This window comes from Hemicordylus capensis, chromosome 1 (assembly GCF_027244095.1).
Source record: "Hemicordylus capensis ecotype Gifberg chromosome 1, rHemCap1.1.pri, whole genome shotgun sequence".
NCBI classification, from domain to species: Eukaryota; Metazoa; Chordata; class Lepidosauria; order Squamata; family Cordylidae; genus Hemicordylus; species Hemicordylus capensis.
In genome coordinates this window covers 57,243,661-57,532,018 of record NC_069657.1, presented here as the reverse complement: position 1 = coordinate 57,532,018, position 288,358 = coordinate 57,243,661, and the positions used below count along the sequence as shown (strand labels likewise).

Here is a 288,358-nt window from a genome sequence, read left to right as displayed (position 1 = left end):
AGAAGCAGGCAGATAGTAGCAGAAGGAGCCGGCAGCACACACTCGGTCTCTCACCCCCAGCAGCACTGAAGGGGAAGCAGATGTGCTGAAAATTTGTGCTGAAAATTGTACTGAAAATTTAGCAGATCTCATGCATGAAAGGCAGATAACATTGTTATCTGCTAGGCACAGTGCGACAGGAAGTGCCAAATGTTCCTCCTTTTAATTGTTTCACCTTGTGTAAGGAAGCTTTCTATTTGACAATAGCAAAATATAAATATTCACCAGGAAGGCAGATAACTATGTATGTGACAAGCAAAGTAATTCATGTTTTCAAGCACAAAGCTAGACAGAGAAGTGTAGCTTTGTTCATTCTCTTTGGCTTTGCTTTTGACAGTATTGACTCCAAACTCCCTCTAGATCACTTCGAAGGCACAGGAATGTGGGATGCTCCTCCATCACAGGGGCTTAATTCATACCTGAAGGGGAATGGTAGGGCATATGCATGGCATGCAAAAGGTCCTGGATTCAGTCCATGACATCTCCTGCTAAAGGCTTTGAAGTAACAGGGCTGGGAAAGATCTTTGCTGGAGATGCTGGAGAATTGCGGTCAGAGACTGCAAAGGGACCCATGATCCAGCTTGGTAAAAGGCTGCTTCTTGTGAGCACATGACTGGGTAGTTGCAGATCATGGAATTGGGTCCATTTTGTCAGAGGTGCACTTAGGTAATTTTGGAGCCTGGACCTAAAGTCCTTTGGAGCTGTCCCCTGCCCCCCACTGGAGACTCTCCTTCCACTGCAAGTTGAGCATCATCTCCCTACACACACTCCATGACAAACACAGTATTTTTAACATGTGGAGTATATTTATGCAACCATGCAGTAGCAGAAACATTTCAACATGCAACTTAACATATTCCCATCCCACATATTTCTTTCCTCACTCCCCCCTCTGGCTCGAAAGCACCCACCACAGGTCATGATCTGCTGCTGCCTGTTACCTGTGCCCAGCAGAGCAGGAGACCACTTCCCATCTACCAGCAGGATGGCACAGGGTGGGAGACTGTGTCTGACTTCTGGGTGCTGCTCCTCTGCTGCTCTTGTTGCCACCGACTGCCTGAGGGACTTCTGCCTGCCACCTCTGCCGGCTGTGTGAGAGTTGGCACAACTGGGGCCCTTGGGCTGCATGACTGAGCAGATTTGGCTCCACCTGCCCACCCCTGGGCTATTTAACAAGGCTGCTAGTGGCGGCAGGCCCGCCACTGGTGGGGCCAACACCAAAGGGGGTCACCCCTTTGGTCGCCCCTTTGGGGAGCCACCTCAGTGAGCAATGAGGGTGAGGCGCCCCCCCCCCCCCGGTTCAGTATTTTTGGGCTGAGGGGGAGTGAGTTTGGCCTGGTTAGGATTGTTTTTATTGTTTTGAGTCTGCCTGGAGATGGGGAAATTGAGGGGCATGTCCACTGGTCTTGGGGCGACTATTCAAGTGGTGATGGGGGATAGAAGAAGTTACGTTGACAGGTCAGCAGGCCATTACAGGGGAAGGGAAATCAGAAACCTAATAGCTATTTCCCCTTCCAGCTGCCCTGTCAGCTCTTTGACCTTGGGAGCAGTGCCAACTACCTGCAGAGCCTTACCTTGCTCCTCTTTAACACCAGGTCAGTCCAAATTAAATCTGAAGTAATCCATGATTTGATCATGGATGAAGGGGCTGATCTGGTGTGTATTACAGAGACTTGGTTGGGGGAGGCTGGTGGCCCAGTTTGGGCCCAGCTTCTCCCTCCAGGATAGGAGCAGGTAAGGGAATGTGGGCGGGGATGTGGAGTGGCTGTGGTCTTTAAGGATCATATCTCCCTTACCAGAATCCCTGTCGGAATGCCTGATCATATAGAGTGTGTGTACTTACGCTTGGGGACCAGAGATAGATTGGGACTTCTGTTGGTGTACCGATCACCCCGCTGCCCAACAGAGTCCCTAACTGAGCTTGCAGATGTGGTCCTGGATTTGGTGTTGGAGTACCCCAGGCTTGTGTTGCTGGGGAAGTTCAACGTCCACTTCAGGGCCGGGTTGTCTGGAGCAGCTCAAGAGTTCACAGCGGCCATGACAACTATGGGCCTATCTCAAGTGGTCTCTGGGCCGAAACATGCTGCTGGTCACATGGCTGATCTGGTCTTTCACTCTGATCAGGGTGGTGTTCTGTGGGTGGGGACTCCTATGATTTCCCCTTTGTCATGGACGGACCACCATCTGGTTAAGGTTGGGCTTACAGTTACATCCCACCTCTGTAGGGGTGAGGGCCCTATTACAATGGCCTGTCCAAGAAGGTTATTGGATCCAATAGGATTCCAAGAAGCCTTGGTTGGATTTAATGTTGGCTCAGCCGACGATCTGGTTGATGCCCTGGTGGAAAATTGGAATAGTCAACTTACCAGGCCAGTAGATGTGATCTCTCCTAAGCGTCCTCTCTGACTCGTTGCTATACGGAAGATCTGCAGGAGCTGAAGTGGCAAGGTAGATGACTAGAACTCAAGTGGAGGGAAACTCGACTCAAATCCGACAGATTACGACATAGAACGTACTTAAAGATCTATGCTTTGGCTATATGTGCAGCAAAGAAGCACTTCTTTTCTGCCCGTATTGCTTCTGCAAACTCACATCCAGCAGAGCTTTTTAGGGTTGTGAGTGGGCTAGTAAGACCCCTGCTCCTTGAATCAAAATTTGGATCCATCAGTTGCCCGCTGTGATGCTTTTAATGAGTTTTTTGTGGACAAAATCTCTTGTATTCGGGCCGATTTAGACTTTGACTCCACAGTTAGTGCAGTATCAGATGCAGAGGTATCCAGCAACTCCTCTTGTGAGGTTAAACTGGATCAGTTTCAGTTTGTGACTCCTGAGGATGTGGACAAGCTGCTTGGAACGGTGCATCCTACCACCTGTCTACTTGATCCTTGCCTGACGTGGCTTACATTATCTGGCAGGGAGATTATTGTGGGGGGCCTGGTGGCAATTATTAATGCTTCTCTGAGGGAGGCATCTTGAATCCCTCAGAGTTTAATAACTACAGGCCTGTCTCCAACCTCCCATGGTTGGGTAAGGTGATTGAGAAAGTGGTGGCCTCCCAGCTCCTGGCGGTCTTGGAAGAAAATGATTATCTAGACCCATTTCAAACTGGTTTTCGGGCGGGCTAGGGGGTGGAGACTGCCTTGGTCGGCCTGATGGATGATCTCCAATTAGGACGTGACGGAGGAAGTGTGACTCTGTTGGTCCTTTCGGATCTCTTGGCAGCTTTCGATACTATCGACCATAGTATCCTTCTGGAATGTCTGAGGGAGTTGGGTGTAGGAGGCACTGCTTTGCAGTGGTTCCGTTCCTATCTCTCGAGCAGATTCCAAATGGTGTCACTTGGAGACTATTGCTCTTCAAAACTTGAGCTTTTGCATGTGATCCCTCAGGGCTCCATATTGTCTCCAATGCTTTTTAACATCTACATTAAACCTCTGGGAGAGATCATCCGGGGATTTGGTGCTGTGTGCTATCAGTACGCTGATGACACTCAAATCTATTTCTCCATGTCAACATCATCAGGAGAAGGCATATCCTCCTTGAATGCCTGCCTGGAGGTGGTAATGGGCTGGGTGAGGGATAACAAACTGAATCCAGACAAGACGGAAGTACTTGTTGTGCGGGGTCGTTACTTGGGAAACGATATTGACCTGCCTGTTCTAGATGGGGTCATACTTCCTCAGAAGGAACAGGTACTCAGTCTGGGAGTGCTTCTGGATTCACACCTCTCCCTGGTTTCTCAGGTTGAGGCAGTGGCCAGAAGTGCTTTTTATCAGCTTCGGTTGATACGCCAGCTGCGTCCACTTATTGATATTCATGACCTCAGAATAGTAGTACATTTGCTGTTAATCTCCAGACTTGATCTCCAGGTCAATTACTCCTATATTACAGGAGTTACACTGGCTGCCAATAGGTTTCCGGTCAAAATACAAAGTGCTGGTTATAACCTATAACAGTGGGCCTAAGCCCTAAACAGCTTAGGCCCACGGTATTTAAGAGAGTGTCTTCTTCTGCACAATCCCCATCGTCCACTGCGTTCATCAGGGGAGGCCCGTCTGTGGCTACCTTCAAGTAGTTTGGTGGCCACTCAGGGACGGGCCTTCTCAGTTGTCGCTCCGAGACTTTGGAATGTGCTTCCCGTTGACATAAGACTCTCCCCATCTCTAGTGGTTTTTAAAAGATCTTTGAAGACTCATCTTTTTAACCAGGCCTTTTTGCTTTTGTAATTTTAAATATTGTAAACTGTTTTTGTGTTAAGCAGCTTTTTGGAGTTTTAATTGATTTTAATGTTTTATTTATTTCTATTGTTGTTTTATAATTGTGAACCGCCCCGAGACTTTGGTTTGAGGTGGTATATAAATGTATTAAACAAACAAACAAACAAATAAATAAATCATACTCTGCCGCCCGGCACAGTGCAGGTTACACCACACCACCTGGGACAATCTAAAGAGGATTTGGGGGCCCCCAGGGGTGTGGAGGCCCTGGACCTTGGCCCCAAAGTCCAGGGGTAAGAGTGCCACTGCCTTCTGTTTCATCCCAAAAGATTCATCCTGTGGGTGCCATTTTGTTCCCAGTGCTATACAGTATCAAAGCTGCTGCACAAGTCTGTCCAGAGGCATGGAATGCTGAGTCATCAGTATGTTGACGTTACCCAGCTCTGCTGGTTTAGGATTAGCAGTCTCAGCTGCCAATCAGTTTGATAATGAGATGGATGATGGTGAATAAAATGAAACTGAATCCAGATTATACAGACGTAACAATGGTGAGCAGTTTGCTTGACCTAGGGGAGGTGGATTTACCTGTTCTCTATGGGATACACTCCTCCTAGCATAGCAGATCTACAGTTTACATATATCCCTAGATCAATTTCTGCTGCTTTATGCTCAGGTGCTGATGATGGCCTGGGAGATGCATTGTAAGCTCAGTTTGAAATACTGACCACACTCGTTCCTAGAGAATAGGGGTCTTGTTTTGGTCATTCATACCTTAGTAACCTCCAGGATTCACTACTGTAATATGCTCTACATGGGGCTGCTCTTGGAGACTGTTTAAATTAAAAGCTGCAGCAGGTCCACTTTCGAGTGTAATCTGTGTGGTATAGCCATGGAGTGGTGGATTTAGACTAGTGAAACCTGTGTTTGGTTGCAAAGCTTATCAGATTACTTTGGGACAGTCCCTTTCAGACTTCAGAGGTTTGTTAAGAGAACAAAAGTAAAGAAATCACAGCATGTATGTCACTGTCAAATTGAGGACAGAGAAATAAAAATATAACAGAATATGGCCACCCTCCTTGGGTGGGTTATGCCAACAGGAAGCATATAACATCAGTATTGCCATGATTACACTAGTTGCCAGTATATCGATGGACAGAATTCAAGATCCTGTCACTAACTTTTTTAAAATAGAGCCTTAAACTGCTTGACAAGAGCACATGTCTGGATAGCTCAGTTGGCAGAGCATTAGACTTTTAATCCGAGATCTCAGGATTCAAGACTTTCTCCAGGTACCCTTCCTCTTGGAGAAGGCCTGTAGCTCAATGGAAGACGGTCTGTGTTGCATGCAGATGATCCCAAGTTCAACCCCTGGTAGAGCTATGAAATACCCAGTCCTGAAGAGCTGCTGTCAGTCAATGCAGACAGTATTAAGCTAGATGGACCAATGGCCTGACTTTATATAAGATAACTCTCTATTTAAACACCTTGACAGCTAGATCATATCGGGAGGTGCTGCTCCATGTCCAATCTCTTAGGGATGTTCATCGGGGTGCTGCTGGGGTAGTTCCTTTCCATTCATAGAACCACAGCTTTGGGATGCTCTTCCTAGAAAGGCTCATCTTACTCCATGCTTACTAAGTTTTTGGGAAAAACCATGAAAAACTTCTTCCAGGCTTTAGAGATATTTTAGCCTGGTACTGCTTTTGAAGGTTGTATGAGTCTTTTACCAGGTTTTGCACATGGTCTGGAGCACTTGGATGTGGAAAGCCAATTTATGTAAAACACACACAGACACACACTCAGACCAGGATCTAGTCAAATTATCTTTTTATTTATTAAATCCCTTTAAAAAATATTAAGTCACTAAACAGTCTGGGTGTAGGAATCCAAAGAACTGGCTGCTGTGAAAACAGAGTAATAGACTTTCAGCTGCCTTTTGCTTTCATTCCTCTCAGTGGATGGTATAAATAGAATGACAGAAGTACTAGAGGATGGGTGAATCATTTCTAGTAAAAGTAGCTTGTGAGTACAAATAGCCTTAATAAAATGAAACAGTCATGAATGTACAGTTCCATGTCTTGGAGAGGATTGAATGAAAGTGTTAACATTGATTTTAGTATTTTCCTTGTCAGTGGCAGCATGTGGAATTAATCTGTGGTTAATGAATCCATGAAGCACAGCAATGACATTACTCGGAAATGCAAATTGTCTTTGTGGTATAGAATAATTAATGTGTGAATTTTGTTCACTCCAGATTGGCAGCAGAGTCAGTTCTTTAAGAAGGAATGGATTTTTCTATCCTTGCATAAAGCAGCCACACTTTGAATCCTAGGCCAAAGCCTTGACAAGTCTTCTCAGACAATACCACACACTAGTCTATTTTAATTTATGGGAAACTGATGATGGGAAGAGCAGGTTGGCAGAATTTTCAGTACTCTTGCAAAGCTTGTACAGCTTTGTCTTCTGCACTTGATTTTTTAAAAGCAACCAAATATTAATTTTTGCACACCGTCAGAATCCATGTGGGAGTATGCACTGCAACCTGCTGCCGTTGACAAGTGGTGATGGCTTATTTCTTGGCTCAGTGTCTTAGCATTTGCACAATGTGAATGGGGCCCTCTGTCACTATGGCCCCATTCACACATAACGCCAAACCGCAATTAAATGGGGCAGAGGTTGGAATTCCTGTAAGTCCAAATGTGTGAAATCAAAAGCAACCTGCGGTTTCACTCACCAAGATCCAATTTGAACCTTCAGTTTGTAGTAGGTTTTGCCTCTCCAACCTGAGGTTTGAGGGTAGCAGCATTATGTCCAAATGCAGATGCTGCCATGACCGCAGTTTCAAGTTGTTTCTGGAACTGAAATCATAGAGAGGGTGATTTCATAGAGAGAAATCAAGACCTGCCCAGGATTATGCCAGTTCCATGCCTGCCGCACTTCACGATGGCCACCTATCCAAGAACTTCCCCCGTCCCCTTTCTCCGAGCCACTCAAGCAGTTGCCTGGCAACAGGGACACCAGAAAGTCCCATCCCAAACTTCTAAGCCTGTCAAACGGAACAGACACATGGGAGATGTCCGCCTCCCACTGTGTCCCTTGTGGGGAAGGGATGTCAAGACAGGCACTATGTGTTTTGCTCTCTGGAAATGAATTTCAAAAAATGAAAATGATTAGGCGAAAGGCCTAATCATTGCTTAAGAAGTACAGCCATCCCTCACCAGCTGCGAGGGTTCCATTCCCGGAAAACCTCGTGGTTGGCAAATTCGCAGCTGACGGGGCATTAAAACCAATTGGAAACAAGGGGTTAGGGGAATCGTGGTCATGAAAAGACTGCAAAATACAGTTTAAAATAGAAAAAGGTAGCTCCTGAACCCCTGAGCCCCCCAAAATCGCTCCTACTCCCCCCCGGAAATCACTACAACCCCCCCAAATCACCCCTGACCCCCAGAAATCACCCCAACCCCTGGAAATAGCAAAAAAACCCCACCCAGATTACCAAAACATCTTGCCAAACCATGGATATTTGTGTCACATTTGACCTGCCACAATTTCCCAGTCATGGATACATAAAACCACAATTGGGAAACCCGTGGTTGGCAAGGGATGACTGTATGTTCACAAGCACATGCAGTTGCAGTGGCACCATAAACTGGGCAACTCAATTGGATCCCTGCAAAGATAACATATGGCAGGGCAGTGATACCTGGGGTTGGGTTTATAAGGCAGCCCCACCCAGGAATTTCTGAATAGCTGTGCTCAATTTTTTGTTGTTCAATGAAGTTGGGGAAGGGGGCCCCAGTCCCTGCAAGCACACACTCTATGGCATTACTCTGGAGAAGAACCATCCAGCAGGAGCAGCATTGCCTCCACTTAATAGAGAGATTCTTCCTGAGTGATGCTGCTGTTCCTGATCAGACTGTTCTCTCATGAGAGTGAAGGGCCATGGAGACGCCCATGCACTAGTCGTGAGAAGAACCATCCTGGGCTGGGCAAGGACCAGGCAGAATTGCTAACAATGTGTGATGATGCCCCTTCTCCCAAGGACTGTTCTCTCACAAGAGTGTAAAGCCATGGAGACATACATGCGGGCCATACAGCAGATGCCTCCCAGCCTGGTTGCTCCACACAAACAAGCAGTGGGGATGGGTAACCCGGCAACACCTCTCCCTGTCTTGGTGACTGCTGTAAAGAAGCAGCCCAAGCAGGTCCTCTGCCAGTCCAGCTGCCCATTGGACTATATCCATTTCTTTTTTTGGCCCAGCACTGAGCACGGCGACCCTACTCTCCTGGGATCGCTGATAATTAGGGCTCCCCTCTCCCACAATTCCCCACAGCTGCCAATCTGCATACGCTGCAATGTGGTTCTGAACCCAGGAAATGTGAAAGAGAGTGGAGTTGTTTTCCGGTGTTTCCCTAGTCTGCCCACCAGGTACCACCCGGACACATGGAGCAACAAATCTCCTTTGCCTGGAGAGGAGGGGCCGCTATGTAAAAGTCTGGTAAATAACCAGAGAAACAGGGCCCCCATACAAGCAGGGCCCCCTTGATTTGGATGGCCTATCTCATAAGAGCGCAGTCCAACAGAGGGCCAAGGGTACTGCAGCCGCTTGTCCTCCGCAGTGGACTGATTCTCTCATGAAAGGGCTAATCCTTGGGTGGCAAGCCAACACATTTGGTGACCCTGTATTGCTTTGACCAGGGCTGCCATCCCAAGATCATCCATGGTAATTGTGGACCAAACCCCAGGATCCTTGGCACTCTCTCATATACATATTCTCTTGTAGGAAGTCATCATGATGCCTTCCCGGAGTAACATAAAAATAGTGTCCCTTGGCAACCCCCCACTGCCAGCAATTGTGTGTGTGCAAGACTGTTTTAGTGTGGGGCTCTTACAGGGGCAGTGGTGCAATTGCTGTCAGAAGAAGGACTTGCATGCCATTTAAACAGATTTAAATACCTTTTCCCTGCTAAGGGTGGGTGGTCCATTCATTCCAAAAAGGTACGATCACACTCGGCATGCCCCCTTGAAAATCTTGGCCAATGACTGTCACCTTGCAGATGTTCTGATGCCTTGGCAATGTGAGCACTATGGAGCTTGCTGGGATGCAGATTCAGTGGACTGATGCAATTCATGGCTACAAAAACTAACCTTTGGTCGGCAAACTCCAGTTTCATGTTACTTGCAAATGCGGCCATTGTGAGACTTAAATTGCCTTTTGAGTGTCTTTTGTGCAGTTTATATTAATGCCTAATCATTGCTTTTATTGAAGAAAAAGTGGATAAGTGATGTTTCTAATGTGAATAAGTGTACTGGCCAATGTTAATCTATATTTGCATTACAGATCCAATTAAAGCAAAGAAGAGTTGCCCTTTGGAGTTGGGATGCTTCCAAGCAGAGGTTCATTCCATCATGAGCAATGATTGTTAAGGGTGATTGTGGAGTGTGGGAGGTTTCCACATGACACTGCCTTCATCCCATGTGCACTCCTTCTATTGAACACCTCTTTCTTCCCAAACGTCAGAAATTCTGACATGAAAACCCTGGTGGAACAACATGCAAGATGAGTAAAAGTGTAGATGGACCACAGAACAGCATTGCTGTGGATAAGCAAGAGTGGTGAGCCCTTTTGGAACAGGGAACCCTATCTATCTATCTATCTATCTATCTATCTATCTATCTATCTATCTATCTATCTTTCTTTGAACCCTTCTGTTGAAAATCCATATATTCATAGTACTAGTAGTATAGAGCAGGGATGGGTAACCTCGATGCTCTAGCTGTTTTCAGTTTCCAGTCATTGCCCTTTACAGTTAAAAAGAGGCCAGATTGATCAGTATTACAATCGTCAGCCTCCCTCCCTCTATTTACATATTAATATCATGCACCAAGAGTTTGGGGAGAGAAGCCAACCTCTATGTGGCTCTGCCTCTTCACTGCTCCATATTTGTGTCCCCTCCCTAAGCATTCTAATTTTAAAAAGCAGTATTTGCACTATTTCATTTATTCTCCCCCAAACAATCAAAAGAGTACAAGAGCAGCAATTAAACATAAAGTTTTTTAAAAGGAGGAAATGATAGTCTCAGCAGCACAGTCTATGTATGTTTGCTCAAAAGTAAGTCCCACTATGTTCAGTGTGGATTACTTCCAGGAAAGTGTGCATAGGTTTGCAGCCAAGTTATTAAAGAGAGAAGTTCCGGTGGAAGGAAATATTCAGGAAGTGATTCTTAATGAATCAGCAACAATGTCCACAGAAGCAGAAGACACTCAAAACCACATCAAATATGGCTTGGTTTGTTCCTTGTTTTGAAAACTGAGGAACTTCTACTGAGACAGCTCAACTGAGTCGGCGGGGGGCGGGGGCAGAGACAGAGAGATACTGCAGAAGTTCAATAAACCAGAAATGTGCAGCAACAGAACTTAATTTTTTTAATAGAAAGGTCAGTCTCAGTAGAGATAAGGGGAGTGGAAGTACCTAACGCATACAGAAAATAGTGACATGAATACAAGCCCACCCCACTCCACCCAGTACTGTTACATACAGGAGCTCTGTTTCTCTTCTGCATGAAGTTCAATGAAGAACCCACAAAAGGAAAGGTGGGGGGTGGGGGTGGAAACCTGCTGTCTGGAAAGGCTGTTCATAGCCCAGCGGTGGATGTCTTCCCCTGCTACTGCTCAATAGTGTTAACTGAGGGGTGTGGCATGCAGTCCTGGATGACAGCTGTTTACATTTAAAACAAAAATGGATTCTATGTAAGGTGGCTCTTCCCAGCTCATTCCCTTAGTAATTCAGGAGTGATATAATTTGGCTGAAGTACATGTAGAATCCACAGGAAAGAGTTGTGGTATGTAAGGACAAGACAGCGGAGTGGAATCAGGAATATTAATAGTTTAATGAAATAGATATTGTGTACAGAGAGGCAAGTACAGACTGCTTTTCTGTGCTCTTGCCACTGGCTGTGTGTTAGCCCTGCCTCTACTCCAGGGCTGGGATATAAGCAACTAAAGCCCCATTCAAAAGCTGGCTTGGATCAAGGAGTGGATTAACCAAAAAACACAGAACACATGAAATGAACAATTATAATCATTCAAAAAGGCATGGGACTAATCATGGCAGCATTATTGTTAGTTTTGATTAGTAATAAGAGAAAGGTTTCCCTGTTGCTTAATAGTAAAGGAAGGGTAGGTATTTAATGAGTAGCTGGGTAGCAATACAAATCAATAATATGTTGTGTGGTGCTTTTGGTTAACCCATTCCAAAAATCCAGGCCAGCTTTTGAATGGGGCTTTAGTTACTTGTGTTCCAGTCCTGGATTAGAGGCAGGGCTAACACACAGCCAGCAGCAAGAGTGTTGAAAAGCAGTATACACTTGCCTCTCTCTACATAAAATCTATTTCATTAAACTATTAATATTCCTGATTTCACTCCACTGCCTTGTCCTTGCATACCACAAGTCTTTCCCTTGGATTTGACATGCTGTAGACTCGACAGCACACTTTACCTTTACTTTTAGCATACATTGGTCAGCAGAGCTGTTCATGAAACTTATCCTTTCAATACCCTACTTCCAAATTAGCCATCTCAGATGTGTCAGCAAAGAGTTAGCATGTACTTTAACCCCCAAACCCTGCTTTGAGCTGACCCTAAATTTGCTGGATGTTTTTCCTGATATTTATTCAGAACAAGTAACTCCTGCCCTGGACCCTCTTCCTCCATGGCTTACTGGATGGCAGTAGGCAGCAGCAGACAGTGGCTGGTCCCTGCTGTCATCTCTGGATTTCATGTTTTGTTTCTACATATATCTTTGTTATCATTTCATGGGCCCAAATATCATTACAAGGGGTTTCCTGTCTTCCAATCAGTCAATAGGCCTTGGAAGATGCCTCTGTACAGAGGGAAGCAAATATTCTGATTTTGCAGCCTCTTACTGTTTATTATTAACAAAGAGCAGCTGGATATCTGGGCTGTGCCGAGGATAGATTCTGGACAATGTGAACAAAAAGTGCTTTCACTTTTACCATTTATTTTTCAAGACTTAAAAAAAAAATAGAGTTCCCATCTTTCAATAATTTTATTTGCTGTGGTGCCAGGTGTCAGCCTTCCTCCACTCCTCGTCTGGATATTTGCCAGGGACAGGCTGCCGAGACATCAAACTGACTGAAAATATCTGCTGTATATCTGGAGGGGTATCAAAACAATTTCAAATTGCCTTGCGTGATTCTAGAGTTTGAATTGCTTCATTCTAAAGTCTGGGAACTGGAGCACGCATTTCAAATGTATTGAGGTTCGTGCCTGGGATATAATTTCGCATGTTAACAAAAGCAGTCAGGGTGCTTCCAGGAGGGGGATGTTGGAGATGTCTGGTGCATCTGCCTGCAAGCCACACAGAGATGGTAATGATAGCTGTGCTGATCCCTGGTAGTTGAAACATCAGGCCAGGGAATTAATGAGCTCAGCATGGGTGACCCAGTCAATAAGGAACGGAGAGGAGCTGTCCTACAACATCTGTACAACTGGGCTGGGTATGGTCTTGGAGGTACATGATGCAGCACCCTTGCCAAAGCTAAACAGGTCTAAGCCTGGTGGTCAGTGCATGGACAGGAGACTTGCTGAGAACTCCATGCACACCATAGTGAACTCCATGATGGAAGGAAGTTGGGATATAACGTGTCAAATAAAAGAAGTATCTTTATTTTTTTGTGCTTCTAGTTTTGTACTGAATTACACAGTGGTGTGAGAAGGTGTTGTTGTCTGAATAACATAAGGCAGGTTCAGCATGCATGCTTATGTATGCCTGCAACCTTGCTAAGGCTAAGCCGGTCTGGGGCTAGTCAGTGCCTGAATGAGAGACTGCTTGGGACTGCTATGAATGCTGCCTTGAGTTCCATTTTGTAAGCAAGGTGGGATATAAATGTCATAAAAACTGACAGAAGTGCACACAGTGAGGCTAAACAGATTGTATTGTGTGTACAGGCTGTGGTGCGTCTCCACCAGAGAGAGTTGCTCCTGGAGCAACAGCTGGTACATTTTCCACAAATGCTGCAAGTTTGTTCTCAGACTTGGGTCCCTAGACATTGTTGGACTTCAACTCCCATAATCCCCAGCCACAATTGCTAGGCCATTGTTAGGGGCCCAGGTTTGGGAACCCCTCCTGTAAGTCACTTTGGTTGGGTTTCCGTAGAGTGTTTCATTTGTTTTTGCATGCAAACATTTAGACAGCTAGTTTTCCTCCCTCCCCCGCCCCCCCGCCCCCCACCAAATCTATCTGCTTGTTTCAGGCTATATAGAGCTTTTCTGTTTGCTGAGTAACTAACATCTAGTCTCTTTAAAACTGGTTATCTTCAGATGGGATTGTTGTGAAAATACATCAGTCACAGTAGTTTAGGTACTGCTTTGCCTCATAAAGTTGGAACATTATGAGAGATGTCAGATATATGGAGCTATGAACAGTGGTTAATATAAATGTTTCTGCTACATATTTAAAATACAACATGGAGAATAAGGAGGCCTTGGAAATCAAGGGCACTCTGTTCCTGATTATTTTTCAGAACCACTAGTTTTTGGTTTAAAAGCAAACCATTTTCCCCGCCAGAGCTAGAGGGATTGGAGATTAAATGAAACATCCCCAAACAAAGAATAACATACTGAAAAGCAAAATATTTCGAATTGCATCTTTGAGGTTAGGCTATTTTCTTGCTTGTCTGAAGTAAGTTTCTTGTTTATTTCACCTGTGTCTTGTCACTCATTGCTTAGGGACAGGTGTGGCTATGGGAGGGGTCAGAGCAGAATCAGTCTTGCTGTTGAAGTATTGCTGGGGAGCCTCTATGGGACAAAAATCTCCATAGAGGAACTTTTGGGCCCTGCTACGATTGCCTACTAACAGGCCCCTGCAAGCTGTGGGATTATTCCGGCTCCCTGTTTGTCTTCTCTTATACCCAAGAAAAGGAGAAGTGTTTGCTTTCACTTTGAAGTGAACTATAGTTTTGTGTTATTTACAAATGCAGGAGCTATAGGCCGCATTAGCATGTAACAGCAAACTGCAGATCAGGGCCATCCGTAGTGGGGTGTGGGGCCGGAGACGAATCAGCATGGAGCCTCTCATGCTGTTTCACGTGTTTACAGAATCATATTGACGGATAGCATATTGTGTAAATAGTGTGAGTGAGTGAGGTTTTTGGACATGTCCAACCAGCTTGGACATATAGTGCATTTGTAAGGGGGAAAGCAAAAAGCACAACATATGCCCCTTGAGTTCTCATTCAGACTTTCTGGATTGCAAGCCAACTCGAGCATAGTATTTCAGCAGGTGTGAAGTATTTCAGTAGGTGTGAAGTAGTCTGTGGACAGAGAGAATGCTTTCTGGCAGCTTTACTGCAGTAGGGGAAAATTATTAAAAATCAACACATTGACCAATCCACTTCATATTAAATACACAGAACTTTCCCACCTTGCCCTACATCTGTGCTCAGTATCAAAGCCCTATGCCAAGTCATTCCAGGTGACCTAAATGGTGGGACAAAAAGGAGGCGCTTTATCCTTTTTTATGAATGCAAAGGGCAGATTGCTCCTCATGGGTGTGGAATGATGGGGGAGGGGCTTCAGTTCCAGAAGTTTTTGTAATTTTCTGCCATGAAACAAGCCACTTATAGGACTAGAAAAAAATGGGGGGGGGGAATTCTAAAAAATTATTAATTTGTCAAATCCACTTCAAATTAAATATGCATAGCCCTCCCACCCTGCCCTACATCTGTGCCAGATATCCCTATAGATAGCCCTATAGCAAGTCAGTTTGTGCCAGATAGCCCTATAGTAAACCATTCCATAACTATACAAGGGGGATGAAAAAAGTAAGATCACATACTTTCAATTGCTGGCTCTGGTGAGGAGGAAGACACAGGCTCTCAGCACAGGGTTGCAGGGCTGGGCAGGGCAGGGCAGGGGTGCACAGAGCTGTGTGCACAGAGCTGTGGTGGGCAGTCAGCTTTGGCCATTCTGCCTCCTTCCTTTTCTGCTGCCTGCAGGGAGCCTGCCAGCCTGCACTGGAGCGTTTCAGGGAAGCTGGCAGAGAGGTCTTTGGAAGCCCCGCCCACCCACCCACCCACCCAAACAGCTGAATGTCAAAGGTGGAGAGGGAGCTATAGCAGCATGCAGAGAGCCTTTCAATAGCAGGCAAGCCTGCATGGTGTGTGCACCACTAAAAACAGGTTGTCCGGCTTTGGTGAGAAAGATAAATTTCTGCAGGCTGCTCAGTGTGGGGCCTGTCCTAGCATGGGGCTCCGGGTGATTGCCCAGCCCCCCGCCCCCAAGACTGGCCCTGCCGTGGGTATACAAACCTAAGGTTAATTTTGGGAACTGTGAATCACATCGCAGACATTCATCCAACCGTAGCCCGTCCTCCTGTGGTTTCAGGGCAGGGGAGCCACTCCCTCTTCCTGGTCCACCAAGCCCACATCCCAGCAAGCTCCATAGCTCTTGCACCGTCAGATTGTGGGCAAAGCATCAGGACATCTGGAGAGTGGCAGCCATTGGCCACGATCTTCAAGGGGGCATGCCGAGCCCAATTGTGCCCTTTCGGAATGGACCGCCTCCCCCTCGACAGGGAAAGGGCATTTAAATCCCTTTAAATGACAGTTAAGCTCTTCTCTTGACAGCAATTGCACCTACATCCTCATAAGAGCCCTGCAGCAAAACAGTCTCACACAAACACAATTACTGGCAATGGAGGGGTGGAAAGGGGCACTATTTTTCTGTTACTCCTCATTATGACTTTCTCGGAGGGGATGTGTTAGGAATGTGCAAAGTGGCTCACCCTCGAGCCAGTCTGCCCTCAAGCCAGCTTGGTTCAAAGGCTCACCCTCGAGCCAAACCGGGGGAGGGGCTTGAGCCAAGCCCCCTGTTTGCAAACTGGCTCAAGGGCCATACTTGTAAAGGGGAATCCGGCTCAAGGGCTCGACGGCCAGACTTGTAAAGGGGAAATGGGCAAGTATTCCCCTTTACAAGTAAAGGGTTGTAGTGGATGAGAGAAAGAGGAATTCCCCCCTATTGCCTTTAAAAACTGCTCTTGCACAGTGAGATGGGAGAGGCGGTGGCCCCAGCAGCTGCAGGATGGGGGCAGGCGAGGGTAGCGAGAGGTCCTTCCAGCTCCTGGCTCCCAAATGACTGCATGGGCTGGTCTGCAGCCCCCCCTTTACTTTTCTCTGCACATGGGCATGAGGGTTTTTTGTGCATTCATGTGTGGGCGTGTAAGCATGCCCCATTTGGGGCTTTTCTCTGCACATGTGCATGCACAAAGAGGTCCAAAATGGGCTGCCGACCAGCCGTGCAGTCATTTGGGATGCAGGAGGGAAGCTGCCCTCGCCCTCTCCCTGTCCTCGCTACCCCCATCCCACAGCCACTGGGGCCACTCTGCTCCCATCCCACCACGCAGCAGCACGGTTCTTAAAGGTAAAAGGGGGAACTTTCCCCTGAACCACCAGCAGCCCTTTTCTTGTCAAGGGGAATCCTTGCTGGTTCCCCCTTTACCGGTATGGCCACCGAGTCCTCAAACCAGCTTGATGGCCGGACTGGACCGGGACCAGGCTTCTTTGAGCCGAACCAATCCACCTGGGGGTGGCTTGAATCCAGTCCAGATTTGCACCAAACCGGGCAGGCTGGTTCCGTGCACATCCCTAGAATGTGTATATGAAGGAGGGCAAAGGATCCTGGGGTCTGGTCTACTATGACAAAGGATGCTCTTGTGATGGCAGACCCCAACAAAGCAGTCCAGGAATACCCAAACACACTCCTGCCCTGTTTGCCGCCCAGGATTTATTGCTCTCATAGGAAGAACAGTCCACTGGGGAGGACTAGAGGCTCAGTGAGCTTTGGGCCTCCATTGGACTGTGCTCTCATGAGGTAAGCCATCCTAATCAAGGGGCCCCTGCATGTATGGAGGCTCCATTCTCTGTGGTAAACAAAAGAACTTGTACACCATGATGTCCTGCTCTCCAGGCAACCCTTTCATACTCCCAAGGAATAGTGGCTGCTCCATGTGTCCAGGCAGTCCCCGGTGAGCAGACTTGTCAAACACAAGGAATAGATGGGAATAGATCTTTACTCTCATTCAAATTTTCCAGGTTTGGACCAGTGTTCCCTCTAACAGGGATTCCCAGATTTGTTGACTACAACTCCCATAACCCCAAGCAAAAGCCATTGCAGCTGGAGATTTTGGGAGTTGTAGTCAACAACATCTGGGAATCTCTGTTAGAGGAAACACTGGTTTGGACTGGTGTTGCGATGTATGCAGATTGGCCACCATGGGCAATTGCAGGAGAGGGAAGCCCCAATTATCAGTGATCCCAGGAAAGTAGGGTGGCCATGCCAGGAAAAAACAAACATGGATCTGTGCCAATGGATGACTGGATTGGCAGACAGATTGTTTCTTCATGGCAGAACACCTTTCCCATGGAAAGATGTTGCTGGGATACTCATCCGCTTGCTTGTTTTGAGCAACCAGGCTGGGTGGCAGTTGCCATCCGGCCTGCATGTGTGGCTCCATGGCCTTTCACTTTCATGAGATAGCGGACCACTCCGGAGCAGCTTCTGTCATCACACAGGAGGAATCTCTCCTGTGACTGGAGGCAATACTGCTTCTGCTGGATGGTTCTACTCATGAGTAACCAGAGACTGCATGCTTTTACCCAAGAAGAAAGAGATGTAGAACCTCCTCCAATCAATCAGACAGGAGCTTCCAGCTCATAGTAATTTATTGTACCAAAAATAGAGCAGCCATTCAGAAATTCCTGGGTATGGCTGCCTTTTAAACCTGACCTCAGGTATCACTGCTCTGGCATATGTTATCTTTGCAGCAATCCAATCGGGTTGCCCATCATGCTGCCACCATGACTGAATGTGCTTGTGAACATACTTCTTTACAGATTCATTTTTGGAGACCAAAACACATACTGTAGTTCCCATCTTGCCATACCATCCCTTTCTCTTCTGATACGACAACGCAGAATCCTTCTTGTCGAGCAACAGCTTGAGAAGCATGGAGTCAGCAGTGGGGCAAGTGCTTGGAGAGGCGGCCGGTGAGAAGTGCAGCCGGTATGAAGCGGGCGCATTCCTGGGTGGGTCTGGACTGCCCTCTCAATTATTTCAGTTCCAAAACAGCATGAAACCCAGTTATGGCAGTATATATATTCGGACGTAGTGCTGATGCCTTCAAACTTCAGGTTGGAATAGCAAAACTGACTACAAACCGAAGCTTCAAATTGGAGTTTGGTGAGGGAAACTGCAGGTCGCTTCTGCTGTGAAACTATGGCTTCACTCTTTCAGATGTACAGGAATTCCAACCTCCACCCCATTCAACTCCGGTTTGGTGTTATGTGCGAATGCGGTCTCTGTTTACTTCAAGCCACAAAGCATAACTGGATCTGAAACAATGGTTTGATTTTGGTTTGTTTTTCCCTAACTGCAATTTGAAGAAAAACAGTTAGTAAGTTTGCATGTAACATGGAAATGTTGTTCACTTCAAAGTGAATGTAAAAGCACTTCCTCTTGAGCACACAAGAGGAGGAGAGGATTGAGAATGGAGGGCACACCACATGAACGATGACTTCCTGTTACATCTCAACTGGGCCTGTGGTATTCCAGTCATACACAGGCATCAACAAATAATGTCCATCTTGGAGTGGAGATAAGCTGAAGTGCAATCTAATTCCCATTGCTTGGTTTTTCATCTTTCTTCCAAATAAGCTTTACCGTCATTACAGCCTTTATTTTCTTTCTTAATGAATCCTCCAGGACAAAATGGTTAAGCATTGCTGTAACTGTTCATTCTGCTTTTGTGCTTATTATTATTTTAATATTAATGATGGACTTGGCAAGAAGATAAGATACATCTGTCTTAGAATCAAATTCCAGAAGAGTAACTGTATTAGCCTGTAGCTCCGAGGAGACCAACAGATTTATTGTGGCATGAGGTTACCTAACAAACAGGCTAATTTATCAAAGAAATTAAGTCTCTGGGGAAAGTGGAGTCCATATGTACACACGGAATTTCTTGTGAGGGGGGAGTAGGGTACACTCAGGGTATCATAAATCAATATGAAATGGCAAAAGCCTTTATTAAAGTAGTTAGTATATTTGAGGTTATTCTTTAAATAATAAAATAAACATGTACCTAAGTAGCTATCAGTCATTCCATCCTTTTGCCACCAATGGTCAGGGAGCAGGTTTATATCAGGTGCTTGATGTTTAGGATTTTGCAAAATCAGACTCCAATGGTAGTAAATAAATTCCAGAGACATTGCAAAAGAGTCAGGCTACACTGGTTCTCTGTTGTAACCTGAGGTATACTGTAGGATATCATCAGTCTCACTGAACATCACAAAAACTGCCCTGCTGGATCAAACCAAAGGTCAGCTGAGCCCAGCATTAATTCAGATCAACAGAAGGACTGTTTCTCTGGGCTGGCATCTTTCCCATCCGCCAGCTCCTGATTCCATCTGCAGCTCTTTTCCCTTCTCCCTCTTGAGTGAACTAACTGGGCTCATTACTAACTGCCAGAGACCAGAAAATACTGGCATACATACTCCATATATTGGGGTGTAGCTAAGGGGAGAGGGGGCCCATGTTCATCCCTCTCTCTGGTAGCCCCCCAGAGTGAGGGAGATAATGAAGAAAATAGGGAGTATTGGAGCTGGAGGGCCCTCAGGAGCCCTTTTGCTCAATTATAGCTACACCTCTGCCATAGATCCCTATTGCCAGAGGTGCTCTTACCCCTGGACTTTGAGGACGAAATCCAGGGCCTCCACACCCCCTGGGTCCCCCCTTCCTCTTTAGTCTATCCTGGGTGGTGTGGTTTGTGCCTTCAAGAACATACGTGTTATAAAATGATGCAGTAGGGGGCAGGGGCTCGAAAGGCCTTTAGGTCCAGGCTCCAGAATTACCGAGGTGCACCTCTGCCTATTGCAATTGTATCTTTGTGTGCATTTTAACCATAAATGGCTATGTGGGAGCCAATCTAGGCTGAAAAGGAGGGTATAAATATAATAAATACATTTTCAATAGCAGCCAGCCTGATGACTCTGGGAAACATGCAAGAAGAGCAGCTTCCAAGCCAGGGGCGTAGCAAGGTTGGAGTGGGCCCAGAGACAAGATTTTAAAATGGGCCCCCAGCGCCTCAAAGTCCAGGGCCTCCGCACACCCCAGGCCCCCAAGGATTTAAGTCTGATATTCCAAAATAAGTATGCTGCCTGCAAATACATTTCACTGAATACACACACGCACATGTCACAATATATAGTGATATACATTGAGTACTATACATTTGTATTACTTTTAATGCCTAGAACACACTAGAAAGATGAATTATTAAAATGGGCCCCTCGCTGCAGATTAGCAAAGGAGACTTTCAACCATGCAGGGTGAGCCTATGTTTGTTTTCTCAGAATTCTGAATAAATTCAGTCAAGTTTGATTGCAGGAGGTTTTTCACAGGAGGCTTTTAAAGCCCTTTAAGACACATCTCCTCTGGAATGGAGGTGCTGCATTCACATGTTGGCCAGATTTACCCTGAAGTCCCTGCACGTTATTGGGGAGCAGTTCACACACAAGAAAAATAAAATAAAAGCACCACACATGCTTCACAGTTCTCACTCAGACCTTCTGGGTTGCAAAACAACTTGAACATAAGTGCATTTATAAATGAATGAATGAATAAATAAAATTAATAAAATACTGTTCCAGAAGTTTTTGCAATTTTCTGCCATGAAACAAGCCACTTATAGGACTTTTTAGATAGTTTTTTTTAAGTCAGCAAATTTTCCAAGCTGTTTCAAAATAAATATTCAGAGACTTCTCGGTCCCTCCCCCCCCCCATATCCAAGCCCTATGGCAAGCAGATCCCTATATATTGGGGGGCGGGGCGGGCAAGGTAACCACAAAAAGGAGTTCACACTCTACCTGGCAAATGCTGGTCTGGGTTAAGCAGGGCAGCAAGGGGTCTTCTGCTGCAGAGAACACTCTGGCTGCCTCCTCCTTCCTGGCTTGCTTGGGCCCTACTCGAGTTCAGGCTTCACTGCGGCCTACACGGAGGCCTCCCTGGAAGCCCCGCCCACCCGCCGATCAGCTGAGAGGCGGGAGAAAAGGAGCTCTTGGCAGCTTGTCTGCTGCTTCGATTGCGGGCCAGCAGAACAAGCAGGAGAGACGGCGAAGAGGGCAAGTGGCTGAGAGGCTATGGGGCTGGGCAGGCGGCAATGGGGAGTCACGTGAGGTGCCTCTGGGGTGCCCCTCCAGGCAGTGGGGCCCCCAGACAACTGTCTCCCCTTGCCCTATCATTGTTACGCGCCTGTTCCAAGCCCTCCCCTGTCGAATGTCCCAAGCATCTGGGGCTGAGAAGTACTTTGCTTCTCAACATGATGGTTCCAATTTAGCTATCAAGGCTAATAGCCCCTGATTGGCTTATCTTCTGTGAATGTGTCTAACCTCATTTGAAAGCTATCTAAACCAGCAGCCATCTCCATGTCCTGTGGTAGTGAATTCCACAAGCTGATTATACATTATGTGGGAAAGTGCTTATTTTTGTTTGACCTGAAACTACTGCCAATCAACTTCACTGGGTGACCACAAGGTCCAGCACATGTATTGTTTGTGTGGGAAGGCAGCATAGAAACCCCTTTTAAAAAATTAACATAATTTTACAGAGCCTTGCTGTATAAGGTCCAAGGCCTATCTCGTTTAGCATCCTGTTTCACATAGTGTCCAACCAGATGCCCCAGGGAAGTGCACAAACAGGAGATGAAGACATGCCCTTTCCCCTGCCATTGCTTTCCTGCAATCAGTATCCAGAGGCATACTGCCAGGAGAGAGCATATAACCACCAGGACTGGTAGCCATTAATAGGCTTGGCCTCTATGAATTTGTCTACCTCCCCCTGTTAAATTCATACAAGCAGCAGTGGCAGCAGTGTAGGGAGGCTGGCGGCGGCCCGTGTGTGATCCGTGTAGCCATGCCACCACGTCTGACATCAGACGCGGGGGACATGGTCTCCCTCCCAAACAGAGCTGCGTGGTCCCGTTTGGAAGGAAGATCGGCCCATGCTGCATTGTGCAGTGTGGGCTGGAACAACTCTCCCTGCCTTAAAGGCAGAGAAAGCTGTCCCAGCTGTGCTGCCAATGCAGTGCGGGTCAATCTCTCTCCTAAACAGGGCTGCACAGCTCCGTTTAGGAGGGTGATCGATTGGCCCCGTTGCATTGGCAGAAAGACCAGGAGTGGCTCTCCCTGCCTTTAAGGCAAGGAGAGTCACTCCAGCCATGCTGCCAACACAGCATGGTCCAATTTCTGCTCCAAACAGGGCTGCATGGCCTGGTTTGGGACCCAAATAACACCCCCAGCATCTGACATCAGACGCGGGGGCATGTCTGGGGCCGCACTCACGGCCCCTGATTGGTGGTGGCCTGGGTTCTTTGAACCTGTTCGCCCAACGGTGGCTTCGCCCCTGGCTAGTGGCCATCACCACATCCTGTGGCAAGAAATTCCATAGATTAATATAGTATTATGTGTGAAGTAATACTTCCTTTGGCCTATTATATATCTCCTGCAAACCAGCTTCATTGGATGACGCCTGGTTCTAGTGTTGTGAGAGAGGGAGAACAACTTCTTTCTATCCACTCTCTTCATACCAGGCACAATTTTATAAACCTTGATTGTTTCTTTCCTTAGTTGCCTTTTTTCCTAAACAAAATGGCCACGGATATTGCAGCCTTCAGAGTAAGTTGCCCTGCAGGCTTGATAGGCAGGTCAGAGCATGAGGAGGGAGATCAAGAAGTGATTTTCACTTCTCTCTCCTCCCTGCGAAAGGAGAGAGGAACTGCACGATCAGCGGCAGGGGTGGTTCTTTGTGTTTGGAGGTGCTATCTATGCACACTCCTACTTTGTGCTCGGAGGTGCTATTTATGCACACACACTGTTAGTTGGGATGTTAGCCACTATTCATAAGTGGTTTGTCTGTACAGCTCACATCAGATCTCAAATCAAGCATTGTTTTCCCTCCTGTAGGTCCTGTACTTCTTGTATCTAGAAATTTGCACTTATTTATTGTATTTCATTTCAGTGACTTAAATTTCGATTTACCAGTCAATTTGAAAGTTATTGGAAGTTACCCATTATTAAAATATTGAGGTCATTCACACAACCAAAAACTATGTCCTACCTAGGTTTGGGAGCTGTGTGTGCTCCTCATGTTTAGTTCTGTGGGTTCAAACAACTAGACAGAGAAGAGGGAGAAGTGATTGTGTAGAGTCAAGGTAGAAGGATCCCCACCGCACATTAAGGTCATCTGAAAAGGTCAGTCTCCAGTTACCACTGGTATGTCTGGTGGTGACTCAGAGACAGGCCTTCTCTATAGCCGCTCCTGGGCTGTGAATGCACTCCCTGCAGAAATCTGTAATTTGAATTCTTTATTGGTTTTCAGGAGAGCCTGTTTGGCCTGGCCTTCCAGGGTTTTTAGATTGTTGTAAACGGTTTTAATGTTGTAACCTCAGGGATTTAAACTGTTTTGATTGTTTAATTGTTGTTTTATGGTGTTTTATAATCTCTGTTTTAACTGTTAATTGATTTTAATGGTTTTGTTTTAATTATAAACTGCCCTGAGCCATTTTGGAAGGGTGGTAAAAAATGAATGAATGAATGAATAAGGAAAAGCTGGGTAGCTTTTCCTCCCACCTTGATTACACACAATCACTTCCCCTCCTCCTACCTAGTTGCTTGCACCCACAAAACCAATAATGGGGAGTGTACACAGCTCCCAAAGCTGTGTAGGACACAGTTTTCGCTTGTATGAATAACCTTATTTTCTTCTTTCTCTGCCTCCCTGACTTATTTCAGCATTTTCAGATCACCACCAAAGCTCTGGTGAGGGCATGATCATATGTCCCTAGTACTATATTACTGTTCTGTGTGAATAGCTCTATCCTATGGATAAATTATTTCTTTTACCATGTACACAGGCTATTCTGATGATCACTAGAAACCGGGCTAAGGGAGCCCAGCCCGGTTTCTAGTGATTGTTAGAACCACAGGGTTCACCCGCGAGCCCAGTAGTTCCATGGTGGCTAGCCCACCTAGGACCCCCTCCCCTTAACTGTATTTTTGCAGTTGAGAGACGCCGTGGCACAGCTTTGTGCCACGATGACTCTTGAGGAGACCCCTGCCGGGAGGCTGCAACAAACTTCCTGGCCTTGGGGGTCTCTCCAGGATGCCCCATGCACTTGCACGGGGCATCCTGGGACTTCCAGGGGCCAGCTGGCCCCTGATCCCCACTGCCCCTGCCAGCTCGGTGACGGAGCTGGCGATCACGTGGGTGGCCAATCCAGCTGCCCAGGGATGGCTCCCTGCCCATGTGCGGAGCCCACGCTCCCCGCACAAACTCTAAGGGCGCTTCGCACTAATCATGTGAAGTGCCTCACTCTGTATTGTGCTCAGCCCCTTCTTTTGGCATATGCAGATGCAACACAGTGGCAGGGTCCTATCCCACCCATAGTTTGCTGTTCTCTTAGTATTTCACGGGAGGGCAGAGAGTGAGATTTGGAGCTAGCATCTACTGGTAGGCTTTTGACGTGGTTATTTGGTTTGCCCTGATTTGACTTATTAAAGCCTAAATAAAAGGCACCTTTTACCGTGGTGATTCTCTTTATTTAGCAAGGGGAGAGTAACTGGCCCTGTCCACCCCCAGCAAAGTACTTCCAGTGACTGTTGCTGGTGTGTGTCTTGTGTTTCTTTTTAGAATGTGAGCCCTTTGGGGACAGGGTTCCATCTTATTTGTTTGTTATTTTCTGTGTAAACCGCTCTGAGCCATTTTTGGAAGGGCGGTATAGAAATATTATTATTATTATTATTATTATTATTATTATTATTATACAGTTGGCTTCAATGGTGACAAAAATTCTCCATTATTCTCTGTCATGATTTCCAAGACTGACTGAAAGCACTCTCAAGAATGTCATCCTGGGTCCAAATTCAGACAGCAAGGGCATGGAGACCAGAGAGAGGAATACGAATAACTGGCTCTCAGTTTTGAAACATCCATGATGACATGCCAAAGGCCATGCCAGAGCATCTTTCCAAAGCCATTCAGAAACTACTTTCTTGGCAAAGGCTTCATGGTCAGGCTCAAATTAGTCTCAGCATGGTTGGTTAGCTACAGCTATGTTTTATCTCTTTTACCAGATTTTATTTCAGATATGTTCACAACTTACTATTGTATATCCCCTTTTAAAATGATCCATCTTGAAATCAGAATGAAATATCCGTAGCTTCCAGAGACACATCTTCTCTCCCTGTTTCCACATCGGTCTTCCTTCACATGCATACAGTCAAATTAATTACTACACTTCTGTCACAGAGAGTTAGGGATGCAACAGGTTAGATCGGGGAGTGGGGATCCAAAACCTATCATCTGTAAGTTTCTATCGGGTTGAACTGAGCAACAGCCCCCCAAAGCTCATGGGAGCAGACTTGGTTCTGCCATTTCAGAGCAATCAATTTCAGAGGATGAAGTAGTCTCTCCTGGCACATAAAAATACCTCCCTACATTTCCCCACAATCAAATATTTGCTATAGATGTATAACTTATACAGGGGTGTAGCAAAGTTGAAGGTGGCCCTGGGATGAGATCTGAGGATGGACCCGGTACTTCCTGCTGTAGTTGCCCACCTCTTACCATTGCCTACCTTCATGGTCCCCCTCCCTCGAATGCCACCCACCAACCACCGGCTTGCCTGTCAGCAGTGCCTACCCGTTGTGCCACACTCAGCCCCAAATCTGTGCTGGCCACACCAAAGCAGTCTGTCTGGTGATATTGATGTAAGCATACTGTCACAGATTAGGCATGGTATGGCAAAATCAGATGCCCAGTGTTTCAGGGGTGCTGTGCAAGGACACACAATGCAAGGGGGAGGCCATTGTGGGGGATGGCTATCTACAGGCAGCTGCCAGAGTCTGGCAGCCCTGCGCAGTCATACCTACATGCCTGTCAGCACCCTGTAGGAACACAGCTGGGGTTGTACCTTATGAGGGCTAGTGGCAATTAGGGATGTGCAAATTGATTTGGGTACAAATTGATTTGTACCCAAATCTAGCTGATTCAGGTCATTTGGAGACCCCTATGGTCCATTGGCTAGATTTGGGTCCAAATCGAATAGTTTCAGATTTGATTCAAATCGATTCAAGATTTGGATTCCTCCTATGAATTTCCCCAGATCCACACCTTCCTTCCTTCCTTCCTTCAATAAAGCTAAGCTCTAGCTCTTGAAGAAGTGGAGTTATGGAGCAAAACGTGTGGTCACTATTTTTCAAGTGTTTGGATTCTTTGGTGTATAATAACTTTCCCTCAATGAATCCCTATGAGGATTCATTACACACCTTGATTTCTTTTATTCATTTTGACTGTCTTCGGACAGTGCCAACTGTCAACTGCCATGTGCCAACTACACCCCGCTCTCCCACCCAGAAGGCAGTGGGGTACTACTCAGTTTACATTCTAGGAATTTTTTTTCAAGTGTTTAGAATATTTGTTGTCTAATAACCTTCCCTCATAATGAATACTTATGAGGATTCATTACACACCAAAGAGTCTGAACACCTCAAAAATTCCTAAAATAGAAACTGAATTCCCCACCCCCACTAATTCCTCACCCCCACCAGCAAAGCAATGGGGTAAAAATGAACAGAAGAAATGAAGGTGTGTAATGAAGACACCAAATAATCTAAACACTTCAAAACATAGTAAAAAAACAAACTGAGTGTGTGTGGGGTGGGCGGGTGGGGTGTAGTTGGCACATGGAAGCTGACAGTTGGCACTGTCTGATGACAGTCAAAATGAACATAAGAAATGAAGGTGTGCAATGGATCCTCATAGGGATTCATTATGAGGAAAGGTTATTATACAGCAAAGAATCTAAACACTTGAAAAATAGTGACACACATTTTCCTCCATAACTCCACTTTTACAAGGGCTAGAGCTTAGCATCTTTCTTCTTGTTCTTTAAAAATAAAATAAAACTGAGGATCCATGTTAGGGTTAGGATAGGGCAATTTTGAATCCCATTATTTCGAATGGTGGAAATATACAAAATCAGTAAAAACTAAAAGGATCATTAAAAATCAACCAAGTGCCCCACTGCCTTGAACTTTAGGTATTAGGTAGCACCCATGGGGACCTACCCACTACCCAAATTTGGTGCCCCTAGGACTTTTATAAGTGGTCCAAACTGATCCTCAAGATTGACTCAGCCTTCCATCCTTCCAAGGTCGGTAAAATGAGTACACAGAATGTTGAGGGCAATATGCTAAATCATTGTAAACTGCTTAGAGAGCTTCGGCTATACAGCGGTATATAAATGTAAGTGCTATTGCTATTGCTATCCTAATCCAAATTGAATCAAATCAAATCCAAATCGAATCTGGGGTGATTCAGGGGGACAGATTTGGACACAAAACAAATCAGGGGTGATTCAATTCAGGAACACATTGAATTTTAAAAAATAAATTTGTGCACATCCCTAGTGGCAATGACTAATATTGATACATGTCAGGGATGTGACCCTTCATTAAGCCCCCCCCCCCACTCCCGGCCTTTTACCTATAATTTAAGCACTGGGATGGTTGCCTCTTTATCCTCTAGCTGTGAACAGGCAGAATTTGTTGGTAATTTGTGAGTGATGGGATCAGAACAACAATATGGTACAGTACAGTTTGCTTTTTGGACTTACTGAAAAAGTGCTACTGGATAAAGTGTAATTTCAGTACCAAACCAGCAAATACCTGTATGAGATGGCTCTAAGAGCTTTAAAGTATTTCTATTCATGGAATGATATTTCACTGTGAAGTATATTATTTCAAGTAAAGGGAAGGAAAGACTGTGTTGTCAAGTTGGTGTTGGTTTCTGAAGACCACAGAGCCGTGTGGTTTTCTTGGCAGAATACAGGAGGGTTTTACTATTGCCTCCTCCAGTGCAGTATGAAATTATGCCTTTCAGCACCTTCCTATATCACTGCTGACAGATATAGGTGTTTCCCACAGTCTGGGAAACGTACCAGCAGGGATTCGAACTGACAGCCTCTTGCTCCCTAGGCAAGTTGCTTCCCTGCTGTGCCATAAGCTGGCATATAGTAGTGTAATGTTCACAATAAGGGGCATCATCGTAATGAATCACTTTTTCCTGTGGTGTGTGTACGTATTCGCAGTGTCACTCGTGGTCTATTCGAAGGCTATGAGACATTGCAATGTGGCCCGAGAGCACAAACTCAGACCCTCAGTATGCTCAGACCCTCCTCTAATCAATCAGACAGGAGCTTCCAGCTCATAGTAATCAAATCTCTGCTCTAAGAGTTAAATATACAGTGTGAAGAGGGGCAGTAGATCCTACTTAGACACATTAGATTCTTTGTGAAGTTCTTGTAGGGGACATCTTATTAACACCGATTTATAAAAATCCTCTCCTCTGAGAATGCCAATCAGTTAGAGACGGGGGGGATTGTATACACTGAGCTGGATTGTGCTGACCTTCCTGGCACTGGTGAGTACTTGCCCCAGTGAATTTAAAATTAAAGCAATTCATTGCAGTAAGTGTTACAGGGCCTGAAATAATAAGGCTCAGCAGGCACATGGACTCCACTGGAACTGTTTGTATGAGTAAATGCACACACTGTAGCCTAAGGAATCTTAATAATAAAATCCCTGTCATAAAGTTAAACACATTCCTACTATACCATGGACAGACATAAAAACTGAGCATACACTGTCAGCCATCTCCCCTTTTTCTGCTAATGACAAAGGACAGAGCTTTGCAAACTGGTGTGCCAGTGTGTAGAAACCATTCAGCAAGGAAGTACCAGTGCATCAAAACTATCTAGCAGGCACAAGTCAGAGCAGGCAGCCCCAGGACTGAAGGAGCACAGCAACTCTGGGAACATTTTGTCAAACAGTGTCATAGGATTGGCCCTCTGGTGTCACCCAGCTCCCTGGGCCAGGAAGATCCTGGGTGTTGTGCAGATACCCAGTTTGAACTGGCTTTCAGTTTAAGCCCAGAGGCACCCGATCACTTCAAAGATGAGATATGTAGTGGGCAACAAACTTTTCAGCCATTTAAGTAAGCCAAGTTAATTGCATGGACTATTATATCATAACCATCAAGAACAAAACAACATACAAGTCAGATAATTCCCCTTATACAGCCTACCAGATTCTCTGTTATAAAGTGTTTTTCTTTTGTTTAATTTCAGTTGCAATAAATGTGACTGCCCCTTTTAATAAGTTATTATTCCTATCCAAAAAAGATTATTGGCAGGTATAGATCACATGGACTTTTCTTTTATTGAAAACATATGCTGCGATTTGTTTAGCTCTGTGCTAGCTTGAAAGGGAACAACTGCATCATTACACAGACCTGTTGGTTTTAAGGAAGTGAGAGCAGATAGTAGCTTAAGTTCAAATCTACCTAACATTATGGCCACATTCGCATGTAACACAGAACCGCGGGTTCAATGGGACCACAGTTCCACTCCCCACTCTCCCATCTGAAATTGGACATAATGGAGAGCACCCTCTCTGCAGTTAAGGCTAGTGAGGCCCCTGCAATATTAATCACTGGAATGTAACAACGTGTAAAGCAGATGAATCTTTATGTTGGGATGCTGCCTTACCTGGTTGCCAGCATGTGGAGTCCAGCAGAGAACATTCCTTCTTAGGGGCTTCTGTCTCCCCCCCGAAGAGAGCAGGGGTGAAATGGTTCCAGGCTGGTCGGGTCCTGGTGGGGTTAAGTAGGAAAGGCAGGGAGAGCTGCAAAGACCAACTTCAGGGTGGGGAGCAGCCATGTTGGACATGGCAGGAAGGAAAGAGGAAGTGAGACCAGGGGTGGGGTGGGGCTTGGAGTAGGTTTTAAGCAGTCTGCTTTGTACTAGGGCATTTAAAGCCAAGGCAGCCAATGATGAGGGCTGCTCCTAAGCATAGGTTGGAAGTTTCCCTGGAGAGAGAACTGGCTGGATGAGGCAAGCTAGAGGAGGGCTGAGGTGATGAAATAACCTCCTCCCTAGCCTACTCTGAGGCTGACCTTGTCTGTTCCCATCCTGTAATTCTGGGTTCAAAAAAGGCCAGGAATACCTCCTCCCAGTTGGAGCCTTACACTTTAATATAATATGGGTAGAAATGTATATGATGCTCCAGTTCTTATAAACGACAGGACAGGCATCTGATTATTTCTGAGTGTCAATAAACTTTCTTTAAAAGAAATCCTGACAATCCCAACAGAGGTATTGCCACCAAGCATTGTGGAGCCATATAAAAATTGCCACACAGTTTGCCATTCAAATGAGGGTCTTTCCCACTCAGTCTTCTCAAAAAGGCTTTCAAAGAACTAGACAGTTTGTCTAGCTTAGAAGAAAAATGGAACAAATGATTTCTGTCTGTATTTTGTTTGTGTCACTCTTTAAAACATATTTCATGTTCTGTTTTGGTAATATTTTAATCTCTGTTTGATACTTTGTAGAAAACATCTGAGTGAGTGGCAGCATATAATTTCAACTCAAACTAAGCTATTAATTATTCTAACTTGCCAAAATGTGACAAGGAAAAATTCTGTTGAGGCACAGAAGCAGATATTCAGCTTCTTTACACAACAGTTTATCTCTGACAACACAGTTTCTCAAAAACTAATATTTCACTTTTGTGTGTGTTATACATGTGTGCTTGTGGTACACTGGTGACGAGAACTGGACCTTGTACGCATGCTGTTTAGAACAGGATTCACATTATATACTTAGTGTAGTCCTGACTTTTTGAGGAATTTGGCCTAAATCTAATTTAGAAAGATGTTCCCAGTGTGTCAGAACTGGTTGAACTGACCTATTTATCTCAGAGTCATTAACTCAAAATTTCAGGGGTAATTCAGATATCGCCACTGCTAACCTTTTTGTTCCTAGCGAAAAGTTTGGGCACATCTATATCTCCCAGATCTAATGGCAAAGGAAACCTCATGTTAATGCCCCCAGAAGGTTGTCATTGGGTTACTCGGGCTGTGATCTAAAATGCTATTAGGCCAAATGACTACAATTTTAAAAGTCTAAAGAAAAGGAGCCCATGAAGCCATCTGCTTATTATTGTTCTGTGTCAGCTACAGTTTTGACATTTTATAAAATAAAAATTAGAATTTCTGCTACGCAGACTGGTTGATCTTAGAGGAGTAGCATTATTTGTCTTGCCCCAGGCTGACCCCCGCTTTATATCCCTGTTAGAACTATTATGCCTCTAAAATGTCTCCCCTGGGAGTTTGCCAGTAAACAAATTGTCCAATTATGAATGTCTCTGTTAAGTAGTATGTATTGTAATAAAATATTTCACAGCTTCTCTTTCCCTATGAAATGTAATTTGCATTTCAGTTTTTAAACATATGCACTAAATCCAATTAATGGAATGGAATTGTTCCGAGAAATTATGTTGTCACAGACTTCAATATATTTGGTAGCAAAAATCCTGCCTCCTATGGGTTAAAAAAGCCCCCCTCTCCTCCTCCTCTAAAGTTTCTATGGTAACAAGATGCAATCTATAATGATATTGTACTTAATCAAATGTTTCCTCCAGACAAGCAGGCCCAGTGCAATGCATGATGGTTGAGTTGGGGGAGGGCGAAGGAGAACAAAGCAGAACTTAATGCCTTGACATGAGATGTGCTCGGCCTGAAGGCTGTTTTAGAAACCATGCCCTTTGCTCTGGAAGAACTTTTCCCTAATTCCAATAATCTGGGGAGATTGTTGTCAGCATTCTGGACAGCCTACTGTTAACCTGTCCCCTATTTCTATATATGTTCCTGTCTGACTCCTGCCATTTAAAAGCAGGTTGAGTGCCTGAGGCTCAAAGGAAGCTCTGGAGCAATGGCATATAGATTCCATTCTTCCAGAGCACAACAAGCTGTGACATCACGAGGTACCCCTTGAGTCCGGTTTGATTCCCTATGAAGTGGTGATGAGGGGAAAGCTTTAAAGCACAGCATGGCTGGGAAACTGTGGGGAGGGGAGTTGTTTCAGTTTTATTTAATCATTTTATTTATATACCTCAACTGACTGTCTCCGAAGCGGTTTACAAAAAGACGTTTTCATTCAGTTGTATCTCTCTTGCTGCTCCTGGCAAGTTGTTTTGTTCCTGTTGGTTGTTTCTGGTCACTAACATAGGAACACAGGTAGCTGCCTTATACTGAGTCAGACCATTGGTCCATCTAGCTCAATACTGTCTACACTGACTGGCAGCAGCTCTTCAGGGTTTCAGGCAAGAGTTTCCCCGGTCCTACCTGGAGATTCCAGGGACTGAACCAGGAACCTTCTGCGTGCAAAACAGATGCTCTACCACTGAGCTACAGTCCCATTAATAATCAGACTCTTAGTCTGATTATTAGTAATAATCTAATGATGATGATGATGATGATGAAGCCAGCGTGGTGTAGTGGTTAGTGTGCTGGACTAGGACTGGGGAGACCTGAATTCAAATCCTCATTCAGCCATGATACTTGCTGGGTGACTCTGGGCCAGTCACTTCTCTCTCAGCCTAACCTACTTCACTGGGTTGTTGTGAGGAGAAACCTAAGTATGTAGTACACCGCTCTGGGCTCCTTGGAGGAAGAGCAGGATATAAAATGTAATAATAATAATAATAATAGTAGTAGTAGTAGTAGTGGTAGTAGTAGTAGTAGTCTGATTTTATATTGTAACTGTTTATACATGTTGTGAGCCACCTCGAGCAGCAATGTACTGGAGAGGTGGGGTATAAATATTTCAAACAAACAAACAAACAAACTCTACTGGAGAAAAACAACTAGGAAGAGCAATTTCAGAGGGAAAATGCAGGTGACACAGGGATACTTTACCTTTTCCTGCTATGCTTTAAATCTCTCCCTGACCCTCCAATTTATGCTTGTCTGTCACTGACTCAACCCTCTGCCACTGTCTCATGTCATTGGACCTTCTGGGTCAAACTAGATAAGATTGTTTAATTAGTGTTTTGAACTTGCATGTATCTTGTTTCTAAATACCACCCATAAGAGGGCCCATCTGAATCAGGACCATGGAGGCTTTGCCCCCTCTATGGTCCTGATATGGACTGAGCCCTTGCATCTGTTGTTTCCCTTAGGAGGAACACTCCCATTGGGGAAATAGCTCCCCTTTGGGGAAAACAGCAACTGTGGCCCTGCCCCCCCCCCCAATCTGGACTGGACTTTAAAAGGTCTTAGACAAATGCACAGAAGACATGTCTACTAGACTTGATAGCTATAGGCTGGATGCCTCTGAATACTAGCTGCTGGGGTGCAGCAGCAGGAGAAATGGCATGCCTTCAGCATCTCCTGCTTGTGGGCTTCCTGGAGGCATCTGGTGGGCCACTGTGAAACAGGATGCTGGACTAGAAAGACCTTGGGTCTGGCCAGCAGAGCTTTTCTTATGTTCTTATGACCACAGAGCGGGTAAAGAGTTAAAGTCCCTCCCCTCATGCTATGTTCCTGAGCTGGATCACCTCCCACAGTTGCGTGGGGGGAGGAATGAGAATCATAGGTCTAAAGAACATACTAAATGGCCAAATTCAGATCTAACAGGAAACCAGAGGTCCCTTCGCCTCCAGTTTCCATAGCCATATGTCTGAATGTGGGCAACCAGAGTTTACAGTGGAAAGGGACCCACCGTTTTCCTCCCCATTTTCCACTGGCTCCCCATTTTCCACTAGTCTGGCTGTCGTAAACTCCATTTCTGCAGTGCCAGCGTTACATCCAAATGCTGGCACCACAGTTTTCACCCTCATGGAAATGGAGTTGAGAGGAGAAGCTCCTCCCTCAATCTGGCTGCCATTGGTTTCCGGGCCTGTCCTTCATTAAAGAAGGAAACCCTGGTTGCTAGTTTCTCCTCTTCTCTGCAGTCAGCATGCAATTCCCTCTCCTCTTTGCAGTCAGCATGACTGCAGAGAGAGAGCTCTCAATTTCATCCAAATGTGGCTGGGAGAGCGGGTGCAAGGGTCACAGAACCACAGGTCCATTGGACCCGTGGTTTGGCATTATGTCTGAAGGTAGCCAGTGTCTCAGCTAGGCTGTTCCTTAGTAAGCTGTGCTACAGAGTAAAAATCAGGAGTTTATGTATAACCTGATTTATGCCCCTTTACATTTTTGAAAAATGTGTTGGAAGAAGGAGCAACCTGAACTGAATCTGTTCAGTGAGGATTTCTATGTTTGCGGCTTTTTGCTTTCATTTTTGCACACACTTCTGGTGGAGTGCAAAGTCCCTCCCTCCCTCCCCCTTGAAGGACTACCCAGAAAGAAAGTGGAATATTTTTGTGTAGGAGAGCTGATTTAAATCTCTGAACAAATTAGCTCACGTAAGATAAAGGTTTGGAAGTAAAAAGGGGCACTACAAATTTTGCTCACTTGAGTTGCCACACACTGTCAAATGTATTGTAAATGGGTGCTGCACTCTTTTACCTTCTTGGTGTGTTTACTCCAACAAAATGGGTGGGCTTCACTTTTGCAAAGTGGAGCTTTGAGAGAGATTGCCAGACTGATATCCTCTTTAATAATGAAGAGTCCTGAATCATCTGAACCAAAAGGAGAACAGTGACTGACATTCAGACCAATGCACCAGGAAGATGTGTCTATGCTGCAGAAGGCTTTTCTAGCTGTCCGGCATCAGGTGTGAGCAGGGAGGAACAGATTTCAACAAGTTGTGCTGCCTCCAGAAGTGCCTCTGATACCTAAAAATGTCTCTGAGCTATGTAGCCATCAGGGACATATTTTTGAGTAACAAAGGGACCTTCCAGAAGCTGCGCAAATGGTGAGCAGTAAGAAATATCTCCATTGTGTGGACACATCATCCTGGCATGTTGCGGTAGATGTCAGCTAATGACTGAAATGGGATTCACAGAAGAAGTGAATATGTGTTTCACCTAGTCATAAATCAGGCAGTAATTTGAACATCTTGTTCAGAATGTGATGAGATAAGCTATTCTCATTTCCTCACATGATAGAATGATCAAATGAATGTTTTGGCCAAATGAAAATTGCACTACAATAGAATATAATGTAGAAGATCCATGATTAGGGGTTGCCATACTTAAAAAAAAACCATACCCACAGGATAGGGTAAGCTGGATCAAGAGCATCTGGTTGACACAGTGGAGTAAACAAAGGGCAGCATACTAATGTGATAAAATTGTGAAGTTAATGCTTGAATTTTACTGCTGAGGTCACATTATATGGGCTGTTTTGACCTGCTCTGTTTACAACCCCACAGTACAACTGAATTAAAGAAATACTTTTATTTTGAATGTGTCCAGTAGTAACCAAACATTACTCCGGAGCATCCTTTCCTTATGAACATTTGATTAGAGAAATTGTACACAGAAAAACATTACCTAGGAATGTTATAGCAATAGCAATAACACTTACATGTATATACCGCTCTATAGCTGGAAACTCTCTAAGCGGTTTACAATGATTTAGCATATTGCCCCCCAACATTCTGGGTACTCATTTTACCGACCTCGGAAGGATGGAAGGCTGAGTCAACCTTGAGCCTCTTGATACTCTTGTCGTTGTGTCAGTGTCAAACAGGCAACAGCAGGGTCATTTGTTTTTGAGAAAAAAGCAAAAAGAACAATATTTTTCAATGAAAAAGGACAAAAGGCAAGACATTTTACCTTGAAGCTTCTGAAATGGTGTCATCAAAGTAAAATAAAGAACAGGTTCTTTAAATTGTCCTTGCAGTTTTATACAGCCTTGCAAAGGGAGATCACAGTAGTAATTTATTTTGGAAAAAGTTCCAAAAGGTGGAACACTCTAAGCTATTTTAAGCGCCTAGTGAAGATTTTCTTCTTCTTTCTCAACAGCTACATAAATGTGTGAAATATCTAAGTAGTGTTACGTTCATATACCACCATTTCCCCTTTGTTGGTCCTCTGGTTTGTGTAGTTATGAACCGCTATATCTAAGATGTATCTAAGTATACAACGGTTTGCTAGGTAAAACTGCCGTGCTGCTGTTCAGTGATTGAAGGGAAGGAGCATTTCCACCTTTACCTTAGAACACTAGATGGTGGATGGGGGAGCTACAGCCAGCACCATGGAAGGTTTGCTAGGTGGACACTGCTGCTGACATCAGCAGTTTGTGTCAGGGTGGCTGTCTACTTGCAAAGTGCATGCTGCAGCATCTCCCACCACCTCCTAGCACAGACAGGGATTCTCCTCACCCCTGGATTGCCTTGCAATGGGAGTCAGCAGTTTCACCTAGTCAATTGCTACATCAGCTGCTACTGATGACATAGTACATAATGATGTACAGGTCCCCTCTCCACGCAGCTACTGCCATTGCTTTTCCCTGCACTGCTGTCATACATGAGGAGGCAAAGGAAGTACCCAACCCGTGAAGCAAGCACTTGTGGACTGGAGAGGGCAAGGGGGGCACTGCATGCTCCTCCTCAGTGCAAGCCACGCCTCCTGCATCTTCGTGATGGCATGGGGGTGGAGGGCATGGCTGGCACGTGGGGCCACACCCAGCCTGAACGGAGGGGAAATATGGCATGGGAAGCGCAGCAGGGGGCAGATAATGGAGCGGGTGTGTGGGTGCCCTGGTAGCCTCCTCATTCCGTGTGGCCCAAGGATATTTGTCCCCGATCCATTACCCATACACCCCTGCTTCCATCTCATTTTACACCATCCAAAGAAGTAATGTATTCACTTTTTCTGAATTCTAGTTTTTAAAAACATGCTTGTCTCTTTTTCCTTTTCATTGTTGAAGATAATGGAAGTTTCCGGTAGACAACTATCTCTCCCGCTCCCACCACCAAATGTCACATTGGTAGTGTAGATATAGGGTACCTTTCACTTTCGTTTGCACTGATTTTAGAGTTCCAGTAATAAAAGATGCCCCATGTGAAGGAATGCTGAAAGCTTTGGTACTGAAACCCTGCGGCTGAAATGAATTAGCTGCCTACATCACAGATACCATAGTCATAAAAGTCACCCCTACAAGGTAAAATGTTAAGCACAAGTTATTGGAAATTATTCTCCTTTGTCAAAGGCATAGCAGGTACACCAGCCAATATGTTCTCATACTGACAAACCTAAATCAAGTTATGATTTCTGTTGAAATAGTACCTAAAAGCCTGTTAGCCACAACAGGGACTCCATTGGATTAGATGCTATAGATAAAAAACCACAAGAGTCATTTTTGTCCGGAATAAGTTGGTGCTGGCCACAATGTCCTTACAGTCCTCATTAGCATACTCCCTTCATGTATCTTAAGAGCAAGGAATGGTGATTATGCTAACCTTGGCATTATTCATGCCCTGTTTCAGCACTGGAACCAATTAAATGTGGCCATTCTGTCAGTCCCCTTCTATGAAACTCTGTGAGCTTCTCTGTACACATTCAGAAACTTTTTTCTCCCCCAGAAATTCTTTCCTACCAGTCATGTCACTAGGTGACCTAATTCCTTCATTCGCACACATTTATTTTTAGTGAATGTCAGATAAAATAAGAGCATCATTGTGCAGCAAAGAACAAATCAAAGGCCTGAACTTTCTTTCTAGATCTGTACACTCTGTGGGGAAATTAACACTGGTTTATAATTACAATATTGCTGATAATAATTGTCACCAAAAATGGTTTCATTTCAGGGCTAGGGAATCAATTACTCACTGTTCTAAAGTAAAGAAAGTAAACTGCAAAATACCTGAAACTAGGTCTCTGTTGCATATTTTAAACAGATAATGGACCAAAGTGACGTTCCACCCTTTTCCATTATGAGAAAGGGGGGAAATCAGTTTGGTGATGGTAATACTGATCAAGAAATGTCTTTTAGTTCTGAAATACTCTGTTCACTTTGGAACTGGAGATTTTGATGATCAGCCAATATTGCATCAAACCATCAGGTAAATTGATTGATTGGGTTTATTCTCAAATGCAGATGCAATTAAAACTATAACCTGACTTCTAATTGGGCTAATCGCAGGGTCCACATTAAACCTGTTTTGCTAGTTTGCTGGTCTCAACTCATGAGGCTGGTTCAGCACTGTCTTAGGGAACGTTGTCTCCCTTATGAACCTCTCTGTTAAAGAACTTTGTAGAGAACGTGATGCTGTGTGACTTTCAGAAGTTCCATTTGACTGGCAGCTTGAGCAGGACATTCTTGGTAATGGCACTGTGGTCACAGAACACACTGTCACGAGATGCTTGCTAGACAATATCATTGTGCACTTTTAGGCAGCTTGATAAGACCTTTCTTTTTAGACAAACTGTGGAGTTGGGGGTGATTTTATGCTCTAGATCAGATTGCTCTCTACTGTGGCTAAGTATGAGTTGCTATCTCTGCTGCTACTGGTTTTTTAAAATTATTTTTATAATGTTTATCTTATTTTGATGGCTCGTTATTTTTAGCCAGTTTGTTATGCTTGTATTATTTTATTTTGTTCAGCATCTTGAGCATTTCTTGGAAACGAAGTGTATGGGCTTTAGAAAGAGCAAAAAGAACATTCAAAATGACATGATTCATACTAATAAATACAGCTTGCATTTCACAAACACAGATATAGATCCTTGGCTGCAATAATAAATATGAATATATAATATATAAATCTGAATATATAATATTTGTATACTTTGTGTAGATTATTGTGCTTCAAATAGTGATGAGGTGGGGACAATACTATGTAGGGTATAGAAGCCTTGATCACTGGGAGTCCTGCTCAGTCTTTCCTCCCTACTCCAGGTTCTGAAGTTTCACGTGACATTTCAATCTGGATGACAGTTTATGGGGCTGAACTAGTTGTGAGTATAGGCAATCCTCAACTTAAGATGCTCCAAGTTAAGACAAACAAAGCAAGATGTTTAAAATTTCTCCCTTGTTTCAGCTTTACAACACTTGCTGCAGGAGGGGTAAGGTAAAATGTGCCGTTGAGTCGGTGTTGACTCCTGGCAACCACAGAGCCCTGCGGTTGTCTTGGGTAGACTACAGGAGAGGTTCACCATTGCCGTCTCCTGTGCAGTATGAGATGATGCCTTTTGGCACCTTCCTATATCGTTGCTGCCCGATATAGGTGTTTCCCATAGTCTGGGAAGCATACCAGCGGGGATTCAAACCGGCAAGCTCTGGCTTGCTAGTCAAGTCATTTCTTGGCTGCACCATTAGGTGGCTTGGAGACTCCACTAAACAGCTGCTGGTGCATGGGCTAGAGGACGAAGAGGTGACAATGGCAGCTCAGACTTACCTTGTCAATTTGGCAGTCCTGATGGCAACTGCTGCTGCATCTGAGCCTGTAGAGGGATTGGCTGCCCATCTAAGATGCTCCCAATACCACCACTTCCATTCCTTCTACTCCAGGATCAGCTGCTGTGCTATGATGTCAGCAGGGAGAGAGCCCAACCGACTTCCAGCCCACATGCCATTTCTTGCCTGCCTGCCTTCCTTGTCCCTCTAACCATTGCCCAGAAGAAGAGACAGAGGGGCTATTCTGATTATCTGCAAAAATCGGGCTAGGAGAGCCTAGCCCAATTTTTGCAGGTTGTCAGAATCACCGGGCTCAGCTGCGAGCCCGGTAATTCTAGAGTGAGTAATCCGCTCAAAAACCCCTGCCCCCAAACCGAGTGCTCCGCAAACCTGGTTTTTAGAATCGTGAGTAGCTGCGGCATGGCTTCGCGCCATGCCTACTCACGAGTAGACCCCAGGAGGGGAGGCGAAAAGCCACCTCCCGAATCCAGGGGTCCCCCAGTATGCCCTGCACACTCGCGCAGGACATACTGGGGCTTCCGGGGCCCACGCGGCCCCCGAGCTCCCCAGCCCCTGCCAGCTCCGTCTCGGAGCCGGAAATCATGTGGGCGGCCGATCCGGCCACCCAGGGCTCCCTCCCCGCTCGAGAGTGGGGAGAGTGGGTTTAGCCCACTCTCCCTGCTCACCCAAAGAAACCAGTCTCACAGATCATGAGACCCGGCTCAGAGGTAAGCAGCCCAGCTGTCTCCCTAATCCATATGGAAAAGTGTGAGAGAGAGCCAGGAAGGCAATCAGTGGCAAGGGTGAGCAACTTCTGATTCTGCACCATCAACTTCTGTGCTGCATGTTTGCGTGTCTGTGACTGACACATAACCAGTTTTGATAACAGCAGGGGGAAAATTAGGGTATTTGGCCTCAGTTCAGCAACCAAACCCCCATTTACAATATTGTTTCTTATGGGAAAATAGGTTTCGGGTTAAGATGTTTTGATATCAGACACAGTTTTCAGGACCAATTGTATCATCTGTCTGAGAACTTCTTAGGGTCAACTAATTATTATGCTTATCTCCATGATACAAAGTGCATCTTCTTTAGTTTCATCTACTTTAGTTTCTTCCATCTTCTTTACTCAACTCTGTGTGTGTGTGTGTGTGTGTGTGTGTGTGTGTGTGTGTGTGTGTGTGAGAGAGAGAGAGAGAGAGAGAGAGCATACCTAGGACTCATGGGTCAAAGATAGATTAAGCCTTTGCCCCTGTGCCAAGTTGGTCTAACAAAATTTACACAAACACACACAGCTGTTCTATTTGCCTTGGGAGGGATATTGCTATTTAGGAGCTACTATTTGGGTAAGCAATTTTTGTTGGGACCACAGTGGAGGGCCAAAGGGTTAAACCCCCTCTTTCTACTGCATGGTTCCAGTCCAGATCAGAGGCCCCTGCAACTGCTATAAAAGAAAGAAAACCAGACTGAATTACAAAGATGCATCTAACATCATGTGTACTTCGACCCTTTGGTCACATTAGATGCTTGTATCTGCAAAATGTCAAGTGAGAAGCTGCCCTTCCTCAAGATTTCTTAAACTCTGTTGACTTCCATGGAAATGATCATGTGAGTAAGTGCAAGCATACAAGCAAACCTTGCATCATCTTGTCTCTTGAATGAATGGTGAAAATATCAGATTTAAAAATTCCTAGGGGTATAATTCATTGAAAACTAGTCTGGGCAGGAATTACTCAAGACTTACAAACACGCATACTTATCCTTAAAGATAAAGTTGTGCTCTTGAGTCAGTGTCGACTCCTGGCGACGACAGAGCCATGTGGTTTTCTTTGGTAGAATACAGGAGGGGTTTATCATTGCCTCCTCCCACACAATATGAGATGATGCCTTTCAGCACCTTCCTATATCACTGCTGCCCAATATAGGTATTTCCCATATTTCCAAATTCTGGGAAATATACCAGTGGAGATTCGCATCAGCAACCTCGTGCTTGCTAGGCAGGTCATTTCCCTGCAGCACCATTAGGTGGATTAATTGCTCACATATATATAAGCAAGATTACTAAGAATTGTTCAGGACAGAAGTGGCTGTGGTGGTCCTTGCTAACTGGGCAAAGAGGCACCTTTTAAAGGGGTGGCTCTATTTTATTCAGCAGCAGGGAAACAGTTGTCTCTGTTCAACCCAGCACAGTGTCTCTCCTGTGGCTGCCTGCTGGTATTTCCCTTTTGTGAGCCCTTTTGGGACAGGGAACCATCTTTTCAATTCATTTCCTATGTAAATTGCTTTGAGGACATGATGGGGTTTTTTTTTTGAAAATCGGTACATCAATATTAATAATAATATATAATAATTCCTTAAAAAGAATTACTCATACCGTAAGACCTTCCTAACAAATGTACTCATCCTCACTGGATGATTAATAGCTCATGTTTATATAAGCAAGATTACACCGAATCTTTCAGGCTGGAAGTGGGTGTGGTAAGCAGAGTGCAATGAAAGATAATAAAAGGGAGCACTCAGATGAGACTGCAGATCAGTTTTTTCCACTAACAGGGATTCCCAGATGTTGTTGACTACAACTCCCAGAATCCCCAGCTTCAATGTCTTTTGCTTGGGGGTTATGGGAGTTGTAGTCAACAACATCTGGGAATCCCTGTTAGAGGGAACACTTATGCAGATGAGAACTCTCAGGGCTTGCCGAAGTTGTCCCATGGGAAGCGGGGAGAGCAGTGGTGTTGCTCTCATAGCAAATAAGTTGTGGTAGGATGGCTAAAGTGCTGGGCTGGAATCTCTTCTCAGCCACAAAACTCACCAGGTAGTGTTCAACAAGTCATGATCTCTCAGTCTAATCTGGGTCAAACCGGATGCAATGCTCATGCATCGTTAGAGCTTCTGTACTGTCATCCCCCTGCTAACTTGACAAAGATGCACCTTTGATTCTCTTTATTTAGCAGGGCGAGAACAAATGGCACTATCCATCCCCAGCACAGTACCTCCAGTGACTGTTGCTGGAGTCTATCTGATGTTTCTTTTTAGAATGTGAGCCCTTTGGGGACAGGAATCCATCTTATTTATTTATTTATTTATTTATTATTTCTCTGTGTAAATCGCCCTGAGCCATTTTTGGAATAGCCATTTTTGAAATAGAAACCGAATTAATAATAATAATAATAATAATAAGAAGAAGAAGAAGAAGAAGAAGAAGAAGAAGAAATAAGCCCCTGCACGGTCAATATTTGCACAATATAAGTGGCAAATCAGACATCACCAAGACCTGGCAATGGCTTAAGAATGGCAACTTGAAGAAAGAAACAGAGGGTTTAATACTGGCTGCACAAGAACAGGCACTAAGAACAAATGCAATAAGAGCAAAAGTAGAAAAATCCACCACAAACAGCAAGTGCCGCCTTTGTAAAGAAGCAGATGAAACAGTGGACTGATCAGCTGTTGTAAAAAGATAGCACAGACTGACTACAAACAAAGGCATGACAAGGTAGCAGGGATGATACACTGGAACATCTGCAAAAAATACAAGCTACCTGTAGCCAAGAATTGGTGGGACCATAAAATTGAAAAAGTTGAAGAAAATGAAGATGTAAAACTATTATGGGACTTTTGACGACAAACAGACAAACATCTGCCACACAATACATCAGATATAACTGTAGTCGAGAAGAAAGAAAAACAAGTCAAAATAATCGACATAGCAATACCAGGGGATAGCAGAATAGAAGAAAAAGAAATAGAAAAAATCACCAAATACAAAGATCTACAAATTGAAATTGAAAGGCTGTGGCAGAAAAAGACCAAAATAATCCCAGTGGTAATTGGCGCCCTGGGTGCAGTTCCAAAAGACCTTGAAGAGCACCTCAACACCATAGGGGCCACAGAAATCACCATCAGCCAATTACAAAAAGCAACTTTACTGGGAACAGCCTATATTCTGTGACGATATCTATAATAACAGCAACAACATTGACAATAAAATTCAGCCATCCCAGGTCCTTGGGAAGGACTCGATGTCTGGATACAACAAACCAGTCGATAACACCTGTCTGACTGTAAATAAATAATAAAAAAACATCAATAGCAACTGCTAGAGTGGCCAAGCTGGACTAGGGCACATGTGGAGGGATATATGAATATGAAAATCATGTAAATGTTTATCACCCCTCTGAAAATCACCCCTCTGAAGCTATTAGTCATGGGAGGGAAGCTTCCATAAGCTTCTGTAGGTTAGACACCTGCCTGCTAGGGATGTGCCAAAATGTGCTGGCTGAACCATGTGCACCTCCCTTTAAAATTGAGGGCTTACACAGCCCTTTAAAGCGAAGGAGAGCAGGTCCATACCTGCACCTCCTCTGCTTGCAGCCATTGTTGCCATCCTGGTGCTCCCCCAGCTATACCCTTGTACCAGCAGGGTGTTTCCCAGCTGCCCCTTGTGTGGCATTGGCATGCACATGGCTTCTGCACATGTGTGGTGGCTATTTGCATGGCCACCTTCAGGGCTTATCACCTGTTTACCTTCAAGACTGCCTCTCCCAGCCAGTCTCGTCCCATCCCGTCCTGTCCCGTCCTGTGAGATCTTCTCAGGTTGCTCTTCTTTTGGTCCCTGGTCTTATCCATAGTACTAGGGCCCATGGAATGGCTTTCTCTGTTACTGCCCCCTTACTCTGGAACTCACCCCCCCCTCTGATACAGTCTGCCTCTTCCCTTTCAGCCTTTAAATCTTTATTGAAGACATTTCTTTTCTGCTGGGCGTTTGCTCTTTAATTTATGTGGGGGGTTTTGTACACTGTGTATGCGGCCCTAAGTCTGTAGATTGGGCAGTATATTCAGTCTTTTAATAAATAAATAAATAAATAAATAAATAAATAAATAAATAAATAAATAAATAAAGGGAGGCCCTTGGAGCAAGAATGCTTGGTCCTAGAGGGAGGCCTTTGGTGCAAGCATGCTGGGTCCTAGCCAAACCTCATGAGAAGAACTGTCCATCCAGAGCAGCAGAGTCCTCTTATGTGATGAAGACGGATCCTGCTCTGGAGGATCATGTTGCTGCTGTTATCTTTTTTTGTTTGTTTCTTCTTTAATATAAGGCACAGGATGGATGTGTAAACAGGTACATAATATATTAGACAAATGGTTTTTATATATAAACTGTGCAAACAAAGTTCCCTATGGTGCCTAAAAGGCAGGGAGTTGTGTGAAGTGTTCAGAGATGGCAAGGCTGATGGCTGAACCTTAATTTAGTTTGCTTGAATGTATGTCTACTATGCAAACTGTGATGCCAAGAGGAAGACTATGACTGAAGAACTCACTGTGAATCATCTTTTTCTTTGTAAGTCTGTCTTCATCTATAATCTCTCTGACTCTTGTCCCATTAGAAACATACATACATCTAGGGGTGTGTGAGCCAGATTGCTTCAAGCCGGGCTCAACATCGAGCTGGCCTGATTCAGGCAGTTTGAATTCAAACTGGACCAGCTCCCCGAAGGATGCGGGATCCAGTCCAAGTTTTAACCAGACTGGCCCTCAATTCTAAGAACTGGTTCACAGATCAGCTCAAGAATAATTGTAAAGGGGGCATCCTTTACATCACTTCTAGGGAGGGACTAGGTCCATGGGTGGCGAGAGTGGTGAATCCTCTCTTAGGCAGGGGGTGGTGACCCCTCAGCTTAAGGAGGCAGTAATCAGGCCCCTCCTTTTAAAAAGCCCTCATTGGACCCAGATAACCTGAATAATTTTTGACCAGTCTTGGGCAAGGTGTTGGAGAGTGTAGTGGCATCTCAGCTCTAGATGAATCTGATTACTTATATCCTTTCCAGTCTGGCATCCGACCTGGATATGGGACGGAAACTGCCTTGGTTGCCCTGGTGGATAACCTGTGCCGGGAGATAGACATAGGGAATGTGACTCTGTTGATTCTCCTGGACCTCTCAGCCACTTTCGATACTATCGACCATGGTATCCTTCTGAGATGTCTCTCTAGGTTGGGACTTGGGGGCACGGTTATACAGTGGCTCCGCTCCTACCTGAGGGTTGTACTCAGAAGGTGGAGCTGAGGGGTGCCTGCACCACCCTTTGGCCTTTGGCCCTTTAGATTCTGCCCCTCATGCTGTTAACATTTACATGAAACTGTCATGGCTCAGACTTCTGACTCAGAAGAGTCAGAGCAGGAGGATTCACCTGCTAGTGAGGGCTCAGAGGCACAGCAACAGGATTTGGCAGGGAGACCAGACTCTGGAGCTGAGGATTCGCAACAGCTGCCAGACATGATTTCTGATGGGGAGGAGCCTGGGATTTCACCTGAATTGAGAAGGCGTCTCAAGAGGCAAGCTCAGTGGCAGTCACGCAGGCGTAGGAGATCACAAGAGAGGAAGCCGAAGTGCTGACTCAGGGAAGCCTGATTGGCTGCTGGTTCTCTTGAGCCATATATATTTAGCAGTCTCTCAATTGATCAGATGCTGTTTGCAACTATCGTGGCTGCAGACAGTGTGCTCTTTGAATTCCAAAACTTTGTCTGAGTTCCCGTTTGCCTTGTTTATGCTTTCCTGCCTTGTTCTGTTAATTCTTTGCGTCTGTCTCCTTCACTATTTTCATTCCTTGCTCTGTGTTTTCTTTTCACTTATTATTCAGTTATTGTTAGAGGGGGGTACCTAGTTCAGTTCAGGGGACTTAATTCATTTACTGTTTTTCTTTGTGAACCTTTTATTTTTCATTCGTGCAGTTCTGCTGCCGCTTTCTGTTAACTCACTGGGGAATGCTGAAGGGGGTTGTAAATCCTGTTGGGTTAGCTGAGATAACAGATTTATGACAGAAACCTCTGGAAAAGGCCATCCGTAGGTGTGGGCTGCGGTGCCATCAGTATGTTAATGATACCCAGCTCCACCTATCTTTTAAGTCAGCAGACACCACCACTATCAACAAATATTTATATACCACTTTTCAAAAAAAGTTTCCAAAGTGGTTTACATAGAGAAATAATAAATAAATAAGAATGACCAAAGAGGCAGTGGATCCTCTGAACCATGGCTTGGAGGCTGTTCTGGACTGGATGGGGGCAAACAAATGGAAATTTAATCCAGATAAGATGGAAGTGCTCTGGGTTGGTAAAACTGATTTTCTGAGTAGTGAGGTAAACCACCCCGAGCACTAATGTGCTGGAGGGGCAGGTATAAATATCTTTCTATCTAATTATATTTTTATACCACCTGATATATACATCTCTAGGTGGTGTACAAAATTTAAAACAATATTTAAAAATCAGCACAGATTAAAGTAGCATAAAACAGAAATAAAAACAGTAACATAAAACAATTATTAAAACAAATTATTAAGATTAATTCTAATTAAAAGCCTGTGAGAACAGGCGAGTTTTGAGGGACTTCCTGAAAACAAACAGAGAAAGAGATGCTCATATTTCAGCAGGGAGCATACTCCAAAGCTCTGGGGCAGTCACAGAGAAAGCCTGGTCCTGGGTTGCCACCAAATGAGTCGGTGGCATCTGTAACCGGGCCTCTCCAAAAGATCGTAACAGGTGGCAGGGTTCATGACAAAGGAGGCGCTCTCTTAAATACCCTGGATCCAAGTCATTGAGGGCTTTATAGGTAATAACCAGGACTTTGTATTTCACCCAGAAACATATTGGCAGCCAGTGCAGTTCCCTCAAAACCGGTGTTATAGGGTCCCTATGAGTTGTCCCAGAGAACAATCTGGCTGCCACATTCTGTACCAATTATAGTTTCCGGACTATGCACAAAGGCAGCCCCATGTAGAGTGTGCTACAGTAGTCAAGTCTGGAGGTTACCAGTATATGTACCACTGTTTTAAGTTCATTTACCTCCAGAAATGGACATAGCTGTCATATCAGCTGGAGCTGATAAAAAGCGTTCCTGGCCACTGCCTCAACTTGAGAAATCAGGGGAGAGCTTTGGGTCCAGGAGCACTCTCAAGTTACATACCTGATCTTTCAGGGGGAGTGTAACCCCATCCAGAACAGGCAGATCTAAACCATCTCTCTGGTCCCAACCCCTCACAGTCAGTACCTCCATCTTATTTGGATTCAACTTCCATTTGTTATCCCTCATCTAGCCCATTACCACCTCCAAGCAGGCATTTAGAGAAGATATGCCATTCCCTGAAGAGGTTGACATGGAGAAATAGATCTGGGTGCCATCAGCATATTGATAACATCCAGCACCAAAACTCCTAATAATCTCTCCCAGCGGTTTCATGTATATGCTAAAAAGCATTGGAGACAGTATGGAGCCTTGTGGAACTCCACACTTTAGTTCTCGCTTTGCAGAACAGTAGTCTCCAAGTGACACCATCTGGAATCTACCAGAGATCTAAGAACAAAACCACTGTATAACAGTGCCACCCAATCCCACCTCCCTCAGGCGGTACAGAAGGATACCGTGGTCGATGGTATCAAAAGCCACAGAGAGATCCAAAAGGATCAGCAGAGTCACAGTCTGAAGCAATTTGTCCACTTACTCAGGAGTCACAAACCAAAAATGATCCAATCTAATCCCATATGAGGAGTTGCTGGGCACCTGCACAGTAGACTCTGCAGTAGGGATGTGTGGACCATTTGGAGGTCCGGTCCAGGGGTTCAGGGGTTCAGGGTCGAACCGAACCCCCCCCCCCGGTTCCATCGGACCAGGACTGGACCCCCAGGTCCGGTCCGGTCTGCGCATTTTTAAAAAAATTTAAGTTAATGTAAACTACCTTTAGCCCCTTCGGGGGGCTTGCTGAGGCCACATGGGGGGTCTGCACGGGTTCCCTCTCCCCCCGCCGGCCATCCTTATCACCGCCACGGCCCGGGAATTCATCATTTTCGGCGCTTTTGGGCCTCTGTATGAGCGTGCGGCCGCCATTTTGGTGGCCACAATGCATGCGCCAATGCCCTCTGTGAGGCCGTGGCGATGGTGATCTGTCCATGACAATGGAGAGATGACAGGAGTCCCCACCCACAGAACACCACCCTGATCAGAGCAAAAGTTCTGTTTTTAGTTGTAAACTGCCCTGAGCCATTTTGGAAGGGTGGTATATAAATCGAACAAACAAACAAACAAATAAATAAAAAGGTCAAATTGAATGTGTGACCAGCATCATGTGTTAGTCCAGAGACCAACTGGAATAGGCCGACAGTCGTTATGACCGCTATGAACCCTTGAGATACTCCCGACAACCTGGTCCCAAAATGAACATTGAAGTCCCCCACCACCAGCAACCTGAGCGACTCCAATGCCAACTCAGCAACCAGGTCTGTCAGCTCAGTTAGGGACTCCACTGGGCAGAGGGGTGATTGGTACACCAGCAGAAGTCACAGTCTATCCCTGGTCCCTAGAATTAGGTAAACACATTCAATATAGGCCAAATCCCTGACAGGGATCCTGGTAAGGGAGATGTTATTCTTATAGACCACAACCACCCCACCTCCCTGCCCACATCCTCTCACCTGCTTCACTATGGAGGAACCCTCTGAGACAAGCTGGGTCCAAACTCGTCCACTAGCCTCTCCCAACCAGGTCTCCATGATACATACCAAATCGGCTCCTTCATCCATAATCAAGTCATGGACTACCTCGGATTTATTTTGAACTGACCTGGCATTACAGAGTAATAAGGTGAGGTTCTGTGGGTGGTTGGCATTGCTCTCTGAGGTCAAATAGGGGGTGGGCCTGCTGGAAGGGGCAACAGCAATTAAATTTCTGAATTCCCTTCCCCTGTAACAGCCTGCTGGCTTACTAATTTTCCTAAACTAAAAAGGCCCAGGTCTCTTCAGTTCAGGTCTCTTCACACATGCAGAGGCCATTTTCGTGACCTGCACACATGTGCACAGGCCATTTGCATCACCACACAAATTACCCTTTACAAGTATACCTGAGATGGCCCACAAACCAGTTCAGCCCAGTTCGATGGCTGAACCAGACCAGGCCTGGTTCAGCCAAGCCCAAATGATTGGCTGGGTCAGATTGGCTGCGTCAGAACTTACCAAACCGGTTCCGTGCACATCTCTACATACATCTTCTCACTGTGATTACAGAAAAGTTTGCTTCTCCTGGGAAGATCTTAAGCCTTTTCTTACGGTCTGTGACTCCAGAGTGGGCTTCGGGGAAGGCGGTTTAAACCTACTTTCCCCACAGGTGATCATAGTGACATTGTTGAGCATGGTCCCCGCGTGCCCAGGCAGTGGGGAGGGTCAGGGCTGGGCTGTGTTGCCCTGTCCCCTGGAAATACCATGATGCACTGCATGAGTGTGCATTGCATCATGGGGCTCCCCCCTCCCCAGGCTCCTCACCATCCAGCAGCATGACTGCCACACGATTCAAAAAATGAGGTTAAGGGGGCTCTTGCTCCCTTGATCTCATTTTAAAGAGTGGCTATTTAGGCAGGTTTGCCACCGTGGAGCTGTCAGGATCAGCACAAACTCTGCAGTTCACACATGTGTGCAAGACCAGGCTGGGCTCCCTTAGCCCAGTTTTGCATGTCCGTATGAATAGCTTCTTTATTTAACTTTTTAAAGTCATGCTTTTTTGTTACAGCATTTCTGCATCAAACAATGGCAAATTCTGTCATCATAAGGGAGTACTTCCAATAACACAATTGTAATATTTTATGGGCACTTGACATTTGGATGGGAATGGCCAAGGATGCCTCAGAGGGCTTCCAGAGCAGACTTAGAAACTGTTACAGTTTTAAAGGAATCAGTAGAAAATTTCAGTATATATACTGTAGATATACACACACATCACTAGACTAATGTTATGTTATATAAACATATTTATGCCGCACATTTTGTTTAGTCACATTTATGTTATATAAAATGATTCACCAGACATATACATCTGATGGCAAGATAATAGAGCTATGCATCTGACAAAATAAAATGCCATATATATATATATATACACCAAAGTAAAGAAGAAAATAGTGAGATCAAAGGTTGACAGAAAAATGCATTCAGTTTAAAAGCTTCAGTTTAAAAGGAAGGAATTTGTTTCTCCCCAAACTGAAATTGAAAGAAAGAAAGAAAGAAAGAAAGAAGAAAAGAAAAGAAAAGAAGAAAAGAAAAAAGAGAAAGGTTAAAGTATGAGGTAATGGAACATAGAAGCCCTCAAGGATATGTTGTCAAAGTGACTTATGAGATTTAAATTCAATGGAAGCTGACGGGTGCAACTAAAACTCCTTGTAACTCTTGATCTAAAGGAAGGAGAAAAGAAAGAAAGCAACACAGCCATTCTTTAGATATGAACATCAGTATATACATTGTTCATAAAGAGATTGTTTCAAAAGCGTAATAATAATAATAATAATAATAATAATAATAATAATAATAATAATAATAATAAAAATAATAATTCGATTTCTATACCACCCTTCCAAAAAATGGCTCAGGGCGGTTTACACCAAGAAATAACAAACAAATAAATAAGATGGAACCCTGTCCCCAAAGGGCTCACATTCTAAAAAGAAACATAAGGCAATAGGCAATATAATTAGATAGTGTTGTATTGATTCATGTTGCTGACATGGTTACCCTTGAAGAAGCACCATCGGTGAGACCAGTGAGGTAGTTCCATCCTACAATTCTATTTCAACTAATCAGTATTGAAATTTCATTTGTGTGTGTTTGTCTGTGTGTGGTGGTGGGAGGAGCAGGAGTGGGGTGGGGGGGCACCAATGTAAGCTATATGATCCAAAGAACATTATGATGGTGCATTAGCAGCCAGCATGAGTCCTGTCCCAAGCCTGTTTTATGACCACACTGGGCAGGATCCAGACTAGTTAGTTATGATTAAGCATCATTAAAAGAAAATGAGACAGTTACTATTACTATGACGGCGACATAGTACTAGTAGTATGATTAACTTAATTCTATTAATTTCAATGGGGCCTAGTCAGACTAACCATCTCAGGTCTTGCCTGTTGAGCTATATAAGGCCTTGAATGTGGCTACTGTGCCAGATCGAATAGATGTGCCATTGCCAGCACATTGCCGTACATGCTGCTGGTCTAGTGGAATGTTCTGGGTTGACTGGTAGTTTCACTGCAACATCACAAGCTGTGATGCTCATAAGACAAACTAAGTATTTGTGATTATCCGTGTAGGTTGGGGAATACCTACTGTAGCACAACTGCAAAATCACAGATTATCAGTTGGCTCCTGGGGAGGGTGAGTGGAACAATGCTCACACAACCAGATCACCTGCCCCCTCTGCATCACAGAAACCTCCTACACTTCCTGAAGTCTCTTAAGGGTCAGGGGCTTATTTGGAACAAGGTGATATGGGGCATGGAGCATTGTAGGGAGCAGCAGAGAATCAGTTAAAATAACCGCACCTCATCTTGCATTAATGGAAGTGTCTTCTGTTTGTGTAAGATCCGCTTCAGATCCACCCCTTTGATACTGCAGTAACATTATGCCAGCTTTGTAAGCAAATATACCAGGACAAATTTGTAGGATCGGGATGTATGATAGCAGTCAATAAATCTTGTTTTATTTACAGAAGAATACCTCTTCAGTGTGAGCACTTTAAAAGACGCCTCTTTGCCCAGTTAAGAAGGGTTCCACAGGGACCTTATAGAAGTATATAGTAACCTATATATAAAGGAGAGGAGAGCTGGTCTTGTGGTAGCAAGCATGACTTGTCCCCTTAGCTAAGCAGGGTCTGTCCTGGTTGCATATGAATGGGAGACGATGTGTGAGCACTGCAAGATATTCCCCTCAGGGGATGGAGCCACTCTGGGAAGAGCAGAAGGTTTCAAGTTCTCTCCCTGGCTTCTCCAAGATACAACTGAAAGATATTCCTGCCTGCAATCTTAGAGAAGCCACTGCCAGTCTGTGAAGGACAATACTGAGCTAGATAGACCAATGGTCTGACTCAGTATATGGCAGCTTCCTATGTTCCTAACCTCGCATAAATAGAACTTTGCTGTTACAGCGCACTAATGACCTGTTATGTTGGGAAGCAGAAAAATTACTTGTTGAATTTCTGGAGACAGCTGAATCGTGATCTCTTCTTAAGTCCAGAAACCAGCAATGTCATTATAAGCAAAGTAATGATGAGAAGGAAAAAACCCCAAAGAACAGACAAACTTCAAAGAATGACTCTGCTGGTCCACATTAGTTCTTGGTAGACATCATTATTTTTGTCTGAGGCCCCTCTAAAACAATATGTGTGTGCGAAAGTTCTTACATTTTAGTACAGTGAGTGTCATAAAGTCGTTGGGGGTGGAGTTGAAGCCAAGGGGGCACTAGCTTCAGATGTCTGCACATCCTTTGAATGTGGAGGCTCTGTGCAGAAAGTTGGAATGCAAGTAATGGATGCCAAGGCGATCCTAACTGTAAGAGCTGCTTTATAGCAGAACCGCCTGCTTCACACAGTGTTGGGCTCTTCTTTGCTAGAGGTTTCAAACAGAGCAGGGCTGCTCAACTTCAGCCCTCCTGCAGATGTTGGCCTACAATTTCCATAAGTCCTGGCTATTGCCTACTGTGGCTGGGGATTATGGGAGCTGTAGTTCAAAAACAGCTGGGGTGTGTGTGCATCTAGCTCAGGTCTACACAGACTGGCAGCAGCTTCTCCAGGGTTACAGGAAGGAGTCTTTCTCATCGCTTAGAGATGCCAGGAAGGGAACTTGGAACCTTCTGCATGCAAACATCATCATCATCATCATCATCATCATCATCATCATCAATAATAATTTGATTTCTATACTGCCCTTCCAAAAATGGCTCAGGGCAGTTTACACAGAGAAATAATAAATAAATAAGATGGCCTCTGTCCCCAAAGGGCTCACATTCTAAAAACAACAACACAAGATAGACATCAGCAACAGTCACTGGAGGTACTGTGCTGGAGGTGAAAGAACATGTAGATGTTCTTCCCAGAGCAGCCCCATCCCATAAGGGGAATATTTTAAAGTGCTCACACGTAGTCTCCCATTGAAATGTAAGCCTGTTTCTTGAAAACAGGCAAACCATTTTGCAGCCCCATGGAAATCAGCTTGATTCCCTCTGCAGTTCCCACTAGGGATGTGCACAAAACCACCTGGCCCAGTTCGGTTCGAGTTCTAACCGAACTTGAACTGCACTGGGCCAGTTTTGTTTTGGCCCCCTTTGAACCCCCCCCCACCAGTTTGGTGGGGGGGAGTTCAACAAACATTTTTTAGATCTCCCCCCCATAAAAACTTATCCCCTTTGGGGGAGTTCTCCAAGGTGGTGGTGGGGGTCTGGGGTGTCCCCCTCCCCCTGTCAGAAATCACCCAGTTCAGGGATCTTCAGCCCTTTCCAGGCCTATTCCCTGGCATGGCGGCCATTTTGGAGGCCGCCACACCTACACAGTGGGACCCTGAATGACCTGGGTCATGACCTGGCCATGCAGGGTCCCACTGTGCAGGCATGGCGGACTCCAAAATGGTTGCCACACTAGTGAATAAACCCAGAAACAGCCAAAGATGCACGAATTGGATGGCTGGCTGGCAGGGGGGAAGGAGAACCTCTGTAGATTCCCCGCCCCACCCCCACCACCTTGAAGAAGGCCCCTGAAGGGGTTTAGTTAAAAAAAGAGGAGAAATTTAAATGTCCGTCAAAGCCCCGAATGGGGCATGTGTGTTTGGTTCAGGGTTAAGCCGAACCAGTGGTGATTCGGCTGGACCCCAAACCTTTGAACTGAACTGATTCAATGCTGAACCGTTTTAGATTTGAGCCGGTTTGCACACCCCTAATTCCCACCTCTCAGCTGCTTCCATGTGTCTGAATGAATGTATTGATCTTTCCATTTGTTTTGAATTTATATTTTTCTAACTAGTAAATAATTTCTGTAATAAAAACAGCAGTATGTTTTCTTTTAATCAAAATGTAAGAATGGTGAAGGTCACAGTCCCCTAAAGCTTCCTCACCTCATATCACTGTCACAATCAACATATCAGTAAGGAGAGCATGAAGGTTTGCTTTGCTGGGAGGATGACATGCCTGAAATACAAACAGCAGTACACCACAGACCTCTTTTACAAGAGCTGGAATGTTACAAATCCGATCCTAACAGTTATATTCAGTGGCTAATTATACACTTTCTAAATTAGTCTGTACTCAGTAAAGTAAATTATGCAACAGTTTGGAGAAAAAATATGTTGGAAATGGTTGGAATGACTATTGGCTTTTGTAAGGTCTACAAAATATTACCGTTCTTTTGTAATATCCTTTAAAATTAGTCTTTTCCCTACTGTGTAGATCATGTAGCAAAGCTGAATAAAACACCAGGTATTCAAGCCAAACTCTGCCATCAGGGTTTAATGAAGTCTCTTTGGTAGCATATTCTTCTGAGTCATGCTGCAGTTTAGAAAAAGGTAGAAGATGACCTTTTTGTTGCTAACTTTATGCCGCTGGTGGTGCCTCAGAAAAAAGCGTGAAGAACAAATAGCACATGTGCTTAAGTATATCTTTATTGTGTTTCATTTCCCTTTCTCTGTTTACCATTTATCTTAGCATGAAAATGGGCTCTTTGTTATTTGTTGCCTTTACCTGCTTATACTAAAATCGGGAATGGCAAGAGCTGCTGTATGATAATGCACGAATTCACACTCATAAAATCAAGGCGGGGGTGAGGACTAGAAGAAGGTGGCATGTCTAGAGTCAGTGTCTGTACAATTGCCTGCAGCCCAAATTCTGTCAAAAATACCACTCCCGAGGGCCTCTTGAATGAGGCCTTCTGTTGTACTTAATACGATCCACATCCACTCTATTACAGTGTAATTCAAGGCTTCTCAAATTTTTGTCCCCAGATGTTGTTGGACTACAATTCCCATAATCCCCTAAGACCACCGTGGCTGGGGATGATGGGAGTTGTAGTCCAACAACATCTCGAACCCAAGTCTCAGAATGCTTGCTGTACAAAGTTTTTCCTTATTACACGAAGGTATCTCCCATTAGTCAAACTCAAGCCTAAGCCCAAGATAAAGACATCAGGAGGGATGGAATAATTTCTGACACGGACATAATTTGATAATGCCTAAGAATACTATTTGTCCATTTTTAGTGCCACACTGCAGCTGGAAAAATGACCTGGTGATTGCACATATGGTATTGTATTTATTATATTTCCACTTTTCAACAGAAAAGCTTCTAAAGCTGTTTACATTGCAAAAAGACTGAAAGAAGATGGCTGCTAACCTTAATGGGGTCATATTCTAAAAAGAAGCATAACAGCCACTGAAGAAATGCTGTGCTGAGATGGATGCAGGGGCATAACTATAATAGGGCAAGGGGAGACAGTTGTCTGGGGGCCCACTGCCTTGGGAGGCCCCCCAGAGGTAAGTCACATGACTGACTCCCCCAGCTGCACACCCGCCCAGGCTTCTTTCAGTTGCATTCATCCTCCAAAATTGATGTGAGTGTTAAGACCTGAAACTACCAGAACAGCATGTTTTTCACTAGTGCCATTACATGACTTGCATCATCTACAATTTACAAAACCTTTAAAAAATAATTTAGGATGATGTTCTATTGTGGCACATAGAGGTGTGTGTGTGTGTGTGTGTGTGTGTGTGTGTGTGTTTACTTTTTGTTACCACTGTTCAGCCTCATTTAAGATTTCTTGACTTCATGAGCTGAGCTTCAGTGAGGGGGCGCATTTTAAAATCTTGTCTCTGGGCTCACTCCAACCTTGCTATGCCCCTGGATGGATGGTTGCTCTCCTTCTGCTAAACAGAAAATCACCACCACTTTGAAAGGTGCCTCTTTGCCAAGTAAGCAAGGGTTATTGAGCAGGTTCTGACAAAAGATTTTGGATAAGTACAGTGGAAGCCAATGTTACAAAATGCTGTCTTTTGTTTTGATTGACACAATAAAAATCCAGAAAGTGTCTAGTCCAAGAAGCCCTTCTCTCTTTTACCTTCCCTGTATGTAATTAGAATTCTTGGGTGATGTTTACAAAAGGTATCTCTTTGGATCTGATAGCATTTGGACTGTTCTTTGTACAAGAGATTACATTAGCAAAGCGATAGAGACGTAGGCTTACATTTGTTTTTAGATTGACTTTGTGTTACTGTTCTATTCCCCAGGATACCTTGGCAGATACTTGAGATGATTTCTGAGCATGCCAATTCTGGGTAATTGAGCAAGTGGAGAACATTGACTTAATCGCATTAAAATATAATTGTTAAACATGCATTGTTTAAAAACCTAAAGCAATAGGGACCCCCTTCAAAACAGGAAATGTGTCCATTTGTTGTTTAGCTAGTGATAAGACTGTGCTGTATGCAAACTGTCAAGGACAAGGGAAGAAGTTGGGTATACTTGCAAGAGATAGCTCAGTGAGGAATGCAGCACTGTGCTCTGTCCTTATACTGAGGTGGGTGGGGCTGCGTAAGGAATAAGGCATTTCTAATCCGCTTCCTGTTTCCTAGGGCATAAAGCAGGAACAAGGTAGGGCCTGCTCTTCTGTCATATTTCTCCTTTTCCCAGGAAAGGAAAGAGAGAATCTCATGGCATCTACAGAGTGTTTTCTCCTTCTCTTTTTTCTTCTCTTTCTTCTCCACCCCAAAAAGAGCATACAGGTTGCTTTCACACTAGCTATAGCTATGCTGTCCTCCTTGGGCACAGGTGGAGAGAAAGCTCTGAGGCTGAGCTGCATCAAGGATGTGTGTCCTTCTAGGTTGTTATGATGCTGCAGCAGTACAAAGATAAGTGAGATTGTTTCTTTGCGAACAAAGTTTCTAACTGGAGGACTGGGGGAAGGGGGTGGGGTCAGAGCACAGGGTAAGCTGTTTCAGGTAAAGCAGTTCAGTTTGTTAAGAGACTTAAAATAAAGCACACATGTTTTTTCGTGTCAGTGCTTGATGCTTAGAAGCTGAACACCATAAGCAATGTCTTGAATGCTTGAACTCTGCCTGCTTTGGGGGTCTATATACCTTGTTTATCCCCATGCCAACAGCTGGAGTAAGTGGAAACCCCATCAAATGCAGAATGGATATAAAAAGGAAATGAAAAGAGCTTCTTACAAACAGATTCAAACATTTAGGTAAAGCCCATGGTTCAGTTCTCCTGGACCAATTCAGAATTCAGATGTGGGGATCTCATGTTGAAAACCTGTGACTCAGCTGGGTTTCCCAGCACTGACATGGGTAACCTAAATCACTAGAGTTTCTGCCTCTTGGAGAAGCCCATTTGGAGGACTCAGCACTGTAGAGGATCTAGTGATCACCCATCTAAATGTTCCACCACTGGCACCACCTCCCCTGGACAGTGACAGTGTCAAGTGTGGGCTGAGCTTCAGCACTGGTAGCAAAGTCCCAATGGGCCTACTCTGGAGCAGGGGAAGTAAACTCATATGCTTGTCCTGAATCAGGGACTGGTTAAGCTTCAGAAGAGGTGGGACTTGTGGCTCCTTTATAAATTTCACCTGCAGCCAGACCTACATTACTGCAGCAGCCCCACATTGGAAGATCATAGGAGGCTGCTATATACTGAGTCGGACCATTGGTCTAGCTGGCTCAGTATTGTCTACTCAGACCGGCAGCGGCTTCTCCAAGGTTGCGGGCAGGAGTCCCTCTCAGCCCTATCTTGGAGATGCCAGGGAGGGAACTTGGAACCTTTTAGTTTACTACCAAGGCCCTTGCCTTAGCCTGACTCCTGCTCTGGCCTTTGGTTTGGCCTTGGTCAGAGTGCCTTGCTGTGCTCTCCACTGCTAACTTTGCCTGCCTCTCCTGCCTTGTGTGCCAGCCCTGGTTGTGATTTTTTTAAAGTATAAAATGGTTGAACTACATTTTTAAAACAATCTTCTGTTGTTGTAAGATGAATAGTAGCATATAGAGACATACAGCTGAAATTTCCTTCAAATAAGTTAAACCTAGAATTTTATTTTAGGGTTTGATTTCTGGCTGGCTAGGGGTTTGTTTATGACAGGGCAGTTTCAGTTTCAGTTTGCATTGAGAGACGGTCAGTGGGGATTAGCTGTAGATGAGTCACACAACTTGTGGGAGGGGCCACATGTCTGAGGTGGCTTGGTTTGGAAGCAGCTCTTGAGAAGACAGGGTTTGGACGAAGAGAGATTTGCTACCTGGAGCTTAATGAACAGGTATCAAAGAGGTTTTATGTGGAGTTTAGCAGGGATGTCTGTGGGGAGGCATACAAGTTTCCCCCTTTTATCACAAAGGAGACACCCAGCATGAAGAGAAGGTGAGTACTATCCCACTCTTGTAACTTTTATTGGAGGAAAGAGCTTAAAACCTTTAATTAGCTGACAACTGCAGTTTAGACCTAGCTTTCAAGTAAACAAGCTCTCTATATACTAAATAGCCAATAAAACTAGTTTTGACAGTAGAATGCCAGCAGGGGAGGGGGTGCTTTCCAGGATATTGCACGGAGTGTTGCCTGTATGACTGTCTGCCCAAGGGGGAGAAGTGGTGGGTGTACGCTCACTGTAAAGAGCTTCTGGGTCTTAGGGAACAGGTTTGTTCCCTTGAAGCCAAGGTGGCTGACCTGGAGAAGCTCAGGGAGGCAGAGAGGTATGTAGATGAGACTCAGGGATGTGAGAGAGGCATCCTACTCCCTGGCCAACAGCTCCTCTGTAGTCATGGAGATTGAAGGTCTCTGGGAAGAAGGACATCAGTCTGAGGAAGAGGGGAATGCTCCCTTAGAAAGGACACCTTGCTTGGTGATGCGGCCATATCTACTCACACGAAGGATAATCCTCAAGGGATTGGGGTCCTCCTAGTAGTGGGTGATTCATTCATTAGGGGCATGGAGAGATGGGTTTCTGACCCATGTTTAGGCTGTACAGTGACTTTCCTGTCTGATGCAAAGTTGCTGATGTCATGCCGCTGTTAGGCAGTTCTGTGGAGGAGTCAGCTGTTGTGGTTCATGCTGGCACCAATGACGTTGGGAAATGCAGTCGGGAGGTCCTGGAATCCAAATCGATGATGCTAGGTAGCATGTTGAAGTCCAGGACCCCCAGGACAGCATTCTCTGAAGTGCTACCTGTTCCATATGCAGGGCCAGTAAGTCAGGTGGAATTGAGGGGTCTCAATGAATGGATAAGATGGTGGTGCTGGGAGGAGGGGTTTTGATTTGTTCGTCACTGGGGTACATTTGGGGGCAAGCGAAGCCTGTACAAAAGGGACGGGCTGCACTTGAACCAATATGGAATCAGACTGCTGGTGCTTAAAATAAAAAAAGGTCACAGAGCAGCTTTTAAAATGACACCTGGGGGGTTGCCCAGAGGAACTGGGTAGTATCTATTCAACAAGCAAAATTTGGGGTGACAAGAGAGGATGTTCTAAACTGTCTTGAAAAACTAAAAATTAACAGATCACCAGGGCCAAGTGGCATCCACCCAAGAGTTCTGAAGGAACTCAAATGAGAAATTGCTGAACTCCCAGCAAAAATATGTAACTTGTCCCTACAATCAGGCTCTGTATCAGAGAACTGGAAAGTAGCCAATGTAACTAAGATTTTCAAAAAGGGATCCGGGAAACTACAGGCTGGTTAGTTTAACTTCTGTGCCATGTACATTGATGGAAAACATATTTAAGGACAAAGTGGTTAAACACAGAAGAACAAGCCTTGCTGTAGGAGAACCAGCATGGCTTCTGCAAGGGAAAGTCTTGGTATGTCTAATCTTTTGGAGTTCTTTGAGAGAACAAGTATGTGGATCAAGGTGATCCAGTTGACATAGTTTCCAAAAACCCTTTTGATGGAGTTTCCCAGCAAAGGCTCTTGAGTAAACCTAGCAGTCATGGGATAAGGGGAGAGGTTCCTGTGTGGATCAGTAACTGGTTGAAAGACAGAAAACAAAGTGTAGGTATAAATGGAGAGTTTTCACAATGGAGGGAAGTAAGAAGTGGATTCCTCCAGGGATCTGTACTCTGACCAGTGCTTTTTAATCTGTTCATAAATGATCTAGAAGTTGGGGTAAGCAGCAAGGTGGCCAAATTTGCAGATGACACCAAACTATTTAGGGCAGTGAAATCCAAAAGAGATTGTGAGGAGCTCCAAAAGGATCTCTCCAAACTAGGGGAGCAGATGACAAAATGGCAAATGTGGTTCAGTGTTGACAACAGTAAAGTGATGCACATTGGGGCAAACCCCCCCCCCCACACACACACACCAACTTCACATATACAATGATAAGATCTGAGCTGTTAGTGACTGACTAGGAGAGAGTTCTTGGGGTCGTGGTGGACAGTTATGAGGCAAGGCTACAGCATCTGGGGATTTTTAGTTTGGAAAAGAGGCAACTATGGGGAGACATGATAAAATTATGCACGGAGCAATACTAGAACCAGGGGTCGTTCCATGAAACTAAAGGCCAAGAAATTAAGAACAGACAAAAGGAAGTACTTTTTTTTACACTGCATTTAATCTATGGAATTCTCTGCCATGGTACGTGGAGATGGCCACTAGCTTGGATGTCTTTAAAAGGAGTTTAGACAAATTCATGGAGGTCTATCAATGGCTACTAGTCTGGTGACTATAGGTCACCTCCAGCCTCGGAAGCAAGATGCCTCCAAATAACAGTTATGGAAGGAACAGCAAGAAACAGGGCATACCCTCTCCTCTTTCCTATGGGCTTCTCTATAGTATCTGGTGGGCCACTGTGTGAAACAAGATGCTGGACTAGATAGGCCTTGGGCCTGATCCAGCAAGTCTGTTCTACATTCTTGTACATGAGTCTTATTGCACAGACCTATTTTCTTGTTATGCTGCATAAATAATATTCCCAAATAACATATTTTTTATAACGTTCAGAACATTTTTGCTAGAATTATGACATTAAGCCTACAATTTACTACCTTTAGCATGGTACATTTTTGCACTCTATATTAACCTTTGAGTGATAACTAAGTAGGTGTATCAGTTTTCAGCTCTTTCAAGAACATTTTCTAGTAAATCACTTGTGCTCTGCACATGATTGAGTTGGTGCCTCTGGTCAATTAAACCTCTACAGTGTATGAACATTTTAGGTATGTGTACTTCCATAATGTAAGATCTTATGTTTTCTTGAAGTCAGCTTATCATTTTTCTTCAAATGCAATCATTTTCATGATTTCTCTTTGATAGTGTTCTGGCAAAATAGCAATAGCAATGTTACAAAAAAGAAAATGTTGGGATTTCAAATGCAGGTTTGATACAATAAACACTTAAATTATAACCATCCTGAATGTAAACTTCAGTTTAGCTTCTATACATTTTCAGTTGTAGATCAAAGCTTTATAACACAGGTGACCACTTAGTTACTCATTTTGTGCTGCAGAAGTAGAAACAATGGGGCTACATTGCTGAAATGATTTGTGATGCACTCAGTGTTCATAGATGAGCTGGTATGCCACTTTGCTGATCTTTTAAAGAACTGGAGCTGGTTCTTCCCTGGTCTTCCTGGTATGTTCCATTTGGCAATTGTCTTGTCTTGTTAATCGGTAACATCTACTTTAGGAAGCACCACCCAATCTTGGCACATTGTGGGGGGAAATTTTATCTTGTAGCTGGGATGCATGCCAAGGTTTTTGCAAGTACTTCACTATCACATTTTTGTGAGTGAGATGAATCTGTACATGGGCAGCTTAAATTGAAAGCTGTATTCTTCTTTCCTTCCTTCCTTTCTATGTTGAAGTTGACTGAAGCCCCATCCTTTCTCAAATGAGTGGTTGAATAAGTTTGAGTAAGTGGTCAGAAAGGATAGAGGGAAATGGTTAACTGAATTATAAGTGGATTTTAAGTGGAAGTACTTGCTTTTCCAAATATGTGAGATATATGTCAAGTTCAGACACAGCAGATGCAGAAAGAGAGAATTGAATTTTGTGTGTCTGTGTGTAGGGGGGATACAACTGTACTTTCTTTGTGATGATTGAAAACATTATTTGGTCTGATCCATCATTGTTCTTATGGGCAGAAATAACAGGCTATGGTAATCAATCAATCAACTTTATTATGGTCAAAGACCAGCATAGGTAATAATACAGCAGAACAGATAATAGAACCATATTGAAAGGTGCTACATACTGTATATGCATACAACTATCAATGAGTATAAAAATGTCTAAAAAGGCTATAAAATATACTAAAGGGTAAAAGAGAGAGAGCTAAAAAATAAGACAGCTAACTGATAAGTAATAAAACTAATAAGATAACAAACTAATATTAGCAATATGTAAAAATTGGTCTATTAAAATACAACTCTAATAGGATGAGTAGTAAAATGTTAAAAGTTAACTATCTATGAGTTAAATACATCTAAGAAAATAGAATTATATAAAGAGCCATATTAGGATATCCAGTAGTTAAAATCACAGATTATGGGCGAGCAGTCATAGTCCGACGGATCTAGCACGCTGCCGCACACAACCAAGCAACATTGTATGTGAAGGTTCGCTTTTAATCCATGAGCAGCGGCCAGGGTAGTTGAGAAGTAGAGGAAATATAAGCTCCTCCCACCTATCTTTATAAAATGGGCTGGAAAAGAGAACGTGTTCAGTGGTTTCCACCTCCCCAGAGGCACAAGGGCAAAGCCTTTCTGTTCGTGGGATCTTCCTATATTTGCCTTCCAGCACAGCGGGCGAGGACAGCGGGTGAGGGTGAATGCCCTTCTGTGGCTTGGAATTTCCAGCTAAGTCAAATATGTAGGGGGTGGGGAATACCGTGAACCTAGAGCTGTCTGAGGACAGGTAGCCAGGCACCAAACTTGGTCTGCCTGTCATTCCGTATCCAGGATCCTCTGATGGTCATTTTCACTTTGTCACTGCCCATAGCTAGAAGGTGAGATGAGGAGAAGCCCAACAGTGCCACCTTAATATCGACTGCCCGCTTCCAGGAGGATTGGAAATTATCCTGCAGCGTCAGTGGGACCAGGGCCTGTGGACAGAGCTAGTTTGAGCCAGTGACTGAGAGCGGTCATCCAAACTCTGGACTCAACTTTTATCATGCCAGTTTCCAGATGCAAAGAGGCACTGGAGATACAGCAAAGTACCTGCAAGGCCGCTCTTAGTAATTTAGATTGGACACGCTCCAATATACTAAAGTTAGAGGGGTGTCCTGGGTGGGCACTATAGAGTAATTGTGCCAGCGACTTGGCTTCGTATAGTTTGAGCGCTGCAGGTACATAGTGACCACCTCTAGTTTGAAGGAACTGAAAGATGGCAGCAGAGCTCCTCTGTGCCACTAAGGAAAAATGTTCACAGTGGGCCTTTCTTGCACCAGAGGCCTGGAGGACCACCTCCATATATATAAAACAGGTGACCTGTTCAGTTCTATGGCCATCGATACTCCAGCAGCAGATCTTTGGTCTTATGGCAAAGGCCATGATCTAGCCAGCGTGGTGTAGTGGTTAGAGTGTTGGACTAGGACCGGGGAGACCCGAGTTCAAATCCCCATTCAGCCATGAAACTAGTTGGGTGACTCTGGGCCAGTCACTTCTCTCTCAGCCTAGCCTACTTCACAGGGTTGTTGTGAGGAGAAACTCAAGTATGTGGTACACCGCTCTGGGCTCCTTGGCGGAAAAGCGGGATATGAATGTACTACTACTACTACTACTAATAATAATAATCTTAGTTTTTTAGTATTTCATTTCCAGTTGTTCATCTTTGAAATACTGAGACAAAGCCGCCAGCGCCTTTCTGAGGCCTATATGGGTCCTCAAGAGGATTGCCACATCATCAGCATAGAGTAGCATGGAGATGGATCTTTCAGCCAGCTTGGGAGGGTGGAAATCTGAGTTGTTGAGGCAGCTCACCACTAAGCTATGGTTCTCTAAGGGCCACTCTTTCCATTACAAAAATCCTACATAATGTCACTTCTCTGCTGCAAAGTGCATGAATCCCATGTATCAATGATCCTGTGTGATGATCTTACACTCATATAAATCAATGGAGCAATTTTCACGTTGGTAAGCTTGTAGCACAAGCTGGCCTGCACATGGGATTCACATGATGTCACGTATTCACACAGGGCTTTGCAGGATTGCTGCACTGTTTCAGGAGGCACTTGCTCTGCACTTCTTGATTCCCTTCCAGTGTAAAATATGGGTCTACTTCTCTATATACTTTCTTGCACTCTATACTAATAATTCTGCATGAACGTGGAGGTGAGCATACCCAATTGATAAAAAAAGCAGCTTATTTCCTGTAACCAAAAGGTTATTTTTGCCTAGGAGGCAGGCCAGTCTTTTAAACTTCCTTCCTACAAGTCTCTTCCTGCAAATAATCCATGTCTGCTTTCTGGAGTGCTGCTCTTAAGAATGAGCCTGTTGTCTTATCAAGTTAAAGTGTATCGCTACATTTAAAGCTTTTAAAATTTTCACCTATTATTTAACCTCTGTAAGACAAGAATTTTATTGTTTTTGTGAATTTATTTTTCTACCAAGGTGATTAAACTTCATTCAGACTATGATAGCAGCTGGTAAATCAGAGACAAATATTGATTCCTTGTACTCCTGTGTAAGGAAAGAATCCTTAGCTTACACTGTCATGCTAGTTCAGTGATTTGATGCAAAGACAGGAACTCTGATATGCTCTCGGAGCTCCCCTAATTACATGGCTCGCCCACCAACTTCAACAGAGGAGGCAGACCCATTGCATGAGGTTTTCTCCTTCATTGTAGTGAATGGAGAAGATGCCCTAGAGCAGGGGTGGGCAAACTTGGTCCTCTGGTTGTTGCTGAACTACCAACTCTGTAGAGGGGGGAGAAGCTGTATATGTGCCAGAGAGTGGACACAGAGTTCTAGAATACTAGTGGGTTGACACTAGATTATTTTTCTGCACCCACTTGCAGTAGATGTATTGACTTTCCCCGCTCTGTTTCTAAGGTCCAAGCTAAATATGACACGAGGATTTCACAGCTGGAACTTCTTGTGATTGAAAAAAGGAGTGATGGGTCGTGTTTTTAAAACTTGGATCAGAGCCATGGCTCCCCACATGAAGGATGTAATGAGGCGATTCTCACAAGCAGCAAAAACCGGGCTAAGGGAGCCCAGTCTGGTTTCTGCTGCTCCTGTGCAGCAACAGGAGCTGTGCAGCTCCTGGTGGCAAGCCCCGCTAACCCCCCCCCCCATGAGGTTAATGGAGTGAGCACTCCATTAACCCTGATTTTTGTTCATGTGTCTGCCACGGCTGCTTGCAGCCATGGCGGACACACTCACGGAGGGGGACCACAGGAATGCACCATGCACTTGTGCAATACATTACTGGGGCTCGGGGGGGGCAGGGTACCGCACAGCAGTGTTTCCCTTCACCTAACCCCCAGAGCTGCTGGACGAGCCGCAGTTGGGTGCACCTGAGTGAAGCCGCCACATGTCTGGATGGGCGATGCACCCACCCCAGGAGGGATGGTTGATCATCTGCAGGGAGAGCGGGTCAAGCCTTAATGTTTTCTTTTGCATCATACTAGGCGGGATCAAACCAAGGATCGGGCTGTAGGGACCAGGTGTTTTACCCCTGAACTCTGATGGCAGCTCTCATACTGAGAGAGTTATTAGCCTGGTCTTTATTGCACTGCAGTCCCAGTGCCATCCTGATAGTGGCCAAAGAAGGTAGACCAGGTAATCAGGAGGGCCAATAGTAACCTGGCTGGCCTTAAGTGTTAGTTCAGGCTTGGTTCCTCAGTCTGAGTAACTTGTTACTAGAGTAAATCATGCAGATTCCTCTGCTTTCCCTTTCCTTCCCTCCCCTTCTCAACTACTGCCTTTAAGAACTCAACCATCTGCATACTGACCTGTCTCTGGCTCCTCTGACCTGAGGTTCACTGCTCTGGGCCTTGATTTCAGCTTCACCTGGGCTAGGTACTGACCTCTGCCCCTTTCATCTGACTGTCTGAAGACCTGACCATGCAGGGCGCTACAGATCCACATTGCATCTAAAACTGCTGTTAGTTGTGGAGAGAAAAACTTATAGACAATGTAGTTTCCACCCCCCTCCGCTAACTAATAGTAGCTGGGGCGGGAATTGAAATAGGGGAATTAGCATGGGGGACACGAAGGAGTTAAAACCCTCTTTACGGCCCTCCTGCACTATGTCCCTGATCCAAATCGTTAACAGCTTTTTGAAAAAGATGATGGTGCTTGGAGTTTCAGTCATGAAATCCCTACATTGTGCCTAATTTGGCACCTAAAACAGGTGTAGCAATAACTAGGGAGGTGCACGGAACCAGTTTGTCTTGTTCAGTTCAAATCGGGACTGGATTCAAACCGACCTGGTCTGGCTTCGGGCTCAGACCAACCACGTCTGGTCTGGCCATCAAACTGGGCCAAACCGGTCCGTGGGTCATTTTGGTGGGGGTATATTTGTAAGGGGGAATCCGGCAAAGATTACATAATAACAGCCCTGCTGGATCAGGCCCAAGGCCCATCCAGTCCAGCACCCTGCCCCGCACAGTGGCCCACCAGATGCCGCCGGAAGCCACAGACAGGATTTGAGGGCGTGCCCTCTCACCTGCCATTACTCCCCTGAAACTGGTACTCAGAGGCTTCCTGCCTTTGAGGCTGGAGGTGGCCCACAGCCCTCCAACTAGTAGCCATTGATAGACCTTTCCTCCATGAAGTCATCCAAACCCCTCTTAAAACCATCCAGGTTGTTGGCTGTCACCACATCCTGTGGCAGAGAGTTCCACAAGTGGATCACGCGTTTTCCCTAACATAAGCGGGCGGGGGGAGCAAACATATCTTTAATTTAAAGCCCATGGTAGAGAGTCTCCTGAGGTGATGGGGGCTCCTCCAAGCCCCCTCCATTGGCCTCCTGAATGTCAGCCGAGCCAGCTGTGGCCCGGTTTGGGCCTCTACACATGCACAGAGGCCACTTTTGTTACCTCAATGCATGCTCAGAGGCAATTTGCATCCCCGTCTGGTAATGCAAACGGCCTTTGTGCATGCACAGTCACAAAAATGGCCTCCACATGTGCAGAGGCCTGAATCGGGCCCCAGCTGTCATTCAGGAGGTCTGCGGAGGGCTTAAAGGAGAGTCTCCCATTGCCCCTGGAGACTCTGCCGCAGGCTTTAAATGTACTTTTGCTCAGCCCCACCATCTGGTGAGGAATCCTCACTGGATTCCCCTTTACAAGTATACCTGAACCGTTTCTTGGAACTGGGGGTCAGGCGGATTCGAACTCGGACTGCCCGAACTGTTCGATGTCAAGCCTGGCTCAAATTGAGCTGGCTCACACATGCCTAGCAATAACATCCACCTTGTTCTTTAATTGTAATTGATATAGGAGCATTTAAGGCTCATGGATCATTTAAGATGGATTACAAAACTTATGGACCAATGCATCAGGCTTCACCATCAATATGATGTCACATGTTTTAGTCTCTGCACTACTTCTTCTTCTTCTTCTTCTTCTTATTATTATTATTATTATTATTGCATTTATATCCCGCTCTTCCTCCAAGGAGCCCAAAGCGGTGTACTACATACTTGAGTTTCTCTTTCACAACAACCCTGTGAAGTAGGTTAGGCTGAGAGAGAAGTGACTGGCCCAGAGTCACCCAGCTAGTTTCATGGCTGAATGGGGATTTGAACTCGGGTCTCCCCGGTCCTAGTCCAGCACTCTAATGTAGTTGCTATAATACTATATTTTAAGCATCTGACAACCATTAGTTTTGCTTGCACTCAGATTTTTTTAAAAAAACTTTTTTTCCTGGATTAAATATTGAAGGCACACACTCAAAGATATTTATATATGTTTTTGAGCATCCCCCTCAAAGGAGTGAACAGGCATCCTCACAATTATAGCTGGCACTGAAATTTTGAAAACATAAAAAATTCAAAGTGAATGTTGGGGTTCTTCCCAAGCTGAAACATCTACAAATGTTTAAGTTCAAGGGATTTTTTCAAGTGAGTTTCTGTAAGATGAATGAAACTTCTCAGGAGATTTTTGCACATCACAAATTCCAGTTGCAGCATAGCCCAGTTAATCTTGACTCCAAGCATTTAACCTTTTCCTTAACTTAGCCAACTGAGGCTTAGGAAGGGGGCTTTGCTTTCTGGCCGGTGTTTATGTACTAGATTCTGGCCAGCAGTGCTGGCTGTAACATGGATTAAAGCAGCAGGGTTCCTGGAGAGTCCTTTGAGGAGGAGCCAATGGCCAGCAGGACCCTTCCTCTGCAGCCAGAGTTCCCGCTGTGACATAACCCTACCCCTCATGGTGCTGCAGAGTACACAGCCTAAATTGCATCCATAGAAGACCCCAGACCCAGCCTTTTCTGGGGAACCCCTTCTCCCCAGGCCCCCCGGAATGTCAGAGCCTGCAGAGCCTGCAGACTGCTTCAGAAGACATCTCCTTGTGAGACAGAGTCATCATCTCAGGAGGAGGACAAACAAGCCTGCACAGCTGGGAAGAATGAGAATGAGTAGGACCACGAAGTTGGTGGAGTTGCAGCCTGAGGTGGTTAAGTAACATGAGGCCATAGCTCAGTGAGCGGTAAAGCATCTGCTCTGCAATCAGAAAGTTCCGAGTTCAATCCCTGGTATCTCCAGGTAGGGCTGTGGAAAAACTCCTGCCTGAAATCTTGGAGAGTTGGTGCCAGTCCATGTACACAATACTGAGCTAGATGGACTAATGGTCTGAAGCAGCATCCCGTGTTCTTTCCAGTGTTGGTGTGACAGTCCTCTCAGGCTTTGCTCTCCAGCTTGGTTTCCTATAATTTGCTCTAGATCAGGTATTCTCAATGTTGGGTCCCGAGATGTTATTGGACATCAACTCTCATAATCCCTAACCAAAGGCCTCTTGGGCTGGGGTTTATGGGAGCTGAAGTCCAACAATATCTGGGGAGCCAATGTTGAGAATGATGTTCTAGATGATGAGGGTGTAAAAAGGATATCAAGGAGACTGCAGAGAAGCTAAATGAGTTCTTTGCATCTGTCTTAGGGCAGAGGATAGTGACCATATAACCACTCCAGAACTGAGCTTCTCAAGCTTGGAAGCTGAAGAAGTGGGCCAATTTGAAGTGATGAATAAGGAATGGTCTAAACTGCCTTGAAAAAATAATAAATCACCAGGGCCAGATGACATACACCCAAGAGTTCTGAAGAAACTCAAATGTGAAATTACTGATCTCCTAGCAAAGATGTGTAACTTGTCTCTACAATCAGGCTCTGTACCAGAGGACTGGAAATTAGCCAATGTAACTCCATTTTCAAAAAGGGACCCAGGAAACTATAGGCTGGTTAGCTTAACATTTGTGCCGGGTAAATTGATGGAAAGCATACAAGGACAAAATAGTTAAACATATAGAAGAACAGGCCTTGCTGAAGGAGAACCGGCACTGCTTTTGTAAGGGCAAGTCTTGCCTCGCTAACCTTTTGGATCAAGAAGTTGGGATAAGCTGCGAAGTGGCAAATTTGCAGATGACACCACACTATTTAGGGTAGTGAAATCCAAAACAGATTATGAGGAGCTCCAAAATGATCTCTCCAAACTGGGTGAGTGGGTGACAAAATGGCAAATGTGATTCAATGTAATGGAGAACAGGTCTATCAATGGTTACTAGTCTGGTGGTTATAGGCCAGGCCACCTCCAGCCTTAGAGGTGAAATGCCTCCAAATATCAGTTGCAAGGGAGTAACAGCAGGAGACGGGGCCTGCCCTCACCTCTTGCCTGTGGGTTCGTCAGAGGCATCTTGTGGGCCACTATGTGAAACAGGATGCTGGACTAGATAGACCTTGGGCCTGATCCAGCAGGGCTGTTTGTTAATGATACTGCTCTTGGGGTATTGGCAAATTACCCCTTTCTAAATTTTGGACTTGTGTGAGGGGGATCATGAACTCTAGAGAGAGCAGCTCATTTTAGAATAAATTTGTGCAAAGCTTCGGTCTTGGAAATGACAGAGTTGAAGTCAACTCTGACAGAAAGTTGAAGTCAAATGCAATCAGGTTTATTTAGGGCTTAGGGGTACAAAAAGAAAATCTTGATTAGCAAGCAACACAATATCAACTAACGAAGTTAATCAGGCTAACAATATTAATAGTACTAAATTGAAGCTTGCGAAGAGGTGTTTTGGCTTGAGAACCAAATTAAATCCACTCAAGGCTGACCAGAGAAATGGTAATAGAGAACAGCTTTAGACTTTAAAGGGGATCAGGAAGAGAAGGGAACAAAATAATTAGGAGCAGAGATTAGTATACCTCACTTTCTTTCCAGTGGTGTGTTTGGACATTTGTTGCTCGACTGAGGTACAGTAGAGGGACCTCTTTCCTCCAGGACAGATGAAAAGGCAAAATGCAGAAGCAGGGACCTGAGTTCCACTCGAGGGTCAAGGAGCCAGGAAAAGTCCAAAGGAGGTCTGATCCTGGGGGACCAGTCTCCCACTGCATCCAAGCGTGCTGCATGGATCAGGCCTGGGAGCAGGTCCGGTTACTCTGGAGGCAAAAAGCAGGACAGGTACAAGAACTAAGGCACACCAAAGTGGTATAGCTGGTGCATCCATAGAAGAGACACACTGCTTGGTGGTCTCGAGGGCTGAAATAGGCCACATCTTGTCCATGGGGGCAAATACTGACCCCACCTCTCTGCTGAAAAGGGTTATTTATGTCATTGATTCTCAGCCTTGGGTCCCCCAGATGTTGTTGGACTTCAACTCCCATAATCCTCAAACAAAGGCCATTGGGGCTGGTGATTATGGGAGCTGAAGTCCAATAACATTTGGAGACCCAAGGTTGAGAATCCCTGGTATATGTGATAGACAAAAGAATGCCTTGGAATGTTTTAACAAGTGTGCCTCCCAGTCCTCGAGCAAGCCATTAACACTTCTTGTTAGAGAGAGATGAGCCTGTTACCTCTTATCTATTCTTTCCTGCAAAGGTGGTAAGCTTGAGCTGACCCAATATGCTAATGGAGAGGGGAGCATTTGGCTACTTTTTTTTGAATAATAATGCTTGATTAGCTTATGTCTTCTTAGGCTTCCTCACCTGGGTTGAAATCAGAGAAGCGAGAAGAGGAATAGTTTCAAGTCACTCTTGACCTGGAGTTACCTTTCACCAGCTACCTGCCAAGTGATGTACCCTCGTTAGTTAGCTTCATGCAAGCAAATGGTGATCCCATGAGTTCAGAGAGACAAAATGGAAATTGCAAGCCTGCAGCTCCAAATCAGGTGTAGGGATGCTGCTGGGAGCCCTCAAATAGGCTATCTTGGTAGCATGTTCTTACGTTCTCTAGGCTTCCCTGACCCCATTTTGCTTCCTACCCTTTCCTCCTTTCTGTGCCTGTGTGGACTCTCCTAACCCAGATCTGCTGTGATCCGACCTTGCACCTGAACTTGGACTGCCTCCCTGCCTGAACATAAGAACAGCCCTGCTGGGTCAGGCCCAAGGCCCATATAGTCCAGCATCCTGTTTCACACAGTGGCCCATCAGATGCCGCTGGAAGCCTACAGCAGGAGTTGAGGGCATGCCTTTTCTCCTGCTGTTACTCCCCTGCAACTGTTCTTCAGAGGCATCCTGCCTCTAAGGCTAGAGGTGGCCTATAGCCCTCAGGCTACTATCTGTTGATAGACCTCTCCTCCATTAGGTTATCCAAACCCCTCTTAAAGCCGTCCAGGTTGTTGGCTATCACCACATCTTGTGGGAGAGAATTCCACAAGTTGATTATGCGTTGTGTGAAAAAGTACTTCTGTTTTGATGGTCCTAAATTTCCTGGCAATCAATTTCATGGGATGACCCCTGGTTCTAGTGTTATGTGAGAGGGAGAAGAATTTCTCTATCTACTTCCCATGCATGATTTTATAGACCACACAATGCATGGTTTTATAGACCTCTATCATGTCCCCACCATCCCATAGTTATCTTTTTTCTAAACTAAAAAGCCCCAGATGTTGTAGCCTTGCATCATAAGGAAGGTGCTCTAGGCCCCTGATCATCTTGGTTGCCCTCTTCTGCACCTTTTCCAGTTCTACAATGTCCCGCTTTAGATGTAGTGACCAGAATTGTACGCAGTACTCTAAGTGTGGCCGCATCATGGCATTAGAATATTAGCAGTTCTATTTTCAATCCCCTTCCTAATGATCCCTAGTATGGAATTGGCCTTTTTCACATCTGCTGCACATTGAGTCGACATCTTCAATGAGCTGTCCATCACGACTTCAAGATCCCTCTCCTGGTCAGTCATTGACAGATCAGATCCCATCAGCATATATGTGAAATTGGGGTTTTTTGTCCCAATGTGCATCACTTTACACTTGCCAACATTGAACTGCATTTGCCATTTTGTCAACCACTTCCGCAGTTTGGAGAGATCCTTTTGGAGTCAACTTTATATTGAGTTGTCTCAAACACATAAATAAAATAATTCCTTTCATTTATGTGGCTTACATTCCAGCTTCTAAAAGTAAAATATTGCTGCAAATATTAAAAGGATTAGGACAGAATCATGATCATTGTTGCTCAAGTGATCTGACAGAACACTCTTGCTTTAACATATTCTCTAGAAAGAGCATGAGGTTAATTTAGAAGTGTTTCATTATATCTCCTCTGGAGCCAGGAATAATTCAGTCCAAGTACTTCTATGTTACTGCATACATCACTGCCTCTCTTAGAGTTGGTAAAGCTTATTTAATACTATAGAAAGCTGAATGTTAAAATGACATTTGTGAGTGGGCAGTATTAATATAATGGTGTGTGTTTTTGTTTGCTCAGGTTCATGAAAATGCAAATAAAGAACCTAAATGGAACCAATATAAGAATTATAAGTGATTTTCCACTCATCTTTTTGAAACCATTCTCTGCTTGATTAGGTGTGGCAGATAATATATGCCATATATATCCCAGATATAATTTCATTCTAAACATGATATGTCATATGTCACCTGTAGAGTAGTGATGTGCCTGGACCAGTCCGGAGGCCATTCTACAGGCCTCTGGACCGGTCCAGACATGGGCGGTTCGGGGTTTGGGTGGATTGGGGTGGGGGTTCCTTTAAGGGTGGGTGGTTTACTTACCCCTCCTGCCACTTCCCCCCTCTGGCGCACATATTTTCATCAGTAATTGGGGCGGCAGGATACCTCCCTGCCGCCCCTTCCCCCGCTTGGCTGCAAAAGGCTTCAAGAAGCCTTTTGCGCATGCACACGTCACACGCACTTCACGTCTCCGTGACATGTGTGTGCGTGTGTGGCCGTGTGTGCACGTTGCAGAGACGTGAAACGCACGCACGATGTGCGCACACGCAAAAGGCTTCAAGAAGCCTTTTGTAGCCAAGCAGGGAAAGGGGCGGCAGGGAGGTATCCTGCCACCCCAATTACTGACGAAAATACATGCGCTGGAGGGGGGAAAGCGGCAGGAGGGATAAGTAAACCCTCCCCCCACCCTTAAAGGAACCCCCACCCCAGTGCCGGAACGCAGCTCCGCGGTTCCGTGCACACCTCTACTGTAGAGGTGAGAAAGCCTTAAGATGTGTTAAGCCTTATGGAGGTTTAGGTGAGGTTTTTATGGGCTATATGAGTCATTAATCTCAACTGGCTATCCTACATGTGTTGATATGTGTTGTTACCTGCCTTAGTACATCAGCAATTGGTAGGCTACAAATGTAGCAAACTAATAAAAATCTAATGAGTCTGCCCATGTTCTGTGATCATCTGGGGAGGCTCTCCTATGCATTCTGCCTTTGTCAGAGGGACATTTGGCAGGCACACATGAGAGTGCTTTCCAGTAGTGTAGGGAGGCCAGTGGCGGCCCCAGTTCAGCCCGCCACCAGCAACCCCTCTAGCCACACCCACTGCATCTGATGTCAGATGCTGGGGCTATGGTGGCTCCGCCCCTGGTGCCACCTTCTCAGTGCAGGAGGCCATTGTGACTGGGGATGATGAGAGCTATAGTCCAACAACATCTGGGGACCCAAGCCTGAGAACCGCTGTTTTAGTAGCACTCAAATTATGGAACGCCCTGCCTTGGGAGGTTCATTTTGCACTTACCATTTTCTGCTTCCGCCAACAAGTGAAAACCCATATTTTAAGGGCTTGGCTTGACCTAGCTCCCTTGAGAAGTCCATAATGCTGAGAAAAGTTGAAGGAAAGAGAAGAAGAGGACTACCAGCAGCAAGGTGGATGGACTCGAACATGACAGCAATGAATGCACCACTGAGAGACCTTAAAGGGCAAGTGAAAGACGGATCATCCTGGAGAGAATCTATCTATGTGGTCGCTGAGAGTCGACACCGACTTGATGGCACTTAATTAATCAATCAATTCATTCTGTGCCGTTTTAGTGAATGCTGCTCTCTGTCTCTTCTTATCTGTGTTAGATTCAGTTTTTAATCTCTGATTTGTGTTTTATTGTTGTTGTAAGCCACCGTGTGACTTTTTCAAAAAGGCAGGATATAAGTATTTTAAATAAATAATGACACATGCAAGAAAAATGTCAGCTTCAATACAACAAAAGTAATTCCTATGGAATGTTAATACTGTATTGTTTACAGTTCACTCTGAGGTCATATATATTAAAATATAAAAACACATTTGATGAGAAGGAGCTTATAATTTTTCTTCTGCCCTAAAAACTGTGGAAATTAGGCTCAATGCACCCATACTGCCTTGATCTTTGAGCTTGATATTGGGCTAGGAAGGGATGCATCTCAGCCATTTGTTAGAGAGACATCTCATGATGTATTGTGTGATGTATCTCTACAAGTCACAATACTTTCCCCAAATACCACCAGCTATTGTTAATGTCCAGCTAGAAATACAGATGCACTGTCCACAATCACTTACTACAAATGTACCTGATGGATTTCCTTATATGGCTCTAAGATTGCACACTATTCAAGACTGTGCATACTGTTTACGTGGCACAGAAGGTGACCCACCTTAACTTGCACTTTCCGTACTTTTTAGAGCATGTCTGTAAGCTGCCAGGTTGTGTGTTTTTTTTTAAAAAAATACATGGCATGTTTAATCACACATTGATATCTGAAGGTGATGTACACTTAAACTATAACATGTGAGTCAGCCTTCAGATGAGACCCGAGTTCAAATCCCCATTCAGCCATGATACTTGCTAGGTGACTCGGGGCCAGTCACTTCTCTCTCAGCCTAACCTACTTCACAGGGTTGTTGTGAGGAGAAATTCAAGTATGTAGTACACCACTCTGGGCTCCTTGGAGGAAGAGCGGGATATAAAATGTAAAAATAAATAAATAATGACCGTAGCAAACTGCTAGCTAGGGCGGGGAGTTATGTTTAGTGTTTAATGTTTTAGCAGACATGTTAATCCTTCCCTAACTGTAACACAGTCTTAAGTCATTGTGGTATACTGTGTGGTACAAGATCCTGCTTTTCTTCTCTCCTGTCTGATGTAGTGTGACAGCCAAAGTTTTATCCCAGCATGTTGATCAGTGATGGTAGTGCTGAGCAGAGGTTTCCAATGGCCATGGCTGTTTCCTAAATGGAATCCCAATGGCATCCACAGTGTCATCACAAATAGGAATGGGAAATGGTAATCTTTAACATATATTGTGAATACAGGAAAACATGTAGGATACTTATCACCAAATATATTTGTCCTAATGCTAATTTGAAGATTGTGAAACCTGTTTTCATGCTCATTTAGAATGAATGGGGATCTGGAATACTAAAAGGAAGTCTCAGCTGGACATGCACAAGGTGGAATGCAGAACCAGGAATAATAGACAATTTTGAGTATAGCTAGTAGGAATGATAGCATTGTAAAAGGTCATGATATCTCTGCATGGCCAAGATCTGCTCAAGCACTTCATGTTCCTGACTTCTGCCAAAGGCAGGGGGTTCGGATTAGAGGTATTTCTAGCAAAGAAAGGGTCATGCATACAATGCATCTGTGCAGTCTGAACTTTTCACAGGGTCACTTTGTATTTGTTCAAAAGCCATCTATTAATATTTCTCCCTCATCAGAAAATCTTTCACAGTGCTTTGTTTTATAGGACCTTTCTAGAAGATTCTTCAATCCATGCCTCAAACATATTTCATTCCTGCAAGTGACTTTTAATGGCAGTAATGAGATGGTCTGTATCAAATCTGCATGCAATAGGTAGTGATGGGAGTGGCTGGGATCACCTTCCTAGCAGAGGTAAGATTGACGGGTTAGGAAAAACCATGGTGCTAGTTACTATTTCTAATAGTTTTTAAAATTAAACTATTTTTAACTTTAATGGTACTTGTACCAGACCTGTTCACTTCACAGTTTGGGGAGTACTTCAATGTACAGTACTTTCTAAACTCAAGCCTTGGCCATTTTCTTTCTCTTTGTTTGCTTGGAAGAGAAACACTGGCCAAATTCCAGGAAAAGGTCATTCTGACAAAAGTGTTTTCCTAAAAAGGCAATACTTAGGTCCACTTGCAAACAAACTATAGCACGTCCAAGGAGATGCCCTTGGTGATTGCATTATGGCACAAGCAGGTAAAATACAGAACAGACCTGCCTGAACACTAAGGAACAAAGGAATGCCAGCTCTCTTCCCTCTTTGGTTTGATGAGAGTTCCCACGGTTGAGCCAAGCTCTACTCAACTCCCCATCATTATCAGATTTGAGGAGTCTGTACCAGGGGTGTGATGTTCCCTCCTCCTTTGTCTAGGTGACTGCTCTGTGATCTCCATTCTTTTAACATCCTTTGTCATACTGGAAAACACTATGCAGACATAACCTATCTGTACTCAATATTCAGAGCCACCTAATGGTGCAGCGGGGAAGTAACTTGCCTAGGGAGCAAGAGGTTGCTGGTTAGAATCCCCACTGCTATGTTTCCCAGTCTGTGGGAAACACCTATATCGGGCAGCTGCTATATAAGAAGATGCTGAAAGGCATCATCATCTCATACTGCACAGGAAATGGCAATGGTAAACCCCTCCTGTATTCTACCAAAGAAAACCATATGGCTCTGTGGTCGCCAGGACTCGACACCGACTTGATGGCACAACTTTACTTTTACTTTAACCCAATATTCATGCCTTATCAGGAGCAGTAATTCCTGAAGTCATCAGGAAAACTCCTGGAACGGACCATCTACCAGTCTCCCCTTGCCTCAGGACATGTGTTTGCCTATAAGAACCCGCTTCAAACATGGAGTCGTGCTTTGCTGTTGCCATGGCATTTGCCACACCTGCTGCTCACATGCACCTTGCCATCATGTGTTGCCTGGGTATATGCCCATGAGCTTGTTCTATACTTGACCTCCCCAAAGAGAAGCATTCCCACCAGCGAGATCTAGGTAGATGTGACACATGGCTTTCCTTTTCTCTCTCCCTTTCACCCTTAGACCTCTATTCCCCTTCCAAGTATAGCAACTTGGTAACTTGCCTAACCAAGCTGTTTTTTTCATTTCCTGCACCACTATTACTCCTCAATAAAGCAACTCATTAAGCCGGGTCTCATGATCAGTGAGACCCAGTTTGGTGGGGTGAGTGGGGAGGGAGCTCAGAACCAGATTGGCCGGCCACACGATTGCTGGCTCCGTGATGGAGCCGGCAGGGGCTGGGGAGCTCGGGGGCCACGCGGCCACCGGAAGCTCCAGTATGCCCTGCGCGAGCGCGCAGGGCATACTGGGGAGACCCCCGGAGCCGGGAGGTGGCTTTTTGCCTCCTCTCTGAGGGCCTCCTCATGAGTGGCCGTGGCATGGAGCCACATCGCAGCTACTCATGATCAGGAAGCCCGGGTTTGCAGAGCACTCGCTCCGCAAACCTGGGCTTTGGGGAGGGCTAAAGAAGCAGGCTAGCTGCTTGTAAGCCACCAGGCTCGCCTGCGAGCCTGGTGGTTTACACGATCAGCCAAAATCGGGCTAGGCTCTCCTAGCCTGATTTTGGCTGATCGTGAGAATAGCGCCATTGTTTTCAAAGTCACATCTTCACCCTGTTTCTTTCCAGTGCGTCCACGTTGTATGTGGACCCTTGTATTACTTGCACTCTGCAACTTTTTGTATTATCTGCTCCTCCTGAATGAGTATGGATACTAGCAGCTAATCATTGGTTATGTAAAATAACCAAAAAACCAAAAACCAACCACCCTTGTACACCCTTCACCCACTTAATTCCTTGCACCCCACTCCTACAATGCAAAATCCTGTATAACCCATGAGTTATATTCACTAAAATATGGTGGTTTCAAAACTTTCTGCCACTTTTAAAAACCTGGCCTTATGTGTTCAGGATAAAGAGATAGAATCAAGTCTCCAAAGAACATCAAAGATTAACAAAATAGTACAGGTGTGGTAGTGATGGGAGTTGTGATGTGTAATTACATCACAAGGTGCTAGATGTGTGCACAGATCAGATTCTGCAGTTCAATTTCAGCATGAATCAAATAGCAGAATTATCAAATTGATTCGTTAGCTGACTTGGCCAGCTGTCTCGATGAATCACCCTTAAATCACTCAAATAAATTTGGGTGATTCGAGTGCCATTTTGAGACCAATGTTTCCAGGGAGATGGTGGTCTTCCAGGGAGATGGTGGTCAAATGGTGCCATTTTTCCAGGGAGAGCTGGTCTACCAATTGGAGTTGGCAGGTAGGCCAGCCCTCCGCTCTGGCATGTTCTGCCCACCGAGAAGGACCGGTGTACTGACTGGTAGGCCAGTCTTCTGTTGTGGGCTCATGCACTAAGTCTGGAACAGAGGGCCACTGACCAGATACAGATGCACTATCCACAATCACTTGCTACAAATGTACCTAAGGGATTTTCTTATATGGCTCCAAGACTGCACAATATACAAGACTGTGCAAAGTATTTATTGTTTATATGGTGCAGAAGTTAAGGTGACTACCTTAACTTCCACTTTCCATAAATTTTAGAGCATGTCTGTAAATTGCAGGTGTGTTAATAAAGTTGTGGCATGTTTAATCACACATTGATATCTGTAGGTGATGTACACTAAAAAAAACTGTAACATGTACCATGTAGACCAGTCCTCTGAGAGACTGATGTGCTAAGTCCAGAGCAGAGGACTGATCTACCTGCTGATATCAATGGGTAGACCAGCTCTCCATAGGAAAAAAAGCACAATTTTGGTGCTCATTTTCCCAGCTCTCCCCAGAAAAACCTCTTGAATCACCCTAAACAATTCAGGTCAAATGGGGGTGGTTCGCTTCGATCCTGAATCAGGCCCTTTATTTTGAGGGTGAATCAATTCGAGGTTGAATCGCTGAATCACTCCTGATTCGGCCTGAATCTATTTGAGGTCAAATTGAATTGCACATTTCTACAACTGTGCTTCATGAAACCATACTCAACATAGTAATCTCAAAAGTATTACCAGGGGACTTAAAGCCTTTATCCAGGAACAAAATGTCACACACTCTGAGTGCTCAGGTATATTAATTTCTGCAACAAAAGCTTTACCTAGAAGAATGACATGCATATTGTGTCCAACAAATGAGAAACAAATATGCTTTTAAATATGCATATAAAATTAGTCATGTGGAAAGACTTAAAGGTAAGCATTGACTCACCTTAGGAAGGATCGACTTAAAATCCAATAAATATGGTATTAGTTTGCCATAGAAGAATGAAATGGCAGATATTAAGGTCTTCATGAAGCTGAATTTAAAGTCTGCTCTTGTGGGACAACTGCTACAAAGTCTGAAAGGGGCAGGACCAACATTTGATTTAATCTCAAGAACAGAGCTTCCACCTACTCCCTCCTACTCTAAAAGACCCTCTATGGGCTAAAGAGTTGTTTGGTGTGAGGAGGTCATAAATGAGCAGGCAGGCTTCTAAAGGAAATCTAAAAGCAGGTGGAAGACAAATGGGTCTGCTGGGCAAGCTAAGAAGCTCTGTGTTGTTTTGTTTGTTCCATACTTGGTTACAGGACTGGCTTGGAGCCAAACAAGGCAATGCTTTAATTGCATTATTGGGGCCTGAATGCTTAAAATATTTTTTAAATAACATCCAATCAAGAGTCTATTCCACACTAGGGATCATGGTAGAGTAGGGAGTGCTTTAACCCTTTGTCCTCACCATGCTCCAATCTGGATTAGGCTATCAGCAATTGAGGGAAGCTCTCATTGGTAGAAATGGGAGCTTCCTTTCTTGGGCAAATTACCTCTTCTCAGGGAGGTAATCCAGACTAAAGCTATGACAGGAGTCCTCCCCAAGTGCCACAGTCATGATCCAGATCAGGTTCCCACAAATTAGTTATCTGCATTTAGAAAAATACAGCCAGTGTTTCATCTAACAGATTCCCAGATGATGTTGACTACAACTCCCAGAATCCCCAGCTACAATGGCTTTTGCTCAGGGATTATGGGAGTTGTAGTACACAACACCTGGGAATCCCTGTTAGAGGGAACACTGCGCACAGCCCAAGGATGCAATTACTGTATTGTCTGGTTCAGCATCCCTGCAACCCCACTTAAATAATACATACACACACTCACACTCAAAATAGTTGCTGGTCATAGATGATTCTCCTTCTCCCCCTCTCCCCCTGCCCCCATGGAAGAAGGAGGCTCTAGTCACCTCCAGATTGGACTGCAATGTGTTTTTCATATGGTTGTCCTTGGAAGTCCAGAAACTGAAGTTGATCTAGAGTGCAGTTACTGGGGTTTTGTTGGGAGCACAGATATCAGATTATATCAGGCCAATCTTGTACCAATTTGGGTGCCAATTTGTTTCTGAACACTATTCAAGATGCTGGTTTAACGCCCCAAATTACCTGAGACCAAAGTATCTGACGAACTGATTGCTCTTGGATTAACATGCCCATAACCTTCACTCCTCGATGGAGGCCCTCATTCATGTTCTGCTGCTATTGGAAGTGTGGTGGCAATCCATGTGGGTAGGGCCTTCTTGGCTGTGGTACCAAACTAGAGAGGTATGCTTAGCCCTCTGACGGCCTGTTCAGAATGGCAGTGAAAACTGTATTGTTTAGGCAATCTTTACGTCTTTTTAAAAGACACCTTGTTGGGATGTGATTTTTATCGGATGAGTTTTTGTTATGATGTTGGTTTTTATTTATGTACTGTCATTTTATTTTCTGTACTTTTGTGCAGAAAGATGGGTATAAAATAATAAACTAAACCTCATATTATTATTATTTTCATTTCCGTGTAAATCTGACAATAAATAAAATTAGTTCTAAACCACTTTAAACATTCTCCCCCTGCCCTCTCAATTTTATTTCCCAAAACTGCCCTGGCAATTTCAAGTCCTCCACAAACTGTTCTCCCATTTAAACATGATGGTTTATTTTATGAACCTTTTTTACATGAGCAGTACTCATGTTAAGTCTCCTGTAAAACTTTTTATATTGCAACAATATCATTGCTGAACATAACTCCATTTCTTCATGGATACACATGACCTAAGACAATATTTTTCCCATTAGTTTAAAGGTAGGAGATGGATGCATGTTTACAAACATGAGGTACAGAGTTATTAAAATTAGTTGAGTGGTGGGAGAGTTACAGAGCTGCTTTAACAACATGGTGCAGGAAACTTAATACAAGTTGCATTTTTTGTGTGATCATGGTATGTTCTATGCTTGTGTGCTACAAAATATAAGAAAACCATTACAGTGTTCATGCCTTAAGCTAATTGTTGGAAGGTTCCAAACATGTGACTTTTTCACTTTGCTTCAAGACATTTCAAAAGGAGCACCCTTCTCCGAGAGTACGATTTAAGGCTGCAATTCATGGAAGGACATAATGACAAAAGTACTTCTTAATGATTGAGTTCATTGTCCCATTTGCCAGCAGGCAGCATCTCAACAAAAGGGGCATTTCCCTTTGTGAATCATGGATAGATAGATTGTCTTCCTTTCAAGTCAATGCATAAAACTGCAGGAAAAAAGACTGCAACCAAGTCTCATAATTCATATTCTGATGAAACTGAAGATATAAAGACCATGGTCACTAAGATTTTTCATCAGAACTGCATGTATATCAGTAATCTCAAATTCTTTTCAATGGAGGAAACAGGTTTGCTTGTGTATCTGTCTGCTCAGATCTAAAAGTAAAGTGTGCCATCGAGTTGGTGTTGACTCCTGGCGACCACAGAGCCTTGTGGTTGTCTTTGGTAGAGTACGGGAGGGGTTTACCATTGCCATCTTCCACGCAGTATGAGACGATGCCTTTCAGCATCTTCCTATATTGCTGCTGCCCAGTATAGTTGTTTCCCATAGTCTGGGAAACATACCAGTGGGGATTCAAACGGGCAACTTCTGCCTTGCTAATCAAGTCATTTCCCTGCTGCGCCATTAGGTGGCTTTGCTCAGATCTGCTCCCTGCTTTTACAGTAAATGAAACAGGCAATCCAGACAGGTAACTGCTCCGTGAACTGGAGTTCATGTGCAGTTTGAGAGTGGACTTGGCTAATTACTCATTTTGATTCTTGTGTCCAGAAACTGTTGCCTACACCTTTTCAGGATGGTTGTCTCAAGAAGTCTGTTAATTCTTCTCTTTCCTGCATTTAGAAAGAAATGCAAGACACATCTTTTGGAGTTGTCCTTCAGGTGTTTATTATCCATCCATTCATGTTGCTGTGTCCTGTTTTTTTCATTGCTGGATATTGACATGTTGTTAAGAGTATTTATATATCACTTCTCAACAAAAACATTTATCTTTTGATAAAACAATTATCAAAATACTTAACACAGAATAAGGAATAAGCTGCTTTCTCCTTGCCCAAAAGTTCTCACAGTCCAAAAAGAAACACAAGGGAGACACCTGCAACAGCCACTGGAGGGTTGTTTTGTTGGGGTTGGACAGAGACATTTATTGCCTCCCTGCTAAATACAAGAGACCCCACACTTTTAAAACCGCCTTAAATCTGAGGCCCTGTTTAATTGGTGTCTCTGTTAAATAAGGTACAGGAAGTATCCATTACAGCAGGCAGGGCCTATTCAGTGCCCTTTGGAACTTTTTCCCTGTGGAAGTTAGACAGACACTTCCCCACCCGCCTTTATTTTTAGATGCCAGATGAAAACCTGGGTCTTTCAAAAAACAAACAAACCTTGAATATGACTTGATATTGTAAATATCAAGTCATATTCTTTTTTTAAACTCTTTTTTACTTTTGTAAAATGCTGGAAAACTGAATTCTCCTGCTCTTCTCCTGACTGTATTTTGTTGCTTTTTAAAAAATGTGTACTTCTGTTTCTGTGTATTATTTATTTTTTTATTAATCAATAACACTTACTATTTGGTTGTTTTATTGATTATATTGTTCTTAGCCACTTTAATTCCATGGGATGAGAAGCAAGGTATAAGCTTTTAAAAATAGAATAAAGCAATTCTGACTTTTAAATATTACTATTACCCATTTTAAGCATTGGACAGGTGGCATCCTTTTAAAAAGAAACCAATTTAAAAAATCACAACCTTGTATACAGAAAATGGCAGCCATTAATAATTACATATCAAAAATGTGAAAGGAAGTGGAAGAAAATATATTCAGTTTTTTGTTCTTTGAATGAAAAGGTTATGTTAAGAAGTTTGATAAAATATTAATCATATTAATGAGGTCCCTCACATAATCAAATCTATGTTCAACCCAGGCTTGGGAGCTGTGTGTGCTCCCAATTTTCGGTTGGGTGGAAGCAAGGTAAGAGGAAAACCTGGTTAGAAGTGATTGTGTGGAAGCAAGGTAGGAGGGAAAGCTTCCCAGGTTTTCCTCCTACCTTGCTTCCACACAATCATTTCTACTCAGGTTTTCCTCCTACTTTGCTTCAACACAACTGAAAATTGGGAGCACACACAGCTCCCAAACCTGGGTAGAACACAGTTTTTGATTGTGTGAATGACCTCAATGTGTATTTAACAGAAGCATCACTGTGAGACCAAAGCTTACTGATTTCTTTTTAATAAGTCTTTGGAGTGAAAATTAAATGAATACTTCTGTTTTTTACCACCAACTCTGCAACTAACCAATTGTCAATAATGCCATCTTTTAAAAACAGGCACAACTGTATCACTAGAATTTCCTTTTATAAGACAATGTAGTGTTTTGCAAATCTGATTGCATGGTATATTTCTTCCCTCAGTTTTGGAGTATTAATTCATGCACTGAACACTGAGACAAAATAAGCAAAGCAGCAACTGACACTGTAGCACTGCAGTAATTAATTTAAAATAAGGCTGATTTGTTCTACTGCTGCTTTCCCCCGGGCCATTATCTGGAAGCTAGTTATACTGAAATTCAGCAAGCTAGAGGAAAAACACCTGTTGCATATGATTACATCCTATTAAAATGAAATGAATAATTCAACGTGAATATTTTCAATTGAAGCATTGTTATCTTGCCACCAACATCTTTACCCTACATACAATCCTCAGAAAAGACGGGAGGTCAGCCAATTTGCCTGTTATATTCTCAGGCTCCTCCAACATTTACTGGATTACCTGCATCATTTGTCTTAGGGATGACAAGTACATAACTTCCTGCAGTACATGCAGATCATGGGTATTGGGCAATCCTACGGAGCGGCTAAGATGGCTGCTGCTATGCCGGAACATATACCAGCGTAGCTAGTTGTTATCCTATAGTCGCCCAGCAGCAACTTCCAAAGCACAATGATCGCAGCAGAAAAGAAGCAGCAACATAGCAACAACAACTATCGCTCGCCAAGCATCCCTAGCAACTCCAGTGGCACCCACCAATTGTAACATCACTCCTAATGATGCCCTCCACATTAGCCATGCATGGAAGGCACCAATTAACATGTTCCAAGAGATGTGGCATGATGATCAAAGTTAACCTATTCCACAATCTCCTCCCACATGCCATGCACTAGTGTGTGGCCAGAATGAGCCTACAGTGGTCACGAGGGCAGCTAATGACATAGCCCAGTGGTTATAAGGGCAGTAACTGATGTCTGGAGCCAGAAGCCCCAGAGCTCCGCTCCGTTAGTTGTCCAAAAAGCAACAGTATATAACCATCCAGATGCTAGGATTACATGGCTATGCCTGGCACCAGGTGTCTCTGTTTCACCTCATGCCACCATGGGCATCACTCCTATGGCCTAACCCTCCCTGCCTCCTTTCCCCCACTGGGACACACCGCCCATCACCACCTCTGCTCCATCTCCACTCTCTCTCCTGCTCCTTCTAAAACAGGCCTGCTCAACAGCCCCCCCTCCAGCTGTTTTGGACTACAGCTCTCATAATCCCCAGCCACAGTGCCCAATAGCCAGCGATTATGGGAATTGTAGGTCAGCAGGAAAGCTAAAGCTGTGCAGCACTGCTGCTGCAGGAACAGTGACAGTGGAGGGCGGGGGGGAAGCTGTTAGTAGCATTCTTTCCTTTCCCCACACCCCTTTCAAAGCCTGCAAGGGTCAGATCTGACATGTTCCGGTACTGAAGTGCTGCAGCCTGAGGTGAAGGGTCTGCCCACAGACTCCCCTCCTTTCTCACACTCCTTTCAAAACCTGCAAGGGTCAGATCTGCCTTGATTCCAGAAGCCTCTTCTCCTTGCTCTGCAAGGACTGAATCAGGAGATTTGCTGCAAATTGCTGCTTTAGAGGCAAATTGCTGTATCGAGCCATTTTCGGGGTGAAAATTGCACAGGGGAAAGTGTTAACCACCTCCTCACCATGCATCATACTTCCAGCAACAACTAAGCCATGAAGATAAAAGGGCCACTGCTGGTCCACTTGCACATTAAGCACATCTTCTAAAGATGTGTTTAATATCACATGCAGCTTGGTCCTAAAATTGCACACAACATGTGTTGTGTTTGTCGTTTGAGGAGGGCAAGGGGAGGGAGCTACATGATCAAGGAAGATTAGAAAATATTATTCCTCAGTTCCTGGGGTTGCCCAATGCTGCAGCGGGAAACTTGAGGAAGTGTGAATTCCACCTCAGGGAGACTAACATATGACCTCTACAAGGCAAAGCCTATCTTTCAGAGGTCAACCAGGCAACAATAATTTTTTGTGGAAAATAGGGAGGTAGCAGTGCTGGATGCTGCAACTCCTGCTCTGCAGAGCAACATGCTGTGCCACACAGACACTGGAACAAGTAGAAGAGAAGTTCATGATGGGCCATTTTTAGTCCTCCAGGAGCCGAACTGGTGAAAGGCTCCTTTTTCTTTCTCCCCATCAGGCTGATCGCAGTGATGTAATCTGGTACTGAAGGGTTAAGGCAAGATGGCATCACTATGTCTCCATAACTGTCCACTGTGCCATCATAACAAGTTACATTGTCACAGGGGGTATATTGTTGCAATCCTATTGTTGCCCAGTCAGCATAATTCAAGGAAAGGATGGGTTTGTTTGGAAAAATAATGTATCCTTTAATATTTGTTACTGATATTGGCTGATTGGTTTATCATGTGCCAGATATGAAAGTGTTTTGGTATAGATGAGGGGGGAAAGAAAAGAATTCTTGTCTTGATTCAGTTAGAGAAAGGTTAGCAAAGATTACATCTGCAACAGAGAAGGAGGAACAAGGGAAATGACAGAATGTCAAAGAAACATGAAATATGCATGTAGATGCACCAGTACAGTTACGCTATGAGAATGCCGCTTTTGTTAAATTGCCTGTGCAGCCTCTATGTACATATTTCAACAGGCTGTATTTCTCTGCTGAAGCAAATCTTGGGCTTTGTTCATAATAGTGTTCACTCTAGCGATCCATCCATCCTCAGGGAAGTCTCCATTCAAGCAGACAATGGCATTCAAGCAGATTCCTTAGGGGTGAGGAACTATATTTCTTTTTATCTTCACAGGTAAGAACATCAGCCCAAACAAGAGGCATATCAGACATAGCACATGCAAACAGCAACACCTGATGTTACGGCTCCTGCATGTCTCACAACCTTTTATTGATGATGAGGTCACAGGGCTTTTGTCTAGGTGCTGCATGCTGAGGCTCATTGTGCCAAGATGTTATATTTTCACATTCTTTGGTATGATATTATAGATGGGACATCTTGCTTCCCAAGGATCCCTATGCGTGTTCGTATGCTTTGAGGCCATATTTGTGGCTTCTCCATTTTACAAAACTCAGTCCTATGGTTCAGCAAAGGAGTGCATAGATCAGGTTATGGATTCCACCCCGGGAGATGACCACATTATTTATTTGATTAATTAATTGAAACGTTCGTAGCTTTCCTCTTCAAGACTCATGGCAATTTCCAGCAGATAAATAATACAACAATAGAATATCTATAAAAGGATTCAAAATCAGCAATCTTATAAACAGTAATAATCACTAAAATCTGTGTGCCATAGCAAAACTGTTACCAGACTTGAACACCTAATCAATAGCTGTAAGTCCTTCAGAAGGGAATGCTTGCTCCCAAGGTTTTCTGCCTGCCCAGCAAGATCATCAGAGAGGGCTTTGCTCCATGTGCAGATACCAAGGGAGGCTCAATTGTTGTGCACGTGGGTCAGGGCCTTCTCTCTTGTTGTCTCCAGGCTCTGGAATGCTTTACGGGGGCGGGGTGTCCATTCTCTGGCCTCTGTGGCTGCTTTAAAAAACAACTTTCACACTTTTATTTGTTCAGCCTTTCACCTTACTTTATTTATTTACGGTCAGTGACCAAAAGAGAAATGTACAGTCATTAAAAACTCAAAATCACATAAAATCCTTAAAATAAGAGTATATTATTTAAAATTAGTGTATATTATTACATATATATATATATACACACACACACACACACACACACACACACACATATATACACACACCTAAAAATGGCAAGTTTTTTTTAAAAAAAGAAGAATACCCTCATGAGTTTGAGACTCTTATTTTAAAAGCCACATAACAGAACTTAGCAACTGTTCTGGAGATTGCTGAATCTTCATCAGCTAATAAGTACTTTAAAAGAAGATCCCCAGTTTTCCCCTTCAAATTATTTAGCAAGGGATGGATTAATTGCTGCCTTACATCCTGGTAAAGTGGACATTTTAATAAGATATGGGCCATTGACTCGATCTCCTGGCCACAAGGACATATGCGCTTTTCATAGGGCAATTTGTTATACTTCCCATATAAAAGTGCTGAAGGGAAGGCATTAAACCTCGCCCTAGAGAAAGCCCATCTATGACTGCATTGAGTGATCTTAAACAAGTAGGTAGCTGGGCTTAAGTCTGTCTTTAGCTGTACAGATTTGTAAAATTGAGGTAAAATAGCCCTCTCATTTTGTATTTCTATATCGACCAGTCTTTGCTGCACCAATTTGCGAGCTGTAGTCGTACCAGCCTCCAACAGTAAAGCGGGAGATAATCCGCAGCAGGAAAGCTTGTGCATTATTTCCTTGCACCAGGATGCCTGTGGCTCTGCTGCCAGTAATTTGGGGATTAATCCTGTTGGGGAAAGATGCAGTTTTATCCAGTAGTTGATTGATAACATCCAGGCCTTGGACTCCAGTTTGAGAATGCCCGCCTCTGAGCGGATCACTGCGTTGGACACACAGTTGGGGGCGCCAAATAGCTTCCTCAAGAAACCCATTTGGATTTTTTCTAGTTCACCAAATTTTGCATACATCCCCAATTGGGCTCCATAAAGTATTTGGGGAACCACCTTGATTTTGTAAAGTTTGATTGCTGCCGGGATATCATTCCCCCCCTTAGACCAGAAAAATCTCATTATTGCTGCAATATTGCACTTAGCCACTTCAGCCATTGAGCTAATGTGAGCATTCTTGAAGCCATTAGACTGAAAGGTCATCCCTAAATATTTAAATTGTTTGACCTGGTCTATTTTGTGACCATCAATTGACCAATTATAACTTCGATTACCCTTACCAAAATGAACTATTTTCGTTTTAGTATAATTTATTACTATCTGTTCTTCTTTACAAAAACCAACCAACACATCCAAGGCTTTCTTCAAGCCTATTCTGCTCTGAGACAGAATCACTGCGTCATCAGCGTACATTAAGATTGGTATGCGTCTATCTGATAGCTTGGGCACATGAATATCTGTTTGTTGTAGACGCTGAATTAAATTGTTCACATAAAAGTTAAATAAAAATGGCGCTAAAATGCAGCCCTGCCTGACTCCCTTATTTGTTGGGATCTTATTTGAGAGATGACCAGCAGGGCTGAGGCGGACACAGAGAGTTGAGTTTTCATGAAGCCTATATAATAGTAGTAATAATCTCTTGTCAATTGATGTGTTAAGTAATTTAGACCAAAGGATACCTCTTGAGATGGAATCAAACGCCATCTGGAAATCAATGAAAGCTGCATATAATGGGATTTTCTTGGTGCAAACGTATTTTTCTATTAAATATTGAAGCACAGTACAGTGGTCCATCACTGATCTCCCAGGTCTAAAACCTGCCTGTTCTTGTTCCAGAATGTCCTCCCGGTCCATCCACTCACGAAGTTTGAGGCACAAATGCTTAGCGTACAGCTTACTGATGACACTAAGGAGACTTATCGGCCTGTAATTCAAAGGGTCATCCCGCGCTCCCCTTTTTATATATCGGAACAACAACCGCTAGGCCCCAATCAGCAGGGATGTGGGTTTTTTGGTCTATATAGGTGAATAATGTAGCTAAGATTGGCGCCCACCAATCTTTGTTTGCTATCAAAAAGTCTGGAGGGATATAATCATTTCCCGGAGATTTGCCCTTCTTAAGTTGGCCGATTAAGCATTTCACTTCCTGTAATGTTACCGGGGACCAATAAGGTAAAGAGGTCAGGGGGATATCTAGTTGCGGGTAAAAGGAGGACTCACTGTAAAGCGTTGTAAAGTGGTTCACCCATTGTTCAGGGGAGATGGGGATAGATCTATGTAAATATGCCTGCGTCTGAATTAGCCGCCAAAATCCAACTGAATCATTATTTTTAACAGCTTTTATAATTGCCGCCCATCGCTCTTTCATATCCTTTTCCTGTTTAACTCTTAGAAGAGATTTATATTGCCTTTTATTTTCCTTTAATTGTTGCTGTAAGATGAGGGACGGGTTTTGTTTGAAGGAACCTGCTAATTGGACTAAGGCTCTCTTAGCCGCAATACATTCCTGGTTGAACCATTTTTTGTTACTTCTAGTCTGGGTACCCCCACCACATTTGCTCAGCAGTGGCCTAAGCTGGCGGATCAAATACTCATAATTTGTCATCAACTCATTATGCTTAACTGTTGTCTGAGTCATATCCATATCAGATATATGGTCAGTCTGTCCTAGCTGACCTATAAAATAATCACATATCCTCCCACCTATTTCAGAGCCGCACCACTCATTTATTATCTGGGCAGATCTTTGTGTCCATTTGATCTTTTGCCGGGCTGTATTTGTATTAATTTTAGCATCCATGTTTAAATTGCCCAGTGAATCTTTGACATCAGAGGCTGCTAATATGCAAGATAAAATAAGAGGATGATGGTCACTTTCTGGCCTCGCCTCCACTCTGAGATCTATTATCCTCTCCAGAAAATCCTGGGAGGACACAAAGTAATCAATAATTGAGTGCCTACCTCCTGAAGAAAAGGTATATTGGCCCGGACGGTCTCCATTTACAGCACCATTTAATATAAAAAGATCTAAATTATTAACGGTCCGAAGAAACATATGGCCTGCAAGATTACCTATCTTGTCTAAAAGAAGGCGGGGTAAGGTGTAAATGTTGGTGATTAATTCTGAAGAACTCAGAGTAGATTTGTTAGATGGCCATGAACCATTGTTTCCCAGTCTTGCATTGCAATCTCCTCCCAATATGAGAGAGGCTGAAGGGTATAGCGAAATTAAACGTGCAAGATATGACTCCACTGCCTTCCAATGTGCTCTTATCTGCTTACCACCACACAGTGTAGGTAAATAGACATTAACACATAATATCCTATAGTTGGCAAATATTAATACTACTACTAACAACCAGTCTTCATAATAGGGGATTTCCTCAATTTGGGCTCTTAGATTTGGGGATATAAGTGTTGCCAATCCTCCTCAGTTTCTACCCCCTCTGGAACTGGCAATTGCTGGGGTCACAAATGCTTTATAATCAAGAAAGTAAAGTTCATCCTTAATCCAGGTCTCCTGCAAGAGGATTAAATCATGACCGTCGATGAAATTTTCAAAATCTGGGTCCAGTCTTTTTTGGCACCAGCCAGAGATGTTCCAGGAGAGAATCGTTAGTCGGTCACGGGGCAGGCAACTGTATGATTGTCAATTGATATTATCATGTTGTTGCGTTGGCCTTTCACCCTTTGGGGTTGCCAGTCTCTCCTTTCCAGCTGTTCTGTTTTGTTGTTATTGCTGTTGCTTTTTGGTGTTTTTGTGGTCTTAATTGGTTTTAATATTTTAATGTGATTTTATGGGATTTTATTCTATTAACTTTTGAAAACTGCCTTGGGATACGTTTTATGAAAGGTGGCATATAAACCAAACAACAAACAAACAAGCAAGTAAATAAACAGACAAACAAACAAACAAGATAATGTTTCACATCCTCTCTCAACAGCTGCAGACCCGTATTGTTTTTAAACTTCTTGAGAAGTCTCTAGAAACACAGAGCCCTCACAATAAAGGCCCTTGTTTCTACCACTGATGTTGCTTCACCTCACATGCTGTGGACACACACATAATGCAAGTACTGACTGAGTCTGTGTGGGGAGAGGCATTCCCTGATGTATGTGGGCATGAAGGGCTTTAAACGAAAGAACCAACATCTGGATTTGGCACCGAAGGTAACTGGCAATCAGCTCAGTCTGTAAACTATAGAATGAATATGCCCCCCCCCACCATTTCCAAGGAGGCAGGCAGCAGCATTCTGCACTAGCTGAACTGGTACTAGAAACAGATGTCATAGTACTAATGGCCAGACCCAGCTCAAGGCCTAATGCAACAGCTGACTTCCTTTTAGTGTTGTTACACCAGGTCTCTCCTCCACCTTCCCAAACCCTTGTGTAGTATACAGCCGTTGGTGTTGTGGAAAGGGAAGCATGATATACAAATGGCCTAGGAATGGCTAAAGGAAATGGCCCAATCCTGCTCATCTAGGCCACTTGCGTCCTCTAGGCCATTTGTATATCTAAGGAAAAATAGCACTCTTACCCCTGGACTTCAGGGCCAAAGTCCAGGGCCTCCACAGCCCCTGGGGCCCCCCAAATCCTTTTTAGTCTGTCCCAGGTGGTGAGGTTACCCGGCAGAGCATGATGATGCTTAATTTGCAGGGGAAGGGGACCTCCGAAGGCCTTTCGGTCCAGGCTCCAAAATTACCTAGGTGCACCTCTGTAGTCTTAATCTATCTCTGATGGATTTCCTAAATAAATTACTTTATTTGGAACTTGATGCCACTTGCTATCTCATGTCTCCAGACAACAGTAATTAGCAGTGCTCCCTTAACCTGTGGACTTTTGCTGTAGCTGGGGCAGATAAAGAAATCTTCCTCCTGAGTTCTCTAACAATAAGAACAGATGAAAACACCCCCAAACATGTTCCGCGCACATTTTCCCCACATATACATATAATAAATAATTTTAATACTGAGTTTTACATGTTTTAAATCTTTTAAATGATTTTAATTGTTAATTGATTTAATGTTTTAAAAGATTTTAATTGCAGACCTCCCAGAGACGCAAGTTTTAGGTGGTATAGAAATATTAATTAATTAATTAATTAATTGTCATTTTGCCCTGAGCAAGTGTAAAGTCTCTCTTCCTGATCAAGCAGACTTTATTCCTGCTGCCTTTCCCTCTACTTCTAGAAATCAGCACTGGATGCAGTTAAAGTACTTGCCCTTCCACATCTTAAGTTGATCCATACAATTTTGCTGTTACTATAATTTTAAAATCATGATTGCTGTTTAAAGCTATGCTGTGAGAAAATAAATGCATCAAAGGTTGGAATTTTATGCACGGTAACAGGAAATTAATAGGAGTGACACAACTTGCCATTTGAATAATACAGGTTTGCCACAAATTGGTTAGATATGGTGTGATAGAAAATATTTTTAAAGCACCATAGAACTGAAAAGAGGTTTGTATGGACAACAAAGGCAAGGGGAGAGATGAAAGATGTTAAGATGCATTTTGGACAGAAATATGCATTTCTGAAATATGTACAGCATGTATCATTGATAAGAAAACATTGCAATGAGTTGTTGCAATGGTGTAAAAAGCATGCACGGATCATCTTGTGTGTTTTGCTTTATATCAATATCATGGTAGTTCTTTCATGGCTGTAGTAAAAACAAAACATTAGAATAAAATTATATTTTGAATGAAAGATATTCTGATTGTCATCTTGAATGTGATTTTTTATTCTGGTACTTGTACTGTGTATTTTGTCCCTCTCCCCATAACTACAAAGGGACACACGAGAGCTGGAGAGCTGGTCTTGTGGTAGCAAGCATGACTTGTCCCCTTAGCTAAGCAGGGTGTGCCCTGGTTGCATATGAATGGGAGACTTGATGTGTGAGCACTGCAAGACATTCCCCTCAGAGGATGAAGCCACTCTGGGAAGAGCAGAAGGTTTCAAGTCCCCTCCCTGGCTTCTCCAAGATAGGGCTAAGGGAGATTCCTGCCTGCAGCCTTGGAGAAGCCACTGCCAGTCTGTGAAGACAATACTGAGCTAGATAGACCTATGGTCTGACTCTGTATATGGCAGTTTCCTATGTTTCCTATGTTCCTATGAGTGTCTACCTGTAAACCAATATCATTTCTTATGGACAGTCAAAATCAGTCAACCTTTACCATGGCTATCATATTCTGAAAATGTTCCATGAAAAAAATGCTGATGGCTAGTAACAACATGACCTTAGTTACAAGCTCGATAATGCACCAAAGAATGAGCTATCTGTGAGCCAAAGTCCTTTCCCCCTTTGCCTTGGAAGTGCAGGAGAGGTTCATTTACCTCTGAAGCAGCATACCTCTACCAAGACTCTCCCCTTCCCTGCCTTCCTCACTTTTAGACCCCCAAACTGTCTGCATGTGGGCATTCCACTTCAGGGAGCTATAAATATAATTGTATATAAGCTAAATAAGTAATAGAGAAGTACATAGAACAGAGTCATATACATTAGGGCCATTCACAGTATAATGTGCGATTGATTTGAGTACAGAATGATTTGTACCCAAACCTACCTGTTTGGGGCGATTTGTGGACAAAGCCAATCACCCATGTGCTAGCTGGCCAGATTCAGGTTCAAAACAAATCGCCCAGATTTCAGACTTGAAAAATTTGTAGATTCAGACCTCCATTTTGTGGCGATCTCTCTTGCTGTCTCCATTTTGTGCCAGTTTCAAATTGGTGATTTACAGTGTGCAATGATCGGCTAGAAATTCCCCCCTGGCTCCAGATTGGATTGTTTCCATTCAAATCTTGTGTTGCCAGGGGTGACTGACCCCACATTGGCTAGGGGAAGGGTCAAAGAAGGGATAAGGAGAGGGAGTTAAAAGGAGGGATTTTCAAATGTACTTAAGGAGGCAGCCAGCCACTTTCTGCCTTTCTGCCTCGTGAGAGAAGAGAGAGAGAGCCACAGGAGCTTTGCCTTGCCTTGCCTGCCTGCTGCCTGGAGTGGATTCTCTGCTTTTTGTTCCTGCTTTCCTGATTGAGGAAAAGAGAAGATTTTTCCCCCACCTCCTTCCTGCTGCTGAGAGAATCACTGTCTGCGCCTACTATCTGTGCTAATCGATTTGAGTACAAAACGATTTGTACCCAAACCTACCTGTTTCGGGAGTTTTGTGGACAAAACAAATTGGCCCTGTGCTAGCTGGTCAGATTCAGACCCCAAACAAATTGGGGGTGATTCGTTTCGGGTACAAATCGAATAAAAAAAATTGATTTATGCACATACCTAGAATCAACATTAAGGTAGGTGAAATATCCTACCATAATTTGGAAACCTGGCACACTCCCAATTTTTGATCATGTGTTAATTAAAAACAAGGTTGGAGGTGGGCAGCTTGATTGTTAGTCAAGCCCCAGCTGGGTAGGACAATTTTCCTACCTTCCTCAGTCAGAAGCTGGGGCGGGGGTGGGGGTGGGGAATCTGGATAGGACATGCTCCAGTTGCCAGAAGGTAAAGTAAGCAGAGGTAGGTTGAGGTGAAGAGCAGAGTCAATAATGGTGTAGGTGGAGAGTATTGATCTTATTGCAAATGCAAAAGACTGGTAATGGAAGTGTTATGAGGGGAGCTTTTTAGCCTCTTGAGGGAACTTGTAAGCTAGGTTATAGCTAGGTGGCTAACCAGCTACAAGTAATTTTGGAGGATTATCTAGACCCATTTCAAACTGGCTTTAGAGCAGGCTATGGGGACACAGAGCAGGCTATGTCAATTCCCTTTACCCGGGAACTGACAGAGGGAGTGAGAGTCTATTGGTTCTTTTGGATCTCTCAGTGGCGTTCGATACCATCAACCATGGTATCCTTCTGGATTGCCTGGGGGAACTGGGAATAGGAGGCACTGCTTTACAGTGGTTTCTCTCCTATCTCTCTGGCAATTTCCAGATGGTGGAGCTTGGTGACAGTTGCTCTTTGCTCTATTATATGGAGTCCCCTCAGGGCTCCATTCTGTCACCAATGCTTTTTCATTCATTCATTCATTCATTCATTCATTCATTCATTCGACTTCTATACTGCCCTTCCAAAAATGGCTCAGGCGGTTCACACAGAGAAATAATAAATACATAAGATGGATCCCTATCCCCAAAGGGCTCACAATCTAAAAAGAAAAACAAGATAGACACCAGCAACAGTCACTGGAGGTACTGTGCTGGGGGTGGATAGGGCCAGTTACTCTACCCCTGCTAAATAAAGAGAATCACCACATTAAAAGGTGCCTCTTTGCCAAGTTAGCAGGGGTTAACATCTACATGAAACCGCTGGGTGAGGTCATCAGGAGATTTGGTGCAGGGTGTTATCAGTATGCTAGAAACAGATAACTATTTCTCCTTATCATCACCATCACCAAATGGCATTCACTCCCTAAATGCTTGCCTATGAGCAGTAATGGGCGGGATGAGGGACAAAAAATTGAAGCTGAATCCAAGCAAGATGAAGGTACTGATTGTGTGGGATCAGAATTTGAGGGATGAGTTAGATCTTCCTGTGCTGGATGTGGTTACACTCCCCCCGAAGAAACAGGCAGGTATGCAGCTTGGGAGCAGAGGCGTAACTATGGGGGGCAGGGAGGGCACGTGCCCCGGGCGCCATCTTTTCTGGTCACGTGGGGGGCGCCGCCATGACAACACTTTAAGGTGTTGGCCTTAAAGACTTACTTGTTTGGCCTGGCCTTCCAAGGTTTTTAAATTGTTCTTAAGTATTTTTAATTGGTTTTAAATGGCTCTGAACCATTTTAAATTTGTTTTTATATTGTTTTAAGCAGTTTGTTTAAATAGTGTTTGTTTTTGTTTTTTACTTGCTGTGCCCAGAACCTTTGAATGGGGCAGTATAGAAATGTAATAAATAGATAATAAATAAAATAAACCAGGCAGTTTCCCAAGAAAGTCACAACCACAGGCTTAAAAGTCCAAATGAAATATATTTTATTCAAAACAAAGTAGAGTTTGGGCTATAGTATGACACACGGGTATTTATTTATTTATTTATTACATTTGTACACCGCCCCAAACTTTCACCTCTGGGTGGTTAACAATAGTATAAAACAAGTGAAAATATATACAAAAACTTAAAACAATTTAAAAATTTAAAAATCAACCATGAATTAAAACCTTAAAATTTAAAGAACAGAAAAAGCTTGGGTGAAGAGGTGGGTTTTCAAATGCTTTCTAAAAATTGTCAGAGATGGGGATGATCGTATTTCAGCAGGGAGCGCATTCCATAGTCTCAGGGCAGCAACCGAGAAAGCCCATCCCCGTGTGGCCACCAGCCGAGCTGGCGGCAACTGGAGACGGACCTCTCTGGACGACCTCAATGGGCGGTGAGGATCGTAATGAAGAAGATGTTCTCTTAGATATCTTAGATACACAGATATTCTATGTAATGTGGGTATTCCCACATTACACAGACAACACAAGGTCTACGTGTCTGTGCTAAGGACTTTAACTCTGCTGTATAGTTACTGAATGAGTGCTTATTACTGAGGGAGATGCGGGAAAGGAAACGGTGGTGGGCAGTCTTCTCAGTAGAAGAGGTTAATGGTAAGATCTGGGAGGGTGAGTGAGATGAAGGTGAGTGAGAGGGGTCAGTACCAGAATTGGCCATGAGATGGGGTGTAGAGAGGGGAAATATCCTGAGAAGTTCGGGAATAGAGAGAAAGAGAGGCCAGTCAGAAGAACACACAAGAGACCAAGAGAGGGAGAGGGAGAGGGAGGCGGCACCCAAATGAGTTCGGATAATGAGAAGAGGAGGATCCAATCCAGAGTACCAGCAGAAGATTGGGAGTGGTGAGGTGGGGAAGCCGAGAGGGTTTGGGGATGAAAAAAGGACAGAGCTAGTAAAGAGAACCAGCAGGAGACTGAGAGAGAGACAGGAACCTGAACAAATTAGGGTAAACAGCAGAGGTGGAAGCTGATCCAGACATCCGGCAGAGGGAGGGAGAGGAGGAGAGAAAAGTGTGGATGGGTTAAAAGCAAAAGTGAGGCCAAATGAAGGAAATTGACTAGAGGTGAAACAGCTTCTTTAACTGAAACAGGGAAGGTGGATTATAGGGTTGGGTTATGCAAATGTCGGGTGGGGGGACGATGACACTGGAAATCAGAAAATCGAATCTGAGGAGACAGTGGTCTCCAGGCTTTCTGGGACTGCCAGCAGGAGAATGGGAGGTTCTTTCAGAGCTTTGGAATTTCTGACTAATGAAGATAACAAAAGGAAGACTTGGCTAGGGTCACCTGTACCGGAAGGGACACCCTGTGGGTACCCTTAGCTGCAAAATTTGGTTAGAATGCACTCTGCTGGCATGATGTTCCTATGCTATTGCCCTACTATGGCTTTCACTCTCATGAGAGGGTGATCCACTCACAGGTGGTGGTTGAATGTTATTATGAGATGAATTTCATACCAAGAAGGCTGCAAGCTTGTACTGCACACTTTATTGAGGTGTGGGTGGGGGGTTGCCTGGCAGTGGACTTTTCCTCTTGAGCTTGCTGCTCTTGGGCTGATCTACATATTGGGGGTGGCAGCTATTGGGGATACCCTTTTAACTCCAGGGGAGGAGTTGACCACCCTCCCTGCTTTCTCTGGTAAAAGACAGATGCAAATGGAAAACCTACTAGCCTAACACAATGAAACCATAAGCATGCTCTCATACATATGTATCAAGGGAAGGGAAGGGGAATAAAGGAGCAAACTTCCAAGAGCAAGGAAAGAGGGAGAGAAATATATTTCTCTATATTTACCTGTCTGATGTGAAGGAAAGAGAAGCTGAGCTCTTGGTGGGTAAATGTGTGTGGGGATTATGAAAAAGCAGAGGGACACAGTCTTCAGACTGGATCCCAAAGACTGGGCAGTTTGGGGGACTTTTTGGCTGGCCAATTTTATAGGGTAAAAAGACACCGAATCAATGCCCCTTAGGTTAAAAATTAATGGAAATGGTCTCCAATGGGAAACAATAGAACAATGAGTTTTGAGACAGCTAGACAGGAAGACGAGATTATCTTGGAAGTAAAGTGTGGATTTTAGCAATTTAGTCTACTGACTCTAAAACTTTGAAGGATCTGGAAGAGAGATTATTGTGGCTAGAATGCCAGGTCAGGAGTGTAAGAATGTGCAGAGATAGAAGACAGGCCATGGCTGCCTTGGTTTAGAAGTTTCAGGAATACTTGCGAGTCTCTGTGCGGGAAGCCTTTTTTGGGGTGTCAGGGAGCCCTGTGTGGACTCCTGCAGGGTAGGATGCTTCAGCTGTGATTCCTCTCTAACTGATTCCCTGGGCTACTCTTAGCTTCAGTGGTGAACACCATTTCCTTCCTGAAGTCTCTTAAACAGAGGTCAGTCTAGTCTGGGCACCTCTGTAGAGGCTCCAAGGAGGTATACAGGGAGACTCAGTTCTAGAAACCCTAATAGAAGGGCAGTAGGAGGTGTTAAGGGAACATCCAGGAGGACTTACACCAAACAAGAATAATACATTGGGGATTTGTTTAGATAGAAACAGAAAATGTAATTACACTTTTAGTGTTAGAAAGTTACTGAATAATCCTTGTTTTAATTTAATAATAATAATAATAATAATAATTATTATTATTATTAATCAAAGCCTTTTGAAAAGGGCAATGAGTATGCAGGAATGCTGTCAAGAAGAATAAACATGGGCCAATGGACAAGTCACTTGCACAAGCAAGGTTAGAGTTTGTGGTGAATGAGTAATATTAAAATTGTATCCCACTTTTTCTTCCTTTTTGAGTGGCCCAAAGCAGTTTACAAAGCATAAATATATAAACACAGTTCCACCAGTATCAAAACCACTCAAACCATATCACCAGCAATTTAAGATCAATATTAGGCACATCAGTTACTCTTAAAAGCTTGCTGGAGAAAAATGATTTTACCTTTTCCCTAAAGTTTTGCAGTGTCGAGATATACGTTGGTTTCTTTTCCATTGGAAGGGATTTCCATAGCTAAGATTTCTGAGAAAAGTGTTGTTTTTATTATGGATTATTGGTTGTTGTTGTTTTTTAATTTAAGGTTTCCATTTTGTATACCAGCCCTGGTGCCTTGAATAAGTTGCTGTTCCCTCACTTCTGGCAAATCAACTTAAGTTGATTTGTACAGTTAAGTAACATGTGGCCATCATAGTGAGTGTGAAGTTTGCAGTGCCACCAATTAATTATTTTACTGCAGCTGTGGCTGAAACCGTGTCTAGGCACTCGAACCCTGAAGCGAAGTTCCATGAGTGGTTGTTTCAGTGCAGAAGTATGTGGTTTAGGTAATCTTTTAACATGGTCCCTAAACTCTTTCTAAAGGATAGGTGGCATCTCTCTTTGGTTATGTCATCTCTGTGATCTGTTTGCATTTTATTTGCTTATATCTGAGACTAAGATATACCAACTGGTTGAAAATGTTTAACAGGCCTTGCTTGGCATCCTCAGGAGAACTATATTACACATCCCATATCTACACATACACATTCTCTCCTTATAATTTGTGAATGTTTGCCAAAGATTACTATCTTGCTATTTCTCGACAGAGTTGGAGTTTATCAAAATGTCAGCATAAAGACTAACATGAGGGCAAATTTTCTGCAGTGTAGCTAGACTAATGTTCCCATTCTGTCAAGAAAGTCACTATAGTGAAAGTTGCTGATGTAGCCAGAAGCATTAGAAACTGAGAAGCAAGGACCTATAAGCTTCTTACAAAAACACGACTTCCCTTGACTACAGTATGACTAGAGGTGCTTAGGACCTTGCAAGCCATCTTTAGCTGTTCACATAATTCAGTTGCAGGTAGAACTCCATCTGGCTCCACTAAGACCCTGCTGACCTAGCCTGTTTCATTGCAGTTTTAATAATCAAGGAAGCTATTCAAATGTCCTATAGATTATGTCATTGGAATGCCACTGGTAAGAGCAAACACACATTGTCAAGCCTTTTGCTAATTTACTCATTAAAAGAGAATTGCAAATATATACAATAAACAGTTATATAGTAATGAATCCTCTTTTGCATGTTCGCAACTTTGACAATTTTATTCCATTGAATGCAAGTCTTCTTGAATCCCACTTGTGTTAAATTTGGTGGGAAGTGGGGTGGGGTGAAGTGGGTGGGGATAGTATTTGAACCCTTTGTATATTTAATACAAAAGCTATGAATAGTTTTATGCAAATGGGAAGCAACAAGAAGGAAAATTGCAAATACCAGTGAATGTACCATTCACTATAGTATCAATGGAACAACATAATTGTCTAGGCTCCAGCAGTAAATTACTTGGCTCTCCTGCAAATGATTCTACAAATTCACAGCCTGATTGTGAAGCTCTGAACCACATTAATAGTCCCATTAAACTTTAGTCAGCCTTGTGAATGAGTATCATTTACATTATTTGAACTCTAATTATGATATGAGTGGTTGATATAAGTGCTTCCACTAATATAGCTTCACAAATTGGCCCAGTATCTTTCCAGAACTACTTTAGGCTAACTGCACTTTGTGTAAATAATTTTTTTTAGTAGTTCACTCTGTTTGGGAAACTGTGGCTTATTAGGTAAGATAACTGGCTATGTTTGAGTGTATTAGATATTTAAAGCCTCTCACATCTGGTTGGTTGAGACTTTGTCCAATAGTAGAGGTTTGGATGTGGACTTCTGAATTGAGGTATTCTCACAAACAGCAGGGGAAGTGGTAAACTATGCCTGAACGGTGCCATTTCAGACTAGAGCAGGTGGGAGCTCACATGATGAAATGTTCTCCCATGAAAAAAGCAATCCTTCACTGGTTGTCAGAGAGAACATTAGGCTAGAACCCTCCTGTTATCCATCTATAGTGGAGGCGCATTCATTCATGTTATCCCTCACTTACAATCTGAAGAGCTACCGTTCAACACAGATTTATCACCTCATCTGCTATTTGAGAAGACTAGACCTGACTTCCAGTTCAATGCACCACTGGAGAGGGAGACCGGAATGCATCCCTAACTCTAGACCATAGCCTGCAGGTCTTCCTCTTCTGTCCAAGTGAGCCACTAACAGGTTGGTATTGGCTACAGGATTACATTGGCCATCCATGATGGTAGGCTTGAGTTTGTTTTTAGGATACCATTTTCTGAATAAGGATTTCAGAATTAAGGTTCTGTCATTTAAAGCCATTACAAACCTAGGTCCAGCACACCTGAAAGACTGCCATACGTGCCTACCTGTTGGTTAAAGTCTGTATCAGTCACCCTGATTTGGGTTCCTTCCCCATTTGAAGTATGACAGGGATAACCCATGAAAGAGCCTTTTCGCAGTGGCACCAGGGCTCTGGAACTCTCTCCTGTGAGGAGGCATATCCTGCCTTCTCAAAAGCACATTAAGATGTTTTTATTTTAGAGGGCCCTCTGAGCTACTGTAATTAGTTAATTTTTTGTCACTGGCTTTATTTTTTATTGCTGATTTTGTATTGCTATTTTTAATTTCTATTTTAAACATTTTTGTGCTTTTTGTGCCACCTTGAAATGCTTTGGCACATAAAGTGAGGTAAAATTTTTAAACTCTCTCATGCATGCATGCATGCACACACGAGCACACACAAACACACACTTCCATATATCAAGTTTCAGCTATATCCATTGCTTATATTTTTAAGAGTGCAAGTGAAAGTGAAATGTTTCAGAGGCAAGCATTTCTTCCAGATACACAATGTAACCCAAAGTGCACACAATCTGGAACTGCTTAGGATCAGAATGTGCTGCTGAAGGTTGATGAAAAATTACAAGCTTGAAGGGGTATAATTATTGCCCAGGCAGTGCTTCTAAGATTTCTGTTTCGGAGTGAATAAACAATCTATATTGGTTTGAAAAAGCTTTTTTCTAGTCACCCAGAGAGATATAAGTGTAAATTTAGGCATATTTCCCCCTCTTTCATTCCCTGTGGCATTTTGCTCTGCATAAAATCCACCACTAATTGTTTTTTTCCTACCTCTAAAACTCTCTATAAAACTTTGAGTGTTCTGTAAATATTTTTCCACAACTGAAACAGTTGTAAAGGATATAAAATATTAAAGTACCCTTTAGCTGTGTGTCTCAGAAATCTCTAGTTACAAAAGCAAACCATTTTCTTCCTTTGGAATAAGTTTCTGAAATATTACAAGCTGTCAGAAACTCCCGGCAGAGTGATGCTTCTAAAACACTCCTTATTTTAAGAGGTTTCTCTTCCTTTTAGTTATGCAGACATTTTCACATTTGTTAACCTTAAGAGTCTACTTTCTTTTTCAGAAGGAAGTGGAAGACTTTGGGAGGTATTCGCCACTCAGTGAACATGAATAAATTGCAGTAAAGCTCTTGGGAACGGCACAAACAGTGAGGGAACAGATACAGACTTCAGCTGACTTTTGTTTCATTTTATTGCTGTTATAATTATTTTCCAGATGAAAGAAGAAAAGAAAAAGAAAATGAAGCAGCTTGCAGAATCAAAGTCACTTATGCCTCCTAGCAATAAGATCAACTATGAGTGTCTTCCTTCTGCCAAGTCTCTTTTTTACTGGAGATATGCCAGGATCTGAAATAGCGTTGCTGTGGGCTCCTCTAAGTCCTTGCAAACTGCCTCACTAATTTTATGAAATTTTCCTCTCAAATTGGAATTCCCCCCCCCATTAACAAGTCATCAAGGCTCACTAATTCAACTCCCCCCCCATCCCCCTGTACTTACTGGGCCAAACAGGGGGAAGCAGGCTCTTTCAATTGTACTTCACTCCCAGAGGAGCCAAGGAAATGGGTGTGCAGCTGTTTCTTTTTAAAAGTCCCATTCCTGGGTTTTGGTTTTGTTTTGTTTTTTGCTAAACTAAGAGCCTACAATGAGAGGTACTGTGGGGATTGTAATCTTCTCGGGGCCTCCAGGTATTGTAGCAGTACTTGGAGGCCTTGGGAAGACTACAGTCCTCACAATACCTCACACCTCTCCCAGGACTTCTGGAAGGAAGATGCTTTCAGTTTGGGGAAAATGCTGGTATGTATGTCTTTTTCAGAGAAACGGTTAAACAACTGTTGCTCCCTTGCCTCTCTGGGAGGAAACAATGAAAATACAGAGACTGCCTGCTCTGCTCAGCCCTGTCCAGCCACATTGGGGTTGGGGTAGTGCGGGTGACGATAGTGGATGTGAGGTGGTTCAAGCCCACAAATCAGCTCTGAGAGCCCAAAGAGCCTAAACCACATTTGAACTTGTGCTCCTGGATCTCTCGAGACTGGTTTGCAAACTCAGATCCACTTGGACCTGTTGAGATCCACAGATGTTCCTAATCTGAATCCTAAAGTTTTAAAAACATTACATGGCTGCCAAAATGTTTCCAGGTGAAATATAAAGTTCTGGTAGTTACTTATATATTTCTAAATGGCCCTGGATATATAAGAGAGCCCTTCCTCCATATAAACCCTATAGATCACAGAGGTCATCTGGAGAGGTCTGTCTGCAGCTGCTGCCAGTTTATCTCTCAACAACTCAGTCAAGCCTTTATGATTGCTGCTCCTGAGCTCTGGAATGCACTTCCTGCTGAAATTCAGGGTATGGCTTCTTCGCCAGTTCTTCGGCTTCATTACTTCTTCAGCCTCATTACTCAACATTTGGCTGTATTTAACTGTTTGTTTTAGCTGTTTTGATTTTATTTATAGTTGTTTAAATCATTTTAAAAGGAGCAGCTGAGCTCCATCCCTATGCACAGAAGCTGCTCCTGATTCAGCGAGAATCTTGCCAAGCAGCACAACATCTGCAAAAGCAAAGGGGGAAATGACTTCCGCTGCTGCCCTCTGTCCCTAAGTGCCTTCCACAAATATAACTCTGAGGCCTATGTTACCCTCAAGGATATATTCATGGAAGGCAAAGAGCACTTACTGGGGTAGGAGAGAGTAGCAAGAATCATTCCCCCCTGACCCTACATGGTCACTTTGCTGCTCAGCAAGACTCCAATGGAGTTAGGAGCAGGCTCTCTGTACTGGAATGGAGCTTGGCTGCATCCTCAGACAACTGCTATGGATGTCAGCCACAATCAACACCTAGTAGACTCTCTAACATCTTAGAGAGCGCCTTCTTCTGCATGGTCCCCACTGCACATTAAGGTCATCTGAGGAGGTCCATCTTCAGTTACCACTGGTCCATCTGGTGGTGACTCAGAGGAGGGCCTTCTCTGTAGCTGCCCCAGGGCTGTGGAATGCACTCCCGGCAGAAATCCATAATCTGAATTCATTGTTGGTCTTCAGTAGAGCCCTTAAAACCTATCTGTTTGGCCTGGCCTTCCAGAGTTTTTAATTTGTTGTAAGTTGTTTTTAACCTGTAAGTGTTCGGCCTGGTTCTCTAGGGTTTTTAATTGTTTAAATGTTTTAACTGTTAATTAGTTTTATGCTGTTTTTATAGTTTTGGTTTTAATTGTTTTTACTTCGATGTAAACCATCTTGAGCCATTTTTGGAAGGGCAGTATACACATCAGATAAATAAATAAATAAATAAATAAATAAATAGTACTGTTTTGAGATGTTTTGGGGTGTGTAAATTTTGCTGCTGTTTAATCGTGTAATACCATGTTTTCTTTTATTTGTATAGCTTTTATGCATAGATTGTTCCTTAACTAATAAATTTCCTTAACTAATAAATTTAGTTGAATGTGTTGTAGTGCAGCAACTATATCTGTGTTTGGTTAGAAAGACATTTCAGTAAAGAATCACTTCCTTTTTATGGAATGAAATATTGCCACATTCATTGCACAATGGAAATGATTCAGTATGAAATTAGAATATATATTTAGACCGCAAACAGATAATAATGTAATTGCTCTAACTAATGCCTGAGTTTGTATATGGAGAACACTGCATATTATGACAAATTAATATAAATAATAGAACTGAATTTATAGCATCCAAATACTAGCAGCTTAACTTCCCTAAGGAAGTGGTGAATGCAAATATTTGTATTAATACTGTTGATGACTAATGTGGTGTATAAAACTATTGCTAGGAAAGGGGGAAAATAACATTCAGAGGTGTACTTCTGTCCAGCTTGTGAACTCCAAAAGAATCCTGGGTATTTCTATTTTCTCAGAGTACTGAACGTTCTTTAGCAGAACCCTAGCCCCTTAAGAGAAATATAGTTCCTGTGTAATGTTCTGCTTTATTCATATTGATTGTGCTAGAGGCAAATTACCCTAATTTTATATAACAGAACTGTATAAACCAACCCTTTTTTCCTTCCTAATTCTGTTGTTTCTATTCTAGCCTCCCACCCCCCCAGAACTGACATCCTTTGTTCCTTCACTTTTTACGAAGAATCCACATGACATGATTGTCAGATAGCAGCATACTAGTGTTATCTATTTTGTCCTCCCCATGTTTTTTCAGACTGATCTGTGACCATTTTTTAAAACTATAAAACACAATTTCAGCAAGAATCTGAATAGTGGAAAGGAAAGCACTGCTAGAATTTTTAAGGAAAATTATTCCTTTAAACTGAAAGCTTTTTGATTCCTTGCATATTTTCCAAGATTCTGTAGCATTATCTAGGAACTTCAATTCTGTAGTGGCCTTCGTAAGTTCCATCTCTGTATGTCCATCATTTCTTCACAGAACTTTCTCTTTGAATCAAATTTTGTATATTCATCATTTCTTCATGGAACTATCTCTTTGAATCAAATTTTTGTTGGATGCCTCCTCCCAATATTGTCTTATGCACATTAGCATAAAAACATAAGAAAAGCCCTGCTGGATCAGGTCAAAACGCGAAAGCTCATTCAGTCCAGCATCCTGCCTCATGCAATGGCTGATCAAGTGCATCTGAGAAACCCACAAGCAGGGAAGAGAGGACAACTGCTCCCTGCACCTCACTGGTGTTCCCTGCCACCTGATGTTCAGGGGCATGTAGGACACCAGCAAGTCCCCATATGACTCTTCTCTTTCTGTGCCATCCCAGTTGGGATGACCACTGCCTGATTACACATGGTTTGTATTAACCATATTCCATGGGAGTAAGTTGGAGGAAGAATGCACGTTCACAAGGCTGGCTCCTTGCAACTGTGGTTTATACAGCCAGTGCTATCTTTACAGTGGGCTTGCTTTGTCACACTTTTCCCATTTAACCAATGGTATTGGTTAATAACCATTCCATCCTTGTCACAACCTTGCGACCCCTTCTCTCTCTTGGTGTGCGACATACTCTAGGTAGTCCCATGACTTAATATTGCTACCTACAAAATAGGCATGGTGAAGGCAAAGAACCCAAACAGAACAAATGAATATCATACTTCAGTTATTTTGCATTCATGTGAGAACAAAAGCAATGTGCATTTGTACAAGCTACTGGGCATTTGCTTGCTTCCTAGTCAATTAAAACACAGGATTGTACATTAATTATAAGTGCTGCAGAAATGCTTTGAAAAATGTTGTTCCTTTTCTAGACACATCCTGGATAGGAATGATAGAAGGAAAGCCCAGGAGAAAAATAAAATATTGTATTGACAGACTAATTGGAAAGACACTGACAAAATTCTCAGAGGAAATGATCTACACTGCCATGATTTTCACAGTCAATACACTTCTTAGCCACACAAATATTCCTTTTAATGGCATATAAATCCATTTAAATTGAAAGTGCCATCTGTCAAACTTCCTAATCTGACCAGAGGTTCAAAACCAGCCAATCGTCATTGAGCAGATGATAAAATGGATGTCACTGCAGTTGAATACATTTGTATTAAAGATAGATGAGGCTATGAGCCTCAAGCCCATTTCCACTTAAATCTGCAGGAGGCTTCCTCGTTTGCTTTGATGAGAGAAGGATGACACCCTTTATTTATATTTTGTAGTGTGTACTTTAAAAAAAAAAGCCCTCTAGTTATATTTTAAGCCTCCCCTTCCCCCATTAGAATATCTTTTCTCTCTGCTCTTCCATGATGCTTGCCGACTACTGCTATTGTATTCCACAGATAGAAAAAAATGCTGGATTATACCAATGCCAAAAGTGTCACGTGGTTACAAAAGGATGATTATCCAAGGAAAAGCATCAGGGTTTTTTGTTATATTTTTGGTAATCCTTGATACTAAGGAGTGAAAAGACTAAAAAGGGAGAAGGCGTACTCTCTACAAGCAAAAAGTGTATATGTATGAGAGAGGCATGCTGGTCTATTTTTCTGCTAAGGTTGCCTGCCTTGACATTCATACTATGATGCTCTGCTATGCTCCCTTACCTTTGCCCTAGTTTGATCCCTTGCTTTCTGGGTCTTCCTAGTGTATTGTTCAACTTCCATTTTGTACCATGTTTATTCTGCTCCTCCCCTCCTCACTGAGGAGAGGAGGTGGTGTTGTTGTTGTGCTTGCCCATAACTCTCATTTTCCTCAACACTTGAAGTATGTTCACATCATTTTAATTGCTTTCCGATAAGCCCAACAGGTTGGTCTGGAGCCATTTTCATACCAAATGTATGAATTTAAACATTTGGGGCATGAGTCAGCCAAACCTATGAACTTTTAAACTCCCATGTATTTTAATAGGAGAAATTTAAGTATTTGCTTAACTTTTCCAATGAAGAAAATTGGAACTTTCAACTGGAACTTAATATTTATTTTAATTTAATTTTTTAATGACAAAATTAAAAACAAATTTAAAAATAAAATGGCAGGATAAAAAAAATAGCAGAATTAAATTTCCACAATAGATTTAAAAGCCCGAGAAAATAAAACAGTCTTTACTTGGTGCAAAAAAGATATCAATATAGGAGTCACATGACCTTCCTAGTGTGAGAGTTCCATATCTGGTTAAGTTCCATAACCATATTGGCTGAGTTGCACCCGTAGTGACTATACAGTGCATAGCTGTAGCGTGATTGGTCCCCTTCACACATATGTTACCCAAGTCACTTGGACGCTGTTTTTTCATTATGGTATGATATCTCTCATGGCTACTGTGTGTATAAATACTGACTGACATCCAGAACAGCACTACACTGGTACAACAGTCACAGTGCTAACATGTACTGCACAGTCGCATGAGGGATAATTTTCAGTTTTCTTCCCTTTCCTCTGAAGCCAACTGTGATGCCTGGAAATATGTCTCTGAAGGTCATGTAGCCTCACACTGGGCGTCAGTCTCTGTAATCATAAAGGAAGCACTGATCGTGTGGATTATATGGATCACAGTGCTAGTGTGTGTGTGTGTGTGTGTGAGAGAGAGAGAGAGAGAGAGAGAGAGAGAGAATATCATTCCAGCCATTTCTTTAGGAAACTCAGTGTTCTATACATACCCTGAGAAAAGGAAATGTGTTTGATAAATTCCATAAGATATTGGAATCACTAGAAATCAAATAAGAAAATATCTTTCAGTCCTTCAGTGTATTTTATATCCTGTACAAAACGTATGCTTTCTCCAGGCAGAATATATTATCTGTGAAAGATTCTGGATGCATTGGTTTTACATAAATTGTTCTTTTCTGAGTTGACTGTATCTGAAAAGCTTGCTATATAGCTAATATTAGCATGGTTTAGAAGTTCGTTTTTAAAAAAATGTTGTGCTATTGTTCTACACAGTATAGAAAACAGACACATCTAACTCTGAGTGTGTGCATGCACATGCAGAGAGATGGATTTGTGTGGAAAGGAGTACATTTTAAGCCTAACTGTGACATAGCTTGCCCTCTTTCCTTTCATGTGTATTTGTCTGCCCCATTTGATAGCAAATGTCAACAAAAAGCTTATTTAGGATATGTGAGTAAGTAAGGGAATGAACTTACATAGGGATGGACATCGTAATTACAGGTTATGGCTCAGTTGGGATTGAGTAGTGCAAGAGATGCATGCTACATCTTCTTTCCTAGAAACGGATCTTGTCAGCTTTGTAACTGAAAAGTCAAATTCTGCTTGCCTGTCTCACACCAACAATTATGGTGAAATGAAAGGAACAATAGTGAAAGTCAAACAGATGAACAGAAGATGAACACATGGCTTTTTAAAATGCCGCTAAAATATGGGCATAACAAACTATGGCACTGATCCACAAAATACAAACTACACACATATCAGGCAATATATAAATATGACAGACAGACAGACAAAATCACTAACTAAATAACAAACAGAACATATCAGAGAGACTGTTTTTATCATTCTGTTGCCTCATAGCCCAACCCCTGCTAACAGGCCATGGGGCACCTTTTAAAATGGTGGTTCTCTTTTATTCATCAGGGAGAGAGCAACTGTTCCTATTCAGCCCAGAGGCTGTTGCCTTGTGCTTCCTTTTAGACTGTGAAGGTTTATAGGATGAGCAATCATCTTATAATTTATTTTGCTATATAAGCCACTTTGAGACCTTTTTTTGTTGCAAAAGTACCACGTACATTTCCCTTCTCTGAACGTTTTTAAAGAGGGTCTAAAAATACACCTGTTGAGAAAGGCTTTTATAGTTTTAAAGCTTCGGTTTTAGAGTTTTTAATCGTATTTTACATTGTTTTAATTATGTTAATGTTATAATTGGTTCTATATTGTGAACCGCCCAGGGACTTTTTGTATGTATGGGGCGGTGTGTGTGTGTGTGTGTGTGTGTGTGTGTGTGTGTGTGTGTGTGTGTATAAGAGCATAAGAACATAAGAACAGCCCTGCTGGATCAGGCCAAAGGCCCATCTAGTCCAGCATCCTGTTTCACACAGTGGCCCACCAGATGCTGCTGGAAGCCCACAGGAAGGAGTTGAGGGCATGCCCTCTCTCCTGCTGTTACTGCCCTGCAACTGGTATTAGGGGCATCCTGCCTCAGAGGCTAGAAGTGGTCTATATCCCTCCAACTAGTAGCCAATGCTAGACCTCTCTTCCATAAAGTTATCCAAACCTCTCTCTGCCACATCTTCTGGCAGAGAATTTCACAAGTTGATTATGTGTTGTGTGAAAAAGTACTTCCGTTTGATGGTCCAAGATTTCCTGGCAATTTCATGGGTTGACCCCTGCTTCTAGTGTTATGTGAGAGGGAGAAGAATTTCTCCCTATCAGCTTTCTCAACACTGTTCATGATTTTATAGACCTCTATCATGTCTCCCCACAGTCATCCCCCCCCTAAACTAACTAGCCCCAGGTGTTGTAGCCTTGCCTCATAAGAAAGGTGCTCTAGGCTCATGATCATCTTGGTTGTCCTCTTCTGCACCTTTCCCAGTTCTACAATGTCCTTTTTTTGATGTGGTGACCAGAATTGTACGCAGTACTCCAGGTGTGGCCGCACCATAATTTTGTATAAGGGCATTATAATATTAGCCGTTTTATTTTCAATCCCCTTCCTAATTATCCCTAGCATGGAATTGGCCTTTTTCACAGCTGCAGCACATTGAGTCGACACTTTCAATGAGCTGTATACCACAACCCCAAGATCCCTCTCCTGGTAAGTCACTGACAGCTCAGATCCCATCAACGTATACTTGAAGTTGGGGGTTTTCATTCCAATGTGCATCACTTTACACTTCCCAACATTGAACCGCATTTGCCACTTTGTCGCCCACTCACCCAGTTTGGAGAGATCCTTTTGGAGCTCCTCACAATCCATTTTGGATTTCACTACCCGAAAGAGTTTGGTATCATCTGCAAATTTGGCCACCTCGCTGCTTACCCCTGCTTCTAGATCATTTATGAATAAATTAAAAAGCACTGGTCCCAGTACAGATCCCTGGTGGACCCCACTTCATACTTCCCTCCATTGCAAAAACTCTCCATTTATACCTACCCTCTGTTTCCTGTCTTTCAACCAGTTAGCAATCCACACATGTACTTGTCCCCTTATCCCATGACCTCTAAGTTTCCTCAGGAGTTTTTGATGATGAACTTTGTCAAAAGCTTTTTGGAAGTCCAGGTATATTATGTCAACTGGATCACCTTGATCCACATACTTGTTGACACTCTCAAAGAACTCCAAAAGGTTTCTGAGGCAAGATTTACCTTTGCAGAAGCCATGCTGGTTCTCTCCCAGCAGGGCCTGTTCTCCTATATGGTTTACAATTTAATCCTTGAGGATGCTTTCCATCAATTTGCCTGGAACAGACATCAAGTTAACCAGCCTATAATTTCCTGGATCGCCCCTGGATCCCTTTTTGAAAATTGATGTTACATTTGCTACTTTCCAGTCCTCCGGTACAGAGCCTGATTGCAGGGACCAGTTATATATTTTAGCAAGGAGGTCGGCAATTTCACATTTGAGTTCTTTGAGGACTATTGGATGGATGCCATCTCGCCTTGGCGATTTGCTAGTTTTCCGTTTTTCCAGACGATTTAGAACATTATCTCTTGTCACTGCTATCTGACTCAGTTCTTTAGCCTCCATCCCCAAAAAGCCTGGTTCAGGAACAGGTATATGCTCAGTATCCTCTGCTGTGAAGACAGATGCAAAGAACTCATTGAGCTTCTCTGTAACCTCCATATCCTCCTTAATAATCCCTTTCATTCCCTCATTGTCTAATAGTCCAACCGCCTCCCTGGCAGGTGTCCTGCTTCTGATGTATTTAAAGAAGTTTTTGTTATTCCTCTTGATACTTTTAGCTAAATGTTCCTCAAACTCTTTTTTTGCCTCCCTTATTGTCACCTTGCATTTCTTTTGCCAGAGTTTGTGTTCCTTTTTCTTCTTTTCATTTGGACAGGCCTTCCAGTTTCAGAAGGAAGGTGTGTGTGTGTGTGTGTGTGTGTGTGTGTGTGTAGATATTTTTAATAATAATGGCTGACTAATTTTCCACTGATGTGGCAAGATTTGCACAAGGGTAGAAATGATGACTTTCAGCTATTCCCATTTCTCTGCAGCTACTTGTGCAACCCAAAGCTATCTCCGTGAAGGTCCCCCTATCACTGGGCACATCGTTTCAGGAAACATTTCCCCATCCTTTGCTCCCTGTGCCCCTTTGTAGTGGATTACAGCCTTTGTCTCAGAGCTAGCTCACATGAGGGAAAGAAAATGCTCAGTCATCCCTGCTGAGCTACCTGAGTGGGCTTCTCATAAAACCATTCTGTATTATCAATAGATTCAAAATGCTGCCACCAAGCACCCTAAAATTTGCAGAGAACCAGACCAGTGGATTGGGTACTGTAATCCAAGGTCTCTCTGTAACTGGGCAAATACCAAAAACCCTTCCATGTATAAACTTACACAGGATGAGAAAACTGATAGCTGCTGAGCTCCTGAGGACGTGTTTGCACCAGAGATTTGCACCTTATTCTTCTGAGTTAAAAACCCAGAGGTTTGTGAAAAGTAGAAAAAACAGAAAAAGAAAACTTTTATTCACAATGCTACAAAAGTAGGCTGTCTCAAGCTTCAGTAATAGGTTGTATTTAAGAATGCTTCAATGGTTACAGGGTCTTTTTCAATTACTACAGACTAGTTCTGTCTAAGGCTGTCTCAGCTTTTAGCAACAGTTACTTAGTAAGTTACAAAAATAGGTTTGTCTTTATGCATGCTTAAATATTTACAGAGGCTGACACCGACTCGATGGCACACTTTACTTTAGGTGGGTTGAGCATAGGCTAATGTATCTTATTTTAATTACATTGCAGGTAAACAATAATAGACCATTATCAGGAATATGCAAAAGCCCACACATACAAATAAATATATGTTCCTAATGCACAGTCTGACTAAACAAACTATGCTGAATTCCCTTTTCCTTGAACTTGCCCAATTCCTGATGAGAATCAAGCTTCTTGCAATCCTTTCTTTTAAGGTTCTACAGAGTTATTCCGTGACAGAAACTTCTATGCTTGTGTTGTCCTTAAGGAAGCAAAACTCCATTGCCCCTCACTAAGCCTTTCCACAAACCCTTCTCTCCAACAAAGACCACCCTTCTTGTTCCGAGAATTCTCAGCAACTGCTCTCTAGGTCCCACCCACCTGGTGTACTGATTGGCTACCCTGGAGTTCACCACCGTATCAGTCAAGACCAGGGTTGTATGTTTTATTTTGTTTTCTGTTTTGTTTTTGGCCTGAATCCGAAACACCCCCATTTTGTTCTTTGTTTGAAATCAGCCAATCCGAAACACTCCAATTTTGTTCTTTGTCCAAAATTGCAAAATCTGAATCTGAAACATTTTGGATTTAAAAAAATGGCCCTGGGGCAAAACTAGTTGGTGGAGATGGTAGTGCCCAATGGGTGGAAGCTACCACCAAATTTCAGAGGAATTGAGCAAAGGGCTGGTTTTTGGTGAATTTTTGAAGTTTTAAGATTTTTTCCATAGGGAGTAATGGAGGTTTCAGCAAAAGTATAGTTTCACATTGGAGGGAAAGGGGTGGCCCAGAGCAGAATAGGGTGGGTGGTAGTGCCCAGTGGGGGCTAGAAAGCTGCCAGAATTATTTCAAAGGAATTGGGCAGAGGGCTGATTTTTTAAAGATTTAATGGAGTTTACGCATCTTTAAAGTTCTTCCCCATAGGTAATGATGGAGGTTTCAGCAGTCCCATAACTGCACTTGGGGGGCACTGGGGTGGCCCAGAGCGAGTGGTGGTGTAGAGCACATAGGGTTCCAACCACCCCCATGGGTTGCTAACCCATGGGGTACTGGGTTCTGTTGTTTCTGAGGTAGCAGGTGTTCTCTGGTAGCATATGAAAGTGGATTCATGGTTCGTCATTGAAAATCTCATATACTACCAGAGAATCTACACTCAGAACACCTCAGAAACAACAGAGCCCAGCACCCCATGGGTTAGCAACCCATGGGGGTGGTTGACACCCTATGTGCACTACACCGCCACTCGCTCCCAGCCAGCCCAGTGCCCCCCCCCCCACCGGTGAAGTTATGGGTCTGCTGAAACCTCCATTATTCCGTAGGGGAGAAACCTTAAAGACGTGTAAACTTCAACAATTCCTAAGAAATCAGCCCTTTGCCCTACTCCTTTGGAATCTGGGTTGTGGCAGGCACTCCTTGGGGTACTGCCACCCAACCCCCTGGTTTGTCCCTCAGGCCCCCTTTCTGCCCTGAATCTGCCCCAAAGTCATGTAAACTTCAGAAATTCTTTAGAAACCAGCCCTTTCTCAAGTCCTTTGGAATCTGGGTGGCAGCAGGCATCCATTGGGGCACTACCATCTGACCCACTCTTCTGCCCCCAAAACCCCCTTTCTGCCCCAAATCCACCCCAAATAACATCGACATCACACATCATCAACAACAGCAGAGCTCTGCAAAGAACCAGGCAGATTTCCAAAGGTCATGCGCATCCACATCCTCCCCCCGCCCCGAAATGCAATTGATCTACACACAACAGTGTGAAACAACAACAATGAAATGCATACTGCCCCACGCAGTGTGCACACTGCCCCACTAGCCAATGAGGGTAAATTTTACCCTTAAATTTCCTTAAAAGGAATAAGGAGGCAATTGCCAGTAGATCAGCCCATGCTTTCACTGGCCAATCTGCAGGCTGGAAGGACCGAAAATTCAAACAGATGTCAAAACTCAAAATGGAGACTAATGTAGAAAGACTTTTCGCAATTGCAAAATGGAGTTCCAAAACAGCCGAAACAACAAAACGTTTTTTTAAATCCAAAACGGGGACATTTTGTTTCAGCTACAAAATTTTCTGGTTTTAGCATTGGGTGTTTTGTTTTGGCTATGAAGCAGCCGAAATGGCTTGTTTGGGGCACAAAATGTTTTGTATCCGAAACGAAAAGCACACCTCTAGTCAACACTCCCTGTTAATTATTTAGGGGGAGGGGAGGCTGATCACTACACTCTTGAGAAGCCTCTCTTGAGGATGAGGGACAGGCCCTTAGCCAGCCTAAAAGATTTTTTGAGGGGGTTGGGTTTTGCCTCCTTAGTTGTTCTTCATTACATTACAGTATAGCAGTTTTAAAAGTACTTATTTGTTAAATCTGGATGGGGGAATTTAGGGGTGGGTGGGACAGGCCTCCCTGACTATGGATCTGGTAGAGGGGTCCTCAGGAATGGTGTGGAATGGTGCATGGGTACTGTTGAAGAAGTTGTCTCTGTCCAATTTCTGGAATTCTCCTCTCTCCTACAGTCCCACCCACACCCCATCCAACTTCACACCCCAAGGCCCCCTCAGGAGAGGCTTTTCAGAGGGCACAGTGGGCTACTGTGGGGGAAAGGGGGTAGAGAATTTCCCTTGTGGGAACATCTTCTCACTTGCACTGCTTAGAATCTAACCTTACATTTGGTTGTAGGTGAGCTTCTCTGGGGGTAATGCTCCAAAGATGAGGTACCAAGGCCCTTTCACCATTCATCACTTATCTCATCTCTGACAGTGGGAGTACAAAGAAGGGCCTCCCATGACACTCATATCAATGGATTCATCTGGGAGTATGTGGTCTTCTGAGGCATAAGCAACACAGAAATGTTACTACCATGCCCCACTGAATGTGCAGGACTTGCACAAGAGCCCACAATAACCATATCAGTCAGCTAAGTGCAGGAGAACATTCTGGTGGATTTTGTCCAGCATTGCCAAAAGCATATTACAGAAGCATAACAATATAAAGTTATAAATACATGCTGGAAGCATGTACATTCTTACAGTAAGACCTTTCTAAAACACAAGGCAAACTATTGGTAGTTATAATTTTTAAAAATTAAGATTTGGAAGTATACCTTGACATCTTCATGATGTACCATCCCTTTCACAATCTTTTAACAAAGGGCTTATAAGATTTAGACAGCAACTATATAGGGGACATATTACCCTTTTGCACAGAAAGTGTGGGGTGGGGACAAGCTCAAGAATTCAGTTTATTTCCCCCCCTCAGTGTTCATTGAATATAATGTAGCATACAATCCATAGCTGTATTAAGTCCTTGTTCCTCTAAAAGAGATTGCAGCAGACAATAAATAGTCAAGCTAAAAGAAAGAAACCTGTGGCATTCTATTATATTTTTAAAAAATTAAATTAGATTAAAGAGGGATGTTGACATAAAACATGAATGTGTGAGGGAATTTTGTTACGATGACATAATTATTATTTTACGGGAATGCCCCGGGGCCATTATGCTGCCAAACTTGTAATGATCACATACTATTGTAATAAAGAACAACTTACAAAAGAAATATAATTTATACAAAGAACAAGGAGAATTAATTTTTAAAAAACTTAAAACAGAGACCGAATCATTAAAGGTTACCTAATATATTATCTGAAATTTCATATCTAATGAAACTAGCTGAACGTTATTGACAATATCCACCAATACCTAGACAGTATGGGTGGGAACAGGATAGTCCATGGTAGTCGCTTCCTCTGGCCTCTTCACTAAACCCTGGACCTGCTGTCCCGTCCCGCCCCCCCCCAACTGTTCCTGGCAGCTGTGGCATGTGCCAGCTACTGCCATCTTGTTCCTTCTCCCTCTCCATCACATCCTGCCCTGGGTGAACAGCCTGGGAGGGCAGGATTTGACCCAGAGGAAGAAAGAGCAGGTCAGTGGTAGCAGGCTGCTGCCACCAGATAAGTGTAGGTGAGGTAGAGCAGTGTTTCTCAACCACCGGTCCCTGGACCGCTGCCGGTCCCCGAAGGCTTGAGTGCCGGTCCCTGACTGGGAGTCAACCCCCCCCCCAACTGAAATCAAGGCACTCACTTCCTCAATTTTGCACATGGCACGGAAGAGGAAGAGTATCACGGAGGCATGGAACCCTTCTTGTGCCTTGTCTCCATGTGCTGCTGAGATCTTCCTACAGCTATCTTATTCCCTATCTTTACAGCTTCAAACTGTATGCGGTGTGGGGGCATGGAGGAAAAAGTATGGCAGTGGGCGCCACTTGAAGGGCTGCTGGTTCTTGCATGCTCATTATTTGCAGCCAAAGGTTGGTTGATTGAAACCCAGCTGCCTGTTGTGGTTGAGGCGCCTTGAGAGGGAACGCTGTTTCCCTTTTGCATCAGTGGGGCTTGCTTGTATGTTGTTTTCATTGGCCCCATGTAGCTTTTGAATTTTTCTAATGGCCCAACATACCCTCTCCACTGAGTAATCAGAAGCACCTCCACCCCCACCCCACACATACTGAAGACATACTGGAGACAAATTTGTTCACCCAGGCTTTTAGATTCAGGGGTTCTCAACCTTGGGTACCCAGACGTTGGTGGACTTCTACTCCCATAATCCCCAGCCATAATGGCCAAATGCCATTGTTGTTGGGGGTTATGGGAGTTTAACTGAGGGACCCAAGGTTAAGAACCCCTAATATTCCATGTTTGCAAAAGATTCCAAATTTAATTATTTTAATGCTTATATTATTTTCATTCTAAACTGCCCAGAGATGCATGTTTGGGGCAGTATAGAAGTCTGATAGATAGATAGATAGACAGACTTGAAACCAACCCCTTTACTAACTGCTGGTCCGGGAAACTGCGCATGAAGAATGTAGCGGTCCTTGAAACTCTGCACGAAGAATTTAGCGGTCCTTGACTCCAAAAAGTTTGAGAAACACTGAGGTAGAGAGTGGGCTTTGAAAGGAGTATGGGGTGAAGAAAGGTAACTGCTTGCAACTTTGTCCTTTGGCTATTGTGGCTAGGGATTATGAAAGTTGTAGTACAATAACATCTAGGGACCCAAGATGAGAACTCCTGTTTTATTGCCTAATGCCTGAGCTATGTGTAAACTGGCCATATTCCTGAAGACCACTTGGAAAGGTGGTTCTGTTAGCAATCGCTGACAGATTTCTCAGGATCTTCATAAAACTCTGTTTTGTGAAGGGACTCAGTGAGGTCATTCACACAATCGAAAACTGTGTTCTACCCAGGTTTGGGAGATGTGTGTACTCCCAATTTTTGATTGTGAGGAAGCAAGGTTAGAGGAAAACCTGGGTAGAAGTGATTGTGTGGAAGCAAGGTTAGCGGAAAACCTGGGTAGCTTTTTCTCCCACCTTGCTTCCACACAATCACTTCTACCCAGGTTTTCCTCTAACCTTGCTTCCACACAATCTAAAATTGGGAGTACACACATTTCCCAAACCTGGGTAGAACACAGTTTTCGATTGTGTGAATGATCTCACTATCTCTTGGGGATCATCTCAGTTAGAAGCAGAGGCGTAACTGCGGAAAACGGCACCCAGGGCAAGCTCTGCCTCTGAAATTGCGCCCCCCGCCCCCCCGCCCCCGCCCCCACCCCCACCCCCACCCCCACATCCTAACCCTATACCTATGCCCTGGCCGGCCGGTGGCCCGACGGAGTCGTCGTGTGCCCCCTGGGATGGCTTGTGGGGAGTGAGCGCGGCGGTGGCGGATCGCCGAGTACAGAGCGACGCCGAGGCCTGCCGTCTGGCCCGGTGTCGCTTCCCAACTGCACAGGCGCGCCTGCGCAGTTCATAGAATAAACTGCACAGGCGCGCCTCGCAGTTGGGAAGCGACGCCGGGCCAGAGAGCAGGCCTCAGCGTCGCTCTGTACTCGGTGATCTGCTGCCGCCTGCCACCACCACGCTCACTCCCCACAAGCCATCCCAGGGGGCACACGACAACTCCGTCGGGCCGCCCGCCGGCCAGGGCGCAGGTAGTGGCGGTGCCGCGAGCTGGCAAGGGCGTGCGGCTGCCACCCTGAAAAAAAATTTTTTTTTCAGGGATGGGGGGGTAATGGCACTTTTTGGTGCTCCCCCCCAAAAGTGGCTCCCAGGGCATGTGCCTTGCCTGCCCCCCCTATAGTTACGCATCTGGTTAGAAGTCATGGTTATGTGACTGTAAGCACAACTACTTTCAGATATTGCTGGACTGGAGGCAAACATCTCTTTATATTAGTGAAACACATGCTTTATTACAAACGTAAAAGTAAATATCATATGAATATGAATACGACAAAAATTTATATACCGTTTTCCAACAAAAGTTCCCAAAGTGGTTTACAGAGAGAAATAAAATATATAAAGATGGGTCCCTGTCCCCAAAGGGCTCACAGTCTAAAAAAGAAATACAAGATAGACACCAGGAACAGCCACTGGAGGAGGGATACTGTGCTGGGGATGGATAGGGCCAGTTGCTCTCCCCTGCTAAATAAAGAAAACCACCACTTTTTAAAAGTGCTTATTTGTTCAGTTAAGTGTTCCTCCGTTGGCTTTTTAAAAATTCCTGACACTTTCTAAGGGCAGTAGGGTAATCTGAAGAATATAATTGATTAAGATTAGATCTATAATCCCTCTATCAATCATTTTTATTAGGGATGTGCCAAATTGCAATTCAGCTGCTGAATCGTGGGGCACATCCCTTTAAAACCAAGGGCTTACACAGCCCCTTTAAAGTGGAGGAGAGCAAGTCCATACCCACCCCTCCTCCACTCACCGCTATGGCCATTATCCCTGTACTCCCCCAGCTATGCCTACTCACTAGTGGGATGTCTGCCAGCTGCTCCTGCATGACACTGGTATGCACATGGCCTCTGCACATGGTCCACAATTACAAAAGTGGTGGCAAGTGGAGGAGGAGCAGGTATGGATTTGCTATCCTCTGTGTTAAAGAGGATGTGTAATCCCTCCATTTTAAAGAATGTGCCGCGATTCGGTTTCTGAATCATGTTTCGTGTACATCCCTAAAATCTGCATTCCACTGTTATCAGCTTTGAATATTCAGTCAGTTATTAAGTCAAACCATCTTTCCAGTTCACTTGACATTTCACAACTAAGCAACTTGGCAACTAAGTGGTAGTGCACTTTATTTGACTTAGGACAATCTGAAGCACAGCCCTAGTTAACATCTTAGCTTGCAATTTCTATATTTTTAAATAAAATATATATAAATCATAATCATAAATCATTCTAGGATTTTAAATTTATGTGCTGTTAAAGCATTAATGAAAATGGTAAACACTTTAACTCTCTTCTTAAACCAAAGGGTTTGTAAATTTTAATGTAAATCACTTGTGCCCTGACAAAACCATTATTATATAGCAAATGTATGGATGGGGTGGAACAAGTTATAATTTTGCTTTAAAAACAAAACAAAACTGCTTTTGGATTGCTTAACAAATGAATTATTTCAAAATTAAATACTAGAAAGCAAAAATTTGCAAAAGCACAATTTGTTTCAAAAAAGGTTAATGAAAAAACAAAATGCTGGCTGCCATCCTGATGAATGAAGCACTGGTGCAATGGGAAAAGCATCAATGTTACCAGGTTTGCTTTGAAGCATGGTAGTTGCCACCCTTCATGACTATACTTTGGCTTAATGTGGAGAATGTAACTCAGTTTAGTGCAAACCCACATACAGCCAAATTATAAATTAAGGTACTGGGAAAGCTGACCTAGGATAGGACACACCCATGTTAGAGTACTCAGAAGGGTACAACAGAGTACTGACAGGTTTCTCACAAGCTGAGTTTTATTAAAGCAGGGGTATAGCTAGGGGAGAGGGGGCCTGTGTTCACCCCTCTCCCCAGTGACCCCCTCAGAGTGAGGAAGATAATTTTACTATATTGCTCTGTACATAGTGCAAACCACTAGAAGTTATTTGAATCAATCTTATATCCATTGTCAATACTGGGCAAATTCTAAAGATTCCCCATAAATGAAAGTAAATATCCTTTAAGTAAAATTGGCTGACGTTCTCTGCAGCCATTATGGAGATGGATGGAGGGATGCTGCTACGGACTCATAAGCAGAGAGGACTCTGCTGCTGACATATAGGCATGAAAGCCATATCCTCACCATTTTCTACATTTGGCACAATGGGAAAAACTTGCAGGTAAGCTGCTTTTGTGCCCATGTGTAAGCAGCAGGGTCCTTGCTGCTTAGAGGCCCGCGGAAGTATCCCTCCCTTCATCTCCATAATGGCTGCAGAGAATGTCCACTCGTGTATACTAGGATTTGATCTGCAAACAGTGTTGTAAACAGAGGAAATTTTATCACTATGCATGCGTACTAATGTTAGCTACTTGTTGCGGCTTCATCTTGTTTGCAATCATCTTCAGCAGTGACAAAATATTTTTCACCACTTCTGCCAAGACAGTTCACACCTTTTCTTTTTAGAATATGAGATCTATTGTAGCCTAAAAATAACCAAGTATTTACTCTCCCTCCCCATTTTCTATCCTCTTCTGTGTCCCCTAGGCATCTGGAACTGCAATGCATTGGCACTATCCAATTATCTTTTAAAAAGCTGTCCTAGAAATAATCTCCTTGCCAACCCTCCCCTCAGACCTGCCCCAAACAGATCAATATATTTCAAAACAGAATGGCTCAAGTGCAATGAAAGAAGAGAGGCAGAGAGGGGGACAGCGCAAAGAAGCTTCCTTTTATGCTCTGTTCCCAGAAGTCTTTGTTAGTATCTGCTTCTTACATGAGTTACTTTGAACACAATTTTGTAGGAAAGCAGCATATACATTAAAATTCTATTCTATTCTATTCTATTCTATTAATTCTCCTGGGTGTGCCTTGGAATGCTGATTGGCTGGGCGGTGGTGCACCCAGGAAGATTGGTTGCCGCGGCGGCAGCTGGGCCATGGAGGCCAGAGGTGGCGGGCCCGGCCCAGCCTCGGAGGCAAGGCCCAGGAGGGGGGAAAGAAAGTGGGCGGGGCAGGGGGCAGAAGTGGCAGTGGGGAGGAGAGGTGGCTGGGCCCGGAAGCAGAGACTGGGGCAGAATGGGGGGGAGGAGAGGTAACTGCCGGCCCCAAAGAGCGCACAGATGCTCTGTGCTGGGTCAGCTAGTTCTATTCTATTCTTCTAACAAGTCCTTCTGTTTAGCTACTGTAAATGTAATCTCTCCCTAGCAGGGTGAGATTCTCACTGATTTCACTTCTCACTAATTTCTTCAATAACCAAGACAAGCCAGGAAATCTATCAGTTTTCAGCTAGATAATTGTGGATATCCACAAACTGCTCTTTATATTCCTAGACACTGTTGATATTTGAGTGATATGGTGTAGGATGACCAGATGCATTTCATTCCATTTAGCATTGTGTACAAGGATTCACTTCTTCGGGATTAGAGGAAGGGCCTTGGTCTTCATTCCAACAGTAACTCACATACTGCACAGGGAGGAGAGCTGGTCTTGTGGTAGCAAGCATGACTTGTCACCTTAGCTAAGCAGGACCCACCCTGGTTGTATATGAAAGGGAGACTAGAAGTCTCCTTTTCATATGAATATCTTACAGACACACTGTAAGATCTTCCCCTCAGGGGATGGAACCGCTCCGAGAAGAGAAGAAGATTCCAAGTTCCCTCCCTGGTATCTCCAAGATAGGGCTGAGAGAGATTCCTGCCTGCAACCTTGGAGAAGCCGCTGCTAGTTATGTAGACAATACTGAACTAGATAGACCAATGGTCTGACTCGGTATATGGCAGCTTCCTATGTTCCTATGAGCCACCTGTATAAGAGATAGGCAAGCTCACTGCTTCTGAGCCCCTTTAAACCTTGCCAGCATGGCTTGTGTAGGTGGAGAGGCTCTGTGGCTGTGAAGGAATGCTTCCTCACACTCTGCTACTACACCAATTGAGAATAATGGAAATAGCAGTGGGAGTGCAAGCATGTAGTCCTTAGCAGCCAAGGAGCCTCCTTGCCCACACAAGCCATACCAGTGGGGTTCAGAAGCAGCAAGCTCACCTGTTGCAATGCTTAGACAAGTGGCTCACTGAGCACTATGTGAGCCACTAGCACAATGGCTGCAGTTTAAGTGGTTGCCAGCATCACCACCACTTCCCAATCCAGCAGCGTGGTGTCCCTGGCAGGGCCAAATGAGCCAGCGGTTCTGCCTCTGTGTTCCATCCAGTGGTTCATGGAGAGGTTCCTTGGTGCCTCACCAGGGGTATGGAAGGAGCCCACTGAGCCCTGCAGCAGTGCTGAACAGTGTGTGCTGCAGTACCTACAGGAGCTGGTGGCAGGCCAGAAGATGGAGCCAATCCAGTTTTGGCTAACACTTTGCCAAGTCTGGACAGACTTGGCAGAGGTTGCCGGATGGTTCCTCTCATGCCTACCAACCAGTGTTCAGAGCGAGAGGTTGTTCTCCATGGCTGGGGGCATGGTGACACCGCATCGGACACACATGAATGCTGATATGGTGGAGCGGCTGGTCTTCCTTAAGGCCAACCTCCCCATGCTGGGCTATCCTGAGCTGGCCATGGAGGATGAGTAACTCATGGTCACCCTCACCCACTGCAACACCACTGGCAACTGACCCCACCCAGGTTTGGCCAACCCCAAACCCAGATATGTCACAGTCGGCCCATTAGTGCTGCTGACACATGCAGACACACATGCATGCCACTGCTAGAGTCAATGTTGAGATGATGGATTCGTGGCCTGTCCCATGTGTCAGGCTGTCAGCTGGGGCCCAGCACCAATCTGAGGCCATGGTGCTATACAGACACAGGCAAGCAGGCAGGAAGGGAAGTACCCTGGAGAAGAAAAGAAGAAATAAGTCTTCTTCTCATGGTAAGAGAAGTTTTATTGTTTTAAGCTGATTGTTTTAAATTATTACTGGTTAGTTTTTCTGTTGTGCCTTTGGATGTGGTGGTATAAAAATGGAATCAATCAATCAATCAAATTTAAAAGAATATAAGCTCTGTTTCCTGTCAGACCATTGGTCCATCAGGCCATAACTTCTCCTGTCTCTCTCTGGCAGGCAGGATGTGAAGAAGGAAGGTTTGATTTTGTGGTTTTCAGTATGCTTGCTGTACTACTGCTTGCTGTTAACCATCTAGTCTTGCTGAATCTCTGATTAACAAAGGCAGAATTTTGGTGCCTGCCTGCTGTCCGTGAGTTGCAGTTTGGTCTTTTGATGAGTGTTGTGGTGAGAAATGGATAGTGGCAGCTCAGCTCTATGTGTCTGTGTGTAATATTTCTTGGTGATTGCTGTGATGATCTCCATGTCTGGCCTTGAAACTAACTTGTGCATCACTGACTGCTCTGGTGGTCTGCTCTGCAATCTGCATTGCAAGGTGTACTCAGTAACAATGTGGCTGAAGATGTTGTTCTAGTTGAGCTTATGGCTATGCTTGCCGGCTGCTAAGGGTGCTGCTGTGGCAGCTGTTGCAATGCTGAAGTAAGGAGTCATAATTGTGTGTGAAAGAACAACTTGTGCCAATTATGTTACTGCAGTGCAGGCACTATGGCTGACAGTGAATTCTGGGTCAGTGATTCTTTTTTGGCCATTTATTGACTGTGTATTTGGCAAAATGTGGTGTTCTGTGTTGGGAGAGACTGTGCTTCTGTTCAGCAGTGTTTTTCATGGCTGGGTTGCAAAATTTGTGCACACTGCTTGTTTTGGCCATAGGGAACAATGGGGAACTCAGAACTAACCCCATTGTTTCCCATGGCTAGCTCCTAGACATGATTTTTAGAAATATTTTAACCTTTCCCCAAACCCCCTATAGGATTCTATGGGAGTTTGGGGGGAAAGGTTAAAAATGTGTTTAAAATTGCCCGCTTGCCCATTTCTTTTGTGGGTTGGGTGGTAGGTAGCACCCATCATGCCCTATCATTCAACTCACATTGATGTCCCTAGGACCTACCCACGGGGAACAACGGGGTGATTCAAGTTTCCCATTATTCTCTATGGCTGAATCACCTGAATCACTCAAATTGATTCGAGTTGATTTGTCAAAACAGCTGGCAATGGCCGCTGTCTCGATTAATCAATTTAAGTATTTTGCCATTTGCTTCTAGCTCAAACTGAATAACAAAATATGATTATTGCACACCTCTAATTAGCAGAGCACATGTAACAGTCTTTCTTCATTTACCATTTCTTCTGAACTTCCATGACAGGTACTTTTCACAGCTACCCTTTCTCCTTTCATTTTCTATATTGACATGTGCTGCCTTACCGCTGCCACCAAGGTAAGGCTTGGCTATAGAGCATTTAAAAATACATGGATTTTATCCAAGCAAATATTGACTGTTCTTTTAGAAAGATTAATGATGGAGAAAAGAGCGATGATCATTCTGTCATTCAGAGATGCCGAAATCATTGTGGAGCAGTCTGTTGGAAGAGTAAATCATTCAGTGATTAAACGGAGGCAATGATCTCGCCATGTAAATCAGTATTAGGAAAGAAGATGTGCATTGTATATATACATTGATCTATAAAGATTCTATAAATGTATTCCTTCAGCTTATGCCCCCATAGCCACACATCTAAAAAAAAAAAAAGATTACTTTATTCATAATGTTCAGTGTCTTATAGTCCAAGCATATGGTACAGCTAAGATGACTGCTACTGAGGGTGTGCTTGGACTTGTGCAAACTAACTTGCATCTGATCTTTCAGCCTGTTTAATCAGGATCCTATCACCCACCCTGTACACAGTCCCTGTGCAGGGCTTGTGGTGTTTGCTTCAGCTTTCCTACATCCTCAGTGTTGTCGGTTTTATAGATCACTCCTGGTGATCAGGAGCCTTTCAGCATGCTTTCATTTATTTTGTTTTATTTTATTTTATTTACATATTATGTCTCTAGGCAGTTTACAACAAGGGGAGCTGAAGTGTGTGTGTGTGTGTGTTGTAGTAAGGTTGAAGCAATGCCACAGTGATGCTGCAGAGCGGTTGCATCAGCATCATAGTAACATCCCAAAATATTGCAAGAGATACATGGCCCTGACATTACATTCTGATGTTGATAGTAACAGGTCAGGGATCAGCTAGATCAGGCACTAGCCAGAGCCCCCAGTGCCATCACAAAGCCCATGGCCAGCCCGGAGACCTTGTCAGTGTGCATCCTCAAGCAGTAGCATGACTCTTCTAGCTGACAGAGTTGCTCCATTGCTGCTCTCTCTGAACATCTCTATTTGTAGCAGCATCTTCTGTGGTGTAATTCTAAAATGACCCCTGGAAGCAGGTTTTCCTCCAGCAGTTCTGGGAAAGGCACAGGGTTTCCTGGGAACTGTATTCTTTTCTGGAGCTATGACCACAGAAAAGACTACAGTTCTCAGGAAATCCTGCATCTTCCCAAGAACTGCTGGCAAAGAAGTAGGGATGAGCCCCAATTGGCTCCGGCAGCTGCAGATGGGGCGGGAGGCAGTTCTCTTTAAGAGCAGTTCCCTGCTCCTGTGCCACCTCACCTTTTTTCTGGGCATGGCGCTCACTCTACAAAAGGCAGCACATGGCAGTGGAACTGCTCCCTGCAGCCTGTGCACAGTGTCAGCATGCCAATGGCCATGTGTGAATCGATGCTGTGAGCAGGCTGCAGGGAGCAGTACCGCAGCTGCATGTAGCCTTTTGTAGAGCGAGCACCATGTCTGAAAAAATGGTGGGGTGGCACAGGAGCAGGCAAGAACCTGCTTACCTGCTTTTTCAGGGAACTGCTTCCTGCCCTGATGAACTGGTTTGGCTGTGGGCACCTGAGCCTGTTTGGCAGTTCCCTAAAGAGGCGACAAACTGTTTCGTGCACATCCCTACAAAGAAGTAAAAATAGCTGCTTCTGGGAATCATTTTAAAATAATTTATTTGTCATAATAATAACAAATGTCATCATCATAATAAATAATGTCGTAATAAATAATGCTATAGAAGATGATACCATTTCACTGAACCTGGATAAAAATAAAAATAGAGCCACCCAGCCTGTCTCCTGCCCATACCTGGGAAGTACCAACAGGGTTTAGGGGAGGTTGGTGATATGGTGAATCAGCCCAAACAGTCAAATAGTTTCAGGCATGAAGCAGCCTGGTTCATAAGAACATAAGAACAGCCCTGCTGGATCAGGCCCAAGGCCCATCTAGTCCAGCATCCTGTTTCACACAGTGGCCCACCAGATGCCGCTGGAAGCCACAGGCAGGAGGTTTTGAATCAAAGCTTTGGTGGCCAAATTGGGCTGAATCTCCTCTGGACTGAGATGGTCACTGAAGCTTCACATGGTGATATTTGGTCCCTGAAGCCTTCACACAATCTAGTACTGAGGGGGGTGCACATCATGCTCTTTCATAACATATGGTCAGTACTGTAGCTTTGACAGCACTGATAATCCATTTAACAAGTGGATTGTTCCCCACTTGTCTCTGGGAATTAAATAGCACCAGCCACCTATTTGGGAGGGAGAATTTTGCAAGCAATGCTTTAGTGCACATCTGTGGAAGATCAGTGGATTGGATCTCACTTATACTGCATCTGGAAAACAATCACTGAGCAAACTCATTGCCACCATTGATTTCTACTGAATAATTCATTTCTTCAGATCTCAACACTAAACTGAACAATTTTTGGTACGTATCTGAAAACAAATCTTAATGTTTGATGTTGCATAATAGGTTTAGAAGTAATGATCAACAGTTTTGTTTTGTTTTAATCCTGCTGTTACAGGTCTTCCAGTGTTCTACTGAAGGGACAGATTAGGTACACACCTGCTTAGCATCAACAGTGTTGCAGCCTCAATTTTTCTGAATTTACTCACTGAGCCCATTATAAGTTCTTTTGGAAATGTTTTATCAAACTGCTGCCTTTATGAGCCGGTTCATACATTGGAATAAAGCATGAGGCTATTCTCACAAGTGAGCAAAACTGGGCTGAGCTCCCTTAGCTGGTTTTACTTGCTCCTGCGAAACAGTGGGCTCAAGGGCAAGCCTGGTGGCTCCACGGTGGCAAGCCTGCCTATATAGCCACCCACTTAAAAGCGAGCACTCCGCTAACCTTGTTTTTCTGGCCATGTGTCAGTTGTGGCAAACACACTCAGTGGGAAGGGGGGATCCCAGAAATGCACCTCACACTTGCACAGTTCATTACTGGGGCTCTGGGGGGCATGGTGCCACACAGTGGTGCTTCCCTGCGCCCAACCCATGGAGCTGCTGGGAAACATGCATCTAGGGACAGAAAGGATGGTCATTAAGAATTTAGTTTGAACTGTGTCTATGGCATCCTGATTAGGGATGTGAACGGAATATTTCACTGAACCTGGATAAAAATAAAAATAGAGCCAGCCAGCCTGTCTCCTGCCCATACCTGGGAAGTGCCAACAGTGCATGGCTCCCTTTGAGCTGATGGTGGGGTGGGGGTGGCTTTAAGGATGGGGGAGAGTGCACTTCTCCCTCCTCCTTCATGCTTCTCCCTCCGGCGCTCTGTGGATAAATAGTCCGGTGGGGTAGCAGCATACCTCCTTGCTGCCCCATTGTCTTACTGACCGGAAGTGCAGTGTGTGTGCGTGTTGCGGGTGGGCGCACGCACATTGTGCGTATGTGCAACATGCGTGTGCCCAGCTCGCAATGTGCTCACTGCACTTCTGGTCACTTCCGGTCAGTAAGACAATGGGGTGGCAAGGAAGTATGCTGCTGCCCCACCGGTCTATTTGTCCACAGAGCGCTGGAGGGGGAAGTGCGGTGGGGTGTGTGCGTGTGTAAGTGCTCCCTCCCCTGTCCTTAAAGCCATCCCGCCCCCACATTCAAACCAGTTCAAATGTGGGGTTCCAAACCTGTTCGGCATTCTAAGAATAGAATGCCAAACAGGTTCATGCACATCCCTAATCCTGATTGATATAGATTCCAACTTGTGCCCCATATAGAATATGGGCCAGGGTTTTAGCCTCAAAGAGCTTTAAAGCTGCTGGAATTATTTCTCTTCTTTTTGTGAAAAAATAACTCTTAATGGCCATTTAAGATTTTAGTGCCATTTGCATAACATGCTCAATTTGGGACTTCAAAAACCCCATGGAATGGAATACTACCCCTAGATATTTAAAATTATGAACCTGTTCAATTCTGTTTCCCTCAACAATCCATTTTTGCAGTCTCACTCTTTTTGCAAATACCATGACCTTTCCCAGACAGAGGCTTTACCGTGGGTTTTCTGCGAGGCTTTACTGCAAGTTTGAAGTTGCCCAAAAAAACCCATGCAAAAATTGGATTTTTAAAAACTACGGATATAAATCAGGCTACACTTGTGATGAAAAACCCAAATTTTGTATGAAGTGATCCCTGATAGCTTGCAGGGTCTTTGAGGTAAATTTGGCCAATATGTGAACACACACCTCAATTCTGGAGGAGATGCGAACTAAAAGTCGGGTGTGAAAAACCTCTATGATTTTCAATTTTTGGAAGTTGATAACCAACCTTTTCTCTTGAGAGTACTGGATTATAGATCTCACAGCTCTTTTAAGACTGATTGGAGTATGCAAAATGACTGCTACATCATCCGCATGCAAAAGTATGGGGATATTAATTCCCACAATTTTAGGTAGACAAAAATCTGAGTTATCTAAACTTTTGGCCATTGATATAAAAATTAAATAAAGAGGGTGCCAAGATACACCCCTTCTTAACCCCTTTATAGGAAGTAATCATTTTCAACAGCAACCCTAGCGGGTCGCATCTCACTCTCAGTATTCGTATAAAACTTCTGTGATATGGAAGGCTGAAAAGTCCTCATTTGTATGAAGTAGATAATGAATCCCTATGAACCCTATGAATCCCAGCCTCTAACCTTTTCAAAAAATGACAACATGTTGCTCCAGTCTGGGCAATTCTTTTTGCTTTTAAAATAGATTGTCACTAACATGTACATGAAGGGAAGAAGGGTCAATTTTAAATGGAATAAAATAATTTATTACTATTATAGCTGTTGCTGTTATCCATTTATAACAGGCAATATCTATCTATATAATCAGGTGAAAACCAATGAAAATTTGCAGAATGATTTGGTTTATTCTAAATCCAGATCTCATCTTTCCTCTCCACCAAAATATGTTTGGATGATTGGCTTAATGGTATTAAAATACTGTTCTCTAATAAGAAACAATAGAAAATGACAAAATGCCCCATAGAAGTGGAAAGCACCTTAAAAGCTCAGCTCTTATTGGCTTTCTGCATCTTTTGTTTTTTTTTAATCAACAACACATTGCCACTTGGCCCTCTGTGCTAACAGTTTATTATTGAATAGTTAGAATATTCATTCTTACTACTAAAGAATATGACATCACAGCAGCTCAGAAAACGTCTAGGCGAAGCAAATGTCAATAAATCAAAATCAAGAGTTTTGGCAACTAAGATCGGCAGAGTTCTCAAACATCACAAAATATAGAGACGTATATATCAGGTGGTATAAAATATGATAAATAAATATCTAAAGAGGGCTTAAAGACTGATTGCTAATTATCCGTCTGTTATTATTATGTTTTAATGACAAAATTATGGTAAATTATGGCACACAGTGACAATTTGACCATTAATTATGACCATGACATAATTTGACCATGACCTAATGACCATGGTAGAGTATATAAAATACTGTCCAGAGATACTCATAGTATTACACAGATATTTACACAGATTTACACAGATATTTACACAGATTAGCAGAGGTAAGGGTGTGTGTGTGCATGCCCATTTCTCACCAGGGTGCTGCAGTCCTTATTTCAGTTTCTAGGGCAGGAGTAGGCAATCTTGGCTCTACGGCTATTGCCGAACTGATTGATTGATTAATTAAGTGCCATCAAGTCGGTGTCGACTCTTAGTAACCACATAGATAGATTCTCTCCAGGATTTCAAACGTGAAATTGCCGACCTCCTTGCTAAAATTTTCAATTTATCCCTGAAATCGAGCTCTGTACCAGAGGACTGGAGAGTAGCAAATGTAACACCGATTTTCAAAACGGGACCCAGGGACGAACCGGGAAATGACAGGCCAGTTAGCCTAATGTCCGTTCCAGGCAAATTGATGGAAAGCATCCTCAAGGATAAAATTGTAAAGCACCTAGAAGAACAGGCCCTGCTGGGAGTGAGCCAGCATGGCTTCCGCAAAGGGAAATCTTGCCTCAGAAACCTTTTGGAGTTCTTTGAGAGTGTCAACGAGTGTGTGGATCAAGGTGATCCAGTTGACATAGTATACCTGGACTTCCAAAAAGCATTTGACAAAGTTCCTCATCAAAGACTCCTGAGGAAACTTAGCAGTCATGGGATAAGGGGAGAAGTACATGTGTGGATTGCTAAGTGGCTGAAAGATAGGAAACAGGGGGTAGGTATAAATGGAGAGTTTTCACAATGGAGGGAAGTAAGAAGTGGGGTCCCCCAGGGATCTGTACTGGGACTGGTGCTTTTTAATTTATTCATAAATTATCTAGAAGCAGGGGTAAGCAGCGAGCTAGCCAAATTTGCAGATGATACCAAACTCTTCCAGGTACGGATTGTGAGGAGCTCCAAAAGGATCTCTCCAAACTGGGGGAGTGGGCGACAAAATGGCAAATGCAGTTCAATGTTAGCAAGTGTAAAGTGATGCACATTGGGACAAAAAACCCCAACTTCAAGTATATGCTGATGGGAGCCAAGCTGTCGGTGACTGACCAGGAGAGGGGTCTTGGGGTCGTGGTGGACAGCTCGTTGAAAGTGTCGACTCAATGTGCGGCAGCTGTGAAAAGGGCAAATTCCATGCTAGGGATCATTAGAAAGGGGATTGAAAATAAAACGGCTAATACTATAATGCCCTTATACAAAACTATGGTGCGACTACACTTGGAGTACTGTGTACAATTCTGGTCACCACATCTTAAAAAGGACATTGTTGAACTGGAAAAGGTGCAGAAGAGGGCAACCAAGATGATCAGGGGCCTAGAGCACCTTTCTTATGAGGCAAGACTACAACACCTGGGGCTTTTTCGCTTAGAAAAAAGACGACTGCGGGGAGACATGATAGAGGTCTATAAAATCAGGCATGGTTTGGAGAATTTGGAGAGAGAGAAATTTTTTCCCCTCTCACACAACACTAGAAGCAGGGGTCACTCCATGAAATTGATTGCCAGGAGGTCTAGGACCAACAAACGGAAGTACTTTTTCACACAATGCGTGATCCACTTGTGGAACTCTCTGCCACAGGATGTAGTGACAGACAACAACCTGGATGGCTTTAAGAGGGGTTTGGATAACTTCATGGCGGAGAGGTCCATCAATGGCTACTAGTCAGAGGGCTGTGGGCCACCTCCAGTCTCAAAAGGCAGGTTGGCTCTGAGAACCAGTTGCAGGGGAGTAATGGCAGGAGAGAGGGCACGCCCTCAACTCCTGCTTGTGGCTTCCAGCAGCATCTGGTGGGCCACTGTGAGAAACAGGATGCTGGACTAGATGGGCCTTGGGCCTGATCCAGCAGGGCTGTTCTTGTGTTCTTATGATGATCTTTCTTCAACTTGGCCTTAAGGTCTCTCAGTGGTGCATTCATTGTTGTCATAATTGAGTACATCCACCTTGCTGATGGTTATCCTCTTCTCCTCTTTCCTTCAACTTTCCCCAGCATTATGGATTTCTCAAGGAAGTTGGGTTTTCGCATAATGTTTCCAAACAATGAAAGTTTGAGCCTGGTCATTTGTGCCTTGAGTGAAAATTTGCTCTATGATCCATTTGTTTGTTTTCCTGGCTGTCCATGGTATCCTCAAAAGTCTTCTCTAGCATCAAAGTTCAAAAGCATTACTTTTTCAATCTTGCTTCTTCAAAGTCCAGCTTTCGCATCCATAGAGTGCCATGGGAAAAACCATTGTCTGAATTAGTCTAATCTTTGTAGGTGTAGACATGTCATGACATCTAAATATCTTTTCCAAGGCCTTCATTGCAACCGTACCAAGTGCTAGTCTGTGGCGTATTTCTTGACTGCTGGATCCTTTACTGTTCATGGTCGACCCTAAAAGGCAGAAACTATCAACCTCTTCAATGTCTTAATTGTCAATTCTGAGGCTGGTTGCTGTGCCCATTGTCATTAGTTTAGTCTTCTTTATATTTAGTTGTAGTCCCATTTTCTCACTCTGCTCCTTGATTTTCATTACTAGAGCTTGCAGATCATCCACATTCTCAGCTATCAGTGTGGTGTCATCAGCGTAGTACAAGTTATTGATGTTTCTTCCTCCAGCTTTAAAACCATGCTCATCTTCTTCCAATCTATCTTCTCTCAGTATATGTTCAGCATATAAGTTGAATAATTAAGGAGAAAGTATACAGCCTTGTCTTACACCTTTGCCAATCTGGAACCAGTCTGTTTCACCACTACAACTCTCATAATCCCCAGTCTCAATCTACAGCTGAAGAGCCAAGGTTGCCTACCCATGTTCTAGGGCTTGCAAGCCTTTCTAGTAGCTCTGGAAATCTTTATAGATCCCAATTGCAGCACAATGAATACACCTTTCCAAAGGATTTAGAGACTGCTGTTTGTGGTTAATGAAGATTTTCCATGTTGGTTGCAGGTCAGAAGAATACAATAGTATGGATTACATACTATTGATACTATTAGTATGGATACTTATGCAACAATGCCAGACATTGTTACATCAATTTCAACTCAGAACTGAAACATTTCAAGGAAGAGACATTCCTTTCTTTCAGATCCTCATTGTTCCGGTTGCCAGAACAGAGAGGGCTTATACATTTTGGGGTATAAGAAGTAATTGAACCCAAAATGTATAATTACATTATACCCTAGTAATGCTACCCTAGTTAGATAATACCTTACATATTCTTTAAATAGGTCAGCATTAAAAAAATCAGAAACATTCTCACACACAAAGGGCACAATGCAGCTAAAATTCTATATCTTGAAGTTGATTCCAATGAGAGAAGTACATATTTATTATTTATTTTATTTTATTTTACATATTTTTATACCACCAAAAACTTACGTCTCTGGGCAGTTTAACAACAAGATAAAAACAACACTAAAACATTAGTTAAAAACAAGAAATTTAAAACACAACAATTTAATTTTTTTTAATCAATATTCTAAAACAACATTAAAAACAATCAAAACAGTATCAGTTAAAAGCCTGGGTGAACAGATGTGTCTTTAAAGACTTTTTAAAATAGTCAGAGATGGGGAGGTTCTTATTTCACTAGGGAGCACATTCCAAATAGGGATGTGCATGGTCCGGACTGGTCCAGACTGGCACAGGGGGGGGGGTCTACCTTTAAGGGCGGGGGGTAGAACCTACCCCTCCTGCCGCTCTTCCCCCTCCCGCGCTGCGTTTAAAATTGACGTTTTCGGGGCGGCAGTGTTCCTCCCTGCCGCCCCTGCCCCCGTCGTTGCCCGGAAGAAGCTGTACTAGAAGCATGCATGTGTGCGGCGCGGCGCGGCGCGTGCGCCTGTCGCTGCCGTGTGCGCGCGCGCCGCATACGTCACACGTACGCTGCGTGTGACATGTGCGGCGCGCACACCGCACCGCGCGCATGCGTTCTTCTAGTACAGCTTCTTCCGGGCAACGACGGGGGCAGGGGCGGCAGGGAGGAACGCTGCCGCCCCGAAAACGTCAATTTTAAACGCAGCGCCGGAGGGGGAAGAGCGGCGGGAGGGGTACGTTCTACCCCCCCACCCTTAAAGGTAGACCCCCCCGCGGTGCCGGACCCGTCCGTTTCCGAACCGGTTCGGAGGCCTCCAACATGGCCTCCGAACCGGTTCGTGCACATCCCTAATCCCAAAGCCTCGGGGCAGCAGCGGAGAAGGCTTGTCCCCGAGCAACCACCAGACAAGCCGGTGGAAAATGCAGACAGACCTCTCCTGATGATCTCAATGGGCGGTGAGGTTCATAACCAAGAAGACGTTCTCTTAAATACCCAGGGCCCAAGCTGTTTAGGGCTTTATAGGTTATAACTAACACCTTGTATTTTGCCCAGAAACATATCAGCAACCAGTGTAACTCCTTCAGGAGTAATACGGTAATTTAGGATCTGAACAATCTTAACTTGAACTGGATTGTGCTCATACTGTCCTAACACTTCATGAAATGTTACATTACAAATTTCTTGGCCTAGAAATTTGCTCTCATCGGTGCTGCTACTATCAATGAGAGATTCTTTTGACCATTTATTTTCTAGCTAAAGCTATATAAACAATCACTTTACATTACTGATAAATATTAGCTTACAGGCTTCAAATTGTTTATACAAATACTATTAAGCTTTTTATCATAATTTAAATGTGTTGCAAGATTCTGGGATATGAAGTGTACAGATGAGTCTGGCGCTTACAGCAGTAGGACTATTTTGTAAAAACGCTGATAGGGTGTACTCTTCTGAACTATCCTATATAATAAAACCCTAAGGTACCTGCGTCTGTGTCTCTTGCGGGTGTTCTGTGCATGCGTGGCGCGCTGGAACTCTCATGAGATTCTGCGAAAATTCCAATATGCTGCCCGGTAACAGCCAGAACGAAGGCAACAACTGAAACGGAGGATGAGGGAAGAGGAGGACGGGGCTCCCGAAAATGGCAGGGAGGGAGCTGAGGAGGAGGACGGGCGGTGGGCGAAGCCCCGCTGCCCTTTGGAGGGACAAAGGAAGAGGAGGACGAGGGAAGGGGAGGACGGGGCTCCCGAAAATGGTGGGAAGGGAGCCGAGGAGGAGAACAGAGGGCTGGCACGGAAAAGGGCGGAGGAGGACAGGTGGTGGGTGAAGCCCCGCAGCACAGCGCCTCTGACACCGCCTCGCCGCTGCCCACCGCCGGGCCCAGCACCCGCTCTTGCGAGCCATCATAACAGCCACACAGAAGCTGAGCTGCAGCCCGCAAAGGAGACAGGTTCTGGGGTCGAGGTTCGGGCCTGAAGGTGGAGGAGGAAATGGTTTGTACTCCAAGGCCGGTGGGGGTCAGAAGGGGAGAAGCAGGGTGGAGCCCCACATGGCAGGTTGAACCTGGTGGAGACGCGCTCATGGCTCCAGAGACACAGCGCGACTCGGCCCACCCAGTCCCACCTTGCCCTTGAAGAAAGACTGTTCTTGCAAACATTTCTACACAACTCTTCTAGCGCCCATTAATGTAACGGGCTTCATGTCTACTAGTGCATACATATCTTAATATTGTCCACTTGGTGCCTAGCTGGATATTAATTTCAATTTGGATTATTAATATGTGATCATCCTGACTATAAATGATCAGCTTAGTGCCGTGGCTTGAATGCTGTTTGTTGGGTTTGGATATGTGAGAAACCCTTGGTGTGTTCATACCTAAGCTCTCAGACAGCAGTACTTCAACAGTAAAGTACTTAACTTTTGTACTGTGTACAGTGCCAGATCAATAATTTACTCCTCAAAGTTCGTAATCCTATCCACAGTTACATATATGTCCCACTGAAATCGTTAGAACTGAGCTGTAGGTGAAAAGATTCAAAAATCCCTCATGTAGCTAAAGTTGTGATCCTAAACGCACTTACAAGGAAGAAAGTCACATCGGACACAGTGGAACTTACTTCTGAGCAAATGCAAGCAGCTCTGGAAGTTCTGTGGTCTGAAAAGTGGGATTAAAAATGCTTCAAAAATTAAAACAAACAAACATGGTTAGAATTCTGCTGCACGGAGATAATTGGACTGGATAGCTTTGGAGAAATTATTTTCTGCCTAAATTAGGGCTATTGCGAGGCCAAGTTGCCCATCTGAATTCTTTGAAGGAAGGCTAGGATTCAAATGGAATTAATAAATTAATATATATTTTGAGCACCTGGAGTTTAAATGCTTTTGAGAAAGGTCCTCTTAGATTTTCTCTTACGAATGCGTACAATACTAATCACGGAAGATTTGGTATTCCTCTCTTTGTCTTAAGATTCGCCAACTTTATTATAGGTTCCCATCGACCATGTCTGTTGGCAAGTTGAGTGACGTTAAGCTACCCAAATGTTTCATATCACTTCTTTCTTTCTCGTCCCCCCACGGGGGGGGGGGGGTTCTGAGGCAGGGGACCAAGAGCCGAACTACTGCTTGCTGCCGTCGCCGCCACCTCATTCTCCTCCTTTCCCTCCTCCTCTTCAATTCCTTCCGAGGCGCTTTCGGCCAGTAGAGGGAAGAGAAGAGGCAGCACAAAACGGGAGAGCTCGCCCCCGAGAGGTGGCTTTGTCGCGCGCGTGGTGCGTAGGCAGGGCTTTCAGGGAACCTCGCCACGACCACGACGGCGGCGGCCGCCCTGTGGAAGGAACGGAAACGTCGACAAGGTCCTTCCCGCGCACGCGCAGCCCAGCTAGGTCTCGGGGGCGCGCGCGCTGAGCCGCGGCGGCGGGCAAGTCGAGGGAGGGGGGAGGGAAAGGAAGGGAGGGAAAGGAAAGCGGCTGAGGTAAAGTTGGAGGTGGGGGCGGGGAGGGGGAGAGAGAGTGTGTGTGTGTGCGTGCGCGAGAGAGCGAGCAGCCAGCGAGCGAGCTACTCCGTCAGCGAGCGAAGCCAGTGCCGGGGAGGCTCGGCCGCCGCCGCCGCCGCCATTATCAAGTCGAGAACACCGGGAAGGGAGGAGGGGATGGGGCCAGGCCGGGACCTCTGAGGGGCGCTGCGGTCCGGAGGGGGAACGGCGGCTGCCGTCGGCGCGGAGCGAGAGCTTCGGGAATGCTACCACTCTGGCCGCGCAGGAGCCGGAGATCGAGGTACGGAGGAATAGTCCGCTCCTCTTCCTTGCCCTCCTCCTCCTCCCACACCCCCGGGCAACACCGGCCTCTCCTCCTCCCCCCCCCCATCACATCCAAGCCCATTCACTGCCGCAGCAGCATCGGGGTTGGAGCCGGGCGGGTGGTGCTGCGGCGGCGGCAGCAGCCCTAGCGGGCTCTGCTGGCTGCCGCCCGTTCCAAGGAGCCCTGGGGCCGCCGCCAGCGGGATACTGAGTGAGAGTGCCGGGCAGCCTGGAGCTCCCCTTCCCTTTCTCTTCTCCTCTTTCCCGGTTGGAGCCCGTTCCCGGGGCGGGGAGGGGGGGAGGAAGAAGCAGCAGCAGCAGCAGGCGGCGCGGTGGGGGGGTGTTGCTGGACGCGTTGCCCGCTCTGGTCCCAGACAGGTGAGGAAGGCCTGAGCCAAAGGGGAGGGTCGGAGCTTGCTCTACCAGGCGCTGGCGGCAGTGGCTGCCAGCTGGTCACGGCCCCCCCACTCTCTCTCCCTCTCTGGAAGCGGAGAGGAAGGCAGGCAGGCGACCATCCATCTCCTTTCCTTCCTCATTCCTTCCTCCGTCTCCCGCCCGTCCCTATTCTCTCCCCCGCCCCCCCTCCTAGTGTCCTTTCTGCATTGCTGTCTCAAGTCTCCCGTTCTCTTCTTTTTTGTTTCTTGCTCTCCTCTTTCCGTCTCTCTCCTCGCTTTCTGTTCTTCTTTGGCCACCTCCCCAATCTCGCCATAGCAAACTTTGCTCTCTCAAGACGCGAGTGGCCTACTCGCCCCTTTAAACCGTCTCCACTTCCATGAGGTGGCTGTAATGTCTTTGAAACACAGGGCTGTGCTGCCTATTACAATTTTTAATGCTCTTCGATTTCCTCCATAAAGGGAAAGCACTAAATGGGAGTCTGGAAATGACAGTTTGATGTGGGGAAACGCATAAGTTCAGGGGAAGGGTAGAAAGCTTCTTGCTTGCTGGTGGTTTTTTTTTTTTTGAAAATCAGTTACAATAGTTTGGGTTTTTTTAAGTGTATGTGTGTGTGTGTGAAGCTTCCCATATAGCCTTTTGTATGTGAGGCTCTCAGCAGCTCCAGTGTTAATGATTTGCCTGAAAAGTAGGAGGAAAATGTTTTAAATCCAGATTAAAATAGGCCAGTGGGTGGGTGTGCATGTTAAGTTTAGGTTCTCATAGATAATTAGTGTACTGTATTTTCACTCTTGCTTAGATACCAGCAATTGGCTGAGATTTCTTGAATCGACTACACTGCACAATCAGGCAGTGCAACGGATCCAAACATTTGTGGATCAGTTGCACGTCCATTTTAGCTTTGGTTTTTGGAAGGTTTTCATTGTATTTGAAAGGAATTGGTGTTCAGCATTCATATTGGTGTTCAGCCTTTCAAAAGTGAATAGAGAGCTAAGAGGTATATTTCTAGTATGTGCAACTTTGCATTGTCTCTAGTATTGTATTAGATTTTCCAAGAGTATTAGTGACTGTAGTCTATGAGTTTTCAATTGGTGAAGTTAAAATACTTATTTCTAATCAGGTTCATGTATCAGTTTCCTGAACCCTTTATTTGTAGTATATTCTTTTAATAATAAATAAAATAATATATTGGTATAGTTCACAGTCACAATAACTGAGATGTTAGCATACACTGTATATCGTGTAACTGCATTGTCCTGCTCTGTATCTGATGAAGCAGATTCTTTATCTACAGATGTTCATGCCACATCAGTTACAGTGCAATCCTAAAGATGGTTATTCATGAGTCCCTGGTAAGTGTTCAGGATTGAGTTTTAGGCTGCAATCCTAAATACACTTACTAAACTAAAGACTAAACTAGACTAAATCCTATTGAACTCAGTGGGACTTGCTGCTTAGAATCATGTTGTAAGTCTCTCAAATCCTTCATTTTATCATATTGCTTAGTTTTATGCTAACAGTAATTCATTCAAAATCTTAATGTTAAAACTTAACTGTTTGAAAGTTAAATGATCTAAGTAAATTAAATGATCTAAATAAATTATTACTAAAGGAAACAGATGCAGCAGAATATTTGAATAATATTTAAAATGTGCTATGTTTGAAAATTGAATGCAGACACACAGCTTTTTCTTGTGGATTGGCTTGCCTATACTATTTACAACAAGGAATTTTGAAAGATCATAGTAATGAGCGGCTATCTATATATTTAATTCTCTTATGGCCGACTGAGTAGAGAACTGTAAGGGCATGCGTGTGGAGGTTTGGCAAGCTGCGCCCCGCCCCCCGCTGCTGCCATCACCAATGAAAAGGCGGAGGCGGAGCTGCTGCTTAGTGCCAAAGCTGCTGCTTAGCGCCGAGACAGACAAAGGGCTTAGGAGGTGATGCGATGCGACGGTGGCATGGCCACCCGAAAATGGCTGGCAGGGAGCTGGGTGGTGGGCAAAGGCTTGCCCTGCTGCTGGAGGAGGCCGCCAGTGGGCTCAGGAGGAGGCATGGTGGTGGCGGGGACCAAGCCAAAAATGGCCCATCGCCACACAGGGAGAGAAAATGACCCACCGCCCGGTAAGGAGGAGGTGCGGCAGCACAGCCCAGATGGAGGGCAGCAGGGACTGGGGCAGGAGTGTACTGTGGCACAGATGGTCTGTGCGGGTTCCGCTTGTCTATATTTCTCTAAGGTGTACCCATCGTTAATCCCATGCATGGCAGCTCTTGTGGGAGTTCGCGAGTGAGCTGCTGGCAGGGGGAGAGGAAAGCGCCAGCGAACAGGCTTGCGAGCAAGGTAGTAAAGATGGGGAAGAAAACGACGACGGTAGGCGGGGAAGAAAATGGCAGTGGTGGGCAGGCAGGGAAAGAAAATAGCAGTGGCCATGGGTGGGGCGAGAACTAGAGGTGCAGATGCTCTGCGCCAAGTCCAACTAGTTTGAATATATTTCTTCTCCTTTGAATTGAAGTATAGTAGAGCAAATAATTAGTAGAATTTCTTTTAAGTCTCCCAAGTATGGAACTTCAAATATTCTTTTATTAGTTTTCTGTTGAATTCAAGTCAAATGTTCGTGAGGAAACAAAGTTTTTATAGCCTACATATATCACTTGCTTTAGAATATTTTTACAAAAGTACTGTATAGAAGATTTAGCATTATCATTTCTAGATGAGTTTCTTAATGTAGTCTAATATGCATGTTTAGAAATATATTTTACAATGTATGCTTTAGGATGATGATCTACTACGACATCACTTCATATGCGAGTGTAGCAAATGCATCCCAAACATTTGTTCTGGCATGTCTGCTGGTAACTCTGTTGAAGTATTCCTGTAATACTATTGTAAAGTCCCTGTACTTTATGCAACGTTAGCATAAATTATGGTTTGTGATCAGCTGGTGAAATATGTCTTGGAATCACAGTGTGTATCTTCGCTTTTTAAGTTAATATCTCTTATGTTGGAAGAGAGAGACTGAATAGGCAAGCATAGCAATATTTATTTTAATTAGTTTTACCAAATGAATTTCGCCTATTACTTAAGTTAGCAACTGCTTGTGATATCAAGCGATCAGTATTTTCATCTATTAAAATGTTTTAATAATTATTGTCTAACTAGCAGCCCAAAAGTTATAATGGAAAAGGAAAAGAAAAGCAACTCATTTGTATTTGATAGCATTATGTATACACAGTAAATTAACTGATACTACAGATTTCTGCTGTAGGGAATTTGTGTCTTTAAGGCAGGTCCTTGACATTGAGCTATATGAAATAACATGATATAGGAAAATGTAATGCTAAAACAAATAACTTGACAATATGTGTAGTCTATGAAATTAATAATGCATTTTTTAAAAAAGCTTCTTCTAAGCTGACTTCTTCTAAGTCTTGATATGGGAAAACTGGAGAATGTTATAAACTCTTCTGAAAACCCTGACATTTGAAACTGCATTACTTGAAAGCACCTGTGTAATGCTTTTCCTTAAGAGCTGACTTACAATAGAACGCACAGAACTAAATATATAGGTTTCCCCACTTTAAACATGAATGTGGTAATTGGAAAGGGATCTAGCCTTTTTGGAAACTTACTGATGAAATCTGTAACATGTTCAGGGTCACAAAGCAGGAGTTACCGAACTTGGGTGTTTGACTTGCTGGTGCCTACTGAATGATACATTTTGTGTCAGAACTCAGCGCAGACGCAGAGATAATCAGTCTCTCACTTTTCTGGGCTTTGGAGAAAGCTGAAAGCAGCATATTTGTCTCTTCTAGCTTTTCTCAGGACTTGGTGTGAAATATTAAATAGTTGTTCATGCTAGGCTTTGGGGAAGTTGGAAGCAGTGAGAGAGACTTGAGTTTCTTTTGACTGACTTTAGAGCCTAGCCTGAAGGTGAGACAAAACTGCTCTCTATCTGAATTCAGTGTGTGCACCAGAAGACTTGAAATGCGGTGGGTTGGCTTTTCATGCCTGGCATCCAATGAGAGATACTCCTCCCTTTTTTCCCCTAGGCAAAGTAGTGAAAACTTGAATGAGAGAGGTCTGACTTTTAACAGGTCAATCAGGTGGAGGTGCAGGCAATCACTAGTGTTGCCAGTGGTGGTTACTTGGCAGCTATGTTTGTGGGCCCCTGCCCTACTACCAGAAACATATGAACATGTTTGGCCATAGAAATGTTCATCTGTTGTATCATAGTTTACTACTGTGATGCAAAATGATCTGAGGATGGGAGTTAGTCCTGGTTGTGTTCTTGTAATCCGACTCTTATCCCTTGCTAACTGGGCAAAGAGGCACCTTTTAAAGTGGTAAAGGTAAAGTGTGCCGTCAAGTCAATTTCGGCTCCTGGTGCCCACAGAGCCCTGTGGTTTTCTTTGGTAGAATAAAGGAAGGGTTTACCATTGCCTCCTCCCACGCAGTCTGAGATGATGCCTTTCAGCATCTTCCTATATCACTGCTGCCCAATATAGTACCAGCGGGGATTCAAACCAGCAACCTTCTGCTTGTTAGTCAAGCATTTCCCCACTGCACCACTTAAGGTGACTTTTAAAGTGGTGGCTGATGGCTCTCTTATATTTAACAAGAGGATAGCAACTGTCCCTATTCAACCCAGCATAGTGTCCTTCCAGTAGCTGTTGCAAGTATCTCCCTTATGCTTCTTTTTAGATTGTGAGCCTTTTTAGGAATAGGTAATTGTTTTCTTTTTTTGTTGAAAAGTCCGATGTAAAACTAATAATAATACCATCAAATACTGATTGTTTATGTATATTCATTCTGCTTCCTGTGAAAAGTGGATGTTTGAAATACTTAAAGAATCCAAATATGGGCCATTAATCTTCAAATAACTAGCTGAATATATTTGACAGATACTTTGTTCTGTTAAAATCTTTAACATTTCCATTCAATAGCCAAGCATACTTTATTTAATAGAAAACTAAGCTACTGAACATAACATGCAAAATGCTTAGCATCACTTAATTACAGTTTTATTACACCTGAGCACTCCCATAGGAACATAAGAAAAGCCCTTCTAGATCAGACCAAGGACTGTCTAGTCCAGCATCCTGTTTCACACAGTGGCCAGCTAGAAGCCTCTGGGAAGCTCACAAGCAGGAAATGAAAACATAACTGTCCCGTAACACTGCTCTCCGTCTCCTGTCCCAGGCTTCTCTGGTTTCTCAAGTTGAGGCAGTGGCCAGGGGTGCTTTTTATTAGCTTAGGCTGATAATGTCAGCTATGGCCAATTTGGGGGTGGGTGGAATGATCTAAAAACAGTGGTACATTTGCTGGTAACCTCCAGACTTGACTACTGCAGTGTGCTGTATCTGGGGCTGCCTTTGTATGTAGTCTGGAAACTGCAGTTGGTACAAAATGCATTAGCCAGGTTGGTCTCTGGGGCAGCTGGAGGAGACAACATCTATATTTTAAATTCTCTTAGCCAGCATGCATGCCCAGGATTTGGCGGCGGAACTCTTGCGACACGCTGCGAGAGTTCGGGAATGAGGGAAATGTCAGTTGGGGGTTGGAGGAGCCCAGAGGGGGAGGCTGAGGACGAGGGGGTGCTGCTCTGGTGGCTGGGGGCGGCTAGCAAGGGTGGCGAGAGGAGAGGAGGTGTCAGGAGCCCGAGCCACGCTGCCAACAGGAGCCCGGGTGGGTGGTGGCAGCAGCGGGATCCTGAAAATGGCCGGGCGGAGGCTGGCGCAGCAACTGGGGCTGTTGTGGCGGGCATGGGGGCTGGGAGTGGGGAGAGCGGCAGAGGAGGCGGGCAGTGGGTGAGGCGGTGGCGGTGGCGGTGGGCCCTGGCAGAGGAGGCAGCCAGCAGGTGAAAATGATGGGGAGCAGACTGGGGTGGAAGGGGGTGGGGGGAAGCGGCGAGGAGAGACTAGCGGCGCAGATGCTGTGCGCTGGTTCAGCTAGTTTCTTCTATTTTAAAAGCATTACACTAGCTGTCCATATGTTTCCAGGCAAAATATAAAGTGCTGGTGATTACCTGCAAAACCCAAAATGTCTTGGCTCCAGGGTATATACGAAAATACCTTCTTCAGGACCCCCACTGCTTATTAAGATCTTTGGGACAGGTCCACTTGTGGCTGCCCCTGGCTCATCTGGAGGTGACTCAGGGTCAGGCCTTTTTTAGAGCTGCCCTGAGGATTTGGAATGAACTCTCTGTTGTTGTAAGAGCTTCCCCATCTCTAGCAGGTTTTAAAAGAGCATTTAAGACATATTTGTTCCATCAAGCCTTTGATCAGCTGTAAATTTTTATGGTTGCTGTTATTCGATTGGTTAACTGTTTTAATGTTTGGTTTTAATTGTGGTTTTATCATTTGTTTGTAAACTGCCTTGAGACATTTTTATGAGGTGGTATATAAATGAATAGATATTCAGAGGCCTAATGCCTTTGAACTTGTATATAGTATAGCCATCAAGACTAGTACCCATTGGTAGACTTGTCCCCTATGAATTAGTAAGGTCTAATCTCCTTTAAAGCTATATAAGCTAGTGACCATCACCACATTTCGTAGAAGTGAATTCCATAAATTAATTTAAGTACTCTGTGAAAAAGGACTTCCTTTTGTCCATTCTAAATCTCCTGCCAGTCTGTTACATTGGATGATCTCTGGTTCTAGTGTTGTGAGAGAGGAGAAAAAGTGTATCTTTCTCCACACTTTAACTCCACATGTGTGAAATGCTAAATATTTATAGTCGGCTTGGAAAAAAGTGTAGTTCCAATACGCAATCTCGTTCCAATACGCTTGCTGGGTCAAGCATGATAATGAGCCCTAACCAGCGGCTAACATTGCTGCTGATGTAAAAATTGACCATACTTAAGCCTAGTGGTGAGAGTTCATGCTCCAGAAGTGTGTGATTTGGTGGGAAACATGTAATGCTTTGATCTGCTCCCAGTTGCTTAGCCATTGTTAATCATTTTATAGCTGCATTTGCACCAGCTGTACAACTGAGTCTTCATATATTTAAGTTGTATATAGGATTTATTTAATATTATATAAGAATTTGAATTCTTTAAAACAGTGTTGATGAACTTGTTGATGAGCAATAGCATTATGAATAATGAATATTAAGAAATTTGGTTAGCTCACCACTTCGATAATCATTTTGGGGAAAATGATAACATACTTCACAAACAATTCTTTAAGCAATCTTTCTCATTGCTGTTCTTGAATTCTTCCAAACACTTTTGCCATGGGTTCACTTGTTACATTACATCAGGCCTGCACAACAGAACGCCTGGAGCCAGATCCGGCCCACAAGGCCTTTTTTACTGGCTCCCAGGTAGGAATATCTTGCAGCAACAACAGGAGCCATGAATTGCTCTTGACTTGTTCCACTGACAACTGCTGTCAGTGGCTCAATAGAGTTGGACACTTGAGACCAGATGAGATGCAGTGATTGCTGAATGAATTTTGTTGCATGATGGCCCAATGAACGAGTGAGCCAGTTGTAGCGATGGATGGAGTGGGCTGGAACAGTAGCATCAACAACATCAGGCAGGTACAGGCAGAGCATAAGAAAATAAGAACAGACCTGCTGGATCAGGCCAAAGGCCCATCTAGTCCAGCATCCTGTTTCACACAGTGGCCCACCAGATGCTGCTGGAAGCCCACAGGCAGGAGTTGAGGGTATGCCCTCTCTCCTGCTGTTACTCCCTTGCAACTGGTACTCAGAGGCATCCTGCCTTTGAGGCTGGAGGTGACCTATATCCCTCCAACTAGTAGCCGATGAGAGACCTCTCCTCCATGAAGTTATCTGTGTTGTGTGAAAAAATACTTCCGTTTGATGGTCCAAGATTTCCGTGTTATCTAGTGTTATCAACTTTCTCAACACCGTTCATGATTTTATAGACCTCTATCATGTCTCCGCGCAGTCATTCCCCCCCCCCCTAAACTAAATAGCCCCAGGTGTTGTAGCCTTGCCTCATAAGGAAGGTGCTCTAGGCTCCTGATCATCTTGGTTGTCCTCTTCTGCACCTTTCCCAGTTCTGCAATGTCCTTTTTTAGATGTGGTGACCAGAATTGTACGCTGTACTCCAGGTATTGCCGCACCATAATTTTGTATAAGGGCATTATAATATTAGCAGTTTTATTTTCAATCCCCTTTCTAATGATCCCTAGCATGGAATTGGCCTTTTTCACAGCTGCAACACATTGAGTTGACACTTTCAACGAGCTGTATACCACGACCCCAAGATCCCTCTCCTGGTAAGTCACTGACAGCTCAGATCCCATCAACATATACTTGAAGTTGGGGTTTTTCATTCCAATGTACATCACTTTACACTTCCCAACATTGAACCGCATTTGCCATTTTGTTGCCCACTCACCCAGTTTGAAGAGATCCTTTTGGAGCTCCTCACAATCTGTTTTGGATTTCACTACCTGAAAGAGTTTGGTATCATCTTCAAATTTGGCCACCTCGCTGTTTACCCCTGCTTCCAGATCATTTATGAATAAATTAAAAAGCACTGGTCCCAGTACAGATCCCTAGGGGACCCACTTCTTACTTCCATCTATTGTGAAAACTCTCCATTTATACCTACCCTTTGTTTCCTGTCTTTCAACCAGTTAGCAATCCACACATGTTCTTGTCCCCTTAACCCATCACTGCTAAGTTTCCTCAGGAGTCTTTGTCAAAAGACATGAGGAACTTTGTCAAAAGCTTTTTGGAAGTCCAGGTATACTATGCCAACTGGATCACCTTGATCCACACACTTGTTGACACTCTCAAAGAATTCCAAAAGGTTTGTGAGACATGATTTCCCTTTGCAGAAGCCATGCTAGTTCTCTCCCAGCAGGACCGGTTCTTCTATATGCACACCCCAGGAAGGCAGAGGGTCACTCTTTTGGTCAGTTGATGCCAGAACCTAAGGGGTATACTCGTGGGTCAAATGGGCTACGGCCATTAAAAAGCCAAATCTGGACACTTTCTGTTCCCTCTGGAAACTCCCTTACAGCACCATCCTATACACTGTTTGTTAAAATTGTGGGTCCCTTGATGAAGGGGGGAGAGGAGATCAACAAGTAACTAATAATTGCTCTCATCAACACTGTGAATTAGTGTGAATGTAATAATGCACTGAAAATTGACCTTGGCCTCCACACACTGGAGTATTTGAGTTGTGCATCTTTGCATTATATGCATGTTTTTCCTTGCCATGTGGTATTCAGTATGTCTGAATGTACACTATTTGACATAGATACTTAGAGTAAGAAATCCTGGTAATAGTCTGTGGATACCTTTCTGAATTGTGCACGTAGTCATTTAGCACGTGTTCAGTTCTTGTGGAAATGATACTGCTTTTGCATCAAGGTTAACATAATATGAAATAATTTCATGTTGTACTCAAGATGGTTGCAATGTCTAGTATAGCCAAAGTAAAGGTGGGAAAGTGGGAGTTTGTTTTAACATTTAATTGTACCTATGGCTATTCATTTAATTACAGATCTCTGCAGATCAACTCAAAGGTGACACAATAATGTCCCATCATAAGGATTCATTCAATAATGGCTTGTCCTTGGGAAGGTCTTTGCCTGGTAGTATTTGGTCAGTGGATACTTGTGTCTTACTAACTGTATGCTCACCACTCATACTTCACAAACAACAAGCCCTGACAAATTTTCTTTGGATCTGGGAGCCAGCCCTCAAATTTGGGAGCCTGACAATGGACACTTGACAAAATTACTGGTGTTAGTAACTGACATCGTGGAGAGGGATGGTAAATGGGCTCAATTTATGCACTTTACAAGTAACCTACTTAGAAGAGAAACAGGGCTGCCTAGGAGTAATGATGAAAATTTTAGGCACCATGGCTGCCTGGCGCCTGGGATTTGTCAAGCCCTGATATACAGGACTAGCAATTTAAGCTTACTTTTCAGAACTTGAATGTTCTCCAATGGTCAGGAATTAATCATTCAAATTTAACCAACTCTTCCATTAAAAATCTACAAGTCACAATCTAAAAACAAGAAAAAGTCATTCTGGCTTAACATTTTACACATAATGTGTAACTGTTTTGCTTTTCTTTCCTCCCATCTTATCAGAGGTTGACAGCCTTTCAGAAGTGATGTCTTCAGGGGTGGCTTGAGGAGGGGTGCTGCTCAAATACAAATTGACCTTTCTAATCCTTCCCCACCTTCCTGTGTCAGCCAGGCCATGATGCTACCCCATGTCACTGACCACTACACTGACTGTGCTCCTAGCTGCTGGACTTATTGCTGAGCTGGAAGACCCATGATGATTGCTGCCTCTCTTCTCAGAAGTGTTTAGTGCTGTTCTCCAGCCAGCATTAAGCATTGCTAGCTAGTCTATTTCTCTAGTCTTTAACAACCTTGTGTGTTTTATCTTCTCCATTTTGGAAGAAGTCAAAATTAGAAATTAGTTGCTGTAGGGGAGGGAATATGTGCTCGAGGAAGACCGACCACAGAGATGCCCACTGCCTGCCTCCAGCAAGCAGTGACATGGCAGCCGTAGCAGGCAACGGACATCCAGGATTAGCCAAGAAAGTTTCTCTGGCTGTGTCGGCTGGGTGGCGTTCTCTCACATGTGCCTGCTCATTTTTTTTCTAGAGCACACATATTCAAGAGAGAGCCAGCTAGCCAGAACAGCCAGAGAGATTTCTGTTGCCAATCCTGGATGTTCATTGCCTGCTACAGGAACCAATTACATGCTACAATGGCAGCAGGCATCATAGCAGCTGGTCATCCTAGCAGTTTGAGTACCACTCAAAATCATTTTGTGTGCCACTTTTGGCATGCATGCCATAGGTTGCTCACTCCTGGAGTATTTGCTTAAGTGTTGGTGTTAAGAACTGGATTTGGATTATACCCAGCTCTGGTTCTCTTTTTTTCATCTGGTCCTGGTGAAGTACTTGATTTTGAATTTATGCCTGGAGGCAATGTTTACTGGTATAGATGAGTAAGTGAAAACTCATTTTAGATGAAACTGAAATACTGGGAAAGTCTGTTGATTATTGAATACGCAAATGTCATCCACAACCAAGATTCCTTTCACTAGCTCTGAGTATTTTAACATTGGTGCTCAAATATCTGTTTTCTGGGCACAATTCAAAATGCAGGTGTTGATTTATATGTCCTGGAATAAGACAATGACGACGAATATTTATATACCGCTTTACAACAAAAAGTTCCCAAAGCGGTTTACATAGAAATAAATAAATATATAAATAAATAAAATGGCTCCATCCTTGTCACCAAAGAGCTCACAATCTAAAAAAGAAACCAGACAGACACCAGCAACAGCCACTGGAGGGATGCTGTGCTGGAGGTAGATGTCGAAAGGACCTCATTTCCCTATGTAGGAACATAGGAAGCTGCCATATTCTGAGTCAGACCATAGATCCATCTAGCTCAGTATTGTCTACACAGACAGGCAACGGCTTCTTCAAGGCTGCAGGCAGGAATTGCTCTCAGCCCTATCTTGGAGATGCCAGGGGGGGAACTTGGAAGTTTCTGCTCTTCCCAGAGCAGCTCCATCCCTTAAGGGGAATATCTTACAGCGCTCACACATGTAGTCTCCCATTCATATGCAACCAGAGCAGACTCTGCTTAGCTAAGGGGACAAGTCATGCTTGCTACCACAAGACCAGCTCTCCTCATTCTGAATCTTCCTCATTCTCAAAACCTCATCTGATACCCTGAACTGTTTAGTAGAGAGCATTGGGACAAGGACTTTTCATCTCTGGAGCCTAGGTTATAGAATTACTCCCCCCCAGGAAATTGTATCTGGTCCCCTTTCCTTTATGACCACTCTGTTTAAGTTGTTACTTTCTGCTGCTGCTTGTTTGTTTGTTTTTCAGGTTCTTGTAGGCTAATTTTTAATCTTGGCTTTCTATTTTAATTTTACTGGTTTCTTTTTTGGTGGCATACAATTTTTATGCTTTGCGTTTATGTGGCCATACAGTTATTAGCTGCTGTGACACCTAATGGAAACAAGAAGGGCCAGCTATGGCTCTTTTAAGTAAAACCTTAGTGTCAAACGGTTGAGATATTATGATCCTCTGTTTCAGAAAATCTTTCACTGTTTTCTGTCCAGTATAAGTGCCTAAATACAAACATAAGTCTGCAAATTGTAGTGGTGTACTTGAATTTGTTTGAGGAAAACATATTTCCATAATGAGAACTAGCCTTTGTTAAACATTTTAGGCACTGTTACCACACTTGCTCAGGCATATGTACACTATCCACTTGTGTGTATGCTTTGACTAGAGTTAGGGGAATTAAATCTAAAATTGGATCTTGCAAGTGTATAACAAGGGATCACTTTCTAGATAAATGTCAATACTAAGGTACTCCAGAGGAACAACAGACTTGAAGACCAGACTTTTTGAAACAAAGAAATAAAGCTGGTTTATAAAACAGAAGCACAATGCAAGCAGAAGTATTTGGCAACCTTGGTAGTACAAGGCTGAGGAGAGAGAGTGGAGGAGTGACTCCAATAGCCCAGCAGCTTATGTTAGGATGCGGACAAAAAGAAAAGAAAAATAAACTAGCAATATTGGAAGGGAGAGAAAGTTCTGTTATGTTTCCTTTGGCTGCTGTCTTGTGTATTTCCCACCTGCAGGTGGGAGGAATTTAAGAGTCCTTCATTAGGTTCTGCTGGTGGGTGGCAAAGAGACAGGGTGCAGGTTTAACTCAAGAGTTATCTCTAAGATTCAGTGGTCCCTCTAATTTTTTTCATCTGTGTTCGGAATGAGTTTTGTTCTGGGTGGCAGTATCAAGGCAGTGTGTGCACACATTTTATTTATTTATTTATTTTTACATTTATATCCCGCTCTTCCTCCAAGGAGCCCAGAGCAGTATACTACATACTTGAGTTTCTCCTCACAACAACCCTGTGAAGTAGGTTAGGCTGAGAGAGAAGTGACTGGCCCAGAGTCACCCAGCAAGTATCATGGCTAAATGGGGATTTGAACTCAGGTCTCCCCGGTCCTAGTCCAACACTCTAACCACTACATCACGCTGGCTCACATGCATTTAGAGTGGGGCCTTCCTGATTCAACCGGAGCAGGATTTAAAATTAACTGAGTGGACATCAAAAAAACTTGTGAGCATGTGCATACCTTATTTATTTTATTTTATTTTATTTTTATACCACCCAAAACTTATGTCTCTGGGCGGTTTACCGTGTCCTAGAGGGAACACTGTTAGGATTGCCACTGAGAGAGTTTTGGGGCCCCCAGTCAGTCAAGGCACAAGGGTCTCATGCAAGCCCAACATAGAGAGTAGCCCAAGGGCTCAGGTTGCTGAGAACCAGGACAGTAGAGCAGCTGTCCTGTGCACAGAGCACTCAAAGGTAGTGATTCTGAATCCAGCAATCCAGGGTTCCAACTAGGTACTCAGCAGCCTATTGATTTCAGCTCAAGAGAGGAAGGGGGATTGAGAGCTGAAGTAAACCCTTGTCTGAATGAGCCTCTAGAGCAGTAGCTAGTAGCTTTTGTCACTAGGCTTCCACAGTAGTAGCAGGCAGTGGCGGCTGGTGACTCCTGGGATTGGGTGGGTGCCAGGCAGGTGGGCAGAGCCAAAGTGGGTGGTGCAGGGGTGGAGCAAAAAAACAAAAACACAACAACACTTACTCCTGTGGGCATAAAGGAAGTAAAAGGTAAAGTTGTGCCATCAAGTCGGTGTCGACTCCTGGTCACCACCTGGGCTCCAGTTCCATACAAACCGCAGAGCCATGTGGTTTTCTTTGAAAGAATACAGGAGGGGATTACCATTGCCTCCTCCCACGCAGTGTGAGACGATGCCTTTCAGCATCTTCCTATATCACTGCTGCCTGATATAGGAGTCTGGGAAACATAGCAGTGGGGATTCTAACCAGCAACTTCTTGCTCTCTAGGCAAGTTACTTCCCCACTGCGCCCTTAGGTGGCTATGTCATTCCAAGGAACATACCTGTAAAAGCCTCAGCACTCAAGGACACCCATTTTCAGACTGATATAAAAACATGCAATGAGTACATGTTTTGGCATACTTTGAAAATATTTTGTTGGTTGTTTTTTAAAGCTTAAGAATTCTCTCTCTCTCTCACACACACAGAGGATGGGACTTCTCTCCCATGTGCAACACACACACGGTTCGGAGGGGGGGGGGGGCGAGCAGCATGGTAGCTTGACCAAGGGGAACAAATCACACACACACACACACACGCGCGTGCGCAAAGTGTTTACTTTCAAACAGCAACTGTTTTACTTTCCTCCTTGGTTGGAGGGAGACCCTCAGTCCAACAGCCAGCTGCCTGGGCTCCAGTTCCATACAAATTCCAAGCAGGGGAGGAGCACAAGACTCCAGGAGAACCTATAGGGCTGGGAGGAAAGTTAACCCTTTCTTGACTGTCTGCTCCAGCCTATCTCCAAGGCCTGCCTGGAGAGCTTCAGGCTTCAGCGAGGCCTATGCATAGGCCTCTCTGGAAGCCTGGCCCACCTGCCATTTTTTACTATTTCAGAAATGCCTAACAGAGAGTTTTAAAATATTTATCGATCATTTCCCTCTCTCTTTTTACTTGTAACCCTGAATGCCTAGAAAACCATCTGTCTGGCTCTGCATCTTTGGTGTATTTAAAAATGCTAAAAACAAACAAACAAAACCCCCACCCAAACCCCCCACAAATTAAGTTAAGTTGTTATTTCCACATAGTACTAGCATGTGGGACTTATAATTATTTCTGGATTGCTCTTTCCAGGGTCGGGAGGGGCCATGCCTATTCCGCTGTCCCGCATGAAGAAATTGGTGGGCTGAGTGAATGCAGAGGAGGCGGCAGGGGGGATGTGGCTTGGCAGGGCCCCAGAGTGCGTAACTAGGGAGGCGGTTGTAAAAGGCTTCTAAGCTCCCCTCCTGTTTTATAAATAAAACTGTACAAATGATGATAGGAAATATCTGCAGACTGCAACTATGGGAAGATTACCGGTAGATTCCCAGTTTGTGAAATGATGGTTTTAAAATCATGGCAGACCTGTAATTATTGCAAGTTCATTATAATAAAAGTACAAATAAAGCATGCATTTAGCGGGGTGGCCCTTTCATGTGGTAGGGCAAAGTGATTGCTTCAGGTACAGACCTGAGGAGAGGTGCAGGGGGCTACCTACATGTTTTGTGTTGATTAGTTCCTTAAAGGCGCCCAAATGCACATTGCTAGTAATTGCTGCTAGCAATTACATAATTTACATAATCTGACAATTACATAAATTTAATTTACATAATCTGAGGCTAAATAAACAAAATAAATGATCCCTCTTCTCTCTGCAAGGCAGCTCACACAGCACACTGTCCCAAGAGTGAACAAAATACGATTGCCGTTCTCTTCCTTCAGAAGACTAGAACAAGGACTGCCTCCGGCCACACTGATTGCTAGTCAGAGGGAGCTGTTAATCAGTATGATGCCTTCCTGATAGGGCTATTTGAATTCAGTCCATCTTTTGACAACAAAGGCAAGCCATGGGATTGGCTCCTGCCTTATGAACACTGTTATGTGAAACTGTTCTGTGTGCTTATAGGTGTTTAAGGAATTTTACTACCAGCGCCCACTATATGTCAACACTGCAGGCTTGCAAGCTACATCCAGGGAATTGCAGAGCTGCAGTGACTGAGTCAGTCAGACCTAAAATGGTGGCAGAGGACAGAATGGCTGACAATTATTATTGTTTTTGGACCATTTTTATTAGTTTCTTTGGATATTTTGGCCTTTTGGGGGGTGGGTGTTGCCCACCCTGCCCTAAGTGAAGAGCCTCCACTGGTAGCAGGGCTTGCTACCTCTCAGGAATCTTCTTCCCAGGAACAGAAGGATCAACATATGATTGGGGCAGACAGAACCTTTTTAGGATTTTGTCTTGTGTAAAGTCCCACAGGTAGGAAAACTCTTAGTTCAAAAACAGGTTCAGGGGATTGAACCTGGAAAAGGGTCTGGGTGTAGCTGTGTCCATTCAGAGAGGACCACCAGAATAAAAGGGCTCTATTATCCATAATCTGTGTATGTAGCTTTAGGTTCCTGGCTTTGATTGTGTAGAGACTCATACAACCCTGAATAGATTGAAGGCTACCACAGCCTCACATGCTGTTTATCACATTTATATTTCTTTTGTCCAACAGGAACTCAGGCTTCCTCAAGGATGCACATGACTCAACAGCAGGGAGCCTACCATTTCCAGATGGTTCTTCCACTTGTCTAGCTTTGTACAACATTGCCATCCATTGGGAGACCAATCTCCTCTGTGGTATCAAATCCTTGATTATGCTGGAGCATTTCTAGTGGAAAGTCATTGGTTCCCAGCATGGACAAAATGAAAAGGGGGTCAGGGAAGCAGGCTATCTGACAACACAAAAATAGCATTTGAAAACCCACCTTTATGATACATGTGGTTTAAATATACTTTAAGAGCAAATATTACAGTCTAATTGACTTGACATATTTTCTATAACAGGTTTTTTGGGGTGTTGTTTTTTATACATTCATACTTTTAAAACTATCTCATTGGATTGGTTTTCAGATCTCTCAGGGAAAAACCATTTGAAAATTTACATGTGTGATATTGCTGCAGCGAAGATCTTACAAAGTATCACAGCCTTCTTGCTTGATTTTCTGTAAGGGTAAGTTTGAGCTTCTGAATGGTCTGAAAACTAATTGTTATGTAATACTTCTTTCAATTTCTCAAAATTGTGTATCGAAATGGCTGTATTGATAAAATCCTGCAAAAGACAATTGGCAAACTTATTTTTCCAGCCCACTGCAGCTTCATTTGGCTGTTGAGGTGCTAAAAAGAAACCTTGAAAGCTAGATACCGCATATTAAAATAGTCACTCTAGAAAATTGGCAGAGCACCTTTATTAACCAGCCTGATTTTTGGTTTTTACACCTAAGGATCATGCCCTCTCTTCCGTATCTATAAACGGACCCTTCATTCCATATTCCCACCCCTGAGGGCCCGGCCTTTGAATTCAACTGCTTACTCTTTTTCACCTGGCCTCCAAGTGTGTTATCTTTAGACTGTACCCTACTGATTATACATATTCAGTGTTCTTGCCATCCTTCATCACTTCTTGATAGTGGAGGGAAAAGTGTTAATCTCCTTCCTTTTGTGTCATGGTCCCAATGCAGATTAGAGAGTCTCTGACCAGAAATGAGGGGCGTCCCCCATGAGTGTTTTTGTAAAAGAGCATGGTGAGTTCCATACTCGGGATACCAGTTCTTAAATTTGCATCTAGGTTGGGCCTGTGGGGTCAAAGAGAAAGTGCTGTAATACTACCTTCTGGAAAAGTGTTGTCTTGTGTTCACACAAGGAGTTTTGTTGTCTACACTGGATGATTTTTAAAGATTTTTGCTACAAATATAACGGCTAACTTTTTTATTTTAAAAATTGACTTTCAGTCACTGATGTTAGTTAATTTACAGTAATCAGGTGAACACACTTGACAAAGAGATTGTCGTCTTTAATGTATCGCAGCAGGTGAAGGATCGTATGATCATCTCACACATTAAAACATAGATGTTGAGGGAAAGGATTTGGTCGGGCAGTCTATGTGTAGATATTTGGGAGAGTCGGGGAGGACAGCAAACATACAATACCACAATTGCTTTCTGAAGTAGTGTAGTACCAGGAATAAAGGGAGGAACAGAGAGAAAGTGCATTACAATAACAACAATTTATATACTGCTTTTCAACAAAAGTTTCCAAAGCAATTCACACAGAAAAATAACAAATAAGTTGGATCCCTGTCCCCAAAGGGGCTCACAATAAAAAAACATAAAATAGACACCAGCAACAGTAGCAGGAGGTACTGTGCTGGGAGTGGATAGGGCCAATTACTCACTCCCTGCTAAATAAAGAGAATCACCACGTTAAAAAGGTGCCTCTTTGCCAAGTTAGCAGGGCAATTTCCCCATTAAACTGAGAAAATGCAGTCAAATAGTCCATTACTCATCCTTTACAGCTAAAGGGCAGGCAACATTTTGTCCTTTCTCATCTGCTCAGAGCAAGCCTGCATCAACAATGTTTGGGGGCATCTTAGATTGTTAATGCACATCAAGAGATGGCAGTGGGGGAATAGGTTTATGGTGATTCAGTTCTTGAAGAGCAACTTGAAGGAGAAAAGGGAAGTCATTTGACAGGTTGAGAGGTTCAAGAAGCAATATTGGACAATAGGGAGCTATTATTTAGTGGCAAATGGTGTGAAGTGGAAGCATGATCATGCCCCATGGGTTTTCAGATCTCCTTCCTCAACAGCCATTCCATGCACCAGATTATAAACTGTATCTAAATTTTTCCAATTTAAAAAGAAACTTTAAAAATTGTGGGTTTCTGCCTATTTGACAAGATCATCAAAGGGGGTTATCTTTGAGTGCCGACAGTGAGAGAGGCTTCTCATTCATTGCTAATGCTCTCCCACCTGGCATCTGCTCCTCAGTCTCCTTGGCAGTTTTTAGGAAAAAAGTAAAAACGTGGCGCTTCACCCAGGCTTTTAAATGAAAGTATTGTGTTTACTACCGCTGCTTTGTGTGTTATGTATTATTGTTTTTAATGGGTTATTAATTTTTAATAGAGATATTATTTTTATTTATATTACTTGCACTTTTGTACTTTAGTTATGCATTGTTTTAATTATATTGTAAACCCATTTTAAGATTATTTTAATGAAAAGTGGTATATAAATTGAATAATAAATGAAATAAACTTGTGTTTGTGGAGAAAAAAACATCTTGGTAAACAGTGATTTTGTGGAATGTGAGGGAAGCAAGCAGTAAGAACTCTTGGAGAATTTACTGATATGGTTATAGTAATAGGTGAGGGAGAACATAAGAACAGCCCTGCTGGATCAAGCCCACAGCTATCTAGTCCAGCATCCTGTTTCCCATAGTAGTCCACCAGGTGCCTCTGAGAAGCTCACAGGCAAAAGATGAGGGCATGCCCCCTCTCCTGCTGTTGTTCCCCTGCAGCTGCTATTTATAAGTATCTTGCCTCTGAGCCTGGAGGCAGCACATAAATATCAAGACTAGTAGCCGGTGATATACCTGCCCTCCATGAATTTGTTGTAGCCCATTTTAAAGCCATCACCACAAGCAAGTGGCCATCACTACATCCCATGGCAGAGAATTCCATAGATTATGTGATGTGTGAAAAATTACTTACTTTTTTGCTCCTAAATTTCTGGCATTCAGTTTCATGAAATGACCCCTTGTACTAGTATTGTGAGAAAGGGAGGAAACTCTCTCTGCTCCATGCATAATTGTATACACCTCTATCATATCCCCCTTTAGTCACCTCTCTAAACTAAAAAGCCCCAGATGTTGTTGCCTTGCCTAATAAGGGAGGTGCTCCAGATTCCTGAAAATCTTGGTTGCTCTCTCCTGCATCTTTTCCAGTTGTACAGTGTTGTCCTTAAAATACAATGACCAAAATTGTTCACAGTACTCCATATTTTAATTGTATGCATTCATTCATTCATTCATTCATTCAATTTCTATACCGCCCTTTCAAAAATGGCTCAGGGTGGTTTACACAGAGAAACATCAAATAAATAAGATGGATCCCTGTCCCCAAAGGGCTCACAGTCTAAAAAGAAACATAAGACAGACACCAGCAACAGTCACTGGAGGTACTGTGCTGGGGGTGGATCGGGCCAGTTACTCTCTCCCTGATAAATAAAGAGAATCACCACATTAAAAAGTGCCTCATATGTGGCTGGCATTTTGGTATGGATAGGCATTTTCATTCTAATGGCAAAGGCAGAGATATAGAAGGAGGTGGTTACAGCACTTTAAGCAAAAGATGACTAGTGCGAGATAAGGAACGGAAAGATACTCAAGATAATGAAAATGAAATGTTACAGGATTTTGTGAATGTAGGTAAAGAAGGGTTGAAAATTACTCCACAGCAGAGTACTTCTGTGACATATGTAGTGATAGTACAGGAAAGAATAATGGGGGAGAATTTAGGTGGAACATTTGTCATTACCATGTTCAGCTCTTGATGATAATGAGGCAGGCAAACATGTATCAAGTATTGCAAAAAAGATTTGGGAATTAACATTGTAAATGTGTAGTAGAAGCAATACAAATGCCCAAATAGTTAGAAAGTTTAGAAGGAAGAAAAGTAGAGTATTAAAGATGAGCTTCTGGGGATGATACAAGTAATGCTAGAGTTGAATAGGTATCAACAAATGAGCCTAGGGACCTACTGGATTATTTTCTTCCTGTGAGACACTGCGAGCAGGTCTTGGATTTGCCCTCTCCTTACCATGGGAACAGGTGAATGCCTGATATGATCCCTCAGTTATTTGAATACAGAATCCCTCCCAACCCTTGAGGGGTAACCCTCCCCCTCCCCCATGAAAAATCCTACATTCCAATAAACTCTGAATGTCCAAACTCCCAGTTTTGGCATTCACTTCTTGCTGCAATGAGGAAAGGAGGGAGAGAAGAAAGAGTGGGAAAGGAGTGTGTAAGTCATCAGTACCTGCTCTTAATTGCTTTCCAGAGAAAATTCCCAGGTGTCTGGATAGGCTCTAAGAAGCCATTTGGCAGATTGCTGGAGAACCAGGAAGTGACAGTCCCTTGCACTACCAAGTAATAGAGGAAATTGTGGATCAGTGATGTCAAAAACATAGAATCTCCTTAATTTTGCTTTAACTTTTATGCCAGCTTATTTTTTTAAGTTGATACTCCTGAATAATTTTCCCCTCAAGGGCATGCATTTGGCTGAGTCACTTGCACAGCTTCTTAGAATATATGCTTGGCAGGGAAACAAACTATGTGTGACCATTCTTGATTGACATATGCTTTTATTTTAACATCACTTTTTCATTCCTGTTTGTAAAAACATATATTTGTAGCACTCCTTAAAAATTCATTTAGGAGGTCTGGAAGGGGCAAGAAGGTAGTTGCATATAGCTTCTACGCTGAGGCAGGAATGCTACCAAACATCGTTGTCATATCAGCCAACATAATCCAGATTGCATGCCACAAAGGAAAGCAGGAATGAGTGAGCCATGCCTTGCTGAAAACTGAGGAATATGTTTAGTAAAAACACTTCATGCAACAGAGGAAGACAAAACAGCCCTCCATGGTCACCAGGCCATCTGTCATGCAGGAAACAACATCTGTCTTTTCTGACTACAAATATGGCAATTAGACTCTGAACCATGAAAACACAATTTAATAACCAAGCTTCCCTAGCAGATTTATTTTTTTAATTTCAAATGTAAATCCAAATTAAACAATTCTAGTTTCCAGTTGTGTGCCTCAGAAGAAGAAGATCCTTTCTCTAGTGGACCACTGCTGAGGCATTGTATTCAAATTATATATGTATTACATATGTGTATAGCATTAATACATTTTTCTGAGTTGGTTTATAAAACAAAGAACATTAAGTTGTATCCAGGCTTGTATGTGCCTAACGAAGCTTATTCAAGGGATCTTTCTCATCCCCTCCTGTCCATTGCAGCCTCCTAAACTCGCTGAAAAGCTGAGGGTTGCGGAGATCCTCTGAAATAGTGTGGGATGTGGCACAGGGATCTTCAGGAGAAGGGAATTCCCATGAACCAGAAGGAGGCCTTTCCCCAGAGTTCTGCTTATGAAAAGGTGGCTTCACCCATTTACCAAGGATGTCCCCTGAGCTGCTTCTCATACCATTCCCAAGGCTTTTTGGGAAGCTCAGGGGGCTGGATTGGGGAGCGAGGGAGATCTTGGCACAAGCTTTGTTCTGCTTATGCAAGTCTGGGTTGTGAGCTGTTGATTGTGAGATGTTGCTTACTTACTAGGTTTGTGACTCAAGATGTTTCATGAGATAAGAGGGAAGTAAAATGTGAAAACTGAAAGTGTCTTCCTATTTTGGTAGTGGGAGCTGTTGTGATAAAAACTAAAAGTCAGCTACATGTTCAGTTGTTGCCTGTAGCTCTGTTGGATCATGCCACAGCCAAAATGTTTATAATTTAGGGTAATTATTTTGATGGGTGTGTGAAAAAGTATGCTTTCAATTGACTAGAGACTCACTCTTGGTCCTTGTTTATGGTTATATGCAAACATAAATTACTGGAATTAGACTACAAAGTTAAGGCCCTGATGTAGTGTGTTAATGTTCTTGCCATTATTTACTTTTGGCTGCTATTGATAATAATAGCACATAGGAAATTTATTTTTTTAAAGGATGTTGATACTGTGCATTTTTATTTAAAAGTCACACCTGATTAAGGGAGCTGTTGTCTAGCGTCACAGTACTCTTGACCTGTTATCTGCCGTGGTCTCATCAAACTCTTCTAGTTTGAAGGAGAACTCTACGTTCTTCAAAGAGCTCTCTGTTCTGATGGTGACAATGTCCCCATTGCAGCTAATAATCACATTGGGCTTGGCAACACCAGGTGCTTTCCTGTTAACAAAGCCCACACCCAGTTCTTGGTGTAGTAGCAAAGCCCACACCAAGTTTAATCCTGTGAGATAATTTATTATTATTTCACAAATCAACAAATAATGGTGAGTTATACTTTCAGCAGGATCAGTAAATGCTGATGAGCAGCTGCTATACATATACACAAAATACATTTCCCATGCATCCTTCCAGGTCACAGCAATAATAAAATAACCTACCTTTAATAGTAGTATTGTGACTGTTAAATAACTCATTGACACAGGACATTTTCAAATCAAAAAATATCCCCTGCTTAGTAGGCTTTCGTTTTTCTTTCACCCCTCACATTCATTCTTCTGGCTTGAGTGAGCAGTACAGCTGCCTCAAACTGCAGAAGGAGCTGAATTTTGATTTGGAACTGTTGAGATAGCCTCCTATGTAGTTACCATAATGGAAGTTATGTGGTCAGCAAAGAACGTGGGCTAGAACAGTGTTCTACAACACAAAACTCTTAAGAATTTCCATTTCTTGTGCAATAGATTTGTGCTGTGATATGTAATCAATACCTTCTTGTAGATGATTCATGTAAACTCTTAATCTCTAATTCATTTTAACAACTATCTATTAATAAACATCTCCTAGAGAGGGAATATTAATTGTCCTTGATTTAATGTGCGTATTTTTAGAGTGAGGGGCAGGAAAAGCATAAAATCTTTAAGAAAAATTGTTCAGTTTGAATAAAAGATTCAGTTATGAATTTTGGGGGGGAAACCAGACTAATAAAGCCGATGGTTAATACATTAACAATAATAGCCCAATTCCATGAACACAAGCAGATTTTCCCAAGTTCCATTAAGAGGCTGAAAGAACAATTTCCTTGACTGTACTTGGACTGTATGGACATACCAGTTGAGAACTGTGGCCAGTGCATCAAAACAATTCTAATTCAGATCAGTGTGTTCTAATGAATAAGTTGTCATGGTTACAGTTAGTATCTTAATGCTTTAAAGTGCTAAACTCCGCTGTAATGATTGATGATGAGTCGTAGTAGATGTGGGTTTTATGTTTTGATCATATGATATTGTAGTTGGAGAAAGTTTAAAAATGAGATGTATGAAATACCTGAATGTATTATATAAAAACAAATTTTAATTTGCTTTTTATGTATATGGACTAATTGTTCATTGTTAACTTTGAAATCTCTTTGTTTTAAAAAGATGGAGGAGACCCCAGTATTGAAACACTTGTTTTGAGGCATAATTCAGGCTCTGATCATTCAGTTGTACAGAAATAAGCTCAGTGAAATGGGAGAGCCTAAGCTTAGAGAGTGTTCTCTGCTATAATAGGTTGCATGCATATTTATGTTTGTGACTATCTCCCCTGCTGAATAGATGACTGGTGCGGTCAGCTTTGATGTTGCTTATCTAATTGTTGGGAAACCAAGTTCTTGTAAGGAATGCACAGTGATCATGCACATACTATTAGTACTGATTGTAGGTTTGTCTGAACAGGATCCTATCCTGCAGAAATGTACACATCAGGTGGTATAAAAATATGATAAATAAAAAATAAATATGGTCCATACATGGATTTCCTTTCTAGATGAAGGATATTTAAATGGAACCGTGTCCTATAGAAATTTTTAAAAACATGCTTTTCTGTAAGTGCACTTGAGATTAATGGCTTAATTGCAAGTAATATGTTTGAATAAAAAGTATTCTCAACTGGTATAATTTTGCTAACCTGAGAAATATACACCTCCTCCCCCTTGGTGTCAAAAATGGTAAATCCCTTGTATAAATAAGAGATCAAACCACTTACATTAAAATGTTTACCCAAAGGATTATGAAAAGCTTGTAGTTTAATCAATATCAAAGGACAATTATCCTTTATAAACTATAAAGGATATATAAATTATTTTGTTGTAGTAGTAAATAAATAAAGTAAAATGAATGCAGCATAGATGAAGTTCAGCTTTATATACAGGTAGACCTCATTATCCACAGGGGTTCCGTTCTCTGCTGCAACCACAGATAACAAGGCATTAAGGCAGTGGGAATTGGGGCGGGGGGGGTTAGGTTCCTGGAGACTGCAGAAAAGGGTGAAAAACGGGAACAACAAAAAATTGAAATAAAATGCCCTGCTCTCCAGATGTCCAGGAATGCCCCTCCCCAGTCGCAAATCTGCAATTTTTCTGTGAAAACCTCTGGGGTGTTTTTAAAAATGAGCCACAAAACGGCTCCTTTTTTAAAAATGGTGGCCAGATATCACCTCTGGCGTCATTTTTGGCCACCTAGGAACTGCAGATACGTGGGTTTTAACCCTTTTGTAGCCATGGATATTGAGGTCGGGTGCCTATTATCTGACCATGGATACTTGGAACTGTGATTAACGAGGTCCACCTGTTGCTGTAACTAGCTATAAAGTATTAGATATTATGTGTGTTAAATTCATTTCAACATTTAAAAAGCAACTAGAGGTAATTATAACTGACAAACTGTCTCTTCTTCCTCTTTCAGAAATGTGGACCACTTGGTCCTGAACACCTAACGTTATTGCAAGCATGAGGATTCTTGAAGAACTGAACATTTAATTTTACAAGCTTGGAGATACAATATTAGTGTGTAGAGGCACTTCTAAGAATGAGTGCTACACCCAGTTGTGTTGGTAAATACAGAAGGATGAGAAGAACACTATGATGGCAAAGAACAAAGAGCCTCGCCCCCCATCCTATGCTATTGGTGTGGTTGGACTTTCTGGGACTGAAAAAGACAAGGGGAACTGTGGAGTTGGGAAATCATGTTTGTGCAATAGATTTGTGCGTTCAAAAGCAGATGAATATTACCCTGAACATACCTCTGTGCTTAGCACAATTGACTTTGGTGGACGTGTTGTTAATAATGATCACTTTTTATACTGGGGTGACGTGACGCAATGTGGAGAGGATGGAATAGATTGCAAAATTCATGTTGTTGAACAAACTGAGTTCATTGATGATCAGACTTTTCTGCCACATCGAAGTACAAACTTACAACCGTATATTAAACGTGCAGCTGCAACCAAATTGCAGTCGGCAGAAAAACTTATGTATATTTGCACAGATCAGCTTGGATTGGAGCAAGACTTTGAGCAAAAGCAAATGCCTGAAGGCAAGCTCAACATTGATGGGTTTTTATTATGCATTGATGTGAGTCAAGGATGCAATAGGAAGTTTGATGACCAACTTAAATTTGTGAATAACCTCTATATTCAGTTATCAAAATCTAAAAAACCTATAATAATAGCAGCAACTAAATGTGATGAATGTGTGGAACATTATTTACGAGAGGTTCAATCATTTGCTTCAAATAAGAAGAACCTTCTGGTAGTGGAAACATCTGCAAGGTTTAATGTCAATGTAGAGACATGTTTTACTGCACTGGTACAAATGATGGATAAAACCCGTGGAAAGCCTAAAATAATTCCTTATCTGGATGCCTATAAAACACAGAGACAACTAGTTGTTACTGCAACAGATAAATTTGAGAAACTTGTGCAGACTGTGAGAGACTATCATGCCACTTGGAAAACGGTTAGTAATAAACTGAAAAATCATCCAGATTATGAAGAATACATTAATTTAGAGGGAACAAAAAAGGCCAAAAATACATTTTCAAAACACATAGAACAGCTTAAACAAGAGCATATAAGAAAAAGAAGAGATGAATATATTAATACATTACCAAGAGCTTTTAATACCCTACTGTCAAACCTTGAAGAGATTGAACATTTGAGTTGGTCAGAAGCTTTGAAATTGATGGAGAAAAGACCAGATTTCCATCTATGTTTTGTAGTGCTGGAAAAAACACCCTGGGATGAAACTGACCATATAGATAAAGTGAATGACAGGAGAATTCCATTTGACCTTTTGAGCACATTAGAAGCTGAAAAAGTCTATCAAAATCATGTACAGCATCTAATATCAGAAAAAAGGAGAGTTGAAATGAAGGAGAAGTTCAAAAAAACACTTGAAAAAATACAGTTCATTTCTCCTGGGCAGCCCTGGGAAGAAGTTATGTGTTTTGTAATGGAGGATGAAGCTTTTAAATATATTACAGAGGTGGATAGTAGAGAAGTGTATAGTAGGCATCAACGGGAAATAGTTGAAAAAGCCAAAGAAGAATTTCAGGAAATGCTTTTTGAACATTCAGAACTGTTTTATGATCTGGATTTAAATGCAACACCTAGTTCTGATAAAATGAGTGAAATCCACGCAGTTCTAAGTGAGGAGCCTAGATACAAAGCTTTACAGAAACTTGCACCTGATAGAGAATCTCTTCTGCTTAAACACATAGGGTTTGTGTATCATCCCACTAAAGAAACTTGTCTCAGTGGCCAAAACTGCATGGACATTAAAGTAGAACAGTTACTTGCCAATAGTCTCTTGCAGTTGGACCATGGTCGTTCAAATTTATATCATGATAGTGCCAGCATTGATAAAGTTAATATTTTCATTTTGGGTAAAGATGGTTTTGCGCAAGAACTGGCAAATGAGATCCGGATGCAATCCACGGATGATGAGTATGCCTTAGATGGTAAAATATATGAACTTGACCTTAGGCCAGTTGATGCAAAGTCACCTTATCTTCTAAGTCAGTTATGGACTTCTGCCTTCAAACCGCATGGGTTTTTCTGTGTGTTTAATTCAATTGAATCACTCAATTTTATTGGAGAATGCATTGGGAAAATAAGGACTGAAGCATCTCAGATAAGAAGAGATAAGTATATGGCCACTCTTCCATTTATATTAATATTAGCTAATCAGAGAGAGAGCAAGAATTTGCCAATTCTAAGACATCAAGGACAGCAATTGGCAAACAAGTTGCAGTGCCCTTTTATAGATGTGCCTGCTGGTACCTACCCACGTAAATTTAATGAGGCTCAAATAAAACAAGCGTTGAGGGGAGTTCTGGAAGCAGTTAAACACAATTTTGATGTTGTAAGCCCTCTTCCTACAATTAAAGACCTCTCAGAAGCTGATTTGAGAATTGTTATGTGTGCCATGTGTGGAGATCCTTTCAGTGTGCATCTTATTCTTTCACCCTTCCTTGACTCTCATTCTTGTAGTGCTGCTCAGGCTGGCCAGAATAATTCACTAATGCTTGATAAAATTATAGGTGAAAAACGGAGGCGAATACAGATAACAATATTATCATATCATTCTTCAATTGGTGTAAGAAAAGATGAACTTGTTCATGGATATATACTAGTTTACTCTGCAAAACGAAAAGCATCCATGGGAATGCTTCGAGCATTTCTTTCAGAAGTGCAAGATACTATTCCTGTTCAGTTGGTGGCTGTTACTGACAGTCAGGCAGACTTCTTTGAGAATGAGGCTATCAAAGAATTAATGACTGAGGGTGAACATATTGCTACTGAGATTACTGCTAAATTTACAGCTCTATATTCTTTATCTCAGTATCACCGTCAGACTGAAGTTTTCACATTGTTCTTCAGTGATGTTTTAGAAAAGAAAAGCATGATTGAAAATTCCTACATGTCTGATAGTACAAGAGAGACAACACACACAAGTGAGGATGTTTTCCTGCATTCTCCTAGAGGGAGCTCTCTTGCTTACAACTATTATCCAGATTCTGAAGATGATACTGAAGCTCCACCTCCTTACAGCCCAATTGGAGATGATGTACAGCTGCTCCCAACGCCTGATCGCTCAAAATATCGTTTAGATTTGGAAGGTAATGAATATCCTGTTCATAGCACACCACTTAATTGTCATGATCATGAACGCAACCATAAAGTGCCTCCTCCCATAAAACCTAAACCAAGTGCACCCAAGGCAAATGTGAAAAAATTGGATCCAAACCTGTTAAAAACCATTGAGGCGGGTATTAGACCAAAACCTAGACCAGGTCTGACACAAGCTGATGATGATCAGTCTGATAATTATGCAGAACCTATAGACACTATTTTTAAGCGCAGAGGTGTTACTGATGATATCTATGCTGTTCCAGATGATAGTCAGAATCGTGTAATTAAAATTCGAAACTCATTTATAATAAACAATGCCCAAGGAGATGAAGAAAATGGATTTCCTGATAGAATTTCAAAGACCCATGGAGAAAGAAGGCCTTCAAAATACAAATACAAATCTAAAACATTGTTTAGTAAAGCCAAATCATATTATAGGAGAGCACATTCAGATGCAAGTGATGATGAAGCTTTTACAACCTCTAAAACAAAAAGAAAGGGAAGACATCGTGGCAGTGAAGAAGATCCACTTCTGTCCCCTGTTGAAACGTGGAAAGGTGGCATTGATAATCCTGCTATTACATCAGATCAAGAGTTGGATGATAAAAAGATGAAGAAGAAAACTCAGAAAGTAAAAGAAGACAAAAAAGTAAGTTTTTCTAAAAAAAAAAAAAAAAAAGTTAATCATAATGATTAAGTGGTGTCCCCTCACCCCAAGATTCCCAGATTGTCAATTTAAGCTTTTGTGTCATACACAGATTGTCAGATGTGCTTCTGGTTTAATTTGCTGCATATGTTTACAATTGTGAGTAACCTTTAATATAATTTTAGTGATTAGGCTAATGCTTAAAGTGTTCTGTTAGCAACCATTATAGCAAGTAAGAATGAATTTGCATGTTCTTTATTTTGAATAAACAGCTGTAGTTGGCAACAGGATTTTTTAAGTGGGGAGAAGTCCATGTATTTAATGATATTTGGCTTTCTAGGCCTTTATTATTGGCTACTGTACAAAAGATAAGTAGCTACACATTATTTCAGACATCAATGAAGTTTACAGGCTAGCATTTGAAATGCTCTTTCCTGATCTGAATGTGGGGGTCCTCTCCATATTTTTAAGGTTACCCTGGCTCACAGATTTTAGTTGTAGAGGATTTTAATGCCTGGCTTGGGTCGGATAATAACTCCCTTTTGAGTCGATTTCATTGTCATTTTGAGGATGATTTTGTTCCTTTTCCACTGCTGTCTAGACTCTCTAGAGATGCTAGATTAAATTTGAGAGGGTTCAGATTACAAATGATATGTTACTGGCTTGATCTTCATATTATAAATGGTGCTATAGAGTCGGATCATCCGCCCCATTTTACTCATTGGACTGGCAATAATCCTTCGTTGGTTGACTATATGGCAATTTCCCGTAATATGATACCCTATTTGGCTTTCTTCAGGGTGATTCCTCACCCTGAAAGTGATCATTTCCCCCTTGAGTGTTGCTTTTGCTTAACTGACCGGACATCTGAGATAGACTGTGTAAATGCCAGTGGAAAAACTGAAAATTTGGTTCCAGGTAGGAAGTGAACAAAAAGCAGTGCTTTGCAAGTTTCTGCTTTGCTGCACTCTGCGGAGATGTCTAAATGGCGGGATCAGATTTTAAAATTATCCCCCGTTTATCAAATGGAAGACATCCTTGGTTACTATGAAATTGTGAATCGTATTCTCCTGGCCATGTCAAACTCTAATATGGTGTCTATGCACCCAACCTGACTCCCATCCAAGCGATGGTATGACAAAGAATGTCGGGCAGCAAAAAAGGAACTGGTGGGAGCTTTTAAAAGCTTTTCTATTGACCCTGGTAGCTTTCCTAGAGTGAAGGTTGCAAAAAAGAAAGCACAGTACAAACAACTAATTAAGAGGAAGGAGGAGGAATCAATCAAAGAAGGTTGGAAACTTTTGATAGAGGCGGCGAAGGAGAGAAATCAGATTAGGTTTTGGAAATTGGTGACCCCTGCATTAAATAAACCAACACCTTGTCTCCCAGCATGTATTTCTGTTGAAATCTGGGAAGCCCACTTTCGTACGTTGTATCAAAAACCAGCCATCAAAGTCAGTGGTAGCAGTGACTTTGAACAGCAACTCCAGACTTTGGATACTCTGGTGTGGGCCTCTGTAACACATGCAGAAGCGGAGAGGCTGATTAGTTCATTCCCTTCTGGGAAAGCCCCTGGAATTGACAGTATCACTTTAGAGGCTCTTAAAGCAAATATGACCTGATGGGTTCCTCTCCATTCCTCTCTCTTCAGGGCTATAGATGTAACAGCGTTAATACCAAATGAGTGGAAAGTAACTATAGTGGTCCCAATCTATAAAAAAGGACTTAAGAGCGATCCAAGAAACTATCAGCCAATCAGCTTGTTAAGCATAATTCGCAAAAATATGCTAAACATCTGTACTTAAAGCTAATAGATTGGCTTGAGGAAAGGGATATCCTGGCTCAAGAGCAGGTGGGCTTTAGAGAGGGAAGATCCACTTTGGATCATGCCCTGGCTCTTCAATTCCTGTCGGCTAAGTATTCAACGAAGCCACATAGAGGATTTTTTGCAGCCTTTGTTGATTTAAAATCAGCGTTCGACCTTATCTCCCGAGAAAGACTCTAGAAAAGACTTTGGGATGTGGGTATAGAGAAAAGACTACTCTTGTTAATTTTTACTTTATATTCTGGTTCCACTCCAAAGGTATGTTACAACCTCCAAGGGGCTTTGACTGCTGCAATCCCCTCAGATAGAGGGGTCTGCCAAGGATGTATACTGGCCCCTACGCTATTTAACCGTTATATCAATTCTATAGTTGCTTTTATCTCCTCCCCTTCCTCCTAAAATCGCGAATAAACATATCTCCGTTTTATTCTATGCGGATGATATGGTGATTCTTTCGCTAACATCAATTGGCCTAAAGCGTGCTCTCCTTTTGTTAGATAAATACTGTGCACAGGAGAACTTGGAGATCAATTACCAAAAGACAAAAGTTATGGTTTTTGCTAACTGGCCCAGAGTGCATCAGTGGTCAATAAGCTCACATAGGATAGAGCAGGTTAAGTCCTTTAGGTATTTAGGAGTTCCATTTGATTCTTCTTGTTCATGTAAACGTTACCTTGATTCGGCAATTTTAAAGGCCAAACCAGTAGTTAAATCAGTACTCTCATTATCATACTAAGGGTCCATCCTATGTTCCGGCTGTGGTCAAACTATTCTCGGCAAAGGTTTTGCCTCAACTTTTTTATGGAGCTCAGTTGGGCATAGTTAAAAATCTTGACCCACTGGAAGCACTGCAGTCTAAATTTTTAAGAGCTGTACTGGCTGTTCCTAGATGTGCCCCTATGGTGGCTCCGAGAAGAGAGGTCGGAATGGTTAGGCTTCAGACATGCTTATGGAGAGTCATTATCCTTTACTGGTTAAAAATTTATTTTTTGAAGGAGGGTTTGGTTGCTTTCATAAAACAGGACTCCTTTAAATTTAGATGGCATACTGAGGCCATTGATAAGCTGGCCCGCTGTGGATACTCCTTAGAGGCCATACAGGAGCTTGGTTAAGACAGAGCTCATATCCAAATTATTCAACGCCTAATGGATATTGAGTTGCAATATGAAATTTCCCAGATAGCTAAAAGATCGTTTTTGGGTGACCAACTGAGTGGATTTAATTTGGCCTTCTATCTCCAGGTAGTCACGATTCCTGAATATTATACGAGCCGTGATGCTGGCCATGTTAGATGTTCTTCCGTCTGCAGTTCTGTTTGGCAGATATGCAGGAATTCCTTTGGCGAATCGTGTATGTCCTTGTGATAAGGGCTGTGTTGAAACAATAGCACATGCCTTTTTACATTGTGGTTTTTATGATAAAGCCAGAGGAAAGCTACTTTCTCCCCTCCTGATAAATTTTAATGGAAGAGCAGATGATGTCTTATTGAGGTTTTTATTTTCTTTATGTGATGAAGATAAAATTAGAACTGTGGCTAAATACTGTTATATTCTTAGCAAAACATGTGCTAATGTTTAGTTTATGATTGTAATGTCTGCATTTGTAAAACTGCTGGTCAAGGACCGAATAAATATTATGTATGTATGTATGACATCTGAATTGAGTTAAATTCACTGAACTGTATCCTAAGTAACATGAGTGCTATGGCACTTAAAGAAGCTGTCTTTCTCCCTCGAAGTAGGAGGTCACGGCTCACATAGGGTTAACTTCCACTCCTTTGCTCCTGATAGACAGGAAATCTCAGGTATTTTCAGCTAGCTGAGGGTCCTAGAGCAGCTCCCTGAGCCCCTTAAAAAGAACTTTGAGGGGGGTAGTCTCTCAAACAGCATGAGATGCGTTGTAAGGGGTTCAGATGAGAGGGTGTTGAATTCCTGGAAGCAGGGCATAAGTATCTCCCATTAGCAGGAGCGCTACTTGTGCTAATTAATAAAATAAAACCAGTTTAGTTTAAAACAAATTAGTGCACTTTTGCTGTGCTTGGTCATATCAGTGGTATTGGCTTTCTATTCTGTCATCCTGGCAGAGGCCAGTCATGAGACAGGAAGTGGTGTTGATATGTACCCAAGTCAGAGGTGTGCTGTTACTGGGTGTACAAGGTTCTTATACGCAGATCCTGGGCAATGCCTTGTGGAAAAAAAAGACTTCTGCAGTTGGACTGGGTGTCACATGCAAACTGGTGCTGTGCAGCCTCACTATTCAGCTTTGTCTTCAGATTGTTATTCAGCAACAGCACCTGTAGAATGTTTACTGACTAAAGATGTGTATTTACTTCAGTAGCCTTGCAGATAGCTAACAATTTGTTGCAAGCTTCCATCATGTATTATGGATTGGTTTGAATGGTTGGCTGTAAAAATATTTACCTAGAAGGAATATTTTCTGTGAGCAACTGGGTTTTGTACCACCATCTTTCTTTGTATGACTAAAAAGCAAAGAAGTTTTTTGCTCTTTAGTCTTCCTTTTAGTAACAGTGGTTGACATCCTGATCAACAAATCAGATGTGCCTCGAGGCTTTGTGAGGATGCACTGGGAGCCTTCACACAACTTCCCCATCTCCTCCCCCCCCCCAATCACATTTTTAAAAAAAATTTCTGGAGCAAGGGAAGTGCTCTGAACTCTTAGGGCTCTTGCACAACAACACCTGCATAAGGGGACTGGGGTGGGTAGGGTTTGCCCAGGAATCCTCAGGGTGTTTTCACAGTCTCTCAAAGCATGTACACTTCATGAGTCAGCATGTCAGCTACTGCCTTTTCTAGTAGTACTTGCCATGCCTATGGAAGCAGTTCAAGATTGAAGATTGTTTAGAACCATGACTGCATATATTTCTGGGAGCTTGGCTGCAATGTCTAAGACTTCAAAATTAGCATTTCTTAGTACAATTAACAATAGGGGATATAAGAATGTCATCCACATTATAATCCAAGTAGCCCTGGCTAGGATTAAGCTTTGCAGTTGTTATATTGCTTGCAGAAGTTTCTTCAGTCAAAGTGCTGGTTACTGAGGGCAAATGTAGTCAGCCTGTTATTTTGGTGCTTCCAGTATATTGATCCATTTAAAACAAAAAACAAACAAAAAAGGTATATAGACTTGCCTTTTACACTAAATACAGTCAGCAAAGTTAGTCATAAAATTTCTTAGAAGTTGCCAGGTATTTGTGAAAATACAATATTGTGGCAGTTGTAAATATACATAGTGACTTGTGGCTTAGTTTTTTTAATCTCAGTTTAAACTTCACATGCAGAAATGATAAAATGTCATCAAGATTTTGGGCTGCTAATTCAACTTTCCTTTAGCAATTTAGCAAGCATACTCAATTGTGCACAGAAACCCTGCAGAGCCTTTTAACGGTATTTGGCTGTTGACATAGGAATTTGGCTGGTGCTTGCCTCTGCCATCTCGGCAACAATTTGTTACCAGTTCATTTAGGGTCTCTTGTCAGGTGCCGATGACAAGTGGTCAATAGTTTGAGTATGGTTTTTTTTAATACTTTCCCATTTATACTATTGATTAGTGCCATCAAGTCAGTGTCGACTCTTAGCAACCACATAGATAGATTCTCTCCAGGATGACATTTATGAGATATAGTCAGTTTGTATCTGTGTCTATGTTGTTGTAAGCCACCCCGAGCAGTATTATACTGGAGGGGCAGGGTATAAATATTTTAAATAAATAAATAATATTATAGTCATCAAATAGAAGTAAAATTACTTCTTATTTTGTCTTATGTCAGATCTTGCCAAATTATCTTTGGATTTAGGAGCCAACTGAAAAATGTAGGGGCTAAACAATGAACACTTGACAAAATTAACACTTAGTGATAGACATCGTGTAGGGAGGATAAATTGGCTTCTGTTTGTTCACTGTATAAGTAACACACACAGAATAGAAACAAGATTGTGTGGGACAAATAAACAATTTATTAAATAACTCCACCTCTGAATATCCTAGTCTAGACTCCATGGCTTCCTGGCACCTGGGATTTGTAAGGCATTCTTTATATGATATAGATTGTGTTCTGAAATGTCTGGCACTATCTAGAATTTTGTTCAGGGATGGGGGAAGAGAGTTCTTCAACATCATATATGCTGTTAGAGCATATTTAATAAGGAAGGATAAATTTTGTTACAAAATGTTCTTATGATCAAAGTATTATTCTGTTTCTTGTAACGGTGAATATCAGTAATAATACTAGATCTTGGTTTGCGACTGATTTAATCAGAAGCACATTATGTTGCTGATCTATATATTTTTAAGCATAAAATTTGCATGTAGTCCAGGGCTAGACAGTTCCCAGGCACCAGCTTGCCATAGTGCCTGGGCTAGGCAATGCAGAACCAGGAGAAGTGAGCAAGTAAGATGGGTTGCTTCCTCCTCCTGGTCGTATTGGTCCACTGTTTTCCTAAACCAGTTGGACATGGCCAGGAAGGAACAACCCTACTTGCCTGCTTACCACTCCTGATTGTGTCCATCCATCGCCTACCTGAGCCAGACGGATGTGACCGGGAAGAGGAAAGGGCAGCTTGGTCCTGCCTATCTATCTCCTTCCTTCTGGTCGCATCTGTGTGGCTGAGGTAGGTGATATATGGATATAAGCAGAAGTGAGCAAACAAGATGGTGGGTCTGCCTCCCTTTCTTGAGTGGAGGGTGTTACTGGGGGTGTGGAGCTTCTTCTTTCTGTTCATTCGTATCCAGCTCTTGGTCACTCAATGGATCAATGCACTCCATGCCGTCCTATCTTGAACAGCTTCCTTTAATTCCACCATGGTCATTTCAGTGTCATTTTTAATAATATCCAGCCACCAAGTACAAGGCCGTCCCCATATCCTTCTTCCGCTGATCATTCCCAGCATGATTGTCTTTTTGAGTAAATCAGCTCACATGACATGACCAAAATATGTGAGTCTTTGTTTAGTAATCTTAGCTTCTAGCGATATTACTGGTTTAACTCAATCTAGAACTTCCTTTTTCATTATTTTCACTGTCCATGGGATGCGCAACAGTTGCCTCCAACACCATATCGCAAAAGCCTCCGTCCTTCTCCTATCTGCCTTCTTCAAAGTCTTCTCCTATTTGTCTTCTTCAAAGTCCAAGTTTCACAGCCATATGTAGCTATTGGAAATATTATTGCATTGACTAGTCTACATTTGATTGGGAGACTTATATCTTTGCTCTTCCAAATGCTGGAATTACTCATGCTGATGATTGTGGTTCTTCCAAGTGCTATATACTTTCTAATCTCAGGCTGCAGTCACCACATTGATCAATTTTAGAGCCAAGAAAAATAAATCCCTTTACTACTTCAATTACCTCATTATTGATTTTCACTCTGACTTGTGTATTCTCTGTAGTCATCAATATCTTTATTTTCTTGATGTTAAGGTGTAATCCACATTTTTCACTTTCATCTTTAATTTTTAAAATTAACTGCTCTAGACCTTTCTTGATTTCCGCAAGCAATGTTGTACCATCTGCATATCGAAGTTAATATACCTACCACCAGTCTTCACTCTAATAGCAGATTCTTTCAAATATGTATTTCTCATAACCATTTCTGCATACATGTTAAATAGTGTGGGAGACAAGATGCAACCTTGACGAGTGCCTTTCCCAATTTTGAACCACTCTGTGTCTCCACATGCCATTCTTACCATGGCTTCTTGATCAAAGTACAGCGACTGTCTTAACGGAATGAGGTGTAATGAAGCACATATAGAGATCTTTTTGGTATTCCTTCGCCTTTTCCATCACCCATCGAAGATTGGCAATGTGATCACGCATTACTCTTCTTTTTTGAAATCCCACTCGTACATCTGGCATCTCTCTATCAACAGTTGGATTCATACGTTGTTGAATGATCTTCAAAAAAAAATTCCTTACATGTGGTATCAAGACTATGGTGCGATAGTTTGAGCAGTCTTTCGTATCACCTTTCTTTGGTATTGGTATAAATACAGACCTCTTCCACTCTTTTGGCCACCGACAAGTCTTCCATACACTTTGACATAGCACTGTCAATACCTTTATTGGTAAAGCTCTCAGTAACTCTACTGGTACTCCATCAACTCTAGGGGCTTTGCGATTAGACAGCTGATTGAGTGCCCATACAACTTCCTCCTTCAGAATATCTGGTTCTGGTGCTAGTAGATCTTCTTCCCATCTTATGATGTGACTTTGATTTTCACTTGCATAAAGTTCTGTGTATTCCCGCCACCTTTCTCTAATTGCTTGTTGATCATGTAATTCCCGCCCATCATGTCCTCTAACTGTTGCCTTTCTTGCCATAAAGAGGCTTCTTGCCTTTTTCACATAAGCAAAACATTCCCTTATATGACCTCTCTTAACTGCTTCCTCCATTTCCTTGCATTGTTCAGACCAATATCTTTCTTTATCTTTTCTCACTTCACTCTGAAACTCTGCATTTAATCTTTGCATTTATTCCCTGTCACCAATAACTTTTGCATTCTTTCTCCTTTCTGCAGTTTCTATTGTACAGGTGAAACTCGGAAAATTAGAATATCGTGCAAAAGTCCATTAATTTCAGTAATGCAAATTAAAAGGTGAAACTGATATATGAGACAGACGCATTACATGCAAAGCAAGATAAGTCAAGCCTTAATTTGTTATAATTGTGATGATCATGGCGTACAGCTCATGAAAACCCCAAATCCACAATCCCAGAAAATTAGAATATTACATGGAACCAAGAAGACAAGGATTGAAGAATAGAACAATATCGGACCTCTGAAAAGTATACAGTGTACTGTGCTTGATTGGCCAGCAAACTCGCCTGACCTGACCCCATAGAGAATCTATGGGGCATTGCCAAGAGGAGGATGAGAGACATGAGACCAAACAATGCAGAATTGCTGAAGGCCGCTAATGAAGCATCCTGGTCTTCCATAACACCTCATCAGTGCCACAGGCTGATAGCATCCATGCCACGCCGCATTGAGGCAGTAATTGCTGCAAAAGGGGCCCAAACCAAGTACTGAATACATATGCATGCTTATACTTTTCAGAGGTCTGATATTGTTCTATTCTTCAATCCTTGTCTTCTAGCAACTACATCAGCAATTGGGGGGCCTTTAAGATTTTTCCCATCCAAGTCTCTTGCACTTTCAAGTTGATCCATAAAGTTTTTTGGTGAAAAAATACTGGAGTAGGTCGCCAGGTCTTTCTCCAGGCCAGACCCGTGTTAGCCAGCATAAGTAAACTTATACTGTTCACCCATCCACCACGATGAGGTACGGTTGGACTTTGGAGGGGGTAAGTGGATCAGAGGGCTCCTAAATTATAGGGCTGATTCCTGGGGCCAGAGACATTTGTTGAGACCTGTTGTAGTTTACTTGGTGTATTATGTGATTTAATTTATGGCACTTTTACCCCCCCAAAATTAAAATAATGCAAGTATGCTTCAGAACATAGGGAAGGTTTGCACATGTAGCAAAATGCAAAGAAACTCAAATATGTGTTGGCTGCTGCAACACATGTTTCTTCAGTGCCACTCTGAGCTACTTTGGAGAATCCCATGCTGTAGTTCTTCCTCACTCCAGTTTCCAGGAAAAGCATCACTGATATGGAAATAAGCCCCAACATGAACTCCTCCCACATGGTTAAAATGTGAGTGGAACAAATAAGAACACGTTGCAGCTCGTAATACCAGAAGTTACTTTCCCCTTTATATCCTGTGCCTTACAATTTAACTTAAAATGAGTGGTATTTATAATTTCAGAATGTAAAGCTTTTTGTTGTTTTACCAGAAAAGCATAATAGCTACATAATATTTGAAAAGTAAAGCCAGTGCATTTTGAGAGATAATTTGGCTGCACAGATAACATGTTGGACTTTGCCTTAGGAGTTGTGGGTTCAATTGTTGCTATAGCTACAGATGTACCTGATGGCCTACAGACAAGACATCATTTTTCAGCTTCAAATCTGGAATAAAAGTGCTATAGCAGTGAGGAAGAATAATTCTGTTGCCGTTATATTCCATTTCATTTTGTATTTGGCTACCATTATATGTTATTTTAGAAAATTTTATTGTTATGGTCTAAGACATCTTTATTTTTTAAATTATAGTTCATCAAAGCAGCTCAGTTTGTCTCCATGCCACTGCATATTGGTGAGGGAGCTTTCATATGCACACATTCACATATTAATTTCTTCAGTGGAGGTCCACTCAAGGAAGATGCTTGCACCCATTTTTAGGGAGTTTCTCCTTCCCCCGCAGCTCTGCACAACCCCTGCAAAGAGAACAAAGAGGCAACTTTTAAAGTGATGATTTTCTTAAATTTGGTAGCAGGAGAGCAATTATCCCAATTCAGCCCCAGCAGTTCATCACTCCAGTGGTTGTTGCCAATGTCTACCTTTTATTTCTCTTTGGATTGTGAGCCTATTGGGGACAGGGGACATCTTGTCCCCCCCCCCCCGTGTAACCACTTTGAGATCTTGTGTTGAAAAGCAGTATATAAATATTTGTAGTTGTAGTCTACACATCACATCCTATCCCATTTCCAAGAATCCCCCAACCCTCAGGATAGGTTTTTCAGGGAGGTCTCCTGCATAGAAGGATGGTGGGGCAGCGGGGAGTCCCACATACTTCTTAGGCTCAATACCACTGTAATCAGCTATTTGCATGTTTTCTTGATGTCATTATTGAATTGTTTAGCTATCACTTAATTTTTGCTTAATTAATTTACTTACATTCTTGGCTTAAAATGCTGTTATGTTTTGTTGTAGCAAAAAAAGAAAACCAAGACATTCAATCCACCAACTCGTAGAAATTGGGAAAGTAATTACTTTGGGATGCCCCTGCAGGATTTGGTTACACCTGAAAAACCTATACCACACTTTGTTGAGAAGTGTGTGGAGTTCATTGAAGACACAGGTAGGGAACAAGCTGAGCTTCAAGAATGCTTGACTTTATTTCTTAAAGGTTCTGTTCATGCTCTTTTTTAAATTTGACATTATTCTTTATATTAATACAGAAATCAGAGGGTGTGATAGCTATTTACTTTCATTTACTTGCCCTAAAAAAGCAATTCATTTAAATTCAACTAATGAAAAAAAGAAACTGTGAAGTGCTTGTATTTGAACAGAAGTGCAGAATTCCAAGTGCCCAGTTGCTGTCCCTCTACAGAAATCCTGTCTGTCTGCTGGGATGTAGAGTTTAATCACACCTACTCTTGTTTTCCTGAATCTGCTAGTTCTTGAGCATAGCCTCCATGCCTGGTAAAAATGACCACCAGAATTTTGACCGAACCGGTACTTTCTAGAATACATTCTATATTATTTATTTTAAAAGTCTTAGATCCTGACTTACATGAGCAGAAGGAAGCTCGTACAAAGGAATTTATTTACCCCTGTGCTTGCTTGAAAAGCCGCTCTTGAGTAAGATGTGCAAAACGATTTGAGTCCCAAAAGAGCCGTTTTTAGTGTTTCAGACTTGAAAAGAAACAGCCTTATAATAAAGTGCCTGTTTGGAGCTCAAAAGAAAATGACCCTGTTTTGAGCTCAAATCATTTTGAGTGCCATTTTGGAGGGCTGTTTTCCCTTGCTGATTGATTTTCAGGCACTGGCTTCCGATTGGCTTGAGATCTCCTTGACTCTTGGTTGACTTGTTACTATTCAAGTCAAGTTTTTTCATGGGCAACTGAGTCCCCATTGGTTGGTGGGAGGCCAAAGGATGGAGTTTCAATTGGATTTAAGGGCCTGGGAGGCAGGGAGCCCTTGCAGTTTGCCAGTACCTCTTGAAGAGGAAGGATACATCAGGAGAGGAATGCAGCAGAGGAGGGTAGATTGGTAGCGTTGGCCCGGAGCCTGCCTGGCTGGGTGGAGAGAGACACACACACAAAGTGCTTGGAGCTTATCTGTCTTTCCCCCCCCCCCTCCTCTTAATTTGTAGTGCTAACAACTGCTTTTCTTCCCACGCCACCCATTTTTAAAAAATTTGTACCAGCATCCCCAGTGGTTTTTAACTGGGCGCTGCTTCGATGTTTTTTTCCTGTGGATTTTTTCTTCTTTCTTGTAGCCAGTCAGCCCCCAGTGGCTTTAATAACTGGGTGCTATCTTGGCAGACTTTTTTTTTTTTTTTTGCAGCCCCAAGCTAGACCTCTTTGCTGCTTCTGTGTGCCTGGATTGGACTGACTAATTAATTAATTAATTGCAGGCTGGTGTGCTGGTGCCCAGCCTGCCCAGGTTCTCTCTGTTTCCCTGGTGTTCCTCTCCCCAGTCTGCTGCTTCTTTTTTGATATATTGGGTGGGTGGGTACCTGACTGGTAACACACCTGCCCTCCCCCCCAGCTGTTGAGTCTTGGCCTGAGTGCCTCAGGAAGCAGCACCTGGCCAGACTCCAGCAGAAGAGACTGAGAGAAGATGCTGAAAGGTAGCCACACACCCTCCCCCCATGGTCAGCTTATTAGAGAACTTAGTTCTTAAAATTAAAATAGAGCCTAGTTTGGGGGAGTACTTTTTACTTGGGGAAAGGATTAGGTAGGCACTAGTACTGTAGTGCAGGAAGGATGGGTTAACTTAGGAGAGCTCACAATAATCCCCTTCACTTAGACTTAGGCAATTTTTGTTTGCCCCCCTCCAAACCCTCCCCCCTTCCAATAAAGCCTACTTCTTTATTTGGGGAGATTTAATCTTTCTCGCTCCTGTGTGTGTACTACAGTTAAATAGATAGCGCTATGTGTGGCACACACAGCATAAATAGACCATCCCCAACCCCACACCGCTTTTTAAAATATCCACCTTAAAGGATCTTCCTCCCCCCCTCCATCAGAGTTAGGGCTTCAATTTTTAAGAACCAAGAAGTTCAGGAGCAGTGTTCCTTCTAATTTTTATTACCAGTGAGCAGTGTCTGTCTGTCTCTCTCTCTCTCTCTCTCTCTCTCTCTCTCTCTCTCTCTCTCTCTCTCTCTCTCTCACACACACACACACACACACACACACACACACACACACACACACACACACACAGACACACAAACCCCTACCTTAATTTCCCCCAGCCCCCAGAAATAATTAATGTGCAGCATAGTGAAGTACCTGCTTGTGTCAGGCTCAGCACTCAGTATTGACACTTTCTGGACCTTCTTGGCCTGCACTGAGAGGAGTGGTGGAGGCCCCCAGAATGAATCAGCAATACCACCACAAGAGAACAAAGAGGCAACTTTTAAAGTGATGATTTTCTTAAACTTGGTAGCAGGAGAGCAATTATCCCAATTCAGCCCCAGCAGTTCATCCCTCCAGTGGTTGTTGCCAATGTCTACCTTTTATGTGTCTTTGGATTGTGAGCTTATTGGGGACAGGGGACATCTTGTGTGTCTCCCCCCCCCCCCGTGTAACCACTTTGAGAACTTGTGTTGAAAAGCAGTATATAAATATTTGTAGTTGTAGTCTACACATCACATCCTATCACATTCCCAAGAATCCCCCAACCCTCAGGTTAAGTTTTTCAGGGAGGTCTCCTGCAGAGAAGGAAGGGAGGTTTCCTGCAGAGAAGGACTACTGAAATGGTCCTGAACTGATAGCAGCATGCTGTGGGACTTTCTTTGAGCTCTGGCGTTGTGACCTAACCCACCCATGCTGTCAGCATCTACAGCAGAGCACAGGTCAGTGGGGTAAGGACCCTAAGCATCTTGCCATGTCAGGGATGCTGCAGCAGCTGTGATGGCATCACCGAGAGGTCCCTGCTCCTGCTGACAGCAGAGGTCCCTGCTCCTGCTGGTGTGCCCTCAACTAGCGGCAAAGCTCCTGCTCCCACGCAGGAAAAGTTGCCTGCACAGTGAGTGCAGTCAGTGGGCAAGTGGTCTGGTTGCTCAGAGCTTCATTTCATCACCTAAGCCATTGGAGAGACAATCATTTTGGACAACCAGCCATTCCACGTGGTGGAGAATGTCAGCTTCCACTGGCTCCTCTGACTGCTTGCCCCTGACTACCATATCACTTCATGCACTACCTTCAGCATGCGGGTGGTGCCCTCCCTGTACTGGGTGTGCAGGGAGATCATGTCAGGGCTGCTGCGCGCATGGTAAGATGCTTAGGGTCCTTGCCTCTGCTGACCTGTGTTCTGTTGTAGATGCTGGCAGCATGATTTGGGTCACAATGCTGGAGCTCAAAGTGGTCCCACACCATACTGCTATCAGTTTGGGGTAGTTTCAGTGGTGGTGGTACTGGGGCTGTTGGTTCCTTCTGGGGGGCTCCACTACCACTGCTCTGTCCAGACCAAGAAGGTCCAGAAAGTCAATACTGAGTGCTGAGCCTGACACAAGCAGATCTGTGGACCAGCCACAGTGGGATAGCTGTCCAGGAGGCCAAACCCTTGTTGAGGGTTCATGGCGCTGCTGCCATGGCTGCTCTTGTGAAGAAGAGCCCCAAGATAGCAGCTTACTTCACTGGAGCACAAAGGATAGGCAGATGCTCAAGGAGAGGCAGCTTAAGCTAGGCCTACCTGAACACTTGATCCATCAGGAAGTTCCAACCCGTTGGAACATCACCTTCCTCTTGCTCCAGCTCCTTCCAAAGCAAGAGCCAGGCAGCCACGCCTTGGCAAAGAGCCATCAACATCTTGGCTTGGAAGTGTATGACCCATCCAGCCAGGACTGGGTGCTCATTTCTGAGATTGTCTTGACATTCAGGCTGTTTTTTGTTGCCACCAACAGCTTGTGTGCTGAGACAGCAACACTGATCCAGGCTTTGACCACCGCTCTTCTCCTCTAAAAGACGATGGATGAGCTCCATGCTGACCACTGAGAAAGCAATTGCATTGGCAGGTCAGCTGAGCACTAGAGTGGTGGATCAGCTCAGGACACCCTTGGGTAAATTGGCAGAGCATGTTTTGTCCTGCCTGTCTGACCCAAGGATGTCAGTCAGCCTGTCAGCTAGGGCCCAGCACCAGTGTTCTCTCTAATTTTTTTCATCTGTGTGTGGAATGAGTTTTGTTCTGGGCGGAAGTATCAAGTCAGTGTATGTGCACATGCATTCAGAGTGTGGCCTTTCTGATTCAAACTAAGCATGATCTAAAATTGACTGAGCGGACAACAAAAAACTTATGAGCGCAGGCATGTGCGCACGCCTTTGAGGGAACACTGCCCAATACCAATCAGAGGCCATGGTATTATCCAGACTCAGGAAGGCAAGGATTTACATTTGAGTAGACTTGTTGCTTGTCAGACCATTGGTCCATCAGACCATGACTTCTCTGTCCTGTCTCTCTGTGGCAGGCAGGATGGAAGGAAGGAAGGAAGGTAGGTTTGATTTGGTGGGGGGGGGCGGGTTTAGCACTGAGAAAGTATAATATGCTTGCTGTACTGTTGCTTGTTGCTATAACTATCTGGTTTTTCTGGATTTCAGATTGATAAAGGCAGAACTTGGGTGCCTACCTGCCTTCCTTGATTTGCCATTTGCCTTTTTTTTGGTGATTGTTGTGAAATGAGCCCCATGTCTGGCTCTGATACCAACTTGTGCTTCATTCCTTATTCTGGTCTGCTCTGCATTCTACATTGCAAGCTGTACTCAAAATGTGACTGAAGGCGTTCTAGTTGAGTGTATGCCTATACTTGCTGTGAAGGGTGCTGCTGTGGCAGCTGTTGCAATGCTAAGAAGTAAGGAGTCATAATTGTGTGTGAGAGAGCAACTTGTGTCAATGAAGTTACTACAGTGCAGGCACTGTGACTGGCAGTGGATTCTGGGTCAGTGATTCTTTTTTGGCCATTTTTGGGCTGTTTTTTTTAAAAAAATTGTGTTCTGTGTCAGGAGAGACACATTTGCTTTCACTGTGCTTCTAATTGGCAGTGTTTTGCAAGGCAGGAATGCAAAATGTGCTACAAGTTGCAGTGCAAAACTTGTGTACACTCTGTGAGTGCAGCTTATTTGGGCCATAGGGAACAATGGAGAACTTGAAACACCCCATTGGTAGCTCCTAGGGACACTAAAGTGGGTTGTGAGGCAGAGCATGCTGGGTACTACCTACCACCCAACCACAAAAGAAATGGGCAAGCAGACAATTTTTTAAAATGTGTTCAAAATCACCTGGTTGCCCATTTCTTTTGTGATTTTAAACACAGTTTTAACTTTTGCCAAAAAAACCTGCCATAGGCTATGGGGCTTAAAACACACACACACACCAAAAAAAACCTTTTTGCCCATTTCTTTTATGGGTTGGGCGATAGGTAGCACCCATCATACCCTACCACCCAACCCACTTTGGTGTCCCTAGGAGCTACCCATTGGGAACAATGGGGTGTTTAGAGTCCTCCATTGTTCCTTATGGCCGGAACACTCAAATAGTTTTGAGGTTGTTTGGTCGAAACAGCTGGCTTTGCCACTGTTTCAGTGAATCATTTGAAGGATTTTGTGATTCGTTTAGAGCTTGAAACGTATCACAAAGTCGGTTTCACACACATCCTTACTCTTGAGGACCAGGGAACCATCAAATAGTATAGGGTGGACTTGAGGAGGAAATGGGCCAAATTCAGGCATAAGCTTTCTTATGTTTGCACAAAAGATGCCTTTTCTTGCCTTCAGTTTTGGCTGATTTCCCTCTGTCCTTCGCCATTCCAAAAAGTTGGCACAATAACCAGGTTGCCCATTTCCAGGCCAGTGTAAAGCAACTTCTCTGCTGTGTGTGTTTTTATTATCAATGTTTTTGCGGGATTGAACCATGGTTGTCATGATCCCGAGCCATTCTGCTGTTGCTTCATGTTAAGAATTCAAATATGAAAAAGGAAGCATTCAGTATTTTATAACAAAAATGCAGATGATCTAGCTAGTACCATGCTACAACTTTCTAGGAAATGCACTCTTAGGGGAAAATAAAGGCTTTACTTTCTTCAGTAGTTGTAATGGGGGGAGGGGGGGAGGCAAAGACTGTTCAACTGATTATCTTTGATACTGAAAGGCAGAAGCTAGGATTCGATTTTGGTTAATATCAGGGACTAGTAAATGCATGTTTGTTCATGGCAGTTTTCAAATGTACTTATAAAACATCTCTACATTTCTATATGCCCGAGCAATTGATTGTTTATGAAAGGCTGATTCTCACTTGCAAGTTGTCTGAATGGGCAACTTTTATTTTTTCCATGCAAAATGAGGTTTCATTTACTTAATCCCTCTGTATTTACTTAATACAGTGGGACTCAGTTCTGTATAAACATGGACAAGATTGCAGTGTAAGTTAGTTAACGGATGGATGGGAAAGACCTGTCTTGGTTCAAGCCCAAACAGGCAGAATCAAACCTCTTGATAAACTCTAATTCAGCAGTTTCACACTCAGATTCCCTTTGAGTTACCTCTGTTATAAAATGGTGACTTTGATATCCGCAGCGGTATGTCCTGAGAGAGTGGAATGTTCTCCCATTTGTTTCTGAATATTGTCATTTTTAAAATGTCAGATTTGTGTCAATCTATTCTTTGTTTAGGGATTTACTTATTTGTAAATAGCAGAAGGGAATTATCACATTGGAAGATGAAAGTGTGAATAAACCCATAATGGTATAGCCAATATTATTAGGTCCTATAATATTATTTCCAGAATGGATATGTGAGCAGATTTGGTATCTGTATCTACAAAGTCTGGTCCCTGTTTTTATGTGTTGGTTATGTGGCTTGTTTTGGGTGGTTAGTAGTGCATTAGGTTTGAGGGTTGTCCATAGGGATGTGCAAATCATTTCAAGCTTGAAACATGCCATTTTGAGTGTTAAAAGCTCAAAACAAAGACCCTTAAAATAAAGAGCCTATTTTGGGCTCAAAACAAATCGACCTCGTTTTAAGGACCATTTTGGAGGACTGTTTTCCGGGGAGAGCTGGACTACCAATTGGAGTAGGCAGGTAGACCAGGCCTCTGTCTCGGACTTCGTGCGTCTTAGTACCAGTAGACCAGTCCTGCAAGGCAGGCCGATGGCCTTTGTCCAGGGCGTAAGCCTGATCTACCTACTGACCCCAATCGGTAGACCAATTCTCCCTGGAAAAACGGCCATCCAAAATGGCACTCAGAAGACTTGAAATGTTTCAAGTTTGTTTCATTGTTGGCAGCTGTTTCAACAAAACGTTTTGAGCATTTTGCGTTTTGTTTCAAAATTTGGTACAGTTGTAGAAAGACATAGGGACACCTCAATGGCATAGTTTGTGATGATGTCATCCACCCCAATTCAAGATGGTGGATGCATGAACATTTGAGCCAAAAGTAGACTAACTTGTGAACTGCCTAACCAGTTTAGACCGTATTTGGTACAGTTGGAGGGACATATAGAGGAGAGGAGAGTGGACTTGTACTAGCAAACATGAATTGTTCTATTTGCTAAGCAGGGTCCACACTGGTTCACATATGAATGGGAATGACTACATATATGAGCACTGTAAGATATTCCCCTTGGGGATGGGGCTGCTCCGGGAAGAGCACTTTCATGTTTGCATACAGAATGTTCCAAGTTCCTTCCCTAGCATCTCCAAGATGATAATGAGGAGGTGGTGGTGGTAGGGCTGTGAGAGACTCCTGCCTGCAGCCTTGGAGAAGTCACTGCCAGTCTGTGTAGACAATACTGAGCTAGATGGACCAATGGTCTGACTCAGTAGAAGGCAGCTTCCTATTTGCCTATATAGGGACACCTCAGTGGTGTAATTTGTGATGATGTTATCCACCCCAGTTCACAGTGGTGGATGCGTGATTGTTTGAAGCGCGTGTGGGGTAACTTGTGAAGATTGTGATTATCAGTTTTGGAAGGAAAGTAGGCAGATTAGTTATTACCAGAACTTCTTGTTGTTCTTTTGTATAGAGCCTGGCCTATGTTTCCTGTGTAGAGACAGCAAAACAACACTGTTGGCAGGTGAATAGCACATTGTTTTAATGGTTTTAATGCTGTTTTAAAATATTGTTTAAACATTTTCTAAACTGTTGTAATGTGCTAAACTTTTTGTATTTGTTTTAACTAATGTTTTACTTTTTCTGTTTTTATTTTGTTGTAAACTGCCCAGAGACGTTTGTTTTGGGTGGTATAAAAATATGATAGCTAGATGAACCAGTGGTCTGACTCTGTAAGGCAGCTTCCTATGTTCCTTAAGATTTGATGGTGGCAATGGAATGCAAGCAGGGACAGACCTATCACATCAAGGCTGCCTCTTTTTCAGGAGTGTGCAGTTGGGATGTCAGGCTGACTGGTGAAATATCTGGTTAGGTGGGTTTGGACTGGGAGTGTTGGATAGCAAGGTTTGGTGGGGTTGAGGAGCAGTGGGAGTCCAGAAGATGAGCTGCTGTGTCTGAGAGAACAGGAATTGCTTTGTTGTGCAGGCAAACTAACAGAAATACATTGTATAAGAAAAAGGAAAGCCCGTGACCAAACAAGTGAGTTGGATAATAGGGCAAAGAGCTGGTAAATTGATTGGGGCACATGAGGTCTGTCATTTTCAACAGAAAGATGATGGCAAGACTTCAGTCTGTATCCCAGAAGATCTTGGTTGGAGACTTCCATGGCAGGTATGGTTAGGAGACTTCTGAAAAAGCCCCCCCCCCCTTCAAATTTTAATATAACTAGATGGCAGACTGTACAATTATTTCCTGTTTTCTGGTTACAGTTTTCCTTGATCCAAATGGCTACTTTTATTTAAAATATAGAATTTTAAATAAAGAAAGAGAAAAAAAGTGTTAGTCTAGGACTCTAGAGGAAACTCTGCTGGGTGATTCTAGGCCAGTCTCTTATTTTTCAAGCTAACCTATCTCACAGAATTGTTGTGAGGATAAGCATAACCATGTACGCCATCTCTTAGTTTATACTTGGCTAAACTCAGGCTGATGAACATTTCATACAGATGTTTCTAAAAACTAGTATTAGCACACACTAATATGTGATAACTATCTTGAAAATACTGAGGAAAAGCACTTTATTTGAAACTCCAAGTATCCATTAGTGTATGCCACTTCTTTTGCAACTGCCACTTCTTGCCCACGCTACTGCAACACTCACACTGACTCATGTTTCCCTGGAATTTAGACTATTGGAATATTTTCTTTGTAGCCTCACATTCAGAAATGTACAGACTATAACACAGTACTTTCTACAAAGCTATTCAAAGCTTGTCTACCTCCTACCCTGTTAAGCTGACATTTCTAAACTGCTGGTCAGTGAGTCCAATGCTTTCCTTCTCATCCCTCTGACCACTAAAGTAAGTTAGCAGTTACTATATTTTATTAATCTACCCCACCATGCCCCGCACCCCCAGAATTGTTTTAGTGTAAGTCTTTGTATTGGAACTGACACCTTGCTGAATGCCTTTAGAATTCTTTTATTTTAGCCTTCTATATCCTTCCTTAGTGCACTATGTTGTAGTACTTCAATTGGTTTGTTGAGTTCAGGTGTTCGTTAAGTGAGGTATTTCTCATATCTCATTATTTGTTGGGCACACATACACACAAAGTGGAAATTTGAAACAAAAACATTGGTGGTACTGGAGTTCTTCATGATCGTCCCCAAGACCATAGGTTATATGTATTATCTTTTAAAGAGTGATTAAAATGTAAAACATTGAGGGCCATGTTGCTGAATGATTTGTTTTAACAGACAGAGTGGATTAATCCAGATTAAGAGTTGTGCATGGGGCATGCTTACTCCTATCCATACATGGAGGGGAAAGGCATTTTTTTGCTGTTCAAAAATACTTTTCAAAAATAGATCTGAGGACCCTGCTGCCTTAAGGGACATATTTTCTGGAGATACCAGCAGCTGCGAAGGGAAAGGGGGAATCTCTTCTTTATAAATGCAAGGAAATGTTTCTCACATGCAACTCTTAGTTTTTATATAGGTCATTATTTTTACAACCATGTTTACTCAGCAGTAAGCCTCACTGAGTTTAAACTGAGTTCCTTCCCTGTAAGCATGCTTATGAAGGTGAATTTCATGTAATAAGAAACCAAGCCATAATTATTGAGGAAACTGAGTTAAGTACTTTCATATGAATATTGCTTTTTGATTAAGAACTCTTTATTGTGTGAAAGTTTGTCTTAGTTAGCAGAATATTGTCATGTGACATACTTTCTTTTCCCTAAGGTCTGTGTACTGAAGGTCTCTATCGTGTTAGTGGAAATAAAACTGATCAAGACAACATTCAGAAGCAATTTGATCAAGGTAATGGAAGACTTGGTTAACATTAAATAGCTTAAAGTAGATTCCATAGATTGCTCTTGTATTTTTATGCACTATTTAAAACTAGAAACTTAGCAGTTTCTAGGTCTAAACTTAGCCATTATGGGATAAGGATACAAGTATGTGTGTGGATTGGTAACTGGCTGAAGGACAGGAAACAAAGGGTTAGGTATAAATGGCGAGTTTCCACAGTGGGGAGAAGTAATGAGACCTTGGGTTAGGGCGGTATAAAAATGCACTCACTCACTCAATCAATCAAGTAAGAAGTGGGGTCCCCCAGGGATCTGTACCTGTGACTGGTGCTTTTTAATTTATTCATAAATGATCTAGAAGTTGGAGTAAGCCGCGAGGTGGCCAAATTTGCTGATGATACCAAACTGTTTAGGGTAGTGAAATCCAAACCAGATTGTGAGGAGCTCCAAAAGAATCTCTCCAAGCTGGGGGAGTAGACAACGAAATGGCAAATGCGGTTCAATGTTGGCAAGTGTAAAGTGATGCACATTGGGATGAAAAACCCTAACTTCACATATGTACTGATGGGACCTGAGCTGTCGGTGACTGACCAGGAGAGGGATCTTGGAGTCGTGGTGGACAGCTCATTGAAAGTGTCAACTCAATGTGAGGCAGCTGTGAAAAAGGCCAATTCCATGCTAGGGATCATTGGGGAGGGGATGGAAAATAAAACTGCCCTTTAGAAAACTATGGTGCAGCCACACCTGCAGTACTGCATACAATTCTGGTCACCACATCTAAAAAAGGACATTGTAGAACTGGAAAAGGTGCAGAAGAGGGCAAGCAAGGTGATCAGGGGCCTAGAGCACCTTCCTTATGAGACAAGGATACAACATCTGGTGCTTTGTAGTTTAGAAAAAAGATGATTGCGGGGAGACATGATAGAGATCCACAAAATCATGCATGGTGTGGAGAAAGTGGATCGAGAGAACTTTTTCTCCCTCTCACATAACACTAGAACCAGGGGTCATCCCTGTGAAATACTTTATTACGATCATTGATCAGTTATATATACAAACAGATGATACTGCATTCAGGTAAGAAGTAAATCATACAGAATACACCAATATAGAAGCCTTATGTAACAACTTCTAAAAAGGAGGACTAGAGGTTAGCTGTTGATGGATCTTAACAGCAGCTGCACAAAATTTGGCAACCTTGTAGGTGGCAGAAGGAGTATGGCGTAAAATTCAGCAGTCCGTCTGGGAAAGCGTGATAGTAAGGGAGAAATAGGACTGCACCGGCTATCATTATAAAAAGGACAAAACCACAGCACATGGTGGACAGATTCGACCTCACCTGAGCCACAGGGGCATAACTGACTGGCCAGAGGGGTTTTCAGAAACCTTCCCGATAAGACTGCTGATGGTAAGGCATCATATCTTGCTCGGAGAAAAACCCTGTGATGGCTTGGTAAAGAGAGGGACAATAGATAGCTAGCAGGTTCCTGGTTGAAGTCACCAAAGCGTCCTCTTATGGTTTCCGGGATGGAGCTTAAATCGTTCTGATGTTCAGTGTCCAAGACCAGGGGTCATCCCATGAAATTGATTGCCAGGAAATTTAGGATCCAATAGCCTGATCCAACAGGGCTGCTGTTATGTTTTTATGTTCTTAGAAGGTGAGGTCCATCATTAACCGGGCAAAGTCATTTTGCATAAATTAGACTTCGAAAGTTCAAGGAATTAAATATATGTAATCGAATTTTTTTATTGATGTGTCTGTATAATGAAACTAAAAGAATAGTTTTAAATTTGTAGGATCTCAACTTAAAACATTATTCATTTTATTGAATAATCACCATACAAAGTAAATTTGAATCTGAGAAAGATCTTCTGCTTCTCTTGGGCATTATGCCATTTTTGAATTATTGATCCGATTGCATGTAAAAAAATCTGTTGAACAATAACAGTTTAAAATTATTATTATATTAAGAATTTATTCTTTAAAAATACCAGTCTTTAAAAACCTATCACCCAGTATATTCTGGTGTAGAAATTAGTGCATTCAGCTAATTTAAGGGGCAGGATTGTTTATGCAAAATTTGATATCTGTACATAATCAAAGTATGACTTTATTTTTCATAGACTCTTCAAAATGTATAAGAGATGCTGCAACATAACCTTTGCATTATAGATAGATATTTATAGAAACTAGGCAAATTTGAACATCCATTCTTATCACTGCTTGTATTATGTTCAAATTGTGATTTGTCGAGATTGATGTGAAGTTTTTTCACTTTATTTAGATTTGTAGCCCACTTTTCCATAAGATGGCCTTCAGCATTGATTAGAATAAAACAAAGCACATTAAACCTACAAAAGCATCATAAAACCACCACTGATGTATCAAAGAATGCAATTAAAAAACACACACACTTCTGCTTTTGTCGTGCTTCCCCCCATAAAAAAAAAAAATCGATCTAGAAGTTTAAGATGTACAGGTGGCTAACAACTATTCCACTACATTATGATAGTCATTCAGAAGAAAAGTTGTGCTCCTACCCCTGCACATTATATTGTGAAAATAGCATTCTATTTTTGTCTGGGGACTTTAATCTAAGTCCCCAGACAAAAATAGAATGCTATTTTCACAATATAATTCTCTGGTTTAACCCCTAGCCCTGGTGTAGGATGATGGCACCATTACAATGAGCTGGAGCTCAGCATCCTGCAGCAGTTTTCAGGTCACAGATGGAAATTCTTGTCCATATATACACATGTACACCATTAACCAGAATGTCAGGGAGGGCACCATCTGTGCCCAGAAGGCCAGTTTAGGTCCTCTGGCCCAAGACACACCTGTGGATGCATGATATATTTAGGGAAGCTGGGCGTCATAGGCCTATTAATTAGACTTAAAAGTATTTGAGCTAACTGCTAATTATAGCTAATGTATTTCATGTTTTAACAGTGATAAATACAGACTAGGTTTTATGCAAGACTGCAAATATGCTTGCCAGGTTCCCAGTAGTGAATGAATATTTAAATCTGGTGACTGCAAGGAATTGTCACCATCTGCCATTCTTTTTATCCTCCCATGCTATGTTCCAGCATCTCTGAGAGCCTTGGGGAAGTTTTTGGCTGGTCATCGCCTGCATACTTCTCTCCCAGCTCCCAAACTCTTATGACATCCCTAGAACCCATGAGACTATAGAAAAACGTTCCAGTTGCCACAGCAACCAGCCTTTTCCTCTCTCCTCCACCACTACAGTTGCCAGATGTGCTGGAATGTACTTTGGCTACCTCAGCAACCAAAAGCTGCTCTTTTATTTAATGGTATGCAGTAAATGCTTTACTGCTTTGCTCAGTCTTGTCCACAACTCTGTGAGGGGTAATTTTGCCTACTTCTATCACCAGTTTGTGTGGTGCTTCCTCAGCTTTCATGAAGCCTGATCTACCACAAAGTGAGAAAAGGGCAAAAGTTCTCTGACCTAGTGCTGTGTTTCAGGGGCACTTGGAAACCGTCAATTCATGGTGCTTATGAGTGCCTGCAAAACTAGATCAGTGGTCAGGTTTGATACTGACCACGAATGGTGGCTGGCTCTCATGGCCATTCAGTGTTTTGGACTCTTGGTTTGATGAATCAGTGTTATTCTTCATTCTTCCCACCACCATCACCATTCCCCATTTTTCACAAGGACAGTGATTTATCCTGTGGTTTCAAAATTTCTAGAAACTCTGCATGACTGTTAAGGGTGCACATATAGTGGTTAGTACTTGGACTCCTATCCCCAGGTGAGTATCCTAAGTATTTGACTTTGTTGCCCAGTTGATGCTAAGGTGTTGTTGTTATAAAAACATATAAGGCTACATCCAGAGTGTTTCAGAAGCAGCTTATGTTAATGAGAGGGGGAGTTCTGCTTACACACACAAAAAATCTTGCCACAAACGAAGCAAACACTTTTTATGCAACAGACAGTAACTTAATGTTACATCTTGAAAAAGTTGTATTTTCTGTAGAAGTCAAGTTTTTTATAATCCAATACATGTATATTGTATATGGTTGAGGGAGACTTCTCAGCTACAGAAAAGACAAGTGCTTTAAGTCCTGATCACACATTACATTGTACAAGGGTACAGATGTCTGCACATGTTTTTGTGTAAATTGTGTTATATGCCTTCATTTTAAAAGTAAATCTGGGTATAGGCCTTTTCAAATCTTTTCAAGTAGGAAGTGCACTACTGTACATGATATGTATGTGTGTGTATGTACTGTACTCAGCTATTACATGTGTTGAACATAATGTGTGAATAGAGATAGAGTTACGTAGTTATGGGTCAATAGTTTGGAATATATGAATTGCTGCTCTTCACCATTACCTTCACTAATAACTATTGCTTTCAAATGCTTAAAGAGGAAAACTGCCATAAAATACCTGTTCTCAGCTTTCTCTGACACATGCTTTTTCTCGCTGTATACTAGTTAGGCTTTGCTTTCATTTTAGTTACCCTGAGTTGGATTATAAGGTGTCCTTCCCCTGGAGCAAAGGGTCCTTAGGATACAAACCATTAAAAATAATTTTGTCTACACCGTCCACTTGTTGTAAGGACTAAAATTGTTAGATACTGACAGTATGTAGTGGTAAGACTATCTAGCCACCACTCCCAAAAGTGAAGAGTGAAAGCATCCTGTGTGACCTGATATTGCTGATGGATTGCATTTTTTTAAAAAAAGAAACTGAGTGAAAAGTATCTTACAGAGTATTATGTCATTGCTGTAAAAATCCTAATATTTCCTAATAATATTGATAATTGGTAAATATGCTAAGTAGAATACTTAGTAGTAGTAGAGTAGTAAACAACTCTCTTGTATATTATTCCACTGATTTTAAATTAAAAGTTCAATTACAATTTTGTGTTTGTACTTAGTACATCTTACTATTGTGATAACGATATCATGCTAATAACATATTATCCTGTATTCGTATAGATCATAATATCAGTCTAGAATCTATGGATGTAACGGTAAATGCTGTGGCTGGAGCTCTTAAAGCCTTCTTTGCAGATCTGCCAGATCCTTTAATTCCTTACTCTCTGCATCCAGAATTAGTGGAAGCATCAAGTAAGTTTGTTCCTTTTGTAGAGAGTATGTTAATGTTAAGTCTCAACTTTGTCCCATACATTACTATTGTATGTTAAGCAGTGAGGCTACTAATACAGTAGCTTTTACATATCAATATATACATTTTGTTTAATCTTTGAATAATAATAATTTAAAGCATCCATTTGGAATGCTAGTTTTGGATTCTTTTGAATTTCACTTGGAAACTGCACTGCTGATGGCTGTATAAAACATAGTAGCTGCAACTGTAAGCTGTTACAACTCCTAGCTCTTTGCTGTGGAAAAGCAAATATCTATGCTTGTGAAAAACTGAATTATTTTCCCCACCCATGCAAAAAAAAGTATGATTTTTAATACCATGGATCATTGCCCTTCTGCAACTTAATGTGGAATTGCAAGTGCATGCAATTTTATGAATAACTTGCTGTAACCCCAGTTCTTAGTGTGCTGTCAAGTCGCTTTCGACTCCTGGCGCCCACAGAGCCCTGTAGTTTTCTTTTGATAAAATACAGGAGGGGTTTACCATTGTCTCCTCCTGCACAGTATGAGTTGCCTTTCAGCATCTTCCTATATCGCTGCTGCCCGATATAGTACCAGCGGGGATTTGAACCGGCAACCTTCTGCTTGTTAGTCAAGCATTTCCCCGCTGTGCCACCTAAGGTGACTAACCTCAGTTCTTAGGGATTCTTTATTTTAATAAAGCAAAATCCAGCCTAACACTAGAAGCATTTAGGAATCTCTCCTGTAATGCTTTTGTTCATATGACTAAACTTTTCGGCTCTTTCTAATTTATCTGTAAGGATAATTTATGCAGCTTCTTCAACATAGTCTCTGTCTTCTACACAAATGGGCTATGCTCCTGCGCAGAGACCTCATTGGAATCTAACAAGCTTGATTTTTCCTGCTTTGGCGGGAACCCTGCCCCCAGCCACTATATGCGGCTGCGCCACTCCTCATCCCCTCAGTCTTTCTTCATCCGCGCTTCAGCGAACATTGTGAGTCTTTCTGCTCAACAATCTGTGGGATTAGGCCTATCCTAGTTGTTTTTTTTGTTCTCCTGTTTCTTCCTCTTCCTTATTTTTCAATTCGTGCAGTGGTGTTTCTTTTACATTGCTTTTGTTTTCCTCGGTCTTCCCTTTCTAGCTCTGTTCCCAGCTGGGACAGAGCGTGTTGGCTGGCCAGCCTTCAGCGTGCATGCCGGGCACGAAGAACTTCAAGAAGTGCATTACTTGTGGAGTGAAGCTCCCTTCCCCAGAAACGCACTCAGAGTGCATCCTGTGCTTAGGGGAGTCCCACATAGTTGAGACCTGTTCACTTAGCCTGAAGTTTACTAAGCAGGCTCGTCGTAATAGGGCTTCTTGCTTGCACACAGACCTGTGGGATTTGGCTCTCTGTTCTTTGGAAGCCCTACAGCTCAAACGGTCCTTCGGAATGGTTACCTCGGTATCAGCGGACCGACTGGCTGCCTCCGCTGGAAGGATCGCACCTTCGATCCCGGTACCAGGATCGTCTGTCTTGGACGCTCAAACGGCTTCGGCGTCAGAGGAAAGGGCTCACTCGGAGGAGTTCCCTTCTTATCAGCCACAGGTGGCACCTCAGACCGCCAATTTTATCGGAAGCACAGCCGAAAGCCAATAAGAAGAGTACCAAGACAAGCAAGGTGGCTCCCGATCATCGGCAGATCGGGAGCCACCTCCGCCTCCAAAGAGAAGACTGTCAGGCACTTTGGCTTCCTCAGCCTCAGCCCATAAGAAGGCTAGAACCGTCTAGCAGGACCAGCCACAAAGGCCTACGAGGCAGATGTGGCCTGTTTGCTCCGAACCATCAGAAGCCTTAGATGCAGCTACAGCAGGGGGATCAGGACTGTGATTCTTCAGGAGAAGATGTGTATTCCTCCCCCAAATTTGATGAACACTCTTCGTGGCTGCCTCACTGCCGATCCCCTCTGCGTCGATATCAAGAAGATTGTCCCTGTCGTACCATCAGGGTATTTCATGTGACTGTCGGGATCGGTACCGCACTTTAGACTATCGCTCCCCCTTGGTGAACATTGAGCATGCGTATAACTCTTGGCATCCGGTTATCCACTCGGATTTGAAGCCGGTCTCCCCTTCAGAGGATCTGAAACTCTATACAGCCTATGTGACTTGTATGGAGTCCACATTGGGGGTGTTCTTGGGTGACCCACAAGAGGGTCAGTTGGACCCTCTGTTTAGCCTTATTGACTCAGGCTAAAGTGCCGACGGCTCTGCCATTTAATCCTGCACTATTGAAAGTGGTGAAAGCACATTGGAAAAAACCCTAATACCCTTTCCCAACCCAATCGGCACTTTGAAAACTTCTACAGGGTACGGTTTCAGGAGGACACAGCCTTTTTGAAGAGTCATCTGATCCCCAACTCTGTTGTAATGGAGGCCTCTCTGCAGTGATATCGGGCTCATGGTCAATCCACCCCAGGTGATAAAGCAGGCAAGAAGCTGGACTTCTTTGGGAGAAGACTTTATTCTGCTGCTGCCTTACACTCCAGAGTGGCCAATTATCAGGCCTACAGTGCCCGATATAACCACTTCTTGTAGGAGAAAGTGGGTCCCTTCTTGGATCTTCTTCCCAAGGACAAACAGGACGCTTTGAAGTCCTTTCTTTGGGAGGCTGTTCAAGTGTCCAAACAGGAACTTTACTATGCCCGTCACTCCGTGGAGTGTGCGGCTAAGGTCATGGCCACATCGGTGGCACTGAGACATCACGCTTGGCTTCTGTCTTCAGGCCTGCATTTTGAGGCCCATGCCAGGGTGGAGGACTTGCCCTTTGAGGGCTTAAACCTGTTCTCGGAGCAGACCGATGATATGCTTCAGAAGGTGCAAATATTAAGGAACACAGCACGTTCCATGTCCTACAGTTCTCAGTCGCCTAAGCCACAGAAGGTTCCCGCATGGTCGCCTCATCAGGCTCAGAAGTCCCAGGCGTACCGTCATTTGTCCTCAGAACAGTCCTTTTGGGCCAACAAGTTCCCCGCCAAATTCAAGTCGGGTGGTCAGCCGAGTAAGCAGACTTTCCATTAGCTTCGCGCAAGTGTCCCACCTAAGAAACAATGACTCGGGGCGCTTTGGGACTTAAAGCCCCTTTGCAGTGAGTTGGGACAAAGTGACTATGGATCAGTGGGTCCTGACAGTGGTACGTATGGGCTTTGCCCTAGAATTTAATGGACTGTGTCCAATATCCGGAACTGTGGTGACCCCTCGCACACCAGAATTGGATCAGGAGGCCACCGCTCTTCTAGAGAAGGTTGTGTTGAATCTGGGCAGCCCGGGGTTCTATTTCCCAGTACCAAAACCGGATGAGAGTCAGCACCCTATCTTAGACTTAAGGGCTCTGAACCAGCATCTCATTTACAAACGATTCCAAATGCTGTCGGTACTGAACATCATGGCTGTCCTCCACAGGGACCTGTGGATGGTCTTGTTAGATCTAAAGGATGCGTATTACCATGTGTCCATAAGGCCTCAACATCAGTGCTTCCTGAGGATTCAGATAGGGGGGAATCACCTATCAATTCAAGACGTTGCCATTTGGCCTCACCAAAGCGCCTCACGTATTCGCAAAGTGCCTTGCTCAGGTGGTGGTGTGCCTGCAAGAGCGCGGCCTACAAGTCCTGCTGTATCTTGACAGGTGACTCGGGATGCCCTGGGATTTGTGGTCAATACTCTCCAGGGATTGGGGTTCCAGATAAACTCAGAGAAGTCCCATTTGGAGCCTACCCAGTGGATTCAGTTCATCGGACTAATTTTTGACACAAGTCTGGAAAAGGTCTTCCTTCCCAGGGCCCGCATCATGACTTTCCGAAGACTGGTGGTCACCTTCTTGGCCAGAGGCCCACAAACTATCCACTCCGTACAGCACCTGTTGGGCCACATGGCGTCCAGTGTTTATGTTCTGCCTCATGCACGTCTTCAGATGCGAGTCATTCAGAGGTGATTTTTGGATATGTTCGATTCTCTTCAAGATCCAAGTCATCTCTGGCGTTCGTTCCTTCCTTGGGTGAGGGTGACAGCTCGGTGGTAGACGGGTGTCTGGCACCTAAGCGTTGGTGCCCCTTTCCAGGTGCCCCCTTACTCCCGAGTAGTTACAACAGACGCGTTGGAGCTCGGTTGGGGAGCTCACCTGGACAGCCTTTGTCTGAGTGGACACCAGTCTCCAGAAGAAAGGAGCCATCACATCAATTATTTGGAGCTGTTGGCAATTTTCAGTGCGCTCAAAGGGTTTCTGTCCCTGTTGCAGTGAAGGTTGGTTTTGATTCAGACCGACAATACAATGGCAAAAACCTATCTGAACCGCCAGGGCAGTACCGGCTCGAGGGGCCTTCTGTCGCTGGCCCTGAACCTGTGGTATTGGTGCCTGGACAATTGGGTGTCACCAAAAGCAGTGCATATTCAAGGTGTCCTGAATGTTCAGGCCGATGCTCTGAGCAGACTGACTGTGGTCTTCCACAAGTAGATGCTGCATTCGGGGTGTTTTGAGGGACATCTTTGCAGACTGGGGAGTTCCCGCTCTGGACATGTTTGCCTCGCAGGACAATACTCAGTGCCCCCTGTATTGCTCGGGGGGGGGGTTGGGTGAAGGGTCTGTGGGGGATGCTTTCGTTCGGTCCTGGACGGGCCCGCTCCTGTATCTGTTTCCCCCATTCCCTCTCATCCCCAAGGTCCTGAACAAATTGAGAATGGAATGGGCCAAAGCTATCCTGATTGCCCAATGGTGGCCCAGGAGGCCCTGGTTTCCGGCTCTGATGCTCATGGTTCTGGACTGGAGGAATCTCCCTGTTCAGATGGACCTGCTGTGGCAGGAACAGGGAAGGTTGTTGCACCCAGACATTCAGTCCATCCACTTGACTGCATGGCTGTTCCTCCTAACTTCCCCTTGAGACTACAAGAGGTGTTGGTGGCGGCTAGGAAGCCGTCCACATGGAAGTCCTGTGACCACAAGTGGACACGATTTAGGTCCTTTGCTGACCTGCACGGATTTGATTTTGGTAATCCGTCCATCAAGACATTTGTAACTATCTTCTGTCTCTTAAAGAGTCTGGGGTGAAGCTTGCTTCCATTACGGTATATTTGGCTGCCATTGTGGCACATACTCCCTCGTACTGGGCCTCTTGGTTCAAAGATCCAGTCGTTAAAAGTTTCCTAAAGGTTTTGACACACTTTTATCCAGATTACCCTGTTATGGCCCCGGCCTGGGATCTGTCTGTAGTTCTGGCTGGTCTTCTCAGGCCACCCTTTGAGCCTTTGGCTTCTATTGACCCTCATCTATTGACTTGGAAGTTCGCCTTTTTGGTGGCAGTTACCTCCACCAGGAGGGTTAGTGAGTTGCGGGCCTTGCGGGCTGACCAGCCATACCTGCAGTTCCATAAGGACAAGGTTGTACTCAGGACAGATGTCAAGTTCCTGCCTAAAGTTGTGTCCATGTTTCACCATTCATCCCCACTCACTTTACCTGTGTTCACTTTACCTGTCCCCACTCACTTTACCTGAATATAAAGATATTCCTGGTTGTTTACATTGTATCTGTTTCCCCTTCTCCTTGGGTGCTTGCTTGTTATGTGCCTATTTGTGTAGAAGACAGAGACCATGTCGAAGAACTACAGGTTACTCACTTGTAAAGATGGTTCTTCTAGTGGTCATCTGTACTTGTACACATCATCCCGTCCTCCCTGCCTGGGTTGCTGAAGCTTAACTCTGTGACTGAGGGGATGAGGAGTGGTGCAGCCTCATATAGCGGCTGGGGGTGGGGTTCCACCAAAGCAGGAGAAATCGAGCTTGTTAGATTCTGATGTGATCTCTGCGCAGGCTCATAGCCCATTTGTGTAGAAGTACAGATGACCACTAGAAGAACCAATGTTACAGGTGAGTAACCTGTAGTTTTTTTACATACACGGCATTGCGGGGAGGGGTGTATGTATGTTTGCTTCACATTACTTTTAATATTTTTAAAAACTGATGATTGTACTCATCTTAGATGTGTAATTTTTCACTTTGACTAATTAACAAATTGGTGTTTCACCTGAATTAGCAAAGGATACTTAACACATTAATCCAAGAGTGAAATCAGATTGGTACAAAATTCCCATCCCATTAATTTTCCCCCTACAACAGTGTTTTTCAGACTTGATGAAACTTTTCTTCATTTTCTTGAGAAAAAAACCTTATTTTTCTGCTTACTAATCTCTACACAAAAATCTAGACACTTAAAATACTAGCTGAGGTTCTACAAATAAACACCAATCCACAGAAAAGAACCCACAATTCCACTGTTCCCTTTAAGTAATTTCAGTGCAAGTTTCCAGCCACACTTTGCAGTGCCTGTTGCAAGTAAGATATTTAAATGATTGCAGCCTCTTGGACAAATTTCCCAGACCATCTCAGGAATCAAATTTCAAGAAATATTGCCCTAAAATGCAACTTCAATTTGCTTGATCTTTGCAAAATATACTATATAATAATATCTGCTGAATTTGTATTATCCCTGTCTTATTCTAGAAGAATAAAAACAGGAACATGTGAGTTTTGATGAGCAACCCTAATTTTTCTGGGCTTTTAAAGAGCATTCACAGAGATTCTGAGTGGTTCCTGCTAGTCTTCCTTGCTGCCAGCTTCCCTCTTGTCCTTCGTTCCCAAATTTACCATGCAAGAAGAGTAAGAGTAGGGAAGCTGGTATCAGGAATGACTGGGGCAGTAGTGGACTCATATTTAATTTCCCATTGCTTGTGGTGTAGTTTCTGAGCATGGAACAGAATCCCTCCCATCTTAGTGGATTATGAGGAGTTCAGTTTATCACTGTGTTACTTCGTTTGGGAGCCTGACTCAACTCATAATTAAGGAGTAATCTTTTTCAAATGGGAGAAGTTGGTTTCTGAACTTGCGTTTTCTGCCCCCAACTCAACAAATCCTTCTTTGTCACTAAATGAGTTACAGACGAAATTGCATTCAGTCTCTATTTTTCTTCACTCTGTATAGGCATTAATGTTTATCTTCAAATACTTTTTTCAATGTTTGAAAAAACTTATTTCTACAGAAATCCTTGATAAGACAGAGAGGCTTTATGAATTAAAAGAAATTGTGAAGAAATTCCATCCAGTGAACTATGAGGTCTTCAAATATGTAATAACTCATCTGAACAGGTATTTTACTTTGCCAAATATCAGTTTCATGGTTACAAATTAACTAGCTTTGTTAACACATTCTGACTAATAGGTATGCATGTCTTGTTTAAACAGATAGATTTGCTATGTGTGGAAGTAACTTATGCCCTTATAATGTTTGACATGTTTCTGCATGTGTCAATACATGGTACTGGGAACTTCTTAGGATGCCATCAGAAAGCCTTATCTGTGTCAGTGGTATGTTGTTACTCTGCCATTTATTGATTTTAATTTATTTAGAGTTGGATTTTATACCAGGTTTCACAAATTTATCCCAAGGTGATTTACAAGGTTAAAATATATCACAGTAAAAATCATTAAAAAAAACCAAAATCACATTAAAACAACCAACAATACAAACCATAAAATACAGAGAAACCAGCACCCAATAAGCAGCAAAGTCCTAAACAAAACAGTAAAGCCTTTATTTGCTTTTTGAAGGCAACAAGGAAAGCAAGGAAACAGACTTCCATGGAAAGAGCATTCCAAAGCCTTGAGGGCAATAACCAAGAAGCCTCTGTCCCATGTACACACCAATCAAGTCCCTCTCAGTGTTGGCACATGGAAAAGAGTCTCCTCTGATGACCTTGTCGGGCAGACAGAACCATTCAGGGGTAGACAGTTCTTTGGGTATCCAGGCCGCAAATGGTTAAAGACTTTAAAGGCGATAACCAGCACTTTGAATAGGATCTGGAAAGAAATTGGCAGTCAACACAGCTCTTTCAAAATGGGTATAATATCCTCTGAGCAAACAGCTGTGCACATAATCCTAGCTGCTGCATTTTGCACCAGCTAAAGTTTCTGAATATTGAACGGCAGCCCCAGATAGAATGCATTGTAGTAATCAAGCTGTGATGTGACTGGCATAGGTAATCCATCTGCCTTTTCAATAAAGAATATGAGCTTAAACAATAGCCAAAGCTATGTGAAGGCACACCTGACTACTGTCTCTGTCAGAGCATCCAAGAGCAGAGCTGGGTCCAGCAGTACTCCCAGACTATGTACCTGCGCTTCCAAAGAGAGAGAGACCTGCTCTTCTAAAAAGAGGGCTAGTGTAGTGGTTAGAGTGCTGGACTAGGACTGGGGAGACCTGAATTCAAATCCCCCATTCAGCCATTGAACTCACTGCATGACTCTTGGCCAATCACTTAACTCCCAGCCTATCCTACCTCACAGGGTTGTTGTGAAGATTAAAAATAATCTTGGGCTCCTTGGATGAAGAGCAGGATAGAAATGTAAAAATAAATAAATATAGAGTTCAGCCCCATCAAGAGCTGGTCCGATCTTCTGATTGGCTCTCCTGCTAATCAGCAGTACCTCAATCTTGTGATTCAGTTTACGAGCCTGCACCCAGAACATCACTACCTCCAGCCTCAGAACATCTACTTTCTTCCTAGGATATGACGACTATGCGAGATTGAGCTTTGTTTCCTCCACATGTTGTTGAAACTTAAGTCCAAATCTCCTTAAAAGCTCTCCTAGTGGTTTTGCGTAGATATTTAAAAGCATAGTAGACAAAACAGCCCTGTTGAAAGGTTGAACAGAAGTCAAGCAGCACCACCAACTGTACCCTGCCCTCAAAGGACCAGAACCAGTCCAAACCAGTGCCCCCAATCCCCATACCGGCTGCTGAAGCTTGTCAGGCCTTTGGTGTGGGATTGAGACTGGGGTAGAGCTTATTCCTTTATGGCTATTGTAGGAGCAGAAACTGCTTTCTGTCTAGCTTTTGTCACTGAGCCTTGGGTGAAGTTAGTCTATAATGTGTTGGGGTTTATCTGGAGATGGGGAAAGAGGAGGCAAGTCCATTGACTGTGGGGTAATTATTCCGGTGGTTCTGGGGAATAGAAGTAACTTTGGCAGGTTGGCAGGCCATTACAGGGAAAGGGAAATCATAAATTTAATAGCTGTTTCCACTTCCAACTGTCCTGCCAGCTTTTTGACCTCAAGGGAACACTGTCAACTACCCACAGAGCCTCACCTTGCTCCCTTTTAACGCCACATCGGTCCAAAATAAACCAGAAATCATCTATGATCTGATTATGGATGAAGGGTCTGACCTTGTGTGTATCACAGAGTCTTGGCTGGGGGAAGCTGGTGGCCCAGTAGCTTCTCCCTTCAGGGTACTCAGTAGAGGAGTAGGTGAGGGGACATGAGTGGAAGGTGAAGTGGCTATGGTCTAAAAGAAAAACATCCCTCTTACCAGGATCTCTTCAAAATACTTGTCCATATCGAATGAGTGTACTTAAGTTTGGGGACCAGGGATAGATTAGGATTTCTGTTGCTGTACCAATACCCCACTGCCCAATGGAGTTTCTAAGTGAGCTCATGGATTTGGTTGAGGGAATAGGAACATAGGAAGCTGCCATATAATGAGTCAGGCCACAGGTCCATCTAGCTCAGTATTGTCTACACAGACTGGCAGCGGCTTCTCCAAGGTTGCAGGTAGGAATCTGTCTCAGCTCTATCTTGGAGATGCTAGGGAGGGAACTTGTAACCTAGAAGCTCTTCCCAGAGCAGCTCCATCCCCTAAGAGAAATATCTTACAGTGCTCACACATCCAGTCTCCCATTCATATGCAACCAGGGCAGACCCTGCTTAGCTAAGGGGACAAGTCATGCTTGCTACCACAAGACCAGCACTGGAGTTTCCCAGACTTGTGGTGCTGAGGGACTTCAGTGTTCACTTGGGAACCAATTTGTCTGGGGTGGTTCAGGAGTTCATAGTGGCCATGACAACTATGGGCCTATCCCAAGTAGTCTTAGGATCAACACATGTTGCAGTTCATGCACTCATTCTGGTCTTTTTACTCTGATCACAGTGGGGACTCCTTTGATTTACCCATTATCATGGATAAACCACCATCTGGTTAACGTTGAACTCACAATTGCATCCCACCTCAACAGGGGTGAAGGGCCGATTAGAAAGGTCTGCCCAAAAGGTTATTGGATCCCACAGGATTCCAAGATGCCTTGGAAGGATTTACTTTTGGCTCTGCTAGTGATTCTGTCCTGGTGGAGAATTAGAATAGCTAACTCTCTGATCCGCTTCGAAACTGCTCTCAGTCTATGGAAGATGTATGGGAGTCGAAGCGGCAAGGTAGATGATTGGAGCACAAGTGGAGAAAGACTCTGCTTGAATCTGACAGATTACAACATAAAGCACCTTTAAAGACCTATGCTTTGGCAAAATGTGCAACAAAGAAGTGAAGCTCCGCAAGCTCACGCCCAGCAGAGTTGTTCAGGGTTATGAGGTGGCTAGTATATGCCTCTGCCCCCTAAAATCAGAGTTTGGAACCATCAGTTACCTGCTGTGATGTTTTTAATGAGTTCTTTGTGGTTAAAATCTCTCGTATTTCAGCCAATTTAGACTCAAATCCCACAGTTAGGAACATAGGAAACTGCCATATACTGAGTCAGACCATTGGTCAATCTAGCTCAGTATTGTCTTCAAAGACTGGCAGTGGATTCTCCAAGGTTGCAGGGAGGAATCTCTCTCAGCCCTATCTTGGAGGTGCCAGGGAAGGAACTTGAAACCTTCTGCTCTTCCCAGAGCGGCTTCATCCCCTGAGGGGAATATTTTGCAGTGCTCACACATCAAGTCTCTCATTCAGATGCAACCAGGGCAGACCCTGCTTAGCTATGGGGACAAGTCATGCTTACTACCACAAGACCAGCTCTTCTCTCCTAAGTTAATAATTCCACAGTTATTGCAGTGTCTTTATCAGAGCTGTCAGGCAACTCCTCTTATGTGTTTAGCTCATCTGGTGGCCACACAGGAACAGGCCTTCTCTGTTGCTGCCCCAAGACTCCTGGAATACGCACCCTACTGAAATAAAAACCTCCCCATCTCTGACAAATTTTTAAAAAGTACCTAAAGACTTATCTCTTCACCCAAGCTTTTTAATTTGCCTGTGGTTTTAAATTGTGTTAAGGTTTTTATTTCCTGTGTGTTAACTTGTTTTATGTTGTGGTAAAATGCCCAGAGATTGAAAGTTTTGGGCGGTATACAAATTTGATAAATACAAATAAATAAATACGTAAGAAACACTCCAGAAGGATACCAGGGTCAATGGTGCTGAGAGGTCAAGTAGAACCAACAGGATTGTATTCCCCCATCTAGCTTTTTTTAAATTCTTGCCATTTTTATTTGAAACCATTTTTTGTGTAGTGAGTATGCCAGTGGCAGTTGCTGTGGCTTATTCTTCAGCTATTTGAGTCTACATGTCTGTCTTCACAGCAGGAGGTATAAACCATTTCTGCATGTAATACGTCATATTTCTGATGTTGAGAACAGATTCCTATACCACCTATATTTATCACCTCCCCTGCCTCTCAGTGATAGTTTCATTGCAGTCTGATGGCATAAAGGTGTGGTGTAGTGCCTTACCTTCCTCCTCTGCAATGCCAGGTCGGTCCAAAATAAGTCAGAGCTCATCCAAGAGTTGATTATGGATGAAGGGGCCGACCTGGTATGTATTACTGAGACTTGGTTGGGGGAAACTAGTGGTCCGGTTTGGTCCCAGCTTCTTCCTCCAGGATATTCTGTAGAGGAGCAGTTTAGGGGCCTTTTGGCGGGACGTGGAGTGGCTGTGGTCTATGACATTTCCCTTATCAGGGTCCAGGTTAGGGTATCGGACCATATTTAATGTGTGTACTTAAGTTTGGGGACCAGGGATAGACTGGGACTTCTGTTGGTGTACTGATCACCCCACTACCCAACTGAGTCCCTTACTGAGCTCACGGACTTGGTCGCAGAACTTGTGTTGGAGTCTTCCAGACTCTTGGTGCTGGAGGACTTCAATGTTCATTTCGGTACCAATTTGTCCGGGGCAGCTCAGGAGTTCATAGCGGCCATGACAACTATGGGCCTATCCCAAGTGGTCTCTGGACCGACATACACTCCAGGTCACATGCTTGATCTGGTCTTTTACTCTGATCGGGGTGGTGTTCCGTGGATTGGGGACTCCTGTGATTTCCCCATGTTATGGACGGACCACCATCTGGTTAAGGTTGGGATTACAACCACTTCCCACCTCCGCAGGGGCGAGGGGCCTATTAGAATGGTCTGCCCAAAGAGGTTATTGGATCCAGTAGGATTCCAAGAAGCCTTGGAAGGATTTAATGTTGGTTTTGCTGGTGATCCTCTTGATGCCCTGGTTGAGAATTGGAACAACTTGCTCACCAGGGCAGTAGACACGATTGCTCCTAAGCGTCTCCTCCGGCCTGCTTCAGAATTGGCCCCTTGGTATACAGAAGATCTACGGGGGCTGAAGCGGCAAGGTAGGCGACTGGAGTGCAAGAGGAGAAAGACTCGACTCGAATCCAACAGATTACAACATAGAGCACATTTAAAGATCTATGCTCAGGCGATACGTGCGGCAAAGAAGCAATTCTATTCTGCCTGTATTGCTTCTGCAAGTTCACGTCCGGCGGAGTTGTTCAGGTTGGTGAGGGGGCTAGTATGCCCCCTCTCCCTTGAACCAGAATTTGGAAGCATCAGTCACCCGCTCTGTGTTTCGCAGACAAAATCTCTCAGATTCGGGCCGACTTAGATGGAGACTCTGCAATTAATTTGATGTCTGAACTGGAGGTGTCCAACAACTCCTCTAATGCGATTCGACGAGATCAATTTCAGTTTGTGACTCCTGAGGATGTGGACAAGCTGCTTGGATTGGTGAGGCCTACCACTTGCTCTCTTGATCCTTGTCCAACATGGCTTATTCTATCTAGCAGGGAGGTTGTTGTAGGCAGCCTAGTAGAAATCACAAACGCTTCTCTGAGGGAGGGCAGGATGCCTCCTTGTCTAAAGGAGGCAATTATCAGACCTCTTCTAAAGAAGCCTGCATTAGCTCCCTCAGAGTTGAGCAATTAAAGGCCTGTCTCCAACCTCCCGTGGCTGGGCAAGGTAATTGAGAGGGTGGTGGCCTCTCAGCTCCAGATGGTCCTGGAGGAAACTGATTATCTAGACCCATTTCAAACTAGTTTTCAGGCGGACTGTGGGGTGTAGACTGCCTTGGTCGGAATTGACAGAGAAAATGTGACACTGTTGGTCCTTTTGGACCTCTCAGCAGCTTTCAATACTATCGCCCATAGTATCTTTCTGGAGTGTCTGAAGGGGTTGGGGTGGGAGGCACTGTTTTACGGAGATTCCACTCCTACCTCTCGGACAGATTCCAGATGGTGTCGATTGGAGATTGTTGCTCTTTGAAATCAGAGCTTAAGTATGGTGTCCCTCAAGGCTCCATACTCTCTCCAATGCTTTTTAACATCTACATGAAACTGCTGGGAGAGATCATCAGGGGATTTGGAGCTGGGTGTTATCAGTACTCTGATTGCACCCAGATCTACTTCTCCGTGTCAACTTCTTCAGGAGATGGCATATCCTCCCTAAATGCCTGCCTGGAAGCAGTAATGGGCTGGATGAGGGAGAATAAACTGAAGTTGAATCTAGATAAGACAGAAGTACTTATTGTGCAAGGTCAGAACTCCAGAGACTATTTTGATCTGCCTGTTCTGGATGGGGTCACACTTCCCCAGAAGGAGCAGGTCCGCAGTCTGGGAGTACTCCTGGATTCACATCTCTCCTTGGTTTCTCAGGTTGAGGAGGTGGCCAGGGGTGCTTTCTATCAGCTTCGGCTGATAAGCCAGCTGCGCCCGTTTCTCGAGATTAATGACCTCAAAACAGTGGTATATCGGTTGGTAACCTCCAGACTTGACTTCTGTAATGTGCTCTACATGGGGCTGCCTTTGCATGTAGTCTGGAAACTTCAGTTGGTTAAGAATGCGGCAGCCAGGTTGGTCTCTGGGTCATCTTGGAGAGACCACACTACTCCTTTGCTGAGGGAGTTACACTGGCTGCCGATGGGTTTCTGAGCAAAATACAAAATGTGCTAGTTATAACTTATAAAGCCCTAAACAGCTTAGGTCCTGGGTATTTAAGGGAGTGTCTTCTTTCCTACGAACCCCACCGCCCATTGAGGTCATCTGAGGAGGTCCGTCTCCAGCTACTGCCAACTCGTTTGGTGGTCACACAGAGACGGGCCTTCTCGGTTGCTGCCCCGAGATTGTGGAATGCGCTCCCTGCTGAGTTACGATCCTCCCCATCTCTGGCTATTTAAAAAAAAAACATTTGAAAACCTTTTTTTAACTCAAGCTTTCTCAGGTTTTTAATAAAAAATACTGTTAGTTTAATTTTATGGTTTTTAAATTATTGTATTGTTTTAACTTTTATATGTGTTTTAATTGTTGTTGGCAGCCCAGAGACTTAAGTTTGGGCGGGGTATAAATTTGATAGATAGAGTATATGTATGCCACTGTGATGCTGTTGTCTTGCTCAGTCATCACACTTTCTCTCTATACTCCTACTCATTATGGTTTTGCAAGTATATTTCAAGAATTTCCATTTAGTTTAGCGTTATTTTACCATATATGTAAATATAGTCCAGGGGTGGTCCTAATTCATTCATCAGACTGTGCCGTAGTCATAACCGAGCTTCACTCATCAGAGCCCCTGTGGTGGTGCTTCTCCACCATGCCTGCTTATTTCTGTGCCTATTAATACAGGGGTGCCTCTTCTGTTGTTTTTTCTTTCAGTGTACAGTTCTGTGTTCAACTAGCTCTTGTGTCCCATCTACCTTGTGTCAGTAACTCTGTAAAGTGTCAGTAACTCTGTAAAGTTATCTGGGGGCAACCAAGATGAATGGTTAATTGTGAAGCTTGTATTACCTTTTTAATTGATTGAAATTCTTTTGCTTCATGGATTCAGTAATCTTCTTTTCTAGGAATAAAGGATTCTTTCAAGACAGATGTAAACAGACTCCTTTTATAGACTCTTATTTATTTGATTGATTTTCTATACCACCCTTCCAAAAATGGCTCAGGGCGGTTTACATTAAAACAACACTAAAATCAATTATCTGTTAAAATTGAAAACTGTGAAACCATCTAAAACCATTATTAAAACAAAACAGTTTTTAAAACCCTGGAAAACCAGGCCAAACCTTTATGGTTTAAAAACAGTTTAAAAACCTTGGAAGGCCAGGCCAAACATATAGGTCTTAAGGGCTCTCCTGAAGACCAGTAATGAACTCAGATTGCAGATTTCTGCAGGGAGTGCATTCCACAGCCCAGGAGCAGCCACAGAAAAGACCTGCCTCTTGAGTCACCACCAGACGGGTTGGTGGCAACTGAAGACAGACCTCTTCAGATGACCTTAATGTGCAGTGGGGGCATTGCTCAGTACTTCACAATTCCCAGGTGGCAGCTCACTGGCGCCTGGAAATTTAAGTGTAAGGTGATGGGTGGATGGGACCACAAGGAGTGAGCTAGTGAGACGAGTTGTGAGACGGGTCCTTTCTCTTCCTGGTTGCTTCGATTCATCATCTGCCTGAGCCAGATTGACTTGACCAGAAAGAGAGATCAACCCACTCATGCTCTTTCTCCCTGCTCCTCGTTGCACCTGTCCATCACCTGCCTGAGCCATTCAGATGTGACCAAGAGAAGGAGTGAGCAAGCAAGGCAGGGAGTCCCACGGTGTGGAGGACATTGCTGGGTGCGAGTAATGAGTCTCTGCTCCTGTGGGAGCAGAGGGAACTCTGAACATCTGGTTGGATTCTAGAGCCAAAGAAAATTTATTGAGGCTGGCTCTTCTTTCAACTTATGACATCACTTGCAAAGTCTGTGTGGCTGTTGCTAGTGTCTGATTCTTGTTTTTTTTACTGTCTATCCACTACACTGGGGAGTTGGTTGATATAACTTCTGTTAGCATGAGAGCTGACACTGAACACAAATTGCTTTAGCAATGTTGTTGCAATTCACCCCCACTTATTTGATTATTTGTTCTGCTGAGCTAAACCCTGTGATTAAATTGTGCTGCTTGAGATGTGGTATAGGATGGATATCTCACCTTAATTTATCCAAGGATGAAGGTGCTCAAAAGAATTCACCCTGTAGCTCTTTTCCTGTAACACAGAAAGATCTTAATATCTGATTTTTCACATAAAGATGCCTTAAGTTTTGATCCAAAATGTCCTTTGCCTGAGTGTGAAGCTTCTGTTTGCTAGGTGCCTCTCCTTCTCGTAACTGTTGCACCCCATTGCATACCATTCTGAAGGGCTCCATGACTCTCAAGAGCACCTCTTTTTTGAGGCAGGAGGGTGAAGTGAGAAACCTTGTTGTCTGAGCAGAGTTCTACTTGCACATCTGTGGATCAAACCCAATATGCTGCCTGTTCAACTTCAAATGTTAGAACAGTGGGCCAGATCTCAATGTCTTTGCTTTGTAAACTCTGCAGTAGAGTTACTGTTGCAATTAATACTTTCTTTTGGTAACATGATTGACTTCTTCAACCTTATATTTTATCTTCAAAAACTGTTTATCAAATATTAACTCTTCAGCATTTTTATTCTCATTTTAGGGTTAGCCAGCAAAATAGAACCAATTTTATGACTGCAGATAACTTATCTATCTGTTTCTGGCCAACTTTGATGAGACCTGATTTTGAAAACCGAGAGTTTCTATCAACGACCAAGATTCTCCAATCAGTAATAGAGACATTTATTCAACAGTGCCAGTTCTTCTTCTGTAGTGGAGAAATTTTAGAAACTTCTGACAATGTGACACATCAGCCTCCACCTCTCAACCCAGTGCAGATGATAGATCCAATTGTACCATTACAATTACCACCACCTCTACAACCTCAGCTGATACAACCACAGTTGCAAGCAGATCCTCTTGGTATTATTTAAATAAAACTTAGTAAAAGGAAGATGATTGCTGGCAGCCTGGCATTGGATAAAAAAGGAAAACTAGACATGCATGTTTCAAGATACAAAAACAACTTTCATGCTTACAAAAGAATTTGGATCCAAACAAGGACATTTTTGTTGTAGTCATACTATACACCATAAATACTGCAGGTTAAAATTATGTTATTAGCATGACTGGAGAGGTTTAATTTTTTTAAACAAAACTAAAGTGCAAAGCTGCTGTTGCATGAACATTTATTGCAATCACTATCATTCCTGTGACAATTTGTCACAATATATTGTGAATAAAATTTTTCTATAGAAATGTAATGATTAAATAAATCATTTTATGTAACATTCAATGCTTACAGCCTGCTTTAGGGCTGTTTTTGTTATTTAATATCCTTTTTTTCTGGCAATTTCATTCCAATTTAGTCATTTGCTGTGGGCAGCTGAAAAACAACTGTATCTTATTTGTAAACTCCAAGCTACTTATGCTACAGTATGCTTAGTTTCAGAGAGAACATAAACTGCACTGTTATAAATACAATTCCCCACCTTCCATTTCTCTTAAATAAACTTGTGGACATTTTTGTTTGAGGGATTAATCAAATTATTTTTTCTTACAGCACAATACCAAGGACATGCTTATTGTAAAAGTGACTTTAACCATTGTCAAAAATGTTGCTCTTATCTACTTTCCCCTTACTTTGCATTCAAGAATGAAACAATTTGTAATACTGTTAATTCTGTAAACAGTTGCATGTTTGAAAGATCATTGATGGTCTTGTAAACCTAATCTAATATATTTTAGATATCTTAATTTTTTCCCCACTGGGGAATTCATCTAGTATGTAGAAAATAGTTTGACATTTTCATATAAGGTTATATAACTTTTCATAAATGAGAATTTTGTTGTAGCGTAAACTATCTAAACCAAACAATCTATGACTTAAATTTAACACATGATATATTTTTCTGTGGCCCTTTACAGTATAAAAAAAGCATTGCTAATACATAGCAATAAATACTTTGGGTACTGAGCATCTTAATGTGTACATAAAAGGACATTTGTATTCATGTGGGTTTTTTTCTGTGCTCTATTGTACTAAAATTCAAAATGATTGTGTTTGCACCATTTAAAAAAAAATTTTTCTTTTACATTGGTACAAGTTTTGCTGTAAAAGAATGCTGCTTAATTTTAAACCATTCTTGGTTAATCTTTGTTAAATGTGCTAGAAGGCTAAAATTGTGAATCAGATTTGGGTGGAGCCTAACAATATTTGAATTTCCCTTGCTTTCTCTCCCCCCCACCCCAATATTCAAAATATCTTTCTTTTTTTAAAAAGAAACTGGTTTATTCAGCTGCTGGGATATCTTGAGTAGATTAAAAAACTTTATGATCATGATTGTAATCTTCATACTTTTTTTAACCTATTATAGCAAGTAGAACATTTTTAATTATTAACATTCTTAATAGCTTGATTTGCAAAGATTAAGAATTAAGGTTCTTAAGAGCTTTCTCTAAAATAAAAATTGCCTTTTTCAATTGTTATGTCCTAGGTATTGTACTTCTAATGACATGGATTACAATTCTAGTTAAAATACCATAACCCAAGCTGCTGTTGAAGTATTTGTATATTATAAATTATCTTGATATTTGTGTTATATTCTTGCAAGTAATTATCTTTTCTAAAAAAACACACCCCAAAAACCAAAAAACAACCCCTATTCCAATTGAAAGCACACAGGATATAAAAATAATAAAGATTTTGTCCTGTAAAAGTAGTAGCATTAACCTGTTTTACCTTACATCTGTTGTTGAAATAGCTTTTATTTATAGTCATCAGTTTAACATAGGCATGTTAAGAAAAACAATTAATCTTCAAGAGTTTTTATAAACTGTTTCTAGGTTGCTAAAGAATTTATTTTTCTACTATAGATGGTATAGACAAAAGCATCAAACTGTACAGAAAAAGCTTATTTCTATTGCAAGTAGGCTTAAATTTTTCAGTCATATCCATTTGAAGAATTTGTCTTAACTGAGTGGACATAGTTTTTCCATTTAGAATTCTGTCTCTTTGTAAACTAGTGTAATTTTAGTTAAATGAGGTGTTAAACTCTTCTACCTATACAGATAGGTTCCCAGAATTTGTTTCCAGGTTGTTTTAGACAACTATTTGTAACAACCTGAAATTTAGTTTATCCATAAGTTGTTAAAATGCTGCTCTTTTAGTTGGCCTAGGGCATGATCCACCAAGGCAGTGTTCATCTTGGTACTCTTTTTGTATGCAGCATTGCGTAAGTATGCCTGTGTCCCATAGGCATATCCCATAACCACAAACAGCTTTCACACTTTCTGCTGTTACTTGAAGCTACCAAGTGGACTGTGTTCCCAGTGGATCATGTATGTAGGCTGCAAACCTCATTAACATCTAAGTAAACATTTGTGTCACCTACTTGTTGTTCCTTCTGTGACCTTTACATCAGAATTGAAGTGCTGTCAATGTTACCCACAAGACTCTTAGCAGCACACATTTTTGTACCTGTCATGTTTGCTTCACATACATGTACCCCTTTCCCATTTAAAAACAGTTGGTAGGGGTTGCTAATTGAAAACAGGAGGAACATCAGATATACATGGTATTTGCAGGGTTAAACAGCCTTATAATCTTAATGATATACATGGTATAAAAAGCAGGCCTACATGGAATTACTACATACATAGCAGTTTGGTTCATTTTTGTTGGCTAAAGGAGTAGTCCCTTATAGCTTGCTTTTATAAACTTTCAAGCCAAGGAAAATGGTTAATGTTGTGAATTCAGTCCATTTTACAGTAATGTGAACAGTGCTCAACAATTGTCCATTTGACTGTTACATCCTTCATACTGACTTTTGATATATTTTGTGTGTTCCTCATATGTACAGCTTAGACTGCAGTCCCAGGCACAATTGTGCTTACTAAGTCCCATTGAGATCAGTGAGATGGATTGTAGCCTTAGGCTCCAATCCTGAGCACAGTTACTAGGGAGCTGAAGTTAGTGGGACTTGTTTCTCAATAACTATGCTTAGGATTGTGCTTTTGTGTGTGTAATGAGTATTTGAGCATCTTATGAGTGTATTTAGTCCCACATATAAACATTTAAGTGGCATTTTATATTAAATGATGTTTTACAGATTATTTTTACATTGCACTCTAACTTTAAGGATTTTAATATAGTGTAAATAGATATACATCTTTTAATGAAGAGCACCAATTTTCCACAACATATTTTTTTCTGCATTACTTGAATAATGGTTGCTAGAAATTACCATTGACTTGTTTATTTTTTGCGGTACTGGAGTTTAGTTTCTAATCTCTTTAAAACTGTAAAGTGAGCTAATTGGAAAACTTTTTTAAAAAATAGGCCTTAGCTTCCATTGTGATTTCATTTTTTACAGTAACTGTGATGCTCTATCAGCTGAATATATATACTTTTTTAAGTTGGTTGTTTATAATTCATGTACTCTTGTCACACCACCTACAGAATGCTACAGTGAATTAAATATCAGCGAAGCTTATCTGTATGCAGAATGCAATGAATAAAACATTAAGATGCCTACTGTGTATAATGCTTAGTTGTGTATTGAACTTCTGAAGGGCAACTTATCCCTTATAAAAGTAAATACAGTAGTGAAATTTAGTAGAAGGTAAATACATTTCTGAAATGCAGTTTGACAACTTGAATGTTTGTAAATTGTTAAACTTTCAGCTTTAAGTAAAATGTATGGAAATTTTGGGGAACATCCACTTTTTAACAATGTTCTGCATGTTATACTTGCATTTATACTAAAGAAAGGTTTGTGTGTGTAAGTACTTGAATAGAAAGGAGATCACATTAGATTAGAGGTGTAATAATCCTTCTCATAGATATATGCAAGTCCCATGAATCTGGATGGGACTTGTGTGCATGTAACTTCGTACAGAAAGTATAAGAACAAAAGTCTTGCACTTTTACATGTTGGTAAAGTCTTGCACTTTACCAACATGTAGAATACCTAAATTTGTTTTAAGTATTACTAATTTAACAGTTTATTTTTACTTAATTTAAGTAAGAAAAAGCAAGTACTTGCACCTATTAGATGTTATGCAAAGCAGAAAATACTACAGTGGTTGAATTCTAAGGGTTGTATTCACCAATCTCCCCTTTGCTATGACACCCCCCCAAAATTTGCTCCCAAGGATTGGCAGAGCAAGATGGCATATGGCATGGGAAGCTGCAGCAGAAATGGGGGAGTGGGAAAAGAGAAGCATTGTCCTCCCCTTCGTGTGAACAGAATTTCTGCTCATTTGCTAGGAAACTTAGAATACCACCTGATGTGTTTATTTTTACTTCAGTTATACAGATTCTATTGATATTACACTTAAGGCATGGTATTTCCACCATTTATTATTATTTTATTTTATATTTTGTGTTAGCTTTAACTAATGCTCTCTTTTTCCCCAAATTCTCAGGACAGGAATACAGTTGTCTCTGGCAGTGTTCCCTCTTTTGGCCTTAGAAAGCTATAAACTGACATTCCCTGGAATATTAGGGACTGTTCCTCCAGAACTAGGTTCATCTTCTTTGGTAGGAGGATTGAAGCTTTCAAGTTGCTTAACTTCTTTTGGGTGGTCTCTCTCCATCACACAAATGGGCTTCAGCCGGGGAGTGAAGGCCTAGTTGGGAGACTGCAAGCTACCTTTTTGCTCACTCCTGATTGGTAGTTCCTCTCCAGCAGCACCCACCTGACAGTCTCTTGCCACCTCAGTTTTTCATCGTCTACCAAGAGAATAACATATCAGGCTAGTCAGCTACCGCTTGTTCTCCATTTATATTCCTTCAAAAATAAATAAACATTCATAAACTTTTGTTCTTTTAAGATTTTTTTTGGTCTGCACTTATCTCCGCCTCTAGTCCTTTAGCTTTCACCTTTTGCCTGTTATTCCTCACCACCCCGGTGGGGGTCTCTTCCCTTCTGGGGGAAATTTTGGACATTATTTTTTCTCTGCTTACGCTACTACTAGGGATGTGTGAGTAGCCACCTGATGGCGCAGCGGGAAATGACTAGCAAACCAGAGGTTGCCGGTTCAAATCCCTGCTGGTATGTTTCCCAGACTATGGGAAACACCTATATCGGGCAGCAGTAATTAAAGAAAGGCATCTCATACTGCATGGGAAATGGCAGTGGTAAACCCTCCTATATTCTACCAAAGACAACCACAGGGCTCTGGTCGCCAGGAGTTGAGAATGACTCGACGGCACACTTTACCTTTTAGGGATGTGCAAACTAGGGTTTTGAATTTGAACCTTTCCGGGCCTTCAATGGAGGTTGTGGGGGGAGGGGGAACATCTGTGGACACCCCCCCCATGGCCTTGGAGAAGCCCCCAGAGGTGGTAAGTACAAAAAAAATTAAATATTCATGGACTCCACCTGAACCAAGGGGAGGGTTCAGGGGGGCAAAACCAAACTGTGCATGCCAGTTTTGTACACCCCCCCTAGCCACTACTTGATTTAAACATTGTTCTTGTGAGGCAAAATTCCCCGCCTCTGCCGGCCACCAGTTCTGCCTGGGGGGAGCTCATGTTCAAACTTGTCCTCACTGTCACTAAACAGGTTGCTGAGGGCAGGCTTGTGGGGGAAAGTGCTGCTCACCCCCAGTATCATGGACTGCCCTTGGCCTAAGTCACCTCTGCCAAGCCTTAATGGACCATGTCTTGGCAGCTCAGAGCCAAGATAGCCACTCTAGCTGTTCCACAGAGCCTTCTCATCCAGTTCTCTTGGAACTGGAACCTCTTCTGAACGGATGGTTGACTTCAGCCCCTGTTCGTTCCATGCCTGCACTGGCTGCACCTCTCAAGGCCTGACATAGGGTGCTGCACTCTTGCCTTGAGGAAATGTACCGCAAAAAGAAGAGGAAGGTCCCTCGCTGTCTGCCATGCTTCTGCCTGTTCCTTGCGAGAGCCTTGCAAGTGCTCCAAGGAGACTTGTCATGTGTCTGCCACTCCAGGGGCATCATTCTCACTTCTGACATCTACATCAGTCCCTAGGCCCCCTGCTGCCTAATTCCCAGAGCCTGCTGTTGGCAGCTCCCGCTCTGACTCCACTCCCTCCCATGCCTCGGATGGAGCTTCACTGGCTTCTTCTCTCTCCCCCCCCCCCGTTGGCCAGCTGCTTCTGATGAACATGACATCTTCATGGGGTTGCAACACACAGGTCCTCACGGGACTGATGCTACACTGCCTCTTCTCGGCTCCGTCATGGATGCCAGTTCTATTCTGACCAGTACTCCCCATCCTCTTGCTCCTCTGACTGCTACACCTTGTATGTTGGAGCCTATGGGTGCTACTATGGGGACTCATAACTCAGTTGATTATAAGTGGCTATGCCATGGTTTGTGCCATTCTCATGACAGGGTCCGTGGTCCCTTTCTCCAAGACACAGGCATTACCCCCAGCCTGCCAGGCATCACTCCACCTTGCCAGGTGCAGGAGGACAGACTGAGGGCTCCTTCAACCTTGGCCACCCCACCCTCTGCAGTTCCTTCCTGCACCATCTCTGCAGCCAGGCCACCCAAGGACCAGCTCCAGGCTGGCTCCTTGGATGTGATTGACCCGCTTCCACCAGATCAGATTCTCCAGTCCTTGGATTCGAGTTTGGATGCTGGGGATGTTCCTGATGTTTTAGATGTGCCAGAGGTCACCTCAGGCTCTACTCCACCAGATTGGGTTGAGGACCCCAAGCCCCCACTCCCCCTAGGAGGATCTGTGCTTCTTCACCAAACAAGTCTCAAAGATGGCCTCAGCCCTGGGGCTTCAGGTGCAAGACAAACTTAAGCCTTCCTCAAATCCAATCTTTGATCTAATTGACTCCGATGCTCATGCTGCTGTGGCCTTACCTATGAATGCTGCTTTGTTGAACATTACCCACTCTTGTTGGGAAAAGCCGCCTTCTGTTACTCTATAATAAGTTGAAATTTTTTACAAGGTGCAATTGACAGATTGCCTTTTTCTCCAAAAGCATCCAACTCCCAATTCTATCATGGTTGATGTTGGTCAGTTCCCGCAACTTCTAATAGAGAGGGCAGGAGGTTTGACTCTGTTGGCAGACACCTTTTACTCAACCTCTTCTCTATTGCTGAAAATCCCCAATTACCAGGAGGCTTGTATGTCTTGTTACATCTCCTATGGGAGAAACGGTTGCCTATATTTCTGTTTCCCAAAAACAGAAAGACTCAAACAGAAAGACTCAGCTCTTGACCTACAAGATGAAGATTTCTGCTTCAGTAAACAGCTGTTACATATCCCAGGCACACCACTGACTCAACAGCTAAGTCTATGGCCAGCTCTACAGCTCTATAAAGACATGCGTGGCTATGCTACTCTGGTCTCATGCTGAGGCTAGGATGAGTATTGAAGACCTGCCCTTTGACAGCCAAACTCTCTTGGCCCTAAAACAGGTCACACTAGAATGGTCCAGAAACTCCACACCACCACTCATTCCATGAGCTGGTACTTATTTTCCATTCCCAAGAAAGATGGTAAGCAATGTAGGCATACATGAGGTGACATAGGACACCATCTTTCTTGGGAATGGCAAAATAAGGCGAGTAGAAGCTTTGAACGCCTAGATTGCTTGTAGTTTCACATGCTTACAATCTCAGAGATCCTCCCCCCACTAGAAAGAGGGATGTGGATCACCTTTATAGATGGGGAGATGCTTACTATCAAATAACTATCTGCACACAAGACAGGAAATGCTCCCTCTTTCAAATGGACTATGTAAAAGCTTCAGTTCAGTGCCATGCCAAGGGTCTATACAAAGTGTATGGCGAAGGTCATTGGCTACCTTCAGCAACTGGGTGTCCATATTTCCCCATTCTTGGATGTTTGGCTCCTGGTCTTGAAGTCCTATGCCACCCCGCGGAAACTTCTTTTGTCCTGGCTCTGGACTTACTCTAGCACCTGGGCCTCCTGGTCAATTAAAAAGTCTCAATAGGAACGCTCCCATATCATAAATATTTGAATTTTAATGTGTTTTTATCTATCTATTATGATTTTATATTTTTATTAATTTTAAATGTTTAATATTTTATATTATGTTTTACTTCTGTGCATCACCTAGAGATTTCAATATTGGGCAGTATATAAATTTATTTATTTTATTTATTTTAAAAAATTATATACTGCCTCCTTCAAAGACTCTAGGCAGTGAACAATAATACCAATTAATTAAGATAATAATAATAATAATTAAAGGGTAAATGCCTGGTGAAACAGGTGGGTCTTGAAAAGGGCCTTAAACCCAGCTGGGGGTGGGTGGGTGAACGAATTGCGGGGGGAGAGTGTTCTAAAGAAGAGGGGTGGCCATAGAGAAGGCCCTCCTACGGGACTATGCACCATGCACCAGGGCCTGGGACACTAAGGAAGGCCAGCTGAGATGACCTCACAGGTCGGAATACAACTGTCAGAGAGAGGTGATCCTGGAGACATACAGGTGCTAAGCCTATAAGGGTTTTATAGGTCAGAACCAGCACTTTGAATTGGACATGGAAGTGAACAGGTAACCAGTGCAGCGACCGTAAAAGAGGTGTAACACTATCAAATCTATGGCCACCCATGAGGAGGCAGGCCGCTGCATTCTGGACTAGTTGAAGCCTCCCAATCATTTTCAAAGGCAATCCTAGGTAGAGCATATTACAGTAATCCAAACGAGAGGTAACGAAGGCATGAGTTACTGTTGCCAGGGCCTGCTGGTTGAGAAAAGGCCATAACTGGTGAACCAGTCGAAGCTGGGCAAAGGCACCCCTGGCCACAGCCTCCATCTGCTGTTCAAGCAGGAGCCGCGAGTCCAGAAGGACCCCTATCTCACAAATCGTATCTCTCAAGGGAAGTGCAACCTCATCAAGAGATAAACTCACACATGGCAATTGGCCAAATCACAGACTGAACAAGAGCAAACTGGTCTTGGGGGGATTGAACTGAGCTTGTTTTGGCCCATCCAGGTCCTGGCAGCCTCTAGGCACTGAGCCAGCACATGAATGGCATCACCTGTTTGGCCAGGAGTAGCGATATAAAGCTGAGTATCATCAGCATATTGATAAAAACTTAACCCAAACCAATGGATGACCAAGCCCAGCAGCTTCATGTAGATGTTAAAGAGAATGGGAGCAAGGACCGAGCCCTGTGGAACCCCACAAGAAAGGGATCAGGGCACAGAACACTCACCACCAATCAACAACGACTGGAATCGCCCAATTGAATTATTAAAATAATAAATGAATGAATGAATGAATGAAATGTTCTGGGAACGGTGTTCAATTCTGTTTGAGCCATTATCTATCTTCCACCGGAACACATAGTGCACACAAGATCTTGGGTGACCTTCCTTCAGGATTTATCTTGGCACATCACAAAGGACATCCAATGCATGCTGGGTCTCATGGCTTCTGCCACAAATGTATTGCCTCTTAACCATCTTTGTATGCATCCTCTTCAACACTGGTTCCTTGACACCTTTGATCCTCAGTGAGACTCACAGTGGTGGACCCTTCACATTCTATTCACGTTTCGCCAGTCCCTTCATTGGACATCTCACACTAACCTTTTCAGGAATTCGCCTTTTCACATGCCGAGTCCTCAAATCTTCCTGACCACGAGTGAGTTGGACACCATTTGGTGTGCCCAGCTTGACAAGACCAGCTCAATGGCCACTGGTCGTGTCAGGAGTCCTCCCATCACATAAATTACCTAGAACTCCTGGTGGTTTACAAATTCCTGAAAGGCTTCCAACCTGTTGTCTCAGGCCAGCATGTCCAGGTGTTAATGGATAATGAAACCGTGAAAGTGTACATAAACCGCCAAGTGGACACAAGTTCCGAGCCTCGATGCATATGTGGGAGTGGGCCCTCTGTCATTGTACTTACCTGTCTGCAATTAATATACAAGGCAGCTCTAATATCTGGGCAGACCGTCTCAGCAGGATTCCCTCATCCTCTCATGAGTGGAAGCTTGACCCTGCCACACTTCTCCAGATTGTCAGGCTGTTGGGGACACGATAGAGTTATTTGCAAGTCACGAGAATCACCAGTGGAATCAGTTCTGCACAAGAGTGGTGATGGGCAGGGGATCTCGGGGGGATGCCTTTGCAAGAAAATGATCACTACGATTTACCCTGATTCCACGGATCCTATGAAAAACATAGACTCAGTACATTTTGATAGCACCTTGGTGGCCAAAGCATCATTGGTTCCCTTCCCTTCTCTACAACTCTGAGGGGAACATCCATTGGCTGCCTTACCACCCAAATCTGCTCACCTAAAACTGGGGCTCGCACCTCCATCCAGACATTGCTTCCCTGCACCTAATGGCCAGGAAGATTTGTCCGTCTGGCTGCCAGATCTTGTAACCATCCTCTCAGCATCCAGTAAACTGTCCATTCTCAAGTCCTATGTGATGAAATGGAAACGTTTTTCACCAAATGCCATAATTCTCAGAATCTGACTCTGGCCTCATTGCCCCTCATCCTGGCTTATTTGTTGGATCTCCAGAATTCGGGTTTGGGCGTGAGCTCTATCAGAATCCACCTGGCAGCCATTTCGGCCCACTGGTCTAGTCCCGACCATACCTCTATGTTCAAACATCCAGAAATGAAACACTTCCTAAAGGGCCTGGCCCTACTGTACCCTGACCCCCTCCCCCAATGGTCTCCCCTTCTTGGAACCTCCTGTTAGTCCTGGCCACTCTGATCAAGAAACTGTTCCAGCCCATGACTACTTGCAACATGCACATACTTACCTTCAAAACAGTTTGCCTCATGGCAATTAGCTTTGCCAGGAGGGTGAGTGAGCTCTGAGCTCTCCAGTCTCATCCTGACAAAGTCACACTCTGTCTGGATATTAGGGATGTGCACAAACTGCTCATGTGGGTATGGGTGGGGCAGAGAGCGGTTCCCTTAAGAAGCAGGTCCTTACTTGGCTCTGCTGCCACCCTGCTGATTTTCCAGGCATGGCACTCACTCTAGCAAAGGCCACGGTGGCTGTGGTGCTGTTCGCTGCATCATCTGCAAGTTCAGCATAGTTTTGCTCACCACAAAATGTCTGCTGTGCATGCGTAGTGACCATGTACATGCTGACACCTTGTACAGGCTGCAAGGAACAGCTCTGCAGCCGCAGCAGCCTTTGCTAAAGCTAGCACCACATCCAGAAAAGTGGTGGGGTGGCAGCAGAGCAGGTAAGGACCTGCTGCTTAAGGGAACCGCTCTCCACCCCACTGAACCAGTTTGGCTAAGGGTGCCCGAGCCAGTTCATCACTTCCTAAAGGAGGCGTTGGACCAATTCATGCACATTCCTACTGGATATCTCCTTCTGAAGATCATTTTATCATTCCATAGGTCGCAACTGATTAGTCTCCCAGTCTTTTCCCCCAACCCTTCTATAGACTATGAGAGACGCTTGCATATGCTAGATGTTCACAGGGCCTTGGCTTTTTACATGGAAAGACTTTGTCATTTTGATCCTCGCCTTCTCTTTCATCAGCAAGGCAAACCAAATAAGGGTCACCAAGCCTCTCAATCAATGTCTAACTGTATTGTCCACACTATCAAATTGGCATACCGTCTGGTGGGTCTACAAACTTCGTCAGTTAAGGCTCATTTGACCCATGTACTAGCTACCGCTATGTCCTTCAACAGAGGTTTGCCCCTGGATTCCAACTGCAGGGCTGCCACATGGGCTACCCCGCTCCGTTTGTTTTGGACATTTGTGCTAAGAACGATGATGCTTTTGGTTGTGCTGTTTTGAAGTCCATTTTCTCCTAACGCTGATATTTTTCCTTCACTGATGTTGCCTCATGAGAGTCTCTGCTTCCCAACCTCAATGATGTAAGCTTGTGATGTGTCCATTAGTGTGAGGGACAGAGAACATCCAGAGCAACTTTGGTTGCTTACCTGTAACAGGTTCTTCTGATGGCCATCTGTCCATTCACACACCTGCCAATCATTCCCGCTGCAGAGTGTGTCCCATAGGTGGTGGACTCCTCAACTGAGGAGGCAAGAGACTGTCAGGAGACCTCATGGGTGCTGCTGGGGAGGGACCACTAATCAGGAGTGAGGAAAAGGTAGCTTGTAAACTCCTGACTAGGCCTTCATTCTCCAGCTGAAGTCCATTTGTGTGAACGGACAGATGACTACCAGAAAAAAACCCCAGTTACAGGTAAGCAACTGAAGCTCTTGCTTGGGTTTTTCATTCTATTTAGCTTGAGAGATCATGTTGCTCAGAACTCCTGAGCCTGCCTAACATCAAAAAGAGACTGCTTGAAAAGAATGGTAACATTAACAAAAAAACTGAATGGGCCAACAGCAATTGCCAAATTAGTGGAGGCCCAAAATCCGCAAGTAGTAAATTCTCCTGACAGAAAGGGACCCTCTGCTGATATCAGTACAAAGTCTAAATATTCTGTTCATAAAGTTCTTTACACTCATTATTGCACTGCTGAAGTAATTACACTCTAAATTTAATTTGATTAAAATTATCAAATTTCCCTCATCTATATTTTTTTCTAGCTAATGTTTAAAGGTATAGGAGTAATAACCTGCATTTTAAAAATATATCCATTTTTTAAAAATTGGATATTCTGGGTATTGGTTTCTTCCTTGCTACACTTCTGTGTGGGTCAATCTCACATAATTGTGTATTAAAGCCAGTGAACTATGGGAAGGCCCCAAATATGTAGTCAGATGTGGTATTTTTACCATACGCTTGAGCCCTATCTCTGAGGAGTTAGGAGTATTTATAGCTCCACAAAAGCTTTGAGGTAGATCAAATTGAGATTGAACCTGCGTTTCCTACATCCAAGCCCAGTCCTCTAGCCACTATACCACATTGGCTTCGAAACCATCTGGGTATTAGATTGTTTGATCAAAATAATTAAAAACATACCCAGGGATGGGCTTGAGGTGGTCGAAAAGCCTTCAGTCATTTCTGAACTAGAGGCAGCCACTAAGCTGCTCCAAACTAACTGGGTTCAGTTGCTTAAAAAACTTTATTGTGTGGCAGAGTCTCTCTAATCGACAGTTCCATTAGAGAGATTTCAAAGGCCATTTCCATGGATGCCGAATGTAATGTTGGAATTGGTTGGTGAAAATATTTAAGAACCGTCAGATAACAGATTGTGTTGCTGATGGCCACCTTATTAAGGAATTGGCATGTTTCCATTGAGATAAACTGAAAGGGAAATCTAATGGCAAAAGGCACAGTCTGTCCCAGGAATATGTTGTAGCATAGTACTACTAATATTAATACAAGTAGTCAGCCAGTTGCTGATAATAGCTGCAGATCACGACCTCTGGGTATTGTTCAAAACATTGCAAACTCATTGAAGCTGCTAGCTGTTTTAGCAAAACCTAGTGAATTTAATAGTAACTGGTCTTTGGCTGCCAATTCGTGTCTTTCCCTGCCAACGTTGTGAATAGCTGTGACTAAATGGAAGCATTAAGACTGCCTGGTCTATTCAGGTGTAACTATAGATCATTCCAGATCATTATAAATAACATAACAAATTGGCTACTGCAAAAAATAAATGCAATTGTGGAAGCCCTCTCTTTAACGGCTAATACTGTATTGTGTCTGGCCTTGGTAGGTCAATGAGCAACCAAAAGAAAGGGTGTTAAATTACACATCACACATCATTAATAGGGCCAATGCCTGTGCTATTTGCAAAACAATGTGAAGATGTTGATCTACCAACATCACACCATGAAAGAACATATCAACAAAAACAGTAATGGGAAAGGGAGCTATGTTGCCTTCTGGATTAAAATTGCTGTGGAGGCTGAAAAAAGACAGCTATGCAGACAATGACTCTCCAAACGAGAATATTATGATAGATTATGACTGGAAATGGAACAAGAGTAAGCCATCTGCAATAAAATAGTTCGTAGTGGCAGTGAGTTAATGAAACATGTCTCAAGAGTGGCACACTGACCAATTTAAAATGGACACCACCACATGGGAAGCATTTTGGAACGTAGGTGGTCAGTGCAGCGTTTATCTCAGTTGGAAAGCTTTATTGTATACAGCAGGCTATACATGTACAGTAGCACACCAGTGAACTGTGGCCTGGGTAGATGCCATGCTCATTCCTTTTAGATGCCAGGAGAGATTTTTAGCCTGAAGGGCACATTAAAGTATAAGTAAAATAAATCCTAAAGTCCTATATTTATGGCTCCAAACATGCTGTAAAGACCTTTTTAAAAGAGACAGACGCTTAATACAATGCCTTATGGTATATTGTTGAAAGCGGGCCTAAAACTAGCAAATGAAGAAGAACTGGAGAAATGAAATGCATGTTGAGTGCATAAGTTCTGAGAGTAAGGAACCAATAGCTAAGACAATAGATGTTAAAAAGAACCATGGGATAGACGCTGCTTTGCAAAGTGACAAGTTGGGTGGTTTAGAGTAGTGGCTAATTGAAACTGCCCTGAGCCATTTTTGTAAGGGCGGTATAGAAAGCAAATTAACAACAACAACACTGACAATAAAATTCAGCCATCCCAGGTCCTTGGGAAGGACTCGATGTCTGGATAAAACAAACCAGTCAATAACACCTGTCTGACTGTGTAAACAAGAAATAATATTTCTTTTAACTTCGGTGTATGCGATGTTATTCTCCAGGCTGATAAGATTGCACACACTGAAGTTAAAGGAAAAATTGGAAGTGAATACATCAGGAGAGTTAGAAAAATCCTCAAGTCCAAACTCAATGGTGGGAACACCATACAAGTCATAAACACCTGGGCTATACCTGTTATCAGATACACTGCAGGAATAATAGACTGGAGCCAGGCAGAACTAGAGACGCTAGATCATAAGACCGGGAAAATCATGACCATCAATCATGCTCTGCACCCCCACAGTGATGTCGATAGGCTATACCTCCCTCGCAGCTCAGGGGCAAGAGGAATGCTGCAAGTCCATCAAACAGTAGAGGAGGATAAAAGAGGCCTTGAAGAATATATCAAGGACAGTGAAGAAGATGCACTTCAAATGGTCAATAATGAGAAACTATTCAACACCAATGAAAGAAAGCAGGCCTACAAGAAAGAACAAGTCAAGAACCGAGCAGAAAAATGGAGAAATAAACCACTGCATGGTCAATATTTGCACAATATGTGAAAAATCAGACATCACCAAGACCTGGCAATGGCTTAAGAATGGCAACTTGAAGAAAGAAACAGAGGGTTTAATACTGGCTGCACAAGAACAGGCACTAAGAACAAATGCAATAAGAGCAAAAGTCAAAAAGTCAACAACAAACAGTAAGTGCAGCCTGTGTAAAGAAGCAGATGAAACAGTGGACCACCTAATCAGCTGTTGTAAAAAGATCGCACAGACTGACTACAAACAAAGGCATGACAAGGTAGCAGGGATGATACACTGGAACATCTACAAAAAATACAAGCTACCTGTAGCCAAAAATTGGTGGGACCATAAAATTGAAAAAGTTGTAGAAAATGAAGATGCAAAAATATTATGGGACTTGTTCAGATGTGAATAAAAATAACTCCGAGCCCAAAACTTGCACTTAAAATAGATGAAGGGGACTACAAGTATGACAAATATTTACATAGTGCTTTTCAACAAAGGTTCTCAAAGCAGTTTACATAGATATTAATACATTAAATGGTTCCCTGTCCCTTAAGTAAACTTGGGGAGGAGAGCTGGTCTTGGGGAGGAGAGCTGGTCTTGTGGTAGCAAGCATGACTTGTCCTCTTAGCTAAGCAGGGTCTGCCCTGGTTGCATTTGAATGGGAGACTAGAAGTGTGTGCACTGCAAGATATTGTCCTCAGGGGATGGAGCCGCTCTGGGAAGAGCAGAAGGTTCCAAGTTCCCTCCCTGGCTTTTCCAAGATAGGGCTGAGAGAGATTCCTGCCTGCAACCTTGGTGAAGCTGCTGCCAGTCTGTGAAGACAATACTGAGCTAGATAGACCAATGGTCTGACTCAGTATTTGGCAGCTTCCTATGTTCCTATGTAAAGGTCTCACAGTCTAAAAAAGAAACAGAAGATAGACACCAGCAACAGCCACTGGAGGGATAAATACTTCAACAGTGTGAACAGTATTCAAGCAAGATACTTTTGAATCCACTGCCACTGTGGCTAGTACTGTCTACTTCATGAGATTGTGAACACTCTGGTTTATTATTTTTATTCAGGCAGAGGGATCTCCTCATTGAGAAAACTGTTACATTCTCTTATTTATGTTCCTGCAAAATGACTCTCATTTAGAATGCTGGGGTTGAATTAAATGTGAGTTGTAGACAGGCGTGTCTCCAGTTCACCTTGTGCCTCAGCCATAAACTTGGGAAAACACTTTCTGCCTCAGTCCTTTCATCTGCTATGGAAGTAATAATGCTGAGTTGCCTTGCCTAGTGATGACTGTTACTGACGTGAATTCAAGGAGTAAACATGGCAGAGTGACAGTTTGTCTAAATGTGTGCAAGGGGCATCAGTGAGCATGGCTGGCTTTGTGGCAGTATGGCTGTTGCTGTTTCACCATGCATTGCTACCACTTGTTTTCACTAGAGGTCTCAGTGAAGCTCTCCTGATTTGGACTTGTAAATTGGTGTTAAGAGAAGTGGCTCTTCCCACCCCCATGAATCCAAGAAAGGGGGAGCTCCCAAAACTGTGCTCCTGAACTGGAGTTTGAAGAAGTTTGGTTCCACCTCACCAGTCTTCCCCATTCAGCTTTCCAGCTCTCCCCCAGCACTTCCTTTACTTAACCCATTGCCAGTGGGAAGGGGGTTCTTTCTACCATCTCCTCCTGATGCTTTGGCATGAAGCACACTGAGAATAAAGTGTGTGGCAAGCAAGGTTTTCCCCCTTATGCATGCCTTCTGCTCTGCTGAATAGAAAGAAAGGTGCAGGCTGGGAGTTGTAGACCTTACAAAGGTCACTGCCATTTGTGGTAGCCCTTGCAAAGACGATCACTCCCATCAGTTGTTATAGCTTGCTTGCTTTCTGATCAGCAGTAGGGATGTGCATGGAACCGGCATGGGGAAATTTGAAGGTCGGGGGGGATGACTTTAAGTATGGGGGAGGGTGTACGTCCGCCCCGCCCCCCACCGGCGCTCCTATGTAAACCAGTCCAGCAGGGTGGCAGTGTACCTCCGTGCCACTCCGTCCCCTCATTGGACTGGAAGCAAGTGGAAGTACCTGGTGTGTGCGTGCATGTCAGGCACATGTGCGGGCACATCACACTTGCTCATGCGCACATTGGGTGCGTGCATGTGCCTGACATTGCATGTGCACTGGGTACTTCCAGTCCACTGAGGGGATGGGAGGGAGGTATGCTGCCGCCCCGCCAGGTGGGTTTACAATGCAATGCCAGCAGGGGAGAAGCGGCGGAAGGGGAAAGTGCACCCTCCCCCACCCTTAATCATCCCCGCGCCTTTGAACCGGCGGAACTGCCAGTCGTTCAAACCAGTTCGGAAGCCCATAAAGGGCCTCCGAACTGGTTCCGTGCACATCCCTAATCAGCAGCACTGAAGGGAGGCAAAAGGAGGAGGGAAAGCTTCTTGCATGCTATGCATTTTTCATAAAGAGCCTCTCTCCCCACTGCCACTCGGGTAAAAAAGGATTGTGTTTGGGACCTGAAAGACTGGCAGGGATGGGGAGAACATTTGCCAAGCCTCAAATTGGCTCAACCATGATCTGATTTTCCCCTCCCCACAACAAAAACAATCGGGATGTAATCAGATCATGTCTGAACCAATTCAGAACAAGTAGCAGAGCACTTGCCCATACCTCGTCACAACTTTCTAGTCCTTTCTTTAGGAAAACTAGATCTGTTCTCCCTATGTCAATATTTTATTCATACTGATAATTATGCTTGTTTCACAGAGGTTAGTAAAACATTTTTCCTCCCTATGGAATTATTCCTTTTTTCTTGCAAAACATGTCTGGTTTTTTAAAAGAAAATTGAGTTGCTTTTTAAGGATGTGAAGCCATTTATTGTGGGTGATTTTGGGGAGCATGCAGTTCCTCTCTTGCAACAGCTTCATTGCCTTTGTCTGTTTCTGTGCCCAGTTCAAAGTGCTCAGTACCATGAAACTACTAAATGGCTTAAGAACAAGATAACTAAAGATATCTTAGAGAGCACCTTCTTTTACATGATCCTCACCGCATGTTAAGGTCATCTGGAGAGGTCCGTCTCCAGTTACCACCGGTTCTTTTGGTGGCGACTCTGAGGCGGGCCTTCTCTATAGCTTCTCCTGGGCTGTGGAATGCACTCCCAGCAGAAATTCGTAATCTTAATTCTTTACTGACTTTCAAGAGAGCCCTTAAAACTCATCTGTTTGGCCTGGTCTTTCAGGGTTTTTAATTAGTTTTAATTGTTTTAATGTTAACCTGGTTTTCAGGGTTTTAATTGTTTTGATAGTTTAATTGTTTTTTAAGATGTTTTTAAATTGGTGTTTATATTTGTATTTCTGTTTTAATTGTTTTTAATGATTTCTGTTTTTTAATTGTGAACCACCCTGAGCCAGCTTGGAAGGGTGGTATAAAAATAGAATAAATAATAATAAATAATAAAGGACCCATATAGGCTTATCTGCCCATTGGGATGAGCCAATGAGGCTTTCTCCATATCCTCTAGCACCTGAGGCTCTGCTGGGAGTTATTCGCACTTGGCTTCAGGCTTCAGGGTAAATGTTGAGTGAAGCCCCTTCAAAGTACACTCGCGGCATTGAGGGAAGCAGACCCTCCCCTCTGCTCTCAGTTTTCTTTTGAAACAAGTCCACATGCAGGCGTCCGTGTTTTCTTTCTAGCCAATGGTGGGGGTGGGGGGAGATTACTGAAGAGCTACATCTGTATTTCTGAAGAGAGCATGCATCTTATGATGCTAATGATTATACGTCAGCGCCTCTCCCTGTTTGCTCCAGTGTTTTCAGAAAAAGTAGCTTAAAACCAGCATTTTAAAAATCTAGAAAATACCTCGAGATAAGCTAGAATTTCCAAGACATAGCCTGACTTGTGTGTGGAGTGCATCCAGGGATCTCGACGGGACTTCGGGGTACGTTTGGCTGGTGTGTGAATGCACAGGCTCTCTCCTGGAGGTGATTTGGGGCAGAGAAGCCATGTGTGTAAAGCCTCCACGTGAGTTGCATGATACACCCCTTTCTATGGCATCATCTAGTATTGAGAACTCCTTTCAGAAGGTGGCTCAGCTTGTCCTTTTTATGATGTGCTCCCCTGTCTTGTGAAGACTTTCCTCTTTCAACAAGATGTTGGTCTGACATCTTAATTGATTCCCTGGATTTACTGTTTGCTTTTCGGTAATCTCACATCTTTTTAAATATAATATTGTATATTAAGTCTTTTTTTTTTAGTATGTTGTACACTACTTTCTACATAAGAACAGCCCTGCTGGATCAGGCCCAAGGCCCATCTAGTCCAGCATCCTGTTTCACACAGTGGCCCACCAGATGCCACTGGGAGCCCTCAGGCAGGAGTTGAGGGCATGCCCTCTCTCCTGCTGTTACTTCCCTGCAACTGGTACTCAGAGGCATCCTGCCTTTGAGGCTGGAGGTGGCCTATAGCCCTCCAACTAGTAGCCAATTATAGACCTCTCCTCCATGAAGTTATCCAAACCCCTCTGAAAGCCATCCAGGTTGTTGGCTGTCACCACATCTTGTGGCAGAGAATTCCACAAATTGATTATGCATTGTGTGAAAAAGCACTTCAGTTTGTGGGTCCTAAATTTCGTGGCAATCAATTTCATAGGATGACCCCTGGTTCTAGTGTTATGGGAGAGGGAGAAGAATTTTTCTCTATCCACCTTCTTCACACCATGCATGGTTTTATAGACCTCTATTATGTCTTCCCACAGTCGTCTTTTTTTCTAAACTAAATAGCTCCAGGTTTTGTAGCCTTGCCTCATAAGGAAGGTGCTCTAGGCCCCTGATCACCTTGCTTGCCCTCTTCTGCACCTTTTCCAGTACTATAACGTCCTTCTTTAGATGTGGTGACCAGAATTGTACACACTACTTCAGGTGTGGCCGCACCATAGTTTTGTATAAGGGTGTTATAATATTAGTCGTTTTATTTCCTATCCCCTTCCTAATGATCCCTAGCATGGAATTGGCCTTTTTCACAGCTGCCACACATTGAGTCGACTTTTTCAATGAGCCGTCCACCATGACCCCAAGATCCCTCTCCTGGTCCGTCACCGACAGCTCAGATGCCATCAGCGTATCCTTGAAGTTGGGGTTTTTCATCCCAATTTGCATCACTTTACACATGCCAAAACTGAACCACATCTAAAGATGGGATTTGAACCAAATTTGATACAGTTACAGGGACACATAGGGAAACCTCCACTTTGTGATGATGGCATCCACCCCAGTTCAAGAAGGCAGATACATGAATATCTGAGGTTCAAATAGGCTAACTTGTGAACTACCTAACCAATTTGAACTAAATTTGGTACTTTCCTTAAGGAAAGTAAACTTATGAGATTATCCAGTGCTCTCCCACTGTCTATGTTCGTGTGCCTATCAACTTTGCAATGCCTGGACCAATTTAGACAAAATTGGGTACAGTTGTAGGGACACACAGGGACATCTCAACGGTGTAGTTTGTGATGATGTCATCCACCCCAGTTCAAGATAGCAGATGTGTGAATGTTTGAGGCAGAAGTGGGCTAACTTGTGAAGATGGTAATTATCAATTAAGCTTGTAGTGGACATAATAGTTCTTACCAGGACATCTTGTTTAATCAAGTTGTACTCCATAAGATAAGAGCTTTTGGATGGGGTGGTCTAGAAATGTAATAAAGAAATAAATAAAATAAGGAAGCCTGATCACACCACCCCCAGCACAGTACCTCCAATGACTGTTGCTGGTGTCTATCTTATGCTTCTTTTAGATTGTGAGCCCTTTGGGGACAGGGATCCATCTAATTTATTTATTATTTCTCTGTGTAAACTTCTCTGAGCCATTTTTGGAAGGGCAGTATAGAAATCGAATTAATAGTAACAACAACAACAACAACACAGACAAACATAACTTCAGGGATTATGACCAGGGTTTCTTATTAAAACCAAACACCCCACAATTTAAGTAAATAGTAGTTGTTGTTTTTTTAAAAACAACCTCACAGTAACTGTAAATATTTAAATCTTGGTAAACAGTAAATATTTAAATCTTGGTAAACCCTGAGTATGAATCCAAACCTTTTAAGCAGCTGATTCTCCATGATATGAATACTAACTGTCAAACTATCTTCCAAATAGTTTTCATTTTCATTGTTTACCTCATTTCCTTGTGGTGTGCTAATGCCAGTATTGCTGCTGTTCTCCACTCCCATTTCTGGCACTTTCAAAAGCCAGAGAGGAAGGGAATGGAAGGATGTTTGGAGAGTAAGGGCTGCACTGCAGGGGTGCTGTAGCAGTTTCCTGTACTGAGCAAAAGGCTCAAAGGCTTCCAAGGTCCCTTCAAACACTAAAATTCAATGGCTGACATACTGTGCAAAGGAATATCAACCTAGTTACTGTATGTCGCATGACCCTTGCTAACTTGGCAAAGAGACACCTTTTTACGTGGTGATTCTCTTTATTGAGCAGGGGGAGAGGAACTGGCCCTATCCACCCCCAGCACAGTACCTCCAGTGACTGTTGCTGGTGTCTAGCTTATGTTTCTTGTGGACCCTTTGGGGACAGGGAGCCATCTTATTTATTTATTATTTCTCTGTGTAAACTGCTCTGAGCCATTTTTGGAAGGGCGGTCTAGAAATCGAATGAATGCATGCTAGCTGCGCAAATGCAAATATTGCTCAAATGACATGACATGAAAGTAAGCCAATTGGAAACAATGGGCTTACTCTCATGTAACATTATATGCACAATTTTTGCATTTGTGTAACATGCATGCAACATGACTAGGCCAATGTACAGTGTGGGCAGTATGTCAGCCTGTGTTCCTTCCCTCCCGTGCTTCTTTACACTTCTCTTCTTTTCTGACTGTTGGAAAATGCAGAGGGAAAGGAGAGCACTAGATGTGCTGCAACAGGGTAAGATTGGGAAGCAGTGCTGGAAAGTGGGAGGTTCACCCAGCTTCATTAGCGGGCCATCATGTTCAAGATTCTGAAGCATCAAACATATTTAAAAGCCTTAGGACAAATGTATCAGATCCCGTAGTATGTGGCACATCTCGTGAGATTTTCTGACAGAGCAGAACAGAGCACAGCACAGCATGTGGAGCCTCTCTCCAAGGCAGCCTGCCAAGGAGGGAGGGAGGTCGAGGAGGAGGCGCCACTGCGAGCTGGTGGGAGAGCGCACGTCGGCTCCAACTGCCCACCTCCTCGCAAGGAGGACAGCCGAGCAGGCGGCAAAACCGGGGCTGAAGGGATGTTGGTGGGGGAGCAAACTGGCTGAAGGGATATGTGGGGGCGGGAGCAAACTGGCTGAGGGGATGGAGACAAAATGAAGATGGGGCAGGGAGCCAGATTGGTTGCGGCGTGGGGAGAGAGACAGGGAGAACTAGGGGTGCAGATGCTCTGCGCCGGCTCATCTAGTAAACTTTAATATGTTATCTGCTTGACATGTTTGTATGAACACATTAAATCTCGGCTTATCCCAATCTATATATTATGTTTTGTGCCTGGCATAATGGTCCAAATGCTGGCGTTTAATTTCTTGAATTGGAACTCCAGGTGTTAGGTTTTTTTTTAGGAGTTCACTCATTCTTGTTGTGATTCCAAAGCACAAGCAGAAAGAGACAGACAGACACACAGCACTATTAGAAACCACTCTTGGTGGTATTAATTCTTAAATGTTCCAATTTAGGCAGAGATTTTCAGTGCTTTTTATACTTCAACTTTTTGTCCATTGCTTGTTTTCTTTTCTGAATAAGTTGAATGTTAAAAGATCTGATGGCACTGAAGTAGATGTGGGTTTTCTGTTGGTGAACCTGCTCTAAATGTAATTAAGCCTAATTCATATAAAGAGCGAGTAAGTGAACAAATCTGCTGCTCTGCTGTACCGCTAAAGATCTGGGAATTACGGAATTGAAATGTTTCATCATTTTGAGAGAGAGAAAATACTTCACACAGAAAACTAAGCTAAATTTATCTATGAGATGTTTACTGTAGTGGCTTGCACACCATGCCGGAGCCAGCATAGCATAGTGGTTAGAGTGTTGGACTAAGACCGGGAAGACCAGAGTTCGAATTCCCATTCAACCATGAAACCCACTGGGTGACTCTGGGCCAGTCATGTATCTCTCAGCCTAAACTACCTCACAGGGTTGTTCTGATGACAAAAATAAGCATGTACACCGCTCTCTGAGCTCCTTGGAGGAAGAGCAGGATATAAATGTAATAAATCAATTAAATTAAATGAAACTAGCCGACCCCACACAAAGCATCTGTGAGGTGCTTTGGGGCCGGCTGTTTCCCCCTCCCTCTTCCTTCTGCCCCAGCCCCACGGTCTCTCCTCTTTTCCCCTTCCCTCCAGCCCCATGCTCTCTAGCCCTCCTCCCCTCCCATTCCTTCCCCCACACAGAGCCTCACTGGGTGGCGGCCAGCCAAAAAGGGCCCCGCTACCCACCCGCTGCTGTCATTTTTTCTCTCTCCCTCCCGTCCACCTGCCACTGCCGCTTTTCTTTCCCCCCCCATCCGCCCGCCCGCCACGGCGGCTTTTCTGTCCCCCCTCTGCCCGCCCGCCCGCCACCGCTCTTCTCTCCCGCCTGCCGCTGCTTTTGTCTCATGCCCGCCGCCACTTTTTCTCCCCCCCCGCCTGCCCGCCGACTTGCAGCTGTCGCCACTTTCTTCCCCCTCTCCTCTTCACTCCACCGGGCCTCTCACCGAAACTCTCGCAACGTGTCACGAGAGTTCCGCCGCCAAATCCTGGACACACTTGCCAGCTAAGAGAATTAATTATATAGATAGCAGTGCACCTGCGCTGCCTCTGTCCATCTCCAACCCATGTCCATGCTGCTGGAGAGGCTGCACAGCTGCTAAGAAACAGTGTTAGTGCTTAGTGGCATTTCTTGCACTAGGACTGATGGAAGAGAGACCCCTGTTAGGCTCAGCGGGCCCCCTGCATGCTATGTAAACCAGTGCATGCAAGAAACATCTATAAATATCTATATATTAATGTGGAAGCATTCAACCCTGTCATTTCCTCACATACTCTGAAAGTGTATATAGCCTAATACGTTTTGTCCCTCATATCTGCTACTGTATAAACTAGGCCTGATATCATACAGTGTGTATCATATACAGTGTGTATCATATCATATCATATAGTGTGTATCATATACAGATATGATAAAGTGTGTCATATAGACAACTATATAAGTTGTCTATGTAACCTAGACACCATTGGGCTAATCCTGACACAGTGCAGAGAGTTTTGCATTTCTTGGTCACCTCTGTGCACACCGGAAGCATTTCCTACACTAATAATATACTAAAATGCCCCATATTTGGCAGGCTACAGGAAATAGTGTCCTTACTGGAGAAATCTGCTATAAAAGAAAGTTAAGTTGCCTGATAGTCTGGTCCTGTTGTCCAAGGGTTGTAAACTCCAGGCAATATTGCATAAAGGAAATTTACTTAAACTGGGGAGAGGTCAGTATAGAGGCGTATCAAGGAAAAATAGCACCTAGGGCAAGCACTGAAATTGCACCCCTGTCCAAACATCTCATACCCATCTTTCAAATAACTTTACCATAATATCAGTTCAAAAATACAAGTTCAGACACTTTCAGGAGAAACAGGTTGTAAGCTACACACACACACACACACACACACACACACACGGCACATACAGGTGAAACTCGGAAAATTAGAATATCGTGCAAAAGTCCATTAATTTCAGTAATGCAAATTAAAAGGTGAAACTGATATATGAGACAGACGCATTACATGCAAAGCGAGATAAGTCAAGCCTTAATTTGTTATAATTGTGATGATCATGGCGTACAGCTCATGAAAACCCCAAATCCACAATCCCAGAAAATTAGAATATTACATGGAACCAAGAAGACAAGGATTGAAGAATAGAACAATATCGGACCTCTGAAAAGTATACAGTGTACTGTGCTTGATTGGCCAGCAAACTCGCCTGACCTGACCCCATAGAGAATCTATGGGGCATTGCCAAGAGAAGGATGAGAGACATGAGACCAAACAATGCAGAAGAGCTGAAGGCCACTAATGAAGCATCCTGGTCTTCCATAACACCTCATCAGTGCCACAGGCTGATAGCATCCATGCCACGCCGCATTGAGGCAGTAATTGCTGCAAAAGGGGCCCAAACCAAGTACTGAATACATATGCATGCTTATACTTTTCAGAGGTCCGATATTGTTCTGTTCTACAATCCTTGTCTTCTTGGTTCCATGTAATATTCTAATTTTCTGGGATTGTGGATTTGGGGTTTTCATGAGCTGTACGCCATGATCATCACAATTATAACAAATTAAGGCTTGACTTATCTCGCTTTGCATGTAATGCGTCTGTCTCATATATCAGTTTCACCTTTTAATTTGCATTACTGAAATTAATGGATTTTTGCACGATATTCTAATTTTCCGAGTTTCACCTGTATGTGCCAGTCGCCTTCCCAAGGAAACACAGCACATCCATGTGCTGGGCATGCCTCCATAGAGCTAAGTAGTGAAAGCTCTCTTTAGCAAATGCTCTGCCACCTCAGCACACCTCACTACAGGTTGCTGCCTCCAAGAAATTCAGGGATGGTTTTTTTTCTGTCCAAACAGCTTTTGCCTTAAAGGGAGATGGTTGCAATGGAAAATCCTAGGGGCCCCAAACAATCTGAAATTATCCAGCAGCTTACAATAGGCTTGGATCCAGCAGCCTGATCACGAAGAAGGTGGAAGTTGCAACTAGCCACAGAACAGCAAAACAGTGTGATATTCAGTTTGTTTGTTTGTTTAAAGCACCATACAAGTTAAAGGCAGTCACTTTCCAAGTTTGAATCTCACAAACCTTATAATCAGATTGGTTGACAATATGCAGATAAAGATAGAGCTCTGTATAGAGAATTAAACAGCATGCGAGTGAATATTTCTATTTTATTCCTTGCCTCTTCCCCCCACCCTTCAGTTTTGCCAGCTTACAAGGTATTAAACCAACACTGTCTTTTTAAGGGATGTTTTGTCCACTTACTTTTGTGCCATTTATATCTGTTTTTTAAATGCTCGGGTCCCTTGCCAACAAATTTGCATTCTTCCGACTCCCTAGATCAGGGAAAAATCTAAACTTGGGTCTTGCAGACACCATTTGAGCATGTGCGGTGGCCATTTTTGTTTTTAGCAGCCTTAAAAATTTTTTTTTTTCAAATGGCCACTGCACATGCTCAAATATGCCCTGCAAGATCCTATGCCTTGCCAGGCCTCACAGAGGCCTTCTGAGCATGTGCGGTGACCTCCAAAATGGCCACCGCACTGATCTTTGTAGGCCCAAACAGGCCTGAAAATTAGCCTGAGACAGGCTGTGACAGTGATTTAGGCCAGCAGGAGAAGGGGAAACCTTTGCAGCACCCTCCCAGGGGCCCTTAGGAAGCGCCCCCCGAAGGGGCTACAGGTAAAATTTTTTTTTTATTTTTTAAAAAATAATCTGTTAATTGGGGAGGGGGTGGGGGGCAGCATGGCACTGCCCCCCCCAGTGGCGCCTAGGGCATGTGCCCTGGCTGCCCCCCCTCCTAGTTTTGTCTATGGGTCAGTGTTGAAGAAAGTGGTGAGAAGGGGACCTGCTACTCTACATGAAGTGCAGGCAGATGGGTTGAGCCTGTTTTATAGCGATGAGCTAGGAAGTGCGCAAAAGTGGTGTCAAAAGAATATCAAGCAGGGTGAAAAATATCTTAAAACTGGCTTAACAATCTATTAAAGTTCCTAGAACACAAATTGAGAATGTGTACATATGGAGGGAACTGTGAGATGACCAGAGAGAGAGAGAGAGAGAGAGAGAGAGAGAGAATTTAAACTTAAATGAAAGAAGGGAATGTGGAATTATAGTCGTTCTGCAGCAAAGCATTTCAATCAATCCAGCACAAACAAAAGAATCCACTTTGTTATGCTAATCAATCTATAGATCAAGTACTGTGATAAAATACTGATTTTCCCATTAAGGTATGTGGAAATTAAGCACAGCTTCATTATCTGAGGATTCACTTTTTAGTTTTCAGATGTATAACTTGTTTCCAGCTCCACATTTGTTCTGACAGAATTTAACCGAGGTCAAGAACTCCAGCAATAACTCGATGCATACATACCACTTTCCTTTTACTGTTGTAATGATATGAAAATGCCTCAGTAAGTCACACCCATGCCTAAAAATGTCAAATGGGAATTATACCATAGATTGATTCCTTCCTCCCAAAACATTGTGGATACTTCCAAGCCACTGCTAGAGCTTTGGCAATCTTTGTCAGTGGTAGTGGTATTTCAGTAATTTTTACTGTGAATGAATTCTCTCTTTATTTTTATACTTGGGATGACTAGCTGAGTATAAAATACAATAGTTTATCAAGTGAAAAGGATTTATGCTTTTAATATTTGTCATTCATCTGCTAAAATACTTAAGAGCAAGGGCCTATTCTTTCCTCATCACTGCTTAATAAAGGGGACAATTCTACATGCGAGCTTTCTCATAGGAATGTATCCTCACACATGTATTTATTGAATATCTGTAATAGAGTACAAAACATAAAGTGGCAATCTCTCCTAAGACTCAGTGACTGACAAGTCTGGCTAAAGGAATAGTCCTAGCTATTTCTGCAGTAGACATAATGAGCCCTTTCTCACGATTGGAGAAAAGGCTCAAAATGTGCGTGGAGAGGAACCCTTAAAACGCTTACTTCCCTTACAAACAATCCTGTTCTTCTTGCTGAGTGAGCAGGTTGCTCATCCAGACATTTGCCGGCTGCTACTGGCAGCTGGGAGCTTTGGGGGCTGGGATGCCCCTGGAACTCCCATAATGCACCGTGTGAGTGTGCAGTGCATTATGGGGAGCCTCTTGGCAGTGGCCAGCAGGCTACCCGTGTGCCCCAGCATGTTTCATGGGTAGAGATGTGTGTTCAGTTCAGTTCAAATGGGAACGTACAAAAAATATGGCCCTGTAGTTCAATTCAGCATTTGTAACGAGCCTAACGCAAACCCAAGAATCATAAAGACTTGCCCTTTTTTCCTTGTGAATGAATGAAACAGACAAATCTAGTGACAAAATGAACACGATTTAAGAAAATGAATATTTATTTTTTATTATTTATTTATTGAATTTATATACTGCCTAGTATAAAAATCTCTAGTCTGTGTACAGAATTAAAAACAAAATATAAAACATTTAAAATTCATAAAAAGATAAAATCATAATAGATAAAAACACACTAATAACTCACTACATTTTTTTAAAAAAACTGACTCAGTTGAAGGCCTGAGAAAACAGGTACATCTTCAGGGTCTTTCTAAAAGCAAACAGAGAAGGAGATGCTCTTATTTCAGCAGGGAGCACGTTCCAAAGCCCTGGGGCAGCCACAGAAAAGGCCCGGTCCCGAGTTGCTACCAAACGAGTTTCCAGCAACTGTAATGGGACCTCTCTGGACCTAAGCTGTTAAGGGCTTTATAGGTAATAACTAGAACTTTGTATTTCGTTTGGAAACCTATCAGCAGCCAGTGCAGTTATTTTAGAATCGGTGTTATATGGTCTCTTTGGGTAAACCCAGAGACCAGTCTGGCTGCCGCATTCTGTACCAATTGTAGTTTCCGACTACATACAAAGGCAGCCACACTTAGAGTGCATTACAGTAGTCAAGCATAGAGGTTATCAGCATATGTACCGCCATTTTAAGGTCACTAGTCTCCAAGAATGGTCATATCTGGCATATCAGCCAAAACTCATAAAAAGCACTCCTGGCCACAGCCTCAACCTGAGAGACCAAGGAGAGTTTGGGATCCACGAGCACTCCCAGACTACGAACCTGATCTTTTAGAGGGAGTGTCTAAACCATCTCTCAGATCCCAAACCTCTACAGACAGTTCCTCCATCTTGTTTGGATTCAACTTCAGTCTGTTATCCCTCATCCAGCCCAATATTGCCTCCAGGCAGGCATTTAGGAGGGTCATGCCATTTCCTGATGAAGTTGGTATAGAGAAATAGATCTGGGTGTCATCAGCATATTGATAGTATCCCAGACCAAACTTCCTGATTATCTCTCCCAGCGGTTTCATGTAGATGTTAAAAAGCATTGAAGACAGTATGGAGCCTTATGGAACCCCACACTTTAGCTCTCGCTTTTCAGAGCAATAGTCTCCAAGTGACACCATATGGAATCTGCCAGAGAGGTAGGAAAGGAACCACTGTAAACAGTGCTTCCCTTACCCAGTCTGTGTGGGTAATTGAAATCACCCATTATTACTGCCCTGCCTCTCCTTGAGGCCTCCCTGATTTCCTGCTGAAACTCCCAATCACTGTCAGCATTTTGATCCAAAGGGCAATAGCATGTCCCTAGTAGCACATTTCCTTTCAGGCCTTGTATTGTCACCCACAGGGCTTCTGTGGAGGACTCCAGTCCTCTGAGGTATTTTACCTTGTTAAATACTATCCCTTCTTTTACATACAGTGCTACTCCACCTCCAAGGCGCCCCTCCCTGTCCTTATATCCAGGGATAACAGTGTCCCACTGGTTCTCACTGTTCTACCATGTTTCTGTTATGCCCACTATATCTATTTTTGTGTTAGCACCAAGCACTCCAGCTCACCCATCTTGGCTTGGAGGCTTCTGGCATTGGCATATAAGCACCTATATGCTGAATCTCTTACCTGGTGTATGCTATCTTTCGTCTGACTCTTTGACCAGGTGTCACAGCCTTCTGTCTACTCTTTATGTGGTTCTGCACTGTCCCCTTCTGTTTTATCTGAATCCTTTGCACCCTCGCACTTTAAAGGACAGCATTTGCTAAACCGGATACTGTCCAGCTCCTGTCTGCTATTCCCTAGGCACCGTTTTAAAAGCTATTCTGCAACATTTTTTATTTTAAGTGCCAGCAGTCTGGTTCCATCTTGGTTCAAGTGCAGCCCGTCCCTTTTGTACAGGCCTTGCTTGCCCCAAAATGTATCCCAGTGCCTAACAAATCTAAACCCCTCCTCCTGGGACCAACGTTTCGTCCATGCATTGCAACCCCTCAACTCTGCCTGTCTCACTGTACTTGCATGAGGAACAGGTAGCATTACTGAGAATGCTACCTTGGGGGTCCTAGACTTCAATACGATACCTGTCAGCCTAAATTTGGCTTCCAGGACCTCCTGACTACATCTCCCCACATTGTTGGTGCCGACGTGCACCATGACAACTGTCTCCTCCCCAGCACTGCCTAACAGTCTATCTAGACACTGTGTGATATCTGCAACCTTCGCACCAGGCAGGCAACTCACAGTGCAGTCAACACGCGGATCACAAACCCATCTCTCTATACCAATAATGATTGAATCACCCACTACAAGGAGGCCCCACCCCCTGGAGGAGTATCCCCTGCGCTAGAGGATATGGGCTCATCTTCCAGGGAAGGGGTCCTTTCTAAAGGAGCATTTCCCTCTTCTTCAGACCAATGTCCTTCTTCCCCGAGACCTTCATTCTCCCTGACAGCAGAGGATCTATCAGCCCTGGAGTGGGATGCCTCTACCACGTCTCTGAAGGTCTCATCCACATGCCTCTCTGTCTTTCTGAGCTTCTCCTCATCTGCTACCTTGGTCTCAAGGGAACAAACCTGTTCCCTGAGAGCCAGGAGCTCCTTGCACCGAACACACACCAATGCCTTCTGACCATGGAGCAAATAGTCATACATGTGACACTCTGTGCAATACACTAGGAAGTGCCCCCTCCCCTGCTGACTTTCTATCTTCATAACTGGTTTTGTTGGCTGTTTACAGTATTTCGAGATAGTTTATTAGAAGGATAGGACTCAGCTGTATTGGTCAGCTATTTAACTGTCCAAACAGCCTTTCTCAAGAATATGAGGGAGGGATCAGTACTTGATCCCTCCCTCATGAAGAAGGGATTTGCACTTACCTTCTCTTCTCCACAGGACTCCTTGTGACCACAGGGACTTGTTTCAGGCTCCCCCGCACACTTTCCGCTAAACTCCCACAAAACTCCAATGCCCTTTTTGCTATCCCCTGTTCGCTATGCTCTCGGGCCTTCACCTCTTATGTAGAGAGTAGGCTTCAAACTGAGACACAGGATGTTGCTCAAAGGAACGTGGGGCCTCCCACAGCCCTAGATGACTCCACCCCTTCCAGGCAGGGACAAACAAAAACTGCCACAGGAGTTTGCTAGCCCTGGCAAATAACAAACACACAGACTAGGACTTATCCCTTAAAGAGAAAACAGCCCCTCAAAATCTTCCCTCCTCCTGTTAGTTAGTTTGAAGGGGGGAAAGGCTGATGTTGTTCTGTTTAGAAAAGCGTGCTCACCTCCTGAAGCTGCTTCTGCTCTTCCCAGAGTAGGCTTCAAATTGAAGATTAGAGACAGGTCTGTAATTAGCTAACTCTGAGGGATCCAAAGCAGGTTTCTTCAAATAAGGTCTAATAATAGTCTCCTTAAGACAAGGAACCAATCCTTCCCTCGCTCAGCAAAGCATTTTACCAAACCCGCTCTGATAATATGACTATCAGATGAAATAAGCCAAGTTGGGCAAGGGTCAAGAGAGCAGGTGGTGTGGCGTACAGTCCGAAGCAGTTTGTCCATGTCTTCAGAAGTAACAAACTGAAAATGATCTAATTCAATCCTACAAGAGGGGTTGCTGGGCACCTCTACGATATAGTCTGCAGTAACTGTGGAGTTCAGCACAAATACAAGGTATTTTATCTGCAAAAAAGTTGTTAAACACATCACAGTGAGTGACAGATGGTTCCAAATTCAAGGAAGAGGGGGCATGAATTAGCCCTCTCACTACACTAGACAACTCAGCTGGATGTGAATTTGCAGAAGCAATGCTGGCAGAGAAGAACCGCTTCTTTGCCGTCTGCACTGCCAGAGCATAGATCCTCAAATGAGCTCTGTGTTACAATCTATCAGATTCATGTTGAGTCTTCCTCCACTTGTACTCTAGTCATCAGCCTCACCGCTTCAACTTCCGCAGTTCATCTGAATAACACGAGGAAGACTTTAAAGCAGGTTGGAGAGGATGCTTAGGAGCGATTATGTCTACCACTCTGGTAAGTTCATTATTCCATATTTGCACCAGAGCATTGAAAGAATCGCTAGCAGAGCCAACTGGAAACCCTTCCAAGGCTTCTTGTAATCCTACTGAATCCAATAACCTTCTTGGATGGACCAACCTAATGGGTCCTTCACCCCTACAAATGTGGATTGTGGCTTTAAGTCTCACCTTAACCAAATGGTGATCTGTCCATGATGGTGGGGAGATAACAGGGGCCCCCACCCACGGAGACAAATTTGGAAAAAATTGTGTCCATATTCATTCTTCAAAGAATGAAGAATTTTTATTCTTTCATTTCTATGAAAAGAAATGGAGAATGAAATATGTTTGTTTGTTTTTCCCCTTGCACATACATAGCCACGGTTTTGAGGGAGGTAAAGTTGTCCTGCTTAAGATGACATCTTTTGTTCCTGCCACTTTCCTTCAGTGACCAGACTAACAAAGCTCTAGTGCTTCTAAAGCTGCACTGATTCTACAGGAAGGGATGATTTAATTTATCTCCCCTCTTCTATGAAGCCCACTGTGACTCCTGAAAATATTTCCCTAAGGGCTACATGATCCTCAGGGATGTATTTTTGAGAGTTGTTTGTTTGTTGTATATACCTCCTGACTCCAAAGGCTCTAGGTGGTTTACAAAAATAAACACAATGAAAACAGAATAAAACCAACGATTAAACATTCAAAATTTAAAACGTTCAAAGATTACCACAATTTAAAAAATTAAACAGTTATTAAAAATGTAAAACCTTCAGAGATTTTTAAAAGCCTGTCTAAAAAAAAGTATGTCTCAAGGGCTCTTTTAAAGGCTGTGGTGCAGCAGGGAAATGATTTGACTAGCAAGCCAAAGGTTGCCAGTTTGAATCCCCACTGGTATGTTTCCCAGACTATGAGAAACACCTATATCGGACAGCAGCAATATAGGAAGACACTAAAAGGCATCATCTCATACTGCGCATGAGATGGCAATGGTAAACCCCTCCAGTATTCTAACAAAGACAACCACAGACCTCTGTGGTTGCCAGGAGTGGACACCAACTCGGTGGCATGCTTTACCTTTAAAGATGTTAAGCCACTAATGTCTATACGGAGTTTATTCTACAGCCCAGGAGTGACTATAGAGAAGGCCCACTCCCGAGTCACTGCCAGACAAACTGGCAGTATATGGAGACAGACCTTTCTTGATTATCTTAATGTGTGGTGGGAATCATGCAGTGGGCTTCAGAGGGAAATAGATAATAATCATCCATCTCCTGTAGTCTGGATTCATTAGTCTGGAAAGATGTCAGCCAGTATATTTTTGAATATTCTTTCTCTCTTATTTTGTAGCCCTCTCATTATACACTGGACATATTTTCTTAACTCCTTTTAAAGTTAAATAATAGGCTATGTTTTGGGGGTTTTTTTTAACCCTGATAAGAAAAATATGAGGTTATCATTTCTGAATCAGTTTAAGCAACCATATTTCTCTGCTGTGATTGATATCACTGTCGCAGCCAGCTAGCTTTTCAGCCAGTTTGCATCATTATAGATGCCACCTTGCTTTACACATTAGAACGAAGATTATGTCTTCATCATGATTTTTCTAGCACAGACAGATGGTGAGTAACTGAGTCTAATGAGGGGATAAGTTGGATCATGGTGGCAATGTCAAAGGGGATATTACTGGACGTCTGCTTCACAGAGGCTGGGAATGAAACAAATACAAATTATAGCTGAAACATATTGTTCCATTTTCCAGCATGTTTCTTATTGCCTACCTACCCACATTCTAACAGATGTCCAGGGCACTAAATATCAGTCCATTGCATTCATGTTTATCTGAATTTATTCATCTCTCTCTGAGTGGTCCTGCTGAATTTATACTACTGCCTCAATCTAGCCATTTCTGAACACAAAAGAGTCTCACACTGGGCTGTGTGTTGCCACATGTGACTAATAGTAAGTGTGTGTGTGTATACTGTGAACTGACTACTAGGGTTATTTATTTTTCAAATTTATGAACTACTTTTGGCCAAAGCCCCCATTTAGACATTTCTATTTTTCCTTCTATGACAATAATAATAATTTTTTTAATGACTGCAAAATTGCAGATTAAAAACCAGTAAAATGAGTAATTTATGCAGGAAGATTCAAAGCCTTTCATCACAATATGCAAACTAAGTCTTATTTACATTTTTTAAAAAGCTGTTATCTTCAAATTGAAAACTTGAATGCCATGGGGTTTTTTTTAGGGAGGAAGCTTCATATATCTAAGACCATAATAGATGGGGACCTTGCTGTATACCTTTACCTATGTAGCTTAATGAATGGATGATACTTGCAGATGGGCCATCAATTGCAGATCCCAGAGAGTGGGAAAGGTTCATGAGAGAAGGCTCTTCCTACACAATTCAGCAGCCCATTTACAACACAGTTTCAGATGGTCTGGTTAAAGCATACAAGGCAGGCTGCACAACTTCAGTCTTCCTGCAGATGTTTGACTACAACTGCTATCATCCCTGACTATTGGCCACTGTGGCTGGGGATGATAGGAGCTGTCCAACAAGAGCTGAAGAGTGGAAGTTGTGCAACTCTGATATAAAGTAATATGAGTACCTTGAACTGTCTCAAGAAGTTTTCAAGAGGTGCAGCCAAGAACCAGTTCCATGGGTTCTCCCTGACCCATTCCTGAAGATGTGGGCTCAGGTTTTCTGTACCATCTGAAGGTTCGGAACATTAAATGCTGGTTACCATAGTGCTAGTTTTGGAACATAGCACACTTGGGCAGCTTCCAGAGCTCAAGAACCCCGAGTGGGCTCTGGTACCACACACCCCACCCCAGAGAAGACTGGGCCCAGCTAGCAATTGGCTCTCCCCTTACCTTGGTGGTGGATGCAAGTAGAACCAATCTCTGCACATCAATATCACCACACCAACCACAAGATAAAGGGAAGGGTGCCCCACCAAGGTAGGAGGGCCACCTGTTAGAGTGTTACTTTACCACAAGCCACCTCAAACCTGGAGTTGGTCCTGATAATAGTTGTTCTTAGAGGACCCTACTGCATGTTTCTTGTACTCTAGAAAAGACAGCTGGATTGGGTGTATCTGATAAAACTAGAAATAGGTAGAATGCTGTGTATTCTGCAGGACTTATGGATATAATACACAGGAATTCATCTTGAATTCTTAATGACACCATCTAGAAGAGGTAGATCAAAATCGTCTCTAGAGTTCTGACCCCACACAATAAGTACCAGTCTTATCTGGATTCAGCTTCAATTTATTCTCCCTCATCCAGCTCATTACTGCTTCCAGGCAGGCATTTAGGGAGGATATGCCAGCTCCTGAAGAAGTTGACATGGAGAAGTAGATTTGGGTGTCATCAGTGTACTAATAACACCCAGCTCCAAATATGATCTCTCTCAGCAGTTTTATATAGATGTTAAAAAGCATTGGAGAGAGCATGGAGCCTTGAGGGACACCATACTTAAGCTCAGATTTTGAAGAGAAACAATCTCCAATTGACACCATCTGGAATCTATCTGAGAGGTAGGAGCGGAACCACTGTAAAACAGTGCCTCCCACCCCCAACACCCTCAGACGTTCCAAAAGGATACTACGGTCAATAGTATCAAAAGCTGCCAAGAGATCCAAAAGGACCAACAGAGTCACACTTTCCTCTGTCAATTCCCAATTGGAGATCATCCATCAGGTTGACCAAGGCAGTCTCCACCCTATAGCCTGCCTGAAAACCAGTTTGAAATGGGTCTAGATAATCAGTTTCCTCCAAGACTTCCTGGAGCTGAGAGACCACCACCTTCTCAATTACCTTGCTCACACATGGGAGGTTAGAAACAGGACTATAATTGCTCAACTCTGAGGGATCTAATGCAGGCTTCTTTAGAAGAGGTGTAATGATTGTCTCCTTAAGACAAGGAGGTATCCTGCCCTCCCTCAGAGAAGCATTTATGATTTCCACCAGGCTGTCTACAACAGCCTCCCTGCTGTGGGGATGTGGGGTAGTCACTATCGTGATTAAATGATTGAATTGCAATGTGGTGTTTCCCCCCGCACCTTAACCATAGAGTGTGCATTGTAAACTGGACAGAGCCCAGGACGGGATCTTCCAGTTAAGTAGGCAGGACTTACTTTTGGCACAATTTTTTTCTCCCTGCCTGAGGTGGAGAGTTGTGAGAGAGCAATTTCTCACAATTGCTCTGCCACACTAACTGACATTGGTGGCATTAGTGTGTCTTACAAGACAAGCATGCTGTTTACAAGTTTCACCCACTTTCTGATAGAAAATAAATGTTAAAAACTATGTGTGAGTTTTAAACATGAATTCTATAGTTTTAAACATCGGGCTTTAGAGATTTTATCTGCATTTTAAAATTGTTTTAATCGTGTTAATGTTTTAATGGTTTTTAGATTGTGAACCACCTAGGGATTTTTTTGTATAGGGTGGTATAGAAATGTACTAAATAAATAAATATTGCTGTGACAAGGGAGGGGGGAGGGGCAGTTTCAACCCACATTTAAAAGTATGTTCAGAACTGGTCCACTGTTGGAAAAGTGATGGCATATGAGTAGAACTAAACCAATACATAAATCTGGAGCATGGACAACTCCGTTAAGTCAGCAGATAGAACTTTAAATTACCACTGTTAGGTGACCTACTAGTTTCAATTATTTTCTATTCTTCTTCACTGTTTCAACCCATGTGATTTCATGTTTGATTATTACTTCCTGTTGTCCCTGTTCTCTTTTAGTTCACCATGCTGCCCAATATTGTTTGCAGTTATTTATAGCAGTTATTTATAGGCCAAAGAAACTCTTAGCTCTGTGTGACTGGCGGATTTCTTAACCTGGCTAACAGAAACCACTCTTAAAAATAGATAAGGGTGTGATGCAGCTTTGCAGTGGATGAGCATTTGTGTTGGAACCCATACTTCTCATCCCTTAACCACGTTTGTGGTCTGTCAGACAGCCACTGTTCTAGAACCTGTTTTTCAGGTTGCACTGAGCAGATGGTATTTAGCTTGAGTGATGTGTGATGAGGATTCATGGTGCATTTTGGAGAAAATTTATCTGGACTGAGTGTTGGCAGCAAGATCACATTTTAAGTTTGTTCTAAATTGGGCGATAGAAACAGTTAAAGTTTACTTTTTGGGTAATAATCCCTTTGCCTCAGGGTTTGAGAGCTTATTTAACATGCCAGCTTTTTCAAGTCAATTTGCAAGCTTTGGGAAAGTACTTCCTTTAAAGCAGCAGTATAATTACTAGTGAAGTAGATCAAAAGCAATATTCTGTTTAATTTTTTTTATAAGACGACATCATTTTAACATGGTAATGAGAACTGGATGTAGGCTGGGCTGGTGGCTGAGGGTGCTATTCCTATAGGAACAAAGGAAGCTGCCTTATACCAGGTCCTTGGTCCATCTAGCTACGTATTGTCTACGGGGTGGAGCTATAAGAGAGTGGAAGGGCTCAAAGAACCCATCTGCCCTGCATGCAGGAGCAGTGAGCTTCTGGGAGGAGCCGCCAGGCTCCTGGCTGATGGAAGGAGGATAGGGGGAGCTGGGTGATTAGGGGTCACACATACATGTGAGCAATACATGGGAATGCCCTTGTGAGTAGGGAGGCCATCCTTATGGGAACATGGGCCCCCTCTCCCCTCGCTACACTCCTTTTAGGCAGGAGTCTGTCCCAGCCATACCTGGAGATGCCAGGGATTAGGGATGTGCATGAACCAGTGCTTGGCCGGTTTGGCAGCAGGGGGGTTAACTTTTAAAGAGCAGGAAGAGTGCTTATCCCCCTGCTGCATTTCACCTGCTGGTGCTATCTACAAAACCACTGGTGCAGGGCAGCAGCATCAGACCAGAAGTGGCTGGTGCGTGTGCGCACGTCACACAAGCACACACACACTGGTCCCTTCTGGTCCGTTGCTGACTGGGATGGCAAGGAAGTACGCTGCCACCCCACACCAGCAGTTTTTCAGACAGCACCAGTGGGGAAAACGTGGCAGGGGGGATGAGCACTCTCCCTGCTCCTTAAAGGTAACCTCCCCTTCTCTGCACCACCAAACCAGCCTGAACTCTGGACCTCTGGACCAGTTCGTGCACATCTCTACCAGGGATTGAGTCTGGTAGCTCCTGCATGCAAAGCAGATGCTCTACCACTGTGTTACTTGCCTAGTTCTCATGGATTTCAGTAAGGCTTCCACTGGAGAATTTCCAGATAAATTGTCCCCTAAAATAATAGCTATGATGCAGACACCCTTCCAATAAAATCTGAGCTCAGCTACAAAATTATCTAGTGGCCTCTTAAATGGGACAACAAGAGTTCCTACCAGTTCTTTATAAGGCTTAGCACTTTGCTTTTAGTATTTCTAACATGATTAGCATTGTTTTAGACATACGTTTCAACAGTATCATATCAGGATGGATTCCAGACCTTGAATAAAATTTTCTATAACATCTAATATCATACCTGTTGAAGATAATCAAAGGAGCATAGAAATTCATGTGGGAAGATTGAGCACAAATCAGTTGATCCAATACCCATTTCTAAGGATAGTATGTAAAACATAACCATCACAACCTTTCCCATCCTACAGAATAATTGTGACCAAAGACCACACAATGACATTCATTCATAGAGCACACAAGCCTTGTTAACCCTGGTTAACTCTGTTCATCCTGAAGATGTGGACAGGATTCTTGGAGAGATGTGACCAACAATATATGTATGTGATCCTTGCCTATCCTGGTTGATTAAAGCGGTGAGGCAGGATTGTGTCTTTGGGTAATTGATGTGGTTAATGCATTCTTGAGAGAGGAGCATATTCTTTCTGTACATATATTCAGTTTGAATATATGTGGTACATTCCTTATTGAAGAGGTGGCCATTAGACCTTTTGGATGTAAATAATTATTGCTCTGTATTCATTCAACATTCCATTATTGCACAATGTTTTATGGGGTACTGCAGAAATCCATATTTGATTGATTGTTAAATTTTAAATACCACCTTTTCATTAAAACAATCTCAAGGTGGTTCACATAGAAAAATTGTAAGTTGTTCTAGTAATAACTAATCAGACAACTTTCTTTTCAGTGTCTCTACATCTGAATTAAATTTGGTGCAAATCGAGGTCCACAAGTTAGATCTCTTGTGCCTCAGATGTTCATGTGTCCACCATCTTGGATCAGGGTGGATGTCATCATTACAAACTGCACCATTGAGGTGTCCCTGTGTGTCACTCACTACAGCTATTCCAAATTTTGTTCTAATCGGTTAGACTGTCCACAAATTAGTGCACTTGCGCCTCAAAGGTTTATGTGTCTGCCATCTTGAATTGGGGTGGATGACATCTTCACAATCTTCGCTGTTGAGGTGTCCCTACGTGTCCCTACAGCTGTAGCAAATTTGGTTCAAATCTATTAAGTAGTTCACAAGTTAGCTCACTTGCACCTCAAATATTTATGGTTCCACCATCTTGAATCAGGGTGGATGACATCATCACAAACTACACCACTTAGGTTTCCCTGTGTGTCACTCACTACAACTGTACCTAATTTGGTTCAAATCAGTTAGACAGTCCACAAGTTAGCCCACTTGTACCTCAAATGTTCACATGTCCACCATCTTGGAGTGAGATAAATGACATCATCACAAACAACACCATTAAGGTGTCCCTACAGCAGCAGCAAATTTGGTTCAAATCAATTAAGTGGTTCACAAGTTAGCCGACTTGTGTGTTAAAAGTTTACACATCTGTCATCTTGAATCAGTGTCTACCATCTTGAATCAGTGTGGATTACATCATCACAAACTACACAACTGAGGTGTCCCTGTGTGTCACTCACTACAACTGTACCAAATTTGGTTCAAATGGGTTAGGCAGTCCACAAATTATCCCGCTTGCGCCTCAGATGTTCATGTGGCCACCATTTTGAATTTGAGTGGATGGCATCATCACACACCATGCCTTTAGGGCATCCCTATGTGTTCCCACAGCTGTAGAAAATTTGATTCAAATCGGTTAGGCGGTTCACAAGCTAGCCCACTTGTACCTCAAAAGTTTACATGTCCACCATCTTGGACTAGGGTGGATGACATCATCACAAATGACGCTGTTGAAGTGTCCCTCGGTGTCCCTACAACTGCACCCGATTTGGTTCATATTGGTCCAGCCATTGTGAAGTTGATAAGTGGGGACACACGGATGGACGGACACACACACACACACACACACACACACACACACACACACACACACTGCTGGGTGATATAAGCCTTCTGGCAAGTAGACTGAAAACAGGACTATAAAAATTACACAATTAAAATATTAAGCTAGAATATAAAAACGTAGATCTGACAATGGTTTCACATCTTGTCCCCCCAGGCTTTCTGCATTAACATATGTGGCTGCCGCCTTCTACTTAGTTCATCTGGGTCAATATAGTCCACACTGACTGGTAGCAGCTGTCCAGGGTTTCAGAGGGGTCTCTTTCAGCCCTACCTGGAGAAACCAGGAATGGAATCTGGGATCTTCTGCATACAAGCAAATGCTTTTTTACTGACCTGCAATGGAGGTTGGTAAAGATGAATTGGGTGGGGCATGGGAAACAAGCCGTAGGAGCGTGACTTTCTTCCCACTCTGGCTGCCCCCGCCCCTTGCCTCAAGTTGCGTGGGCTGCCATCCATCCAGTTGGTGATTTTAATCCCATGGAACTTTCCCAGATAGGGTGGCTTTACTGTGGAAGGAAGTGTGTAAAATTAAGCCCTTTTGAGCACTGCACCAAAGTGCTGCTTTTTAAGGATGCGAATAATGCGCAATAACTGTGAATTGTCAGAAGCTGGTGGCCAACGGTGGGGGTGGTGTGTTGTGGGGCTTGCTGTGGAGCAATGTGCTATGGAGCAACTCTGCATGGGAAGACAAGGATGAATTTCTAGATGTGACTTACTGGTTCTGGCCGATTATCTATATAATTAATTCTCCAAGACAGGCCAGTCTTGGATGCGTGGGAATGCATGGCAACCTCTCGCAAGAGTGGCGGCACCATTCATGAGAGTTCCTGACTTCGGCCGGTGGCTGAAGCCTCTCCAGCCTGAGGAGGCGCCTGGTGGGAGGAGGATGTAGTGGCGGGCCCGGCCACTGGGGTAAGGAGGTGGCTGGGCCACCAGGAAGAGGAGGCGGCAGCAGGAGGGGATGGGACGGCTTGAAAGCCAGCCAGAAACTATGGGCAGGGAGTGGGAGATAAGCAGGCCAGGTAGGTGTCAGAGACGCCTGGGGGAAGAGTCAGGGAGAAGGGGCTGAGGGGGGGGGGAGAGTCAGGGAGAACTAGGGGCGCAGATGCTTTGCTCTTGCAGTTATTTGGGGGTGATCTGGGGCATTGTTCCACTAAAGGGATTTGTGGGCATAGCAATATTCTGCCTCATAAATGCAGGAATCCTATATCTCTATTTTAGTAGCTTCCAGCAAATAGATGAAGAGGAGTATGGTGGAACACGGGAACTAATGAAGGAAGGATTCATGACTTCTTTTGTGTTGTTCCTGGTTCTCGGGATAATCTTCTATGCAGCCATCCATTATGACTGAGAAAGTCGGCCAAATCAGTTGTCTTAATAGTACGAAGAACACTTTCAGAAAAGCCTCTGGTGGACTGGGGGGAGGTAAAATATGCCAGCTTTTTATACCCGTGGTCTAAGGAGATGGGACAAGCCTCATGGAATCTGGGAGAGGAGAGCTGGTCTTGTGGTAGCAAGCATGACTTGCCCCCTTAGCTAAGCAGGGTCCACCCTGGTTGCATATGAATGGGAGACTAGAAGTGTGAGCAAGATATTCCCCTCAGGGGATGGAGCCGCTCTAGGAAGAGTAGAAGGTCCAAGTTCGCTTGCTAGCATCATCTCCAAGACAGGGCTGAGAGAGAGTCCTGCCTGCAGCCTTGGACAAGCCACTGCCAGTCTGTGAAGACAATACTGAGCTAGATAGACCAATGGTCTGACTCGGTATATGGCAGCTTCATATGTTCCTATGTTCCTAAGCAAAACTGACTAATGCCATTAGCTGTATGAGTGGCACCTTCTGTTGCTGTCCTGGCATCGCTGTAAATGGTTCCCTCGTAAATCCCCCCCTCCCGGCCTTAGTGCCTCTTTGCCAAGTTCCCCCTGCTAACTTGGCCAAGAGGCACCTTTTAACGTGGTGATTCTCTTTATTTAGCAGGGGGAGAGTAACTGGCCCTATCCACCCTCAGCACAGTACCTCCAGTGACTGTTGCTGGTGTCTATCTTACATTTCTTTATAGATTGTGAGCCCTTTGGGGACAGGGATCCATCTTATTTATTTATTTTTTCTCTATGTAAACCACCCTGAGCCATTTTTGGAAGGGCGGTATAGAAATCTAATAAACAAACAAACAAACAAGTGTAGTGAAGATGTGTGTCCCCAGCTGGGCAAACGACATCCTGTATGACTTAGGGCAGTGCAAGAAGAAAGATAGAGAGGCAGCCAGAATGGGAAGAAAGGGCGAGTGATGCACCTACAGCTTGTTTTCCACCCGCCCCAGCTCATCTGCACTGGCTGCCACTGCTGATCTATGATCCCATCCCCATGAAGGGTGAATTGATGTGCAGCCTTGGGCTGAAGAGCCATCAGTAGGATAATCAGCAAAGATGGTGGAAATCTTGAACCAGTATCTGTCAGCACTGAGCAACTGGATGGGGAGAGACAAAGTTACTCTTGCTCAGGGGATTGTATGATCTGGGATTAGATGTTTCTTCTGTTTTAGATGGGGTTACACTCGCCCTGAAGGGACATGTTCAAAGGGAGCTTGTGAATGTTCCTTCTACTGTTGCTGGGCTTATGGAGGCTCAGATGGTGAAGATGAGTAGGCGTGCTTTTGCTAGCTTAAGCTGGTGTACCGGCTGTGTATTTTTCTGGAGAAGTCAGACAATCCTCTCTAATAAAACGCTTGGTGTCCGTCCGTGGACGGGCACCAAGCGTGTGTTTGTGCCTCCCTGCCCTGTTCTGCGCCTGCGCGAAGCGCAGGCGCAGAACAGGGCAAGGGAGACACGCTTGCTGGTACCAGGGAAAAAGCAGGAAAACACCAACGAGGAAAACGAGCCAGAAACACGAGCACCGGGAAAACGAACACCAACGAGGCCACCGGGAAAACGAGGACCAACCAGCAGGACCTGAACGAGACAAACCCCGAAGCAAACTCCGGGGGCCGAGTGGAGGCTGTTCCGAAAAAGCCTGACAGGGAGAATGCTGCCCCCGCCGCCGCCGCCAAACTCCCAGCCTCCCTCCCAACTTCCAAAACCACCTTACCCTGTCCCATGTAAGCTGGATGATGAAATACCGGCATTGAAGAGGAAGTGAGGAGGACGCAGGCAGAGCTCCTCTCTCTGCACAGACTCTGCCCGAACTGCCGCTTTGGGCGGAAAGGACGCAAGAGGCGTCCTTTCCGTCCAAAGCGCCAGTTCAGAAAGAGGCATTGCAGAGAGAGAAGCACTGCTTGCAATCTTCTCTCTCCCTCTTCTATGCCAGTTTTCCTTCAGCCAGCTGAAAAGGGCCAGGGTGAGGTGGTCACTGAAGCTGGGAGGAAGGGTGGGAGTTTCGCTGCAACGGCGGGGGCAGCTTTAACCCTTGCAGGCTTTAACGGAACAGCCTCCGCTCGGCCCCCGGAGTATGGTCCCTGTCTCCCCGGTGCCGTCTCTGTCGCTCCTGCTCTCTTTCCCCCACCGCCTCGCCCCCCCCCCCGATCAGAACCACAACAACATAAAAGTAACACTAAGCACTACAACAGCCACAAAAAGTAACACAAAGCACAACACACTACATTAATTTAAAAAATAAAAAACTGAGGCAGTGGCCACAAGCGATACCAGCACACTCCCCCCCCCAACAGCACAGCATAAAAACCCCCACCCACACACACACATACACACACACAATGCATGAAAAGAGGGAGAATAGTCTAGCACCCGTTATTCTAACGGGCTTAAAAACACTAGTGCCATAATAATTCATGTTGTAATAAATACTAGAAATGTGAAAACTACTAGTAAATACTAGAACTACTTTAGTGTACTCTATATTCTTGAAAACTGTCCAAAAACTTCAATCCGCACAAAATGTTGCTACCAGGCTGTTGACTAGAATGAATGGTTAGCAAGTCACCAGCCCAATTCTATTCTAGTTGCACTGCCTCCCAATTTTGTTTCGAAGCTCAATTCATGGTGCATTTCTTATTTATGAAGCCCAGGGTGCCCAGGGGTGGGGGTGGGGGCTACTACGGTGATCTGCCCTGAGCCCCCACATAGCAAGAGGGGATGGTTTATCAGAGTATTATACAACACTGAATTGCACACTATAGGGTCCAGCCTGACTATGATGAACTGGACAAGGAAGAGCTACATGTGAGAATTCTCACATGTGGATCATCTGTGCAAGAATTCTCACACATGCCTCCCCAACTTTGTACATGCTTTTTATACATGCTTTGTACCTTCTTTTTAGAGGGGCCACAACATCACACTTGCTCCAGGCCCCATCAATGTTCTGGATGGCCCTGTTTGAAGCCCCAAGCCACCTGGGAGCTGTGTCCTCGAAGAACTGCCACATCTCCCCTTTGTACACTCAGATTCAACAACTGAGGTCCTGCTCCAAATGCCATCACTGAGGGAGGCTTAGTGAGCTTCTATTAGAAGCAGAGGCTTTTCTGTGGTGCCACCAACCCTATAAAATGCCTTCCCTAGAGAGGCCCATATGACTCTCTTGCTCTGTAGTTTCAGGCATTTACCCACAATAGGCTGTGCTTTTGTCTTTGCTACCTGGGAGATGCTTTGTTTTTTGCTGCCCCCAATTTTTTTTGAACTGTTCAGAATGATTTGCTATACTTTATTGCATTAAGTGCTGTTATAACATACCTTAACCTACATATTTAAGAGAGCTGTGGTAGAATGTTTTAATATACATAATCAAATCTAGGGTATCTATATTTCTCCGCAAGTCAGACTGAAGGCTAAATGCTCCCTGATCTGAGTGCAGTTCATCCAATATCCTCCCAAGGAAGTTTTAAGTTTGCAATTAGTAATGTTTTATTAATGCTTTATGATCTTTATGAAACCCTGCTGTATGTGCCCCTTTTTGCAGAGGTGCAGTTGGCAGCTCTAATATCTAAGGTCTTCTCAGTAGTGGTGCCTAGACCCTGAAACATTTTCACTGATATTCATCAGTCTAGCCAGCTCCTTTGGAAGTTTCATGAGGCTTATAAAGACCTTTCTATTTGGGAAGACACCTGCGGTTTAGCTGAGAAGCATTCGATTGGACTGCCAGATTATTACTATTACTATTTTAAGTTCATGTTCCTTTTTTTGTAGAACCTGCTGCTGTATTGTTGCATTATTTTATTATTGGTTGGTTGTCAGTCACCTAAGGAGTTGAATAAGCTTGAAAAGTGGGCTATACATTTTGGTTGGATGGATGAATTGAATGCATTATGAAGGTAAGGACTTCAGGTTTGGAATCAAAACAGAAAAACCCCATCTGAGTTTGATCCATTGCTAAATGGAGATTTGGGTGATAATGGTAATGGCTTTGTGCATTTATGTATAAATGTAAATACATGGTTTCATATACTTATCTGTTGCTGAAACATATACAATTTCCCATTCAGAAGCCAACAGGCTTTATCTAAATCTATCTATAATTACCTAAATACCCATAGGTCCAACTATTCTTATTTATCAGGAACAATTCCTATTTTTTTGAATATCCTTGGTGTGAGAATTGGTTATTGCAAGTGTGTCCCAGTTTTCATATACAAAATATTGGAGGACATGGGCTTGTCTCATCTGTTTTGGTAATTTTGGTAATCTAGAGTAATGTGCTCTTGTGCACTTCATTATCTGCTTTCTACTTGTGGCTCGCTTATATTTAGAATTGTACACCATGCCTTCCAGGTTGCTTGACCATGATCACTACACATTCACACAGGTATGTCCCTATTGGTGAAATATTTTATTTATTTATTTATTTATATCCCGCTCTTCCTCCAAGGAGCCCAGAGCAGTGTACTACATACTTTAGTTTCTCTTTCACAACAACCCTGTGAAGTAGGTTAGGCTGAGAGAGAAGTGACTGGCCCAGAGTCACCCAGCTAGTCTCATGGCTGAATGGGGATTTGAACTTGGGTCTCCCCAGTCCTAGTCCAGCACTCTAACCACTACACCATGCTGGCTATCCCAATATTGAAGGATATGTTAATCTTGAGGCCTTGTTCTGGGTGCCTCCACCTTCAGAAGTTAGTTGGGTACGACTGGAGACAGGGTCCGTTCAGTACTAGTGCTGTGACTGTAGAATTCTTTCTCCGGGGACAATTGCCTAGCATATATGTTGTTTGCTTTCAGATGCCTGCTAGGTGAGGGCAATATTGTTCTCCCAAGTTCTAGTGGATAATAATTTAACATTGGTCTTGAAGTTTTATTGTTTGTTTGCTGCTGACCTTTTAAAAATAGTCTTTTAAAATGCTCTTTTACTTTAGCTTTATTGTGCTCATTATTATTATTAGGTACCTTGGAAGTTGTTGTGTTTTCTGGAAAGGTGTATGAGAGATATGTTTTGAATAAAAAGTAATGGAAGTCTAAAGACTACTTAGTAATAAAACTGGAACTGGCTAATTTTTTCACCCAATGATTGTTTTGTTTTTACCAGAAAGGTAACTAATAGCAGGTGTTTAAGGGGATTTGCATGTGATGAAAAAAGTTACAAATCTATTCAGGATTTCTTTTCTGTTTACATAATAGCCAACATGAAAGGAATGTTGGCATTTTTCATATTTCCCCCCTCATTTGCTTTCAAGCTGTTCAGTGAATTAAACCACTCGGCATGTCTAAGAGATTTGCAAGTATTATTTCCTACCCTGCGGAGGCACAGAAAATGTCAATAGCAGATGAAGTCCATAACAGAATTTGATGGAGAACCAAATTTGTAAGGATCAAATTATTGCTTAAACTTGTCGTATTGTCTGTGATTTGTATATAGTGTAATATTCTTTGACTCTGTATAAGATATGATGGGTTTCTGTGTTCTGAGAAAAAGGGAGATGATAAACTTTAACATAAACAACATTGATTAACTGGTTAGTCATAAGCCATTAAAAGAAGAGTAGAGACACTATTGAATTCTGCTCCAAATTGGAATTGGCACTGGCATCTGCTTACTGCAGGAAAAACAGAATGAAAGAAAGCCATGTAAACATAGGAGAAAGATGACATGCATAGATTAAATAATCAGGTCTATTTAACCTGGACCATAATGGTTCTCTATAAATTGGCGATAACGTATTTCCACATGAGCTTTGCCCAGAGACTTGAGGGAACAGGAGCTCTTTGCTCTGTCATTTTTGTTCATGAATTTAAATTGGCCTGAGCAGAGTTAGATGGCTGGATTTGTAGAGGCCTAGGCAATAGCCTAGGCAATGAATGCAGCACTGAGAGACCTTAAAGGCCAAGTTGAAGACAGATCATCCTGGAGAGACTCTGTCTATGTGGTCGCTAAGAGTCAACACTGACTTGATGGCACTTAATCAATAAACCAGGCAATAGTGCACTTCCAGCCCAGCTGAGAGTGGAGCCCCAAGAGTCAAGAGGAGGGCCCATGGGAAATGCTCTGTCTAATTCAATAAAGAAAACAACTCACAATGCAGGGAGAGGCAGATAACTGAAGACCGTTTTGGTTTCCACCTCCAATTACCAAGTGAACAATAGTCTTCATTTTTGTCTTTCTCATTTCTTTTGCTTTGTAGCTGATCTATAAGTTTATAATACTTTCTAGCTGTATTGCCAGCAGCTTTTGTTGCTGCTTCCTTTGCTTCTCTGCATCTTCTTCACTTTGCTATTTTTCTGCTCACATCCATTTTGCAAGGGCCCTTATTCAAAAACACAAAATGTATTTTAGTAAGACGCTAACTACAGCATGATTGATCCAAATTCAGTATAGAAAGAATTTGTCCAAAAATGTGCGCTCTCTGCAGACTGGAAACAATCCCAACAGCCCTTCAAGTTCTGAAGAAAGATGCCAAGTTATATAGGAACTGAGCATAGCATTGAGCAGTTAGAATTATCCCAGAAGGTAAAAAGGACTCCATAGTTCATTAATGTTATGGGATAACATACAGGTGAAATTCGGAAAATTAGAATATCGTGCAAAAGTCCATTAATTTCAGTAATGCAAATTAAAAGGTGAAACTGTTATATGAGACAGACGCATTACATGCAAAGCGAGATGTCGAGCCTTAATTTGTTATAATTGTGATGATCATGGCGTACAGCTCATGAAAACCCCAAATCCACAATCTCAGAAAATTAGAATATTACATGGAACCAAGAAGACAAGGATTGAAGAATAGAACAATATCGGACCTCTGAAAAGTATACAGTGTACTGTGCTTGACTGGCCAGCAAACTCGCCTGACCTGACCCCATAGAGACTCTATGGGGCATTGCCAAGAGAAGGATGAGAGACATGAGACCAAACAATGCAGAATTGCTGAAGGCCGCTAATGAAGCATCCTGGTCTTCCATAATACCTCATCAGTGCCACAGGCTGATAGCATCCATGCCACGCCGCATTGAGGCAGTAATTGCTGCAAAAGGGGCCCAAACCAAGTACTGAATACATATGCATGCTTATACTTTTCAGAGGTCCGATATTGTTCTATTCTTCAATCCTTGTCTTATTGGTTCCATGTAATATTCTAATTTTCTGAGATTGTGGATTTGGGGTTTTCATGAGCTGTACGCCATGATCATCACAATTATAACAAATTATGGCTTGACTTATCTCGCTTTGCATGTAATGCGTCTGTCTCATATATCAGTTTCACCTTTTAATTTGCATTACTAAAATTAATGGACTTTTGCACGATATTCTAATTTTCCGAGTTTCACCTGTATGCTGCACCTATATAATAAGGCTATTCCCCCCCCACCCCGAGCCAGCTCTAAAGAACAGAAATACATTACTCAATAGCCATTGGAGGCGATATCTCTCTCTCTTACTTTTATGCACTGATTCTGGCTCCAGTAAGAGCTAAACTTTGCTCAGGGATTTTGCTCAGCCTGAGCTTTCTGCTGTGGCTTTGTTCTCTCTGCCACTGAGAGACCAGTCCCTCTTCTCTGACAATGCTGAAAGTCCTGGCCTCAACAAAGTGTCACCTACTGGCCTTCTGGCAAATGCCAGATGCCTCCCCTTGCCTAGGGCACAGGGAACAGTGTTCCCTCTAAGATGTGCACACATGTTTGTGCTCACAAGATTTTTCATGTTCGCTCAGTTAATTTTAGATCTTGCTCATGTTGAATCAGGAAGGCCCCACTCTGAATGCTTGTGCGCACCCCACTGCCTTGATACTGCCACTCAGAACAAAACTCATTCTGCATGCTGATGAAAAAAATTAGAGAGAACACTTACAGGAGAGGACTTTTTAGTAGTGGCACCTATCTTATAGCATGCTTTCCACAGGCCTCTGCATTGGCTGCCTTCCACCAAGAGGTCATAACTTCTATATTTACCATGGCCTATTAAATATTTCCCTGCTATTTTATTCCTTTTTCATTTTTGTATTCTTTAGATTGTCAAAAGTTATTAAAAATCACATTACATTACCTGTGGACAAAAAGTCTTCTAAATGGTGTTCATAAACAATGTATGAAGAAGCATGATTTAGGGAAGAATACTCTGAAACCAGAATGTGTTTCATTTAATATACATGATTTTGGAGCACAGTATCGGGGGGAAACATGCTTTGCTGTATTTATAGGCTCAAAAACAATTTTTGATCCAATTAGCAGAGAAGCGTTATGGTCCAAGTTAAATAAGCCTCATTATTTCATTTTTGTATGTCATCTTCCTCCCCTATGTTTGCATGCCTTGCTTTCATTCTGTTTTTCCTGCAGCGAGTGGATGTTTGTGTGGGTGTGTTTTCTTTGGAAATTTTGCAGCGAAGCATGTGCCAGTAGCTCTGTTTTGTTTTTTGTTTTACAAATGTCACTATCAAAGAGTTACTCCACAAACTCTCCCACCCCAGTCATGACTGGATAGCTGTTTCACACACTGAAATTGTTAGCTTAATCCTTCCTTTGCAAAAGCTTGTCTCTCTTTGCCTTTTATTTTTAAAGCACTTGAAAGCTATGGAAGTTTTAATTTGTTTGGAGATAGACAGGGCTGTTTCACAGTCCTGCCAGCAACAAACCAAATGGCAAACAGAGAGAATATGTAACGGTTTTCCCTTTCAGTTGGCCTGGGAAAGAAAGTGAGAATTGCTTTTGTAAGAAGCTAAATGCCCATGGTTTCCCAAAAGGAGCTGAAGGTCTGAAAAAGGACACTGATTTAATCCAGTTTTGTTTTGTTTTCAGCTGCCGTACGCAAGAAATGTTCATAATAAGGAAATAATGTACTGTGGACCTGATTGTAAGCATTTGAGCTGGTGTTCCTGGCACAATTACATCACATTTTGTGACATTGTACTGTTACAGTACAAACTGTACCATTTAGCAGATTTTGGAACTGGACTACGCAATATGGAAATAACTTGCTTAACTGCACTCTTTTCTATGTACTTCTGGAGGGAGTTCCAAACTGTGGGCTGGTTTGGCTGAGAAGATGCCACCCACAGGCATCCTGCTCTCGAACGGAACCAGCCTCGAATGGAACCGGGCCAGTTTGGTCCAGCCCTCCATCGAACCGCCCCCCCCAGTCCAGTCCGGTCCTAGACCGGTCCGCGAATTTTTTGTTTTTGTTATTGTTTTTTAAAATTAAAGTAGATGATAAGTACCTTTAGCCCCTTCAGGGGGCTTGCTGAAGCCGCAGGGGTGGGGGTGGGGGTCCGCGTGGGTTCCCTTCCCCCTCACTGGCCTTCCTCATCACCCCCACGGCCGGGTAACTGGAGCATTTTCGGCCCTTTTGGTCCTCCATATGAGCACGTGGCCACATTTGGGCAGCCGCCGCGCATGCGCCCATGCCCTCTGTGAGGCCGTGGAGGGCATTGGCGCATGTGCGGCAGCCGCCAAAATGGCAGCCACACACACACACACACACGGCTTCAGCAAGCCCCCCCAAAGCTGCTAAAGTTACTTATCATCTACTTTAATAAAACAAACAATCGCGGCCTGGCCGGACCGGACTCAGTGGTCCAGTTCTGGTCTGATGGAACCGGGGGGTGGTTCAGTTCGACCCCGAACCCCCAGACAGGATCGCCGGACTGGTCCGCACATCCCTATCCTGCTCCTCATCCCGGCAGACAGTTTCCTTTCTAAGTGAGTGAGTGTTGAGTGTGTTTGGAGGGTGGGGGCAATTGGTTTGTCCAAGTCTCTTTTTCACATATGATCTAAATTGTAGGGGAAGAAGGGCAGTTCAATCCCCAAATAGCAAAACCAGTTTGGTGAGAAAGCAGCAAAGCAAGAGGTCTTAAGGCAGTTCCTTAGTATTGAAGAAGCTGAGAGCTGATGCTGCCAGGGTCCTAGCTCCAACATAAATTAGATCAGTTCAAATGAAATGACTCCCCATGAGATTAGGAAAAGGACAATGACATGCCAGGAGGGGGAGCGGGACATGTTCATGCACATCCCTAATCACATGTGTGCAGGGCTGGCTTGGATGTGTAATCTGAACTGGTCCTCTGTATATTAGACTCGCTTCCTAGTCTTCTAGCTTCCCTGCTGCCCACACAAACTCTTATTTTATTGACTGACTGACTGATTGATTGATTGATTTAACTAACACATGTGTATACCACCCAAAATGAAAGTCTCTGGGCAGTTTACAAGAAAACAATAAAAACAACAGATAAAAGGATTAAAACAGTACAACAATTTAAAAATTAAAATGTTAAAAACTATTAAAAATGCAATTAAAACAATATCTAATTAAAAGTCTGGGTAAACAAATGCATCTTGACTGCCTTTTTAAAAGTTGTAAGAGATGGAGAAGCTCTTATTTCAGCAGGAAGTGTGTTCCAAAGCCTTGGGGCAGCAATGGAGAAGGCCCGTCCAAGTAGCCACCAGATGAGCCAGTGGCAACTGCAGACAAACTTCTCCGGATGATCTCAGTGGGTGGTGTGGTTCATAGCAAAGAAGGTGTTCTCTTAAATACCCAGGGCTCGAGCTGTTTAAAGCTTTATAGGTTATAAACAAAACCTTGTATTTTGCCTGGAATCTTATCGGCAACTAGTAGATCTTTTAAGACAGCAGTGATATGGTCTTTCCGAGATGACCCAGAGACCAACCTGGCCACCACATTCTGGACCAACTGCATTCAGAGACCAACTGTTTCCGGATTACATACAAAGGCAGCCCCACATAGAGCGCATTGCAGTAATCAAGTCTGGAGATGACCAGCAGATGTACTACCGTTCTGAGGTCATTTATCTCAAGGAATGGGTGCAGCTGGCATATCAGCCGAAGCTGAAAAAAGGCACCTTTGGCCAATGCCTCAACCTGGGACACCAGGGAAAGTTTTGTGTTCAGAAGCACCCCCAGACTGCATACCTGTTCCTTCTGGGGAAGCGTAACACCATCCAGAACTGGCAGATCAAAATCATCTTCTGAGTACCTCCATCTTATCTGGATTCAGTCTCAGCCTGTTACTTCTCATCTAGCCCATCACCAATTCCAGGCAGGCATTTAGGGAGGTTATGCCTTCTCCTGATGGCATTGACATGGAGAAATAGATTTGTGTGCAATTAGCATACTGATAACACCCTGCACCAAATCTCCTGATGATCTCTCCCAGTGGTTTCATGTAGATGTTAAACAACATTGGAGATAATACGGAGCCCTGAGGGACACCATACCGAAGTTTCTTTTTTGAAGAACAGTAGTACCTGAGCAACACCATCTGGAATCTGCCTGAGAGGTAAGAGTGGAACCACTGCAAAGCTGTGCCACCCACCCCCAACCCCCTCAGATGCTCCAGAAGGATACTATGGTCAATAGTATCGAAAGCTGTCAAGAGGTCCAAAAGGACTAACAGAGTCATACTTCCTCTGTCAATTCCAAATTGGAGATCATCCATCAGGACGACCAGGGCAGTCTCCACCCCATAGCCCACCCGAAATGGGTCTAGATAATCAATTTCACCCAAGACTGCCTGGAGTTGGGAGGCCACCACCCTCTCAATTACCTTGTCCAACTACAGAAGGTTGGAAACAGGCCTATAGTTGCTCAACTCTGAGGAATCCAAGACAGGCTTCTTCAGAAGTAGTCTAATAATTGCCTCCTTAAGGCAAGGAGGCATCCTGCCCTCCCTCAGAGAAGCATGCATGATCTCTACTAGGCCTTCTACAACAACCTCCCTGCTAGATAGTATTAGCCATGTCGGGCAAGGGTCAAAAGAACAGGTGGTAGGCCACATCACTCCAAGCAGCTTGTCTACAGGGGGATGGAGCTACTCTGGGAAGAACAGAAGGTTCCAAGTTCCTTCCCTGGCATCTCCAAGATAGGGCTGAGAGAGATTCCTGCCTACAACCTTGGAGAAGCCGCTGCCAGTCTGTGCAGACAATACTGAGCTAGATAGACCAATGGTCTGACTCGGTAGAAGGCAGCTTCCTATGTTCCTATGTACATCCTCACGAGCCGCAAACTGAAACTGATACAGCCTGATCACATAAGAGGAGTCGCTGGACACCTCCGATTCAGACACTGCAGTAACTGTGGGGTCTAAATCCAAGTTGGCCCATATACAAGAGATTTTATCCACACACAAAATCATTAAACACTTAACAGTGGGTAATAGATGGTTCCAAATTCTGATTCAAGTGAGGAGGGGAACTTACTAGTCCTTTCACAACCCTGAGCAACTCCGCTGGACATGAACTTGTGGATGCACAACGGGCTGAAAATAATCACTTCTTTGCCGCCCGTGTTACCGGAGCATAGATCTTCAAATGTGCTCTACATTGTAATCTGTCAGATTTGAGTTGAGTCTTCCTCCACTTCTGTTCCAGTCATCTACCCTGCTGCTTCAGCCCCCGTAGTTCTTCCATATACCAGGGAGCCAATTTTGAAGCGGGTCAGAGAGGATGCTTAGGAGCAATCATGTCTATTGCCCTGGTGAGTTTGATGTTCCATTTCTCCACCAGGGCATCAACAGGATCACCGGTAGAGCTAACACTAAATCCCTCCAAGGCTTCTTGGAACCCTATTGGAGCCAATAATCTTCTTGGGCGGACCATTCTAATGGGCCCCTCACCCCTGCGAAGGTGGGGTGTGACTGTGAGTCCAACCTTAACCAGATGGTGTCTGTCCATGACAATGGGGAAATCACAGGATCCCCACCCACCCTGATCACAGTGAAAGACCAGATCAAGCATGTGACCTGCAGTGTGCATCGGTCCCAAGACCCTTTGGGACAGGCCCATAGTTGTCATGGCTGCTATGAACTCCTGAGCTGCCCCAGACAAATTGGTCCCAAAGTGGACATTGAAGTGCCCCAGCATCTGAAGTCATTCTAGCTGAGATTGGGTTTTGAAGAACTGGGACTTGAGATTGGTAGTTTTGGAGAAGTGACTAGGCTTTCAGCCAGTTTATAGTTCTGATTCCCAGCTGGATGCTTTCAACCTTATAGAATGCAAAATTTTCCAAGCCCCAAATGTGCGTTCCAATAAACTTCCTTCAAATCAAATACCTGATTTGCTTGAAGTAGCACAAAAGCCTAAGAGTGCATTCTTTTTTTATCCTCAAGACGGTGTTGAGCTTCCGATCCAGATCTCTGTTTCATGGGTATATCTTAGGTTAAGTAGACTAATTTTATTTTCCTCATGTTCTTTTTGGTGTGTGCCTGTTGATTTGTTTCCTGTGTAAGTTTCCTAGTTGTCCAAGGAAGATAGGTCATTCCTAGTCATGCTTCATTAGTTGAGACTGAACACTAAAAAAAGTGGCCACAGTGATTTGTAATACTTGGTTTGTATTTTTAGAAAGGTTTGAATTCATGGTCTTGCTTTACTGAACAGATCAGGGCTATATCTCATTAACAAATGGCTCAAGTTCAAGGTATTAGTGGATTTCAGAGATGTTGCTCCAAGCCTCTTTTCTGTGATATATTTAGCTATTTACCTTTTGTAAAGGTCAGCAAATTCATTATGTCCTTAATTAACAGCCAACACCTTTTTGTTAACTAATGCAAGTCTGAGGTTTATTCAATAGTTTCTTATTTATCAGTTCTTTAGACCTTATCAACTAATGATATAATTGATGAACTCAGGAATTCATACATAGGTAGGAATTGTTAGAGGTTGTTGATTTTTACCTACAATAGGTAAAACAGCAGAGCACTAAGGAATGAGCACACACTCCAGTTACAGAGTAGGTAGCAGAGGATTGTTTGGATATTGCAGCTATTTAGAGAAAACACATGGAGATCCTTGTATGACTAAACACTAAACATTTATTGGTTAAATACACTTAGATAGGAAAGACCTATATCTAATCTAAAGGACTACATAGTGGATAGGTAAGGAGAGAGAGAGATGTTTCCATCTGCTCTCTAGGAGGAAAGGAAGGATTGTGACTCAGCACAGGAAGTGCTGCAGAGGCAATTCAGGGGTCATAGAGTAGGGACAGATAGGGAGACCCTGACTCACTGTTTCTACTCCCAATGCCCCTAGTGGTCATTAGGACAGTTGGTGCAAAAGGTCAATGCACTGGAAGTTCATCTCCAACAGGAATCCCTGCTTGTATTAGTTGCCAAATTTTATATTCCGAATTAAGTGCTTCAGCTTCTTTCCTGGCTTTAATTTGATGACTTTCCCGTACCCAAAGTAAGTCCTGCCATTCAGAAACATTAATATCTAAGCAAACTTTGACCTGAGAGTGTTAGAGGCAAGATTCTACTGACATCACAAGAAAATAGAAGAGTGACATGCCATATATTTACTTGCAAAGATGACTCATATATTACACACACACACACACACATACACACTCAGAAAGACTATAAAGAATGGCTTAAACTGAAATGGCTCGGATCTCAGAGTTCGATTCATGCCACGGGTCTTTCCAACTTCCTCCTTCCTGTAGTAGTTCTCTGTGCCCTCCAAAAAGCAGCTCATTTGGGTAAGAATCTGGAGATCCCCTGGAGCTACATGAGATATTCCATGAGGCCTGCTACTGGGTGGGTGGGGGAGGACACCGCCACCTTGGGCATGCCTTCCACTTGCACAAGGGGCTCTCTGGATCCAATGCTTGTTTATTATTTATTTATTTAAATATACCCCCACCTGTCCAGTGCACTACTGCTTGGGACAGCTCACAGAATCAGTAAAACAGATGTACCATAAAAATAAAATTAATAGATCAAATCCAATACTATATTACAGTCACAGGCCAGTACAATAGTAACACATACACACAGAAGCCCCACAGAGTAAACCATAGAAGTTGTAATATAATATTAGCAAGTTAAACCTCAAAACAGAACAGCTAAGTTAAATTCATGATGAGTGCCTGGTGAATTTTGCTGGATATCAAACAAAACTTAGTCACATTATAAGATCTTAAATCATTCTGGTCAGCTAGAAGATAATCAAGCGTGAATACAACCTGAATGACAACTTATAATAGGAGTTATATATTACTAGAAAACTAGAAGCAACCCTCAGTTAAAACTAAATTTAAAGTTACAAGGTAAAACCCACCAGATATAAGCTTGCCAACATTAGCTGCAGATAATCAGAATAATAGTTTGTGGATGTGATCTAGAGCTCTGTGTTGCATGCCGTTTTTCCAATTGCCAGCTGATAGTATTCTCTCCTTGCCCAGAGCCACTTTCCCCAGCTATAGCCACCCACTTCTTCCACAAACTGGATATCATTGGATCTCACTCACTATTTTGTTTCTCTCCAATCTGGCATTAAATATGATCTAGCTTGAGCCTTCAAGGCAAAATGGAATGCCATCGTTTTCGAAGGAATTGGAAAGAGGTAATTTTCACAGTATAATGCAATGATTTTTTCCCCTAAGATACAAGTGGCTTTTTAATATAATGGTAGGCTACTACTGTATAAACTGTGAATATAGATAAAAAATGGTATTTTAATAATGAATTAAAAGTTCTACACAGACCAACTTAAAATACAAAAAATGAAATAAAACATAAAACATTCTCATACATATACCAATGAATATTATAGAAATATAAAAATGTCCCAAAGTATATGTAATGAACCATCATATGGTTCAACCATTGCACCACTGAGAGACCTTAAAGGCCAAGTTGAAGACAGATCAACCTGGAGAGAATCTATCTATGTGGTCGCTAAGTTGACACTGACGTGACGGCACTTAATCAATCAATCAATCAATCAATCAATCAAGTGCCTTCTGGGAAGGATTACTGGATTTCTTATTTCAAGAAATACCTTCAAAGGAACATAGGAAGCTGCCATATACTGAGTCACGTTGGTCCATCTAGCTTAGTATTGTCTACACAGACAGGCAACGGCTTCTCCAAGGCTGCAGGCAGGAATCGCTCTCAGCCCTATCTTGGAGATGCCAGGGAGCGAACTTAGAACGTAGATGCTCTTCCCAGAGTGGCTCCATCCCTTAAAGGGAATATCTTACAGTGCTCACAGATGTAGTCTCCCATTCATATGCAACCAGGGCAGGCCCTGCTTAGCTAAGGGGACAAGTCATGCCTCCTAACACAAGACCAGTTCTCCTCCCTTATCCTGCAGTAATAATTGCTTGTAGAATATTTTGTATATTATGGATTTTGTTTGGTTATTTTATAATAATAAAGTGTTGGGGTTTTATTTTTTTATTTTTACAAAATTCATTATGGTATATAGATTTAAAATAAGACATGAAGAAAAATATAGATAATAGAGCATTCTTCAGTATGGGTGTTGCAGAGATTAACAGAGCGGACAACAGCTGGAAAAAATCCATTCAGAGAGCCAGGATTAAGCTCTCTCGTGCTACCATAAATAGTTTGAGTGTTTATTAACATGAACAAAAAGCTTGAATATATATACGGTGATTGCTGCTTCCACAGGCCCAATGCACATGTAAATTGACCCTCCCTATGAACTGTTTCATTCAGCATCTCATGAACATAATTGGGAAAACATTAGATGTGTCCTAATCCCTTTGGGACCTGCACACACATTTTTTTCTTGCATTCTCTGAGCTCCCCCCTCCTCTATCAGAGTGAGTGAGTGAGTGTGTGTGTTTGTGTGTGTATAGATAGATAGATAGATAGATACACATACATACACACATCTCAAAATGGTATAATGACAGCAATAAAACTACACTTTTCACTGTAGTTAAAACCCACTAAAACTCATTAATACAAGTACTTTTATTTGTATAGCAATCCTATACCTTCCTTACACAAATAAAGACAAAGGGAGAGGTATACAGGATGAACAGAGAGTGGAAGCAATACTCAAATTGACACTGCCCAAAGCCATAGTGGTTAAAACAGAGGATGTGGGTCTTCAGAAGCTAGATTGATTCATGCATATTGAAATAATGGTAGGCTGAAATGCACTGTATTATTACAGTAAAGTACAAATATTGGTAAACTCCATAATGAAAATGTAGTATGTTTGCTCTTGTTCTCTCTTTCAATGCAAATGAGCTTTAGTTGTCTTGATTTACATTTGTTTATATACCATATTTAAAATATGGTTTTCCAGCATAACTAAAATAAAAACAAAACTAGCCAACTGATGATAAAATTCAGGATCTCGGTAGTTCAGAATCTTACTAGTTCAGAACAGTTCAGTTTGTTTTCCTACAATCATTGATCAAATATACATATTTCAGTGAGAATCTTAATTATACATTTTTTTTTGAAAACCTTATTTGCACATGGTTCTATGGCATTATGTGAAAAGGATAAAATGTTTATAGATCACATGTGCCAAGCAGTATTCTTTCCACTATTCTAAAAGTAGCCTACAGCACAGTAGCCTAAAACCTAAAAGACATTAAGGTATCAGAAAATGTATTTGCTTTTAAAAGAGATCCCTTTTGATCCATGACTTAATGTGATGATTGATGACTACATTGTTGAGGGTTGACATTGTGGATATTAAGAGAGAGAGAGAGAGAGAGAGAGAGAGAACTGAATTTCTTTAACTACGGAAATGAGTTGAATCCCCCTAGTTGTGGTATTTAATCAGGTTATATGTTACCTTTTACAAGCACATCAGGAATATTATTCTGTGCGTGGTGCAGCAGACTTAAAGTAATATAATAAGGCTTATATATGTGCAGTAGGGCTAAGCCAAAGTTCTCATCTGATGTTCCTCATTGACTCACACTGTCAGCTGCCATTTTCCCCAGAACACCACTCGGAACTATGTTATGTCATAACATAGCATTGCTCAGAGGAGTGAGGTGTGTGTGTGGGGTGTGTTTGTAGATGATCCTAGCCACTGGCCACCAGAAGGAGCCCCATTGCCATCTGTCAGTTTCATACACCCCCAATTTCATGTCTTACCCTCCCCAGATCCACCAGAATCCTCCTATTTTTATTGCTACAAAATGGGGCAGTCAAAATCTGTTTCAGCTCTGCATAAAATGGTTCAAAAAAGTTCACATTACGTTATTTGAATATAAGAATCAGCTGTATTGTCGCCACACTGAAGATGTAGACATGAAATGTGGAGAGAGTGGCTTGCCTAAGATCACTTACTATGTTTGTGGTGGAAGTGAGAAACCAGAAGCTCCACAGCTTACCATTTTAGTCAACACACGACACCAGCTCTCAGCTTCCATGTAGAGATAGAAGCCTGTACAAAAGCTGCAAACGGCGGGGCAACATCCAGACTACATTACTCCTATTGGAGTCCTATAGAGTAACTCCTGAGTAGTACTGTGTTGCGTAACTTAGTCTGGATGCTGCTCAGGAGGAGGAAAGTGCTAATTTTGGGAAGGCACACATAAACTCATATATTTGAGTGAAGGAGGTACAGACAGCATTGCACAGGCTTGCTAGTGTGAGGTGCCAACTGGAAGGTTTTAAGCACTAGATAGAAGACAAAGGGTTTCCTTAGCTAAAAATAATCTTTTCTTTCCTCCTGTTCCTAATCCTCTGCCTTCTTGCAGATTGATTATGTGGCGTATGTGTATTCAGCACCCTGCAGGATTTACTGAGGTTTAATGACATCACAGATTATAAAGCTGCCTCTGTTGCAATGGTTTCTGTGTGATTAGCTGTTGCCCTCTCTCTGTTTTTATCAAATGCTGCTAAACGAGGAAGCCATGTGCTTTTTCACATATGAAAAAATGTACCAACATCCCCACTCTGAATCAGAAACCTTGCATGCCAAAGGAAGCAAGAAGTGATTCAAACCCACAAATACTTCTTTGTATATCGTAGAAATATTTTAACAACAAGCTTGTCAGGATATAAGATGTTTCATTTGTTAGGGTTTTGAGCTCCTGGAAACCATTTCCAGCAAAGGTCAGTGGTCACAAGTGCAAAGGCTTCCAGGAGACTGATTCTTCCATTACACTTTTGCTATGTTTTGATGACAGTGAAAACCGTGTGGTTCATACATGGCTGCAAAACAAATCCTTAAAAACAGAACAAAACACCAGCATTAGTTTCTGCAGTGAAGTATAGCAGGAAGGAAAACTCTTTAAAGCACTAAGGCATACGTATGCTGAAGCCCTAACATGCTTCTCTTGAAAGCCATGTTGTAGAACAATGCAGTAAAATGAGTCAAGCTTAACAAACATAGTAGGAGTGTAGCAAGGTTGGAGTGGGCCCAGAGACAAGATTTTAAAATGGGCCCCCCACTCACTGAAGCTCAGCTCATGAAGTAAAGAAATCTTAAATGAGGCTGAATAGTGGTAATAAAAAGCATATATATATTTATATTTATTTATTTATTTTATTTAAAGTTTTGTAAATTGTGGATGATGCAAGTCATTTAATGGTACTAGAGAAAGACATGCTGTTCTGGTAGCTCCAGGTCTTAACACTCAGATCAGTTTCAGAAGATGAATACAACTGAAGGAAGCCCGGGCGGGTGCACGGTTGGGGGAGTCAGTCATGTGACTTGCCTCTGGGGGGGGCCAAGGCAGTGGGCCCCCGACAGTTGTCTCCCCTTGCCCTATTAGGGTTATGCCCCTGAAACACAGTAAAGTGCGAAACATAAATAAGGGAGAGCAACTCTTTGAGGTAGACAGAGGTGGAGGAAGATATAGTGACAGTGGAGAGTCCAATGATGAACTAACCCTCCTCCCCTTCAGCCAATTCATAGAGATGCTAAGGTGCTGAGCTAGTAGAGGGATGTGGGGAGCTTTGGCTTAAACTTAAATATCCTCTTTCCCTTACCATAGTCATGACAACAGCTTTAATAACCAGTTCCTATTATAAAAGATGGAGAAGGTGCACATCTAAGAAGAGATTCCCAAGGCCAAGGCCATATAGGTCAGCTTGAGTGGTTGTCTGTATTAAGATTTGTTAATGGGTCCACCAACTTAGGGACAGTTAACTTTCTAAGCCTATGGTTTAGTTATGCTCTCTGCTAACATGAGTGTGAGCCCAGAGCCATTTCTCAGATTTGGTTGGACATCCATAGATGTTTTGGTTGGACAGCCCTACACCCATTCACTTTCTCCTTCTCTTAAGTTTGCTATGCAGTTGCTTTAGATAGCACTGCAATGCGAAATTAGTAGACATCCACTGCTGCTGGCGTGTCAGTACTGACCTTTACACTTGTAAACTGCAGCTCATTTTTTTTCTTAATAGACGTTCTAGTAGAAATGTCAGTATTGGTTGAAGTTTCATGGGAGTGATTATATTGTCAACCTGAGTAGTTGATGTTTGTTTCTCATTCCCTGTCCTTAAAGAACAGTGTCCCATTGTTGCTGTACTCTGTTTGCACACAAATCCTCAACCTGTTACACAGAAGAAACCCCCTCTGATTTCAGTGGCAGTTCTGCATAATCTTTTTGGAACTGATATGCTTGACCTTTGGTAACATCTGACTTGGGCATTCTGTACAATGTATGGATGGTTTGAAGGAGGGATTACTATACAGAAGTAATACTATACATGTGGCCCAGAAATTGATCATTAGGATACTGTTGGACTCAAAAGCTTCTTAATGAAATACAGAGTTATTCACCTGCAGGGCAGCAGTTCAGAAATAAGCTGTTCATTGGTGAATAAAAATTATTACCAGCAGCTGGTCTGTGTCCCAAAGAATGCAGTGTATGTAGGAGGTCTTAGTAGTGAACAACAGTTTAAGACACATCCTAGCCATGTGGATATCACAAGTCAGACATATTGCATTTCTATAGGTATGTATGTATGTATTTTTATTGTTAAATTTGTATACTGCCTTTCATTAAAACAATCCCAAGGAGGTTCACATAGAAAAATTAAAACATGTATTCTTCTGCATGTATGTTTTGGAGTGGTTTAAAATGGCAAACACATAGTTCCAAATGCAAGGACGTGTCTAGTTTCTCTCTCCCTTTCTATTATCTAGGGAGAATCATCCTAATATCCTGAAGTCACAATGCCCTGCTCCCTTCCCCATCAGCAACCGATGACATAGGGCATGGTTTCTTAACCTTGGGCCCCCAGATGTTGATGGACTACAACTCCCATCATCTCCAGCCACAATGGACATGGCTTGGGATGGTGGGTGTTGTAGTCCTTCAGCATCTGGGGGCCCAAGGTTAAGAAACTCTGACATAGAGGAGGTGTGAGGAAATGTAGAGCTTCATGATATCACGGCACAAGGGGAGCCATGTTGGTAAATGCTTGAAAATAAGTGGATACTGAGAAGCATTGAGACCAATGCTGCCCTCCTAGAACAGTTTGCATGTGCGACAGTTTTCCTGATCCCCCTTCCTTGCTGTGTGTTCTTGAGGGTCCCCCAGCCTCGGGGGCAGGAGAGCATCTGGGGCAGCACAGAAAAGGGGGGAATCAAAAAAAGTTGCATGCATACAAAAAACAGGTTATGTGTGTGAAACATTCAGATGTGAGGGCAGTGTTAGTCTGGATGCTGTTCAGGTTTTCTTTTTCCCTATTCAAATATACAGTTGAGAATTCTGTACCCAAAACAGCCTCTCTATCAAAAGATTTGATGGATAGACTCTCCATCGAATGCTGAGTGCTTTAGAAAATTGATGAATTCAAAAGAGAACAATAGATAATTCTGTACAGCTAAAATTTTACACTGATGGGAGAGGGAAACAACTCATTTTTGCACAACCTGTGACCCAGCAAGGCCAACACAGCCTTCCAGCAATGTAGTCTGGCCTGTTAGGTTATTAATACCCCACCTCGCACACACCCCCAATTCAGTCTCGTGTAGGAAGGCAGGCAAAACCAGGAGGCTTATGAAGCCCATAATGGCTGCCATACATGGCTGATGGATTGATTGCATTCAGCTTGCTCTATCATATAACCTGCCTTAAGGGCATACCTGGACAACCAAAGAGTACTCCAGCCTCACTATAATCATAGCACAAGTTTCCTGTGAGCCCCCATAATGTGAGATCCAATCTGTACATTATGGGGCTGTACTGAGAAACAATCTTGTGCTGCTGTTAGAACCCTCCCCCTCACTCTTAAAAAAAACCACATATTTGTTGCATAGGGTTCCTAGATCCTCAAGGCAAAACTGGACATGCAGGGTAACTGCATGAATGTTGAACCCATTTGCATATATAGTGAGTGGGGGAAGACGTCTACTCTATACAAAAAGCAGAACCAGAGGGAGCTGCAAAACCTGCCCCACTCCCCCAGCACTCAATAGCTCTATTAAATCTTCTCCCTGCCTGGTTCACATCCAATACCGCTACCATGGAGTAGTGCCTAGCAGCTCAAGAGGCAGAGCCTGCAACCTTGGAGAAGCTGCTGCCAGTCTGTGTAGACAAGATTGAGCTAGATGGACCAATGGTCTGACTCGGTATATGGCAGCTTCCTGTGTATCCTGTGTTTCTACCTAGCTAAAGGAAAAAAGGAATTTTTATGGCATCTGCTTTGGAGTCAAAGTCTCTAAAAAGACTCAAGCACTTCTGGAAATCAGACAACTGATCTGTAGCAACTTTGATCATTGGTAGCACCTTCCTCCACAAAAGTCAATACTGGAGGGCACAAAGGGGAAGATGAATTGTTTTAGGATACTGCAGAAGAGCAGAATAATTGAGGTCCAAGTGGAAATAACTGAAGGGATGATTGTATCAATGCTGCCCACTATATTGTTCTGTTGAAATGCCACTCCAATTTCTATGAACCGATCAAAGGGATATGGAAAGCAGCTGCATCACTGACTTTTGGCAAGGGAGGAGAGCTGGTCTTGTAAAGCAAGCATGACTTGTCCCCTTAGCTAAGCAGGGTCCGCCTTGGAGAAGCTGCTGCCAGTCTGTGCAGACAATACTGAGCTAGAAGGACCAATGGTCTGACTCAATACATGGCAGCCTCCTATGTTCCTATGAGAGATGCATTTCAGGACACATTTTTGTCATCCAGAAAATATGATTGAGACATCTGTGCAGATATGATTCTGCTTATAAATCTTCACATACAGGATAGAGCCATGCATGTACAGTGTTCACACTGCTTTCATTCATTATTTTTCTGAATGAAAGGGAGGGTTTGGATGCTTGATTTTGGGAAATATGGTGGCATCCCTGCCTGTTGCTGTCCCATGGTGGGGACAGAAGACAGTGCCTGGTGATATCTGTAGCTGGAGGTAGAGCCAACTATTTGCAGGTGCATTAGCAATAACTGAAGAGCAGAGTAATTTTTGTTTGCTCCCCTTCTTCCTTTTGAAAAAATCCAAATTTCATTTTAAATCACATAAATTGCTGCTGTACAGTACTGATAGGGAAGCGACATCTAACCCAAGATGGGGCTTCCTTTCAGAACAGGTAGGGTGCTATACAGATATCTGCAGTACAGGCTACAGAAATACAGAGGGCTGGAAACTGAGCACCACCTAAGTACAAAAACCTGCAAACCCTAGGTTTTTTAGCATGTCTATGATCTAAGGAATGAATACATTCCAGTGATACATTTAATATCATGCTAAGGTGGGGGATCCAGTGGTTTCCCCATTGTCATGGATGGACCACTACCTGGTTAAGGTTGGTCTAACAGCCACAATCCACCCCTGCAGGGGTGGTGGACCTATTAGGATGGTCCGTCCAAAAAGTCTGCTGGACCCAGTGGGATTTCAAAAGGCCTTGGAGAATTTTGACATTGGTGTGGCCGGTGATTCTGTCGATGCCCTGGTGGGAACCTGGAACAGGGACCTTAGTGACCTTCAAGAGAGCCCTTAAAACCCATCTGTTTGGCCTGGCCTTTTAGGGTTTTTAATTAGTTTTAATTCTTTTAAAGCTAACCTGGTTTTCAGGGTTTTAATTGTTCTGATAGTTTAATTGTTTTTTAAGATGTTTTTAAATTGGTGTCCATATTTGTATTTCTGTTTTAATTGTTATTGGTTTTAATGATTTCTGTTTTTAATTGTAAACTGCCCTGAGCCATTTCGGAAGGGTGGTATAAAAATTGAATGAATGAATGAATAAATAAATAAATAAATAAAGGTCCTTTCAATCTATCATTTTTACCCCAAAATAAACAGGATCAAGACACCTTGGTTTCTTTTTAAAAGAGCATGTCAAATATTCCTCAAGTAGCCAGTCCTGTAATCACCAGTGGTATAGACACTTATACCATAGTTCCAACCTGGTTAAGGTTTCTTCACTTCCTTTCACCAGTTTTGTCTGTGTCTAGACAAACTAAAAGGTATGTGAGGCAGCCTAAGTTCTTATTCCCACCTCAGTTTGGGACCTCAAGCAAACCATCCAACTACAGATGCAATATTGTGTGTGTTTGTGTTTAATCAATGAAAGTAAGGCTGTAATCATATGCACACTTACTTTGGAGTGTCCCATTAAACTCAGTGGGACTTCTGAATAAACACATGTAAGATCACAATACATATTGCAAGGTGAAATATTCAAGTCTCAATGAATGTGAGCTCATTTGGTGGCTCCACAGGGACGGGCCTTCTTTGTTGCTGCCCCAAGATTCTGGAATGCGCTTCCTGCTGAAATAAGAGCCTCCACATCTCTGACAACTTTTAAACATTCTCTAAAGACTTGTGCTTTTAAATTGTTTTAAGGTCGGCAGGGGTGGGGTGGAGGGAGCTGAGTTAAGTACTAGGGATATACCCGAATCATTTTGGCGCCTCTTCGAAGAGGCTGAAACATTTTGGCATGGGGCAAGAGGTTCCTTTAAAAAGAGGCAGGCAGGTCCTACCTGCCCCTCCTGCAAGCCTCTGCTGCCCCGTGCCACCCCATCATGGCGCTTTTCTAAGAGAAACTTCTCCGTGAAAGCAGCAGCCCGTGCCACAGTCTCCTTTAAAACGCCCCACCACTACGACGGGGTGCTTCTCCCAGCATCCCTTGCTCGTCATTGGCACACAAATGGCATTGGCGCCATTTGAGTGCCAACACTGTGCAAGGGGTGCTGGGCAAAGCATCCCGTCGCAGCAGGGGCCTGCCTGCCTGCCTCCTCTTAAGGGAACCCCTCCCCACCCCCTGGGTTGTGCGCGAAGTATTTCGTTACTACCCACCCTGCCACCCGTCCCTACTCTGTTCTCCTCTTTAAGCTGCAGGGCATACACTTATCAGGGCTTGGGAGGAGGCAGTGGGGTTTCTCAGCAGCAGCCTCCACCACTAAAGCAGGGCTCCTGGCTGCAAGCTGTATGACTTTTCAACTCTTCCAGACAACACTGATGGAATCCCTGAGTCTCCCCACTCCCATACAATTTGCCCTTATATTCAGTTGCCATGCTTTTGCATTCAGTTTCAAACAAATACAGGGAGTTAAAAAGAGGTACTGACTTCTACATTCATACACCACACCATCATCTGAATATAATCTGCACAACAGCTCCACTGACTTTTACTTGCTTTAAAAATATTGATTGTTTGTTTTGATTAACTGCCTAGGAAGTCTTTTCCAATGGACAACACACACAGATCAACCATCCTCCCTGATCTGCTCTCTGAGCAAAATGCCAATTGCTGTTATCCCAAAATAGCACCTGCCCAAAGGTGCTGTAATTGGCTGATAACTGAATCAATCATCTACTGTCTCTTCTCTATTGGTAAGGGCTATAAAGACACCATCCACCTTCCAAAACCAAAATGAGGCATTCCAATTTGCTCAGGTAATTTGCTCACTAGTATTTATTTTTAATGTGTGATCTTCATTGGTCAGATAAAGACACCATGACCGGCACCCTCAGAGCCTAGGACACAAAAGAGGCAGGATAGCATAGAGAGTATGATATATACGTGTAAGGAATGCAGCCAAGATTAAAATGGTGGTGGCTACTTAAACAAAATGGCAGGGGCAGGATTGGGGGCTGTGCCCACTTTGCACTTAGAGAAGAATTGCCCCTTATTTGGAGTGTCGCCTAATGGATTGGGTAGTGGTGGAAAAGCATTCAAGTCAAGCAGCATTCAAGTCAAGCAGGCTCATCACCCTGACACTTCATTCCTTCCCTGCAGATCTTGATAAGAAGGTTAAACCCTGAAACTTCAGGTTAAACCTTGAGACCTAGCAACCCTCATTGTAGGAATAAAGGAGTGCGCCACTCCTGAGGGAAGTAGAAAGGAAGACTGCTCATGGATGTTGGAAGTGCTTTGGTGCTTGACCTGAAGGTCAGCGAGTGTTTTTTGAGCAAAAAGGCTGAGTACATAATGATATAAAATAAATAAATAAAAGTTCACCAGCTGTGTATTGTTTTTCTCCCCAAGGCCAACATAGAAGAAAAAGAAAGAAATCACATTTGGGGCAGTGGTGTATTGCTGATCCTTGTTCACAAGCAAAGCAATCTATGTTCTCACTCATGTCCTCACTTCGACATAGCACTTACATTAGCAATTCTAGCATGAGCTAGGCCAAAAATGGCATTTTACGGAACAAGACAGCACAGTTCAAAATGCTGCTAGCCTGCAGTAGCTTAATGGTCCACAGAGTATGTGCTGACTATTTGAACTATCGTCCTGGGAAGAAGACACCTGGATATCCTGCAAAAAATGTGTAACAACAGATGCACAGAGATGGCGACGGGTTAGTCAGTGCATGTAGGTAATTGTTCCACAAAAGTAATCAGTTATTGCTCTCCCAGAGTACCAGAATGGCTAAATGTCTTCGGTGTCGCAGAATAAGAAAAATTACTCAAAGCAGTCCCACTGAAATTAAAGCAAGTTAGGCATTGCATTTCTTGTCCTTTTAATTTAAGTGAGATTATGCTGAAGCCCATTCCAGACATTATGCTGTACGAGTCTACAGAGATCTGTACACTCGTACATGTGTTTGTGAGAATGACTTTACCTGTGTTCATTTTAAAAGTGAACCTGGATACAGGCCCTTCAAATGCACGGTACAGTTAGGAAGTGTACTTCTGACTAGGGATGTGCATAAAACCGGTTCTCCCGGTTCGGTTCGGATCCGAACCGGGTCCGAACCGGACCAGGGTGGTTCGGTTTTGGTTTTGCCGAACCACCCCCCCGGTTCGGTTCGGATCCGAACCGGTTCGGATCCGAACCGAACCGGTTCGGATCTCAAAAAATAGCTGGTTTGAAAGGGGACCTTGTGTTCTACCTGCCACCCAAATTTCAAGTCGATTGGACCTTCCTCTGATTTTTGGCGATTTTTTAAAGTTTTAGTGACTTTGGGGCAGTTCAGGGGCATAGAATGGGATCTGGGCAAAAGGAGTGGGGTGGGGTGGTAGTGCCTAATGGGTGCAGGCTACCACCCCAATTTCAGGGGGATTGGGCAAAGGGCTGATTTTTGGTAAATTTCTGAAAATTTCATGTCTTTGGGGCAGATTGGGGCATATTGGGGCAGAAAGTGGGGGCTGGGGCAGAATAGTGGGGTGTGGTGGTAGTGCCTAATGGGTGGAGGCTACCACCCCAATTTCAGGGGGTTTGGACAAAGGGGTGATTTTTTGAGAATTTTTGAAGTTTTAGTGACTTTGGGGCAGTTTGGGGGCAGAAAGTGGATCTGCCCCAAAATAGTGGGGTGGGGTGGTAGTGCCTAATGGGTGGAGGCTACCACCCCAATTTCAGGGGGATTGGGCAGAGGGCTGATTTTTTGAGAATTTTTGAAGTTTGGGTGTCTTTGGGACAGATTGGGGGCAGAAAGTGGATCTGCCCCAAAGGAGTGGGGTGGGCTGGTAGATAGTGCCTAATGGGTGGAGGCTACCACCCATCCCCAATTTAAGAGTGATTGGGCAGAGGGGTGAATTATGGTGAATAGAAAAGGTGTGAATTCTCATTCTATCATAGCAAATGAGATATTTTTCAATTAAACAACTCTCATGACCCCACTTTCACTTTTTCACACTTTCCTTTACTATGAATAATATGAGGAAGTAATCAATTTAGCACACTTCACCTTATGAAGACAAACCTCATACAAATAAATTCACCATAATTCACCCCTCTGCCCAATCACTCTTAAATTGGGGATGGGTGGTAGCCTCCACCCATTAGGCGCTATCTACCAGCCCACCCCACTCCTTTGGGGCAGATCCACTTTCTGCCCCCAATCTGCCCCAAAGACACCCAAACTTCAAAAATTCTCAAAAAATCAGCCCTCTGCCCAATCCCCCTGAAATTGGGGTGGTAGCCTCCACCCATTAGGCACTACCACCCCACCCCACTATTTTGGGGCAGATCCACTTTCTGCCCCCAAACTGCCCCAAAGTCACTAAAACTTCAAAAATTCTCAAAAAATCACCCCTTTGTCCAAACCCCCTGAAATTGGGGTGGTAGCCTCCACCCATTAGGCACTACCATCACACCCCACTATTCTGCCCCAGGCCCCACTTTCTGCCCCAATATGCCCCAATATGCCCCAAAGATATGAAATTTTCAGAAATTTACCAAAAATCAGCCCTTTGCCCAATCCCCCTGAAATTGGGGTGGTAGCCTGCACCCATTAGGCACTACCACCCCACCCCACTCCTTTTGCCCAGATCCCATGCTATGCCCCCGAACTGCCCCAAAGTCACTAAAACTTTAAAAATTCACCAAAAATCAGCCCTTTGCCCAATCCCCCTGAAATTGGGGTGGTAGACTCTACCCATTGGACACTACCACCCCACCCCAAAATTTTGCCCCTGGGCCCCTTTTTACCCCCCGAATCGATTCGGATTCAGATTCGGATTAAATCCGAATCCGAACCAAATCAAGGGTGATTCGGGTGACCCAGATTCGGGCACAAAACAGAACAGGGGTGATTCGGTTCGGGTCCGAGCCAAATCACCCGAAATCCCAAATTGCACACCCCTACTAAGCACACACACAGAGAAGAAGCAGGAGGCGGAGTGTGGATTCTATGATAGCATATTAGAGTGGATTGATGGTGTCTCATTGAAAATCTCATTTGCTATCATAGAATCCACACTCAATACCTCAGAAACAAGAGAACCCTGTACCCATGGGGGTGCCCCTACCAGAGATCCCTGTACCCCATGGGTTAGAAACCCATGGGGGTGGTTGGCACCCTATGTGCACTACACCACCACTTGCTCTGGGCCACCCCAGCACCCCCATGTGCACTTATAGGGCTGCTGAAAGCTCCATTATAACTTATTATGAGGAAAAACCTTAAAGACGCGTAAACTTCAAAAATCACTTAAAAATCACCTCTTTGCCCAATTCCTTTCAAATAATTCTGATAGCTTCCTTGCCCACCCTAGAAACTACCACCCACCACACTGCACTCTACGACACCCCTTTCCCCCCGACATGAAGCTATACATTTGCTGCAATCCTAATTATTCTCTATGAGGAATTCAAAAACACTTAACAATTCACCAATAATCAGAGGAGTGTCCAATTGCCTTGAGATTTTTTGGGTGGTAGGCACCCATGCCTGTCTACCACCCACCCTGCTTTTGTGCTCCTAGGTCCTCCACAACAGGGGATATGGACTGGTTCGGGTCCCATTATACACAATGAGAAAAATAATTAAAAATATTTCAAATATTCATAAAAAATCATAGGGGTGTCTGATTGCTTCAGGGTTTGCATGGTTGTTGGCACCCATGAGTGCTCCACAATAAGAAATAATGGCCTGGTTCGGGTCCCATTATATCCTATGAGAGAAAAATAAAAATATTTTTCAAAAATTCATAAAAAATCGTACGAGTGTCCGATTGCTTTGGGGTTTGGGTGACAGGTACCCCTGGGTGCCAGCTACCATCTGACCAATTTTCAGCTTTCCGAACCGATCCGAACCGGTCCGAACCGGTTCGAAACGAACCACCCCCAGTTCGGTTCGGATTCGAACCGAACCAGGGGTGGTTCGGTTCGATCCGAACCTCCGAACCGGAACCGGTTCGGACCCGAACCGGTTCGGATCCGAACCGGTTCGCACATCCCTACTTCTGACCTTGCATTCAACATAACATGTGAAAGACTGTACTTGTATACAGCACTGTACCTGTGTACACTGTACACTCGTATGAGTGTTGAACATAACATGTGAAGCCAGCTTGCAAGGCTTTAAAAGGGGCTTAGATAAATTCATGGAGGACAGGTCTATCAATGGCTACTAGTCTGGTGGCTGTAGGCCACCTCCAGCCTCAGAGGCATATTGCCTCTCAATACCAGTTGCAGGGGAGCAACAGCAGGAGAGAGGGCATGCACATACCTCTTGCCTGTGGGCTCCCCAGAGGCATCTGGTGGGCCACTACGTGAAACTTATGTTGGACTAGATATGCCTTGGGCCTGATCCAGCAGGGCTGTGCTTATGTTCTTAATGGGCCTCCTTGAATAATTTTCCTTATGTCAGTCATATATTCGTGTATGGGTTTGATGTTTTAAAAACACTTGTGACAGGAGTGCGTTTTTTTCTTGCAAAAGCTATTTTTTCTTCTATAGCATCTTGAACATAGAATAATAATGCTTGTATTTTGATACATTTTCCCCCCAGTTATTCATACAGGCAAAGAGCATTTCCATTGTTAGGAAGCTCAATTACTTAGGCAATGACAAAAGGCCTGTCTGCTTGAGAGAGAGAGAGAGTTTTTGCATGAGAGAATTGAAGTGGCTGCTCTTCCGCTGCCGAGTTCCAAGCAGTGTGCGGTGGAAAGGTTATGTTGGGACATTGCCTTGATGATCAAACGGCTCTGAAAGATCAACTCTTGACAACAATTATGCTCCAGAATACCTGCCTGAATAGATATGATTGCAAACGACTGCACGCTCAGTGGAAGAGATAGAAGGCAGCAGCAAAAATACTAATTTGCTTTGCAGAAGGTAGGTAAATTCTTTTAGCTAACATTGATATGGATGGTGGCAAAGCAAGCCCGAGGGCTATTGCACACCTCGAGAATGTTAGTGCATTTGTGTCCTTGCTGTAGTAGCAATTTCCAGTGCCCTTATGCCAATTAGCTATAATACCCCTGGTAGAATATTTCCCATCATACATTTAAAATGCATTTGGTTGATGATAATGTGTTCAGCTGAGAGACTCCTGTGGATTATAGGGGAGTTTGAAGGGCTTGAGATAAAAGCTTTCTGCATGCAAAAAAAAAAGCAAAAAAAAAAAGCCCCACATTTAATCTCTGGCATCTCCAGCTGAAAGAATGTCAGGTGGCAGAGTTTGGAAAACCTTGGAGAGCTGCTGCCAGTCCAGCCGCCTCTGACTTAGTAGAAGTCCGCTTCATATGAGGAAGGCTAAATCGATTATTATTATTTTTACATTTATATCCTGCTCTTCCTCCAAGGAGCCCAGATTCAAAATTGCCAGCCAGAACTGCTGTAAATTAAATATTTGTTCAATGGCCTAGGGACTATTGAACAAGGGGAAACAATTGTCCACAGGCCCCAAGGGTCTGGGGCCCCACCAAGGCTCTCTCTCACCTTTGGCCAGGGTGCCCCCTTACCCCCTTCCACACCCAGCTGGTGAGCAAAGCACCTCTCACCCCTCTCCTCTCCTCTCCAGCCAGTGCTTGAATGAAATATGCACTATCCCCCACCCCTGGGTATTGGCCCCTCCCCTGCATCTCACACCAGACACAAGGGGATGGGGCCAGGGCCAAGAACGGGGCTGTCAGAGGCCTGGCAGAGTTTCATTTCCCTGCCAGCAGTTGGTGGGATCGCTGAAAGGGAGCACTTTTCCAGTGAAAGGAGCTCCCTTTCAGTGATTCCACCAACTCCTGGCAGGGGAAATGAAACTCTGCTGGGGCTGGCACCGCCCCCTTGCATCTGACATCAGATGTAGGGGGCAGGGCTTGGGGTGTTTGTGTGAAGGAACACCAAGGGGGACAGCAGAGCCTGACTTTGCTGCCTGGCCCTTCCAAGCTCCCTGTGCCCCTGTGTTCAGCTCCAGCTTTTGGATCCCACTGAAGTTTCATACGAGGCCTGCAGGTACATTGCGGACAGTACAATCAACAAACAGTGAACAGTTCATCTCGGCTCAGCATACCCTGCTGGAAGGCACTCTGGATGAGCACCCTGATCACCCACCCCTAAGGATGGCCTGGCAGTATGATGTGCCAGTCAACCAGTTTATTATTATCATGGATCAGATACAGGCAGTATGATGTCTGTAAAATCAATCAGCTGGCTTTTTAAGTAACATGATTCTATTTTGAACTTTATCTACCTGCCTCAGTCAAATATTGGTTAGTCTGTTTCAGGAAAGGTACGTTGGCATAAGATGCATTCATTACCCACAAAGGAACAAAACTCACACGGAAGAAGACTACATTCTAGACCTCATAACTCATTTAATTTCTCTCTGTATTTGATTGTGTGATTGTGTGTCCTTTAAGCACTGCTACTTTGTTTGAACAAATTGTTCCTTTCCCCTTAAATTTCATTAAATATGCAAAGACTTTATTTCAAAACTTTCTCACACAGGTCATTGAATTTTTTCTGGTAAGTACCCAGAGAATGACTGACTGTTCACTGATGGTGTGGTCTTTCTGCCACCTTGTGGAGAAGCATCACTTAACTCCTAATATTAACAGGAAAAACAGACAATGTTATTCTGACTTATCAGAGTTTCAAACCAATTCAGAAATTCCTTCCTCCTAATGTATCAGTAGATATTCTTTCTGTATATTTTGGTTCCTGGATGTTTTAGCACTCTGTAATCTTTCTTTTCTTTTTTTAAGAAGAAAAAGGAGAGCAGATCCTTACCTGCCAACCTATGGTTTTTAATATAATACCACCCTATAACGGTCAAGCACCATGGTTTGGGCACATCCCTAATGTGAAGACATTTTGGCAAGATATTGGTACCTGAAGCAGAACACCAAATGTCACCCTATAATTCCCCACACCCTGTGTACAATAGTCTCCTTACCCAGCTGCTCAGGTGGAACTGGACCCAAAAGGTGGCTGGGTAAGATGCATCAGCCACTGTAAAACTCTACCTCTGTTCTTTCCTGACCTTGGAGGATGTGGAGAAACTATCTGAAAAAATTCTCTGAAATTACTACTTGGAAGGAACCCTGAGATTCTGGAAAGAGGTTTTCCTGGGAGTAACCCTGAAAACTCTGAAATATAGAAGGCCATTCACATGTTACGTTCAGCACTCATACAATGAGTGTACAGTGTACACAGGTACAGTCATTCACATGTTATATTATATGCAGGTACAGAAGTACACTTCCTATCTGTACCCTGCATTTGAAGGGCCTGTATCCTGGTTCACTTTTAAAATGAACACAGGCACAGTCATCCACACAAACACATGTATGCATATATAGAAATCTGTACACTCATACAGCATAATGTCTGAATTGGGCTAGAGAGAATGTCCACTATGAGCTCTTATAGCTGCCTGCCAGCAGCAACAGCAATGCCTGCTGTTCCTCTGCATGAGATCAGTTATGAAAGGAAGAGAAGAAGAAAGAAGAGAAAGAAGGTGGAGGTGGGAAGAGGAAGAGAGAGTACCAGCCCTAGAGCAGAGCCAATGGCACTTCTTCTCTGGGGTGCCACCAGCAGTGGCAGGAGCAAGAGTGCTGGAGAGCAGGAGGGATGCCTCTGAACTGGCTACTTCTTCAGACCCAACCACCTGGAGCAGGTAGTTGGATTTGGACTGGATCCTACTGCTATCAAGACTCAGTTGGCCCTAAGCCTCATTGGTTGGAAACAACTTTTGGTTAGAAGTCTCCATTCCAGATAAGAACCAAACTCTTTCTTCCCTGCTTTATTTTTTGCCTCTCAACTCTGTGTAAAAATATAATGGAAATGTTGTACAAGTTCTGCAATACGCCATCTTTTTCTCCGGTGCTTGTGAGAGAGTTTTCTTAGTACTGTCTCTCTTATGGCCTTATTCTTATCTTTGGATTTCAGCACTGTAATCTAATCTAATGGAAGAGATCTGTCCCTTTCCAAATCACAAATGTAACTTTCACACCTGCAGGCCAAATGACACTCTACATCAAACATAGAGAATGGCCCAATATGTAGCTTATTTAAACAAAACCTCAAATAGTAGCTATGGGGTGTGTACAGGTGAAACTCGGAAAATTAGAATATCGTGCAAAAGTCCATTAATTTCAGTAATGCAAATTAAAAGGTGAAACTGATATATGAGACAGATGCATTACATGCAAAGCGAGATAAGTCAAGCCTTAATTTGTTATAATTGTGATGATCATGGCGTACAGCTCATGAAAACCCCAAATCCACAATCCCAGAAAATTAGAATATTACATGGAACCAAGAAGACAAGGATTGTAGAATAGAACAATATCGGACCTCTGAAAAGTATACAGTGTACTGTGCTTGATTGGCCAGCAAACTCACCTGACCTGACCCCATAGAGAATCTATGGGGCATTGCCAAGAGAAGGATGAGAGACATGAGACCAAACAATGCAGAAGAGCTGAAGGCCGCTAATGAAGCATCCTGGTCTTCCATAACACCTCATCAGTGCCACAGGCTGATAGCATCCATGCCACGCCGCATTGAGGCAGTAATTGCTGCAAAAGGGGCCCAAACCAAGTACTGAATACATATGCATGCTTATACTTTTCAGAGGTCCGATATTGTTCTATTCTACAATCCTTGTCTTCTTGGTTCCATGTAATATTCTAATTTTCTGGGATTGTGGATTTGGGGTTTTCATGAGCTATACGCCATGATCATCACAATTATAACAAATTAAGGCTTGACTTATCTCGCTTTGCATGTAATGCGTCTGTCTCATATATCAGTTTCACCTTTTAATTTGCATTACTGAAATTAATGGACTTTTGCACAATATTCTAATTTTCCGAGTTTCACCTGTATGTGCTCAGGATTGAGACTGTGGGGAGATGTTATTTAACACCTTTCCCCAAGGTAGACCTGAAGAAAGTCACACCATCAAAACTGCTGAAAGTCCTGGGAGGGAAGCTTTCATTGGCTACCCCCAGGCTCAGTGGTAGGATGCCTCTGAACACCAGTTGCACAGGAGCAACAGCAAGAAAGTCAGCATGTTTTCATTGCTTGCCTTTGGGCTTCCCAGAGGCATCTGACGGACCATTGTGGGAAACAGGATGCTTGACTAGATTGATCCACTATCAAGACTGATAACTGTTCTCATGGCACCAACGGTAGCTTCCCCCTGGAACTAATAACAGCTTGGTGGGAGTGTGTGTGATATGAATATCATTTATTATTGTTGTTGTTGTTTACACAGTCAGACAAGTGTTACTGACTGGTTTGTTTTATCCAGACATCGCGTCCTTCCCAAGAACCTAGGATGGCTGGATTTTATTATCAGTATTGTTGCTGTTATTATTATAGATATCATCGCAGAATATAGGCTGTTCCCAATAAAGTTGCTTTTTGTAATTGGCTGATGGTGATTTCGGTGGCCCCTATGGTGTTGAGGTGCTCTTCTTGGAACTGCACCCAGGGCGCCAGTTACCACTGGGATTATTTTGGTCTTCTTCTGCCACAGCCTTTCAATTTCAATTTGGAGATCTTTGTATTTTGTTGTTTTTTCTATTTCTTTTTCTACTATTCTGCTATCCACTGGTATTGCTATGTCGATTATTTTCACTTGTTTTTCTTTCTTCTTGACTACAGTTATATCTGGTGTATTGTGTAGCAGATGTTTGTCTGTTTGTAATTGGAAGTCCCATAATAGTTTTGCATGTTCATTTTCTTCAACTTTTTCAATTTTGTGGTCCCACTAGCTTTTGACTACAGGTAGCTTGTATTTTTTGCATATGTTCCAGTATCATCCCTGCTACCTTGTCATGCCTTTATTTGTAGTCAGTCTGTGCGATCTTTTAACAACAGCTGATTAGCTGGTCCGCTGTTCCATCTGGTTCTTTACAAAGGCGGCACTTGCTGCTTGTTGTTGACTTTTCTACCTTTGCTCTTATTGCATTTGTTCTTAGTGCCTGTTCTTGTGCAGCCAGTATTAAACCCTCTGTTTTTTTCTTCAAGTTGCCATTCTTAAGCCATTGCCAGGTCTTGGTGATGTCTGATTTTCCAGTTATATTGTGCAAATATTGACCATGCAGTGGCTTATTTTTTTCCATTTTTCTGCTTGGTTCTTGACTTGAGTTGCGAGGGAGGTATAGCCTATCTACATCACTGTGGGGGTGCAGAGCATGATTGATGGTCATTATCTTCCTGGTCTAACGATCTAGCGTCTCTAGCTCTGCCTGGGTCCAGTCTATTATTCCTGCAGTGTATCTGATAACAGGTATAGCCCAGGTGTTTATGGCGTGTATGGTGTTCCCGCCATTGAGTTTGGACTTGAGGATTTTTCTAACTCTCCTGATGTATTCACTTCCCATTTTTCT

The 288,358-nt window shown here is 43.3% G+C and overlaps 1 protein-coding gene and 3 long non-coding RNA genes across 6 annotated transcripts; 3 read left to right on the top strand and 1 right to left on the bottom strand.

The window, feature by feature from the left end:
* The first annotated feature begins 137,752 nt into the window (after positions 1–137,752).
* On the top strand, positions 137,753–213,882 carry ARHGAP5 (Rho GTPase activating protein 5). 2 transcript variants are annotated; one of them, XM_053297193.1, is made up of 8 exons: positions 137,753–138,046; positions 155,012–155,111; positions 163,381–167,258; positions 177,877–178,024; positions 188,177–188,254; positions 193,214–193,345; positions 200,411–200,516; positions 209,952–213,882. In XM_053297193.1, the coding sequence occupies exons 3-8, from the start codon at positions 163,557–163,559 to the stop codon at positions 210,280–210,282; spliced, it is 4,497 nt and encodes a 1,498-aa protein (XP_053153168.1). In that variant the 5' UTR covers positions 137,753–138,046; positions 155,012–155,111; positions 163,381–163,556; the 3' UTR covers positions 210,283–213,882. The 2 variants fall into 2 exon arrangements, with proteins under 2 accessions (XP_053153168.1, XP_053153173.1); XM_053297198.1 differs by lacking the exon at positions 155,012–155,111.
* LOC128345356 (uncharacterized) lies at positions 189,290–236,629 on the bottom strand. Of its 2 annotated transcripts, none has more exons than XR_008316399.1 (5): positions 236,491–236,629; positions 220,229–220,345; positions 209,442–215,084; positions 208,262–208,313; positions 189,290–190,176 (listed from the first exon to the last, which is right to left on the bottom strand). It is a non-coding gene; the product is annotated as an uncharacterized LOC128345356 (long non-coding RNA). The 2 variants fall into 2 exon arrangements; XR_008316398.1 differs by lacking the exon at positions 189,290–190,176 and adding an exon at positions 200,985–201,227.
* A 141-nt stretch (positions 236,630–236,770) lies between these two features.
* On the top strand, positions 236,771–261,365 carry LOC128345350 (uncharacterized). The gene is made up of 5 exons (XR_008316394.1): positions 236,771–236,907; positions 242,430–242,535; positions 255,909–256,033; positions 257,390–257,517; positions 260,943–261,365. It is a non-coding gene; the product is annotated as an uncharacterized LOC128345350 (long non-coding RNA).
* A 15,779-nt stretch (positions 261,366–277,144) lies between these two features.
* On the top strand, positions 277,145–284,449 carry LOC128345366 (uncharacterized). The gene is made up of 3 exons (XR_008316402.1): positions 277,145–278,666; positions 282,529–282,854; positions 284,240–284,449. It is a non-coding gene; the product is annotated as an uncharacterized LOC128345366 (long non-coding RNA).
* Positions 284,450–288,358: the final 3,909 nt, after the last annotated feature.

Bases quoted from the DNA above. Each gene is read 5' to 3' on its own strand.
- ARHGAP5 (XM_053297198.1), top strand. From the start codon at position 163,557: ATGATGGCAAAGAACAAAGAGCCTCGCCCCCCATCCTATGCTATTGGT. The intron at 178,025-188,176 runs GTAGGGAACAAG...CTTTTCCCTAAG, and splicing joins GGAGTTCATTGAAGACACAG to GTCTGTGTACTGAAGGTCTC. The intron at 200,517-209,951 runs GTATTTTACTTT...TTCTCATTTTAG, and splicing joins GTAATAACTCATCTGAACAG to GGTTAGCCAGCAAAATAGAA.